At 33.4% G+C, this 288,358-nt stretch overlaps 18 protein-coding genes, 2 long non-coding RNA genes and 1 other non-coding gene across 28 annotated transcripts; 10 read left to right on the top strand and 11 right to left on the bottom strand.

The window, feature by feature from the left end:
* Positions 1-15,744: 15,744 nt before the first annotated feature.
* LOC149898970 (uncharacterized) lies at positions 15,745-16,946 on the bottom strand. Its single transcript, XM_090114590.1, has one exon. The coding sequence runs from the start codon at positions 16,911-16,913 to the stop codon at positions 15,855-15,857; it is 1,059 nt and encodes a 352-aa protein (XP_089970716.1). The 5' UTR covers positions 16,914-16,946; the 3' UTR covers positions 15,745-15,854.
* Positions 16,947-18,942: 1,996 nt separating this feature from the next.
* On the bottom strand, positions 18,943-19,975 carry LOC149898969 (uncharacterized). Its single transcript, XM_090114798.1, has 3 exons — positions 19,797-19,975; positions 19,592-19,693; positions 18,943-19,255 (listed from the first exon to the last, which is right to left on the bottom strand). Exons 1-3 carry the CDS (start codon positions 19,935-19,937, stop codon positions 18,962-18,964), a joined length of 537 nt encoding a protein of 178 aa, XP_089970924.1. The 5' UTR covers positions 19,938-19,975; the 3' UTR covers positions 18,943-18,961.
* Positions 19,976-20,648: 673 nt separating this feature from the next.
* Positions 20,649-31,425, top strand: LOC149898968 (bleomycin hydrolase). Of its 3 annotated transcripts, XM_090114520.1 has the most exons (13): positions 20,662-20,752; positions 20,845-20,882; positions 21,531-21,688; positions 22,590-22,720; positions 24,377-24,491; positions 25,537-25,674; positions 26,209-26,329; positions 26,850-26,977; positions 27,650-27,777; positions 28,127-28,225; positions 28,719-28,839; positions 29,527-29,637; positions 30,376-31,425. In XM_090114520.1, exons 2-13 carry the CDS (start codon positions 20,873-20,875, stop codon positions 30,496-30,498), a joined length of 1,383 nt encoding a protein of 460 aa, XP_089970646.1. In that variant the 5' UTR covers positions 20,662-20,752; positions 20,845-20,872; the 3' UTR covers positions 30,499-31,425. The 3 variants fall into 3 exon arrangements, with proteins under 3 accessions (XP_089970647.1, XP_089970646.1, XP_089970645.1); XM_090114521.1 differs by lacking the exon at positions 20,845-20,882 and having other exon boundaries at positions 20,649-20,752; XM_090114519.1 differs by having other exon boundaries at positions 20,671-20,882.
* A 3,577-nt stretch (positions 31,426-35,002) lies between these two features.
* On the bottom strand, positions 35,003-50,083 carry eIF3a (eukaryotic translation initiation factor 3 subunit a). Its single transcript, XM_090114518.1, has 23 exons — positions 49,901-50,083; positions 49,445-49,673; positions 49,033-49,207; positions 48,271-48,459; positions 47,560-47,664; positions 46,911-47,119; positions 45,561-45,727; positions 44,061-44,198; positions 43,560-43,764; positions 43,032-43,131; positions 42,425-42,654; positions 41,756-41,948; positions 41,020-41,124; positions 40,338-40,467; positions 39,844-40,046; positions 39,266-39,417; positions 38,745-38,899; positions 38,065-38,149; positions 37,517-37,741; positions 36,923-37,013; positions 36,095-36,294; positions 35,541-35,626; positions 35,003-35,188 (listed from the first exon to the last, which is right to left on the bottom strand). The coding sequence occupies exons 1-23, from the start codon at positions 49,947-49,949 to the stop codon at positions 35,145-35,147; spliced, it is 3,465 nt and encodes a 1,154-aa protein (XP_089970644.1). The 5' UTR covers positions 49,950-50,083; the 3' UTR covers positions 35,003-35,144.
* A 3,933-nt stretch (positions 50,084-54,016) lies between these two features.
* LOC149898966 (uncharacterized) lies at positions 54,017-56,281 on the top strand. Its single transcript, XM_090114488.1, has 3 exons — positions 54,017-54,473; positions 55,041-55,155; positions 55,946-56,281. The coding sequence occupies exons 1-3, from the start codon at positions 54,100-54,102 to the stop codon at positions 56,252-56,254; spliced, it is 798 nt and encodes a 265-aa protein (XP_089970614.1). The 5' UTR covers positions 54,017-54,099; the 3' UTR covers positions 56,255-56,281.
* A 3,503-nt stretch (positions 56,282-59,784) lies between these two features.
* LOC149898965 (uncharacterized) lies at positions 59,785-84,517 on the top strand. Its single transcript, XM_090114439.1, has 2 exons — positions 59,785-60,004; positions 83,213-84,517. The coding sequence occupies exons 1-2, from the start codon at positions 59,999-60,001 to the stop codon at positions 84,185-84,187; spliced, it is 981 nt and encodes a 326-aa protein (XP_089970565.1). The 5' UTR covers positions 59,785-59,998; the 3' UTR covers positions 84,188-84,517.
* A 2,557-nt stretch (positions 84,518-87,074) lies between these two features.
* On the top strand, positions 87,075-113,203 carry psidin (phagocyte signaling impaired). The gene is made up of 12 exons (XM_090114510.1): positions 87,075-87,244; positions 87,336-87,560; positions 88,082-88,275; positions 88,533-89,225; positions 89,524-89,734; positions 90,408-90,530; positions 90,812-90,981; positions 95,630-95,817; positions 104,816-104,946; positions 105,395-105,565; positions 106,349-106,563; positions 112,564-113,203. The coding sequence occupies exons 1-12, from the start codon at positions 87,178-87,180 to the stop codon at positions 112,918-112,920; spliced, it is 2,745 nt and encodes a 914-aa protein (XP_089970636.1). The 5' UTR covers positions 87,075-87,177; the 3' UTR covers positions 112,921-113,203.
* Positions 101,718-103,948, bottom strand: LOC149898964 (uncharacterized). Its single transcript, XR_016457972.1, has 3 exons — positions 103,438-103,948; positions 103,244-103,305; positions 101,718-103,169 (listed from the first exon to the last, which is right to left on the bottom strand). It is a non-coding gene; the product is annotated as an uncharacterized LOC149898964 (long non-coding RNA).
* LOC149898963 (uncharacterized) lies at positions 108,007-111,144 on the top strand. The gene is made up of 2 exons (XM_090114363.1): positions 108,007-108,563; positions 109,034-111,144. Exons 1-2 carry the CDS (start codon positions 108,435-108,437, stop codon positions 110,933-110,935), a joined length of 2,031 nt encoding a protein of 676 aa, XP_089970489.1. The 5' UTR covers positions 108,007-108,434; the 3' UTR covers positions 110,936-111,144.
* A 3,683-nt stretch (positions 113,204-116,886) lies between the features above and the next one.
* On the bottom strand, positions 116,887-117,662 carry LOC149898961 (uncharacterized). Its single transcript, XR_016457954.1, has 2 exons — positions 117,577-117,662; positions 116,887-117,442 (listed from the first exon to the last, which is right to left on the bottom strand). It is a non-coding gene; the product is annotated as an uncharacterized LOC149898961 (long non-coding RNA).
* A 15,474-nt stretch (positions 117,663-133,136) lies between these two features.
* Positions 133,137-152,544, bottom strand: wkd (TBC1 domain family member whacked). Its single transcript, XM_090114274.1, has 7 exons — positions 152,108-152,544; positions 139,862-139,983; positions 138,786-138,978; positions 136,659-136,842; positions 135,967-136,161; positions 133,963-134,195; positions 133,137-133,529 (listed from the first exon to the last, which is right to left on the bottom strand). The coding sequence occupies exons 1-7, from the start codon at positions 152,230-152,232 to the stop codon at positions 133,520-133,522; spliced, it is 1,062 nt and encodes a 353-aa protein (XP_089970400.1). The 5' UTR covers positions 152,233-152,544; the 3' UTR covers positions 133,137-133,519.
* A 195-nt stretch (positions 152,545-152,739) lies between these two features.
* mRpL18 (mitochondrial ribosomal protein L18) lies at positions 152,740-153,542 on the top strand. Its single transcript, XM_090114577.1, has 2 exons — positions 152,740-153,026; positions 153,118-153,542. Exons 1-2 carry the CDS (start codon positions 152,860-152,862, stop codon positions 153,467-153,469), a joined length of 519 nt encoding a protein of 172 aa, XP_089970703.1. The 5' UTR covers positions 152,740-152,859; the 3' UTR covers positions 153,470-153,542.
* Positions 153,543-154,896: 1,354 nt separating this feature from the next.
* Positions 154,897-161,328, top strand: Pp2C1 (protein phosphatase 2C). The gene is made up of 5 exons (XM_090114276.1): positions 154,897-155,325; positions 155,855-155,989; positions 156,412-156,721; positions 157,101-157,271; positions 157,863-161,328. The coding sequence occupies exons 1-5, from the start codon at positions 155,022-155,024 to the stop codon at positions 159,271-159,273; spliced, it is 2,331 nt and encodes a 776-aa protein (XP_089970402.1). The 5' UTR covers positions 154,897-155,021; the 3' UTR covers positions 159,274-161,328.
* Positions 161,329-161,550: 222 nt separating this feature from the next.
* On the top strand, positions 161,551-211,145 carry LOC149898955 (cytospin-A-like). 5 transcript variants are annotated; one of them, XM_090114763.1, is made up of 24 exons: positions 161,551-161,565; positions 163,718-163,804; positions 176,805-176,860; positions 177,227-177,399; positions 177,749-178,109; positions 194,508-194,889; positions 195,355-195,510; positions 195,956-196,138; positions 196,231-196,355; positions 197,014-197,173; positions 197,375-197,470; positions 197,628-197,752; positions 199,265-199,406; positions 199,801-199,977; positions 200,456-200,587; positions 200,910-201,047; positions 201,485-201,647; positions 205,323-205,427; positions 205,726-205,841; positions 206,486-206,618; positions 209,621-209,734; positions 210,115-210,238; positions 210,440-210,596; positions 210,924-211,145. In XM_090114763.1, exons 3-24 carry the CDS (start codon positions 176,817-176,819, stop codon positions 211,011-211,013), a joined length of 3,396 nt encoding a protein of 1,131 aa, XP_089970889.1. In that variant the 5' UTR covers positions 161,551-161,565; positions 163,718-163,804; positions 176,805-176,816; the 3' UTR covers positions 211,014-211,145. The 5 variants fall into 5 exon arrangements, with proteins under 5 accessions (XP_089970889.1, XP_089970888.1, XP_089970890.1 ...); XM_090114767.1 differs by lacking the exons at positions 161,551-161,565; positions 163,718-163,804 and adding exons at positions 168,417-168,437; positions 202,043-204,577; XM_090114762.1 differs by lacking the exon at positions 161,551-161,565 and having other exon boundaries at positions 163,662-163,804.
* Positions 177,105-177,176, top strand: TRNAC-GCA (transfer RNA cysteine (anticodon GCA)). Its single transcript has one exon. It is a non-coding gene; the product is annotated as a tRNA-Cys (tRNA).
* On the bottom strand, positions 180,376-182,240 carry LOC149898956 (uncharacterized). The gene is made up of 6 exons (XM_090114432.1): positions 181,613-182,240; positions 181,441-181,533; positions 181,110-181,350; positions 180,891-180,974; positions 180,679-180,753; positions 180,376-180,598 (listed from the first exon to the last, which is right to left on the bottom strand). Exons 1-6 carry the CDS (start codon positions 181,630-181,632, stop codon positions 180,440-180,442), a joined length of 672 nt encoding a protein of 223 aa, XP_089970558.1. The 5' UTR covers positions 181,633-182,240; the 3' UTR covers positions 180,376-180,439.
* A 3,657-nt stretch (positions 211,146-214,802) lies between the features above and the next one.
* Positions 214,803-218,483, bottom strand: LOC149898954 (inositol oxygenase-like). Of its 2 annotated transcripts, none has more exons than XM_090114744.1 (7): positions 218,403-218,483; positions 217,223-217,397; positions 216,616-216,824; positions 216,144-216,280; positions 215,724-215,858; positions 215,419-215,514; positions 214,803-215,125 (listed from the first exon to the last, which is right to left on the bottom strand). In XM_090114744.1, the coding sequence occupies exons 1-7, from the start codon at positions 218,418-218,420 to the stop codon at positions 215,017-215,019; spliced, it is 879 nt and encodes a 292-aa protein (XP_089970870.1). In that variant the 5' UTR covers positions 218,421-218,483; the 3' UTR covers positions 214,803-215,016. The 2 variants fall into 2 exon arrangements, with proteins under 2 accessions (XP_089970870.1, XP_089970869.1); XM_090114743.1 differs by lacking the exon at positions 218,403-218,483 and adding an exon at positions 218,247-218,349.
* A 1,081-nt stretch (positions 218,484-219,564) lies between these two features.
* On the bottom strand, positions 219,565-230,048 carry LOC149898953 (inositol oxygenase-like). The gene is made up of 7 exons (XM_090114742.1): positions 229,958-230,048; positions 229,300-229,477; positions 228,320-228,528; positions 227,108-227,244; positions 226,315-226,449; positions 221,110-221,205; positions 219,565-219,796 (listed from the first exon to the last, which is right to left on the bottom strand). Exons 1-7 carry the CDS (start codon positions 229,964-229,966, stop codon positions 219,688-219,690), a joined length of 873 nt encoding a protein of 290 aa, XP_089970868.1. The 5' UTR covers positions 229,967-230,048; the 3' UTR covers positions 219,565-219,687.
* Positions 230,049-239,270: 9,222 nt separating this feature from the next.
* On the bottom strand, positions 239,271-253,664 carry su(w[a]) (suppressor of white-apricot). The gene is made up of 14 exons (XM_090114740.1): positions 253,419-253,664; positions 252,634-252,803; positions 251,939-252,099; positions 250,627-250,843; positions 249,913-249,977; positions 248,564-248,777; positions 248,036-248,203; positions 247,458-247,721; positions 246,293-247,159; positions 245,360-245,490; positions 242,565-242,655; positions 241,529-241,577; positions 240,901-240,933; positions 239,271-240,574 (listed from the first exon to the last, which is right to left on the bottom strand). The coding sequence occupies exons 1-14, from the start codon at positions 253,604-253,606 to the stop codon at positions 240,286-240,288; spliced, it is 2,907 nt and encodes a 968-aa protein (XP_089970866.1). The 5' UTR covers positions 253,607-253,664; the 3' UTR covers positions 239,271-240,285.
* Positions 253,665-254,272: 608 nt separating this feature from the next.
* On the top strand, positions 254,273-287,982 carry LOC149898950 (eukaryotic translation initiation factor 4E transporter-like). The gene is made up of 24 exons (XM_090114758.1): positions 254,273-254,734; positions 259,418-259,589; positions 259,681-259,759; positions 264,161-264,383; positions 266,173-266,440; positions 266,764-266,856; positions 268,259-268,327; positions 268,734-268,836; positions 269,450-269,545; positions 271,076-271,189; positions 271,776-271,884; positions 274,700-274,870; positions 275,217-275,323; positions 275,582-275,746; positions 276,627-276,758; positions 278,792-278,888; positions 280,948-281,069; positions 281,670-281,757; positions 284,185-284,339; positions 285,627-285,728; positions 286,071-286,148; positions 286,641-286,700; positions 287,092-287,179; positions 287,472-287,982. Exons 1-24 carry the CDS (start codon positions 254,656-254,658, stop codon positions 287,636-287,638), a joined length of 2,937 nt encoding a protein of 978 aa, XP_089970884.1. The 5' UTR covers positions 254,273-254,655; the 3' UTR covers positions 287,639-287,982.
* LOC149898951 (uncharacterized) lies at positions 261,018-262,903 on the bottom strand. The gene is made up of 4 exons (XM_090114757.1): positions 262,622-262,903; positions 262,237-262,522; positions 261,561-261,876; positions 261,018-261,111 (listed from the first exon to the last, which is right to left on the bottom strand). The coding sequence occupies exons 1-4, from the start codon at positions 262,804-262,806 to the stop codon at positions 261,062-261,064; spliced, it is 837 nt and encodes a 278-aa protein (XP_089970883.1). The 5' UTR covers positions 262,807-262,903; the 3' UTR covers positions 261,018-261,061.
* Positions 287,983-288,358: the final 376 nt, after the last annotated feature.

Raw genomic sequence — 288,358 nt, 5'->3', positions numbered from 1 at the left:
AGATAATAGCAATGAGAGTAATACGGGAAGGAGAAAAAGTTGAGCAAATTAATAATTTCATTACGTACCTATTGAAATGGAAAATTTTGTATGAAATGTCAAAATATACGAAATTATGAAAAACCCTTTTGATATTTATAATGATTTATTTATTTACAACATGCGCCAAACCATACATACATAAAACTTATTTCTAAACTTATCACAATAATATACACTTTCATTGAAAATATAAATCTTCTAAGCCTGGAGTTGTATGTTTTGAGTACCAGTTATTTGGCAACTCTCTATCTCAAGGTGGGTTTATCTTCTGTTCTCCAGATATTGGATAGCGTTATCTATCATTTGCTTGCATATTTAATGATATATTTAAATTATTTGCAATAAATATTTAAAAAATAAATAAACAGAACATCGTATGATGAAACTTCACAACAAATTCGACGAAGTCAAACGAGCGTCAGCAAAATGACAGCACCAAGGCTTAACCGTAGACAATTTCAATGTTTTTCATAATTTTGTGAATGAATTGCGACGTTGCCGCTTTGCGCCTATTGCATAGCGTGAGCATAGTTATATCGACGTTATTCCAAATTTATTTGTAAGAAATTATGACATCCTTATTCTTTATTTATTCTTATCATATCTATGCATTGCATAAGGTTTGAATAAGCAAGTTTTTATTTGTACGGCTGTTAAACTATAAATTATATTATATATTGTAGGTACTTGAATTCAGCACAATGTTTCAGAAGCTTTAATTTCAAACGTACTACTTAAATATTTTACAGAATACCTATTATGTAATGGAAGTTATTTTATTAATTTGAGAATTTTTAAATACAATCGCAAATATAAAACCATAATTATTATTCAGGTACTTTCCTCGTAGTAAAGGAAAAATACATATATTTAAAACAAAACAAACGCAGATAATTTTCCCGCCACGAACTCAGAATACAGAGTACACAGACTACAGTTGTGAATGTCGAAATCGGGTCAGGAAGTGAGGAGCGCGCCAACTGCGTTCAAATTTACTGTGTTTATATGCTACGGTCACCTTTACGATTTGTATTACATTTCCACTTTGTTAAATCATTTCTGGATTATGTCTCCTTGGACACACGTAATAAAGGTTCAGTAGAATTTACCTGGATTCAGACACAGTGATTGTCTAAAGTTGAATATTTGTTGCACATTTTTAACTAGATTTGAAGTATGGTGTAATTCACATGTTTTACTGAAAGATTTTCTTTCCGAGTAAATCAATACGTAATGAATTAAAATAAGAAAAGAATTATTTTTTGATCCTAATTAAAATTTAATTAATTCTCTGTTTGATCGATAAATTTTCTAGGAAATTTGTTAAAGCTACAATAATATGTTAATAATACTGGTCAAATTTAAATGTATTCACCCTGAAAATTTACGTTTTTTTATATATATTCAATTAATTGTATTCAATTTCTATGAATCATTTTATATTACTTACAATGATAAATAAAATCCTCAAAAAGCATTAAATATTCTATCAGCCGTACAAATAAAAACTTGCTTATTCAAACCTTATGCAATGCATAGATATGATAAGAATAAATAAAGAATAAGGATGTCATAATTTCTTACAAATAAATTTGGAATAACGTCGATGTATCTATGCTCACGCTATGCAATAGGCGCGAAGCGGCAACGTCGCAATTCATTCACAAAATTATGAAAAACATTGAAATTGTCTACGGTTAAACCTTGGTGCTGTCATTTTGACGCTCGTTTGACTTCGTCGAATTTGTTGTGAAGTTTCATCATACGATGTTCTGTTTATTTATTTTTTAAATATTTATTTGAAATAATTTAAATATGTATATCATTAAATATGCAAGCAAATGAAAGAGAACCCTATCCAATATCCGGAGATCAGAAGATAAACCCACCTTGAGATAGAGAGTTGCCAAATAACTGGTACTCAAAACATACAACTCCAAGCTTAGAAGATTTATATTTTCAACGAAAGTTTATATTATTGTGATAAGTTTAGAAATAAGTGTTTTTAGATGTATGGTTTGGCGCATGTCGTAAATAAATAAATCATTATAAATATCAAAAGGGTTTTTCATAATTTCGTATATTTTGACATTTCATACTAAATTTTCCATTTCAATAGGTACGTAATGAAATTATTAATTTGCTCAACTTTTTCTACTTCTCGTATTACTCTCATTGCTATTATCTCAAATTTAGATTGAAAATAGGTTCTAAAACTTGTAAAACACAGCAAAATGTACTAAAAAATACGTTATAACACAGTTATGTCAGACTTATACTAGGGTGGTAGCCGGAATAAGGACGGAATAGCATTAGTATGAATATTTATTACGAAGTTATACTAGGTTACATTTATTTCGTGTTTATTTGTATGATTTTTCCTTATTCTTAGTTTATTCTTTGCATAAAATGTTATAACTCGTTTATTTGTACGGCTGTATGAAAACAATTAACTGAGATTATGATTAATATAACCTTGCCTGTAACAATGAGTTTCCTTAACCTTTTTTCATAAAACTCATTTATTCAAGACTAATATTCAACTTATAATATAATCATACAACAAAAAAAATATGTTTGTCCAATTTTCGTAGCAGTGGGGTGCTACGATGCTACAGACAAATAATAAACATACCAATACATATCTAATATTACTAGCTTACCGCCCGCGGCTTCGCCCGCTTTGTCTTAAACCTAATAAATTATATACTAAAACCTTCCTCTTGAATCACTCTATCTATTAAAAAAACCGCATCTAAATCCGTTGCGTAGTTTTAAAGATTTAAGCATACAAAGGGACATAGGGACAGAGAAAGCGACTTTGTTTTATACTATGTAGTGATAGTGATATTCCGTGAGTACTCATTAACTATAAATTTCATCAAAATCCAAATAATACTAATGCTAAGATACATTTTAATAAGTTTTTCAGAAAACCAGATGACGTAGAAAATTCAACACGCAAACAAGGTCCAAGATTTTTTTTTTCAAATTCAAATTGCCTTTATTTGCTGAATGTACTTACAAAGCTGAGATTACGATATATTTTATTCTAGAACTTTTGTTATTTTAACATGCCCAGTGTCACTCGTAATTAGGACATACTCGGCTAACTACATCTATTAGATCTAGCGAGCCGTACAGGCTAGATATTGTGCCAAATAAATATAATTAAATGCTTTTAATTACCATTATATTATACTAGCTTTCCACCCGCAGCATCGCCCGCACAGTCAAAGAAAAACCCGCATAGTTCCCGTTCCCGTGGGATTTCCGGGATAAAACCTATCCTATTTCCCGGGGTAAAAAGTAGCCTATGTCCTTTCTCGGGTATCAAAATATCTCTATACCAAATTTCATGCAAATTGGTTCAGTAGTTAAGGCGTGATTGAGTAACAGACAGACAGACAGAGTTACTTTCGCATTTATAATATTAGTATGGATTATACTAGCTTCGCCGTGTTTACCCGCATTGCTTTGCTCCTTTGAAGCTTTGAGTAATGATAATATTATAGCTTTCCTGCCCATAAATGGCCTCAGAGATTATTGAGAGAATTTTTCAAATCGAACCCCTTAGTTCCTGAATCAAACAAATTCTTCAGATTTGTAATATTAGTATCCATACAATATTACATGCATTCTCATAAAAACATAATTCTTCTGATGCAGTCGAATAAAAACAGTAAATAAACAGAACAGTTATAGTCTGTCCACTATAAGAATTGCTTTTTGACAGCTCGACGGGTGATACCAGAACTCAGAAGTGATGTTCAAAAGATTATCGATTGTGATACCATTTCAATTATAAATTCAAAATATTATCATAAATCGAATCAGGTACGTAAATAATAATTACAACGTAAACGTACTAATAAGATATGTTACATATCTATGCATTGTATGTTAAAACTAAACTAAACTAATATTTTATTATTTATTGGTTTCTATCTTACAATTTGGTTACATTTTATAACATAATAGAAGAGTTTTTCTGTATCGGATATATTTTACAGAGTATTTCTATCGATTATTATAATCTATCGACCCATCATTGAAAACTTAATTCTGTGTAGACATCACTAAGTGGGCGGGACCTGTCCATGAAGTACGATAATTATTTGTATGACATTTTAACATAGACAATACAATCCTACATAGGCGTGAAGCTGTCAAAAAGCAAATAATATAATGGACAGAGTATAACAACACTTCCTATCGTGATATCTTTCTAGGTTTGTGAGCACCCTAGAACAATCAACAACAGAGAACATTTTGTTTGTATACAAACACTACAAAAACTCAAGGCAGTTTCGGTTCAGTAATTTGATTAACAGATGATCAAGGAAGAATGAAAAAAAAACAATTTGTCAACCAATTTTTTTGTCTTTAGGTTCCATCGATGAAAAAATAGGACAAAAACAACGGTTGCGTAATAAAACAAGGAAACTGTAAAAATACGACGTTTACAAACAATATCCAGATCGGGTCAATATTATTGAATATATGTCAGTATAATTTAATTTTTTCCTAACTTATATTTGTCAGACCCATACATTGTAACGGAGTTATTGACACACTTCTTACAGCAAATAGACATGATTCGGTTAAACTTTGTACAATGTACATACCGATTGAAGTTTATTCTGAAAATAATGTTCACACATATCATATTTCATATGTAAATATCTTGATTGAATTATAAGATAAAAGTATTATTTATACACTCAGTAAACGATTGCAATCGATTTTGAACGAATTCCCTATTTTATTGTGGCACAAACTTTTACCATACTATGGAGGAATTTAATATACAATACAAAATTGGAATAGACACTATAATTCAAACGACACTGGAGTCTGGACACATGCGGGTATAAGCGGGTATTAGTTCATATAATTTACATCAAACCAACATTAACGTTGCTACAACTATTACAGTTTCTGAAATTGAAAGTAATAAATCTTCAAATGTTCTCCAGTCTGCAATATCACGGACACTTATCCCACACCTGCAATAGATAATATAAAATAACAATAGATTCTAAACTACGCACATTTTACCGCCATAAACATAACCTTATTTACGTCACAACCTGTCTGCTTCAGATTTTATTGCAAGAATCCTCTTCAAATAACTATCCCGTATATTATCGGAATTATTTAATGACGAATTGCTACGTTTTATTTCCAGTTTACCTTGACTGTATTAAATTTTAGGTATTTAGTATGTGAAGTCCCATGTCCCCAAGTTAGGTATTTAGTATACTTATCATTAATCGTTAGAAATGGGACTCGAAAGCACTCACATTTTGTTTTTTTTCTCCATCAACTTCATCATAATGAAAAATGCATATAACTTCAAAACTCTTTAATCAAGAAAAGTGATAACATTAATGCCATTACATTTTTTTCTTTTCAGAATAAATAAGAGAATAATATAAAAAAAATCATTTTCTCATTTTCCAATCGCTCCCGATAAAAAGGTATATTTTTGCAGGTAACCCTTTATTTACGTCATAGCTCTGTACGTGGCATTGATGGGAAATAATTCAATGTTATATTCTTACAGTCTACTCTCATTACTATTTGCGAATAGGAGCTTATTCTCAAGTGTATAAACTATATACATACACTTGCGTACTAGTCCATAATTGCGGTAATACTTTGAAAGGTAACATTGTGTTTTTCACACAATTATAAATCCAGTTTATGATTGTCTTTGCGTCAGTTGTCATTGATGTAACTCCTAGGTTAGGTCATTAATAAGACGTCATAACACGAAGTGACGACTTGAGCAGTTTTCTATATGAAGGTGTCGAGTTAAAAGGATATACTATATAAAAGATATTCATAGAAAAAATCTAGAGTTCTCCACTCTGCTTCTAATAAAATACTTATACTATTTTATGTTCTTATATTTTGATGTGAAACATCTATAGGCTCACTTGTAAACCGAATTGTTGACGTGGCGACGCTTGCCATGGCGACGGGTCGCCACGCTATACACATCTATAGGCTTACTTGTAAACCGAACGATGTTTCACATCTGCCAGGCGTCCCATGACGGCTCACATTTTTTTTTCCTACGCAACATTTAGTCGAATGAAAACTTAACTAGCTTTTGCAAAACTCATATTTTCAATCCCCATTTCAATAATAATCAGAGCCTTCGAGATTCCAAAACGGTCACGTATCATTTGTCACCGACGAAAAGATAACAATTTAGTATGACGAATTTTGCACGTTTGACCTCTCGCTCCTCAGATAAGCGGTACTACACCACAAATTTTCCAATGGAACAATCGATTATTTAAAAAGTTAACGAATAGATTGTTCCGTTGTTTAAGTAACCATGTTCATGTACATAAAGTAACTCCAACAATGGGGACTTATACGTTGACGTATATCTCTTTTTTAATTTAATATATTTAGTATATACTTAGATCATTACTTAATGATCTAAGAGTATATTATTATATCTTACTAATATTATAATTTTATAAATGCGATATTTAAAAAAATGAATTGTAGTTGGCTACTCGTTAAAGTTAAAAAAGCCCATCGGCTCTGTATGAAAGTTGGTAAGAATTTATGGTGTTTGTTATTTTTTGTTATTACTTTTACGCAAAAAAATCAGAACAGTGAAGTTTGGTACAGATTAATCTGTACTGGATAGCACATAGGCTATTTTTTATCCGGGTACCTACCAGTTACCACGATAATTAAGCCGCGGTATCGAGCTAGTTATACATAAATGTTTTTTGCGTATTGTTTGTCATATGATGCAAGCTATAATAATATCACGTCTATCTTGTTCTAGATAAGCCTGTAATTCCATGACAGAACCTTGGCCCCACGTGCACTTACGTGGATTTTCCATAACCATCTGGATCTTTTCAAGACCAATGTTTGTTTGCTGTTTAAAGGTTAAATTGTGATGTTTTATTGACTGATGACTAATGTTAGTAATTTCAACACGCAATATAAATTAGTGAAGATGTCTATATAATTACATCACATGAACTGCTATTACACATATCTCGTGGAAATGTACTAAGTCGTAATGTACGACTTAGTACATTCAACCACCATTGACAAATTTTTGGGTAAAATAGGTGAATAGAATTTGATTTCTAAAACATTCGTGTATATGTTATAAACATTTAACAAATTAAAAAAAATATACAAATTTTAAAGCTAATGAGCTTATTAATGATCTTAGAAATACATTATTCGTTATATTTGAAAATAAAAAGCTATTGTTCAACAAGCGACAAAGGGCAGTTTCAGACAGGGTAATTTTTTAAATGCCCAGATAAAACAATGAGGCATCTCGCGGAAGTGTTTTAATTGTTATGGCATGTTTGTGCGTTCTTGAACTGGTGTTTAATTGCCTGTTGTTTGATGACTACTCACCTCGACACTGACCAGTGGACAGGGGTCGACGTACTGTATTCTGTTTCGTTTTGGCAAATTTATTTTATGCAAATCTGTAACAGTTGTACTAGATAGCTATAAGGAATTTTTCCCCTGGAACTTATCGTTCACTATAGACATTTTGAAAGAATAATTGCTTACTTATCTCGCAAAGTCGGTTTCTGAATTGAAAATATATTGATTAAGGTTTGATAAAGCTTACTCACATATGATTAAAAATTATGCAGCATTTAAGCATGATTTGAGATGTACTTAACGTCAAAGACTCGATTTAGAAACAGGCTGCAAAATCTTATTCTAAACTAAATTTCGACAAGTATCATTCAAAATATTTTATTTAAGGCAGTTATTAGTTTAAATAAGTATAACGGATATCTTTAAATATGTATTGCTAATCGGTCGATCAAATTTTTAAAATCAAATCGATCGAATTTTAGATCAAATTTTGAACGTCCCGATCGGTCCACGACACAATAGATTTTCTATTGTGTCTGTGATTCCGTGGCCTGAGTTATTAAATAATAAAGAACACGTCTGTAACAATTATAACTATGTATATCCAAATTAGTGTACATAAATTCATTCTGACGGACAATCACACATATGTGGACAACACTTTCTTACTATGCGGAACTCTGAAAACAACAAACAAAAAATTCGTGGATTTATGAAACATAACTAAATTCTCATTTTTAAATTCATAATCACAATAATTAATGAGGCCAGATCGTTGCACTTTCGAATTTTGAGAACAAAAAATAAATTTTCAATGCAAAATATACATTTTGTTCCGTCATCGGCTCTTTAGAAAAATAAACTCAAGATTGCATCCATCATACTTACGGGACTTCCTCAAACTGCTGTTTATTTTTGTAAGTAATTTATAAATCAAATGCTGTTATTATTATAAAATAATTTCTCCATCAAAAATAACGGCACCTTGACAATATTTGTATGCATTTAATTAATTATTTCATACTTTGTTTTGATTGTCAGTTGTAATAATGTGTTATTTTTGTGAATAAATGTTTGTCTATTGTCTACTTTGACGCCGATGATTATTAATTATTGTATTTCTCATTGCTGTGTTAGGATTTAACTTAAATTACTAATCCATGCTTTGTCCATACTATATTCTTTACTAATATGTATTATAAATTCGATAGTAACTCTATCTGTCTGATAAGCTTTTAGCTTTTACTCTAAAACCTCTGAACTGATTTTGTTGAAATTTGGAACAGAGGTTCCCAAGGTCTACAACAAACGAACATAGATATTTTCTCAAGGAAGACAAACACGGTGCGAGTAAAATAGGGGATGTATATGTACGTAGAGTTGTCACGCAATAACGTAAAATGCACTCAAGCGAAGCTGCGGGCAGAAAGCTTGTGTTCTATAAAGGTTAACCAAATCCTGTATCCTTTAAATACAAACATGTTGTGCAAATTGCTGACACCTCCAGGCCATAAAACCACGCAACGGATTAAATATTTTATTTTGATTTCGACTGTCATATTATTATTTCATATAAGTTCCTATTACAGACAAAAGCTTTGGTCTTGAGATAACAAAAACAAAACACTTCACTTGACTAGTTCCACTTATTATTATTTTACTTCATTTCCGTCAATTATCGTCATTACTTAACCTCCTTATAAATAAGACATGATGAATACCTATCTAGGTATGTACTTTTATAACAAACAAAATTGAGGTCTTCGGATAATCGAATACTTACCTTCATCGATAATTTTATATGGATAAGCAAATTGTGTGATTTTTTTTATTTTATTTTATTAATACGTAATTGATAATTTTTAAACTTATAAATTGTTTCGCTGAGGTTAAGCGAAAAATGAAAGTCAACATTTTAAAGTCACGTTTTGAGCGAATCCTTATACAAAAGCGATACGATACCTTGCATGTCATCATAGTAAACCGCTTAATTAAATTTCACGTTGTACACAAAACAATAGTTTTTCAATAATGAACACCAGAATCCGTCCTCACTGGGATCGGGAGTTGCCATTTGAAAAAAAGAAGAATAATGAACACAAAACATCCTACAACAAGAGACATACATTACAAATTTACCCATTGCCCTTTTCCTTTACACTTTCTTAACATGTATGTATATTAAAAAAAACTAAACAAATACCAGCTCTACTTACCCAGGGAACATAGTTTGCGTGTTTGTATCGCGTGGTATGCCGTCATTACATTCATACTTTTAAAATGTGTAATGGAGGTGCCATTCTACCCTGAGCAATTTGAAACTTAAGTTTAATCATTTAAAATCAGTAAAGTTGGGTTTTTCTCATGTAATTATTAGGTAACGATTTGAACTTAAAACAACAGATAGATATTACGAAACTAACATTCCAAATATTTTAACTTGGAGTAGTATGGAATCAAATGTAAATAATAGTACTCACTAAAACTCATGCTTTCAGCTCAAAAACTATTTCTAAAAGCCTAAAGCATTATTACGATATGATAAAAATAATTTATACCCATTGGACTATACTACAGTAAACATTTATCAACATTACAGGTCACTGAAGCCAATATATTCCGTGATCTGGTACAAATATTGCACAACATAATACCAAAAACTGAACCTGTTAGCTGATACGGACATCTCCATAAACCAATAAACGGACGCAGCTGCATTTTTCAGCATAATTCCAGCAGTTACACAAATAGCAAGTGACTCAGACGAGCGGCTCGTGAATCTCTGTTATTGGAATATTCAGTTTAATTTATTTATCGCTGGCAACATTGTCCGCGATTGCGTTCAAAGAGCTAATTTTTAGATGGCAATGTACTAACAACTATCATCTACTATGCAGAGGCTGGGGCATTTTCAGTTAGCCTTTTCGAATATTTGCAACGATTACCACGGTTATCATTGAGTATTCATGGCATAATTTTTTGTTTACAATTTTTATAACGATACACGCAAAAGTGTGTAAACATCCAAATCAACCAGTTGAAAAACGACGAAGGTTTTCAATTCTTAGCATAGAATATAGATTGTTTTAAATGTTTTGATAGATTATCTTCATCTAGGTCTAGCCAAGTCTAGCATATCAGCAAAAATATCGCATTTTGTAGATATTCATATATGTTTTTTCATATCAAAATTATATACTGACATATTTAGTTACAGATTCAAAATATGTTACTGGGGTTTTCCTGTCAATAAATTTCAATTACAGTGTTGGCGCACGCGCTTGTGCATGGCAATATTTTCTGCTTTACAACATAATGCGGATACTGTTAAAAGATTTGCTTGTAATTTTTCTTCCAGTCAGACAATCATACTATATTGTTACTAGCGGTCCGCCCCGGCTTCGCCCGTGGTACATATGAAAAATAGATGTTGGCCGATTCTCAGACTTACCCGATATGCACAGAAAATTTCATGAGAATCGGTCCACCCGTTTCGGAGGAGTATGCAGACTAACATTGTGACACGAGAATTTTATATATAAGATATTGTTATGTTATATAGTGTGCTAATGCTATCGTAGTTTAAAATTTTATTTATCATTAAACTTCTTCATGACAATAAAAAACCAAAAAACTGTTTTCACACAGTACCTTGTCGTATATAATTTATTTCTAAATGTAATCTGTTCATTTATACTCCAAAATTCCTACTATGTTGGAACCATTGATCTGAAACACGAGGCAAGTCGATACATCTTTGTTGTATCATGTATAAGTACATTTATCTTGATGAATTTGATTGCTCTCAAATACGTTTAAAAGCTCTATTGATGCCATATTCATGATAGCAATCCCATATTAAAGTTTACACGTGTACAACATTGTTAGTGCTCGATGAAATTGAATTACATTGACACTATAAAAGCCAATAAAACATTTTACATGGATAGGTCCTAAAATAATAGTTTATGGAAATATTTGAGAAGAAGAAACAGAATCTACAAAAGCACATTTATTATGGCTAGATGTAATATCTACTATTTACAATTAATCTGAACAGCCCCCCTAGTCAAGTGGCTTTCTGTTAGCGTAGCGTTCAATAGAATAGACTACTAATAATCTCATACATTCGTAGTCTATTCTATTGAACGCTACGCTAACAGAAAGCCACTTGCATAGGGGGGCAGGTAATATTTAAATTGCAGATACTGAATGTAAAGTATTAGCTCTACTATAATATATCTAACAAAATTTAATTATCTATATCTTTATAGTGTCTGAATGAATCAATTTCGTATAACTATGGTATATGGTATTACGTTATAATTATATCCCTAAGGATATATTATGTATATTGCGGCTTCATCTATCTTACTGCGACATAGACACAAATGGATCGCACTGAAACTGCTACGTACAATTTTCGGGATATATGTAATTCAAAATATTCCTTTTATAACGAATAAAAACCCAGTTACACAGTACTATCAGTGACGCTATTATATTACAATAAAAGAGGCACACCCGGACATAATCAAGCTAGAAAAGAAAATCATCTATTGACATAATCTGTATAATCCCATTTCCCAGTAGCGTTTAATTCATTGATTGGTTTCGACCGTGACCAAGGTTAAAGCTATATTATCTGTTGTTAAAGTAATTGGTTAAAATTGTCATTGTTTAACGATTCCGCCTGTAAATCTTGAAAAAAATATATTGTAATTACTTGTTATGGACTATTTCGGGAATGGACTTTGGATAATGGACAATATAGGATAGTTGCTAGGATATTTCGTTACATCTTAATCTAGGTATTTCACAATTAAACTATTTTCTACTAGGTAGTTAGCTACACATCGATTTTAGATGAAGAACAACGATTTGATGGTATTAATAAAATATGTAAGTTTAATAGAATCCAAGAGGAAAAATTATTTTTAAATGTTTATTGTCAGCTGCACTTATTCCAGCATTTTTAATTTTCTAGATATTCAATCATACTTACTCTAAATATTCAGATAAGATCTTAATAGCGGAACTAAATCGGAAAATATCCGAATATTATTGAGCGTCTGATTTATATAAAGTATAAAGTACATAAACTACTTCCTATACCTACCTCGTTTTTCATAATATTACTCCACACAGTAGGTTGCCTGGAAGAGATCACTCTTAAGTGATAAGGCCGCCTTCTGTGCTGGACTAGTTTTAAGTTTTAATTTTAGGAATAATTTATTTGTATGCCAGCACAATAAAGTGTTAATAAATAAATAAATAAACGTACTTCTTGAGTCATAATAATATCAGGTTAATTACAGTCTGTTTGTTTGTAAACTGTTAGATTGTTCATTCAATATGCCCACTTCGCTGCAGCGTTGAACTTCAAAATAAATTCAGTTTAAATTTCAAGGATGCAATAAAATAAGTGCATTTAATAAAAGCACTCGTATGGAGGTACCGAAATAAAATGTTTCAAGATTTATTGCCTTGATCTGGTTACTGAGCAAATAATTTAATACAAAAATCTTTATTTAGGTTGCAAATGACACTGTTTAGTATTTAATAAGATTTTTAGACTCAGTTGTGAAAGTTGACCTCATTCAACAAACAGTATCAATCAGGGTAATAGATGCAACATTCATACAACTACGACATTAAATATTGTTCCAGGGTAGATAACTATTTTTATTTTAATCAAATTGATTATCTGTGAATCAAAATATAAAAGTGTTTACTAAAGTATGTACCTATGTGTAAAAATGTTGTGAGATTTCCATAAACATGGATAAGCTTAATGTATACGATTTGAATAAAGCTTTGCATTTTTTATCCAAAACACAAAGCTGGTATTGTAAATTTTAAATACCCACAGCGCACAGACAAACAATAGCCACAGACTAACAAAACACAGATAACTCAATCAACAAGATGCAGCCACAGAGTATGTATGTATTTAATTTAAAACGTCATGTGTTGAAAACGTTATATAGCGGTGCCAGGCGACACCGACGACGGAGAAGACCTATTTCGTCTGCAATCTGAATTTCCAATTTCGCTCGAAAACCGTTTTTGTGCTAAATATGCAATGCCCAGAATCCATTTGGATTTTGTTTTATGCAAAAGATGCTAAACGGTCCTGTTGTTTTTTAATATGAGTTACATAAATGGTGATAGTGAGCTGCATTGATGTGTACCTACATGAAAACTAAATGGTTTATTTATTAAAATTGTTACTTTGGGCTGGGCTGTTATTGTTTCCATAATGTAATCATTGAATTAGTTATTATGTTACTGTTTATTATAATAATCCTTAACTAATCGTCCGCTGTATTGCTATGATAGAAATTAAGTCATGCTTCGATGCATTTATTGTAAAGCTCAGTTTTAACTCCAAGATAATCGGGAAGCACAGACATGTAATATACATGTCTGTGTCGGGAAGGTAGTGGAAAATTCACAGACATGTAGTGGGAAAATTAAAACGAAAATCTTAAACGGTTAGGTACAAACATTTTTATTAAGTATGCAGGTAATTGAAAAATGCTTCAATCGATTTATATTATTTGAAACAATATTTGCTTTCATAACGGCTTTCTGTTGGTTGCGGGGTTTTTTTAAGTTTCTCTACACATATCTCGCTGCTGAAAATTTACCATAATATTGTAATATTTTGATCACATTGATTTAGTTACAAAAAAATAATTAGCAACTGACCTATCGTCAGTGAGGATCAGGATTGAGTATCAAATATTAGCAATTTCAGTAGCCGTTAAGCACACTTCTTTGCCTATTTCGTTGGTGGATAATGAATGAAAAGGCAATTTGAAGAATATATATATTTTTATATATAAATGATATTACATTATTAATTTATTGACGTGCGTACAGAGCTTGGTTGGATAGTGACTGCCTGCTGTATACCATATTAAGATTCGCAGATCGGTTTCGCATCCTAATATGGTTACACAAATATTGCTGACATATCTAAACATTATATTGGTAGGCACAACACTTCCCTTCCTTTAAAAAAAATTATTGGTAGGCACACTTCTTTGTATTTGGCAGTATAGAAATGCCTCTATTAAAAAATAGGTCCATCAATCATGTATTCACCAATTCAATGTTCACAGTGTGTCCCAAGTCTAATATTAGAATAATGGAACGTTGACATGTTTGCCTGAAAAAGTCAAATTTGAAATTCTATGGACCGTTATCCAAGTGGAAAATATGCCGGTTTAAATGTAACCAGCAGCAGCTTACATAATTGCAACGTTTCGAGTAATTTCTTTTCTTAGAAGGCTATCTTCCATTACTGCCCCATTATTGTTTTTATTTGACGTTGCTATCTCTATATCAATAAAGTAAATACAATATATGTACATAGTAAATACGAGATGTTTTTTGTCCAAATAGGTAATTTCTCAACATTCAGTGGGATTGTATTTTTTTATTTAGTTATCAATTTAATAAAGGCTTAAATAATTACTTGTTCGTTTGAAAATGGAATGGTCCTAATTAAAAATCATTGTGATCATGACGTCATCAAACGATTATAAAAGTTTAAAATTTCCCTTCCCATCCATATGAAAATTCTAGGTAATCTCTTTGTTTATTATACATCCTGTTATATATTTCAATACACAGCCGATCAATTAAATATTCTACGAATGGGATAACCTACATTCGCACAAAGGATTAAACTATTCCACTATCCGAAAATAAGCCTCGTGTCGCAAATATAATTTCAATTGCTATAGAAATTGTGTTCCACGTGGATTGGAAAATAATCATTTAAAATGTGGTAATAGGACAGATCTCCATTCAATCTTAAAGGTTATACCCACAGGTTAAATTGGTTTAAGTGGACTGCCTCCTGCGATAATGTGTCAGACGGATAATTCTTGAACCACGTGTATACTTTGTGGATATTTCTAACATTTCAACTTATCGATGTTTTGTCGGTTTACGCGTGTATACGCCTCCGCATTATATGCAATTATGGTATTTTCATTAGCTTTTTATTGAACTTGATATCTCACCGTGTAATAATTCTTTAACTTTATTTGATAGACAATTATCAAACAAAGTTAACGATGAATAATATTACTCATTATCGTAATATACTAATTGTTATTTTGTTTTATTGTTTGGTTGGAGTGTGAAGCATTAACATACAAAAAATCATACTTGATAGATTTATGTATTGTTTCTATAACATGGAATATAATTATTAATTTAGATACGATGAGACATTCAAGGATTTAATCATAATTTATTTCCACTTATTTATAACATAACTTAAAACACAAATTTAAAATTAATTATGTACAATCTAAATAACAATAACATAAAATATTTGTATACAGTTTGCCTTACAATTACTATCACATTAAATATTATGTATGTATATAGAACATCACTTAATACTCTACAGACGAAACGTAATCATTAACATTATTATTAGAGTCCTTAGACTGTTCCTCATTCTGACTATCATCATTTTCAGAATGGTCTATAAAGACCCTGTCTTGTGGCAGTGCGACCTGTGGATACAGCATCACATCACCATAGTATGGTGGCTTAAATGCATCGAATTTGCTATAACCACTAACCAATTTAATGGGAATCACTGAGTAACCTCTCTCTGAATTTGCGTCATCGTTTTGCAAATTATATACTTTTTCTTTTACAACATCTCTATCACCGTCATCGTCATCATCTTCATCGTCACCTTCTTCTTGGTTATTAACTTCAGCACTATCTTTTTGTTCATAACTGCTTACAGAATCATCAGAATCATCGATCCCTTCAGAATTTGAGAGAGAATTACTAATTTGTTCATGAATATCATCGCTCATATTATTATTTTCCTCATTGTCATCGTCTTCTTCGTCTGCAGTATTATCTTGTTCATCCACCTCAACATTTTCATTTTTCACGATCCTGTAGGTATTGGAACTTGACTGCATTAATTCGGCATTCATTCTCTCACTATAAACCAATTTTTGTTCAGGCTCATCATCAGTTTCTTCTGCACTGTTGTTAAGATCATCTTCTTGTTCCTTCACTTCATAGCTGCCAGACTCAACACTCATGCTTTGATTTTCTTCTTCTTTTGTATCAAATTTATCATCACTGAGGGTCTGTATAGTTACAACAGTATCATATTGTACTCCTGAATTACCCGTGAAAACTAGAACGACATATCTATATCCAGGTCCACCCTCGACAATATTAGCTTTAAGGTCCGTCCCGTAGTCTATCCCTGTGACTCTTACGTGACCAATGATATCACCTTCACCCGTAGCTGGATATTTTATAGCCATCGAGCCTCCTGGCACGGAGACCTTGATTTGTTCAGCGTTATCCGTACCGAGTTCTTCATTTCCGACGTCCAGTAGAAAAACGAATGGATACTTATGAAAGGGACTGGCTGTACAGGTAAGAGTAAATGCAGTTATTAGAAATACTAGTAACATTGCGTCGGTTCGCGTTAACGGTAATAGGTCATGATACAATAATCAGATCTTATATAAGCGATTGCTTCATGGTTGAAGCACTCCAGTTTTTGTTTGCCCTTGATAGATCAATGTCGGTTATCTTTGATGTAAGACAGATCGAGAATCGATGAGTTCCTTGTTTTAGGGAATGAGTGAAATGAAATGGAAAGAGGCTTTGTTTATTGATCTTTATTCAATGTTACAATCTGTCCTTATACATCATATCAACACTCCGAGCTAATATCACAATTCCCTTCAATCTAGCGAATATTCCATACTATAGTAGGTATGGGTAGAGAATATAATTGATAACATTCAAAATGTCCAATCAAAGCGATATTTAACTATAAATAGGTACACAAAGGAAGCTCTGTTTTTATTGCCATAAATGATTCTGTTTAATATTTTTTGCCTTTATAATTTAGAAAAAGATTTTTTTTATAGTTTAATCAATAATTAATAATTATCGAAAAACACAACATTTTAGATTTCACTTACTCATAAATACCTAATTTATAAATCAATTAATGAAAAAACTTCATAGTTAGTTAGTTGTTCTATAAATAAATGGAATAGAGATTTAAGCAATACATATATGTACAAAGCTATATTCAATTACGGCAATAATATTCAATGAAGTATCATATTTTAAATTTAATAAAAATAAAATATGATTTCTTCAAATTCAGGTGGGATAAAAATGTGCCTAATGGAGTATTGAGAGAATTTACAAAAAAGAGAGTTGCTTCCATTTCTTCTGGTACTGAATAAAAGCAATGAATTATATTCATAATAATAAGAAGAAATTATGCAGTTTTACTGCCACTTAACCACTTAATACATGAAAATATTACAAATTATAATTCACTATGTTAACATTGTTTCATAAACCTAAAATATTACAAGCTAATCAATAAAAAATATAATAAATTGCTAAGCAATCGTTTCATAATAATATAACTACACAATATAATGGGTATGACGTACAGCATTAATTTAATTATTTTATCACTATCAGAGGTAGCTACTCGAAGTTTGGATCCCGCCTCGTGATCGAATTTTTTCTATTCTATATTGAACCAAAAATATCAAATACAGCCATTGAGATAATATTACTACGTATGGAGGAGACACCACGAACAAAATCTGTGCGCCATTTTTTTGCTCTAACTAAGTTTTAAAAATTATTATTTAGTTAGGTACTTAACGATGAAAGTTATTCCTTTGCACTTTTCCGTATTATTTGTGCAATATCGTAACACACACGAAGGCATGTTTGATGCGTTTCACTTTAAAACCATTAAAAAATACCGCTCAACATACGTCACATGACGTATGTTGAGTGGAACATAAGTGATGTAGGCGGTGTCGTCTCCTATTAATATTATCTCAATGAATTCAGCATTAGCTACGTGGTAACTATGAGCAAAAAATAAAAATATCATTCATGCTTTGATAAGTAGGTACTTACAATTCAGCCCACACTTTTCAATAATTTATCATTATATAATCTTATTTAAATTTCACTTATAATAACTATTGGAGAAGCAATTAGCTCGCTAGGTAATATTGGGCAGGAAATGACTGAATATCGTTTACATAATAATATCATAAGTAAATATTATATGTATTTTATCTAAAAAATTGCAAAGTTGTAATCGCTTAAAGCTATTATGATTACAGCTATCGAAAAAATAATGATATAATATTAATATAATTAAATTTTTCTGACACTAAGGGATCACAGCTTTCATTGTACAAACATGTACAAACTATAATATTTTACGCCTCTAATAAAAATTTGAATTGGGTACTTCTCATTGTGAAATGATGATAATAATATACCCATTTATATTAAAATTCAAATAAAAATTACAATCCAATTTTATAAAGCTCGGATTGATACATAATACAATTATAATTTCGTAATTTAATTTTTACTGTAATACTTATATTGAAACTGTTACCCATATTTTAAAACCTCAAAAGCTCGCAAAGCTTCCAACAATTTCAAGCTACGAAATGAACTATTGTAGTAATCCTCCAAAAGAAAAACTATTTTCAGCTTTCTGCATAGTTTTTAAATCTTCTATTGCGCTATTTATGTCGCCGCCATGTTGCCTTTTTCCCGCGCTTGGAGTCATTAATTCATTGTCTCTGGGCCCAAGGCCAGTGTTAACAGATGAAAATTCTGAATTACCCGGTGGTACGTAATCTTTGTCGTAATTAGTTTGTCCAATGTAGCTCGGTTCACTTGAATAAGATAAATCTTTAGATGCTAATTTAACACGAAAGAAATTCGTGACAGTTCCACACACGCCCTGGAATTAAAGTATAAACTTTGTTTTACATAGAGTCAATTTTTGATTGAGAAATTAAATTAAATATCTATTCTAACCACAATTCCAACTATAAGGTTATTCGTAGGTACATAATAATATATTCATGCAAAAGAGTATGAAAATTACTAGCCAAGACAAACACTATATTAATTATACCTATATTTTGTAATTTAGTTTATGTAACAAAGAGGTATTGTTTTCACTATTTTTATTACATTGAGTATCGAGCACAATTGGTTACAACACAAGCAATTAGACTAATAAAATATATTTATAATTTTAAACACTATTTCGGGGAGTTTATGACTTACATACCTTCAGACGATTTATCTTGCTATGCGTAGACGTAAGGATGTTATTTAATTCTCCTAGGCCACTGGGTGTATCTCTATTTTCATCATTTAACATAGCTGTGTCCTAGAAGTGAATTTTTTATCATATCATAAATTAATTAAATTTATAGAGGTAATATAAACTATTGTATTAAATTAAAATTCATACTTAATTTTCAGCAACATACCTCAAAAGTTTTGATATCGACGTCTTCAAATTCATTTACATCTAAATATTTATGTTTTTCTATAAAATCTTCCTTATCAGGCTTAGGCTGACCAAATAATTCCGCACGCATACATGCGTCTTCATAAGCTTTTTGTGACATATTTAAATCTACGCACAGTAGGCACTGTTTACTTTCTAGATCACTAAGTAAATTGAATTCCTTTCATAGCGTAACTTTTAACACGATGAAAATAGTGTTACCTACTTCATGCTATGTGATATTGATTTTTCGTTTTGAAACACATTCATAAGATTATTACATTTCCAGAGTAAGTACTTGTCTGTTAAAGTTTATAAGATAAAAATATATAATTTATTGAAGAAATTAATTAGTGTATAAATATTCGATACGCTACATTAATTACTTAATTTAACTCTGCATTATTATTGTACTACGACGTCCTTCAGCATTGCCTCAGTTCAAAAATGCCGCTCAAATCATGTGTCTTGCCACTTTTAAAAAAATGAATTTAAAGTGTTAAAATTCGAACAGCAAACATTAAAAATAATTCATATTGAAATATGCTATTTAGTTAGGGGAATTGGAATTTTACTTAATTTAATTAATTACTGTCTAATGTGTATTAATTGCTATTATTATTAAACAGCTGTTTGCCAGCTGTGCGCACTTGCAAAGTTCAACAACCGACCTCTTGTTCTATAGTCTATAGAAGTATGGAACTGAGTAAGTGAAAAGGATATAATAATAAGATTATAAAACAAAGAAAAATAATCTTTATATTTATTGAAATAAAGATTACAATTGTTGGTACTTTTAATACTGCAGCTGTTATTTTTTGCCTATTCGTTGTATATCTGTCTCATAATTCGTAGTAGTAATTTTTGTAGCAGTAAGCAGATAAAACAATTGGAATTTGGATTGCATTGTTGGCATTGGTTTAAGTATATTTGCCGGTGAGTATTTGTTTAACCGGTGAATACACTACAACTTAAATGATAATTAAGTCTATTGTTTCATTCAAGACAAGTGCATTTCAACTTTACAGAGGTTGTACAAGAAAAGTGTATCGAACAATGTCATCACGTAAGGGTTTTATTAAATTTTAACTAATATTTACGATAACATACTTCAGCTATTTCCATTTACTTTGCCCGCTTTTCATGAATATAAATACTTATGCGTATTCGTAACATAATGTCAAAAAAATTCGCAGTAGAATCTCTTTTTTTTACCTTTTTAGAGAAACAATACTTGAAAACTGAAGGTCCCATTAAATGAATTTTACGAAATTATTTCATTACAAAGATTGTTTCGCACATTTTAAACGACTGAAACAAACTTTAAATAAAAGTGAGTTTATTTGTAAAAAAGATTAAGTATTAATATTTAAGTTATTTAATATTTGTTTGAAATAAATATTCAAGCTGGATCGTTTTAATAATGGAGATATTTCAAAAAATAAGATGCATGGTTTGTATTATTGTGAATTTATCTACCAATTAATCTATATTTATATTTTATACCAATTTATTTATAATTAATATTTTAACATGACATAAAACAAAAAGATTTCAGCAAAGCATAGTATAGTTTAGTCAAGACATATCATATTTTAGTATGTATATCAATTTTAGTTTGTATTGAACTCACAAAAACATTAAAACTACTAATTCTTCTACTATTGAGTGTATATAGCAATAAAAATGTAATTTATATTTGTTTTTGTTTCAGAACCCCTAACTTTGGATACATTGAACAAACTGCGAGATGATTTCTACAAATGTCCAAAGAATGAGCTCGCTCAGAATGTGTGCACTCGCTTTGATCCCTTCGAGGTTGCCATCAGCAAACGGAAGACTGATGCTGCCTTACATGTCTATAACATCAAGGTAAAGCTCATTGAGAATCAGAATATGTCTAAGTTTTTATTGTTAATTAGTTAATTATAATTTCTATTGTTAATTAGTAAATCCCCAATGCTTTTTACATAAATTAAATGGAAAACCCTTACAAAAGAATGGATATTAATCCGTCAGTCCTCGGATCACAGACACAATAGAAAATCTATTGTGTCTCGGCCCGATCGGGCCGCTTGGTGGTCAATGGGTTAAAGTATTAGTTACATTTTCCTCCCTGATAATTTAGCTTCATTATCAGGGAGGAAAATGTAATCATACTGAATGATTCATAAAACAGAATAGTTCTATCTAACTTTTATTATCAGCTTGCTAGTTCTCAATTACAATGTATAATATAAATATAATGTACTAGCGGTCCGCCCCGGCTTCGCCCGTGGTACATATTTACGTTTTCTCTACATAAAAACCATCCTCGTACTTTAAGGAATATAATAAAAAAAGAATTATCGAAATCGGTTCAGCCGTTCTCGAGTTATGCGCTTACCAACACATTTTGCGATTCATTTTTATACATAAGAAGATTTAGTGGTTGTCTAAAAATCAGGTGCCATATTATGACTTCTTATTTCCAGACAGTTTACACCGTGAATTGAACTGACGGGCAAATTCATGTTGAATGGTCATCAATCATGGCTGATTACTGTGGTCATAATATTAATTTGTCAGTCAGTTCAATTTACGTTGTAAACTGTCTGGAAATAAGATGTTATAATACGGCACCTGATCATATTTTTTGTTATTAATCGTAGTTTTTTCTTGTATTTGACTAACATATTTTTAATGTGATGATTTATTCATTCAATGAACGTCAATACAGGACATCTTAGTCTCCCCACAACCAAACTTTAATCAGTTATTTTCATTATTTCAGGTTGAAAGTGAAGGCAAGCCGGTGACAAATCAAGAGAACTCTGGCCGTTGTTGGTTATTTGCCGCACTCAATGTTATGCGCTTGCCATTCATGAAGAAATATGGCATTGAAGAGTTTGAGTTCTCACAGACGTAAGTAATTCATAAATTATATTCAAAAAGCATTAGATATAAATGATTTTAAATCATAGATGTAGAATCTAAATCTTAATATATATAAATCTCGTGTCACAATGTATGTCCTCAATGGACTCCTAAGCCACTTAACCGATTATAATAAAATTCGCACACCATGTGCAGTTCGATCCAACTTGAGAGATAGGATAGGTCCCGGAAATCCCACGGGAAAGGGAACTATGCGGGGTTTTCTCTGAAAACGCGGGCGAAGCCGCGGGCGGAAAGCTAGTATATATATATGACTAAAAGACGACTGACTGACATAGTGATAGTGATCTATCAATGCACAGCCCAAACCACTGGATGGATCAGACTGAAATTTGGCATGCAGGTAGATGTTAGGACGTAGGCATCCGCTAAGAAAGGATTTTGTTCAATCCTACCCCCAAGGGGATAAAAATAGGGGTAGAAACTTTGCAAATTTATCTTTTCCAAGCAGGAATAGCTGTAGGCAACAACTAGTAATTAATATAAGGTTACAGTGTTGGCCAGGATGAAATAGATAAACTATTTATTATTATTCATTTATGTTATCTCTAATGTGTTTCAAATTCCCTTTACAAATTGACCTCTTTTCATCAGTTAAAATGGAACTTATGTAGATAAAAATAGTTAGTGAGTTATGAATAATATAAAGTTGTGTTATATTCTCAGCAAATGTATCTTATGATTTATCTCTTATACATATACACATATTTTTTCACCTCTGCCTCCTTGTAGTAGGGGAGCCCAGGATGCTAAATGTGGATTTACTCGAGCGTCACGGGAACCTATTAGAATTGGTAGATTAGACCATAGCGAGAAAAAAAGGTCCTATAATGTTTTCACTTTTAGCGGTGGGGAAGGGTTTTTTGATTTTTTTTAATTTAAAAAAGAAAAAAATTGGCTTGGAAATACTCAAGCGCGTTAGATATTGATATTTTGCATGCTCCAGGACGTCACTGAAAAAAAGTTTACGTTAATCTGACGATTTAAGTGGCGGTTTCATCGCTATGAAGAAAGGGTAAAAAATTAAAGTAATATTATTCGAGCGCGTCAGATTAATATATGGGGGGGTTAATTAAAATATAAGAAGTCCCCATTTCGCTAATCTGACGATTCGAGCTCAACCTTAGGGAATTATGGATTATTCAAATTTTCCAGCGGGGCCCCTGAGCCCACCCACCAACCATAACTGCTCATATTGACTAGAGGTACTAATGAATAGCTAAGGTAACGTCCCTTATAGTAATCTGACGCGCTCGAGTAAATCCCAAAATCCCCTCTTGGGCTCCCCTACTATTGGTACAGTGGTTGACGCGTGAGCGTAGAACCGAGGGGTCCTGGGTTCGATTCCTGGTGGAGAAAAAAAAATTCTCGGTCTGGCTCTGGCATGACACAGAAGGCTGATCACCTACTTGTCCCTAAAGAAAATCGATTAGTGAAACAGATGTATGCATAATGCATCTGCCCCTTACCCTACTTGGGGACATGGGACTTCACCTTATGTATTTTTTATTTCACGGATATTCATGCTAAACCTTCAAATTTAATGTTTTTATGCAAAATTGGTAGTCAATATTAACTATAAATTGTCCATTAATTTAAATGACCCTTTTTCCATTATTTTAGTTATCTCTTCTTCTGGGATAAAATAGAGCGGTCACACTACTGGTTGAACAACATCGTTAATACGGCGAAGCAGGGTGAGAAACTAGAGGGGAGACTGGTTAACTTCTTGTTGAAGGTAAATATTATTTTTTTTATTACCTGACTTATTAAATAGTGTTTCTTGACAACCAAATGAAAATAGTTTCATTCACCCTTAAGTTGATTTTACCGCACTTAGGAATATACTAACTAGTTTAATATGAGAAGAAATGTTTATAGTATAGGAAATATATTATGTACAAGGCTGAAAAACTTACGATGATTCGAAAATACATTAGCAACTAATCCATATACTCGAACAAGAAAATTACAGTTAAATAGCTCCATATTTTGGATTCATCTTAGTCAGACAAAAATATGATATCAAGAAATTTTATCAACTTATAGTAAAAAAAAGACGTGTGGCACTCGGGGACTGCCGCGGTAAAGCTATTGCATGCTATGCCTTCAAGCCACACCACCGCGCCCGTCGGAGTGGGGAGCGTGAAGTTTTTTCGTTACGAAATTTCTCGATTCGGTCCCCGCGCTCAAGGCCCGCGATAGAAGCAATGCAATAGCTTAAAAATGTATAATTATTATTATTTTTATAGTTGAGCCAATTTAATAGGCAACATTTGACGTCTATCAATTTTATCTTCATAGGGTGGTAACCTGCTTAAAAACATCGATTAAAGCGAATTAATCGATACGGACTTGAAACAATTGTCAATCGAACTTGAAACACATGTCAATAATTTATGATGATTTTTATTCTAAGTAACCAATGCATTCGATTCTAGATGTCAGATTTCGATTTTTAGAGTAACGTCTCTGGTATTTATAAAGAAAAAAGGTTTATTGACACAAAATTGTAGCGACGTCAGTTCTTTAAATAAGAAAATGTTTATTATGTTTAGAATGGTTTATCAGTAAAATCAAATCTTAAAATTAGTTGCATCGGTCATGATTATTATAAATATGTAATCGTAATTGAAAAAAGTTAAGCAAATGTGCAGTTCTAACAAAACGAAATATCATGTTATTCTATGTCGTCGTTACTAGGTTACGTTTTTGAATTTTGTTGAACTGTCAAATGTTGCCTATTAAAATGGCTCTACTTTAATAAGTGCGTTATTCACTAGGATCCAATAAACGACGGTGGTCAATGGGACATGATAGTGAACCTCGTTAACAAGTATGGTGTGATGCCCAAAAAGTGCTTCCCGGAGTCCTTCAGCTCTAGACGGAGCTTGCACATGAACGCTATTATTAAAACTAAGGTCTGTATATATTCTACCTACATAAATTATAATTTATGACTATTATATTATGTACTAGCTTACCGCCCGCGGCTTCGCCCGCTTTGTCTAAAACCTAATAAATTATATACTAAAACCTTCCTCTTGAATCACTCGTTCTATTAAAAAAAACCGCATCAAAATCTGTTGCGTAATTTTAAAGATTTAAGCATACATAGGGACAGAGAAAGCGACTTTGTTTTATACTATGTAGTGATGACGATATGTAAGCTACATTGTTTGGAGTATTTTAGTGAAAATAATGCAAATAAACATAAAAATTATGTATGTTTTAATTAAGATATATATGTATTAAGTGTGATGTTGCATATTACATATAATGCAGATACATTAAATCATTTTGTAAATTAAATTTTTCATTCTACTGCATAATTAATTAGTTTTAGGTATGAGATAGACTTTATCACCATCATTTGTAGAAGATATAATTTGAACCAAGAAAAAAAGCAATATTATTTAGTATTATCTAAAATATCAATTTTAAAATAATTTCAGCTGCGGGAATTCGCGAAAGAGCTACGTGAACTAGTTGCCAACAAAGCTAGTGATGATGAAATACAAGCCACCATTAACAAGCAGATTGGAGTCATCTACCATATTGTAGCTACTTGCTTGGGTAACACTATTTTGTATTATCTACTTAATTATATGACTTACTAGCTTTCCGCCCGCGGCTTCGCCCGCGTTTTGAAAGAAAAACCCGCATAGTTCCCGTTCCCGTGGGATTTCCGGGATAAAACCTATCCTATGTGTTAATCCAAGTTACCCTCTATATGTGTGCTAAATTTCATTGTAATCGGTTCAGTAGTTTTTACGTGAAAGAGTAACAAACATCCATACATCCATACTTACAAACTTTCGCCTTTATAATAGTAAGTATATATATTAAGATTCAGAGAAAAACAAAGAATATTTGAAAAATATAAAATTGTGAATCATGATGTGTGTATGTTATAGCAATATGAGTCAACAGGGCGATGTTATCGCAAAGCGATAAAGCCCTTTAAATAAAAAAAAAATAAAATAAAAGAATAATTAACTTATACAAATGCGGGTTTTCCTTTGAAAACGTGGGCGAAGCCGCGGGCGGAAATCTAGTTTTATATAATTCCTTATTTATTTTATTGTGACAACAGGAACACCACCAGAACAATTCACATTCGAGTACTATAACAAGGAGAAGGCCTACAACAAGATTGGACCGATTTCTCCGCTGCAGTTTTACAATGAACATGTTCGCCCGTTGTTCAATGTTGATGATAAGGTAATTTTATTTTATTTTTATTTATTTTATTTATTTATTTATCTATTTATACCATACCACATTATTACCATATATTTAAATACCATACCACATATTTAAAACATACCGAAACGCACAAAGATAACAATTATTACAAATTTTTGTATTACTTTTTTGTATCTGTCTTGACAATTTTTTTGCTTCGCTTAAAATAGTATAAAAGTAACGAGAAAAAATCACTTTGATTTTGATGTATTTTGTAAATGAGAGTGATATTAGTTTTACATTTTTACTTTGAAATTTGGGAGAATTTTGTATCGATTGATAAGGTAAAATCCTTTTTGAATGTTTTTTTTTTTTAATTTCATGCGCGATTCATGGAAGCGCCTTAGCCCAGTGTTGGGACACGATAGGCTAATACAATACAATACAACAATTTTCATTTTAAATAGTTCTTTCATCCCAGGGTTATATTCCAATTGTAGTTATTTCCCAAAAATATTTTTGAAGAGAAAACTTCTTTAGCGGCGTTGAGCACTTTTTCTGTAATGGGTATAAAATCTTAAACTCGCGTTACACGTGACCTGAACGAAAAAGCGTAAGACGGATGGATATCAAACATGCTCAACGTTAATAATCAAGTTTTCACTTCTGCCGGCACTCCCGGAGTGCAACCAGTCTTTTTTTTCCCAGGTGTGTCTAGTAAGCGACCCCCGGGAATCGAACCCGTTCGGCGCGTTATACACGCTGCAGTGTCTCGGCAACGTGGTGGGGGGGAGACAAACAGCGTATAATAACCAACCTATTGAGACGCTTATCAAGTGAGTTAAACTAAATTACTACTTATAAAATATTTAATTTTTTGTAATAGGTTCTATGAGATTTTAAAGCTTTTTTTGGGTTAATTTTGAACACCCTGCTTTTTGGTTAACCTTAATCCTTTTAAATGTGTGTATTAATGAAGACATGAAGCTGCTGCTAATGCAAAAAAAAATAATTTTACCGCGTGGCTTGTAATTTTTTGTTTTGATCAATCTGGACGAAAATGGGGACTGGGGTGAAGAGAAATTAAATTTATAATAATGATCTCTACGTTATCAATAATAAAATTTTTCAATAAAGTAATTACTACTTTTATTAAAAAAGTCAAAAAACTCATTTCACTTGCAGAGTGGTGAAGGACAGTATATCGGGCGGGGAAGCTGTGTGGTTCGGCTGCGAAGTATCCAAACGTTTTGAGAGGAAAAATGGATTAGAAGACTTGGATGCGTAAGTTTTATTCCAAAAACATTAAATTTCTCATTCAACACTTGCATTCTTTTGATTTTCAAGCCTATTTAATATGTATCTACTTGATAGTTGAATACGATTTCGACACAGTAAACAAATACGAACAGTAGCGAAACTCCCTACAACAAATTCGAACTGCATCGACGATACTCTTAAGCCTTTGTCTACTAAGGACTCGTTGATGCGTATCTTTGTGTGAGTGAGCCGTTTCGAGCATTTTGTAGAGAGTTTAGCTACTGTTTGAATCTGTTTATAGCTTGACTGCAGTAGCTGTAGGGCTATGACGGTATGTGCGCGGCGAGGCGCAGGAGTGTACCGACCGTTCCGTTTCTTTCTAACTTCTAGCTCGTGCTCTTTCTTACCCGGTCCCCCCCCCACCCTCACCGCACATACCTACACCGCCCTACAGCCACTGCACACAAGCTTTAATTCAATTTTAACGTGTTATAATAATAATATACTTTATCACCAGGCAAGACTACAAGCTGGTATTCAACACGGAGGTCCAAGTGGGCCTGTGCAAGGCGGAGCGGCTGCTGTACGGCGACTCGTGCATGACGCACGCCATGGTGTTCACCGCGGTCGGCACTGACGTGAGACACTAGCACTTACACTAGTATATGTGACACTTACACTAGTATATGGGGCACTTACACTAGTATATGTGACACTTACACTAGTATATGGGACACTTACACTAGTAAATTATGTGGCACTTGACTCAGCTGACACTAAGATTACATTAAAATAAACGCCATAAAAAGTATTCACGCGAGCAAACGGTTCCAGAACGAGCAGATTTTGCTGCGCGCGGCAACCCCTTGCCAATTGTTCGTTCTTTTAGTTGAAACGTGTGCATTCACAGTGCGCGGCGTATGACGATACCGCCTTTGAGCATAACAATAAACCCGTCCGACACTCGATGGTTGGCTCGTTCTATGGACCTGGCTAGTGACGATAAAAAAGTCAATTTTCTATTCTCAAGCAGGTTTATCTATTCTATCTATAATGCGTGAATAATTCCAATAGTTCAGGATCCATCGCCCATTTTTGCATTTGATTACTATTAAGCTAATTTTCCGTGAGTAGCTTTATTTTGATGAGACGCCCAATAATTTCCTGTACGAAACTCTCGATTGTTACCACAATCGAGAGTTTCGTACAGGAAATTACTTACAGAGGTAACAAGGATAAAATGTTTTGATTGGATGGTTCTCAACATTATTATTAATATGTCATATAATAAAATATATTTAAAAATGAAATAATTATCATCTCAGGACGAAGGTAACGTGCGCAAGTTCCGCGTGGAGAACTCGTACAGCGACAAGGAGTTCGACAAGGGATACTTGCTGCTCACAGAGCCCTGGTTCCGAGAGTTTGTGTTTGAGGTAGGATTTTTTTAACGTTATAACGTTTTTAAAATCGTTTTAGTCGGGTGACATGTTCAGAAACTTGTGTCACACCAAAACCTCACGAGCGCGATCGCAGGTATAACGAGAGAGAGACGGACCGATCTCCCGTCTCATCTCGAGCGCTGCCACTGCATTATGTTATCACGTAAACATCTCGATCGTAAACCTACTTTACAAACAACCAATTTTGTGAGAAATTAATATGTTTTTTGTATTTTTAATTATGTGGAAAACTGATATTACACTGTCTGCACTCAAAAAAAATAACTCTAACGTCTACTAAATAAAATTATTCAAATATGTGTGAAATCCATCTTTCATGTTATGCAGTTAGTGCTTTTATGTTATCAATTTCAAATTTGATTATTGTATTTTTTATAACCACTATACTATTGAAACGATAAGATACGACATAATCAAGCAATTTAAATGGATTACTTGAATAAATCTAAAACATAAAAAATTGCTTGTCTGTAAAGTCGGTTTACTGACGATAGTTGAACGTGACAACGTCCGATTGTGCTTCTTTGTCGCTCGTTCCGCGCTCTCGCTTGCACTTCAAGCCTTACATGGAACGCCTCAGAGCGAGGTAACGCCGCATGATGTTTTTTTCGTTCGTGCAGCCGGCGCTATCGAATTATAAGACGTTGTCACGTCAAAAATACTTTTGAAAATGCTGAAATACTTTTTTTCTAAAATCCCGTTTTATTACAGGTGGTAGTAGATAAGAAGTACGTTCCCAGCGAAGTATTAGATGTATTCAAGCAAGAAGCGGTGGTGTTGCCAGCCTGGGACCCGATGGGCACACTCGCATGTCCCGTGTGTAACAAGGAGTAGTGTTGCCAGTGTGCCTTAGATTTGTAGGGAAAGTGCAGTTTATTGTCTATTATGGTCACTTGTTTTTCTGCAAAATTTAGAGGATATGTCATGTGTTTTAGAAACGGCTTTTTTAATGATTTGTATTTGTGAATTTGTGAAATAGCATTTTATTTGTTTACTGATATCTGTGTAATTTTATCTTAAGTTTAAGTTTTCATTTAAAAAATTCAAATATATTCAGTCACAATTTTGTATTTTTTTTGTTTGAATTTTTTGGTGCTGTATTCAATTTACCAGATTAGAATAATAATCTTACCTGTCTTATATGAAATCAATAGTGTACAATTTTACCAGATAATGCACTTTACCAATGATTATGGCCATTTTACTTATTCATTTAATTCATAAAAAAATGTTTGTTACAATGTGTTCATACATAGTTACCCTTTACTAACAAATGTCACTTAGATGAGCGTAATACATATTAGTTATCTGATTAATATTACTGGTTCTTATGTTTAAAGGCATTTAACAGAAGACATAGATTTAATGAAGCTATCATAGCTTTCTATTATATCCTAGATTCCATATTGACAATAAAACAAGTAGGAAAACCAATAAATTCGATTTGTACACCATCGAAGTACATATAATATTTTTACTTCACATTGACACAGACCCGCGTTACATCGGCCCCTGGCTATCCGTCGCCCCCTGTAATCCGACATGTCCAAAATTGCTGACTCCCAATAATTTTGGACAAAATCCACCTACTATTGTGCTCTACTCGAAAATATTGTTTTAATTCCAAAATACATAATGAAGCATGTTTTATACCTATACTTCTGAAACAGAACTATGTGTCATCTTATCTTTTCTTTTTATTAGGTCCGTTATTTGTCAAATTACAAGGTACTATTGCGTGAAAACATTCGGACTATAGGGGGATCTCTGACTAGGCAGCACCCTATAATCCGACAAATTCGCCAAGGCTCTGCAAAACGATTGTCGGAATACCGTGGGTCTACTGTAGAGGGTTCCAGGAATGTGCCTTTAAGATAATGGGTGCTTAAGAGTAATATACCATCTTAGGCTACAATGGTGCCTTTTAAAATATGTCGTCAAAATAACACCTGTATACAAATTTTTAGATATATAAATGCGATTATATACGATACGCCATTTTCTTCTAAAATACGTAAAAACTTGTCTGTTAAAGAATGTGTGGTTCTATTTACTTCCGTTTGCAATAATGTTCGTAGATTTATATTATAACTTGCAATAAAATATTTTTTTATATTTGTGTTTTATTTGTTTACCTGGTTTGAAAATAAAACAACATTTTAAATGAAACGTGTTTATTTAATATAAATGATACATGAAGAATGATTTCAATAAACGCAAATAAGCGATACTGTGAATAATCAACATAAATGAACACAACCCAAAACCTTGTTAGTGAAGCGTCGAAAAGAAACAACTAATAACTACTTATTATTATTGAATATTAAGATACAAAAGTTATACAAAGTACATAATCGTGTTTTACTAATGATTAACAATGTTGGTCGAACTTGAATTATCAATATTCAATATACAAACAACTAAGTGACATATCACACTAGCGGATTGCGAGCGGTTTCAAAGCGGAGCGGGTGCGCAACGAATACGTTGCGGTTGCGCAGCGAATTCGTTGCGGACGCGTGGCAGATGCGCAACGTTTACGTCGCAGTCATGTACACTCATTAACAAAATGGAATCCGTGCTGTTGTTACTTATAACTTGTGATAGTATAATAATTATGAGATCATTATTTTTTACGAGTTTCATAACATGTTAATGTTTAGGGTATTGTTTTATCTATTAAATCTTGGTCGAAATGCAATCAGATAACTTAATTGCTCATTAAGAAAGTTCATTAGTGAAATAAATGTTAAAGCTCCTTAACTAAAACAGGGCTATCTTATTATTAGATAAATAGCAGTGAATAGAAAATTTTATCAAGCAACCAGCAACTCACTATCACTTTGCTCATAATTAGGTTCACAAAATCTCTTTATAACATACGTTGCTATGGGAGAGATTATACTGGTCAGTCGTTACATACTTTTGGAATGTATGGTACATTCTAAAAGTCCTAGTAATTCAATTTTATAGCACCTTTTTTTAACAACTCCAGTTGTTATTACATCTTTAGTTAACTGTTAAGTAAGTGCATTTCCACAGTACGGTTAAAAAATTGAGTGCTACAGAAACGATGGAAATATTGAATGGAAGTTAGGCAAGGCGGAAGGGCTGGCTTTTGTGCGAGAGTATACAAAATGACGCGTCCGCAACGAATTCGCTGCGCAACCGCGGCGTGTTCGTTGCGCGCCCGCAACGTATTCGTTGCGCACCCGCTCCGCTTTGAAACCGCTCGCAATCCGCTAGTGTGATATGTCACTAAGCTTTAAAGTGCTTATAATATATGAACGATTATCGTAAGTCTGATTTCATAGTATAAACAGGAGATTATTATTATTTTGTAATCGTTAAACTTTTTTTACCAGAAACACATTAGGTGTACTATGGAGATAAGAATTTTTTTTTATATTGTCATTTTGTATTAAATTGAATAAAGCATGATATTGTCTATAGAGAAAGTTACTTCACAGTTCATATGGAACGATAACGTACATGCTACTCATTTAAATATGTAGTATCACGACCGGTTTCTGAATTGAGTAAATGACGTTTAGAGAGTCTCAAAATATGCTTATTTTCTGCTTAAATATATTTGAAGTGAAACTTCTTTAGGCGCGCTGAGAGTAAAATTTCAAGGTCGCATCATTGCAATACCGTCATGTCATGGAGTAACGAAATTATTTTGGAATCTTTGAATCTTGCCAAAAAAGTTTCACTTCTGACACGTGTGCCCGGCACACACGGTCTTTGTTTTTATGTGACAAGCTTTCTCAAACTTAAAATCAATAATTTTCAATACAGAAACCGGCCTATAGTGTATCTAGGTGCTTAAAATTTAATATAAAAAATTAAAAATGCCCTGTTATGAGTAGCCTGCCTTATTAATTAAAAAATTCTATTCTCTATGATCATTAACATTGCTTGTCCATTATATTTAGCCAATTTGCTAAACCTTCACTTGCTATTAAAATTACCTATTTCTATGAAATGTGTTAAAAAGTAGTAAGTCACAATTGGTTAGTGTGTAAATGGGGTTGCTGTATAAAAGCATAATGTATAGAATTATTAATAATAATTGTTAATGCATGTAATAACTAATAATCCTTATTCTCCTCACTTTTCACATTTCGTGGTTTTTTAATAAAGGCTATTAAAGTTAAAAATGTATTTTAGTACTATAAATATTATGGTATTATTGGCTTTTGTAGTGTTTTATCAAGATATTAGGGTAAGATAGGTATAGGTAAAAACATGGTATGCCATGTTTTTATTTCGTGACAGAATAATAATTTATAATCATAGACAATTATGTAAATTGGATGTTATTCTTATAAATGCAATCGAATGTTTCGAATTTACCCCAATACAGCATATTTAGATTTCAATAGTGATTAGTAAGTATCGATAAATCATTTTTCAAGTGCTTATAGATGGATGAACTGATCTTTTATCGTATATGTTACCTATCTACAAATACAATTAATGTAATACATTTATAAAACACTAATTGTCACATGGAGAGTGTATGTCAAAGAATAAAAATCAGAAACATCAAAATGCTAATTCTAAACAGAAATAAAATAAAAAACAAAAGTAAAATAAGCATACATTTTAATCCCTTGAATGTATAATGAATACATTACAACATAATGATGGCTACAGGATGATGTCGTACAATACTTAAGTAGGTATGAAAAATAGTATTAGACTTAGACAGTAGCTCAAGACACAGTTTCAAAAATTGCGTAAAACATTTGAGAAAAATAGTGTCATAGATGTAAAAAGCATACTGTCACAGTCTTAACAAAATCAGTTTGATAAAATTATAAATGAATGAAAAATGGCATCACTTCAATGGTATAATAAACTCACTCGTCTCTTATAATAAAACTATAAATTTAACCTGATTTATAATGAGAATTTTCACAAAGAAACCATGGGGGTACCCATACCAATATACCATATTCCAGATATCATATTTAGTTGTAAACGAATTTGTAAGAGTACAACCACTGAAGTGAGTTCCATTGCTTTCAGATTATAATAACGCAAGTGGGATAGAGAAAGTCGAATTTAATTTCCAAAGATCTCCGTCTATTACATTATTAATTAAAGTGAAACTTTTATTACATCATCTCAAACTTTTTGGTCTGTGTAGCGCATGTCGCGTGACGGTCGAACCGTACGATAATTATCGTACAAATACAATAATTTTGTGCCTAAATTTCACTTTTACCGTGGTTTCATAAAACCACACAACATTTTTTTCTTTAAGTCAAGTTCAACTATGGACCAGCCCAATAAATTTTTTCCCGATTTATCTTTCTATAGTTTATCTTAAAAAGTATGATAAAAATGTTGTTATATCGACTTTCCCTACCCCAGAGCAAACGTTAGCATATGCACACTTATACTGTATAACTGTATAAAGTATAATATAAGATATAAACGGTAGTATGTTGCGCTCGGATCCGTCCACTTTAGCGCTTTGTGACGTGTTGCCATTTGTCGTCGTCGCCGCGTGCTGGGTACAGAAAAAAAAATGTTTTAATATGTAACAATTGCATTTTATTTAGAATTTATATGAATAAAATTCTTTTAGAGTAATAAAACTACATAGATGTAAAAATAATATTAATTTACTTCAATTTATCGCTGCAACATTATGTGATGAATATATCCATATTCGAAACTATAAATCCAAGCTGGTTTTACATTTAGTAAGAAATTAACCCATGACAGACAGATGTGCATGATTCCCAAATTTCCAATATTCCTATTATAACAAAATCCATAAGAAGAATACTTGAGAAAAACTGATTCAAAAAATCTATATCCTTTCTATTAGTATACTAGCAGTTAATAGTTATACTCACGTTTGTCATCCCTACGGGGCGGTGCCGGACGACGGTCGCGGTCGTCACGCCGCGGACCGTCACGGTCGTCGCGCCGAGGACCATCGCTGTCATTACATATTTATTTATTTACATAACATTATATCACATTTATAAAGGGAATTGATCAGTGAAACAGATGTATGCATAATGCATCCTGCCCCTTACCCCACTAGGGGACACGGGACTTCACTTTATATCGCATTTAGAGGTTCAGTATTCATTTCAAAAGTTAAGAGTCATGTGATTTGTTTTTGGTTACTCGTTTGCTCAAACTGAAACACTTATTTATTCAATTGGACTTCCTATAAAAGCATTTTTGAATCGTCAAAACATTTTTAACATTTACCACCGATTCGGAAAGCAGATGGAGAAGAACCGGCAAGAAACTACATAGTGCTACAAGAATAAAACAAAAAAATATCTCAAATACAAAGTATTAGTATTTAAGAATCCATATACCATCGGCAATATAAATGAAATAATAATTGTTGAATACTATTATCATTCGTCAATACAGTATCAAGTCAACTCACCGATCATCCCGCCTGGGCCCGTCACGGTCATCCCTGCGCGGCGGGAAGCGGTCACGGGCGCCGCCGTCACGGTCGCGGAATCCGTCACGGTCACGGGCGCCGTCACGGTCACGGCCGCCGTCACGCGGCGCGTCACGGTAGCGGTCGTCGCGGCCCGAGTCACGCGCAGAGTCCTTCGAGCGCCACATCGCTGTACGCTCCTGTGTATCACAATAATTTAACACTATTAATTGAAAAACTACTATTATTTCTAGCCAAGGAAGTTTTTTAGCTAGAGGTCATACAAATTAGTTAGATTGTAAGCCAAATATAGCTTCAAACTTTCAACCACAATAATTTACAAAAACCTACATAAAAGAGCAATTCAATGATTTCATATGTAGCTTTGCTTCAAGAACTCTAAGGACAAATAATTTGAAATTAAAAATAAGGTATCCCATACCAACATAACTGATTTGTTCAGACATAGACAATGTTATTGTAATCGCATGCAACTCTACAAAAATACATACTACATTATTGATTGTTGTTTTGCACTATCAACACTTTCATTCTTATAAAAATAACCCTTTCTTACATTAAAATTAATCTATACTAATATTATAAAGAGGAAAGGTTTGTAATTATGTAATTATGTATGTATGTATGGTTTTCGCATAAACCACTGGACCGATTTTGATGAAATTTGATACAGACAATCTTTAGACCCTGAGAAAGAACATAGGCTACCTTTTATTACGAAATATGTACCACGGGCGAAGTCGGGGCGGACCACTAGTCCTTTATATAATTATCTATACAAGTATTACAATTAAATAAATAACTCACAGCAGAAGACGGCGGCGGTTCGGCGGGTCCCCTCCGCCAGCTGCTGCCGTCACCCGCGGGCGGCCCGCTCGACCGACCCGTGTAACGGGGCCTGCATTGATAAATTAAATTAATCGGATTATTAAGAGAAAATTAATTTTAGGGCCGATTTTTCAATCCATGGTTAAAACTTATCCGCCCAATAAAGTATTACATGATAATATTAAAATGTCACCCGTAAACTGTCAAATACGGCCAAAGAATACATTTTTGAAATGGTAGCTTAATACGTTATTCGACGAATAAGTATTAACCAAGGATTAAAAAATCGGCCCTAAGTCAAATAACACCGAATCATCACATACCAGATTCTAGTATATTGTATTACACAAGAACAAATAAATACTACTAAGTTTATGTTTCCTATATCTGTTTATAAGTTCTGGTTTGGAATAATTTAACTGATAAATAATTCTGACAAAAAATGTTATTCTTTTATTGGTTTAACTATGCATTAAATAGAAAACGATGACAAAAAGATCATGTGTCATTTGGTTGCCTATTGCAAAATAAATAAAAATTCTACAAATCAAACTAGTTTAAAAACCAACATACCTTTCAGGCTCAGAAAGCGGAGCCTTGTTAGCGGACCTCCAGCCGCCTTCATCCTTGGGCCTATCGTCCCTGGGTCTTTCGTCCCTTGGCCTATCCTCTCGTGGTCTTTCGTCCCTTGGTCTTTCATCGCGTGGCCTTTCCTCCCGTGGTCTTTCATCTCTTGGTCTGTCTTCTCTGGGTCTTTCTGCTGGAGGACGAGCTTCGCGGGCTCTGTCATCGCGTCGGCTAGAAAACAAATATTATAAATCTGATGTGTTCAATTGTATTTTCAATATTGATGTGTTCTTGGAATTAACACGGTATGTTATTTTGATCAATAAAAATAACATAGACTTAAAAAATTGAACTACATAAACACAACTTGAAACAATATTTTCTATAAGGTAATATGCGTATGTTTGTTTATAATATTACCATAAAGTAACTTTATAACTCAGCCCCCGGAACCACAGACACAATAGAAAATCTATTGTGTCGTGGATCGATCGGGCCACTTGGGGCTCAATGGGTTAAAAGTAAATTATTTAAAATCGTTTATAAACGCATACCTATCATCTCTCGGTGGACGGTCATCACCAGGCTGTCTCTCGGCGGGTCGCTCAGCCCTTTCGCCTGGAGCTCCGGCCGCACGAGCTGAAATAAAATATTTATTAGTTTATCTTTTTTTATCCTTTTCAATCCTTGGTTAAAACTTATTCATCGAATAACGTATTAAACTACCATTTCAAAAATATATTTTTAATGTCCGTATTTGACACTTTACAGGTGACATTTTAAAACGTTAGTGTAATACTTTATTGGAAGGATAAATTTTATCCAAGGATTGAAAAATCGGCCCTTAATGTTCTACTAGTCATTATATTGATTTCAGTTTTCCACTATCTGCACTATGAATATATTGATATTCATGTCAAAGTTTTCCTGTGCTACATTTTACCTAGGTTTTCTGAAACACTTCACAACTATAATGTTCTTCGCATGTTTTACGTCGTCAACCAACGTCAACGCCAACGTCTTATAATTCGATAGCCGGCTGCACGCACGAAAAAACATGACTCATGCGGCGTTACCTCGCTCTGAGGCGTTCCATGTAAGGCTTGAAGTGCAAGCGAGAGCGCGGAACGAACGACAAAGAAGCACAATTGGCCGTTGTCACGTTCAACTATCGTCAGTAAACCTACTTTACAAACAACCAATTTTTTATAAGAGTCACGTGTGGTGTACTCACACGGGCGCCAGGGCTCCTTCTTCTCCTCCACCTTGCCGGCCGGGCGCCGCCACAGCGACTGCGCGGCCGCCTTCTGCTCCTCCAGCTTGCGTGTGATCTCCTCCTCCTTGGCGCGGGCCTTGGCTTGAACACGCGCCAACATCTCCGCGTGCTCCCTGTGACATAATATAATTTTTTCTTTGTAATGGTTGGTACATCAAGTGTTTCGAACAGACATATTACTATCGATTTTTATAAACCTGTCATAAATATAATGTATAACAAAAGTTAAGTAATTTATTTAACACAGTACACATAACATAAAATGAAATAAATAATGTTCCTCAAGAAAAACAATACACATATCGTTTTTATCCACTATTATGATGGCCTGGATGGTCACCTTTTGACGCGTTCGTTCGGCGCAGCTTGGGTTGTGGATAAAAGGAAAGATTAGCAGTGAGGAATCTGTATGGCACAGCTCTAGAATAATGAACGTGAAAGGAGGCTTATAGTCTTAGTTGATAGAAGGAGGTGAGTACCTCTCCTCCTTCTCCTTCTTCTCGCGCAGCGCGGCGAGCTCCTCCTGGCGGCGCCGCTCGCGCTCCTCCCGCTCGCGCCGCTCCTCCTCCTCCTTCAGACGACGCGCCTCCTCTAGGGCGGCTTCCTCCAAACGCTTTTTCTCTGCTAGCCACTGTGGAAACGTGAAATCATTTAGAATACGATTGAAATAGTTTGTTTATTAAATATAGGAAGTAAAAGGGCCAATAATCGTGAGAGTGCTATAATAACATTTCTGCATACCAATTTTTTAGGAAGTGTACAGTTCAATTCTCAAGAGTCACTGGGTGCGTGCGTATGCAATCAATATACAAACTAGTATTTTAAAATACACTAGCCGCTCATCCCGGCTTCGCCAGGACTGACATAGGATAAAAACGAAACAAATATTAAAACCATACAGGTTTTCTACTTCCAAATAATGTAGCTTTCTATTAGTGAATATCTTACAACAGTTTATCGCTAGTTCGAAGGGTCTGAACATAATGCTGTACCTGTTTCTTGTAAAATAAATGTTTATTATTGTATTAACAATAAATATTAATATTAATGTACACACCTCTTGTCGGCGTGCCTCCACCCTAGCCTTACGCCGCTTCTCAAGTCGCACCTCACGCTGAGCAGCCAACTGCGCCTGAAAGTCAGCCAGGCGGCTTGTATACGCAGCTCCACGTTCAGAACGCAAGCGCGCCATAAACTCGTCGCGGTGTGAATGCATGCGTACGAGGCGCGCTTGGGTCGCCACGTCGCGGGTGCGCGCCTCTGTGGAATAAAAAAAGTTACATTTGAAATTGGAACATAAATTTGATTGGAACATAAGTTGTAGAGGATGATGAAAGGATGCATGTGGGCGGGAAAGAAAATTGAAATTGGAATCAATTTTGCAATATCTATAGGTGATTAAGCGCGCGACTCGGATTTTTTTTTTATGTATAGAGAACGCAGTGTGCATGTGCGTGGATGAATATAAAACTTTTTGAAATGTGGTAATATTTCATACAAAATTTAATGGATTCTATATATTTTATAAGCATTTTCTCAACCATATCTTACCAATAAGTTGTTGTATGCGTTCCTTCTCCTGTTGCTCCCAGAATGCCTTGTCCTGGACTTGTTTCTCTTCCAGGCTCTTCTGCAGCAGAGGGATTTCTTCCAGACGTTTGGCGCGCTCAAAGTAATCCACCTAAACACAAAAATAATAATTGTAATAAGAAAAATAATAATCAACATTTTTTCAACGAACCAGTAATAATAATGCTTATTTAGCATATTTAAATAGTTTTTGCTATGCAAAATACGAACTGCAAGTTTAAAGAGTCAATAATCGAGAATGTACGTAATAATATACAATACTAGCTTACCACCCGCGGCTTCACCCGCATTGTCTAAAACCTAATAAATTCTATACTAAAACCTTCCTCTTGAATCACTCTCTATTAAAAAAAACCGCTCCAAAATTCGTTACATAGTTTTTAAGATTTAAGCATAGGGACATAGGTCCCTAAACTGTCCAGTTTGCTTTATAATATGTAGTGATAATACATACATTATTACATATATTTACATGAATACTGTAAATCTGATTATTGATATTTATGGAAAAAGCTCAGCTACATTCTCTTTGACCTTTTTTTTCTCAACTTAATGGTTATTTTACACCCATTTTCACTAATAGTGATTATTTCCGAAAATAGACATTTTTAGTGCCTTTTTATTAGTTTTTCATGTAACATACCTTCTTCTCCTGCGACTTGAGTCTTGCCTGCAGTTCGCGGCGCTCCTTCATCAATTCCTCAGCCTCGCGCTGAGCGATCGCTTCAGCGTCCATCTTCTTTAGATCCTGTTAAATTGGACATAATTTTGGCGTTAAAAAATGTTCTATACAGGATGATTATAATGATTGATGTTGCTTTTTCTTAAAATGCAATAGTTAAAATGTAAAATTATTAATATAATTATGTTACTTTGTTTTGTTTTGTTTTTTGTTTGGTAGCAGTACAACCAATATTGTAACCAATACCTATTTCACAAGTAGGAAATTATATAGTATTCCTGAACAATAATATGAGCTTTGGTATTCATTACACGCTTTATATTAGCTTTACCTGTATGTTTGTATGTTTGTAACCGACTTCTTTGGGCGCGATTTTGACCCACTTTAAACGGCCAGATTTCGTTCAAACTTTGTAGATTTATTGAGGACCGATGACAATACACTAATTTGATAAAAATTTTCTATTTTTTAGTTCGGTTTTCTATAAAAAGCGTGTTTTTTAGTTTTTTTAAACTATTAATTATTTTTATCGGTTATTTTAGGCTCATTGTAGTCACTTTTCAACAATAACATAAAAAAACAACTAAAATCAAGATTCTAAGATATCGAAATCGTCGCCTTACTCCATGATGCGACCTGGAAATTTTACGCTCAATGCGCCTAAAGAAGATTCACTTCAAAAATATCTACAACGCACCTCTTCGTCCAACTTCTGCAGCACTTTCTTGCCGTGCATGGTCTGCGAGATGTGCGCAATACGTTCCCGCAGGTGCCTCTCACGCATCGCAGCGAGTTCGGACGCGTGACGTTTCCGTTCGCGCTCTTCACGCTCTTGTTCTTGACGCTTCGCTTCGGCCGCTGCGGCAGCGCGGAGCTGTTCTTCTTGACGACTGTGCGAATAGTTAAGATAAATTAATATATTCATAAAAGTAGAAGTATTTAACATGAGTTTATGTACTTAGCTATGAACATACACACGAGGTTGTATTTTGCACGAGTTTATACAGCTTACATTTATAATTTTTGTTTGATACAGTGCTGTTATGCTTACAAAAAACTCTTTCTATTTTATCATAGTTTAGTCAAACAATTCAAATTTATGAATTAAAACATGTCTGTGATGTTTTATGTCTTTATGTCTTTTAAGTCTTTTTTTTAGTTATAACATGAATAAAGTATGTTATAAACACTATAGCACACAGTACACCAGTTAAAGTGGCTAGACTGTTTCAGTCTAGCCACTTTAAGTCTGTTGAGCGTCGCCTAAAATTACGTGCCGTAAAAGCGTGTATATAGGCGTAGAGCATTCTTTCGTTGTTCTTAGTGCGTTCGAATGCACGGTAGCTGTCAAACTGCTGTTACATACCGCAGCTCCTCCTCCTCGCGCACGGTGTTGAGCCGCTCGATGTACTCCTTGCGCTCCTCGATGATCTTGTGGCGCTGCAGCACGCGGTGGTGCTCCGCGTGCTTGTTCTCGTGGTAGTGCTGCACCAGCGCCGCGCGGGCCCGCTCGCGCTCGGCGCGGCGCCGCGCGGGGAACAGCGCCGCCACCGCGCGCGACAGCACCTCCGCCGCGCGCACCAGCTGCTCGCGGACCTGTGACCAATTGCAATGTAACATATTAATAACGGACCTGTTAATTACAATGTGGTACATGAGCGCGAGTTGTCAGCGTGTCCGTGAAGACGTTATCTATATGTCGTGGCCAGATATGGCCGGATATGAGCAAATGTACGATAGTACATTTGCTCATTTCATGAAAGGGCCAATTTAGTTTGGCCAGATCGTTAAATCGTCAATGTTTCACGATTTGGTCATCCACATTTGGCCAGATCGTCGATCTGGCCAAACGTGGATGGCCATTTCACGAAATGCGACCATGTTTGTTTCTTTTTTAAAAAGCGATTCGCTTCTGGCGTTCTAAATTATTTTAACTTTAACATTTTATAACTTAAACTAAATAAATAACGCACTTGTTCAGCAGGAGTGGCCTGCAAGATGGCACCACCGCACGCCTCGTCAGCCGCAGAGCACCACTCGCCACCACCCGCTTCTACGCCGAAGTGCACGCATCTATACACATACAAACATACACTTACAACAGGTTATTCTAAAAAAATTGTTAATTGGTAAAGATAAGTAAGATTTATACAATTTCATAAAGATGCACTATTTGTGACTTCTATTAAAATATACATTTTCACAACTAAACATTTATTATTTTGCATTGATGCTCACAATACAGGCCACGAGTGTGGTCATCTTGGTTCAAATAATGTATGCTAAATTTACTGTGTTTACAGCCTTATTGCCGTGAGTATCAACGAGATTGTATGCTTGATTTTTCAATAAATATTATTTATTTACTACTTTAAACAAATATGGCTCCCAAAAATTTATAATACATTGTCATATTAATATATGCATTGATTAACCGCTCACAAGCATCAACAACCGGTTATTTATGTGTAAAAATAACTCTGTACTACTTATCGACTCACTTGTTAGCGTGGTCCACCCGTATCTGCATATCGTTGTGCCGCACACAGTCCACGAGCAGACGCTCCAGGTGGAACAGGTTGTCCGTGCCGGCCAGCTGCAGCAGGCGGGAGAACTCTATGCAGTCGTAGCACTGCGCTAGTTGGCGAATGAGTCGAACTAGAGCCACGTCCGTTAGCGCCGTGGTGTATTGGGCCAGCGGGGAGTCTGTGAATATATTGTGAGTTTTATTAAAGCTATCTGCGTGATAGTAGTGTGATTTGCGATTCTACAAGCTTCATGAATAAGTAGATGCTTTCCTACCTTAACCACTGAACATGACAAAAATGGCACAATAATAAAACTTAAAAAAGTGAAAGAGGTGAGGTGAAAGATACAATGCTAAAAAAATTCCCCAAAACTATTTCCAACATTAATTTTTACCAAACTTACAAAAAAGTTACTGATAAAGTCTATCATTTTACAATACATTATCAAGCAATATTTATGGAAAATAAACTCACTAGGGTCCTCCTGTAGCGACTTGATAACATTCTGCACATTGGCGCAAATGGTGAGTGGATCGAATTCGATCTCGAGCCAAGAGTAGAGTTGTTGTAGTTGCGGGGAAGCGAGAGCCACCACATTTAGGCGCACAACGTCTGTGGAACAAAATGCGTAGTTAAACATAATATTAAAAATCATTCTTTCCAATATTTACATCACTACATAGTATAAAACAAAATCACTATCGCCGTCCGTCCTTTTGTATCTTTAATACTACGCAAAAGATTTTAAAGCGGTTTTTTTTAAATAGATAGTGATTTTATTACGTTATGGAAAAAGCGGGCGAAGCCGCGGGTGGTAAGCTAGCCTATAATTTTCCTTCAACAACATTATACAAATAACTGTAAATACTTTATTATTCCAAGCTATATAAATAGCAACTTTTATAATATTTTACAGTTTTTATTGTGTTCCAATTTAATTAGATATTTTGTACAGGCATTAATTAACACAGACAAAGCAGTAAAACATTGTCTGTCGCGTCACACCTCCAATATGCTTTACCTCTGAGGCCTACCACTCCTTACTATTGATCAGTTAGAAATGGGATTTATTTCAGAGGTATAAAATGTTGAAAATTCAGAAAAAAAGAACGAATGAATTAATTAGAATTAGCAGAGTAAAAAACCTACTATTTCCATGTCTATTTTTGCTTATACATATACAAAAAAGTACACCAAATAAAAAAGTAGTGTGTGATTTTATAAAAACCGCGCTAAAAGTGAATCATTTTTTTTTCATCTACTATAGAGATTTAAGTAAAAAGTTTCAGAATTATATCAAATTAAGGGTATAAAAACTGCTATGACAAGCAGCTTTCACTTTATCCGCAGCCCACCGTCACGCGACATACAACACACAGACAAATAAATTACATATGATATAATCAAGAAGCTTATATCTATTACACTGGAGATTTCAGTATGAACATTAACTTGTAACAAGAAAATATGACCTTGAATGACGCCTGTATGTTTTTTTATCCCTTTCACACCCACTTGCCAAGTTAGGTGTGAAAGGGATAAAAAACATACAGACGTGCCTGCGTTTGCAATGTAAGCGGAAAAAATGTAATTTTTTACGACATCACATTAGAAACCTCAAAAATAACAGTACTTCTCTACTATTTAATGGATGTTATTATACATATAAACCTTCCTCTTGAATTCACTCTATCTATTAAAAAACACCGCATCCAAATCCGTTGCGTAGTTTCAAAGATTTAAGCGTACAAAGGGACATAGGGACAGAGAAAGCGACTTTGTTTTATACTATTTGTTTTATATTATAGTAGTGATAAGCTTCTTGGATATAATATTTCACTTTTTTTTTAATTATTGTCGATAGAGAAGCGCTTGAGCACAATCTCACCTTATGGAAAGCTAAGATGTGGCCTAAGATGGAACATGGTTCACTCTTTGCTTGAAACTTTAGTAATTAACCAAAGAAACACTAACCTTTCAACAAGCTAGCCCTTGTGGGTGGCTGCGCTAAACCGAGCAGCACGGCGAGCCTCTGGGCCTTCTCCACTGGGCTCTTGTCAGTTTCGACGAAACGGTCAAACTCGGGGTGTAGCGAGGGAAGCGGTACAGACAGCACTGCTACTAGCACTCGACAGGCCATCCTGTGAAGAGATATTATTTAGGGCCGATTTTTCAATCGTTGGTAAAAATGGTTGTTTGTAAAGTAGGTTTACGATCGAGATGTTTACGTGATAACATCTTATTGGTGGCAGCGCTCGAGATGAGACGGGAGATCGGTCCGTCTCTCTCTCTCGTTATACCTGCGATCGCGCTCGTGAGGTTTTGGTGTGACACAAGTTTCTGAACATGTCACCCGACTAAAACGATTTTAAAAACGTTATCACGTTAAAATTTATCCGTCCAATAAAGTATTACACAAACAATTCAAAATGTTACCTGTATACTATCATATTCGGACAAATATAATATATTTTTGAAATGGTAGTTTAATATGTTATTCAATGAATAAGTTTTAGCCAAGGATTGAAAAATCAGCCCTTAATGATATTGCCTGTTTGTAGGTCTGTGACAATAATGTACCTTTAATTGACTATGAATATGCTCTTGTATTAAAAAAAATCAACTTTACAAGTCCTTGTATTAAATGACACTTTGTGTAATGTAATACATTTCTCCTGACAATAATTTTAATGGTTTTCTTTATTATTCGACTTGGTAATTTATACACCACATAATTGTCTTTTTTGTTACATCATAACTTAAAACTCACTTAAAAATCCTACTAATATAACAATTCAATAGAGCATAGAACAATTTTTTTATTTTTAATTGTACAGGCATTAATTAACACAGACAAAGCAGTAGAACATTGTCTGTCGCGTCACACCTCCAATATGCTTTACCTCTGAGGCCTACCACTCCTTACTATTGATCAGTTAGAAATGGGATTTATTTCAGAGGTATGTATGATTTTTTTCGTAGACTTTTAATTTTTTACGTAGTATTATTTCACTTTAGTATACTTTTATTAAATAGAATTCACTAAGTGTCTAAGATAATATTTTGTGATTTCACATAGAGTACAAGTCATAATAGACTAGGTTATTATACTCATTTGTTTACATATCAAGAAAATAAGTAACAACTAATAGTTTAATTAAATTCAATCACTATATTTTCTTGTATGAAATCATTATAAAAGTGACTATTATCTTACATTTTCATTGCACCAATCTTGGTAGTATTTGGTATACGATTTAGACTCAAAATGACTTTACAGTTAAAACCCTTAACCAGGAATAAAACACATGACAAAAGCCTTACTTCTGCAATTCCTCTTGGGTGATATTCTTCTTCATCTCCCTTGACAGTTGGAACAGCTTCAAGAGAGCAGCGGCGTGGAACAGACAGTGGCCGGCCTTCCAGAAGACAAGAGCCAGCTTGCCGTAATAGTTGGCCATTGTTTTAGCCACTGGCGTCTTCTTCGACATGTTCATTAGATTGTGGATGTCCTCGATTGCTTTGTATGCTTCCTGTTATGAATTAATATGCTTTTATTATAAAAGAAACAACAGATATAATTCAAGATAATATGATAAAAATCTTTATAGCCATAATAACACAGTAATTTAAATACAAATCCATAGCTTCTTGAACTATGTATTAATAAACTTAACAATATATCACATTTCATATTTTAACAGTAGCGGTCCGCCCCGGCTTCGCCCGTGGTACCTACATGTTTAAACTATCCTATCTCTCAAGTTGGATCGAACTGTACATGGTGTGCGAATTTAATTATAATCAGTTAAGTGGTTTAGGAGTCCATTGAGGACAAACATTGTGACACGAGATTTATTATATATTAAGATTTTCAAATTAAACATAACACAAACATTTTAACAAAACAGGATAATTTAATAAGAAAACTAATTTTAGTAAATGTGGGTAGATGAAAATAAAATGTACAAACCTGCCACAACTCCATCTGAATAGCACTGTCCAGCTGGAAGAGACGAGTCTCCAGGTTGAGCTGCTGAGTTTCAGGCTTGGAAATGCTCACATTGCCTGTTTGTACCTGTGAATAATGTGTTTATGAACTTAATACTGATGTTCTATAAGAAATATCTAGTTGTTTTCATTTAAATGGTATAAAACAAAATAAATGTACACATCTCTAGATAATAAATTTAACATTTGTTTTATCAAGACCTCAAGTTTCAATTTTTTATACACAATATTAATTATTATTGCAGTTTTTGTTGTATTCTTATCCATGTTACTTAATACATCACAACTAAGAATACAATCTTGGAAATTCTACCCATAAAACAATCAAAAATTATAAATGTGTGTACAAACCAATTAATTTCAATTTTTTATTTTATTTATTACTTGTATTGTACAGGCATTAATTAACACAGACAAAGCAGTAGAACATTGTCTGTCGCGTCACACCTCCAATATGCTTTACCTCTGAGGCCTACCACTCCTTACTATTGATCAGTTAGAAATGGGATTTATTTCAGAGGTATGTATATTTAATGCTTTTTGTAAAAATTTCGTTTAGTAACATTATTAATTGATATGTTCATCACATTCTACTAAATAAAGTGTTTTAATTGATTATTTAGAAAGAACTTTCAATATAATTAAAAATAATTTAAACAGATATAACACTTACATTAGGCTTGCAAATATCTTCAAGATGTTTACGCAGCTTGTCGCAGAGCTTCCTGAACTCAGTTTTACGGGAGTACTTCAGGCAGAACTGGAACGCCATGCGAGCAATGTCATGGTACAGAGTCTCCACATGGGCATTGGTACGCAGCAGTTCTAAACATTGGCAATAGGACTCCCAGAGAAATTTCACCTGTTAAAATAAAGAAAGGTAATATCCATAAGCGTATTGAAAAAATAGTAACATATTGTATTATAATTTGTTTATAAACAAAATGCATTCGTAATTATACCGATGAGTCTGTATTGTTTTATTTCTGTTATCTATAATAATTTACGTCTTAGTTCATAACCTTTTCAGAAAACAAGTTTTGACTTGTGCAATTTCACAGTTTTTAAGGAAAAGTGTGAATGAATTTTTTTATTTTGTGCAGGCATTAATCAACACAAACAATGCATTTGAACAATATTTGTTGTGTCACACCTCCATTTTAATTTACCTCTGAGGCCTACCACTTCATAATTATTGAGAAATTAGAAATGGGATTTATTTCAGAGGTCATAAAAATTATTATTCTAAATAATAAATAAAATACTAAATTAGTTCACTTAATAAGAAATTAAAATTGCTATTTCATCAGTATGACTAAAAATTTAAGGAGAGAAAATATAATTGTATGCACAATAGCTCCATTATTCAGTATAAAAAAACAAACAGATTAAAAAATATTCCAAGTAATTATACAATAATAAATTGACAACTTACCCATGGAGTAAGAATAGTTCTGTCTGACCGATCCTGTGCATCTTCACCAGAAACGGCACTCAGCAGAATGCTCTCAGGTGTTGCCAAATTGTCCAGGTCATCAGTGTCGATGACAGCTTGCGTGGACTGCTGCCTGGCCGACTCCGTTCGCTCTTCGGCCATACGCAAGTACCCTCTGGTTATATACACCAATTATGAGTAAACATAAACAAGAAACTATGATATTATTATTTGAAATATTTTACATTATTAACCCATTGAGCCCCGAACGGCCAGATCGGCGACACAATAGATTTTCTATTGTGTCTGTGATTCCGGGGCCTGATGGATTAAAGACAAGATTATTTATAAACTAACTAATAATAACAAGTTTAAGTTTACAGTGTCTAAATTAAAATAGATAAGTACAAACCTTATGACCTGTTCCAATGACCCAACATTCACCGACTGAAACATATTCCTGTATTGGAATAGACCTTCCTTGGCTATATGTGACTTGCGAAGGTCTACGCACAGTTCCAAATACTTGAACATGATCGGCTCCAGGACCGATTCGGACCAGTTGTAGGCCCATTTTTTATTCCTGAACACCTCTTGCAAGGTGTCAAGTGCCCTAGCGGGCTTATCCAAGTCCATGAACTCTGAAATTTTTCATAATTATTTTGTTATCACAAGCCCGTAACTTGGTTATAAATTTCATTTCGATATCTTTTGGTAATTCGCTTCGTTTTATCTAAAAAAACATATGCCTAACGAATATACTTATAAGGTAGTCTGAAAAGATAGCATTCCTCAAGGAAGTTGTTACGAAAGAGAGGTCATTTAATATGCGTGCAACGTGGTATGATAAGATGGAATATGTACAAACCATTTGCCCGTTTGAGAGCATTCTCCGGTCTCTGACCGTATCTAGCCATGTTTAACAATGCACTGATTACTTCATTAACGCAATTTTAACACGGAATTTGGTCTCCAACGGGAATAATAAAAAATTATTCCTCCGACCACCGGCCTGTCAAGCGGTAGCAGACCAAAATGGCCGATGCTTATTTTTTTTAAGAAAACTTCAATGATTTTGGATACAAGGCTTTACATAAATCGTCTTTATCTGTGGTCCTTATAAATCAAAGCAATGACACCTTCGTTTCATTTATTATAGTTATTTTTTTCATTTATTTCGTTATATCACATCAAGGCTGTTTTCCAATTACAGAGCATAATGCGACTCAGTGCCGCACAATGCCGAATTATGCTGATGCTTAATTGGAACATGAAACGCACCAGCAGGTTGCGCTAAGTTCAGTGTTGAAAAAAAAATATTCATAGATCTAGGAATAACCTAAAATAAAATAATAAAATAATAAATAAAGTGGTATACATAATAATTGGTTGAAAAATATTTACGGTTATTTTAAGTAATTTGGATTTTGATTATATATTTCATTAACATTTTTTTCAATGTTTGTACCTTCATCCATATTTACATTTATTTTTTTAACACAATTTGAATTAACTTTGATTATTTCGAAAAAACTACAATGAAACGAAAGCTTTAAATTTTTTTCCAACAATTAATAATTACTAACGATAAATCGATTGCACGCATCAATTCACGCGCATTACTTTTTCTAGTGCTCGATTGTGCGAAGCGTTGCTGTAGTTGGAACATTCAACGTAAGCATTATGCCGCATAATGCGCTCTAGTGCTGTAATTGGAAAACGGGGCAAGATACTTAAAATTTTAACATTTAAAGCCGGGTATCCACTTAGGTTCGCCGTAGATTGCGAACAATGTGTGCTCCGCGAACGTGAACGTGTATAGTGTACACACTTACGTGCTGGCCACGGACAATTCGCTATAGCGAAAATTCGCGCGGCGCGACTGGCGGCGCGTCTTGCGAATGAATCAAATGTATGGAAATGTACTGGGCATGCCACGCACAGCGGCGACCAGCGAGACGACCGGCGAATTTCCCCGAGCGAATCGCGCGGCACGACTAGCGATCGAAACAAATGTATGAGTTATTACGGCGCACCGCGCAGGCCACGGAGTCGAGCGGCAGACGCGGCGACTACTCCCGGAGCGAACTTAATTTAAAATAGTTTGTTTTTTTTTCGCGAAAATGGAGACGGAAGCTTTTATTGCAGAAATTCTAGCTAGACCAGCTATTTGGAAGTCTAGCCACCCGCAACATAATTTTTCATCATGCCTATATTTTTCATATTTTTGGTGGAATTCTCCGTCTGTTGTTACAGACGGAGAATTCCATTTCTATTTAATTCGTGTACTCCACTATATCTTCCAAACATTAAATCTTGAGCAAAAAAGCTGCTACTCCAAACAACGTCGAGCTAACTTTGATAAAGCCATCTCGTCTCCTCGTCTACACTGGTCGCGGCGGCGAACGCAACTGCCCGTGGCATGCTTACCGCGCCGCGCGAATTGCCGCGCCGCCCGTCGCGCCGTCGGTCGCGCCGCCGGTGTCCGTGGCCAAGGTGTTAGAGCGTTTTCACATTATCCGATCCGATATCGGATATCGGACACCGATAGCCGATATCCGATATCGGATAAAATTTTCCCTTTCACATTGTCCGATAAAATCCTTCCGATATCATCATGAGTGTTGCCAGAAATTTTTAGAGAAAACTAAACTAAATTGCCAGTTGATAATAAAGGTATAATTAAAAAAAAATCAAATGATAGATCATAGTTGTACATACATTAAAAATAACTACGTAAAAAAAAAACAACTTCAAAAAAAGAAAAGTAAAATGTAAAAAGATTTGATATCATTAATTACTGCATATTATGTAGATGTGCTATTTACTAAATTGTTTTGATATCGGTCATTTGTATAGTATAGGTATGTTAACACATTATAAATTAAATAAATTTATATCAATACCTACTACAACCTAGTATTAGTTAATAATTTTAGTAATACATAATATTATGTATCAGTAAATACCTTTCAAAATCTATGAAATGTATTTTTAACAAGACGTACCTAGTCATTTAGTCATTTTTTCACTATATACATTTATAAAAGTTCATGTAGTACCTATGATAAATTTATTAAGTGATACAAATTTTTTTCACATTTTCTATTATTTTTCTTATTAAGTACACTGCAAATAATATTGTCACCCGTTCAAATATATATTTTATAATATGATTGTTGTCATTTCCTGTAAGTAAAGATACATAAATTATTTTATTGTCACAAGCAATTATTTTAGAATTAGGAGTTTTCAAATATTATTTGTTGTTAATTCAAAATAAAAATAAAATCGGTGTGAAATCTCCTCCTTTTTTTGAAGTCAGTTTAAAACAAAGCACTCAATGACAACAATACAATAAACAGCACAACCACAGAGCACAACCAACATCCGAGTAGGAGGAGGAGCGAGGCAGAATGAGTTAAAATAAAGATGATAGACACTAATATTTTCGAAGATAGATATTTGAATTTAAGAACGCAATATATTAATTTTGTTTACTTCAGTTCAGTTCAGTTCAGCCAATTGCCGTATATTTTAATATGGCAATTAAATTAGCTGCCGTATAAATCGTATTTTTACTTAATGCCTATAAATACTTAAATGTGTGTTTTCTTAATAAAAAAAGGTTTCTTTTAATAGAAAGGATTTTAGATTAAAGCAAAGAATTTTTTTAAAGATTTAGCGCCCTATAAGACTGAAAATACACAAACTAGTGCTTTTTTGCTGTTGGTATACTGCCTTTTCGAAAATTGTGTTGGCAACACTGAACATTATCGTCCGATAGCTCACGGGTATATCGGTGTCGGCTCCGATATCCGATATCGGATCGGACAATGTGAAAGACAGGTACATATTTCATACATTTTACTTCCCTCCGATATCGGATATCGGCTATCGGCTTCCGATATCCGATATCGGATCGGATAATGTGAAAACGCTCTTAGGCTGCAACATCAGTGCTCCTGTCGGAGCGCTAAATTCCGCGCTCCGGTCTCCAGTAGACACACGACAGACGGTCAGTGCAAACATGCCGCCTCCAGAATTAGTAGGAAGTGCAGCTTATATTTTGATACATTATATTGTGATGGAATACAAACAACCTCCTCAATTTTGGCAAGGTAATATTATGAATAAGGGAAGAAGAAATAATGAAATAATGCATATATTCATCATTTCATCGGACCACTCCATGTTCGCGAACTTAAAAAACACACGCTCGCGTCCACGAACAAACTGCGCTCCCCTTTGAGTTCGCGCAAAAAACCGCTTCCGGAGCGCTCCGCCGTGCTCCGATCGTGCTCCAGTCGCACTCCGCGATCACGACGTATCCATTAGGTTTGGTTTGCGGAGCGGGCGCGTTCGCAAACCACGGCGAACCTAAGTGGATACCCGGCTTGATACTGTATTAATTATAACTTTATGTTTCACTAGCGGTCCGCCCCGGCTTCGCCCGTGGTACATATGAAAAATAGATGTTGGCCGATTCTCAGACTTGCCCGATATGCACAGAAAATTTCATGAGAATCGGTCCACCCGTTTCGGAGGAGTATGCAGACTAACATTGTGACACGAGAATTTTATATATAAGATTTGCCTTCGAATAAATTGCCATATTTTTCTGAACCACTTCATTTAATATAATAAAATTACACACCTGTGATCACAGAACTTAATACATATTTTATATCTGTGTATTATATACTCAGGCAGGGGAGCCTGTGTTAGGCCGCCTTTCCATCTGCAAGAAAACATGCGGAAATGTCCGACAGTCTGTCTGACAGCAGCTTGCAAGTCTACTTGCAAGTGGAAACGCGGACATTTCTTGCGGAAGTTTTCTTGCAGATGATTCTTGCAATTCCGCGTTTCAGACAGACTGTCGGATATTTCTTGCGCAAGTTTTCTTGCTAAGTTCTTGCAGATGGACAGGCGGCCTTACGCACATTGTCATTGATATTTGACATTTGTTATTAATAATAAGACATTGACAGCAATGAAATATGACTTTTTTCAGTTTTTCAATTTAAAGTTTTCACCATACTGAATCTTGAAATTTTTCAAAATAAAATGCAACTTATTGTAAAAATCCATCTTTTTAGAAGTCCTTATACAATTTGCCATATAACTGAACACAACGTTGTGTTACCCGGTGAATATTCCAAATGTATTGGAATAAATTTTGCCTCTGGAGATCAAAATGATGAAGACTTAGATGAAGACAATAAAATTCCAATAGAAAATGAAAACAAATTAAACCGAAAAACCTTAGGATTCAAAACGACTGCTTTATTTTTACAACCTTTCATGAGAGAATGTATGAATTCTGAAGTGTTTAGAAGAAATGTAATAAGATATTTAAATGAAGTAAGCGGTAATAGTGGGACAGTCTTTTTAAAATTAATTCTTGAACCACCTGATAAGGAAGTAATTGATTATGTATGGTGAGTTTAAAACATTTATAGAACATTGATTCATATTAGGTACACTTAAGGTTAATTTTGGGTGAGTTATTGTAACACGCTGGTAATTTTTTTTTTTTTTTTTTGGCTCACAAATCGAAGTTGTCACTCAAATAGCCCTAAAAACTATTCACCAAAACAAAACATTTGCGGTGCAACTCCTAAAACCAGTGAGCACATCGTGCCCAGTAAAACTACATAAAATAACACTACTAGTTACTACTATTAAATTAATAGTAAATTAATCTTTTTATCTATTTTTATTAATTTATTAATTAATATGGCTAGGCTTTCTTGATAACTAGTCTTTAAAACCGTTAATTTCAGTATTTATGTTATAATTGGATGAGAAAAGGAGTTTCTTATTTTCAATCATGTATTCTTCTTATATCCCACAACTAACAAATTAAATCAAAATAGAATCATTATTACCTTGCATGTTTATATTTTTAGAAAATAATTAAATATAAACATATAAATTACATTTATATTCACACTTTACTCCAAACAGGTAAACGACTGTATAATTATAATTATCGTAATTTTTAGGAATGATCATTTACAACATTTGCTACGGACAAGGATAGAAATAGAAAATGCATTCGCCTGGCTGTCCACATTAGGTGGGGCATATTCAGCACTGGGTGATTATTTTGAACACTGTGTAAGTTTCAATCATTTTTCTATAAATGTATCGGGGGTTCAATTTTTTTGCTATAACTTGATATGACTCCACTTGTTTCATTCATTCAAAATTATATGGCTATTACATAGAAACTAGTACAGTTTAATTGGGTTCATTATCTAACATACAGTACATACTACCCGTTCGCTTCGAGTTGGCCACTCCCACCCTTCCCGCTTCACCGCACCGCACTCCTAGACAGACCCTGTTAGTACCGTCAGTAACGCAATCACGTGCGCTCGTTCGTCACTAATATCGCTCCCGTTGTTTTTGGTTATGTTATTTGATCGTTTTGTTAAGTTTATTATTGTTAAGTTTTATAGGTATATTTTTTTACTGCTATTAGCGAGGAAATCGCTGAAGTAAGTAATTATACAAACTGTTTTTGTTATTTTATTTTTCGGAGTGTTATTATTTTTTTTGTCAACGGTACCAGTCGATGAGCCTGTGACATCATTTTGTAACGGTCATCGACGGCCAACTCGAAGCGAACGGGTAGTAGGTAATTAAAATTTAAGAAAATTTTATTTCTATTCATCTAGATAGGATAGAGGAAAAGTTTTTATAAATTAATATAAAAACTTTTAAGCTGAAATAAAACAAAAATTGAATATAATATGATTATCCATGTAAATAAAAAATGTATACATATTAGATTCTTACTTCATACAGTATTTAATACGTATTTCAATGTCAGTATCAGTTTATAGTACAAAGTATTTTCTGCAATGTTTTCTAAATAATGTAAAGTATTAACTTTTATATACAGGCGGAAGAAGCAGGCAGAATATCAGTAAAACAGTACAGGCTGTCAAAAATGCTGGGCGATGAGAGTTTGTGTGCTCGAAGTAGGCTGTATACAGCCCTTGCTTACTCACAAAAAGGAGATCTCAAACTATCCAGACATATTGTTAGATCAGTCAATGATTTTGCTAAAACAACTAACGACAAACGTCTAAATAGAATGTGCCAAGGTGTGTGGGCCAAGTTGAAGTATCTGCGGCAATTGAAGAAGAATCCAGAAATGTATAAAATGAATGGGACTATGGAAAGTGTGAGGTGTGGAGGTAGTGTGTAAATAAATGTTTATTTATTGTTTTGTTAATTATGTGTTTTATTGTTATATTCATTGAACCTGTGACGGTAAATTTACATCAAATGAGCTTATTCTAACCGTTGTTCTAATTACTATGTCAAATTATTTTAGTGTAAACAGGCGTAGACTGTAGACTGTAGAGCATTCTTTCGATGTTCTTAGAGCGTTTGAAAAGATTCTATGCTATGTTCTAATACTGAACAACATTGAATACGAGTTTTCGTTTATACTAAAAGATCACAAGGAATGTTCTTGCTATAGCTCCAGCTCTATGTAAATGCACCATTAGATTATGATTTTAAATGGTTATGTAAGGAATTTTGTAAGTGATTATAAATTTATTTTGAAGTGAAACTTCTTTATCGGGGTTGGAAAAAAATTAAGTGTAACATTTTTTCGTTACGCGTGACATTTTTCCGTTACGCGCCATCTTTTTCTTATCCCTACCACGCGTGATTCGACGTATTTCTGTAAAGTTGCATATTATAGTAAATTATTTTTTTAAAAATAAGGTCATAAAGAAGTTTCACTTCTTACGTGTGTACACTAGTACACATTTTTTATAATAGGTACTCTGTTACCCGCGGCGACGCACGTGTGGGGTATATTAGCATAAAGCGCCATCTATTAGAATTTATCACGGGTAGTGGGTCGCCGCGTCGCGGTCGGCGCCCGTTCGAATTGTGGCAATACGAAATTGATTTTGTTGCGCATTACATATTTTGGTATATGTCTTCACCCAAGCCACCGAACGTATTTAAAATAATTAGGAAAAATAACAGAAAACCGACGCAGTAAGTAGTAGTCTTTGAGTTTCTCGCGAATCGATGGACGATTTATCAGAGCTGACGGTAGCTTAAGCTAATATTAATCACTTCGCATCAAGCTGCATCATTCCAGCTTCATTTATGTATGCTTCAAGACTGAAAATGGTCACAAGTCACAACACGTGAAATGTGGTCAAAGTAAAAGATACGCCAAAATAGTATCGTGGCTAACATACCATTCAACATGCATTCAACCTATTCGACCTCATCGGGTTGACCGTTCACCGTTGTGGCAATGAAGAAAAGCATGATGCGTTAACCATAATTGGTTAACTATAAAACGACCGACAGGCTTAAAAAATTTTTTTTAGTTTATGAAAATTCGTTGCCAGTAGTAAAGTCCCATGGGTTACGGGCAGAACTTTATTAGAATCATCCTTAGGTATTACATTACGATCTGATGCGCAGAAAACAATAGCGGGACGATAAAGGACCTTGCGCACCCGCACTCGCACTTGCACCTAATGGCTGGTTCACACTTTGATTAGTGCGAGTGCAGGTGATGAGTAGTACTACGTGTGGACAGCGACTGTTTAGTGCGAGTGTTTAGTAGGCTGTGTAGTAAAGTGAATAGAAGCGTATGCGTCGCGAATTTCACCATTGTCCTGCACTCGCACTAATCACCTGCACTCGCAGTTGAATTGGACACTACTCGCACTACACACCTGCACTCGCACTAATCACCTGCACTCGCACTAATCAAAGTGTGAACCAGCCATAACTTCCCAGCCGCCATTAAGTTTGAATCGAACTGTACCAGTTCCTGTCATTTTTATCAGATAAATGCAAAAAAAAATAACATAAAAATGTAGTTATGCAAATCAATAAATTTAAAGTTTATTTTAAACGAAGGAAGAGGTAGTTAAGTAGGAATTGAGTATCACGTTCACACGTTGATAGGTACGTGAACTACATAACAACTCGACAATAGGAGGAAGCATCAAGGAAAAGCGCAATAAAATAGCAAACTGATTGTATGTGTATTGGTGTTATCAGAAAATTATCTCCAAAGTCTTGCATTTCAAAATTAATTATTAACGGAATATAATAAGCAACTATAAGCTGTTATAGTGTATTTCCAGGTTAGTCTAGAAACTTATTTAACAAAGACGATTTAAACAAGCTGTGTAGATGTAAAATTAAATTTCCAAACGATAAGCAAAGTTGTACTTGTAAGTTGTTAATTATTCTAATATTGGACAATTTCTGTAAGATAAAAACATACCTATTCGTTCTCTTCGTACGCGAAACAGTACTCTACGTTTTCTAAAAAAAAGTCTACTTAAATTTTATTTATTTTAATTGCTTATAAGTTAGGTATAATCTAGGCATCCATGTGAACGTCTGCTAGAAGGCCACCTGTCGGTCGAAGGACATCTGGTTTCTGCCCCACATAAAATTGATACGTTTAACAATAATATGCTCTACCTAGGAACATAAACGATAAATAATAAAGGCATTACATTCGTTAATAGTACTAAAATGTAATCAGACCGAAATCTTAATAGGTGCTGTACTCTTAAAATGGACAATTATAGTGTTGACCCTTTGCTCCTTTTTGGAAAGTTAAGTGAAAGTCTCTATGATTTATAAGGTAAACAACACTCCAGTTTCCATATTACGCACCACCTTGAAAAATAAATCGTTGACGTGCCCTAGATTTGTAATTGTCATTTTATCACCTCGGATAGTTATGCATCGATAGACCTACAGAACGGCAAAAACATTTGTGACAGGACAGCCGACAGGGGAGCAGAATTCACTTAGCCCACAGTGCCCACGCAGCAGCGTCTTTCCAAACTATACAAGGCCAGTACGCAACGGTGTGAAACTAATCACGTATAAATTGGAAATAACTTTTTTACAAAGTTCTTCCAATCTATACAACAGCAGTACGCAAATACTCGCGTATACTTTGTAGTGAAGTAAGTAAGAATAGCGCTCCAAAATATACAGCGCCAGTACGCATGCGGACTAATCGTGTATGTTTCGAAGTAAGCGAGGCGTCTTTCCATTGCTCGCGTTTATATTATTGTATTGCTGTTTTGAAATCTATTATTAAAATGCATGTGTATTGTGTATAATATAATGTTGCGAACTGATCGTATATTTTTTGTATCGAGGATGTTTGTGTCTTCGTTCCCGACTATACTGCACGACTTACAATTGACAATAGTGCTAAAATGTAAGAATCTAATAAGTCCAGAAGAAGACGTTTGCGAGGCGACGGAGCCCCGCTTCGCGGGGCTCCTATTTTTGTGAAGTTAAAAAAAACACGAACCTAACCTAACCCATAGGTAACATCTGTTACCTATTTATTTTTCTAAGCTTACCTAATAATATTAATATTATTCCATATTTTACTGAATCAATCAAGAAGAATAAAAGTAGATAGATATAGCTGTACAAGTCTTTGATTGCCTATTTATTTATTATTTATTATTTCGCTCAAGCGGAAGTGGTGTAGTAGCTATATTTAGTTATACATATTTTGCGTACTGATCGTGTATAGTTTGGAACGTAGAAGTAAGCATCCGCGTTACAAAGTATACACGATCAGTACGCAAAATTCGTGTATATATTGTAATAACAAACTTAAAAACAGCATTACAAAGTATACACGAGCAGTTTCCTATGGTTGCGTTCTGGCTATGTATAGTTTGGAAATACGCCACGCAGCAGCGCGGTCAAAACGCGGCCGAGAGAAAGTATTTTGTTTATTTAGTTATTTACGTTTTTTCACCAGTTGAACGCTGGCTGTCGAGGTGGATCGACGTATTCGTGTTACAAAGACTAGCAAAACCAGTTCCGTGTTGTGATTAAGTTAAATTCTTAAAAAGAAAGTGATTTGTGGCCATTTTATAATAGTCGTGGATACGAAAGCGAAGAAAGCCTTAATATGAAAGTAAGTAACCCGTTTATTGTTTCTCAGTTTTTTTCAGCAGTTAAAAAGTGCATTGACGCTAAAAATAAATCATGTCGTGGCATTGAAATAAATTAGCTATTAGCAAAATAGCTTGTTTTGTAATCGTTTATTGGAGTTCAAACTAAAAACCAGAATTTCAGGTAAACTGAATAACTCAACTGAAAATAAGTAATAACTGTGGCAACATTTAAATTTACGTATTTTTTTATAATTTAACTATTGGTTATTCTAATAGCGGCAGTACACATGGGGCCAAGGCGTTGGGCCAACGTGTTGGGAAAAAATGAAGGATATCAAGATTCCTGTTCACACATTGGCGTACTGATCATTGTGCATTGGCGCTTCAAAGATGGACGTAGTCCGTGGAAGTTCTTGCAGCCGCGGCAATTTATTTATATACAGTGCGTTTAATTATTACGTACATGTGCATCAATAACAATGAGTGTACTCTGCCGTCTGCGATGATACCATTTTCCAATCTCTATTGTCCTTTTTTTATATCTGTATAAATAAAACATTATTATGTTTAGATTTTTTCAAATGTTTAAAATGTGTGCATTTTACATTTAATTTAATTTTAACTACCTATAAAACGAAACTTTAAAGATTAGATTTTAGATAAGTAATATTATTATATCAAATGATAATATTATTTATGTAATAAAGCACAATTTGATCAAAATCATGCTCATTGTATATTGTTATTTAATAATTTTTAAGAACAAGTAACTTTTTAATACTATTTTACTCATTTTATAAATATATTCATTTTTTTATCGCATTGTATGAAAGTGAGATAAGAAAAACATCTACAATAATATAATAAATAGAAAATAGAACATCTAATTTATTGAGTCATATAATGGTTTTATTTTTGTGTAGTTCATGCCGTGGATTCCAAATTATTCCTTCATGTCGATACAATTCTACGAATTGTAAAACCTCGGCGCCGCCATCGCTATCGGAACATGGTTAAACGTAAATTTCATTGACGCGCAACGATACTGTCTCCGCTGACGAGTAGCAACAAACTGAACAAGACACCAACGTGTGAACGCTGTTTGTGGAGCGCGCCAAGATCCTTTGATGTGTGCACAAAAAACCGACAACATTCGGTTGGCCTGCCAATATTGGCGCCAACTAGGCTAATGAAGCCAACATACCGCCAAGTAGCTCTCTACACGTTGGCCCAACCCGTTGGCCCAACACGTTGGGCCCATGTGTACTGCCACCATAATATTCTTATTAGCAGTTTTTAAACATTACTACATATAGATTTTCTAATGAGGCCATTATCTTTCTATTAAGCCTACTTATACTCTATAGTAAAAAGTAGAGAGAGAAATATTGATTTCAACCGTATTTTGATTAATAGTAAAATTATACATAAAAACTAAAAAGATGCCTTCATATCATAAAAAATGACTAAGGTCAGCCTAAACAATGCTCGAAATATATTCAACGATCAATAGAGAAAGTAGAAAAGCGACTGTGTCGTTTCACATTTGAATATTAAAGAAAAAACTATAAAGTGGCGATAAGTTCTCGTGCGAAACTTGTTACTCATTGTATGAAACAATGGTGAAGAAAGCGTTACTTGATCTTTAAGTGGTTTATCTAAAGCTATAGGTAACCTACCTAAAGGCTTATACGGCTTGCAACATTATCTCCGAGACCTGCATTCTCAGATTGTAAACTACATTTTAAGCAATCGCCTTCACTACTTGCAGATTTACAAGCTTTTGTTCGCTTTGGTCTCACAGTCACAGATAACTATTGTTCTTTTGGTAGATATTTCCATTTTCCTTACATAAGAATTAGAGGTTAGAGCAGAAAAGAAATACGAAAATTACCTGTAAAGGAATTTAATAAAACAATCATAAGTATTTATTTATAACATAATCTATGGACTTATAAAAACGTTTACATGAATTTCTTACACGAAACTGTCGCAAACACGAAAACTGCCTGGAGAGATCTTCATCACATTCTTGACGATCAAGATTAGCAATCCTTTGTACATGACTGCCCAAAAGCGTAAATGTTTTTAGATTTACCTATGTTATAGGTAGTTAATTGTTTTGCATCCTTGAAACGTTCACACGATCTTAGAATTTAGGCTATTTGTATCTTGGCAAAATATTAAAAAAAAAAACTAATCACTATGTAAAGCAAAATACACAAACATACCTACGTAGGTACCTAGTTTTTATACGTGTTAGGAAGTCAGGCACCTAAAGCTAATTTTTTCTTAATATGAATTAGGAAGGACAAAATAGAATAGGTATTAGAAATTATAATATATGTACCTATAATTTTAATTGTGATGACTGATGAGCATTGATATTTGATGCACCCATAAACTTAAATTTAAATTAAAAAAGAGATAGGTACTTACCTAGTTACCTAACTACATATTTAATGATTTTATTAAATAATCGATACGATTAGTTTGTAATTGCTCTATAGACATTAGAAGTTATGAATTAATAATCTACGATTTTTTATATTAATTTAATTATTTAATATTATATGTAAATTTAATATCCTATATCTAAATTTGCGGGGTTTTTAATGATTAAAAGCCTTATCATAAATGTGATACAAAAACGTATTTTGGAAATGAGAGTTTTGGTAGAGTTTTCTACTCTACCTACCTACGTATTTTTTCTCAATCTATAATAGGTAGGTACAAACTCTATGAAATTAAACTGACTATACCTGATACCAGCCAAATTTCAATCAACAAACTAGTAGTTAAGAATTTTCATTAAAAAAAAATTATGAAAGCATTTTGTAGAGAATTCCAAAAATTCGGAATTCCTAGTTCCTACACTTTATGCGTAGGTATAGAAACTTGTAAAAACAGAGACATCTATAATTTACTTACTACAAAAAAAAATACCCTAAAATTGTCTAATAGGTTAAATTTTACCCTAAAATTGTTAAATCAGCGAATCATGCGATTGGCATTCACAGTTTCACGGTAAATGATGCTTGATGACGAATCAATCTGCACTCCGGGCAAGTTTGATATAAAAAATATATAGTAATAATATCGATAAAGTAAACGGAGGTCAGTGTTCGCTTCAGTGTGATATGCCCTTATTCTATATATACACTGGGGTAGAAGCCTTTGAAAATAATGAAAAGATAAAAAAAATCGCAGTCGGATGAAACCCATTAGAAAAGGAGGGGAATATGATAAAAATGTAAGGAAAAATAAATTACGGTCAATCCGAGTTCGGGAAGCGGGAGGGGGGAGCTTTAAAGAGAAAAAAATGGTTTCTCTCGATTTCCGACAAAACTACAAGTCCTATAGAAAAAAGTTCAATGGCAAAGTTGTAGGTAATTAAAAGTTCTACAACTTTTGTATTCACAATTTTTTCACATAACCTAAAAATTTAGGTGAAAAATTCAAAAAACCAAGTTTTTGGTCTTTTATTTCTATCTACTTCAAAATTTATTTTTTTTCTACGAAATTTGGTGGAAACTTACTTTATTATGTCCCAAATACACTGTAATTTATTTGATTGAAAATATTTATTTTTTCGCCTTATTTTGAATTAATACCAAAAAAACAACCTAATTTTCAATCGAAAAGTCACCCGTCAAAATATCAGCTTTTTTCAAAAACTTGGGGTGCCTTTTATTCATTGAAATCTCTACTTTCATATGGTGTAAAAAAAATAAACACCACCATAGTAAATGTTCTCAGGAAATGCATACAAACAGTCTGAAAATTAGCTTTTACTAAATCAGGCACACTTCTTGAACTCTATAGCTTCTCTTGTATCGGCTTTTCGGTAATATTTCAAAAGAAAAATAATTATCTGTTCTAAGTTTAATATTTTACAGCATATTCAAAAGCAAAATGATGTCGATAAAAACATTTCAGGTAGTTCGAGAAGTGTGCCTGATTTAGTAAAAGCTAATTTTCAGACTGTTTGTATGCATTTCCTGAGAACATTTACTATGGTGGTGTTTATTTTTTTTACACCATATGAAAGTAGAGATTTCAATGAATAAAAGGCACCCCAAGTTTTTGAAAAAAGCTGATATTTTGACGGGTGACTTTTCGATTGAAAATTAGGTTGTTTTTTTGGTATTAATTCAAAATAAGGCGAAAAAATAAATATTTTCAATCAAATAAATTACAGTGTATTTGGGACATAATAAAGTAAGTTTCCACCAAATTTCGTAGAAAAAAAAAAAATTTTGAAGTAGATAGAAATAAAAGACCAAAAACTTGGTTTTTTGAATTTTTCACCTAAATTTTTAGGTTATGTGAAAAAATTGTGAATACAAAAGTTGTAGAACTTTTAATTACCTACAACTTTGCCATTGAACTTTTTTCTATAGGACTTATAGTTTTGTCGGAAATCGAGAGAAACCTTTTTTTTCTCTTAAAAGCTCCCCCCTCCCGCTTCCCGAACTCAGATTGACCGTAATTTATTTTTCCTTACATTTTTATCATATACCCCTCCTTTTCTAATGGGTTTCATCCGACTGCGATTTTTTTTTGTTTCAAAAATTATCTACTCTAGTCTAATAGTCGTACCGTATTTAGAAAATCTGATATCAATATTCAATATTAAATGAACATTCAGGGCAACAGCATTGATTATGTTTCGAGAAAGACAAGTAGGCAACTACAACTTTGTATAATATTGAAACGAACAAAATTTATACAAGAATTTGGTTTATTTCAATTTATATAAATACAAATTACACGAGTATTTTGTAAAAAAAACTTTTGGTGCCAGCCGAAATGTCGCATTGAGGGTAGAGCCGAAAGTAAACGCCCCTTAGAAAATGTACCATAATATATTTTAACCTCTATTCCTAGTATCTAGTACAAAAGCACGAATCTTTTGCTATTTACCAACAAGATAAACATCTGCGATCAAAATCTTGTTAATTCAAACGACTACTTAATAGGTATTATCTTGGTTATGCATTTTGGCGCCCGGGCGCGCCCCAGCGATCGCTCTAGATCTACAGCCACCGCTTTACTTACTATCCCAGATGAGATCTACCTGAAACAACATTTCATATTTTACATTTCGCTCTATTACTCTTCCTGAAAAAAATATAATTATAATAGATAGAGATCATTGCATAAAATATTGAATGGCAATATTTGCACTCGGCAATAATTCTTTGTGAATAAAAAATCTAACTTTTAAAATAATATTTAAATTTAAGATAAATATGATACATAGTACAAGGGTAATTGTGTTTTTGTAACTATGCACAGATGATGAGGTACATTTGCCTTCATATTATAATTTTAAATCTTTGATTTCGTGTAAGCAGTACAATATGCGTAGATGTCCCATGTCTTAATTTCCTTGATAATCATCTCTCAAAAAAATATTTATTAACGCTTCAACTTATTTCCTAAATAGGAATAATTGTATAATTAACAAAAACATGCAAGGTTGAATCTTAATAGCAAACGCTTATAGATAATTATTTGAGTACGTAAAATTTATGTAGAGACTATACAATGGTGATTTCTTAGGTTTTGAAATGAATTTGTTATCACTACTCAAAATTCTTTGACGTATATTATAAGGGTATATTTTGTATATAAAAAAACTAGTTTTCAGAAGAATTCTTCTAGACGTATCTATTAGCACATATTAGTCTTAAAATATGTTGTTATAGGGGAACACTTACGCACATATTAGTTTCTGTGATCGTGCTTACGCAGTATTATCATGTATTATTCAAGCTTAGAATTAATTAAAAATAATTTATTAGATTGAGAATCTGCGCTTCCAGAATCGACGTCAAATTTTATTCAAATAACTCGTTTTTAGAGCCAGCGCGCACGAGCAACTTTGTCTCCGCAACTATTTTGTCTCCGCAACTATTTTGTCTCTCCACCCATGGGCTAGTATGAAAGTGCGCGTACGTAGCGACGCAACTCTCCATACAAATTGATGGGAGAGACAAAATAGTTGCGGAGACAAAGTTGCTCGTGCGCGCTAGCTCACTATTTTAATGGTTGTCTTTGGCTTTATAGGACATTTTTTATCATTGCGATCCATCATTAGATTTTCGTAGAATAACTGCTTTTTGTCTCTGACGAATACCTATTTAGAAAAATATATACTTGGAATGTTTATTTTATACTAGCACTTTGTACCGGCTTCGTCCGGGTCACACACTTTTACACAGTGAAGATAAAATCGATACCTAAATACTGGCTTGTCCAAATAATTTTGTAAAAAAAAGAAGAGCCAAAGAGCGCTATTTTAAATAAAGTCAAATAACTTATTTATAAGCATATTGTATCAATAATATATATTTACATCTATGCGATATTATTTAACTGTATTACTTGAAAAGATTACGTGGGCTAGTTAATAAATAAATCAATTATAATTAACCGGAAACAGACAAGTATAACTGGGCCATGAAATTTACACAGTTACTGTAACATAATCAGTTCTTTCGTATTTTGCACGTCTCCATTTTAGATTGGTATTTATAAAAAAAAATATGTGGTACATTGAAATGTATTATTTTAAACGTGTTTGTGCACGTTTCTTGAAGGATGCAATTTTATTTGATGAGCGCGTAGAAGGGGTTAGGTGAAGCACTTCAAGCTGGTGTGGTTGCCGGCCTTGCCGCCCATGCTCTATGGCAGTCGCAATGAAAAAAGGGATTTAAACTTTTTTCAAACGTCATAGATATCTTATGTAATTTTAAAATTCACATTTTACCAGATGTTTTAAGGAAAAACCTTTTTTTATGTCCAATGGATCTATTTTTTTTCTCTAGAGGATTTTGAATTCATAATCGATAACGCATATATAAATAGGAGGTATGTTTTTTTCATAAAATGCTTATTTGAACTATTTCAATCATTAGTAATATACGAATACAAGTGACTCATAAAATGACTCAGTGTGGACTTCAATTGATATTTGGAAGTCATTCCTGTGGTTTTTGTCACCATTGTTATAACTTATTAACTTTCTGATTGTTTGAATTAACATTCACACGTAGTCTGTTACTTTCTGTATGTTCATTGAGTTAGTATTTAAGAATTAGGTTAATGAGTCAGATTATATAAGTAGGTAGCAATACAATATTGTATAACAGTAAATTTAAACAATTCATCCAAATTGAATAATGTGCAGGGTAAATGTTGTTAAATGCATTTTCTGATAAAATGGAAGTAAAATAAACTTTTGGTTCTTAGATAATATACAACGAATAAATATTTAAAGAAAGTAATTTATGTAATTTATATACATTTAACGTGTAACGCTTACATTACTCAACATAATGCGAAGTCAACAATACCCAACAAAACGAATAGTTTATTACATGTAAATTGTTTTTAAACTCCGATATGAATATAGATTACTTTTACGGTTATATAATATGTATAAAAACGTCTGAAAGAAAGCTGCAGAGCATTCGTGGAAGCGGATTGTTCACGCTCAATGGTTCGTGCGTTCGCTAACACGATCACACGCAATATCCTCGTCACTTATTTACGGGATGCGGTGTTATTGAAAATATAGATGTTAGCTAATAACACACTTTTAATAACGACAAGGAGTATTAATTGCCATGTAATAAAATAATATATAAACCAACTGGCAACTCCGCGGCCTACGCCCGCTACGCGTCCGCGTCGCGAGAGTGACTGCAAGTTGCAACGGTACTTCGTATGTTTACATTGAAGTTTAAACAGGGTTTGTATAAAATTAATTCCTTATTAGAAATTAAAGACTTTTTAAATAATTTTAAATACTATTTGTTCAGTATATTACGTTAGTACTAACCCGAAGCGGACGTCGTCGTTGATGACGTTAAATCAAGAACGAGCAAATACTATAATATTAATCTGATCAACGATGGGGTCTGAGATGTAATAAACAAACCTGTCCACCACTACTTATTCTGATTTTGGTAAATGAATCGTTTCTAAAGGCAAAAATATTAATTTGATACTGCGTAGAAGGCTAATCGTCAAATTAAACTAACGTAACAATCGATTAAAGCAATAAAGATATTATCTATGATACATAATTAGGTTCTCATAGCTTCGTTATAAAAGAAGGACGGCTTATTGAATGTAAAATGTTATTTAAACTTAATCTAGGTAATGGAAGTAAGCTATGTCCTAGGAGAGTTCAAAGTCTTTACTGGCATTTCTCATGCACTATACTGTTGTAGAATTTTAACTGTTACTATGTAGTTAGTAGTATGTACCTAATTCCTTTGCTTTTGTATGTTAGGGTCATACGAATTATAGGTATCTCTACCTACATTAAAAATATAAATAGGATGAATATAGAAAGTTGAAAATTTATATCCTCTTTGAATTTCATACCACAAAGTATAAGCTATGTAATAATTGTATTTATTATGTTTAATATATTTTATATTAGGTAAATATTTTATGTACCTACCGGCCTACCGTATGTATGTTTTATCTAAACTGACGATTAATCCTAGTAGTTCTAATCGTTATCACATAAGTTCTCTGAAAAGCATTTCCTTCTACCCCAATTATCAGTCAATCATAGTGTTATTTAAGTTGTCAGTTGTCTGTTAAATGTCGAAATTACATCGATACATGTACACTTGCGTGTGTATAAATATACACAGTAATATAGACAATACAGTCTACAAATTGTAACAAGTACTTTCCTTCTAGTGGATTATCTAACCACGTGGTACAATGTTAACATTGGCTATTATTTATACCAAGTTTAGGTACATTGTTTCAGCGTGACCACTTTTCTTGCGTATCAGTGGATGAAATATATTTACATTTTACTGGATACGTTGTCTTTGCATACAACACTTGTCCAAAATCGTTTGAAAAGCGTGGAAGATGTTTTTGAAATTTTCATATTGTTTGAGCTGATTTATTTTATGAGAATTTTTAGAAGAAGATAAACCGTGCCTTGTCCCCTTCCCTTATTTAGCAAGTAGAAGATATCATTTCATTCAATCCAAAATTATTTGAGTTTCGTAGCAAATAAATATGAACTCTACTTCTGTCTTCTTAACGTACCTAGATAAACTCTGTTTAGCGCCAGAGTTGGCAGAATTCAACCGTCTTTGTTACACCTAATGGTAAGCAATATATTATAACAATATACTTTGTTATAAATTACACATAAGTAGATATAGTCTAAAACGTATTACGTTATTAAGTTAATCACTTCGTTAAAAACCTTAACAGTTCCGATAAGTTGTGCAACTTAATTACATATTTAATCATTATATAATGTTTAAAGTTTAAACATTCGTTAGCTAAATATTTAACTGATTATGCTTAGGTTACCTAATTTAAATTTACTCATTTAATCATAGCAAGTTTAAGCCTTTTCAGTTGAAAACTTTACTCTAGAAGTCGTTAACCTGCTTAAATGATGTACCTCTACATGTATTTTTGTGACTCTTTCACGAAAAAGCTACAGGAAGGATTTGGATAAAACTACAAAAATATAAGTTACCTATACATTGGATGATATACATGAGCTCTAAAATTACATACTAACTGCTCTAAAATTCCGATCTTTCGTAGGGAAACCGCGCGATACCATACAATTTCTATATAGTTATACATATTATATTATGTATTGAAGAGTTTAAATATATGCATTAAAGAACATGACATTATTTGTAAAATATGTAACAATTGTTACCAATAGTAAATAACCAAGCAATATTACGATAACAAACAAGCATAACAACATAACAACTCCACCTCTGTTTCCTTTCATTGATTTATGGCACTGCGTTTCCCTCGAAGGTGTTCATTAGCAATTTCTACAGAACTGGATTGTCGTTTATTGAGATACTTGAGCGCTGTTTCTGAACATTCACTTAGCATTATGTTACCTTGCACGAAATGCAACGAAATCATTTGTTTTTGTGTTATTGGCTATTAGGAATTGAACTAAATATTGTATTTATGAAGTTTTGTAAGAGAAGGGCTTGGATGAAGGTAATAAACTAGTTCAGGAAACAGCAAGAATTTATATTATGTGCCTTGTTATTTAGTGTTCTATCATATGAACTATGAATATATTGATAACTTTGACTTCAATAAATGTGCCCACATCAGACATTGTGCAGTGTACTTCGTTAAGTTATTAAAAGTCAACATTTAGTATTATGTCGTCTGTGGTAATACTTCTAATAACAGGCAAAAAAATTTAAAGAGATTTAAAATAAACGTGTGAAATGTGACATAACCATCATCAAGCCTAATGTTTAAACCACGTTTAAACTTTCTTCTCAAACCTCCGTTGATTAACCATTGTTATCCAACATGATAATTTAAACAAACATTCACAGGAAGTAAGATTAGCAACTATTGCAGTAATTATTTTGTGCGTAGTAATGTTATTTTCTCACAATTAAAATTATTCAATACCAAATTTGAACTTAGCTTTCACTTTTCGGATGTCTATAATATGGTGCTTTATTTAGTCTTTGGGGTTACCATATAGAGTTAAGTGTCCTATTAAGTATAATATCCCTATTGGTACCTACTACCTATGCCTACTTGGTATCTTAATATCGTTTCACATGTCAATTAAATTTGAATTAAAACCATATTCGGATCAAATCATAGGGACTATCGATTTCTATTACTATTATTCAATCAATTAGCAAAAAATTTTCAATAGGTTATGGTCCTCATTCTCATCATGAGTCATTTTTACAATTTTATTTGTTTTGCTTGTTTATGGTTTCAAATTTAAGTTAAACAATCAATTGAACAATTGCCGGTTACACCTATTTCATAACGATATGTTCACGTTCGTTTTTATATAAATTTGCATACATTAGTGCTGCGATTTTATCATAATTTTACGCTACCGGCCACCTAGACATCTACTTAGCATCTATCTTTAAAAATGTGAGGTAGGTAAATAATTCATGCATAACTTTTTTCGAGTGTAGGATTAATAATCGCGTTCTACCTTATGATGACTTACAATATTACTCTCGGCTCTCCTAAATCCTTCCACTTCCACGAGAGTAAAGACATGGGTATTAATAAGAGGTCTTGCTAAATATTATTTTAATCCTACGATAGCTTGTTTCTTGTGACAATAATTAATTATTATATAAGATTTACTTACCGACGTTTATTACGTATACTATGTAGATCGCGCAACTTCCCACCTACCATATCATTACTTCACCCCATAACTTGCTGAAATAACTATCACTATCCCTTTCTAATGGTGGCAATTTGCGTGTAACCAAATTGCTGCCTTTCTTTAAGAGAAACTTTAAACGACATGTTTTCTAGTTTACATACCTATTATGGTTTTTTTAAGAAAAGAAGGTATTTATTATCCTTTTTATTTAATTTTTATTGTAGTTATAACTCTTTTAAAATTAACTAGTTACTTTTGAATAAGAATGAATCTTGAATTATTACAAAAAAATATCGTCGTTTTGATTTTATGTGAATTGCCGTCTATCAACTTTTTGTGCGTAGTATACATTGATATTATGTCCATATATTATGCCCATCCTGGTCACCGTATCAATTAACATTTTAAACTTTAAAGTAGATTGGAAAACCGGTCAAAATGGACGCAAATATAAGATAATGAGGTTAGAATTGTGAAAAATATGTGGGTTGATTGATACCATTTTGCGTGGTTCTTATATCATTAATAAAGTCATATGTCATGGTTAACATTAAAATGAGGAAGATGTGAATAAAACAAGTTATACATATTTCTTAATAATTAAGGAAACTAGAACAATTTAGTTAGGTATCTATATCATTTACGTACTTCCAATTTATTCCCAAATCCTGTTACATATATCAAAAATATCTGAAATATTTTAATTTCTAAATTTACTTTAGTGTTTTTATGTTTAAGAAATAGTTTCATTTTAAAACAGTATAATTTACACATGGCAAAGCCACATAAAAGCAGAGCAAAAAAACACGTACCTAGGTAACCCTCTATGTACTTACAATATACCTACATACGCATGAATTATTGTACATAATGTAGCATAATAAGAAGCAATCTGCATAAGAAAAAAAGTAATGAATAATAATGTCACATAACACATTCCTACATTGCACCCTTGAAATTATCGATAACCAATTACAATTTCCACAAAGATGCACAAACACCCGTATATAATTAGAATGAATGAAGAACATTGGCAAATACTTAGGGCAAATATCAACTTCTGTGAAATTTATAATTCTGCCGTCCTTTAACTAAAAAGCCGTTAACCAACAAATGGTCAATTTTCAGTTTTAAATGTAGGGTGACAGAGTTCAAAATTCTCTATCTTTCTGTCTAAGAATCATTTCTCTAGCATTAATAGTTATAGAGATATGAAAATATTGTAAGCCGTTAAATAACACAATTTTCAGCGATTCCATAACTTGAAAGCGTCTAACCAACACTACTTCGCTAAATTTCCTTTAAAGTATCTTAACCGCCAGATTTAATAATTATTTTTTAGCTTTTTACTTGACTAAAAGTACGTTATCAGATTATACTTGACTATAGAGACGCAAAAGGTCTATAACTGCTTTATGATAAGCTTTCATATAACTATTCCAATGGAAATCCTTACCTTATTTGCAGTTACTCGCCCTTAACGCTTTTTTAGTTAAGTAATTTTATTTAGGACAAATTCTAATAACACTTTTTTGCTTAGCTACAAAGCAGCTAACCCTCATTTTTTAGCTAAAAGGCAGTTATCCGATTCTGGTGATGCATCAGTTTTGGGGATGAGAGTGATGATGAAATAATGTCGCCCCCAAGCAGAGTACCGATTGCTTTTGATTTTCTTTTACAAGACGTATTATTTCTGATCAAGTTTACTAAGTTTTTAATAATCTAGCAGCTAAATTACGGAAAATATAACAAGTCAAAGTTACGAAAATTTGGTAGGTAATGGTCACGACAGTGCGAACTTTCAATCGTACTTCTCTGTTTAGACTCTGATTTGTCTCTGTAACCGAGAAAGAAGACATAGGCAGTCTATACTATGTATTTAATTTTTAAAACGATTTATTAATTATGTAATTTACCCCTTGGGTGGAATAAGTAATCGACTGTCAAGCAATGTACTAGAGATGGTAATACAAAAATTGTTATGAGTACACTACCTTTGACCCGCCCGCGGGAGACCATTTTGCCACTATTGCTATTTTTTCTTTTCTTTATATTAGATTATTAAGATTTGTATTTTTTTACATGGTAGCAAATAAAAAGTTTTCTACCTCCTGCTATTTTCCACATATTCTGGTATATTATATTTTCTAAATGTGGATGAAAGACAAAGAGTCTTCAATAATCATTTGATAAGCGGTTCTACCTTATTTATTAAGAGCATCCCACATGTAAGAGCTTGAAGCCCTATTGAAACCAGGGTGTTTTTTTTAAAAAACCTCTTGCACAAGTCTTAATTTTTTTTTCAGTTTATGTTTACATTGTTTGTGGTTCTATATTATGTACTCACATATCAGTGACTCGTATGATGGCTTCGCAGAAGAGTATTTATAAAATAACGTTATAATTGCAATTCTAAATGAAAATACGGTTCCAAAAAGAAAAGCGAGAAGATTTATCTATAATCTTAACCCCTTAATGAGCCTCTGTAATGAAATAAACGTGAACATGACGAGAAATAAAGGTTAATTTTATCAACAACTTAAAAGAGTCATTTAGTAAAAGAGTTACAATACTTGTTACTCACAAACAGACGCAAAAACCATTAATTTAGATAGTGTTTAAATCCTTAATACTTAAACCTAAAAGCTTTTGATCCTTTTCCTTTCCATTGGTTGACCTAGAGGATGTAATTCCCGAGAGCAAAGCCTCAGACAGCAGCAAATTTTTAACATTAGTAAGATTAAAATTTAGTACAACTATATAGAATCATAGTACAAAGGCATCTAAAAGCCCTTAACCGTTGATTATTAAGTTTTTGAAATTTAAATTAAAGCGAAAGTCATAGCTTAAAAGTAGTTATAGTAGCTTAACGACGTTTTAGGTAAGCATTTTATTACTAAATAAAAAAAAAATCACAAAATTAAAATAAAAATACTAAATTACTTAGCTAAAAAGTCGCTATGGTATGTTAACGGCCGTCTTGTCCAGTAAATAGTTAAAATTGTCAGATTATATGCTGAACTAAACGAGAAAAATTAAATTTAAAAATAAATTATAACAGTTTCTGGGTTAAAACTATTATTTATATAATATAATATAATTAAATTTCGATCGATGTATCTCACAATAATTATTCTAAGTGTCATAATTTTTAAGAAATAACGATTTCCGTGTTTTTTGCCATTTACTCGAAACTCACTTCGTGGGCTTAACGGCTTTCTAGTTAAAGGACGGCAGAATTATAAAACAATAGTTAAACCGTGGTCAAACCACAGTTGGTTAAACTCTATCTCCTTGAAAATGTTGAAAATATAGGTAGTCGATGTTTATACTAATTTATGGTCTACAAAAACGTAACTCCTCTGGATTCGATCATTGTAGGTACCTATGTCACTTGTTAGTGATATATAAACAAGATTATTTGTGTGACGATACGTAGTTAAAAACGTGAAGATGGTCGAATAGATACTAAATTCCAATGAGTTAATTAATATATCTTAAGGTAAAAACCATGAAATCGAACGAAACATTAAAAATATGAAATTGATAAATACCCATAAAACATTCGTATTCATTTTCACACAAATATTTTAATTTTAATCCGGCGAAAGTTGTGAAAGTTTAATTGATGAAATATTTCGATTGCAATATCAATGAAAGGAAATTAAAACGAGCAAAACTTTAGTTCGAAAGTTTTGTTCAATTGATCAATTAGTTTAATAAAATGGATTTTTCTTAAAATAAATAGGTATCTATTATCGAACCAGTGGAAAAAGAGAGTGGATTAAAGGGAGACACTCAATAGGTAATTAGCTTAGTAATTAGGTAGACTGTACCTAATGCATGATTGATCAGTGTTTGTTCTTATATGAAACAGCTCTTACTCTTCTGTCATTTCTAATACAACCTTCTTACAGTCTATAACTACTCTATAGTCTGTACTCTAAATCATAATTAAAGCTTATACAACCATTCTGAACTCATTTGTAACACACAAGGTTTAACAGCAATTTATATCATTATTTAATGTACAATTTGATCGATCAGATTAATACATATTTTCTACCTACAAATGACCATGTTATATCTAAACTCTTAAGTGTAAAATTACAAACATGATGCCAAGGCTCAGTTTCACTTTCCTTCACGATTCTCACCGCGAAAACGATATGATCGCACGCATACAAATCAATTCCTGTCATCCAATACGTGACAATATTTGTTACAGATCACCAAATACTTCCTTGTAACCTTAACTCAACTTAATGCTAATAATGCTAATAAAACTAGCCCACATTAAGTTGATGATGTGCCAACCGCACAAATAAATAAATGAATCGTTAATTTTAGATTTTTTTTGTTTCTAAGGAAGATTTATGAGAGATGTCTTGTAAAGTTGTTTAAAAGAATAATCATATAAAGTAGGTTCGTTTCTCAAAAATTACATAAACTTATATTATCTACTGAAAATAAACCCTATCCAGCTAAATTGATGGTCGAATATGATTATTCTTCTTTTTTGTTGGATTTAGTAGAAATTCTACTTTTGAAACTCAAAAGAAATCCATATTAGGCGATGGATGTTTCCCGATTTTCTGTGAAAATTCTGTGAAAATATAGCACAGCGAAATTGGTCTGATTGTATTCTAAGTTTAAATTCACGCAAACGAAGTCATTGGAGCTGCATCTAGTTTCTACTTGCCTAATAGAACAATGCAATGTCGAATTGAAATTAAAAAATAAAGTACACGTACTTTTAACCAATATTACATCACATGTAAAATAATTCGTTTTGCATTGCAGGTATTCCCTGTCAGACCTTACCCAACATATAGCACGAAGGCAATTTTATCGCAAAATCAAAGTACATAAATATACTTGCCATGTGCGTCACGTATTGACCGATTGCCACACAACACCAATTGTTTTGAAGTGTGGCAACACTGTCTGGCGGCAAATGACAACAATAACTTTTTAAATTTGAAACCAGTTGGAATCTGTTTCGGAATTTTTCTTCATTGTCACAATTTTTATGGAAGTAAAACAGTTAAGTACGTTTTTTCCGTTTCGCTTTTGTTTCTCAAGATAAAATATTCAGTTACCAAAATTTCATCTAACTTTATCTTGAATCTGAACAAAATGGCTTAAAATTAAAAGATATATATAGGGTCAACCGGGGCAAATGCAACTATGGGGCTATGGCAACTAGTTATCATAACTAATTTATTAGAGTTGTTGTAATAAATCGCCACCTATGATTCAATAGCTCAACGACTAATAAATCTTACAAGTTATAGATGGTGCCCCTACGATGAAAACTATTTGATTGATAGGCCATTGTGTCAAACCGCTATTTTGAAGTTGGTGTGCGTAAAAACAGGTGTCGAGTTTTGCAGACAAAAAAATTGTTTAGGAGTGATTTTTTGCAGGTGTTTTTGATTGGACACGATTATCACAAGCCGTTAAGCATATTTCATTTATATTTTTAGTGCGTTAGTTGACTCTATTTTGTGTTATTGATGCAGTTACAATTGCCTCATGAAAATTTCACTGTGGGGTTATTGCAACTGTGAGGTTAGTTACAATAGCCCCTTATATTTTTGTATGAAACTAAAAACACTAGTGATGTGACAGTGTCGATATTTTTATTATGTATCCTTCTTGGTAGTCAAAATATATTTTCTTTATGATTAATTAAAGAAGAACCATCGATTATTTCTTCGATATTATACCCAGAGACGGGTTCATAAGTAAAATTCAAATTAGATAAAGCGTGGTTAAAGAATATAAGTAACTAAAAACGATAGGTAGGATAGTTCTGTGATTGTTCAAGTAATTTTTAGTAAACGGTTGATTAACTAATAAACGTATTTTGTTTGGTTTACGTTTTTAACAATATTTAACACAAAGAATATTATTTGTTCTGACCAAAAACTAAAATTGACTTAGTAGGTAGTACACTGTTATTTTTTTTTGTTGCGATTTAAAGTGGTAAATCAAAGTAGGTACATGAGTTTTTCCTCTAAATAATGCGGCGCCATCTACGATCGCAACGTTATTGTATATATATATAGAATAATAAAAATATATCGATGAATAAGTTTTTTGCATTCCCCACACTAATTCTCTAACAAATAGTTGCATTTGCCCCACAATCAGAAAAATAAGATTTTTCCTGAAAACTCGTTCTTGCTACACGGTCATCCAGTTCAAAATCCTATGAATAACATGAAATCTCATAAATATATTCTATATTCGTTGTTTTATATGAAATAGAAGAAGAGCTATGGCAGTTAGTTGCATTTACCCCCGACTAGGGGTTAATGTAACTTTTTCTACCAATTTTAGGAAATATTCTCACTACCAGTTATTTATAAGACTACTGTATTGCTTGATTGGTTGAAAATAATCTTGAATAAATACAAAAATCACTAAATGGGTCAAATAAATGACCAAATATAAAAGGAGATAACTGCAACCGATCAAACTTGAAACTTGTTATTTTTTAGTTGCATTTGCCCCGGTTGATCCTATACCAACTATCAATACTAATATAATACCCAAAAGAATGCATTTCATTGAATAAACTATGGAAGCAATTGCATTGCAATGTGGCGAAACAATAACAGTTATCTGTTTGTGAAAGGATGTTGGTATTGTGGATGGTGATAGCAACAAATTCAGTGTTGCCGTTTTAGCGACTTTGTCGCTAGATCTAGCGGATTTTGGATGTGCTTAGCGACTTTTTTTTTCGATCTAGCGACTAAAATAAATTTAGCGACTTTTAGTGACTTTTTGTATGCAAAGCTGACTACTAGCCCCCAGTAGTGTAGTGAAATTAGAAGAAGCAATTTTTTCGATATTGAAAACACAGACATATTTTAGTTCAAATTTAAATGTAGTTACTAGTAACACTACGAATATTGCTATTGGTTTTTCGGGAAATCCCCTACCAGAATGACGTTCGATCTTGAAGTTCAATCGGTTTGGTGCCTCTCACTCTATCAAACGATGCTCCAGATATCACTGTTTCTTTCTTTTTCATTTCATTCATTCATCACCACCATTCAGAGAAAAGAAAAAATAACCAGTTTCTATGTTACGTTTTCGCAGAACAAACCTGTTTGTCAAAGTGTGAATAGTGTCTTTGTTCATTGTCGTAATTTTTAAACAAAATCTAATAATTGTAGAAATGGAAATTCCTTTAAAAAAGAAGTCTTATGCTCAAAGGTATAGACCAGAATGGGAACAACAAGACGAGTTTAAAATGTGGTTAAAACCTGTTATGACTGATGCCACTAAAGCCTTTTGCTCGTTTTGTCACAGTGAAATATTCGCAAAATTAAATGATTTAAAGAAACACGCCAATACAAAAAAACATAAACAAAAATGTGAAGCGATTTCAAAAAATCAGCAAATATGTTTTACTCCAGTTCCAAAAGTGACCAGGTGTACCCAAAAAGCCGAAGGTAAGCTTGCCTTATATATAACGGAACACAGTGCAATTTCTCAAATAGACCATCTGTCAGAATTGTGCAAAGATGTGTTCGCAGATTCAAAATGTGCTGACATAAAAATACATAGGACGAAGTGCACTCAGATTATCAACCAGGTTCTAGCACCACATTTCAGAGAAAACCTCGTCAAAGATATTGGCAGCCAAAAATATAGCCTTATTTTGGATGAATCTACAGACGTTAGTGTTACCAAATTCATGGGCGTAATTGTGAGATATTTCAGTGTGACACAAAATTCTGTTGTATCTGCTTTTCTGTCGCTGGAGCCTGTAGAGCGAGCTGATGCCAACGGCCTTGTCTCATCATTAGTAAATTGTGTACAAGCACACAATTTATCGCTCCAAAATTTGGTTGGGATTGGGACTGATAACGCTGCAGTAATGACAGGGTGTCACAATAGCGTATACGAAATACTCAAGAGGCAGCACAATCTACCCAATTTAATCCTAATAAGATGCATCTGTCATTCCCTACAATTGGCTGTCAGTCACGCGTCACAGCACTCTATTCCACAACATATTGAATTTATGATAAGAGAAACCTATAAGTGGTTTTCAATCTCATCAAAGCGCCAGCATGAGTACAAGGAGCTATACAGCCTCATTAACTGCGGCGACGAACCTCTTAAAATTCTTAAAGTTTGTGATACTCGCTGGCTGTCTATAGAGCCAACTGTTGCCAGAATTTTGACACAGTGGGAAGAGCTTAAGTTACATTTTTCACTTACTAAAGATAAATGCCACACTGCAGATTTATTGAGTGAAATGTACAAAGACGAAGCCAATCGTTTACATTTCATATACCTGAAAAGTGTTCTAAATGATGTGCAAATGGGAATCAAGATCTTCGAAGGAGAGAACACAGATCCTGTCAAATTATTATTCTCATTGATGAATTTATTGAGATCAGTCTGTAACAGAATATTGATACCGAACTTCGCAATAACTGAAAAAGATTATTTGACCATTCAAATTGATAACCACCTTAGCCCAGTACCTCATCTCGGATACATGTTTGAGTCCCACGTTGCTAAAGCCAATTTACCATCGCAAACAGTTGCAACAGTTAGAAAAAGTTGTATTGATTTTACCGTGCGCTTGGCAAAAGAAATTCAAAACCGCTTACCTAGCAATTACATGGCCTTACAAAAAATGACACAGTTATCTGTAGACAATACTTTAAAACAGTTAAAAGATAACTCAATCGCTGAACTCGCTGTGGAATTAGGGTTTGAGGAGGACAAAATTGAAAACATTTTAAAACAATGGCACAGTATTAACTTTGTGAAATGGGACATCATGACTACAGATACTGTACAATTTTGGGCTCATGTATTAAAATACAAGGACGCTGCAGGTTTTAATACGTACAAAGACATAGCAGACTTAGCCATCACAGTTCTGTCGTTGCCACATTCCAACGCAGAAGTGGAACGAATGTTCAGTCAAATGAATATTATAAAGAACAAACTGAGGAACAGGCTGGCTTCAACCACTTTAAACTCCATACTTCTTATAAGGAATCAGTTAAAGATTTTAAAACGAAATTGCCATAGCTATGTCTTGCCAGATGATGTCCTGACCAAAATCACTAAAACTATTAAAAAACCAAGTACTTCTACAGTGGAACCATCAACTTCTGCTGCTTCAGCAGTATTAGAAGTTGTCGAAGTCGAAAATGACGCAATAGATAACGAAATTTTTGCTTGTTTAAACCTATAGAGATTTGAATATTATGATTAAATACATGATTATAAAAATTTGCTTTTATTTACACCATATTTTGTTACCATGGAATATTTTGAAATATTTAGCTACTTCTAGCGGATTTTTTTATTCGTTATTTTTCAAAATCTAGGGACTATTGCATCGAGGTCTAGGGACTTTTTTTTTTCCTTAACGGCAACACTGGCAACAATGGCATTTCGGCCCTTTGATTGTGAAACAAAACAATACACAGTCGACCTCAGCTACGCGGTTTGATATTTTTAGTCACACGAAATAGTTTGCCACTTTTACGGAAATGGTAAATATATAATTATAATCTTACCAAAAATCTTTAACATCTAGGTAACTAAGTTCAACAACCTCTTGATCTACCCACTCAGATAAGAAATTGTGTAGACTGTGGTTGATTTAGGAAATACGATTTATGAGTTTGCCGATAAATAAAAGGAATCATGTCAAATAGATGAATCAACCTTTTTACGATAGCTCAATTAATTTACATTCTTATTTATTTTAACGTTTTTTTCTCAAATAAATTGAAAGAGAACACCGATTGATGTAATAAATGTTTGTTGAACATTAGTATATCCAAATAGGAAGTTATTAATTCCGTCTAGTATTATGAAAGAATGCGCAAAAAACGTATTCTCCAATTATATTTACAAAAATATGTAACATTTGAAATTAATTAATTCGTATTTAATTTGGTTCCACAAACATAGACACCAGTTAGGCAGTCAAGGAGAAGGTGTTTACCTTGAGAAACTGCAACCAGCCTGAACTCGCCTTTATAAATAATATACTTAAATATAAATAAAATAGAGTAGAGCCACGTTGCACAAAATACATCTTAAGTGTATATTCATAATATTCTTATAGTAATCGTGCCGTAGTAATTCTTTGTTTGATATCGAGTATTGTGACTTTGGTCACTGGGAAGTCGGAAGTCAGTTTCGATTTGAACCGACTGTATAGCTCAATCAAGGTTATATTATTTTTGCTGACTATCCGGACTTAGTAAGGGTTTAACAATTTTATTTATTTTAAAATAACTCGGAGACAACATGTTATCCATCAGTTACATACAAATTTTGTTTGCTTACCTATATCACCTCAAAACTCAAAAGTTTCAATACTCGATTCAATGCAAGTGTACTGCGATTTTCAAATGAACATTCACTTACCTATGTCGGCTATGTCATTGATATACATAAGTACTTATTTTATTTAACACATTACAAATCGTAGTTTATTTAATTTGATTGTGATGTATATATACATAGATCATGCCTTTAATAGTATTTAGGCTTTAGCCTTTGTAACAATAATGTATATTTAATTATTATTATTTAATGTATAATTATTTGTAATGTACTTAATTATATGTATAATTATTATAGCAGTGAATATATATTATGTAATAATTTATATCAAAGACAAGGCGATCCTTGTTCTATGTAGATTTAAGATTACACACAAAAACTAAAATTACGATGACTCATATGCTTAGCCAGTTAGCCACAGACGCAAAACGAGTGCTGAGAATCATGTTTTTTTTGAAATAGCTGTACTCAAAAATATTTGCATCGTCAAAACTATTAAATAATTGAAATGTATATCAGACGGACATATTTCTGATAGTGGATAAGTGCCGCCTGTCCTAATTTGTCCACACTAATCAAACTTGAATAAGTAATTAAAAGTAATTAACTAATAAGTCATGTTCAGCCAGCATCAATCACATGCACAGCATTGCATGTGCAATCGTCTGGACAATTGGAAAAAGAAATGTCATTGACATCGACTATACAAGCACGAGTAACTTATTCCACGATCTTTCGTTTCACCGTGTTCTCTACAAATTAGTATTCTCAGTTAAAACAATGATCTCTTGATAATCTTACTTACATCACGACTCGTTACTCGTAGTCACTGAGTACTGACCCCGGTTGTAATGATGATTAAATACTTAATCGCCAATATAGAAACTTCTAGCCTTGCCCTTTTTCAACTCACGAAGGTATATCGATAAGAGCGGGTGATTCGGATTGTTTTTCAGGAACCTTCCAGACATTTCTTTATTAAGGAACATTATTAGATATGATGATGCGGTTGTAGTCTCTTAACTGATTTCACTATCTTTAGTTTTCTGTAACTGTTACTAAACTGATTAAATAACGGGTTAAATCTACGTATGAACCATGTCGCGGTCCATAAAAGTTGGTACAAGAGTCTCCCATAATTCAACTAAGAATAACAATTAGTTTCACTCAGAGATTATGAAGCTTGAGAAAATGTATTTATTGTAACAGTGAAAGTTACCTAATAAAAACTATTACATCACAAATAAAAACCGTGATAACTGTGTCAAAATTTAAAACGCTTCATTTTCAGAGGTCTATTTAGCAATTTCGTCGGGGTTCATTTTTAAGTAGGCCATTTCTGTGAACTGTTGAATGCAAATCGCATTTAATAGTTCCTAGATCACTATACATTAACAAACGTAAGATGGATAATTTAAGAATATGACATACCTACGTATGTTACGTTTGGTGGCATAAATTTGTTTCAAATTGATCGTGCAACGTAGAGAAAAACGCTAATAAGTCGTGACTCGTGAGAAAACGTTGCAAAAACTCTAAAACGATATATAAATAAAACATGTACTTACTATTCTTATTCCATTAAGTTAAATCAGTTGTAATTGAAGCCAAGGCTGTTTAAATTCGCGCGTTTCAAAGTGCAAAATGTTATTTTATTAACATGTCATTTTTCTCGTTACAGATACTATGGACTGGACTGGCTCTAGTTTTCATCCTGACTATAATAGAAGTGGAAGGGCACGGCAGACTCATTGAACCACCCTCACGAGCGTCGGCGTGGCGGTACGGCTTCGACACCCCGCACAATTACAACGACCACGAACTTTATTGCGGAGGATTTTCCAGACAATGGAATAAGAATAATGGGAAATGCGGCGTCTGCGGTGACGCCTGGGACTCGCCACAGCCCCGAGCGCACGAGCTAGGCGGTCGCTTTGGCCAAGGAGTCATCGTCCGCAAATATGCTCCTAAAGATGTTATCGTCATTAAAGTCGAGTTAACGGCAAACCATAACGGCTTCTTCGAATTCCGTGTGTGCGAAGAGGCAAAAGGCACCACGCAGGAGTGTCTCGACAAACATCTATTACTGCTAGATGGTAAAGATACCTCTAAATTTTATCCTAATCAAGGAAATAGAGTGTATGAAATGAAATATCAGTTGCCCGAAGGTTTGGAATGTTCGCATTGCGTGCTGCAATGGAGGTATATTGCTGGGAATAACTGGGGCACTTGTGAAAACGGGACAGGGGCTGTCGGATGTGGTCCGCAAGAGGAATTCAGGGCATGCGCAGATATAGCTATTGGAGATCGCTTCACCACGACCACCAAGAGACCGAGACCAACGTACGTGCCACCGAGCAGACGGCCAACTGTGCCAACACCCGAGGAGACTTCGGGAAGTGCATGGTACGGTGTCGTGGTCGCCATCGTCACTCTCCTCGTTGCGCTTGCGCTGCTGGCGGGATTGTACCTGTACTACTACAGAGGTGGCATGAGGATAAAGAATCTATTGAAATCCAAGACGGCGCCTCCCGCGCCTGTTCCTCCGCCAAGGCACAAGAAGGTCTCCCTGTCTAGAGAAACACCGCCAGTCATATCGTCACCGAAAATAATATCCGACTCAGGATTTGAAACAGTAGATTTAAGATCTAATTAATTAAAGGCTGATTTGCAACCACCACTGCCGTTACTAGTGATATTGTGTTGTTATTGTGTGATTAATGTGATTGATCTCTGAAAATGTATATTTTTAAAACCTTTCCTTTAATAATAATAAATCCGTACCCATCTACTGTTAGAAAGCACAATAAATTATTGACCGAGGTTGCCATTTTACATAAAACTTGTTATTTATTACTTCTGTTGATTAAATTATTTGAAAGGATTTAAAAGTGTACAGCAGGGTTAAGCGTGAAAGGAACGTTTTAGAATTAAGTTGTGACTCGTTTGTAAAATATTTATGTAAATTAAATATTAAAAGTAATAATGAGTTTTTTCATTTATCATTTCCAAAACTTATAGGTATACAGGGTGTAATCGTTAAGTGTGCACAGGCGATTTTTCCGTAAGTATTACAGATAACAAAAAACTTTAAACTGATATCGAAAGTACTTAACCTAATGAGTAAAATGGCGGTAATAAATTTTTAAAAATAAATCGAGAAATATCAAAAAAAATATCTTTAAACCCTCCCATACATTAAGTATGAAATATGAATATCCCATATACATTTAATATGAAAGATTTTAGCTTTCTTTTTCTTTTTTTGGTTTTCCGCTTTAATTACTTCGCAAATTTGAAGTGACATTTTCCACGTTTTTCCTGTAAATGTCTGGAAAATGTCTGGAAAATATCCGGAAAATGCGTGGAAATTTCCGGAAAAACCGTGGAAATGCCTGGAAAATCCCTGGAAAATGCGTGAAAATGTCCGGAAAATATCCAGAAAATGTCCGGGAGAAGCGTGGAAAATGCTCGGAAAATCCCCGGAAAATGCCTGGGAAATTCCCGGAAAATAACCGGAATATAATAAAAAAAATTGATATTTCTCGATTTTTTTTTTAATTTATTGCGGCCATTTTACTCATTAGGTTAAGTTCTTTCGATATCAGTTTAAAGTTTTTTGTTATCTGTAATACTTACGGAAAAATCGCCTGTGCACACTTAACGATTACACCCTGTATACCTAAATAACTAGTAGGTATAGTTACAATAATAATTGTTTAATAAATTATACTTATTAGGGGGCGTCCATAAATTACGTGATGTGTTTTATTGGGGGAGGGGGTCGAATCAAATCTCATTAAACCTTATGTTGGGGACAGGGGGGGGGGTCTCAACAAATATAACGTATATGTATATTTTTCTGATTAAAACAAAGCAAATTATACTCTTTTGTTTCATTTAATCCAAATTTTACATGCTTAAAGATTTTAATCTTACGGTTACGATTTAAGTATTCTATTGTTAAATTTTTACACTTATAACTTTCAGCAATATTAATTACTAGTTTTAACTAGTGGTAAATAAAAGCACGAAGTAGTTTTTTCTTTTCTTTTTACAATGACAAATCAATGCTTTTATTGTTAACGTAAGAAACCCACATTAAGAAAAATCTCACGTAAGATTGGGGGATGGGGGAAGGGGTTCAATAAAATCTCACGACATCTCACCAGGTGCAGGGGGAGGAAGGGTCAAAAAATTGAATAAAACCACCTCACGTAATTTATGGACGGCCCCTTAATAATGTACCTTAATAATAAATTATACAATTTCTAATGTAATAAATTATTTTGATTATAATTTAGTGAAATTAATAATAATTTAATTTATCAAAGTATTAAATGATACCCAATGAAAAAGCGCTCGATGGCGCTCGAATTTTTGGAATTATATTCTAATCCGAACCGTCTCTTTGGGATACCCGACAGAAGAACTATAAAAATCGCAATGTATCTACTACACATCGATTTTTATGTCGGATCAAACAAAATTTATCATTTCCAAGTATAATAGATGATTTGAAAAAGAAAAAAGAATCCTTGATGAATTATTACAGAAACCATATTATATTTTTGCTGCGGTAAATGCCAATTATTACCGGCATATCTAGGTAAACTCTAGTGTAACCACACCAGTTCATGCAGTAATTTAGACGGTAATTTAATGCCATAATTATTGCGGTAACAGCCCGGTAGACGGTACGGTAGTGTGGCCGTAGCATAAGACGGATACCATTCCAAAATATCAAACATGCTGAACGATAATAATCAAGTTTTCACTTCTGCCTGCACTCCCGGAGTGCAACCCGTCTTTTTTTAAATACTAATTAATAGGCTCGAAAAGTATTAACGTTTTGGTATGTACAGTCGGAAAATATTTACTCAAATGTAGTATTTCGGGGTCTTGGTAAATAGGTACGAGTAGAACTTAATCAGCCCATTCACTGCTGGTTCAACACGCTGGTCTTGAACTAGAACTGAAAATATTATTAGAGATTATGTATTTAAAATTAATTAGTTGATAGGTACAATCTTAGAGGTACAATATTTAGAAACAAAACAATCTCGTGGAATCTGTGCCTGGAATAGATTCCCACTAGATTGCAATCCGTCTAAATATTATTATATCATAAATGGTAACTTAATGTTTGATTTTGAAGCATAATTTTAACGCATTATTTTAAAGATAAAAAGTGTATGTACCAATTTTAAACCGTTAAATGGTGGTTAAATTGTGAAATGGGGATTGGATATACTTAGGCTTACATTAGGTTCGGTTTATTTAAAATCTCAAAAATAAGATCTTTCTTCGATATTGTTCGACGGATTGCAATCTCGTGAGTCGCGAGTAATATTATAAATTATAATCTACCCTGTGGGCTGTGAAACTAGAATTTTACGTGAATTTTACAATCTCACGGAGACATCCTGAGAAATTTCGTCTTTTTTTATGTATCTATGAGTCATGAATATTGTCTGTCTAACTTTATATGGCAAGTTGGCAACCAGTCGGAATTTCGGAAAACGTCAATGTCATCAGTCATTTAGGTACCGTAGACAATCTCAAAACAAACGTGCCACAAAAAATTAAAGTATTCGACCTAGACTAGTATTTATTAATCAAAAAAAAGACTTTTATAAATGAAAAATGGCTGTACGGCCTCAGCGCATACATGACGGTGGAATTGTGGAACGTAGATTGCGGCCGATTTACGGTAATGAACAAAAATAACCTCCTATGCATTTGTATACTTCACCCGTAGGTACCCCGGCAACAATAATTCAGTTTGTGTTTTTCGATTTTAGATTGGTTGGACAATGGAAATAATAAAAAAGCATTGCAAGAAGCGGAAAAAGTGCTCAAGAAGAGCCCTACGCTGCAGGCGGCTAGAGCTTTGAAGGCACTTGCTCTATTAAGGTTAGGAAAGGCTTCCGAATGCCATGCAGTTCTTGACGCTCTAGTTGAAGAGAAACCTAGTGACGATACTACATTACAAGCGATGACTATATCTTATAGGGAGTCACACCAATGTAAGTTATATTCTTGATTTACCTGGAGTCTGATAATTCTGAAAATAAGCCATATTTACACACATTAACGTTGGTAGGTATTACATTTTTACATACATACTTTACTTTTATAATCTCAATTATCAAATAATATGTAATATTGATGTTATAAAGATAACTCACTTGTTATATCATTGTTATGATGTTTAAGAATAATATTAGATTTATGAAGAGAGTATGATTATGACCATTATTCTTTTCATTGGATGGTTCCGAAATATATTTATGTTTGTTTCTAAAATTTTAATTTACTTTTAAAGTCTTATATACAGCTACATAGAGCGTGTATACAGCTGCATACATAATACTATATACAGCTTAAAAAGGGAGCATAAAAAATGCTATAAGATACTTATAAATTCACTATTACATACAATCAAAAACAAAAATAAAAAATACAGTAATATTTATTTTTATATCTGGTTCTTTAATACAGTAATATATATTTATTTACTCCATTGACAATCTGGTTCTTCATATAGTACCCAAGGTATGTGAGATCTACGAAGCAGCAGTGAAGGTGGATCCAACGAATGAGGAGCTGTTCTCCCACCTGTTCATGTCTTATGTTCGAATCGGAGACCACAGGTCGCAGCAGAGGACTGCTATGGCTTTGTATAAGTTTGCTCCAAAGAACCCATACTATTTTTGGGCTGTTATGAGCATTGTTTTGCAGGTTTGTTTTATTAGTAACTTAACAAATTAAATAACATGTTTTGGTATAAAAGTTTCATCTGGCCATACAATAGGTAATTTTACATAAAGGCTTCATGATTGGTCCGTGAAGGTCAACATTTATTTTTTGCACATTTTCTTTATATTTAAATGAAAGTTATTATAAAAAAGTAAATAGAAAATATTTGCATAGTTGCAGTGGATTTTAATTTTTTTGCTTACTATTATTCTAATTTTAAAAAAATAAATCTTTTACAGGCAAAGACAGCTGATGATAGTACAAAAAGAAATATTCTTCTAGCCCTTGCTCAACGAATGATAGAAAACTTTATAACTGAGAACAAAATGGAGGCAGAACAGGAGGCCCGTTTGTATATTATGATTCTAGAACTGCAAGAGAAATGGGGAGATATTCTAAAGTTCATTGAGAGCCCTCTCTACTCTCAACTAGTGCCTGGTTCAACGTCTCAAGCTTGTATTCCTTACTTTAAGAAAATAGGAGAATGGAGAAGATTAAATTTACTCTGCAAAGACTTATTGTGGGATAACCAAGATCGGTGGGACTTTTATATGCCATATTTCGATTCCGTCTTCCAATTAATGAAAAAACAGAGTGCGGAGAGTGAAAACTCCGTCGACGACACTCCGGAGAAGTGTCACGAATTTATTTGTTCGATAGTAGAAAGTATGTCGTCTGGTCGAATGCTACGGGGGCCATATTTAGCTAGGTTAGAATTGTGGAAACGTTTGGCGCAAGGTGGTGACCCTACGTCGTTACTGGGCAGCGGGGTAGCGTTATGTCTTCAATATTTAAGAGTATTTGCTAATAAAACGTGTGCTGTGCCTGATCTAAAACCGTATCTGTCCATGTTACCCCAGAAAGAGAGAGAGGAACATAGCCGAGACTTTTTGACTTGTTTAGGATATGATGAGAATAGTGAACCTGATAATGTGAGTAAATTTTTATTTATACACACATCTTGTATAATCACTACCTGAGAATTAATGCACTTTCATTATCAAATTCAATTCAAAGCAATTTTAAATATGCATCGCAACAATGAGTGTTTTAACCCATTGAGCCCCGAACGGCCCGATCGGTCCATGACACAATAGATTTTCTATTGTGTCTGTGATTCCGGGGCCTGAGTTATTAAAATAAATTGTCATGCAACATATTTTTCAATTTCAATTCTGAGCTATTCTTAAAAGTGTACATTCAAATTTTTACTCCATCATATACTTTTAGATTAATGACATTCAACGCCACGTGTCCTGCCTCTCCGCATGGAGGCTGACAGCGGCAAGTGGTACACCAGAAGAAAATATAAATATAGCAAACCTTTTAAGACGTCATTATTTGCGGTGCTTAGAAAAGGGGCTAGTTACGGCCACTCTGACTGAATTCTGTGCTGCCGATACGTATGGGACGTTAGCTGCGCATCATTATTTCTATGCTGGTAAGAAAATTCAGCTACTGTAATATAATTCGTTATTTTAATCTCTCTCTTCTACTTTAGTATAATTTTTTTTTTTTTTATATTACTGCGACCAGGCAATCTGTTAGGTAACAATAATTGGCCTTTATATTGTTTGGAACTCCGTCCGGGAACATGATATTGTTTCAAGGGGCTCGTCCAACGACTCCACCCTTGTAGTCCAGTGTTATATTTGTTTAATTTTAGTATAATAATAAAATATTTCTAGAATCTCATTCAATAAAATATGTAGGATAATAAAAAACTCAAGGTTTATATACATTTTCGGTTGATACACCTCATTTGTAGAAGCTTTTCCTATTTCGAACTAGATGGCGTTGTGTGCAAATCCAGTAATTCTACTACACAGTATACAGAATGAAATTTATACTTATGAAAAGGATAAATAAAATCATTTTAACAATTTATATATTTTATTTGAATAAATTTATTGATGATGATGAATGATCTGATTTCAACTGTTATGTGCTATGAGTAAAAGTACACCATGTCAATTCTTGCTTACTTCTAATTTATTCTTTAGCCACTGTATCGTCACTATTAGACTATAGCAAAACATATATAAATCACAATATATGTTTTGCTATAGTCAGTATATATTTAACTGTGTTTACAGTTTGTTATTTTGTTTCAGCCGTTGAACAAGAGAATCCAGCTCCCATAATAGAAGCGTTAAATCTTTTGGAATTAGTGCTTCACCACTCTCCGGCCAACTTCCATGCTAAATTGTTGCTTATATCCTTATACCATATTTTAGGTTAGAGTTTAATTATATTTTTTTTTAATAGGATTATTTAGTAATATTTTGACCTATTATTTTAAAAGTATGTTACATCTAGATTTTCTAAAATTTTTTTTCTTAATGATGGGCGTATCGAGAGCCGCGTTATCTCTTTTCGTTTCAAATATAATTCAACAGCAACTCTGTATAAATAATATAAAGTTATTGCATAAAAACTATTATAACATTATAGATATTGATTCAAAATGCATAAACAACGGACCAAAATACTCAGGTCCACTTTTTGTTTGTACCAGGTAACGCGTTAGCAGCGGATACCATATACAACAAGCTAGAAGTGAAGCACATACAGCTGGTGTCGTTAGGCTGGTTACACGCGGCGCGGCTCGCCCCCGCGCTGGCGCCGGCGCGTGCGCTGCGGCTGCTCGCTGACACGTGCGCCTTCCACAAGCACCACGCTAAGGACGTGAGTACACACAGCTGGTGTCGTTAGGCTGGCTACACGCGGCGCGGCTCGCCCCCGCGCTGAGTACACACCACAGAACATATAAAAGAGGTTAGAATGGCAATAATTCGCCGTTCCTATAAGAACCGGTGTCGCCTGTGGGTGTGGCCAAGTCCGCGCAAGTCCGCTTACGCACATATTTGCAATTTCAAATCTAGCCAATCATAGCGCCGCGCGATCACGCGATTTAAAATGAAACGAATCATACGCATTATGATGATGTGAGCAGTGCTCATATCCTTGGCGCGTCTGCACCGCCTACAATGCCTTTCTAACCTCTTTTATATGTTCTGTGGTACACACACAGCTGGTGTCGTTAGGCTGGCTGCACGCGGCGCGGCTCGCCCGCGCAACTTCTTCCACGTGCGCCAATTCCAATAAGTGTAAAAACGGCTATGGAATGGAACTCTCTTCCTAGCTCCATATTCCGTGCACAATACAATCTGGACCTTTTCAAAGCGAAGGTGGACAGGCTTCTTCTAGGTAGACGTGCATCCAAGTAGACCACATCGCCGCATACCATCAGGTGGGATTGTGGTCAAACGTCTGCCTATTCATTATAAAAAAAAGTTCTTGTTCGTATGGATGTGTGCGTGAGTATACGCACATATACACACGCGTCTACGCACGCAAACACACGTACACATACACTACGTACGTGTGGTGTACCTAATAAATGATTTTCTTTCTTCTTTCTTTCTTTCTTACACACCTATACACCGACACATTTCTCTGAATCGCAAGTGCAACGTTTTGCTACACCCACTCCCGTACACAAACATACATAGTCGTAAACACACTCACACACGCAAAAATATTTGAATAAATTTTATTATGTCGTGACGAAAAAAAAGCGATGGAAATTTAAATAGAAAAACGACTCGTTCACAATCATTTAACTTGCATCAGCAAGTTCAATGATTGTGAACAAAGCTCTTGTTAGAAACATGAACAATGAACATACCTTATTTAACACCAATAATAAAGCTACAGTTACCCAGTCAACAAACAGTTAACAAAGTTTCTACGTCGCGTCGCTGATTTTCAGGGACGAACGACGACGACGACTTGAAGCAATTTTACTACATATTTAGCTAGTCGTTGAGATAACACATTTTAGTTCCATTTATAAGTCACCATATCGATGCAACTAACATAAGTTTGTCCAAAAGGTAAGAAAAACATCATAACATGTTATGACTTGTGTGAACCAACCAAAAGACACGTGAACCAACCAAAGAAAAATTAAAAACCGTATCCATCCTATTTCCCTTCGTAACAATTGTATTTTTTCAGTGCAAAATTATGTATATGATATCATGTGTCAAAGATGTGCCTAATTAATCTTACCTTTTCTACACACCTAGATGTTTGATAAATAAGGCATAATGAAATTGCGAACGTTTTTTTAATGAAATGATCATTTAATTTATCTTAAATCATCTTTGCCAACGAGCCTTTGTCTGTCTTGTCACTTGAATCCAGCTCGAAGGACCACTGAATATACAAATAACAAGCCTACTACTATACTAGTATATTACTAACTACGTACTTTTAAAATGTTGATGCTGAGCAGACGACCAGTGAAAATTTTTAGCTTTTAAACATTATAACAAGTCGAACAATAAGCTATTTAAAAAAAAGACGGGTTGCACTCCGGGAGTGCCGGCAGAAGTGAAAACTTGATTATTAACGTTCAGCATGTTTGATATTTTGGAATGGTATCCGTCTTACGCATGGAATATAAGGGCTAAAAAAAAAAACATCTGTCTTACGCTTTTTCGATCAGGCCACGACCCTGACGCGAGTTTAAGATTTTATACCCAACGCCGCTAAAGAAGTTTTCACTTCAATAACGTAAGCGTAATATATTAGACGCATCGTATATGTTACATTTACATCGAGTTATCCTTACTCAAATAAATGTCTTGGCCCTTGATAATAAACGTTTCAAATTTTAATTTCTATTTACTGCTAATAATTATGTTTTCTTATTCTTTCTTTTTGGTTAAGAGGAGTAACAAAAAAAATATATAAATTTGTGTAGGGGGTCTTACCAGAGGCTATTTTATTGATTAAACTGATCTATCTAAAAGCCCACCGCACCGCGCACTATTCAAATATATATCAACAGGTGTTTCGGCAACATATGATAGAAATATTCTTGATTATTTATTTTCAAAAATTTACGTTCCTGATTCCTTCCGTAAAACGGAAATCAGGTGGGTTGATATACTTATGTATGGTCAATTATTTTCATAACTGTATCGTATCAAAGGGCATACAAAAATTTAGTACCGATTCTGTCGACTGGTTGAGCAGTCGAGTCGCGCGGTTATTTATTATTTTTATTACATTATAATTAAACGCTATTAAAATATAAAAAAAATGTATTTATTTGAAAATGATATAAGATTGACAGTTAGTGTAATGAATAGAATCATTGGTGAGTATTTTAAAAACAAAATAAAACAACGATTACGGACCTTTAATTAGATTAAAATAATTAATTATCATAAAAAATCGGTAATAAGTGTAGTTTTGGTTTTCGGGACTTGTTATGGCTTAAGTATACGTAACCTTTTTTATGTACTATATTGGATATTCAAAATGCTTTTACTGCGATTAAAAAGGTTGAAAACAACTGAATAAAGTATTGATTTATTTGGCTTTGGCTATTTGAGGAAGACGCCTCCTTACGCCTCTCTACGACCTTATTTGGTTGCTACGCAGAAATAATTGCCTACGCGGTACGCCCTACGTCTTTGTGTTTAAAAATATTTGTTTAATTGAAATAATATTATATTGCATATTATTTTTTGGCAGTGCGATAATAGTCCACATAGGTTTACTTTCTTTCAATGATAATATAATTAAAGGTCACCGAAAATTAGTATTTTCAACGATAAGTTCAATTTATTTAATATTTTTTAATCGACTTCAAAAAAGGAGAAGGTTCTCGATTCGACTACCGATATTTTTTTGTAGGCTTGTTGGTTTGATTCTTTTTTATCGTTCCGAACCTCAAAAGGAAAAAAACGTTGTTGTCCGTCCGTTTGTCTGTCAACACCCTTTTCTCAGGAACACACGGATGTATGAAGCTGAACTGAAATTTATACTGTAAGCTCAAGTCTACGGTAAATTAAACTTAAAAGCCTACGCAATCTAAAAAAAATACAGCCGTTTATCACGGAATCAAAACCTACAGGGTACTTCCCGTGAGCACAGTCTTGAAATTTTGTAAAAAGTAACGTCTTATAGCACAGGTTAAGGAAAATTGCTAAAAGCATAAATTGAAAGTTACAAAATAATAAAGTGTGATTTGCCATGTGGCTCTCGACACCATAATGGAAAAATGACAACGAAGCACTTTCAATTATAAATGTAGATACTAGCTGTGCCCCGCGGTTTTACCCGCATTGCTCCGCTCCTGTAGGTCTTAGCGTGATGATATATTATAGGTAGCCTAGCCTTCCTCGATAAATGGGCTATCGAACACTATTGTAATTTTTCAAATCGGACCGGTAGTTCCTGAGATAAGCGCGTTCAAACAAACAAACTCTTCTTTATATAAAAATATATTATCTTAATATTATATAATATTAAGATAATATTTTTTTTTTCAATCAAATGACTATCTTTATAGTTATTTGACAGAGACTATACAATTTACGTTATCGTTTTCCATTCTCCCATCGCCCTTTTCATTTTTCCATAAAGGGATTCCAATATTAGGGAGTATCAATGAGTGTGTGCTATACCTATACATCGTCTACACATTTGTAGGTACTAATTGCATGTCCGCTGCAAGCAGCTAATAAATTAGGCACGATCAAATTGCGATTGAGGGGACGGGATTTATATAGCTATATAAGATGTTATGTCGTGTTGTTGCCCGGGGGATAGATATTGATTTCTTGTGTATTCTGTCTAGGCGTTTGATCTCTACGATACCTGTATACGATATAATATTTCTGTTATGATTCGAATTATTTTCGTTGATTTGAGTCGCATTTGCAATGTACTGAGTTTTTAATATTGATTTTAGAGACGGTGTTTACAGAAAGAGCCATCTTTTCAGATGTAAAATAAATTGATGTTGTTTCTCGTATTTAATTATTCCCATAGCCCCTTCCCTTCGCCCACGGTCATAAATGCTATCCCGTATTTCTACTCTTTAGATGTAAATTTTTTTTTAAGTAGCATATGTTTGATCCTGTTTCTTCAATTGTGCATGTTCATTTCATGATGATGGTGATGGGCTTAGCTGTGCAAGCGTGACAAACAGACTGAAAGATACTCGTTTTTATAAATCTGAATTTATAATATTGGGGGCGGTAAAGAATAGTAAAGTACAAGTAACGTACATCTATGCTTTAACACCTTTACTGAATTTATTTAATTATCTCTATACTAGACGGAACTAGACTGCTTATAAACAAACATATGATGTATCTCGGCGTAATAAACTATCTCTGCATTGCGAATATATGTAAGGAAGCGTTTTATTCACATATTTTGACCTGATACTCTCACTTATAAATAACAGCAAAGACCCAGCCATAAATTTTTGTTTGAATTTTTTTTAAAGACTGATCTCAACCCACAGAGCGTGGAGCAAGTGACATACGCGTACAAGTTTGGAACATTCGAGAAGGTGGCCGAAGTGTGGGAGTGGGGCGCGCGCATTGAGGCGTGCGCGTGGTGCGCGGCGTGCGGGCGGGACCGCGCGCTGCTCGCGCTGCTGGCGGGCCCGCAGCCGCTGCAGCCGCTGCACCGCTTGCCGCACGCACCGACGTGAGTATACTAGCTAGGGGAGAGGGCTGAAGCGCTTTTGATTGCAAATATATTCTTCACAGAGAATCGGAGGACAGGGTTAGCACTGTAGCGCTTCAAGTGGACATTTTACTATAATCTCTGTGTTTAGGGACAGCGCTGAAGTGCTTCAAATGTGCTTATAATAATAGTATTTCTGAGGTTTGAACATGATATAAGGGGCGCTTAAGCGCATAAAGAGGGTAGTTAATATATTCACTACATGGGTATATATTACATATATAGATAGCGATGAAGCACTTCATGTAGAGATATTTATATTTATAAATATTAATGTCATGTTCTACACCCCCAATCCATTTCTTTATTCCCCTCCCAATTCCTTTCTTTATCCTTAAAAGATGAGCAACGTCTTATGGGCGGCATCACGCGAACCATCAGCTCAGATACCCGCCATGATATAAAAACGAAGTAAAACATAAAGCTTATTCAAGTAAAAGTCAACAGAAAAACAGAAAATTACATTGATATTTGTTGGTCTAAAATTAGTAACACAAAATTTTATCTCGTGAAAATATGTATTCCAATAAGGAAAATTTCTTAGCCAGTACCATTTTGTCTCGACCTACGCCCATGTCCGATATGAATAGATGATCGATAAATATTTGGACGCAGGCGTAATATGCGATACAGGTACAATATTCTAGACTTTTCGAATTGGTCCTTCGAATCCCCGGGGCTCAGATATCAATCATTTGCGCATGTGCCATATTTCTTGTACTGTATTGCAACTGCACATGTGCAAAGTTTTCGATTGCCATCTCAATAATTAAATAGCGGACGTGATTTGTAGTCAGTTTCCGTCGGTACATTAACATTGATGGACATGTCATGTTGGTCGTCCGGTCTGGGCCAACAATGGCAGTGTCTTGCTTTTGTTACCGCGTTTTATTCGGTTTTCGTTTGTGTTTGTTAAATTCGTTTTAGGTTTTAGTGAAATATTGAGCTTCTCACGTTATATGGTGAGTAAATTTATAAAATTTAAGAAAAATAACTCAAGTTAATCGAGTTCTGGGGAGGTTTCGAATTTTTCATTGTTCTTTAAATAAAGATTTATTATTTTTCTTCTTTTCGTTGTTATTCGGTAAATCTTATTATCTCTCGAATCTTAAATTAAAACTATGCTTATGGATCTTTAAATTTATTCGATTTTTAATTTAAACTGACTTAAAACGAAATATGGTTGCGGAAGGCATTTCGTATTTTCAAAATCTACCCTCCTTTTCGTAGATAAGTTTAATTAAATTTATAAGTCATAGATTTTTTGCGAATTTATATAAGAATGTGTATACGCCTATATTTTTGCGCTGTAGCGACGTCCATTATTGCACCTGTACATAGTTTTTATGTCGATTATAATCTTTATAAATAAAACAAAGACATAGAGTCAAGTTCCGAAGTTTCATCGATCGTTCGGTTGATACCATCTGCATCCGTCGCATGATTATTAATAATCTGAGATTACATAGCAGTTACTAATTTAAAAGTAATGTCTTCTTGTTGTTCATAAAATGTTAAAGTGTAAAATGTTTAAGTTATTTTGAATAACTGTTCGTTCATATGCCGTGTACTAATCACAAAGGAAAAAGAACACAATGATATTTGATGCTCCTTATACCGTTACAAATAAAATATATTTATTCAACTTCAACTCGTTATACTTTATGTCCGCCATTTTGTGTGCGTTCCCTTTGTCGGCGGCCATTTTGTCAGAGGCTGAAGTGACAATTACGCAATACGCAGTTGTTGTTTATACAACAATTGAATAATGCCATATATCTATATCTTTTATCTTAGCAAAGTCTATAAATAGCAAACAATTATCTGTTCTTTTTTGCCTTAAGTATGAAATATAATTTTCATAAAATTCATGTCCTTTGCGTCTACTGCGCATGCACGTCCGCCATTTTAATTTCGTCCTTTGCAACTGCACATGTGCAAAGCTCGGCATCGATTGCAATGCTAGATAAGTACATGCAGACGTGATTTACAGCCAGTTTATCGCGACCCATGAATATTGATGGACATGTAATAGTGGTCACCCGGGTTGGACCATTTTGAACTTTAGTGGTGTGACTATAGTGACTATAGTTTGTGAATCTAGTGCGTTAGTGGTTTAAATTGGGACCAGTCTTAAGTTGAGTTGATATTTGATAAATGATTTTAATTTATTAAGCAACCATAGGTGATTTCAGTCCATTTATAACTAGTTTTTGATAGTTTCATTTCCATCAGTGAGTTTTGAAGCCCTTTATGATGATTCAAAAAAATTTAATATGTATATCTCCATCTAATTCGATAATTCTTTTGTTTCATTATATTAGTTTGAAATCTTTTATCCGGACGCAATAGTGATGCTTGCTAGTTGGATATGGGCTTGCTATCGTATTTTTTATCAAATTTAAAAATACAATGACGTTTCAAACGCTTTAAATGGAATATAATATAATACATCGTCTTGTTGTTGAACTACTACAGTTATGCAAAACTGCAATCGATCGCTATTTCCTAAATTTATAATCCTAAAGTGATGAAAAAAATCCATAAAAAATATCCGCCATTTCGAAAAATTTTCGATCGATAATAACCTGAGCGCAGGCGCAGAAGCCAACTGTCAGCTCCAAAAACATTTCCTTTGTCCTTTGTGGCTATTTTTATTATATGCTGTCAGCGATGACAATGGCGAACGAAGCATTGTTAATAATACGCAATATGTATTTATTTTTTTACACTTTCGACTTTCCCGCCCCTTTGTTTCCTTTGTCTTTAAACCAGTTCATCAAATTTCTCGGGTTTCTGAAATTTGTCTCCGCCCATATTGTAAAATTCGGAATTGAGACAGTTTCAATAAAGCATTTGTAAACGGATTTTCTTTTTTTCTTTTCTTTCTTTCAATATTGAATGTTAAATCATATTGAATTTTAAATAATTGGATTTCTCGGGCCTGTACCACTGCGCATGTCCGTCTGTTAGAACCACAATGCAACTGCACATGTGCAGAATTTGCGATCGATTACAGTCTCCATAAGATGTCGGCAGATATTGCGTGATAATCTTTTCAATTCGAAACGCATACAATGCAACGAATATTGTGAATTATCGCGTGTCCTTATTATTTTATTCAAGTTAGATTTACACGTTTTGATAATGAACACTTTGAATACATTAAAAATGATTATTCGTTTTTAATTTGCAATCTCTAAGCTAAACATGTTACACTTTGCGAGGTCACCACAAGACTGCCGTGACTGTCGCCATAATGCTGAATTTATACATGGCTAAGGAGACTCATGTTCATTTTCTCCAAGACGTTTTTTTTGGTGTAATATTTTGTATTGCAAATTGCAATATTGATTATCTATTTCTTTTCAAAAACGTAACGTTATAATTTTTTTATGATTACATATTAAGAATAACTTTTTCCTTTTAAATTTATTTTTAAAATTCGTTATTCTCTACTAGTAACTTTAGGTACGCAGAGAAAAATGCTAGTTTCGGGATAAAATATTCATTGACACGTAGTCTCGATCGTTTTCGATGTCAAAAACAATATACAAAAGATTCCAATTGGGCATTATTTTTTGTCCTAATACGCCCACGGTGCCCGCCATTTTGAATTTATGGATGCAACTGCACATGTGCAGGATTTCGAATCGATGGAAGAAAGCGCGCAAGCGTGTTGTAATATCTAGTGCATTCACCTGTTGAGCAGTCAGTCATTCAAACGTCATGGGCAGATGTCCTTTAAGCACTTAAATCTAAAATTTTGTTGAGCCTTTTCATTTTAATTCGGTTTTCGATAATTTGAAATGCGCAGGCCTGATTTAGTTTCAGATTTAGTCGTTTCGAATGAGTTTTAGGTAGAGTGCATTTTTTTACAATAAATAAATTTATAATGGCATTGTATTGCAATTGTGTATCTGCTAAGATCAGATATTCAGAATTAGTAGACATTACGTGATGATGTGAAGTGACAATAATGTGAAATCAGTGTCTCTTGGATATTTCCATGTAAGTGTTATTAAATATTTTCAAAATAGTCATTAAACTGTTAAATCTTTATTTTATGGAGTTGATAGATTCTTGAAATAATTATTTGAATATTGATTTTTTTTCTAGAAAATTTGCAATTTTGACTTCAGTTAATCCTTCCTTTGCAAATCCGATCCTTTTCAAATTTCATCGGTATAAAATTAGTTTTCGTTTCGGAGTAAACATGGCCACACCTGTATCCTGTCATATAGCAGGCTGCAAGCCAATGCAATCGATAAACAAGAACGCGCAGGCCCAGTAATATATGTCTCCATTGCAATATTGATAAATTAATAATATCTAGCGCACTTATTAGTTATTACTTCCACTGCGTAGGTATAGCCGCCATCTTGGCTTCACATGCGCAATATTATGCGCAAGTGTATCTAACGTACCGTACACGAATATATTCTAATACGCAACTTTACTGCGCAGCTTTGTCCGCCATATTGCATTTTGCAATAGATAATAACTTGTAACTCAAACGTTTTAGATGTTCATCAATTCCACTTCTGTAACGGAATACACTTTTATTGAAAACGTATATTCGTATGTACCTATAGTGCAACATTAACATTATGCCTCAAAAATAAATACATTTTTCGCTACAATACACAATTTATTTATAAATTAACTTGATTTGAAACACTTATACAACGAGCGTGGTCGCCCCTCGCGCGTACACTGGCGCGCAGTGGCTACAAAAATGTGTCAAGTGGTCTGAATAAACACGATCAGTCTGCGCAAATTCTTATTGGATAAAGGAATTAATGCTATGCCGCAGTTACACATTCGCGTGAATAGAGATGCGAATAACGAACACGATTGTGTAAACGCGGTAAATTGGGGCATTTTCGTTATAATTTGACTCACTATTTGCACGAATGTACACACACACGTATAATATAATCATTTTAAATGAATTTAAAGAATAAAATTAAACGCTAGAGGCGAAAAAAAAAAATACTTGCGTAATATGCGTGTTGTAAAATTCAAGCATATGTATTCTCTCATGAACAATTTATGAAAACACCGTTCATACATTTTTTAATGACGATGATGTGATGCCATGAGAAAAAATATCAAAATGTTAATGTTTTTTTCCCTGTTAAAATTTTACAGACTTTCTTTCTCTTTGTAAATGCATCCGCCATGTTGCATAGTGCAACTGCACATGTGCAAAGTCCGAATCGATAGTCACTATTGCGCAGGCGTAATAGAGATCCACCTAAATAATATGGACGGGTATTTTAAATTCGATTTTCAAATTTCGTTGAATTATAATTTATAACGTTTCTTTCTTGTATATCCGCCATATTGTATTTTGAAATTTTAAATTTACAAATAATACAGGTAATATGGATAGAGTAGTGGTACAAGGTGGCCGAGACAAATGGCAATACGCTTTTCATCTATTAAAAATGTTCATCTATTAAAAATGTACAAATTTCACATCTAGCTAAACATTGCTAAAATTGTTCAAAACTTTACTGAAAATAAAATTATTGGCAATACTTGAATAATGAAATACATATGATTATGTGGGTAATCATGAGTCAATGCTTTATCTAAAATAGATCGACTATTCTTCTGCCACTGATCTTTTCATCTCTCTACTTACGCATGCACAGTTAGCGCGAAAAATCTGAAATAAAATATAATGTCAAAGGTAGGAGGTATCAGGTAGTTAACCAAAGTTTTTTGTGGCCATATGCTTCTGCACTTCTAAAACATTTTTATGTCTTATTACTTATATGTCTAGGTGAAAATAAGGTATAAGGATCCCTATTTTTGAGACTTCGCTGTTTTTCTGTGCGTGTGTCTTAAGACGATACACAAAAAAAAATCCACTGCTTGGCGGGCGGAGTCTAATAGCTCGCTATCGCGAACGCCGGTGTGCGCGAAGTCATTCTTGCAAACTCGCCGCGCTGCCGCTGGCCGACTCGGGACAAACATGTATGGAGTCGTCATACAGTTATAATATTGTTATACATTTATTCAATTGTTGATTTATTGGTTTTATTTTCTTGCTTATAAACAAATAATCTTCTTTCCAACAACTACTTAGACATTATTAATAATTATTATTATTTCGTAATGTTTACTTTATTACAAAATAATACAGGTTATAAATAATCTTTAAAATAACAAAAAATATTGTTACTCTGAAAAAATGAAATGGTACTCAATAACGCGGACTACTGAATTGATTTAGATAGAATTTGATGCTGACGTAGATATTACATCATGCCCAGAAATGAAAGGTACTATTTCTGAAAGAAGTTATAAACCCTAATTCTTCTCAGTCAAAGTCAAGAGTGGAAGATATCACTAATACAGTAAAACTGATGTGAAACTTTGGATGTTAATTTGTATATTTTTTTGTTAGTTGTTACTTAATCACGTCAAGACTACATTACCAATTTTGATAAAATATAGCTAATTGCCTGGATTTACACATAGGATACTTTTTATCCGAACTGAACACTTCTGTGGGATAAAACAGGATTCACGATATAACCTAATTCCACGCGGGCAAAGCCGCGGTCGGAATGATATTTTTTTAAATAAAAAAATTGTTTAAAAAAAAACACAAAATATATTGACGCATGTATTTATTTTTTGCACTCTATTATAATTGTAATTATTCATTACAAATAATCAAAATAAAATAGCCAGAACAAAGTTAGGCCCTGGTAGGGTAGGTAGGCAGGTACAGCAATGTGAGACGAACACTGGCTTATTTATACCTACCAATAATAATGTATTATAAACATTAATTAAATTAAGTTTACTTTCTAACAACAAAAATACATAATATTAGCTAATGTGAAAGCGAATCAACCAATCATCCCACAAAAATGAAATGTGCACACAAATATTCATCCAAATCGGTTCATGTCATTAGGAGGAGTGACTGCAGCGCCATCTTCCGGGCCCAATTGTGTTTCCAGATCACCCAGGAACTCAATTTAATATACTTACACAAAATTTTTCGAAATGAAAACTCACATTACTATGTAAATATGAATATAAACCTGTTTTATTACTAAGCAATTTCCCGCACAGGTGTAGTAAGTATAAATGAAATAAATATCAACATCAAATTCTTTATATAACATACTTATCTACCACCTTCTAAGAAATGTAATTCTTGAAATTATTTCGTATTTTTTTTAAATATAATACTACTCCAATGAGCTCCTGTTCCATATTATGTCCGCCATACTTCCACTAAGTTCACCATGATTATTTATTTCTTTGCACTTTGTTGCTTTTTGCTAAAAATGGAATCATGCGATAAAACCAGTAGAACGTTGATAACATACATTTTTGACTGAATAAAGGTACTTACGAAGGAGTGGGTTCACATTGTGAACAATCAGTGGGTTTATTTTCCTTCTGGATTCCGGATTTCTGAAAAGATTATCTATGCTATAAATGAAAATATCTTACACATTCGTTATGTACTTAAAACAGGGGTACATATCAAACATCGTCTATAAGTATAATACAATTATCATCAAATTTAAAATAAAACCAACTTACTTCATTAATTTGTTCCAATTGTAAGCATTCTTTTTCCTCCAACCTTTATGTTTCTTCTTCTTATTTTCTTTATTGTCCCCATTTGTCTCATTTTGTCTTATCGTGTTGTCACCCTTTTTTACGATTGCGCGAGCGACACAAGTTCCCCGTGTGACGGCCGTAGCGGGAATGACTCGTGCAGCGATCGGGGTAGGAAGGTACAGGGCGGCTCTCGCTATATTGGCTGGTCGCGCGCTAATTTCAAGTATTTCTTGTTTATTTCAAAACCATCGCATATTTCAAAATTCTAAATCGGTAGACGTATAGGTTGTATATTTTATAGTTAATATCCAAAAAGTCGTAACTTTACGTTTGTTATTTTGAAGATGCCAGAGATTATAAAAAAATAACAATGAGAACTTTGTATTTTTTTTCTATCGAGAAAATATCATGGAATCATGTTTCTAAAACGGTAGACGTATTGTGTTACTATTGAAATTTCTTGTCAAGAATTTTCATCTCGACAACTTTAATAATATAAAAATTACGAAGGTTTAAAAAGGGCCGTAAATGTTAGAAAAATTAATTCATCACCTTAACTTATAGCCAATTCAATAAAAATATTTGGCCGTTTATGCTGCAAATTCTCGCAAAATTCGACATTATAAAAAAAATGCGGTCTGATTCATCAGTTTTTTATTTTGGATTGATATTGATATCGACAACACATACACGCTTTAAATATTCACCGAATCATTAGAATTTTGAAAAAAAGATATTAAAACGTTACTTTATTGAAGTTTTTGCACGTTATTGAAAATAAACGACGGACATTTTTTTTGTTAATACATATAAGAAAAGAAAACGAAAGCTATGTATAAAGGACAGCTTTTTCGAGTATAAAAGATGTATTTTAAAATATTTATAAGTACCTTAATATTGCGATTACAAGGGGCAAATTTATAGGGGCGATTACATTCAAAGAAAAAAAACTTGAAAGGTGTCAAGGGACACCCGGATAGAACGAAGTTACTAAAATAACTGCCTTGCTTTCTATGTGAGAGACCGACACGCGCAAGCCGCACAGCTTACAACTGCATATAGCAAAAACTAGCCCCCTTTCGATAAGGAACTTTGTTCTTGTTTTATCCAACAAATAGTTCCAGATTTGTAAATAGTTCTATACATCTTAATACAAAACTGGCACTCGGGGACTGCCGCGGTAAAGCTATTGCATAGCATGCCTTCAAGCCACACCTCCGAGCCCGTCGGAGTGGGGAGCGTGAGGTTTTTTCGTTACGGAGTTTCTGGATTCGGTCCCCGCGCTCAAGGCCCGCGATAGAAGCTATGCAATATCTTAAAAAAAATAGAATATTCTAGAAGAATTATCTTTGCGCAGTGACAACCGCGACCTGAACGCGATAGTGAGCTGGTGCGGCGAGGAAGCGGAGCGGGAGCAGAGGAAGGCGCGCTCGTTCGAAAGGGACGTCGCGTATCTGAGGCTCAAGGATGGGCTGCTGTCTGCTATAGGTGGGTTTATATTAACTTATTTATTTGGAGAATACACATTGCATAGGTACACTTACAAAGCTGACTTACTTATGGAATAGATCGGTAATATTGTTTATAATATAGTCCTTTTCAAATTTTCAATTCTGTCTGCAATAGGTGAGCTTTTTTATATGGAAAGGATTATTCATAGAGTCCTTTTCAACATTTCAACTTATTACATCGATCGAGTTACTCTAATTTGAAACAAATTTAATTTTCTTTCCCTCTTTATTATTTTACGCATAATGATCTTTTTTTATTAGAATGCGCGCTTTAAAGCACTTCTAATCCTCGTCTCTAATAATTAAAGAATATGCAAATTGTCCTACAACTATAATGATCGCAAAATAAACAAACGTTATATTCAGGATTATATTAATTATTCTTATTCACAAATATCAAAGTATAACCATCTCCATTGTTACAGCACTATGCATAGAGTGCGCGGACAACCGCAGCATGGAAGAAAAGAGCGCTCAGTTTGAAGAACTGCGCGTTTGTATCGCGGCGTTCGGCGAAGCGCTCGACACGTGCCGCGGCGTGTACGGCGCGTGTGACCCGCTCAGTGTGTGCGCGCCCTTACCCTCGAGGATTATAGGTGGGTTCCATTTGGTATAGTTCTACATTGGTGCTATCGCAAATATGGTTGATGGAATGTTGCTCAATGAAATTTAAAGATACATTTTTAGCGTGAATTTTTTGAAGTGAAAACTTCTTTAGCGGCGTTGAGCACTTTTTCTGTAATGGGTATAAAATCTTAAACTCGCGTCAGGACACGTGACCTGATCGGAAAAGCGTAAGACGGATGGATATCAAACATGCTCAACGTTAATAATCAAGTTTTCACTTCTGCCGGTACTCAAGGAGTGCAACCTGTCTTTTTTTTAACAGCAATAATCAAAATGTAGTTGATAGTATTAATTTCTCATGTGATTGATAACTTAACAGATTAAATTATTGTTAATAAGTACTGACTACTTTATATTACACATATATTTCACTCATGTTTATGAGCGTAATTATTTATTTGAATTATTTTTTATTTGAAATTTCACTGTCCTGTTTTTTTACAGCGACAGGATTAATCGGACATTAAAATTTAAAGTCCTTGACGGTGTTATGTGAATTTATTACAATGAGCCAACATATTGCTTGTTCAATTTCAGCATTATGAATCATAATGAAACCACAAGACATTACTCTGTATCATAAATTACAGTTAATTTATTAAGCTCATTATCAGCTGTACATCGATGAATTAGCATAAAAAATACACAAACATTATATGTAGTACATGTTGGACAATCAATAAAAAATGAGCACTACACTACACTATAAAAATTCATAACAACACAGAGTTATAACTATATCGTCCACACAGCGTTCGTGACGTCGCCGGTTCTATACCGGGAGTTGTACACGAGCACACTGTGCGTGGTGTGTGAAGTGTGCGCCGGGTCACACTCACGCGCACACACCGCGGCAGAACGCGCGGGCCGAGCGCTGGCCGCCTCGCGGGAACACCTCGCGGTGTACGCGCGCCCTAACCTCTGGCGGAACAGAGACGCGCTCGAGTTCTACTCCAATTATCTAGAAGTAAGACATATACATATACGTAGCTCAGATGCTCCAACCACAAAGGTCTAACAATATCTACAGCATGACTATTGCGCCAGCGAATTTTTAACTAATAAAATTTTGTATGTGTAAATGTTTGTATGTATCTTAACTATAAATTACGCAATTTATAGTTAAGATTTTATTGTGTGTTTTCACGACACTTACACGGACATGCATTCACACCACATTATTTTTTGTTCCACATTGCAACCGATACGCTATACACATGATTATGTTTGGGAGGCCGTCGTGCGCCCACATTTTCGGTCCATCATCTCTTTTATATATGTTCGAACGCTATCTGGAAGAGATGATCGATTGGATGTTTGTGCGCCATCTCGACGTGGAGGAGAAAGAAGAGACGCCATTTTGACTGTCCACATGTGCAAGACATGTAAGACAGTGCAAGCAAGTTCCAATTCACATTTTCACTTATGTGTACCCCTGAACCCTGTTGAGAGTTATTTTTTGTTTTTTGTATGTTTTTTTTTTTGTATCACCCTCTGGATGTCGTGTTGTCGTTTATGTTAGATATAAGTGCGCTGATTTGTTGCGAATTATCTGTCCTTTCTCCTTGAATGATGAAAACTTTCCAACAAGCAATAACCAATAGAGAGAAATAATGGTCACTTGTCAACACACATTTTTTCACTAATTATAATTATTGACATTTGTCCATTGCAACGTAACAGTATAGAACCATCAATATATCCGTTTGGTGTCTTAGATTATTCCCAAAATAAAAACCGGCCAAGTGCGAGTCGTACTCACGCACTAAGGGCTCTGAACAAACCTATTTTTTATTATGTTTTTAGCAATTTTTCCTTTATCTGTGCCATAAGACCTTGCTTTTAACCATATTCCAAGACTTCGTTTTCACGGGAAGTAGGTTTTGAATTTTTGAATCCCTTGCGAATGTCGAAATTTGCGAAAACTTGCAGCATAAACAGCTGTATCTTTTGATTGTGTTGGCCTATAAATTTTATTGTTATACAGCTTCAAGAGACCGTAGACTTGAGTATTCAATATAAATTTCAGCTTGATATCTCCACGCGCTCCTTAGAAAAATTGCCTGTTTTAACAGACCAATATTCAGACAGACAGACGGACAAAAAAGTGATTTTTTTTTTCCTTTTGAGGTTCGGAATCCTAAAACATATGTCTAACATTTCCTCTGTATTGGTTATATGCTTGATGCAAATTTATGATGCTTCTTGATGTTGTTTATAAAAAGGAATTTGTATACAATTTATTTATTTATTTTTAATTACTCATACATCGATATATGCATGGACAAGTTTCAATATAAGTTGTATGATTTTTAATTATGTTGTCTAGTATTGAACAGTTTCTTTTTTATTTTTTATATTCGATTTATCTATGAAATTAACTGTTACTCTCTAATTTATACAATGAATACAAATAAAGAGTCACGGTCAAAATGGGCGTAAAACCAACAGCTTTAAAATATATTTTATGTGAAAGCTAATGACCATTACTTAAATTTATACTATGACGGCAATCACCCAAACAATCGGTGAGCAGAGATATTCAGTGATGTTCAAACGTATTTGTTATAGAATCCAAAAAAAAACCGGAGATAACACGACACGATGTTGTGCAAAGCTAGGCCAAAGAAACCAATCTATTGGTTGGTAACCTAACGGAATTACTACATTCCATCCCTTTCTAACTTCTCTCTTAATCAGGCGCCGACCAAAAAACAAGGGTGCGAGCAGGCCGGGCAATGCGCGTCAGTCGTTATTCATATTTTTCATTACTCATGCTCGGAAAGAACTCGGAGTGAACTTTTCGCAACTTGTGTTCTGCTGTTTTTGTTAAGTACAATGGAAGAAAGACAGTGTGTTATGTGTCGACGCTCTGTTTATCGACAAAGACGTCATGTTTTGCATGAAGATATTCCTCAGCGCGATCCACAAATGGCAGCATATATACGAGAACATGCCGTGATACATGTAAGTATTACGCATTACCTATGATATAATCATATTTACATACACCGCAGTGCACAATTCGAACTCTTTACCTATCTGCTACCTGTCCCGATGACGAATCCAGTGCTAAGATGACCCATAAACAAAATGTACAAAATGTTTACTAATGCCATTCAAGTGTATAAGGTTTTAGCAATAAGCAGCATAATTGCGTGTAAAACGTAAAGATCTTTAGTTACTTTTGTTCTGTGAAAAGTATTGTTATGGCTCACTCAACAAAATATCGCAAAAGACAAAGCAAGCGACTAATTATATTTTGTTTATTCATTTTTTTAACTTATAGTTACATTTTTAAATATTTCTTATATAAAAATAATTATATTTATTATTATAAGTACTATACCGACATATGTCGTTTTATCTCCGTTGCATTTGTGATTTTACCTTGAAGTACCTACATCACGATAGTTATTTGTGTTTTTATTTTTCAGGTTGAATTCAATAACGTCTATTCAACGTGTCATAGATGCTGGCAACGATTAACTAATGATGTTCCAAGGATTGAAGAAGTACATCCCAATGAAGCAGTGCAGCCTAATGCAGCTATACAACCTCAGGAACGAACTTTAGAAGTAGATGATTTTATGAGAGCTCCAAACAGAGCAGATCGTTGTATTTTTAATAACTGTCATAACGAAACACGGTTACGAATTCCTATGTCTATAAAAATACACATGTTATGTGAACATAATTTGTATATACCTGGAGAAGCTAGAGCGTGTCGACAGCACCTTGAAAGCAATAACTGGAATGATTTAATTAACAACTGTCGCACATATCACGATTTTAATGCTGCTCAGTTTACAGATATTTGTAATATTTTTAAAAACGCTGCTTCGCGTGGTACAAGATTCGATTTTGATTCAATGACTGAATTAGACAACGAAGACTTGTTTTTTTGGGTAGGATTTAATTACGAACAATTTAACATTATTTTAAATCAAACACCCTCACTCGCAAATCAAAGTCGTCCCCGGACAGTACTTGGAGTATATTTAACAAAACTTCGCACAGGTGAAAGTAATGAACGATTGGCATCATTGTTTGGTATGTCTCGTCGAACTCTAGAAAGAAAATTGAAAATCGCTAGAGAATGTATAGAGGCAGAATTTACCCCTTTACATCTAGGGTTTGACCATATCACAAGGAATAATATCTTAGAGAGGAATTTGTTGATACCAAAACACATATTCGGTAACAGTGAAAACAGCAAAGCAATAGTTATTTGCGATGGTACTTATATTTATATAGAAAAAAGTTCTAATTTTTTGTTTCAAAGATTGTCTTACAGCTTGCATAAGTATGAGAATTTACTAAAACCCTTTATGATTGTCAGCACTGATGGCTACATTTTGGATGTCCTAGGTCCGTATGCCGCCACTACATCTGATGCAACAATCATGCAAGACATTATGCGTGATGAAAATAGTGCTTGGCATTGGATTTTTCAACAAAACGACGTTATTTTGGTTGATCGGGGTTTTAGGGATAGCTTAGCTAGTATTGAAGAGTGGGGTTATGAGGTACACATACCACCCACAAAAGACAGAAACGAAACCCAATTAACAACGGACCAAGCCAATAAATCGCGAACGATTACCATTAGCCGCTGGGTAGTGGAAGCCATGAATGGCAAAATAAAACAGTGTTTTAGACTGCTGCGACAAACATATATTAATAGAGCTCTTCCCCACATGTTTGTAGATTTCAAAATTGGTGCTAGCCTTTTAAATGCTTTTCGCCCAGTTTTTGAAAACCATCGACTAGCTTCAGATATAATAAACATTATTGATGAAAAAATAAACAACCCGAATCGTTTATTCGATTACGTCGAACTTAAAAATCTGAATCGACAACGTCGAGACTTTGTAAGAATGGAAGCAAATCTACCATTCCTAAATGATTTTCCACGTTTAACAGAGGAATGTATAGTGCTTCACGCTTTGGGAACTTATCATATAAAACTGGCAAAATCGTATGTCGCAGAACATTTCCGCGATGGTGTTTATTTAATTGAATTATATAGAGAGGAGTCATTAGATGATTTAAACAGATGTAATATTCTGCAAACTAATGTGTGGTTGCTTCGAATTAAAATACAGTCGCGGCATGTCAGATCGCGCACATATAACACTTACATTTTGATCGATAGAGACCAAATCGGTAGAAATGCGATAGTTGAGCATTACTGTACTTGCTTAACAGGCAGAAGAACAGTAGGAAGTTGTGCCCACATAGTTTCAGTTTTGTGGTTTTTGGGGTTAGGACGGCACGAGCCTTTCATTGCACCCGCAGAACATTTATTAGATGTTATAGTTGATGATAACCATTGATATTTAAATAAAAGGTATCAATATTTATTATTTTATTACAAATATGTGTGTTTTATTTAACCAATCTTTGGGACTTTTTTGCAGTGATACCCGGTCGATATTGGGGTTAACAAGTATTTAGGGGGTATTTAGAAGTACAATAAAGTAAATTACAACACATTTTATTTCTGTTGGTTTTACGCCCAGCTCTCATACAAAAATGCCCATGATCTTTTGTTCTAGAATATATAATGTTATTGTAAAAGTCCGTTCATTGATAAGGATTTACAGTATTTCGGGTTTTTACAGTAACAAATACATTCGTAGACATCTATAAGTACTGTAATAATATATTCTGTTGTATATTCATAAATATATTATGTAACGTATATAATAAAACTAGCGGCCCGCCCCGGCTTCGCCCGTGGTACATATGAAAAATAGATGTTGGCCGATTCTCAGACTTACCCGATATGCACAGAAAATTTCATGAGAATCGGTCCACCCGTTTCGGAGGAGTATGCAGACTAACATTGTGACACGAGAATTTTATATACAGGGTGTCCCACTGTTGGTATACTAAGCTCAAAGGAGGTTATAGTTTTGCATACGCTGAGTACGTAAAAAATAATTAAAAAATTCCAGATTCATTTTTTTTTCAAATAGATGAATTCTTAAAACTCTATGTGTACACCCATAACAAGCGAGCCGCCCAACTTTGCCACCAGCACGTGAGCTATCGTTTAAGATTATGTTTTCATAGAGAAAATGCTCATATAAGAGAAGCGGTATATGCCGGCTGCGCGAAGCTAGAGAAGAAAACATAGATTTTCAGGAAAAATTTAGCAAAAAATTTTGGACGTAATTTTTTTTTTTGAGTATTTTTTACGTGATCAGTGTATGCAAAACTACAAGTTCCTTCGCGCTTAGTATACCAATAGTGGGACACCCTGTATAAGATATACAAAATTAAAGTCTACATATGTACCTGCTATGCTACGATCACTAATTATTACTACTACTACTTTTAATACACTAAATAAACATAATTAGAATTGTTATTATTTTAACTCTGTAAACTAACTATGGTTTTTGTTGGAACTAAACATACATACTCTTATAGCGTAATTATTAGCGTATTTACACACTATCTATTTATAACATATAGAGCGAAATATTACCAATACACGCATATCAAAATATTACCATAATTATTATTAATATAATATATAGGGTATGTTTCATCGAATAGTACATAGAATGGCGTCTTATTGGCATCAATACATTATAAAAAAAACACCTAATATACCCTTACTTTGTGGTAGTTTAAAATAAGAAATGTGGCAACACTGAAAATCATTGCTGCCAACATAACGCTATTTAATAGTATTTATTAGATGAAATTTACTTATCTGCCATGCTAATTACAACTGATATCATCCATTATTTTTTATAATGAATTTACTTTTTAAACCATAATTATATTTAATTATTATTCGCGAATTTCTCATTATCACATTTGTATTTGCATCTTATTTTTGCATGTTTGTTTTTACACATCAATGTATTATGAACGTGCAAGTTACCAGCTTATAAATTAAATATGTGAACTTAATATATCTGTTTACTCAAATCTGCTATCGTTACAGTTCATAGGCGTCATCACGTTTCTATTGGGAGTATGCAACGAGTTCATTGCGCCCGCCAACGCGAAGAAAAGTAAGAAGAAAACTAGTCAGTCGCCGGAACAAATTAAAACTATCGAAGTACTGAACCAGCTCAACGATCAAGTCCAGCAAACGATCGCCCAACTTGAAGACATCTTCGAGAATTGGCCCAAATTCAACTACGACACATCGCTAGAAGACGAATTTGCCAAACTAAACATAACCAACAAATACCAGAGCCCCGTCGAACAAAAATTAAACACTGGCATGGATGACGTTCTCACGGACGTGAAAAATATTTTAAAGAAAAAATCGAAATACCTAAAGAGTTTGCAATAGTGGCCTTACATGTTGTGCATAATGTTATTTTCATAATACATATCTCGTCAATACTCCGTTTGGGCTAGTGTCATAAAGGTTATTTTGCATCTCGCTCAGTTCCTACCCGTGGTAGCGTGTGCGAGCGAGACGACTACATACGCTTTAACAATATGTTATCAACGAGTCATTAATATTGATGTTTGCATTTCGTTTTAATGGAAACTTATTTATGTAAATTTATAAATAGAGTATGATATTCATAGGTGTACTTATACAATTTAATAAAACTGGAACCTCAAAATGCATTTTTATTCCCTAACCAACCACTAAACATTCATATAATCTAAAATATATTATTTCATGTGTAATACAGATGTTAATTTGATATTTTTAGGTATAGACACAGACTAATAATAATATACTACGTATACAAGTATAGAGGAACATCTGCTAAATTTGTGAAACACTGTGTAAAAAATAGGTATTTGGAGAACTAACCAAGTTACAAATTAATACTGTCTTTTATGATAAGATAAAAATCAGTATAGCAGAGTATAAAAATCGGATCGATGCTTTTGAACTCAAAGAATAAGAAAAAGAAGAATATGATTAAATACCATTTTAGTAATGGACTAGGGAAAACGTTTGAGAATTAACTTTTGTTTAATGATACTCTGCCAAATCGGATTCTACAAAAATATGTGTACATATTCGTTAAAATCGGTCGAAATCACTTAATTAACGTTCAATTTTCAATTAAAAAAAAATGATTGGCAATTAGGACCCAATTCGAGGTTTAAGTTGACTAAACAAAAAAAAATCTTCAGCTTTATAATATTAGTAAGTATAGCTGATGGATTCCTACACGTTCCATAATTTAATCCGAGACATTAATATTAGTATAGTATTTCGTATATAAAAAAATTTGGTGAGCAGCCAAATCGATGAAAAAAACTATAATTTTTATCATGCTTTGAATTCGTTCTTAGTAAAATCGCCCCGAAAGAAGTCCCACTATGAAGGTAGGAACTAAACTTGTCAGATATTGAATATAGGCACAGAATATAGGCCACCAAGTTCCCCCCTATCCTTTACTTAATGATCTAAGCCCCTATCAATGTAACTTGATACCTATAGAAAAAAATGTTGTGTGGTTTTATGAAACCACGGTAAAAGTGAAACTGTTCGAACGGTTCCGAACACTGCTTTGTGTAGCGCATGTCGCGTGACGGTCGGCTGCCGAGTAGGTATACCTACTCGGCAGCCGCGATACACGCGACATGCGCTACACAGACCAAAAAGTTTGAGACGATGTAATAAAAGTTTCACTTTAAAAGAAATGTAGGATTGCATTGCAATAGTTAAATAAATGTGTGTTCAATTCACACTTGAACTGATAGATGATTTGTTCTCTGTCTTTTCGATACATTAATTGTATTAAATAAATATTCATGCTCAACATAACAATGAAGCTGCATTTTTTAACCCTTTTCACTTCTATTTTTCCCAACTCTAGGGGCGTTTAAATTAAATAATACTGGCAACAACGTTCTAGGCGCCGACAGCATCTACGGGAGATCTACGGGACTTGTTTCGTGGCATGTATTCCATGATGATAAAATCACAGATTAGTTAGTTACAACCATAGATTACACACAATAGGTACCTACTACTTTTATACTATACTTTTTTATTTTAGCGCCATCTGTCATTATCAAGCAGTATTTTTGTATTCTTATCTCAAAATGAATTTGTGCGACAGAAGCGTTAATCAATGTAGATGGAGATACCGTCGCACGAGATCAAAATAAGATGTATGGTCACAGAATAATAACTAGTAGCTAGCTGGTAAGGTATCGAAAATTTTCTGCACGGAATTTGATCCTATAGGTATAGGCTATAAGTACAGACTTTATAGTGTAGATTCCATACATGTGCCAAAAACAGACTTCAATGAAAGTTGGTAGGTAGCTGAAGACCCAAAATAAGACATAGGCTACTTTTCATCCCGAAAATCCCACAGGAACGGGAACTGTGGGTTTTTCTTTGAAAACGCGGGAGAAAACCGCGGTCGGAAACCTGCCCCCCTATGCAAGTGGCTTTCTGTTAGCGTAGCGTTCAATAGAATAGTATACGAATGTATGAGATTGACGTAAGCTGTAGATAAACGGGGGGCTGTTGTAGTCTATAAGCTTTCCGCCCACGGCTTTACCTGCGTAATCAGAGGAAACTCCCATGGGAATGATAGCCCATCCTCAGTTCCCATCTCTTCCTTTCTCCACAAAAATCGCTCCATTGCCACATAAAGGTAAGCTAAACCTTTGTATTTATTATATACTTATCTATTAGTATTTAGTAAGGATATTACCTAAAAAACAAAAATATCTACACAATTTAAAAAAGTCGAAACGCTTACGCTAGAGTCTAGAGTCTAGACGATATAAGAAGGCATATATTATATTACGTTTGGGTTTACTTGCTGAACTAATCAATAATCATTTGACAGGAAATTATAAATTTATTTAATCGAAAATGGTATAAATTTTCATATTCACTTTATAGGAAGTAAAAACAATCATTAAATTATAGATACGGATTTAAAGATACATAACAAAACTTATAGATAAGGTTACTACTGTTACTACTGTTACTACTGTTCCTACCTAGTACCTAGTTACTTACTACTGTTTAAATTATTAATGTAATAAATCAATGTATATTTTGTTATAGTGTAGTATTTTTTGTTTTTGGTAAAAAAATATATTTTGTCTATCAATTATAATATTTTTACAGCTCTATTTACATACAACAAATAGATGGCTGCTAGGCACTCGCATATTACGTCGCTCAGCTCTTTCACATATTGATTCATATTATTATCTGGAAGGGATGATCGATTGGATATTCTTGTTTCCATTACAACGAGGACTACAATAGAAAATTTTGAAGAAGTCATTATTACAATATAATATATTCAAAGAATAATATTGTAATTATATTATATGGGGACAGTTTAAATATAAATAATAAGGATATTGATGTAGGATTAAAAAAAATGTTAGATATTAGTAGTAAGACTAAATGTAAATTTATGTTGTGTACCTTGCCATACCTACCTGGTTTAACACAAGAACAAAATAGATTAATTCATTATATGAATTTAAAATTGTATAACCTAACAAATCATCATCGTGATGCATTTATTTACTTTGACATTAACTCATGTATTAAATCTTTTACTTTGACAAAGAATACAGTGTATCTGCCATATAGATATAAGCGTGAACTTGCTATGTTAATAGCATATAATATTAACCAGTCTGGTACATGTTCGGTATCAGACCATCAATCTACTATAATTTTATGTAGTAGTAATTTTATACATCAACCTAGATTAAGTGTAGACAGACAATCTAGCCCTAAGCTAGATTTAAACTAGTATATAAGACAACAGCTAAGCAGTCTTTTTCCATTGTGCATCAAAATATTCAAGGCTTGGCTAGCAAATTGTTAGAAATAGAATTGTTTCTGAATGATAACAATATTAAAATATTTTGTGTAACAGAACATTGGCTTAAACAATGTCAGTCGTTAGTAAATATTGAAAATTACAAATTAAAAAGTATATACTTTAGGACACAGGCTATTCACGGAGGTTCTGTTATTTTTGTACATGATAGTGTAAAATGTAAAGAACGAACTGACATTGTTAGTCTTTCTGTAGAACGGACCATTGAACTGTCCTGTGTGGAGCTGGAGCGTTATATTATTGTTTGCGTTTATAGACCCCCTTCCAGTGACTATAATATGTTTGAGACAGTCATGGAAGAAATATTAAAGCGTCTAGGCAGGAGTAAAAAAAAAGTTATAGTATGTGGTGATTTTAACCCTCAATTCACTACGTGAAATTTGCTAACATAAACAACTTCCATGAGTCCACTGGACTCATATATTTTCTTAGCGTGGTTTTTTCAAATAAAACTCTTTTTTTTATTAATTTTCTTTATTATTATTTTTAAATGTTTAATAAGGCACTACAAAAAAATAACAAAACTGGATAAACTTCTGAAATACTCTTAAAAATAAAAAAAACTTATTCTAACAGTCTTAAAAAACAGAGTTATTTTCAAAGCTCTACAATAATAGCAAATATTTTTAACTAATAACTCTTTTTAATTTTATAAGACTTCTAAAGGAATACAAAACCGAAAATAAACAACAAAAATGTACGCTTCTATACAAAGAAAAAAAACGTGCATGGGGTATTACCACCGATTACAGGCAACGACGGCATACCTTTTTTGAGCAACTCAAACATACAGGCTTCAGACATCTAGTGCATAAATATGCAGTCTTTGTTCTCTTTTTGTAATTACATAGATAACAATACTTTTTTTCTGTCCTAGGTAACTTGTCTTCGGTTTCAGAGTGGCTCGCATCTTCAGGAATGTCTCTTTTCATGATATATGAAATCGAGCAGCGAAGTTGTCGTGGCAAACGTGTACTGTGCAGACGTGTCATCAAATTACATTTTACAAACCTACAAAAACAATAAAAATTAAAATACATATTTTTATATCAAATAAGCAACATTTAAGAATCGTAACAAATAAATAAAATATTACTTAATTCACTAGTATGAGTCCATGGGACTCACTCGACGTAATAACTTACCAATTACGCAGCGCAGGCGCACGTCCTCTCGCTACCTCGGGGCCCGTGTCACTGCAGGAAGGTACTGAGACGGTGGAGGAAATAAGTCACTAGGGGAAAAAATTATAATAGTTTGAAAGTTAAGGGTTAATATTGATTTACTCTTACAAACACAAACGGCTACACGAATTGTTAATTTATTTCAGTCATTTAATCTATATAAACTTTTTAACGAACCCACACGAATAACAACTACTTCTGCAACCTGTATTGATAATATATACTGTGACTGCATCTGTTTAGAGAAAAATATTCTCAATACATTGACTTCGGATCACTGTGGCCAGAAAGTAGTTTTTGAATGGGATTGCATACCTACATTTAAAAGGATTAATGTTAGGCCTATAACTAAAAAAGGCATTAATAAGTTTAGGAATAATATTAATAAAAACCTGCCCGTACTAAATGATCAATCCTATCCTAACAGTCCTTGTGAAATGTTTAAAAATCTTTTTAATTTAGTACATAATGAATTTGAAAAAATATTTAAAGTTAAATCTTTAAATATTACCAAGGATTTACCATTTAGTAAATGGGCGACAGCTAGTATACATAGGTGCAGGAACATTCTTTATGAATTATATGGTATGAAGCAATATAATAAAGACCCATCTTTTCTTAGTTATGTTAGAAATTACTCAAAAATTTTTAAAAAAGTTTGTTTTACTGCAAAGCGATTATATATCAAAGAAAAAATACGCGACTCTGATAATAAAGTTAAAACAGTTTGGTCAATTATTAATGGTGAAATGGGTAAAAGCAAATCAAGTAATACCATAAAACTTGTAAATAATGACAGGGTTATTGACAAAAGTGCTGATGTTGCTCTTGCTTTTGAAGAATTCTTCAGTAGTGTCCCTGCTACTATTACTAATAGTTTAAATTCGTCTTCAGCACTTGCAGAAACCTTTTTGAGGGACCATGTTGCGGGGTGTAGTACATTATTTGAATTACGACACGTAACTGCTAGTGATATTGTTACTGCCTTTAAGACGCTTAATCTAAAAAATACTTGTGATCTTTGGGGAATGTCCGTAAATCTAGTTAATAATATAATAGAAAATATTGCGAAAAATTTAGCTTTCATATTTAATAAGTGTTGTGACTATGGTACATTTCCTAATTTACTAAAGCTTAGTAAAGTTATACCTCTATTTAAGAAGGGCGATCAAGAAGACTGTAACAATTATAGACCTATCTCTATTTTACCAACATTAAGTAAGGTATTCGAGAAGTTAATTTTAAACCAATTGAGTAGTCATTTTGCATCTAATAATTTACTGCACACCAAACAGTTTGGTTTCACAAAGGGGCGCTCAACCACAGATGCTGGAGTTGCACTTCTAACACATATATATAAAGCATGGGAAAACTCAAAAAATGCTCTGGGGATTTTTTGTGACCTCTCCAAGGCATTTGACTGCGTTGAACATTGTACTTTGTTACGTAAACTTAATCACTATGGAATTAAAGGAAAAGCCCAGAACCTCATAGCGTCATACCTGCATGATAGGATACAGACTGTAGTTGTTAATGGAGAACGTTCTAGCGGTGCGTCAATTAACATTGGTGTTCCACAGGGGTCAATTTTAGGTCCCTTCTTGTTCTTGGTATATATCAATGATCTTCCCTTTTATTTGCAGGATAGGTGTGAAATAGTTCTGTTTGCAGATGATACCTCATTAATTTTTAATGTGGATAGGCATAACCCAAATGTTGACGAAGTAAACAGTGCTCTTTTACACATATCTAAATGGTTTACTGCCAATAATTTATTATTAAATGCCAAAAAAACCACTTGTGTTGAATTTTTACTTCCTAATGTAAAAAAGTTAAACAGAGATATTACCTTGAACGGGGAGGTATTGCATCCTACTGAGTCTACTGTATTTCTAGGGTTAACATTGGACGAGAAACTACAGTGGGGAGCCCATGTCAACACCGCTGCAGGTAAGCTCAGTTCAGCTGCATATGCAGTCCGAAAAATAAGGCATCTCACCGATGAAGATACAGCTAGATTGGTTTATTTCAGCTACTTTCATAGCATTATGTCCTATGGAATTCTACTGTGGGGCAAGGCTGCAGATATAGAATCTATATTTATATTACAGAAAAGAGCCATTCGCTCTATATATAATTTACGTGCTCGGGACTCACTAAGAGATCATTTTAAGAATACTGGTATCCTTACTGTACCATCACAGTATATATTTAATAATATTTTGCATGTACACAAAAGCTCCGACATACACACAAGAGTAGGAGATAGACACGACTATGGCACAAGGAACAGGAATAGAATTGAAATGCCATTTTTCCGATTAGCTAAAGTTAAAAATTCATTTATGGGTCAAGGTATACGCTTATATAATAAAATTCCTCACAATATTAAAGAGTTTAGTAGTTCTAAATTTAAAACTTATATAAAAAATGTACTAGTTCAGAGAGCGTACTACAGTATTCAGGAATATATGGACGATAAAGACCCATGGAGGGTTGTCGCGTAAAAACCACAGGACAGTTCTTTGGCATATTATGATATATTATTATGTAGTTAGATATAAGTTACATATTATGTAATATTGACATGATTTAAAAGAGCAACTATGGAGTTTCTTGCCGATTCTTCTCCATAGATACTGCTTTCCGAATCGGTGGTAAATGTTAAAAATACTTATGTAATGACGATTCGAAAGTGCTACTAAATAGTAGTCTAATTGAATAAATGAATGTTTGAGTTTGAGTTTGAGTTTGAAAGAATTGCTTTCCATACAATAATTTCAGGATAACTCAATTAACTATTGAGTATAGAGATATCTGTTTAAATTTTAATGATCTTCGAAATTGCCACAGATTTTGGCAAAGGAAGTTATTACATTGAAAGTTCTTCTAGGTATATTGTATTTTTTCTTGGAATTATTTATGTAGGTAAATGGTTTTTATGCTCTTATTTATTCAGGCGTTTGTCTCCATTGGATAGCAATTACTAGATGAGGCGATCGGTTGGCTTTTTAAGCAGCAAATTACGACGGTTGAAGAATAAATGATTAAATACTATAAAAAAATTAACTTGTTATTTATTGATAGAAGTAAAATACCTAATGATCATTTTTTGCAAACAGTTTTGCCCGATTTTGTTTGCTTGCGATCTACATTTTAATTTTTTTACTCCAAAATGTATATACTTAAGTAAATATTGTTATGTCCAAATGACAGTAAGAAACACTTGTTAAGTATATGGTATTAAGTTATTTGGAAGTATTTATAAGAGGTCGATGTCTGTTATTAATACCTACAAACACTTGTTTATACGATTTTTTTTGGCGGATTTAAGTTAAATATTTTGTTTTAAAACATAGGAACATAAGTTACCGTAGCTTCTTTCATCTCTTCTAAATGATAGTACCTAGTATCTAGAAACCTACATTTGTAGATATTGATTATTGGGTTGATTTCTTAAATGTCGGTTAAAGATTATTTTATCCGTCCAATAAAGCTTTATACAACAACTAGCTGCGCTCCGCGGTTTCACCCCCGTGGCTCCGCTTCTGTTGGTCTTAGCGTGATGATAATATATGGGCTATCCAACACCGAAAGAATTTTTCAAATCGGACTAGTAGTTCTTGAGATTAGCGCGTTCAAACAAACTAACAAACAAACTCTACAGCTTTATATTTGATTAACACATTTTCGAAATTGTTGTTTATATAGTTACGATATTCGAAGAATAAGTTTTAACCACAGAACATTTTTTTATTGTACTGAAAAATTGGCCCTTCGGTTGATCAATTCGTCTACATAATATGGCCCAATCAATCTGCAGGAATATTTGCCTGAAGTCGAGATCGAAAGGAAAAAGAAAAAAATAACACGATTTTATTACGTTTCGTCTTAAATAAAATAGAGGATATTGAAGAAGATACTTATATAAAAGTTTGCATTAACTGCGAGAAGAAGAATAGCGTTATATTTTTCCGATTTTAAAGGCATAGTTATTCAGATTAAATCTGTAACACTGTGCCTTCAGATTGGTTAGATTTATTACGTTTTAGAACACGAGAAAATGTAAAACGATCAAGGCGGAAAAATAAATGATCTTTATATAATATATGTACTTACCTACTCTTGAAGAATAAGAAAATAATGAAAATTGGCTTGTGCGCTTAAATTTTCATTCGATCTTCTCTTCTAAATATTTATCTACTTATCTGGAAGAGAACGATCGATAAAATATTTGAGCAGCACTATCAAAATATTATAATAAGATTTGTTATGTTAATTGAATTCACATAGAGAATTGTGTAAGATTTACTCGTTAAATAATTCTTTTTAATTCATAATCAACTCATTTCAATTTCCAATATATGGACAGAGCCCCAAAAAGGGTTAAAACATTTATTGTTATGATTAAATATAAAGCTATGTTATGAAGGAAGCCACAGGTTCCCGATACACGTGTACTAAGTTCCGAAGTCGATGAAATATTTCTTTATTATAAAAATATAATAAAACTAGCTTTCCGCCTACGGCTTCGCCCGCGTTTTGAAAGAAAAACCTGCGTATCTCCCGCTCCCGTGGGATTTCCGGGATAAAACCTAGCCTACGTGTTAATTCAAGTTACCCTCTATATGTGTGCTAAATTTCATTGAAATCGGTCCAGTAGTTTATGCGTGAAAACCATACATACATACATAATTACAAACCTTTCCTCTTTATAATATTAGTACCTATAGATAAAGACTATTACAGATAAATAAAACTCTTTTAGTCTAATGTAACTTTTAATTGTTTCACTTTGTATCCATGTAATTATATGTACTAAGGTCTTATGTTTTAGATGCGCTTGCATGTTCAGTCGCTCATCTCTTCATTATGTGGTTCAGTATTATGAGGAAGAGATGATCGATTGGATATTTGAGTGCAATAACGACGATTTCAAGAACAAGAAGATTTGAAGAGAAATTTATCGAAAATATTACGTTTTTTTTACATAAAGAAGAAAAAGAAGAATAGGAGAAGAGTAGGAGTAGCATCTATTCTTCTATTTAAATTCATTATTGCAAGAAATATCCGACAGGCTGTCCGACAGCAGCTTGCAAGTTTAAACCAGCACTTGCTACATGTTTTCGACTTGCAAGCTGCAGCTGTCGGACAGACTGTCAGATATTTCTTGCGGAAGTTTTCTTGCAGATGGAATCGCGGCCTTCGACCTACTATGATATGATGTAATTTTTAATTGTATCTATGATATTATGATGTAATTTTTAATTTTTAATTTCTTTTTTGGGTGCATTGTATAGTATAGTCTGTTTAGTATCGTCTACTACTGCTGCTGCTGCTATATGAGACACTCAAATTTTCAGTCGCTCATCTCTTCTTCATATGGATAACACTATCAGGAAGAGATGATCGGTTGGAAATCTGAGGGAATTACTACGCTTAGAGTTCGAAGAGGTTAATCGAAGAAAGTTGGTAAGAATTTTTCACTCTTTTAAAAATTATGGAGCGCGCATCCCTAGAAGGTACTTCACTTTTTTCTTGAAGATACTTGTCGGGGAACACAGACGGAGCATGTTCCCATGTCCAGTCCCTTGCGTTTCGAATGAAAAATGTCAATCCGAACCGCTTTGTCCTGGTACAAGGAACGTCCACCATATGGCGATGCCTAGAATCTGTGCGTCTCGACGATCGGTGTACCTACTTACTGTTTAATTACAGGGATTTGAAGTTTTCCTAGAAGATCTCCTATGTAAGCTCTGTATATGTTTATAAGCTTATGTTTTCAGTGGCTCATCTCTTTTGTTATATATAACAGTATCATGAAGAGGTGATCTATTGAGAATGTAAGCATAATCACATGAAAACGTCGAATGCAACTGAATAGTGAAGACTCAAGCCAAGATAAGTGACATAAAGAAGAATGAAGTTTTATTACTTCTTCAAAACTTTTTTTAACTAAATCAATTCCTTACAAAGGACTACTTGACGATGATAGTGGTACTTATAAAGAATTGCTTTTGTTAAAACAGCAATTGCATCAGTTACCTAATACATACATATTTGACTTTAAATTAAGTTTTGTGTTCTATATTTTCTGTGTCTTTTATATGTATATATAACTTGTTGAGATATAAGTCGTAGATAGATACTACATCCAATATAATATATTAAAAAAAATATGAATGTTTAATTTAGTCTAAGATAAAATAGTAATAATATTAAAATGCTTTGATTTTTTTTTTCAGTTCATAAATTTTCGCAAGTAATGAAGTTATGAGCAAGAGTTAGAGAGATAGAGATAGTAAAAGATAAAGAGCGACAAGAAGCAAGAAGCTAAGAAATGATGTTTAGAAGACCAATAAATGAAAATACTTATAAATGAAAAAACTCGGAAAAGGAATTAATAATTGCAAATAAATGTGGGAGTGTTAAAATTTCAACTAAATTTAATTCATTCAACTCTCTCAGGCGTTCACGATTTCGTTCTATTAGAGATCAGAATTAAAATAAAACAGAAAATACCTATTTAAATTGTATCACAAGAAGAAGGTTCAAATTCGAAATACCGAAATTAAAAAGTCCAAGGTGTGATGTGCAGTGGAGTGGTAAATAATGTGAAAATGAATTTATTACAATTTAATGATGTAGCAATTAAAACTGTAATAAGAAAGTGTATTTTATTGTTTGCCTTAAAGTAACCCAAGTGCAAACGTTTCAATTATTCACAGAAATTGGCGCGAATCAACGAAGAAGTGCCAAAAACAACAGAGTTCCTATCGTTCCTATTGATCCAACCTTCCTCCATGAGATATTCGCACTCGTGTCTAGTTTTCTCGTTTTCGAAGCCCGGAATAAAATTTTAAATCTTGATCAACATTGAGCTGAGCGATTGAGTCGATTGAGTTATGATATTACGTGCAATAGAAAGAAAATATTGTTAAGTTTTGTTTTTGAAGTGAAACTTCTTTGGGCGCGTTGAGAGTAAAATTTCAAGGTCACGTCCTGACAATTTCGTCACAAGATCGTCACGTCATGGAGTAAGGCGAGAATTTTGGTATCTTTGAATCTTGCCAAAGAAGTTTCACTTCGCACACATGTGCTCGGTACACACGCTGATTTTGTTGGATTTTTTTTACCTTCATCTTCCATATACAACTACCTATATATATTATATACATATATATTACATAATATATACATATATATTATATACATATATATTATATATACGTTTCATACAGGTGCATGCAGGCAGAATGAAGAAACCAGCAGAGCTGAGATATCTGATGCGGTCGGGTCAAGATTTTCCAGTATTGTTTTTATTCATGTTTTTGAAGTGAAACTTCTTTAAGCGCGTTGAGAGTATGATTTCAAGGTCACGTCATGGAGTAAGGTGACAATTTTGGTATCTTTGAATGTTGTCAAAGAAGTTTCACTTCTGATACGTGTGCTCGGCACCAATGATTTTTTATTTAAAATCCATCATATATGTACACATTATGTAGGTATGTACATATATATACTTACTATATCTATAAGTATATTATATAAATCATCCATCACCATATATACATATAATATCATCATCCATCAATTTCTCATTGTTGTTCTGTTTAGTTTAATAAATATGTATATCTAATATGTATTTTAATTTGCATTTCAGAACAAAAGACACGTAATACTTTTCTGATATAAGAGACGAATGGTAATTGGTAAATAACATTTTTTGTTCCGTGGTGTAACTACGTTTTATTTAAAATTTTGTACGTTGAAGATTGTCGCAATATACTTAACTACCTACGCGCATTATTGAAACTTGCAGTAGTTTATGTTTCCGAACGTGGTTTTTACCGGCTACCGATTTTATCGAGTTCAAACTCTATAAAATATACAAAATTCTTTTTTTTTAAACGTGAACGTCGTGCAACTCGAATAATTATTATTAACTATTAAAATAAAGTTTCCGATAAGCTCTACACGTTTTCCTGCGATGTTTTTTATGGGGTGGTGTTCAATTCAATATTTAAATTCAATGCAATATATGGGGAGGTTTCTGGGATTGTTTATCGTACAATATTATGTTAGGCCCAAAGACCAAAATCGCTTATGGAGTGAGGAAAAGTACCGTTTTGCCTGAAAAAAGTATTTTAAAACTTTGGGGTGGATGGGGTTTTCGGATTAAGCGCACCTACTCCGATCTATGAATTCATTAAATTACACTGTGAATATGAAATAAAGAATTTTACATAGGAATTAACGGTTTTCATAGAAATAGCAAGCTTTCTCGGTTTGAATGACGAAGTTGTTGTGATCACATAGCGATCCCCCTATTTACTTAAATGAGCCAACTTTGTTACAGCCTACAATTTTCTGCATCGACTGATTTTAAACTAACTTGATTTTTTTCTGGTTCGATTCCAGAGTAGGATTATATGACGTTCTTGTTCGTTTTTTTCTCCGGTAAAAAGTAGACTACCTACATGACTACCTATATTTTATTCACTCGTATTTCCTCGTAATTTTAGTCCCTGTGTAGTGTAAAGATAGACGCATGTCGCACATAACGCAACGTATATCTTCTTCTTATATATAAAAATGAATCGCAAAATGTGTTGGTAAGCGCATAACTCGAGAACGGCTGAACCGATTTCGATAATTCTTTTTTTATAATATTCCTTGAAGTACGAGGATGGTTTTTACGTAGAGAAAACGTAAATATGTACCACGGGCGAAGCCGGGGCGGACCGCTAGTTTATAATAAAATTAGTAAGTACTATTTGGGAACTAATAGTAAGGACTAGTAAGAATTATTCTACAGATATTACAAAAATACTACACTGACTATTTTCTGTTGTTTGGGATTCCGAACCTCAAAAGGAAAAATCGGAACCCTTATAGGATCACTTTGTTGTCTGTCTGTCAAGTTGTAAACACTCTTTTTCTCAGGAACGTGGTGAATTCGGTCCCTTGAAGCTGAACAAAATCAAAAGATACAGCCGTTTATGCTGCAAATTTACGCGAATTTCGACATTCGCAAGGTAGAATTACAAAATTCTTATTTCTTCTACAATTCGCAAAATCTACGGGGTACTTCCCGTGAACACAGCCCGTCTTAAATTTTGGTTAAAAGCTAGGTATATTACAGATAAAGGAAAAAGTCCCAACATAATTATAAATAGGTTTTCTCGGAGCCCTAATAGGTTAATGATAAAATAATAATAATAATAATATTAATGAGCGAATTTGGTCTTAGCCTAACATTTTTAACAATAAGTACTATCACAGACTAATGATAAGGGTATACATATTCTATGGTAGTATCAAGCGCAGTACGCAGTACCTAGTAAATATTCCTATCGTAAAAAGAGCTGCAGTAGACTTTGTAACTGAATTTTTCTTGGTTCGAATCCAGAGAGTAATTATTGTGTTCATTCTATAATAGGTTGTCAGCATTAATTTGAAAACATTTACGATTAATAATATGATTAGGTAACATTTAGGAAGAGCAAATTCGTGACTTCATGTTTTAAATGGGAACGCAATAAGCTGGTTTTAAAATTCAAAATTTCAAGTGCATAGGTCTATAGATAGGAAAACAAGAAGAAGAAGATTCATTCGGATGGTAAGTATCCTTCTCAAGGTAAGTCCAATGAAATACTTTTCACTCGAATAATTGTTTTCACTTAGAAACTATTTGTTTTTAGATCCGATGAAGAGATCCGTCGGTAGAGGAGTAACCATAATTGCACAAATGGCTAGACAATTTGAAGAATTGCCTTAGGTGCTAAGTCATAAAAGCAGGCAAACTGAAAATTAAGAAATATTTTAGAGGTTTGTAACATAGTACACTCAATAAATCTTAATTTGGATGTAGTATCTAAAACTTATAAGTACCTGTCTCATTTCTTCTGTGAATATTTACAAGATATTTTTTTATTCAAAGAAACAACACGCTCGAAAGCCGTGGTTACCTTACTTATAGTTGTATACGTAGTATATTATTATTAGTCTGTGCTTATAGTATTTACTATTTAACATAAAACATTACAACACTTAAGTATGTTCTCAAATATTAAGTCATTTCTCTCTAAACATGTAAAATTATTAATGTTTCCAGGAGATAATGATTTTGGTATTTGTGCAAAAATAATAGCACTTCTGAAGATGTGTCCCTATTGTATAAAAATGGTACGTGAATAGTAAATGGTTATTATTAACATGGACCAAAAAACTATTTTGGTCCATGTTAATGTTTATATGACAGGTGTAACTTTGTTTGACTAAAATGTTTTGATTATATTGTTATTATTTTATTTTCCGTTAATCTAGGTAGTTCCTGTGCACTTAGATGTTCAGTCGATCCTCTCTTCTATATAATGATGCATTTTATTTATAAGAGATGATCGGTTGTAGGTATATTTGAGCAGCAATATCTGCACTTCGAAGAAGAATCATTTGTAAGTATTTCATCGTTTCATTTTACTGTCAGATTTTACAGGAACATACACTACTGTCTTAAAGTGTTTTATGGACCCTCCACACAATGGGCAGCGTTGGGCGAGTAGAGGCAATCATAATAGAGTCGTCACATCAACGATCATATTTTGCTGGGCCAACGTCGCCTATTGTTTGGAGAGCCCATTATTGGTAAGTATTGAACATGAACTTTTCGCTGTTGATTTGCTAGTATCCACTTAAATATTCAGTCGAATATTCTTCTAAATATTGCTTACTGGTGTTCAGAAGATTTATTGAAAATTTTAGTAGTGATCTTAAAATTTCAAGGTGCTAATGGAAGGAAGACTGAAAAGAAGGGTTGGTATCGTATCTCTCGCTCCTTTGATCAGAATTTGTATTGTTTTAGAATGCCTTCATAATTAAAAAAAAATCTTTTTAAAGTCACCTATCTAAGTACGATGGTGGATACCTTTACGTTCTCATAACATTTCTTTATAAATATAATATTATAAAAAAAAATGTTGTTTTATTGTGCATCGTGATCTGATGATGTGATGTGGGTGGATGTGGGGTAATTTCGGAAGGGTTTTTTCTTTGTAGATATCGTATAAACATTGTGTGAAATGTTATGAATATAAAATCAGTTGCGTTCTTTAACCAATCACTAAAGCTAAGCGTTTTCATACATTACTAGCGGTCCGCCCCGGCTTCGCCCGTGGTACATAATATTTACGTTTTATCTACATAAGAACCATCCTCGTACTTCAAGGAATATAATAAAAAAAGAATTATCGAAATCGGTTCAGCCGTTCTCGAGTTATGCGCTTACCAACACATTTTGCGATTCATTTTTATATATAAGATTAGATATACCTACCCAGTGGTTCGTAATTACCTAAGTAGTATTTACTATTTAGTATATTATTGTTTATTATATTACATGTGGTAGGTATTAACTACTATCCGTGTTATCTATGTATTTTTTTTTGTGTTTTGTTTATCAGGATTTTGTAGCATGTAAAAAATAGACCTAGGTATAGCAAAATAACATCTTCAGTGTCTACGAAACATAGCTATTGTCAATATCAGCATTAGCATTAATAAGGGAAGATAGTTTCTAGTATTTTATATATTTACCCTTATTAATTCTGAATCGTGATGTTGACGCTATTCTCCAGAAGCATGTGGAATATTGCTGTATTTGTTAGAAATGTTAAACCTACCCGTGTAATATTATTATAAGGCGAATTACCTATCCATTGACCATAAATAAAGCTATTTGTACCATAAAAATGCATTTTACTTACCTACCTATTCTACTATTTCCTCTACATTCACGAACTATTATAGTTTATCAAACATAGTAAACAATTTTTCTGAATTAGATTCCAACAAAAAAATATATTTAGGTATATTGACACCTAATTCAGAAAAATTAGCGACACTTACTAAGTCTAATATCTAGAAGATTACAAAAGGAAAATAAATAAAAAACCAACTTTTCTGACAATATTTATTTACAACACTTGCAAACATGGAGTTTCAGTCACAGTACAAAAATACTCAATGATCAGTCGTCGTAACTTAGCGTAAACCAGTCTGAAACGCGGAATGCCTTTGATTATGGAATAGGGCTGGAAAATAACTTGTTTGGTTAAAACATACTCATCAAAATATGATCGATTTTTTTCTATAGTACGATTCAAACTTAATGGCGTCTCGGAACATCGTACGATCCGATGCGCAGAAAACAATTTTAGATATTAGCGGGACGATACCGGACCTGTGCGCACCCGCACCTGCACCTAACTTCCGAGCCGCCATTAAGTTTGAATCGAACTGTACATATGAATATTATTCACTTAAAACGATAGATAATTTTTGTTGAAAATACGTCAAGATACATGTAATAAATAAAAACAATGAGACGCCATTGACAACTATCACACGTTATTTAACAGTAAATAAAAATTCATTTCTACAAAAAAACAAACGCACAACACTCAAAACAATAAAATATCTATGATAATATTGTGTGGAACTTTGTTTTCTTCATTATTATAAAAATGTATTTTTTATAGGTACTATAATATTATGCTGACTGTCCAATTAAATTATTCGAGATATATTTGAATACCGTAAAAATACCAGTCAAAAAAAGGTTAAGCAACCTTAGCTACGGTCAATCAACTGATGGGTGACCGCTCTTATAAGCATAACCTCTCGACTAATATTTAATCTTTAAGCGAAATTTTGTCGCCAAAAACTCTGTCAATAAAATTAAATAGTTTGGAAAATCCAAAAGTGCACGCCTCATAATTTTTTTTAATAATTATCTATTAATTATTATTTTTGTTTATTTAATAACAATTAAACCACATCGAATCAGACCCTGAAAAATGAAAGGGTTCTATTCCTGAGCATACTCAAGCGTAAGAGAAAAAAAAAGACTCGATTAGTAAAGTATTTCGGTCGCTATCGTGTTAACAAGAAAAAGGATCCGCACATACAGACACACGGACGTCCAAGACAGAACTTTTTTAAACTGTTTTTTAACTAGTTTAAATAACAAAAATGACATCAAAAATATCATGAACGTTAAAAACAGTGTTTTTTCTTAATATGTGTGTGTATGTATTATCTTACAAGTGCAATGTATGATACATAAAGACATTTTAAGTTTGAAAAATCAGATGTTTTGCGCGAAGTGACAGTAGTACCCACCTCAACGCTTCGCTTATGAGGCGTGCAATAAATACGCATAAAAAGAAATATACACATATCAAATAAATACACTATAAATTAAGTAGCAACTAAACAAATTGCAAAAAGAAAACAGCAGTTCCAAACGCTAGCGAATAAAATATAAAGGAAAAATAATAAAAAACATTATGCACCAAGAAGGACTTAACTAAATCATAGCCTAAATTCGATAACTGTGCAGACACTAAATAAAATAATTTGACCAGTTATTAATTAATACTTATTATGAAAACGCGTATTTTAACGGAAATTATATTTTGTAGAATACTCCGAATACAATAACTAAACTAGTTCTGCTCCCTAACTTTACTCGCATTGTAAAAAACTTAAGTATAAAGATACTCTCATGAGAGGCATATAATAATTCCCTTCTTCGTCAAATACAGAGCAAAGTTAGCTAATAAAAATAAATTCCGCCAATTTTCCAAACAAATCAATCACTCAAAATACTTTTTCAGACAAAAAGTTTCCATGTGCGTTGCGTTCTTCATCATATCTTAAATAATATAACTAGAAATACTTCATATAAGCATAAAGTATGAAAAAAGGCAATAATTTGTGCCAATAACCATTTTTTATTCAATTTACTCAAACTATACAACATATACCCGCTAAGTAATATTATAATTATTGCGTTATTTCTCCCTAAAATATACAAATAGCTATATTTTAATCATTATAATAATAAACTTTTATAAAGAACAAAAAAAAAAACGACAGTGCGCCAAGAGTAATGTTGTGGTTATAAGGAATAAATAAAAATATTTAAATTATTTTTATGAATACGTGAGGGTGATATGTGAAATTACAAATTGAAATTCTTCTTACGTACGTACAGACATACACAAAAATTAACCCCTTATAAACCCAAAAAGTCAATTTAAACAATTTTTTTGAAGAAATAAAGAGCGTGTTTACCTAGCACACGTGTCAGAAGTGAAACTTCCCCAGCACACGGGTCAGAAGTGAAACTTCTTCAAAGATACCAAAATCGTCGCCTTACTCCATGACGTGACGGTATTGCCATGACACGACTTTTAAATTTTACTCTCAACACGCCTAAAGAACTTTCAAAAAACGGCAAATCTAAAATAGCCCTTGTTATTTTGACATATCAACTTCACAAATTAACATAAAAGTTAAACCTACTTGTACTCTCGTATCTATATATTTTTTTTTACTTTTTATTGATACCAACACTTAATATTAGTTGACAAAATAATATTATTTACATGAGATATGCAATCAAATAACATCTTATCACATTGTATTAAAAATATTTTACATTTTTACATATCTATGTAATTTTACAAATCTCTAAGGGCCGATTTATCAATCCTTGATTAAAACTTATTCATCGAATAACGTATTAAACTACCATTTCAAAAATGCATTGTAATTGTCCGTATTTGACAGTTTACAGGTGACATTTTAATATGTTCGTGTAATACTTTAATGGAGGGATAATTTTTACCAAGGATTGAAAGATCAGCCCTTAGTATACAGTCTAAACTGAATCAGTAATTATTATTTTATATTAGACTAAAAATAATAGCACATTCAAAATTATAATTACAAAAACGTGATAAAAAAGCGGTTGAAAATAGGAATGTATTTAAATAAGGCAGTGTATAAGCAAATTGAATGTGCCATATATTTTAGTGTTGTGCCTCTAATTTACCAAAGTTCTTCATAAAAAACCGATATTTTTACAATGCAATCATTAAAAAAAAAAGAGGTGTCAACTATCCAGCTACTTACCAACATGAGTCGTATCAAAATTATTGTTCTATTTTTTTGTGTGCGAGTGGAATTTATTCGCTTTCATTTTAATTTCCTTAAAAAATAGTTTAAATATTCGCAAACATCGGTATTTAAGAAGAAATTTGTCAACTAGAGGCATATTTAAAATTAACAATAATACTTTTGCATGAGGCATACCGTGCTTAATAATACAAAACTTCGACTATTTAATAAAAATAATCCACTGTCTATATAAAAAATGTTTATTTGTAACAAAGGAAGTTTCTAGAATAGAATAATAAAGAAATATAAAGTTTTGGGTAAATAACGAAATGACTCGATTCTAATCCCATATTTATAAAATGGAAATGGAATTTTACAATGATTACTGATTAATTAAATTTGTACACTTATTGGTTTGAAAATTAATAATAATAATTGATATTACCACTTTATTATTATTAAAACCACCAATATGATCTGCAGTTTTCGAATAAATTCCGATTTCTAATTAAACATTGCAATTTAATACAATAGAAATTATACTATGTATTTCAACCTGGTTACATATCTTGATATTTATACACGTTGTTTTCTCTTTCCTTCTTATGATCCATAACTTGAGAGTGAAAGAAACAAAACACTGATTGAACCTTCAAAATGTTTTGTCTCTTTCCACACACCACACGACTCGAGAGCAAAAGAGACAAAACACATTCAATTACCATAAAAAGACATGTTTATTAATATGTTTCTTATACTGAAGAAAGTGACGCACATACACTAGTATATACACATTTCAAGTCAATTCGTTTGGTCAGCAGGCTATAACCGCACTTAATACACAGTAAATAAGGTCCATTGTGGCGTTCGCTCACAGAGTGTGGAATATGTCCCTAGCGTTATTCTTGGAATAACGCTTGTAGGAACACTCGCTGAATCAGCTGCCGCTGTAAAGTCAGTAAAAAGATCAATAAATGCTATAATGAAACTTTAATCTAAGTTTGAATCATATGTAAATATTAATTTCTTGGTTAGGATTTAATAATGATTTAAGGTTGATATATTATACATCCCGAGATATTTATGGTTATATGATCAATTTGATACAATTCTTAAAACAGAGCATAATTTTATTTGTAGAGGGTAGTTTCATACAAATTTAATGATGGTCATAAATTCGACAATTTTTTTTCTAATGTTTCGCAATTACAATTTCTCTCAAGGCATATTATATTATTAATTCATTTTTTATTATACAATTTTGGAATATAATTAGTCCGGAACATAATATTAGATGCTACAATCGCACCAACCATGCTATTTATTGGCAACCCAGTAAAAACTGGTTACTCAGGGCATATTCCCTATAAATCCACCTACCTTCTATTAGCCAAGGCCCTCCTCCTGGCGGTCTGCCGCTGGTGTTCAAACTCGAAGTCCTCCTCAGTGAGGTTGAGCCTCTGCATGTGATACATCAGATATTCCTCTCCAAGGACACTCTCTGGAGGGTGTCGGAGTACTTCTAGCGTTTCGCAGAGACCGTTCGCTCGTTTGCGGACTTTCGCAGGCCCTAGGGCTCCCGCTAGAATCACTAGCGCCGCTTTGAATAGCACCTGTGGAATTGTATTGATAAGTAAAAATATGTTGCGACAGTAATGAAACGTAATGGTGTTAAAGCTATGAGAAATGGATATTAAATTAAAGGTTATAGTCCACAGTATTACAATATTATTTCCTACAGTAAGGAATCGCCTTTGATGTCGCGCGATGCCGCCGCCAGCGTAGGTAATTACGCTGCCACACGAAAATACGCTAGGGTTGCAACAAATGGGAAATAAAACAATTGTGATTATTAATATTATGATGAAATCTTTATTCATATGTACATTCAAAATAATTGCGATTATTAAATCTGATGTAATTATTTGTTCATAAATATATAATTACAGATAATTTGGAAAATCCAAAAGTGCACGCCTCATAATTTTTTTTTAATAATTATTTATTAATTATTATTTTTATTTATTTAATAACAATTAAACCACATCGAATCAGACCCTGAAAAATGAAAGGGTTCTATTCCTGAGCATACTCAAGCGTAAGAGAAAAAAAAAGACTCGATTAGTAAAGTATTTCGGTCGCTATCGTGTTAACAAGAAAATCCTCCGCACATACAGACACACGGACGTCCAAGACAGAACTTTTCTAAACTGTTTTTTAACTAGTTTAAATAACAAAAATGACATCAAAAATATCATGAATGTTAAAAATAGTGTTTTTTCTTAATATGTGTGTGTATGTATTATCTTACAAGTGCAATGTATGATACATAAAGACATTTTAAGTTTGAAAAATCAGATGTTTTGCGCGAAGTGACAGTAGTACCCACCTCAACGCTTCGCTTATGAGGCGTGCAATATTGCACTGCTAAATATTATTTACGTGGACACTTTATTTTTGGATGTTCTTAATTGTATATTATAACATTTAACTAAGTAATGCATTCGCATTGGGATGTACAATCTGATTAGAAAATAATGAGGACAACATATACATAGCTTTGATTTTAATTCAACAGATACAATTAATACAATCTTTCTGAAATAGTTTCCTTCTGGGATTTCAATGTAGATTTACATTCGTAAACCGAACAGTTTGTGCGCGCCATAATAGAATATGTAAGTACCTATGTGTAATAAAATTATTACACAAAAAATACGACTGCGTCATCCTTTCGCGCTAGGTAAAGCAAACTAAGCGTGTTCGCTTTACGCGGCCCGCGTCGCCCGACCCCCGCCAGTTCCCCTCCGTTTCTCTGCACAAGTACATTCGTCGCACTACTGTAGGAAATAATGGTAATACTGTGTTATAGTCCAACCCAAAAAGTCATAGTAACGAACTTGACTGAATTCCTTAGTATCCAGCTCACCTTGAACCCTCGTACAAAATAGACCCAGATAAAAATTATTAAATACTAGGGATAGCAAATTTTTCTGAAAGGAAACATTCCTTTTTCAAATTTTATTTTATTATTCAAATCGATAGAAACAATATAAAAGATAATTTATTGTTAATTTCTCGTAAAAATTTTTTGGTCTATTTTATACATACACTAGCTTTCCGCCCGCGGCTTCGCCCGCGTTTTCAGAGAAAAACCCGTTCCCGTAGGATTTCCGGGATAAAACCTATCCTATGTCCTTTCTCGAGTATCAAAATATATATATACCAAATTTCATGCAAATTGGTCCAGTAGTTCAGGCGTGATTGAGTAACAGACAGACAGACAGACAGAGTTACTTTCGCATTTATAATATTAGTATGGATTGATAATGTATCCTCTTGGACTTTGCGTAGTCAGTTTTTCTGTTGATTCTTTGTACTAACCTTGACCCCCTCACACAGGAAGCAGTCCCACACTCGCAACAAGCTGTCCCACGGCAGCGTGCGTGTGAGTGCACACAGGAACCACTCGGTCGCGTACAGCACCGGCTCCACGCGGTGCTTCGCGAGGTGCCGGTGCACTGCTGGTGCCGTGCGACGTAATAACGCGTGTAGGATGTCGCCGTCGCGTTGGAGCACCTGATGCACCAATTAAACTCAACTCAACTTATTTATTTAACAAGACTTTGTTTAAAAGCGCTTTTGAGTCGTCAGAATACAGAAAAAATAGTTCGGAAAGCAGAGATGGGATGAGAGAACAAGAACCTCCATAATTGCTCTTTTAAAATCATAACATATTTAAAATAATAATCATGCCAGAGAACTGTTTGGTGTTTGGAATGTAAGGGGGAACACTTATGTGTATAAAAAAGTGATCTAGCAAATAGACAAGTAACAAATCGACCAGATATAGGAACTATACTTCGAAAATCATCATGAAAAGTGGATAGTGTTCAGAATATTATTACAAAAAACATAAATATGACAATATTTGATAGAAATTTTCAATGTTAACCTTTTTTTAATAAAATCAATATGTTTATAAAATGTGTCTTGATCCATTCTAACTATAAAATCAAATTTCAAACCCAAAGTACACATTACACAACAAATCATTACTTATAAAAATCTCTTACCTCTAAGCCAGGATTGTAGTACCCGCTAAGGTACTTATCGCTGATGCTGACCAGACACCAGAAAGCCTGCACGGACGGCATGTGCATCAGCAGGAACGCGGCCACCGGCGCCTGCGCTTGGAAGTAGCCCACCTTCGGATTCAGCACTGAATACGCTTTCAGCACTGAGAACAGCTCTTGTTGCCTAAAAGGGGGAAATTCATATATTGGTGACTAGTTTTCCGCCCGCGACTTCGCCCACATTTTCAAAGAAAAACCCGCATAGTTCCCGTTCCCTGCGATTTTCAGGATAAAAACTATCCTATGTGTTAATCCAAGTTACCCTCTATATGTGTGCTTAATTTAATTGTAATCGGTTAAGTAGTATTTGCGTGAAAGAGTTACAAACACACACATACACGTCCATCCTCACAAACTTTCCCATTTATAATATTCGTAGGAAGTAGGATAGGATATTAGGATAGTAGGATACAGTACAGAAACGTGTAAGCTCCAAAAATAGTGCATCTATTTCGATCTAGTAGCTTAACCGAACTATTTCTAGATCGTAACTTGGAGTCTGGACACTATGCCTTAATTGTTCATCTGGCTAGCATTGGATAATGACACATTACGAATTATGTTATTTCCTATAATATTCTATTGATTCATTATTTACAATTGTTATCACAAGTATTCATTAGTCATCAAATAATCCCTATCAGCAAAGCTAACCAATATAATAAATCCCTCATACATTACGAAACTCAAGTACGCAATCATCAATGTATGAAATATAACTAGCACCGACGTCATTAAACAGTTGGTCGAATGGGTGACATCACCTGAGGTAATCCCCTATATCCTGTCCCCTTGCGATAAACGAAACCCCCCGTGCCTATATTTGGCGCAGACTACTGTGAACGCACCTTCCTTTGGCGCACCATATTTATAGATGAGAGCGTGATTTGTTTATAGCCATCATGTTTGTTTAACATTTGCATGTGCAGGTTCAATTAACCAAGTATTGTTTAATGTGTCATTGTTTTTGTCGATTATTTGTTCACCAACATTATTATGATGAAACTTGTAAGTTCGGAAAAGGTAATATGTGGAAAAACTGCTGTAATTAAATGTTTTTTGGAACCTGTTATTTGTGTAATGTTTGTAGCTATAAGCAGGGAATAGATTTTTAGGTCAATAATTAATAATAATTTAGATCAATGATCAATAATTTAAATCATCTAGCAAGGCAACGTTCCACTACAGTGTATTTATTAGCTATAATGATTTCTATTTACAGAGCACTATTTAAAACATTTTCCCCTTTAATTTAATGATCGCATCTTAAATCCATTAAGCATATTACAAAACAGTCATCATACTTAACGACTACTGCTGTGACTATTCCAAAACATTTCTCATTTGCGGAATTCCGGAAACTAACGCAAAGTGAGTCAGTAAGAATTTTATTTATTGAATAAGTAAGCATTAAAATTGATATCCAATAGTCGAATAAACAAGTCGCCAATCGCGTGCTACAATATAGTAAAGAAATAAAGAAATATTGGCAGCGTCCTATTTCAAGGAAATGTCTTAAACATAGACAGCATACCTAGTTTGCATGCAATGTGTAGCCATGAAAATATTCGATCTATTACACGCAAGAATTCGTTTCGATTACTTGATTATAGGAATAATATAATTAGCTTTAATCCGCAATTTTGTCTCTATGTCTCTCACTACGTTTATGTATGTTTGTCTGTGTATGTTTAATAATGGGATTACACTGGTAATCCACAAAGAAATTTCTGGTTGTTTGACATAAACTCTATTGACCTAAAAATCTAGAAACCATTGGTATATTAGGCATTATATGGCATATTGGCAATAATAATTCAATTAAATAAATATCTAGATCATTCGTGTCCCTTGTGATACACACCCACACACCCAACACCACAAGAAATACTTGACCAAAACAATATACTATTTCATAAATCATTAGGTTATCGTTTTAGTTACCCTGCTGACCCTACTATTCACGTGTAGGTAAAAAAAAAACAATATAAATCTACTATTTCAGGAATCATAAGATTATCATATTCATTACTCCTGATCCTTCATTTAAATCTAACAACCACTCACCCGAGTCCCTCCTCCCGTATGAACATCTCGTGGTATGGGAACTGCCTGTGCAGGTCCTTCCTGATGTCCTCCATGCACTTCGGGTCGCCGGGCGCTTGCAGCAGCTCCTCGTACTCGTTCGGATGTTTCTCCAACAGCAATTGGCCACCGCATAGGTACAGCCATGCTTTTGGTCGCACTGACGCTGGTATACCTGCAATTGTTTGAGTTTTAATAGCAACTTGGACTAAGAATTAGTATTTTCTGGTCTGTTATTTATTTGTATCTGGATTATAATTTGCTATGTACCGATTATACATTCGATATTAGTCTAGTTATCCAAAACTTAAAATGATTGAATGTATACGGTGACACGGTTGTTCCTCTATTTACAAAATCATTATGCCACCATACCCATCACTTAATTAATGGCAACGAAATTAAATGAAACAGCTGCTACCCAATAAGTACATATTTTCACAAAAAATTGGAGATATTAAACTTCCAGGTTTCTAGAAGTTCTTCTCAGCCTAAATTCAAGAACAAACTCAATATTGCTTACGTTTGTGTCGACAAAATAGCAACAATTAGCATTTACACTTGATTCCGCAGTCGTCTGACTAAACAATCATTAGTTTCATTAACCAGAGCGTGATAATTAGCCGAAAATTTCAACTTCATACGCTTAGTACAGACTCTGCGTACAAATTCAATTTTACATTTTGCTTAAAATATGCAGATTACGAATTCATAAACTCTCTCTACTTTCAAGTAAAAGTGTTTGATATTTTTATAATGTATTATAGTGTCGTGATTATATATGTATTATAATATTTCATAAATAGTTATGTATTAAGTACATAACATAAACATTAAAAAATCTTCCAGAAACTGCAGAAATACTAAAGGTATATCTATATTCTTTGCCTCTGATGAAATAGGCAATAAATGGGCAAGATTAATATTTAAGACTATCTGGTATCCTTCGAACCATCGCAATTCACAGACTTCCTGATCAACACTTGTATCAACAACACAATAACTTTTAACAATGACTAACAACATAATACAAAATATAACCATCACCATCTGCTCACCTTTCCGACACCTCTCTCGAACCTTCTTATAATTCCTGCTCATGAACGCCTCCCAGTTGTTCAGCATTCGGAGCCACTTCTGTTCCCGCTTCAGTATTGTACTTGGCGATACAGTCCTTTTTCTGTAACAATAATGAATTAAATACTTAATTAAAACCATCATTAAAGGTAATCAGGTCATCTAGATGTGTATGAAATTGATACATATTTAATTGAAGATCTCCTAATGGTGTGTTTTTAAACATATTTTTATCGTAGAATATTCAATTACATAAAAAGGCATATCGATCACGGATTCTAATCTAGATTCGAGCCTGAGGGAAATAGTACATTTGTGTTTACAAAAGAAAATGAGCAAATATATTGCCTGCCGCATTTCCCAAGGGTACAGAGTCAGGTCAAAACTCAACATATTATAATAATATAGGTCATGTTTACTGAAATATATTCTTGTTTTATGCCATATACATTTTCGATGATCTGGGCCGTATAAGGACCTCTTATTTCCTTTTACGCCGTAAAATGAACTGACTGGCAAATTCATATTTTTATGATCGTAATAACCAGCCGTGGTTAATTATGGTGTAACTATTATGGTATTATATGAATTTATATACTATAAACTATAAACTGACTAGGAATCAGAGATTAATACGGCCCCTAATTATGTACAAACTTATTATGTTAAAGCTTGTTGGAAAAGAAAATGATAGCTCTCAATACATGATTGTAAAAGTACCACAGACACTTAATTCACATTAATAATGGTAAACAATGAAACTGCTTCAACAACCTCAGAGAAATGAAGAGCTAATTTGTACGCGGAACCGCGTTGATGGTTCCCTTAATTCATTCGATTTCAAGTCGATACCTCTTGAAGTATATTTGCGAATAAGTGGGTATTCTATGGTTGAATATAGGTGAAGATGATAAATCTTGAGGCACGAACACTATGTTTTGATTTGATGTCATAAAATGTATACTTGTGTTCTTAATAATCTACCAAATTCTAAACATAAACAAAACTATGATGAGTGGCGTTTAGAATGCGTAAAATTCAAGAAATTGTTGAAAAAAAGTATTTCAGATATAAAGCTGCTTTAACTATATTTTGCTTTACTATTGGTTCTTTGTATCGAATCACAAAAAATGACTAGTTCATCGAACTTTTGTGCACTAATTCATTTAACTTTTTTTATAATAATTAAAGCAAAGCAAGAGCGTATGACTACTGTACAATTATTTTATCAGTGTCTTGTTTACAAGTGTTACAATGTGTATTGTGTATGTAACACGCCACTTATTCCAGTCAGTCAGTTATGAAGTCGTCATGTAAATCATATTGCAATAAACAAGTTAATTTGAATAAAAAACCTCTTGCAGCTAGTGTGAAAAATGTTCGGTAAATTTTCGATCGTAGGTATAATTCATATAGCAATAATGAATTTACTACCTCATCGTTTATGTGAGAACAAAAACTTCTTTTGAGAAAAACTCCATCAAGATTTAAGTTTCACCACGCAAAATAAAATACGAAATACATAGTTACCTGCAATTCCTATATCTGAGGTCTCAAAAACTTCTTGAAGTTGGTTTTAACAAATAAATGGAATGACAGGACAGATAAAAACATTATTGATTATTGTGCAAGTAGACCGCACTTGTGACCATGCAAGAGCATCGACAGATTATCACACGCAGGCACGCATCATTAACGGCTTAGGTATATTATTCAATTCCACTCAAATATTATTCAAAATCAAATCTGGTATTTGTCAAAATATTCTTCCAATGAAATGATTAACATAAATTAGCATAATTACTTAAAAAACTAGTATTAGTTCATTATAAATTCGTCAATACCTATAATTAAATGAGGACCTATTTATTGTCACCAACATAAAATTATATCTGACGTCACTGTATGTTTGCCAAACAATCTCAGACGAGGTGTAAACACGTTGAAATCAACAAACTATTATCGTCATAGTGACTTATCAATGGGTCGATAGATATCGGAGTGGGAAGATAATTATATAGGTCATTCATACTTCCAGTGAATATACGATACCTAATGCGATTTCAATTACACACATTTTCAGTGATTATTATGGTAGTAAAATGTTTTACACATACTAATTTTCCAGCATAAATACCTACAGTACATATATTGTAAGGTTAAGACGAATACGCTTATCAATTTTATCAATGGAACTATAAAATGAAACTGTTTAAATTACAAATGAAAACTACACTTACAAGCTGATAAGGTAACCAATGCATACGCTTTACTTTCTATTTGTTAGCAAAATTCGAGAAATCAAAAATAAGAAATTTTCTTTTTTGTACGATTTCTTAATTTCTCGTGTATCAAGGTACAGATTTCTTTGAGTTATTAACTAATCCTGTCATGATTCATTCATTAAATTCCACCGTGATTCATTCTAATAGACAGTCCAACTCTTGCAAGCACCACCCCTTGATCACTTAATCTAATGGAAACCTTCGATCGAGATTCTACGATCTAACTTCACCTACAATTTATTTATACACCCATAACGGTGGAGAAGACAAGAGTCATATTTACAGTGACTGATATACCTACCTTTATCTTAACGAAATGACGCATTCACCTTCACGCGTTCAACACAACAAACAGCTGAACAAACTTCGTATTAAGGTCTGTCTTATCAATTTATGGAGAAATTGCAACTCTTCATATGTACATTCTCTTATATTTTGTGAACCATTAGGTCGTGTTCTATGCCATTAGTATACCATAGGAAATGTACACATTTATGATAAGGGACACACCCCGTACCTCGGCATAAATAATTTGTTGCAAAAGATTTGTAACGTTTACATTGAAATTTAGCCCTTAGGGTTTGTCTATAAAAGCTTCTAGTAAAGCACAAACGAATAACCTTGAGATAGTAGCCAATTCAAGTACAAGGTCGAAGGTGAACATTGAAGACCCCTTCACGGTCAGGTAATTCATCCTGAGACGTAATACACATAAACAAAATATACCAATAACGTACTCATGAGGGGAATGATCATCTATGTAATTTGAGAGTTCCTTTCCTAACAAAAAAGGACCACTTTCAAAATATACATTCCAATCTATTCCAATTTTGCAATACGTTTATTATCAACAAGTTTACCAAACAAGCATCATAAAACCTGCACGATTGGCGATTATACACCTACGCCTACGTACGTACGCGTTTGAAAATGATTTATGAAAAAATTCCTTTCATGCATATGGATTTTTCGAGCACGAAAGCAATAAAAGTTCTAATTGCCGTCGGCGCCAGAGCGGCTGCATTCGTTGCTTTAATTACTTTTATGAGAAATTCCTCATTCGCCAGTTACGGCACGACGTTATTATGGGCCATTGAATCATATGGGAAAACCTTTTTATACGGCACTAGAAAGTGTACAACGCATTCAGACTAGTTAGTATTTAATGGGTTGGTTCTTGTTACTGTAGAATCTTTGTTTTACTTATTCATGGTACATGGTTCACGTTTTACAGGGGGGAAATAGAAAGTGGCATGATAAGCGACACGCCAGCCATAAACCTCCATAACAATTAACATTAACAACAACAATTATTTGACACATTATTTTTAATGACCGGCGCCTTTTAAAGCCCTCCTATTTCCGCACATATTTGTACTAACATATTATATTATGTAGAATGTAGGTAACTAACAAGGAAACAATAACTAAAATAGGGAACATGCTAAAAGTATAGATTTATCTTCATTTCAATGTCCTCTGTATTTTCATGTCTATTGCAGATTCCTCTCTACTACCAAAAGTCGCCAATCCATTTTACATCAAGAACATTCATATAAATGTATAGTAAATTTATCTAGATTACAAGATTGTCTTATTTAATAATTTGTCAGTTAAAACGGATTAAATGGCATTGCAGCGCCTAAACAAGGCCTAAACATCAAACATGAAGGCCGACTGTGCAATTTAAAAATTAATGTGTGCACTTATTTCAACATTCTCAGCAAACGTAATAAAAATGAGTTAGTATATGCTATTGGTGCAACCAACTTTCTAACAAATAAGTTTCTTCTTCGGCAAATATTCAGACGTTCAATTTCCAGGTTTCGTTATCACATAAAAACTCACACGTCGAGTGTACGTGGGTAAAATAATTTCCCTACGGACTGAATCTTATTGCGAGGCAATAAGGGCTATTCAATTTACATATGAGAGTTTAATTATCACAATCGAATGCAATGCTTTGTTGCAAGCATAAATTTGGGAAGTTTTTCAGTAATATTTTCATACCTAACTCCGAGCTGTCTAATTAATATTTTCAAAGTAGACTCTAGTCAATTACAAATTGTTTATTGTTATAGAATATATTTGGGATTGTTTTTGATTTCATTTGGCTTATGATAAGATTATATTCGCCAACAACTATAGAACTGCGAAGTTGGCCATACAGCCCAGAAAAAGTAGACTTCTTGCTTATTCGTGATAATAAATTTATTCGATACTTGGCAACAGTGACCTAGTTTTGAAAATTAATATAAGTAAATTAAAAATTAAAGTACATAGTTACAGGAGTGCTATTAATTTACTGTAAGCCTGCAACAGCCCGAGATTGCGTTCAGAAATTAAAGTGTCCTTGTAAATTGTGCCAGATATTTTTAATGAAGAGCGCTGGCAACTCGAAGTGGTAAAAAAATCCTTTACATTTTTAAACCTTCGTTGTTTTTTTTTGGGTCAAATTTGTTTTTGCCTACTCCTAACAGCCTGTAGCAATTATTTAAAAAATATTTTCAAATTTAAAAAGGATTTTTTAAGACTAACTTCAAAAAATCTGTACGTATAATTAATAATATTATTGTAATAAAAATTTTTATCTTCGATAAAAATTCTATTTTTTTATAGGTACATCCTAGAAAAACTTAAAAAAAAAAATCTCCATTGTACGCCTCATTATCGCTAACAAGCAAATTTCCACTTTCTTTACATCTACAGTTTTAAAGGAATAAAAGATAAGGGTGACACAAGTCCTATTGGGCGTTCAACAACGACGTGCTCAAGTTGTAACGCAAGGCTTTGTTTCAGGCCAATCTTTAGTACCTATAGTCTAGAGTCTACATCCTAGACAGTCTGTGTATGAGAACTATTGTATATTGCTATGTAGCTCGCATACGACCCTTGTTTGTTTCGAGAATTTGAGCAACGATTCTATCGTATTTTTTCATTTTTATACAAAATAGACCGGGAGATACTGACACAAAATTTCGAGTCATTTGTAACAGGATGGCGGTTCTACAGGGGTCTTATTACGCAATGACAAAAAGAAAAACGATGGTGTGAACGCTGGTACCGGTGGCTTAGTCGCGTGGGCGTTAGTCGAACTCGTTGGAAAAATAGCGAAGTCAAACGATTTGTAACACAAACATTTTAGAATTTACCGATAGCCCATAAAAAAGAAGTAGGCGGTAGTGTCATGCCATACTTTTCCAGTGTGACTTACAGCCCGCCATACCGACGCGAATGTGTTGATTTAAAAAAAACAATTCAACCATTTGTACCAGGCTAACTTTTGCACAGCTAACCATCGTCGTGCAGCCATTTACGAAAATCGCCATGCCATACTTTTCGGACGATTCCAAATGGTCGCCATACCGCCGAAAATCTGCAAATTTTTTTTTTCGCCGAACCATTTGTAACACCCTAATTTTTTTTTTCAACAACTCCTAAATGATTATAAATAGAAGTGTGATAATGCCATACCTGTGGGAGGTGGTGAATGTGTATAAGATTTTTTTTTATTGTATGATTTTATTCGTATTTTGAACGATTTGTAACAGTATGGCATTAATCTTTCCTATAAGTTTGAGGTTCAACAAATATAAATACAAAATTTCAAAGATCTAGGTGGTAGAAATCATCACTTCTATAAATTAATAATAAATTTATTTATGAAGTATGGCAGCACTTTTTCCCCCTACTAGAAGTATGGCAAATATAATAATGGTCACATTTTATCAAATACTCTCCAAAAATCCAAATGCAATACTGGTACAAAAAGTTTGGCAAAAAAAAAAATTTTTGCAGATTTTCGGCGGTATGGCGACCATTTGGAATCGTCCGAAAAGTATGGTATGGTGAGTTTCGTAAATGGCTACACGACGATGGTTACCTGTGCAAAAGTTAGCCTGGTACAAATGGTTGAATTGTTTTTTTTTTAATCAACACATTTGCGTCGGTATGTCGGGCTGTAAGTCACACCGGAAAAGTATGGCATGACACTACCGCCTACTTCTTTTTTATGGGCTATCGGTAAATTCTAAAATTTTTGTGTTACAAATCGTTTGTCTTTCGCTATTTTTACGACGAGTTCGACTAACGCCCACGCGACTAAGACGCCGGTACCAGTGTTCACACCATCGTTTTTCTTTTTGTCATTGCGTACTAAAACCCCTGTAGAACCGCCATCCTGTTACAAATGACTCGAAATTTTATGTCAGTATCTCCCGGTCTAAAACTACCAGTGCTTATTACTCGTAGTACGATTAATCAAACGTGACGTTAACAAATTGTAAAATATAATCGCTCATAAAAAGCCGCTTCTTCACAAGTAAGGCAAATGCGACAACAATAATTATTAGAATTTAATCCTAAGCGAATGTAAGATCAATCTGGTTGACTATCCTAGAGTTGTTAAAACTCCTCTAACTTTGCTACTACCTGCATTCCCACAGAATACAGATCTTTCTAATCAATATCACATTGATTAGATAACTACAACGGAATCTAATCATACATACACGAGACAAAAGAAAAATCGAAAACTAGTCTAAATGACTATTGTAACACAATAACTCACAATAAATTACAAGGTGCCTCCTGCTATGGACGTAAATGAAAATTGCGGCGCCTTTTATTGGTCAGGTCACCTGATGAACGTTGATTTGCTTTATCCGTACCCCCCAGTACATCTAGTTATGATTACTCATCATATTATTTATTGCCTAAGCCATATGTTTGGATAATTTTACATCTAGGTAAGAAGAAGAAAAACTGGGTATATACTCCATTACAATGAAGGATGTTCCTTTGCGAGTAACGGCGCTTTTTTTGTCGAGACTGCGGAGTGTAGTTGTAATATCCTTCCGAAGATATAAACGTATAAAACTGTAAGGATGTGTGTTTGTAATAGCTATTTGTTATTCAATGCCGCAAAAACCTTGCAACCGACTTTGAAAGCCGGGTGATAATTGAAAAGCTACAGCAAGTAGTCTAAAAGGAAGTAGCAGTCGATTTTCTACCATTTTGATGTAAAGAAATTTGAAGGGTGTTTAAAGTCAATTTCAGACAAGGGCTCTATGATATTTAAATTCGATTTTACTTAGCAAATATATTAACTACATCTGGAATTTCGGGACATAGATTATTACCTCGCGACTGAAATAAACTCATGCATTTACTCAATCTCTTCAATCACACGAAAAAAATGGAGTAAAAGTTGACACGTCCTCAATACAGTTACTAACCGTCGACTTAAGGGATTATCCTCTCAACAGTTCATTGTACCTGTCTACCGTGATGTTCTCTAAGCCACGATTACATTTCGCAAGTAATTACCGGATTGTAAGTGCGAAATTCGGTGCGCAACGGACGTAGTTTAGTGTACTTTGAAACTTGAATTTGGTTCGTAAGTCGTAACCTTGGTTTGTATTGTCAACATATTAGCGCCAACATCTCGTATTTATATAGGCGTGTCAAATTTCGTCTATTATAACAAAAGATTAGTTACTACTTTATTGAAAACATTAGAAATATGTCCTTATTACCATTTATAACTGTAAACATGAAAATGGCGAGAAACACTTGGTGTTACTGTTTTTTGTGTAGTTTCCTTTTGCCATTTACAAATTAACATACTACTTATTACTTTTTCTTTGGTTTTATCCTACGTTTATCACAATATTGCCATCAAAAATAGTAATTAAGCATTATAACAAGGGTTTGATTACACTGACATAAAAAAATATGTATTTAACAGAGCGAGGCTGACCTACAATGAACATTAAATGTATTCATTTCAGATTGTAAGATGTGTACATTGATGTTGACATGATATCATAAATGATAACGCTACATGTACAAGAAAACAAATACTAGATTTCTTATTTAAAATTAAATTTCCCACAGCCACTTATAAGTTTAGAATTTTTAACTCACAACTCTCTTATTTTTATGATGTATCAAAGCTACAACCCATGGGACAAAAATGCAGAAATAACATGGGATAACAAGTAAAAACTATTTTAAAGAATAAATGTTGAATTAAGCAGAATAAATATGGAGGATTTTATAATAAAATAGAAAATTATATAATGCAGCTTTAATATTAGTCCATTGAATAAAAAGTTCTAGAGTGCGTGAGTTAGTAACGTAAGATGTTTCTTCGGAAACATGTCAAGAGTCCCTAGGTAATAAACATACTAAAACCCCGGGACACTAGGAGGAGCCCCGGAGTGGGAGGAGGCGGGGAATGGGTCCATTTTTTCATTTTTCGCTTAAATCTCAAAAACGGTACATGTTAGAGAAAAACATTCAAGGAAAAGTTGAAAGGCCATAAACTTATCTACAAGTTGTACCTAAATCATTTTTTCCTATATCCTACCGTTTCTGAGTTATACGCAGTAATAAATGATTTTGGCTCAAACAATTTCCCCATACTACACATCAATCGATCAAAAAATATTTCTTTCTTCCAAAAAACTCGAATGTGCAACTTGTGACCGGTACTGATAGATTGCTCTTAATTAGGTCTATAGTTGGTAAAATAAACACATTCCTCCATGGAAGCCTTTAGGAGGAATGGATTGTCAAAATATTATATTAGGGCAGTTTGAGTTACTGAACTTGATCTTTTTATTTTTTTCTTCCAAAAAACTCAAAAGTGCAACTTGTGACCAGTACATATAGATTGCTCATAATGAGGTCTATCATTGATAAAAATACCAGATCCCACCACGGAGGCGTTTACGGGAAATTGAATTTTATTGGGGTAGTTACGATACTTGAACTTTTTATTTTTTTTCTTCCAAAAAACTCAAAAGTGCAACTTGTGACCGGTACAGATAGATTGCTCTTAATTAGGTCTATAATTGGTAAAATAAACACATTCCTCTATGGAAGCCTTTAGGAGGAATCCATTGTCAAAATATTATATCAGGGTAGTTTGAGTTACTGAACTTGATCTTTTTATTTTTTTCTTCCAAAAAACTCAAAAGTGCAACTTGTGACCAGTACTGATAGATTGCTCTTAATTAGGTCTATAATAGATAAAATAAACACATTCCTCCATGGAAGCCTTTAGGAGGAATCAATGGTAAAAATATTATATTAGGGTAGCTTGAGTTACTGAACTTGATCTTTTTATTTTTTTCTTCCAAAAAACTCAAAAGTGCAACTTGTGACCAGTACAAATAGATTGCTCATAATTAGGTCTATCATTGATAAAAATACCAGATCCCACCACGGAGGCGTTTACGGGGAATTGAATTTTATTAGGGTAGTTACGATACTTGAACTTTTTTATTTTTTTTCTTCCAAAAAACTCAAAAGTGCAACTTGTGAGCGATACCGATAGATTGCTCATAATTAGGTCTATCATTGATAAAAAAACCAGATTCCACCATGGAGGCGTTTAGGAGGTATTGAATTTTATTAGGGTAGTTACGATACTTGAACTTTTTAACTAACTACCCTAATAAAATTCAATTCCCCGTAAACGCCTCCATGGTGGAATCTGGTATTTTTATCAATCATAGACCTAATTATGAGCAATCTATCTGTACCGGTCACAAGTTGCACTTTTGAGTTTTTTGGAAGAAAAAAAATAAAAAGTTCAAGTATCGTAACTACCCTGATAAAATTCAATTCCCCGTAAACGCCTCCGTGGTGGGATCTGGTATTTTTTATCAATGATAGACCTAATTATGAGCAATCTATATGTACCGGTCACAAGTTGCACTTTTGAGTTTTTTGGAAGAAAATAATAAAAAGATCAAGTTCAGTAACTCAAACTGCCCTAATATAATATTTTGACAATCGATTCCTACTAAAGGCTTCCATGGAGGAATGTGTTTATTTTACCAATTATAGACCTAATTAAGAGCAATCTATCAGTACCGGTCACAAGTTGCACATTCGAGTTTTTTGGAAGAAAGAAATAGTTTTTGATCGATTGATGTGTAGTATGGGGAAATTGTTTGAGCCAAAATCATTTATTACTGCGTATAACTCAGAAACGGTAGGATATAGGAAAAAATGATTTAGGTACAACTTGTAGATAAGTTTATGGCCTTTCAACTTTTCCTTGAATGTTTTTCTCTAACATGTACCGTTTTTGAGATTTAAGCGAAAAATGAAAAAAATGGACCCATTCCCCCCTCCCCCCACTCCGGGGCTCCTCCTAGTGTCCCGGGGTTTTAGTATGTTTATTACCTAGGGACTCTTGACATGTTTCCGAAGAAACATCTTACGTTACTAACTCACGCACTCTAGACCCCCCTTGGAGGGACTCATTCAAAGGACTATATGTGAAAGAGTGAAATTGAGTGTAATTTCATGTGTGAATTACACACATGAAATTAACAATACTTACATAACATTTCTCTCAATCCAATTTAATGTGTAAGTTAATATTTATTTTACATATAATTTCAAAATATTATTATTATTTTTTTTTTATGTGAAGAGCAGGCAAACAAGCAGACGAGTCATCTGATGGTAAATGATAATCGTCGCCCACTTGCACCCACAATATATACCAAGGGGTATGGCGAGTGTGTTGCCGGCCTTTAAGGTAGAATAACCTCCACCTATTTTTTTTAAAATAAAAATTAAATACATAAAGTGCCACACAGTCATAAAATGACTCATAATATGTGTAATTGTAAATGGAAGACACGGACTTATGAAAATTTTTTTTACTATCTTAGGAGCCTGGTTTCACTTTAATTTGTAAAATTATTTGTAAAAGTAAATGATTTATTTAATCTATCATTGAAACACTGAAATTTGTACTAATAGGATTTTAATATAACTCTAGGAAATTTTTGCAATCAACTGTAATTTGTAAATTTCAATTAGTTAATAACTTTCATTTAAAAAATCGAAATATTGACTTCATTAGAATAAATTTATTAATTATTTAACAACATAGCATTGATGCAATTAGATTGATAATGAGTAAAATGTGTTTTGCAATAAAAACTTTGCTATAAAAAATTGAAATATTTTGATTTTCGAGAATCTTCGAGTTTATAGATTCTATATCCAAAGAAAATTAAACCTATTGAAAATGATTTAAGATTCAAAATGCTATTATCAGGTAAACTTGCTTAGAACATTGGAGAATATGTTAATTACTCAAAGTATGCATTCTAATTGTGTGAGACCATGTCTTCTCACTATTGTTATATAAAAATGAAGATTTTACACACACTACCTAATCATTGATGGTAAAATTCTTAATTACGGCTGTAATTAAGTTAGCTGCAATTATTTATACTGTTATTCATTTTATCTGATCTATATTATTATTAATACACTGCTACATTCAATAAAACTTAAATTTGTTTGTTGCAAAGCAATAATATCTGAGACAAATTTTGTGATTTAAAAAATAATTTTTGTATTCTTTAGTTTTTACAAAACTTTTAAGGTTTCCAGTAACACAAACTAGTTTTTTTTTTGACGTAGAACACACAATAACAATACCATTGGTTGAATGCAATATATTCATTTTGATATGTAATCATCACTTCTGTTTTATCAAAGTAAATGATATGAACATCACGCAATCAATATTAATGTTATTGTGATAATGAATTCAAATTAAATTTTGCAATATTGGTTATTGCCAAAATCATTAATTGAGGTTTAAGTGTAAAAGAGTATTGTAAATGGAAGGCTTCATACTAAATCATTATTCTTAAGTCAGCATAATGTTGCCTCTAAAATTACCTCATTTACTATGTTTTTAGTTATACAGATATATGTGTTACATTGTTTAATATGAAAACATGTATATGAACAATATAATACTAAGTTTATACATTTTCACCTCATTCCACTGAACTCAAAGGAAATACACTTGTTCATATTTCTAGTTGTACTGTACAAATACAAATCGTACACTGAAATGATAATATATATGTGGCTAAACGCAAAGAGACTTACGGTTCTGGACTATATTGAGCTCCTCCAAAGAAACCGTGTCTGTCTGGCTGCGTAGTGACGGAAGAACATATTGATGTAGTGTCCTGATCTCCACCAACACTCTTTACACTTTTTTGAAGAGACATTTTACTGCACTAATCTAGCAATCAAGAACTTAGTAACTCTATCATCACTACAGCACCACCCAAAACTTAAGATGTGGGCGTGCAATTAAATTACAAAACATATGTACAAGTGTTCCAATTGTATTTGCACTATAGATATTCACATAAATTCGGGCAGTCCACGGTATGCACTCAACATTCAATATCGCGGAAACACTTCATTTCGCAGATGGAGGTGACAAATATGGTAACAGAACGTGCTCAAAATAAAAACATTTCATAACTTTCATAGCAAATTTTTTAACAATTCGTAGGTGACGGCACCAGCCACAGATAATACAAAAATGTAAATTGCCATTTGACAAAACTAAGATTCCATTCCATTATACGTACGTCGTACAAGTTGTGTGTAGGTATCGAAAGTAACTGATTCGTATAATCTATATTTTGGCTTTCTACGTTTTGATAATCTGTCCTTAATGTTATCTGACAAATGACATTTATTTTGATCTAGGGTTGACAGTTGACACTTTAAATTTGAGGTTAAATGGATCTAAAATTATAGAAAAAATACCGAAATATTTTAATTTGTCTATGTGAGTTACATGCAGCAATAAGGAGATAACATTTGCAAATTTGTATATCAAAATGTTTACAATCAAAGATGTTCGAGTGGCTAAACAATTAGTAAGACTTAACTCAACCGCACCAACAGAGTTTGTTAATAGAAACCCTAGAAACTTAGAGCGAATGCGCATTGGAAGAAAACCTGATGGCTATCACTTAGATAAACCTGGACGAAAATTTTGGCATAAGTCTGTATTTAACCTATACATTAAATAAATGCAATATTTAGTTATCATATCCATGCAACCTAATCACTCAACTAAAACAACTATTTTTCAGACTTGTTATTACTCCAAGCACTAGAACAATTACTGCGCAAGTAGTACATTATATGAATGGACCTGTGGTTGAAGCTAAAACATCGGAATGGGCTTTAAAAAAACAACTGTATAGTGTTGTTGATACCTGTGCTTACATTAATTTAGGTAGAGTTCTGGCCCAAAGATGCCTAGAATTTGGAATATCTGAAGTGTATTGTGATTTGAAACCCTTAGAAGGAAGTAAAATCGAGAAATTTCTCAAAGAAGTAGAAAACGGAGGTATTAAATTGCAAGAGTTGGATGTCTATAAAAAACCAAATCCATGGGATCAGTTTAGACCAGAAAAGCCATGGGAAGTTACAGAAGAATAATTTTAACTAATATTTATTAAGAATGATTAGTGTTATTGTAGATATTAAAATAAATATGTAATAGAAGAAATAATATTTATTTACCTAGTTACTTCACTTTACAATATAATATTATTGTAAGTGCTCATTAATATGTGGGTTAAGTACCCACATACAATAATTTTCTCTACCATTTCTTTATCACAACAAGATAATATTATGTAATATTGCACGCCTCATAAGCGAAGCGTTGAGGTGGGTACTACTGTCACTTCGCGCAAAACATCTGATTTTTCAAACTTAAAATGTATTTATGTATCATACATTGCACTTGTAAGATAATACATACACACACATATTAAGAAAAAACACTATTTTTAACGTTCATGATATTTTTGATGTCATTTTTGTTATTTAAACTAGTTAAAAAACAGTTTAAAAAAGTTCTGTCTTGGACGTCCGTGTGTCTGTATGTGCGGATCCTTTTTCTTGTTAACACGATAGCGACCGAAATACTTTACTAATCGAGTGTTTTTTTTTCTCTTACGCTTGAGTATGCTCAGGAATAGAACCCTTTCATTTTTCAGGGTCTGATTCGATGTGGTTTAATTGTTATTAAATAAACAAAAATAATAATTAATAAATATTTATTAAAAAAAATTATGAGGCGTGCACTTTTGGATTTTCCAAATTATTTATGTATATTTTATCTTTTATTATTAAAGAAACACTACTTATTTCATAAATTGATAAAAAGAGAACATTAGAAAAATAGAATATTTTGTGGATCTTGTGGATAGTTTCCTAGATCATTTTATTATTGTATCCAGGAATAAACAGCTCATCTATTAATATTTTAATATGCATTAGCTGTGGCTAGCCCATTTGTTGAGGATAGGATAGGATATATAATATCATCAGGCTAAGACCAACAGGAGCGGAGCAATGCGGGTAAAATCGCGGGGCACAGCTAGTCTTTAATAAGTCCATAACACATGATTTATGATAAAGTTTAAATAATGCATTGAAACCACATGAAACATACATCATTTAGATTTTAGGTAAAGAAAATAAAATTGTATTTTATTGTGCACTTACATATTTTAATTAATAGTAATAATAAACTGGCAACTTTAAATTTCGAAAGTTTTATTTAGACCATATTTGAGTAGTATCAATTTATGCTTAATAAGCTTCTATATGAAATATAACACATAATTTTAAATTGAATTTATAACAGTTATTTAAAAAATTTCTAAGAAAAACTTAGTAACCATAAAATAATTTATAAATCATTTTGTTGAGCGACATTAAAAATGGCGGAAAACATGATGGCGTCTGTTTTTTTTTTTCAATTGAAGACAGACTTTTAATAATATAGCTGTCTCTTTTTATCACATACAAAACTACATTTAGGCGGCAGGCACGCGGAGTAATCAATATGTCCACGTGACCTATCGTCAGTCTCGCTTCATTCGCAGCTCGCGTAATTGCAAATGCAAAATGTGGAAACGTTTAAATTTCTATAAAATATTATCATATTGTGGTTGAGTTTTTGTGTTATGTTATCAAAATGCCTGCATCAATTGGTGTTAATTTACGTGTAACTGGCCATTGTAGCCAAGGCGGGAGAAAGTATATGGAAGATTTGTTTTCTGTTGCGTATCAACAAACTGAGGATGAGAGAGATTTAGAATACGCTTTTTTCGGAATATACGATGGTCATGGTGGAGGTGAAGCTGCCGCCTTTGCTAAGGAACATTTAATGGACTCTATAGTAAAGCAGCGACAGTTTTGGTCCGATAATGACGAGGACGTTCTGAAAGCTATTCGCAATGGTTACATGTTGACCCACTTGAATATGTGGAAAGAAGTAGGTAAATGTCGAATCCAGATTGTCACAACAATATGAGATATCCATCATTGTATTAGGACGATGCCTCGAGCCATTTCAAGGAGAGACTAATGTACCTACGAATCGTTTTGCTTGACCTTGTTGTATCTACTCATTATTTTTTTAGAGTACTTTGACATTGAGTCAACAAAAGAATTTCAAATGTCTCATGAAGTTTGTTTTTTATTAGATAGGTTAGATAATATCATATTCTGTCGAATAGTTTCTACAATGTGATGTTGCAAAGTTTCGGAAATCCCACACATTTGGCCAAAGTGAAAGCTGTATTACCAGTTTCGGTTTTTATGTTCTTTCAAGTTCCCTTTTACCCAAATCTATGTAATAACAAGAGGTCAAGCATTGCCAAATTTTTGTTTTCAGATGAGGTGAAGAAAAAATCAGTTTTCTGAAATTGTATAAAAATCATTTTTGGCTCTCATGTGTAATGTTTATATTTTATGTTTTCAGCTAGTTGTGGTCGTTTTTCTCACACAAGTGTATTTGTCTTTCAGAAAAATGGCCAAAAACAGTAACAGGGTTGCCAAGCACTGCTGGTACTACAGCAAGTATAGCGTTCATAAGACGTGGCAAAATTTATATTGGCCATGTTGGTGATTCTGCTATTGTACTCGGTTACCAAAAAGATGGTTTGTATATAATAATAAACTTAACAATACCACTAGAATATTGATATTAAAAGATTCGGAAAGATATAAAGACAGAGTACATGCCAGAATATTTTATAAATATGTAAATGATGGTAGTGAATAGATAAGTCAAATCAACAATTAACCATAATCCATATAAATATGTTGTTCTTTTACATATTGTGTTTGTATTTTCTGAAATGCTTAATTTTATTTTCGATAACAATATTTGTTCTTTCATATGGACATAGTCATAATTCTATCTGATTCTATTTGATTAGAAACTTGTGCATTAGTTATTATTACTTCTATAGAAGTTTTAATATTTTAAGAAAATGATAACCATTGCCCACTGCCCCAGGTCATATTTTTGTGTGTGTATCTGAACAAAGTCACAGAATATGTTATGTTGACATAAACAGGTTGTGAAGAATGGGCAGCCAAACCTCTAACATTAGATCACAAGCCAGAATGCAGTACAGAAATAGAGAGAATACAGCGTTGTGGAGGCAAAGTTGTCTCAAAAGCAGGTGTACCTAGAGTGGTATGGAACAGACCTCGTCCAGGGCACAAGGGGCCCATTAAGAAAAACACACCTATGGATGAAATACCGTTTCTGGCTGTTGCACGATCTTTGGGAGATCTATGGAGTTACAATCCTCAAAATGACGAATTTATTGTCAGCCCCGATCCTGATGTTGGCGTGTTGACCATTGACCCCTCTAAGTTCCGGTAAATAATTTGTATTACATATTTCTTAGAAATGTTGTAAAATTTTATTTTGAACAAAAATAATGTATGAATAGCAACAATGTTATTAACAAAAAAAGTTAGAGTATATCTTTATACAGGCTATAATTTATCCACTTATAATATAGTAACTGATTACAGATGAAAAAAATCATAGAATGAATTTATTGTTTAGAAATAAAAGATACAATAGGAATTTGAGGTAGTCTCATCTAGAATGAGGTTCTGATGAGGTTTACTTATTATCTTGAAAATTAATACCTTTAATGAGAAGTTATTGTTGCAATTTTATCAATCGAAATTAATTACACTATCAATAAACATACTATATATGTAAATAATATATTTAAATTTATTTCAGTTGTCTAATCTTTGGTACCGATGGTTTATGGAACATGATATCACCGGAAGGAGCAGTGAGCTTAGTGCAAGCTACAGAGAAACACAACGAGGCAGCGTTAGTTGGTGGAGGGAATCAACCAAGGGATTGGTTAAACCCCTCGAAGAGTCTCGTTGATCATGCTCTTGAGAGGTAAATTATAATAATACTTTAATATTTAATGCTCCAATCGCTTCAGAGAGGGGCCACTGAAAATCAGCGTTGCAACTATATTGCAACTTATGCTGAGTGGCTACCTGACTTGGCTCCACTTTTCGGCTTCATTTTATTTTATTTTACTCTTTCATTTATTATACTTGTATTGTTTTGTTTCATGTTGTGTTGTTTTAATTTGAATTAAGTATTGTATTCTGTGTCAATTGTGTTTGTTATTAATTATTATTGTGGAGTCAAATAAATGATCTTTCTTTCTTTCTTTCTTTCTAATGTAATAATAGCACAGTATGGTTGGGATGATAATTTTCATATTATAATTTGCCATGATGACTAATCTTTTACTTTCTTATTGCGCAATGAATGTTACATTATGTTTTTGAAGTGCTTACTGATCAAGTTTTGTAATAAATATTGATGAAATAATGTATCAACATTTTACATGTACAAAGAAAAATTATTACAAAATATACTTATTTATCTTATCTTAATAAAAACATTGGTTAACTTATTTGTATTAGTAAATAATATTTTTTATAACTTTGGTTAACCATTTTCTATGTTTTTCAGATGGTCCAACACTAGAATGAGAGCAGATAACACATCAGTAGTTACCTTAATGTTAGACCCACCGGGGCCGCCTAGAGCCACCGTCCTTCGATCCAGAACGCCACAAAAACCTCAGACCTTAGTGTCACCCGCGGCACCTTCACAACCCGTAGGAACCGCATCAAAAGTGGATGAGGCTAAACCCGATCCCAGCACGGAAGGCGAAAACCGGCAGGTCCCACAGAACGGCCTCACTATCATGACGCGGTACTCCGACGTCGATAAGCCTGCACCCGCCGCCGATGAATCCGAGCGAACCCCTCTCCCTCCCTGCGCCTCAATAGACGGACGTTTCTCGGTCGGAGCTCGAGAGGAATCCAGCAACGATAGTAAAGAAGACAGCGACGCCATTTTAAACTACGGCAACCCCGCCGAGTCCTACTTTATGGCGCGTTTACTGAACAGAAGTCGCGTCGTGAATACGCTATCCGAAGTCTACGACGAAATAGTCACTGGCCGTCCAAAAGATTCCGCTGAGCCTCGCGAGCCGTCCCCCGCACCTACGACCGCTCTGCCTGAAGAGAAGACCGAGGAGAGCCGGCCACCCGCCGGACCTCGACAGTCTCTACCGCCGGAGGAAACAACCAACGCCGAAGTTCCCGCATCGGAGTCGGACGACATCAGCATACAGATAAACGAGGTGTCGTCGAGCTCGCCCACAGAGGCGCCCGCACGACCCCGTGGCCGGCGCTTCCGGGAGCCGCGCCGCGAGCCCGCCGCGCCCAACGACCGCGTGCTGCGCTCGCACCACGAGCCCGAGCCGCAGCGCCCGCAGACGCGCCAGGCCGCCACGCGCCTGCGCGAGCCCGCCGCCCCCGCGCCCGCCCCGGCCGCGCCCGCTCCCCCCGCGCCCGCGCCCGCGCCCGCCGCCGAGCGCGTGGTGATCCTCACGCGGCGCGAGCTGCGGCCGCCGCCGCGCCGCGCGGCCGCGCCCGACCCCGACGAGGCGGCGCGGCGCACGCGCTCGCAGCTGGCGGCGCGCAGCGGCGGCGGGCCGGCGGGAAACTCGCCGCGCGCCCCGGGGCCGGCGCGGCGGGCCCCGGCGGCGCCCGCCCGCTCGAAGGAGAACCGCGGCGCCGCGAGCCGCCGCGCCCGCGCCCGCGCCGCGCGCGCCTCGCCCTCGCCGCCCTCGCGCCCGCCGCGCACGCGCCGCGCGGATGACGAGGCGGAGGTGCACTCGACGACGGCGGACCGCGAGGCGCGCGCGCTGCGCTCGCGCAACGACGCGGCGGGCGAGGCGGGCGGCGCCAAGCGGCCGCGGCTGGACGACGGCAAGGCCAAGTGCGCGCGCGCGCTGGGCAAGCGCGCGTCGGGCCCGTGGGCGCCCGCGCTGGCGCTGCGCAACCGCCTGCGCCGGCGACTCGTCAAGTAGCGCTAGGGCGCGTCCCCGAGTGTGGTGTTGCAACGGTGCCTTCGAAGTACTGCCGATGTACTCTATTGACTGTTATGTCGCGCGTGGCTCGCGAGAGATCCAAAGATGACTGCGTCGTATACGGTTAGATTTCTGTTGTTTTTTTTTTATTTTATTTTATGGCTAGTTCGAGCTCGAATCGTAGTCAGTGCTGCGATCGAATCCTTAGTTGTTTAGCGCCCGCCGCCCGCGGCACCCTATTTTAGTTCTCGACTGTTAGTTTTCCGTTCGCTTCGTTCCTGATTATGAATTATACCCACGGTCACGGTCGACGTGAACAATAGTACAAAAGCGTATTGCATAGTTAACTCGTAAGACGAAAGCGTGGACCAGGCGGATAATGTTAGCCCAAATGAATACATATTTATTTATCTATATTTATAGCACCTATCGTGTTGCATTTAACTTTAGGCGAAATGTGAAAATTTGATTTTCATAGGGATCATGTGAAGTCAGAGGCTACATGTGACTGACATTGAACGGTTTGCGATTTTTCACAACCTTATGTACTTTTACAGGAGTTTTCGTTTTGTAGCTAGAGAATGCGATGTGAATTAGATATTGTACCAAGAGTGCTTTTTCAATAGATTAAATATATACAAGTATTTTGTATTACGGATGATAATATTTTTATACAAATCGCTGGTAAATTTATATAGTGTACGAAAACGTTTTTCTTTGCAAAGTGTGACTAATTAATGTCAGAGTTATTCTTTTGGAAAAAGAAATATATTTTGTGTACTCAGTTATTCAAACTTGATTTATATAAATAATATGATAAAAAATCTTTAATTAATGACGTGTCTATAAATTACTTTTTTTCACATGCATGTTTTGTAAATAATTTTTGTCTTGAACGATTTAAGAATACCATTCTTATATATTCTGTTTACCATTAACATTATTTTTACATAATTAACATTATTGTTACATAAGTAACCGCATTGTATATTTACATTTTCTCATATAATGTATTGTTATGCCTACATATAAAAATATACAAAGATTTACCATAAAACTCTTGGTGCTTGAATATTACTTCTAAATTCCTTTATTAAATCTCGATTTCTACTATATTTTAGTCTCCACGTTAATAATAATGCATTGTGATTATAAACCATTGATTTATATTTAAAGACCAAAAACCATTTGTGTTTACGATTTTGTTGACTCTGTAAATTACATTTTAATAAATAAAAATAATTATATAAAGAAATGAGGAACTGTTCCAATGAATTGACTATGTACGTTGGTTTTTTAATGTTTAAAGTCAGTGTACAATAATTGTACATAATTGCATCGTATGTTGTCGTCATATTATAGACATAAAATAAATATTGTGCCTCATTTGTTACCGACTTAATGAAAAACATAGGTAAAAGTGTTCTTTGATAAAATGAGATATTATGTATTTTTTATTAAAAAATAAAATTTTATGCAGTGTAATTAGCTGTAAAAGAGAATATAATATAATTTGTTAAGATAATTGTGTAAAGGTCTTAGTGAATTTACAAAGCACTGAAGTGCAATTTGATTTGTAAAGTGTGGAAATCCCATTGTTTACAAATATATTTATTAGTAATAATCTAAATTTTATAAATTATTATTAGGATACTAATTGAATTAACTTTTTGAACGATGTTTAGTGTTAAAAACTAAAAGCTTTTTATTTGTTAAGAATGGCAGGTGCAAATGTTAACATATCGACTGTACTGTGCTTTTCGTTGTTTATAATAAATGGGATTTGCATACTAAGCTCGAAAGACGCAGTTTTTTCAGCATAACATGTGCAAGGATATAGAATGTTAAGTTTCAGAGTATTTGACTACATTGTTTGAGGGTGAGTTGTATATGGCCTTGATCGTAATACATTTGGTGGATATAGCGTGTACCGCTAACGTTAGTGGGTGAAGCTGAAACAAATTTATAACTATACATAATATTAATACCTATTAAAGTAAAGGATTATTGTAGACTTTATTTTTTGATTTAAATAAAGTTTGTATGAAAGACGAACTCTGTTTTATTTACGCTCGGCCACGGCAGTTGAATGCGGAAGCTGTTACGGTGCGATCCCTTGCACTAGGCATGAATGGGCGCCAACCCGTCCCTATTTCACTCGCATCTGTCTCGAACAATTGCCACCCGGCCACCCTCCTATACCAACTCGCTAGGTTATACGTTGGACGCACGCTCGTCGCTCTGTGTCCTGTCGTTTCTACCCGGCCGGTCGTCAGTTACGCCACGATCGTAGTATGTGCCGCGTCTAGTTTACATTATTTAGTGTATTTCAATATGTATTTATGCAAAAAAGTGAACAAAATATATTTTTAGAACGAGGTGGTTTCGGTGGTTCATCTAGATCCGTTTATTTGAATTGAGTATAGAGCCGCTTTTGACGTGAAAAAACGCGGGAAACAGGATTTTTTTAGTGCGTGCGTTTAGTTATCGATCGGGACTGCTCTACTGCATTGCAACGGTGCAGGACGATAAAAGATTGTACGGTTTTGTTTACATCGTGATGTTCCATATTCTAAAAATAAACGAATATGTTCATACAATAAGTATCTAAACTCGTATCGCTTTTTATTTGATAGTAAAAATATAGCTCCATAATACTAAAGTATTACTTACTACAATTGCGTAGCATTTTGTTTCGTATATTTTTATCATATCATCTAGCAAACGGACACAGCCTATTTTATTATTAAACATGATGACGATAATACATTCCCCATATTATCGAACTGGCTCTACCAGTTTTTTATTTACCATTGTAACGTATATCCAACAATTTGTTGATCATCTACATTCTACCGTTTTGAGCACATAATAGTAGCTTTAAAGTTTTCGCGATGTATTTTGATAAATTATTATGGATTAAAGGTTGTCGTTTAGCAATTTAGTTATAATTTTGACTTTATATCGTTTAATTAAAAATTAAATATTAAAATATTCCTTAAATTTACATATTCAATCAATACATGGTAAAAAACTCGATAACTTATTGCCGCAGCTTCAAATGGTTAACTTAATTGAAAATGTAGGTTGATATACAAATATTCAGGTTTCCAAGGAAGTCTAGAATCTTAACAGATTTCATGAGCGTGACGTAAAGAAACCCTATACAAGGCTAGACAAAGATAAATATAAATCGCCTAACAAAAGGACGAGTTACATTTTTTGTCCATTGTGTTACATAAAGTGCGTAAGGATTAGCGTACAATGCTTATTTTTTATGAATTAGTTATAAATATTTCTAATACTGTATCTAAAACACATAGTTACATGTGTACAATTTCGTAAAATAACACATCTTCGCTTCACAGCATGAAAATTGATATAGATAAAACAATAGATTAGAAATTCATAGATAACATTTAACACAAAATACATGGTTACTATTTTTGTTAAAAATTATAATAAAAACAAGTGATTTGGGCTTGCAACGGTAATTTATTTTGCGCCACGGTAAGCGATCTCGTGAAAGTTTCGCGATGTTGTTGTTTTTCGCCCAAGCGCTCGATTTCCATTGTTGACGCTTATTACTGGGGACAGTGGACATGATTTATGATTATTATGGATAGCGTCAACTACCTGAAATTTTGGACAAAACAAAAAAAAGGTATTTCGCTATGATCCCGTTAGGACGTAAATAAGTGGGATTGTGTGTTTATGGTTAAATATTTTTGCACTGTAGCTGGTTTATTATTTAGTTATCCATATATTTCAGTATATAGTAGGCATATATTTAAATAACTTCAATAGTAGTTACTTTCACACAAGTCAGAAGTCACAACACAATCGAATGATATCGTGATAACTCATCACTTCATCATTGTCACTCGTACATAATCCATGATACAAAATTATTAACAATTCTATAGACTGTTAACTATGCATGTCAAGCACTTTAAACATAGACGCAGCTAAATTTATTCATAATCAAGAAAGCGTGTATAATAAGACGTCTTATAATCTAATTAAATAAAAACATGCGTTTATAATGAGATTTATTGTAAATTAAGACTTCTTGAAGATGTGGTCGCCCTATACATAGAAAACTTAGTAGTGCGGCTGGTTTCATTGGCCTTTAGTTAAGTAACTGCGATTTTACGATACACAGCAGTGTGTTGCACTATTTCCTATTTTATACCCGGGTCATTAGGCATACCTTAGATACCTAGTTCTCATCACGTAATAAACAATAGATCGATTTGATGAGCCCATAAAAATTTAAATTTCGAATTTCAATTCAAAATTTCAAAATTAGAAGGTGTCTGGAAATATCATTTTAATTTTTAAACAATTCGTCATGTATTTTTAATGTTTGCAGAATGAACCATTCGAACCACTTCTAAATTAGTAAAATAAGAAACTTAATATTTATGTGATTTTTCCAAAGAATTGAACTGAAGCTGTGATATATTTGTGTGTAGTGTCGTGGTATTGATTATTAATTATTGGATGTCGATTTGGATATAAAAAATGGGTAAGTTTTTAAATTTTATTTATTTATAATTATGTAATTATAACTGCAAGCATGATAGAATAACTATGACATCAATTGAAATGTTTGTGCATGACGTGTAAGTTCCTGGATCGATATAATAATGTTTTAATTTATTAACGAATATCCAGGGTATAGGTTTTAGCTGCCCGTCGTATTGCTTTTAGGTATAGAGTAACTATAGACTATAGGACTAAATAATAGATATATCACCTATCCAAATAGGTAGGTACCTACCTCATAATAATTTTACGCCGACAATATTTCGGCCAGTTTTTGTTTTTACTTTTTGCATGATAAGAAAAGTCAAATAGGTAAGTATTTCCACTGTGACTTTCGGATTCTTTCTAATGTAATTTTTTTCGATGTTTTTTTCATATCTACGAGGCAAAAAATGACTAAAAATGTGTGTTACGTTACAGTAATTGTACTTTCACTTAATCAAACCTTCCATTGTTTTTATTGAAAAGTACATCACGTATCTACAATTATTATACATAATTAGGTACATTAAACGCTAATGCATGTAACTGAAAGTCAAGTAGGTAGTTATCTGAAATTTAAGTTAAAAGTCAAATATTAACTCAACCCTAAACCTGACAAAAAAACCACCCACCACCGCTTTGGGAACGTCATTTCAAAATTATTTCATAAAAAATTGAACCAATTCATTTTGTAAACTTGTTTATTACTAGCATTACGTAGCATTTAGCAAATATTCACTTTGGTCTGACGTAGTTTATATGTAGGTAGTGCAGCGAATATTGAATTAATCTAAGCAGGATCGCTATAGACTTGTGAGTTGTGACCCTAAATTATACCAGTACGCCGACGCGTAGCCTTTCCATACATTTGTATTAATTGCAAAGCTTTCTGTTTGTTATTAACCTTAATACCGGGACTTACCGACTTAGGTATTGATGCATGAACAGGGGATGTATGCAAACTGCAAAGAGAAACCCCACATTGCAATTCTTTGCATTTTGCGTAAATCTAGAATTAATTTATTAGAACAGATTGCTTAATAATTTAATTCTATATGAAATATTAAAAATGTTCTTTTGATAGATACATAAAAATACCAAAAACTTGTTTTGTGTATAAATAAATAAAATAATAAAAACACGTTACCAATCGAGATTTCAGAGCGTTTATTAGAAACATCAGTTTAAAGACAAGAATATTGTTTGATAATAATGTGTAATTACTAATTACTAATTTACAATCTGCGCCCGGCGGTTTCAACCGCATTGCTCCGCTCCTGTTGATCTTAGCGTGATGATATTATAATTCTGCCTTTCTCGATAAATGGGCTATCTAACACCGTAAGAATTTTTAAAATCGGATCAGCAGTTCCTGAAATTAGGGCGTTCAAACAAACAGACAAACATTAATATAGACATTAGTATAGATCTGTACACAGAATAATCATAAAACAGTACCTATAGCAAATATTCGCAACAGTGCACACAAGAGGTCCTCCTTGAGTCTATTTCTAAATCGAACCTGTCTCCACCATTTGATATCTTCCCACGTACTGTATATCATTAGTTTGATTGACTTTTATACTGTATTAATTATAGTTACGTGGTTCACATGTAATTTGAGCTTTTACTTTTCTCTGATTAACTATTAACTATCTACACATATACATTATACATATATTTAACGTAGGAAGGTTGATTCGTATGGGTGTAAATATGATATTCAGAATGAATCTAGCGGTCCCGCGCAAACTTTGCTCGCAAAAAATATTTTTTTTACGATTTTTGCAAAATTTTTCAATATATAAATTAAACATTTCCAAATGATGTAGGAAATGCTTAAAACATAATATGTATGTATACATATATGCTATGTAGTAGTATGATAAATATGCTATGCAAATATTTATACTGCTTTTCTTTAGCATTTTGCCCACAACTTAGTTATTCTATAGTCGCCCTCACAAAGGACATAGGTATTATTAATTTGTCTAAGATCAACCTACTGAGCTATGATATTTACATTTAATTTTTATACCTACTGCACATTGTACACCATATGATGAAGTAATTCATTTGTTTTTCAAATACTGTATTTTATTACAATGCGAGCTGCTTTATATCGCTCTAATACATCAATAGATAATACCCTCCTACGCGGGATATTGGTACAATAAATTATCATACATTAGTCGTCATTGATGGATTACATTATTTAAACAAAATAGGTCACAAAAAACAATGTGACTGTGACACAAAATGAAGTTGTAAACAAACAAACAATACACCATTGTACATACACCTCGAAAGAAAAAATCAAATTGAATCATATCCAGAAATTAAAGATTTAAACGGATTAAAACACGATTATATTATTATCCTTATGTTTCGTCGTTTGTTGGTCCTTCAAAAATTGCATTTATGATTTTTTGTGATTACCTATGCTCTTTTTTTTTTCTAGAAAGAAATATCTCTTAGGTAATAACTTCAATAATCTTACTATCCCCTTTAATGCAATGCAATAATGAATGGATGATCCGCTATTATTATTATTTATTATTTATTGGAATTATTCTTACAAATTATTACAATAACTTAAGTCTAAGTCCCACAAAACTGCACATGCAGTTTGACTGTGGGCTAGTTAGCCTCCGTAAAAAGAAATAATTAGACGAGCCCTACTAGTATCCAAGAATACATAAATAATAGACTTCTTGCATCGTAATAAAATTAAAACAAAGCTAGCTTATAAATACCGTAATGTAAGGTTTCGTATCTATAAATATACTACTCCAAAGCAGTTGTACAATCTAGTAAATTGCATAAAACAAGACAGACATAATAACAGTTTGTGCAATATTCATATCCGCTCGCCTCACCGTCTCGTATATTTAGAGTTGCCAAAAGCATTTATTAGCCAATTCATATAATATAGCTTTGCGTATAAATTAGCTGGTAATATCTATACAGACTACAGTATTGGTAGACTTGTAGTTAGTAGTTAACTACTGGTTACTACTTACTATTTCTTTCATAAATTATTGCACATTAGAGAAAATAGAGACTAACAAAACATCAATTTTATTAAAATACGTATTATTTACATGTAGAGAATATAAGAAAGAAATAGGTACCTATCAGGTTTTTTCTCCTGTAACAGTAGGAGGAACAGTCATACATAAACACATTCTTCAAGATGATGGTAAATTTACAAAAAACATACCTACATTAAAACATATTAAGTACATTTTTTCATTTTATATAACTGGTCTTTAAATTCTACTGCCTAACTCAATGTTAAAACTGATGAAATGGCACATAACACATTTGTCCAAGGTTTGAGTCGAACTGTCGCAAACTAAATATTAATCATCGCCTTCGGTGTCACTTATAAAACGGAAAACATGGCATTTCATAAATAGCAGGCAAATATCACAGGATGTATCGAAGTATCGGAATACCTACAAGGCCACTGCAAGTTACAGTTGGCTCGTTATGAATGGATCTGAGGTGCCAAGGCGTCTGTAGGCGGTGGGTGTTTACGAAAACGCATTGTTATCCCGACGTTTTCGGCTTTGTTGCATAATACCAGCTTTGCTCTGTGCCCTGTCAATTTAACTGAGCGGTTTAAATGCTGCAGTTCTGCAATATGACAATCTCTTTTTGATTCTGGCTTTGATAGCTTTGCATGAAGGCACATATTATTATCAGTATCATCTCAGACACGATACGGCTCAATAGATATTAAATTATAGTTGTACTAATTACTCGGAACACAGTGGGGTTTTAGTCGGTAAGAATCCGACATAACCCACGGCTCCTTCCCCGGGGGCTGTGGGTATCTTTCATCTTTGGAAGATTTCCCCACTATAAAAAAAAAAAGGTATACAGAGATAGATTTTGTGAGACTTGTGTTAATAGCCATCATATCATTATTGATACTGACATTCGACAATGAAATTGATCATAGGTAGTTCTAAGATCTAATTTTGATCTGGACACAACCTCAATACGGGAACAGAAATGACGACAGATTTATTCATCATAATTCATAAGTACAAGCCCTTAAAACCTCTCGACTCTAAATCTCAAAATTTAATGTAGAGTGTAGACGAAACTATAATAGTACCTATTGATTGCACAGTACAATAAAAAAAATAAAACAGCGATAGAAAATATTTTTCAAGGTTCACAATTTCGAATGAATAGTTTACAGATAACGAATTTCATTACTATTTAACACATATTTATCCAATGAATTTTATTTGCGAATTTAAAACCTTATCACACCCACTTTGTGAATGTTGATGTGTTGACGCAACGTCTCGATTCCCGCGCAAAAGTGTACAGTGACAGGAGAAGCGCGCGAAAAGCAACACGACAGATTAAAAATTTCACGTGATAAAAAAGTGTAGTGCGATTAAAGGAACCATAGTTTTTTGTAAAACTTATCTTTATCAAATCTTGTGTTGATAAGAGAGGCGTGTGTAGAATTTAGTTTGCACTTCGTTTTGTGATAGTAGCTAAGTGTCTCTGAAGTATATTGTGTGTTTTATGTGAATTGTTAATCAAAGAAGTGTTTTAAGAATATTTCCTTACAGAAAATTTGTTTTTGGCGTCGTAATAAGTTGGTAAATACTATTTATTTTACAGATATTAAATTTTTTGATGCTATGATGAGGTCAATGAAGGTAATGCGATACGTACCTACTTGATAAAATTATGATATAACAATTACTAAGATAACTAATGTCTTCAAGATTCTGTTTGGGTTATAAACATTTGAGGAATTTAAGACGTTGAATTTAAACAGGATTTATTAAGATTGAGGCTTTGCCCCTTGTACCTACACAATATTCCCTAGTACATATAAGTAGCTAGCTACTAGTTATTATTCTGTGGTATAAGAAAATAAATACTTTAATATTAAACCTCATACTATAATTTTCTTCGAAAAAAGGGCTATTAACTTTTGATGGTAGCCCATTGAGTTAAAATTTTCCCATAGAGATAATATAAAAGTGTAAATATTTAGTTTTAATACATACTAAAACAACAATACAATACAATACAAAATTCTTTATTTAACACACACATACAGAAGAAAAGAAAAGAAAAGAAAAAAAAAACATATAAGACAGATACAACATGTTAAATAGGCGGCCTTATCGCTTTCAAGCGATCTCTGCCAGGCAACCTTTGGATAGGATTAGTTTTAAGAAATCGAATGAGAACAATGTGTTTCTTAGAACCGGAATTACATATGATATTGTGTGATCAAATTGTATCTAGATGTAATACAACACCTGTGTACAAACGGGTTTATACCTAACGCTAAGGTTGTCAAGTTGACAGTTTTTTCTGCGGTTTTAAAAGATTTTTTTAAGTTTAAATATATGTACTAGAAATATTTAGTCATTTTAAATCATTTTATTGCTTGCTAATTTGATCACCCTATTTCACTAGGCAGATGTTTAAATCATTCGAAAGTCCATAAACTCAGACGCGCTAGAACAGATGAAGAGATATCGATGAAATTTTGCGCTGAAAATCTGAAATACATTACCACCGAGAAAAGTATATTTATTATCGGGGTCAAATCATGGTCAAATACTAATGCACGATACGATGCACCCGCGATCGCTTTTTACGACGCGAAAATAATCATTATTTTGGACATATTTTTTAGAATTGGATATTTTCTCAATTATTGTAAAATTTTACTTAAATCGGTTCGATTGTTCATTGTGAAATCAAAATAAACAAAGGGTCATTTGCTTGCGTATTTTTATTTTTTATTACCATGTTTTGCTGACGTAGATGTCATTAAAAAGTAACTTAGTAAAGTTAATTTTGTACCTATTTATTATTATACTCAGTTAGTTATTGTAAAATCTTTCTTTCATTTTTGGTGAATCGTCATTAAAATAAAGTTTAGCATCATGATCATAATTTTTGTAAACGATGTTATATGTGACTAGCTGTTCCGCGCGGTTTCACCCCCGTGGCTCCACCCCTGTTGGACGTAGCGTGATGATATATAGCCTATAACCTTCCTCGATAAATGGGCTATCTAACACCGAAATAATTTTTCAAATCGGACCAGTAGTTCCCGAGATTAGCGCGTTCAAACAAACAAACAAACAAACTCTTCAGCTTTATAATGTTATATGTGATTTACAAACATGCACACATAACTACTTTCAAATTTATAAAATTCGTGGATTAGATTTTTAGCATTTCATCAATAAGACAAAAATTAACATAAATATATTATTTTATTACCGACATTTTTAAAAATACATTAGCTTGCTAAAACATTTAATAATTTTACGCTTTTCATCACATAACTACAATGCTGAAAATATGTTATTTATTGAACATAATAAACAACATAAACATCCATAAAATAAAATTTAACCATAAAATATAATAACAATCACCTTATCATTATAACCAAACTTATTACACTATACAATAAATAATAATATTAAAAACAATATGTCGGAAATAAATCGATAACTCCAAGACAGGATATCCGAAATTGAACACTTTAAAATATAACAGGAAAGCGACAGAGTTATAAATTTAATTTATTTATATTGTGCATTCGTGTGAAGTTAAAACGCATTATTTTTGAAGACTAGCTGCACACGCGGTTTCTCTTGCCGGTTTATTTTTTATCCGTGCTCATCACTAGTAACTACCTTTAGTATTCGCCGCATTTCTATCATCAAAACAAATAATCATATTAACAATCAAGGAACAGCGGAAATTATTCTGAACGTGTTTTTTTTTTTTGTTAAGCGTCGTCTTTTATTAGTAATGCTGTTTTGCAAATTTATTTTAATCAATTATGAACAAATATAGATTTTACTTTAAAACATACAATGGTATTAATAATTACCATATAAACTTACTATTAAAATAAACACTCATACAACATCAACACATACACACACACATATACACGCACGCATACACACACGCATATATACACACACTTAATACTTAAAATGGCAAGTAAAGTTTGAAATATTTTTTATGTAATACCTACGATGAAAGAGATTGAGCCTCACAACACAGGGGATCCTAGTGTGGGGTTCAATGCAGCATATGTAACTATATTATGTAACATTTTTTGAAACTAATAAAGAAATTTTTCATTTTTTTTCAATTATTTAAAGTAAGAATGCCATAACATCAAGGAAAACCAGTAAAATTTATATTTCCTGCTATTGCATTATTAGCAGTACTGTCGGTTATATTTGAATTTAGGGAAAATTAATTCTAAAAATAATAGTGTAACGATAATATGTGTGATATAAGAATATTTATACGCTTTATGGTATTTTTATTATTATAATTATAACGATTACAACTTGTTTTGCCTCCTATTTCTACAATTAGTAGCTTTTTCTATTCCTCTTCACGAAAGTTATTATAGCTCAGTAGAAATTAGTCAGTCGTTTATAATCTCATGTCTTTCATAAATTCATAAATAAAAATTAGTAAACAGGTCGTAAACAAGTTTGCGTAGGCTGTAAGATTGCAGTCGATACCCTTGTCATACACAAATATATTTATGATCTAACTAATATCACACTAATATTATGCATTGCGTACCTGGGCTGTATGTTAATGTCCTTCCTATATCAAACATGTTAAATAAATCTAGTCTTAAATCTAGGTTATTCATGTGGAAAATACGTTTTTAGAGAATTGAGATAGAATACAGTAACAGAGATCTTAGTTTAGGAGGACAAGTCATTAATAGGAATATTAAAGGTTAGAATGCCGTATCCCCCCATTATCCCCCTTATTATTTACTTATATTTCAAAGTGGCAACATAAAGTCTAATGGTCAACAAATTTTACAAAAAATGAAACTAGGCGATTGCTGGTGAGTGGTAACTATCTAAATATGAGGCGGGTAGTATTCAAATATATTTTTTCTACTTACTCCTAATAGGTACGCGTCAAATCATTAAAAAATTATCCAACATCGGAAGAATATCGAGTATTAAATATAATTGCGGTGGTATTCTATGTTTTGCTTCCTGACTAATTAAAAACTTTCGTAATCTACTTACTATATAAAAATAAGTCGGGTTTTCCTTCCTGACGCTGTAACTCCAGAACGCACGAACCGATTTCCACGGTTTTGCATTCGTTGGAATTTGGAAAGGTCTCGGGCTCCGTGAGGTTTATAGCAAAGAAAAGGTGTCTCTGGTGGCGAAACGGAGTTCGCCGGGTTTGCTAGTAATTTATAATAACGATAGCGATAAACCACTTCTATCGTGACAAAACCAAACGTTTATCTCGAGAAAAAAAGAGCGCCAAAAGTGGTTTATCGCAGATAAAACCAAAACTAAAAGTAATTACACAAAATGCTCTGACAAATATCTTGCAAATGTTTTAATATAATTGTTTATGAAAAAAAAAATCATAATAAGTATTACCATGTCAAGTAGAAAACGTAAAAGTGTGAAAATTAGAGCTAACTTGGTGATTTTTTTTTATCGAGTCAATTTTAATATTTTATGTTTTTGATTGAACAGAATCGTTGAACATATCATCTAGTTTGATATATATTTTATTTTTTAGATTTGGTCTTGAATATTACACGTATCATCTAATAGAAGATTGGTAATTTTGCTTTATACGCACCCTTAAACTCAATCCCATAGAGCTTACTCAGTACTCTATAAGTACTACATATTATAAATTGTACTGTAAATTGGAATGTTAGCCGTAATTAATGACACAATTAAAACATTCTATGTGATACAGCATTGAGTATGACGCATTGCGTAATTGAGGTAGCAAAAGTGACCTTGAACTATTTTATCTTATCTATAGAGATTAGAGGTACTTACGCATAATCATACGAAATTAGCGTTTATGTAGCTAAAAGTTGATATTAAAAAAATAAGATCGGCTAGAAAAGAACATGCATTTTAGTAGTTTACTGAAGACAAAATAAAAGCATACAAATAGTATTAGTTACCTAACTATAAATATTTAGCTTATAAACGTACGTAGTACATATATCTCGATGTTATAAACTAAACGAATGGATTAGTTGATATACAATGAATGAATGAATGGAAAAACGTAATAAATATAAACGAAAGGAAATGTCTTGTTTATGAATGAAGTCGGTATCTAAACTGCTTTCGCCATCCGCTGTTGATAGTACGCTATGTATAATTGAATTATACTGGCCCTGTTTTAACATATACATATGGATAAGAGCTAGATCCTTGTGTAGGTAATTAATTATCTTCTACTCACGCAAAAAATAGGTTTAAGAGCAGAGGAAGTTCCTCTGCTCTTAAACCTATTTTTTTAAGCAAGCTTTTCCAAGATGTTTCAATTCTTCTCAGCTTTAAGGGTGCGTATATAAAGCAAAATTACCAATCTTCTATTAGATACCACTTTTATCGTGACAAAACCAAACGTTTATCTCGAGAAAAAAAGAGCGCCAAAAGTGGTTTATCGCAGATAAAACCAAAACTAAAAGTAATTACACAAAATGCTCTGACAAATATCTTGCAAATGTTTTAATATAATTGTTTATGAAAAAAAAATCATAATAAGTATTACCATGTCAAGTAGAAAACGTAAAAGTGTGAAAATTAGAGCTAACTTGGTGATTTTTTTTATCGAGTCAATTTTAATATTTTATGTTTTTGATTGAACAGAATCGTTGAACATATCATCTAGTTTGATATATATTTTATTTTTTAGATTTGGTCTTGAATATTACACGTATCATCTAATAGAAGATTGGTAATTTTGCTTTATACGCACCCTTAACTGCGAAAAGTTTTTGCTATGTAGCTTATTAGTCATTATAAACCTATATTTATATTTTAACCCATATATACCTCTACTTCTGCAGTCAGACTCCGTGCGGCTTTTTGGGTATTTGGATAAAAGTTCGTCAATATACAAAACCATAGACTACCACTCTAGACCACTCTAGAAGTCCATGTCCTCTAGATTGTTTATGTGTATCACTGATCGATTTTCTTGGTTGTTCTTGTACAGGCAACTTTAGATCGAAATAACATTTTCAATAACCTCCTCTTTCTTGAAGTCATTCAAAAAGGTCCTATAAATATTGTGCCTTAAGCCTTGTGAAAAGGATGCCTATAATCGCAAGGGTGCATAATATGAAGAAAGAACTATGGTTAGTGGTTACAGTATTCTAACAGAATAACTTTGGACCTTAGCCAACATATAAGTTGTAAAACTGTACCCTACGAATAAGGCTCAGACACCCAGTACATGAAATATGGAAATAGTATGATGTCATGAGGGTTCCATAGTAAGAGCCATATCAGACTAGCGTATTTTTCTGCGCGTATACGGTCGTTTTAAAAAAGCGGACTCACGTAAACGGGTAAATATATCGGCGTGTTCACTCGAACCGATGGTGCCGATATGTATTCGATACGTTGTATCTAGTATAGTATTATATTATCAGTGATTGTATACGAACTTAGAAGCGCATCAACGCTCGTACGAGTTGAATGTGTTACAGAAGGTGCTATATATGTATTATATGCGTCTATACGTGCCAAGATTCGCTTCCAAAAACGAGCTCATACGCGCGTATAAAACGCTAGCACAGAAAGACGCCAGTCTGAAACCGCTCTAACGAAGGGGGCGAGTGGGTGGCTCTGGCGAGTAACGTAGCGATTTCTTGTGTTTTAATATTTTATTAGCCATAAAACATTTATTGCGTTTGTCCATTTGAATCGTTGTAGCTCTAAAATGATGAATCGCATGAGAACTGTGTCTATGAGTATGGAGGTTATTGAACTTTTGCTATTTCTATCATGGACATGGATGCAGGATGACGAAGATAGGGAAGCTGTTCACTTGGTACTTTAAAAATACTATAATATATTAATACCTACTACATTAAATATTCTCTAATCTTAATTATTTTTCAATAAAAATAAATGCAGTCTGACGAAATTATGTTTCTTCAAGATCGGTCAGAATTAATTAGGAAGCGTCTACTGTCTAGAAAGGGTGCGCAAAGTTAATGAACTACCTATAGATAATTATTATTTATTATGCAAAGACCTATCAACAAAATGCGAAATGAATATTATCGATCTTATCCATTTATGGTTAACATAAATAGTTGATAAACTTGTAAGTTGGTGAAAGGATAGATTATAAAAAGTGAATTTCACGGCTTTCCTCATTTCTTATCACCTTGTGAGGGACGTTATATTTCCGTTGATATGGTCTAAAGATGTTTTAGTTTATATTTGGCCTTAGAGCATTGGTTTAATGTTCTAAGCTGTGGCTCTAAGTATTTGGCTAATAAAATGCATTTTGTATATTATTGTTGGAATATTTTACCCATTACTTAAGTAGATAGGTACGGTATGGTATGTTGGGACTTGGGAATAAAGCAAGCAGTATTTTACATATAATTTACTAATTTTATAAAACGCAAGTATTTTTCATTGTTATAAAAATAATGTATATGAAAAGATAATCAGCATCTGTAATAAAACTACCTACGAGAGTTGTTTGCCTGTGTTTTCCAATTATACCTATATCGAAACGGCTGTTCCAAAAGCGATACTTTTACAAGCTGAGAGAAAACGATTTAAAAGCGCCATATGCTTCTTTTTAATAAGAACTGAATATTTAAGTACTTATAATAAAACGAATGTTGCAAATCGATCGAATAGTTTTTGAATTATATCAAACAATCAAAATTCAAAGGCGTAGGCGTTTATATCTCTACTGAGATACCAAAAACATCTTTGAACTAATGCAGTAATAACTTAATGAATCAATTAATTGTTCTCCAAATTAAGACTATTGTGTTGTATATTTCTATTACATAACCGAATAATATTGTCTTGTTATTAATTATTATTCAATCGATTCTATGATACCTTCCTAACTACTATGGAATTCAGCCGTCGTAAAAAGCAATATTACCTACTAATAAAATTCCCTTATTGGTTGTCACAACTTTGGCGCGTTAAAATTATAGATAAAACAATTTAGATAAAAATATTAAATTATTAAAAAAAATTAGCTGATATTGAAATTTTTATATCCGCCTAGTCCAGCATAAATCTTAGATTATGCTATAGGTACCTACCTATTTCGATCGGTCTTTCTTGTTTTTGTTTTATATTCGTTATCCGCACCTTAATAATATTTTATAGCTTACTAGCTTTCCGCCCACGGCTTCGCCCGCGTTTTCAAAGAAAAACCCGTTCCCGTAGGATTTCCGGGATAAAACCTATCCTATGTCCTTTCTCGGGTATCAAAATATCTCTATACCAAATTTCATGCAAATTGGCTCAGTAGTTAAGGCGTGATTGAGTAACAGACAGACAGACAGAGTTACTTTCGCATTTTTAATATTAGTATGGATTAGTTATTAAATATGTAAATAGACACAAGAAGATGTACCTATATAAAATTTTTTGTAGGGACAATGTACTTAACTGAATGCAATTATGTTAGGCTTTTTTTTTAAATTATGTTCATTAATTTTATAGTTAGGTAACTTTATTTGAATAAACTTTTTGACCTTTACATTCCGGATAACTGTAAAAAATTGGTAAAAAAAGCTACGATTAACAGATTAAATGACATGACGCAAAACCTCATGTGACATAAGAAAATAATATCTTGCTAAATATTTCAGGAGTTTGTTAATAGGTAAAAATCTTAGGTAAAAATGTGGTCAGGCGTGAGACGAACCCGGGAGTACAAGTTTGTCGTGGTAATTATAGACGATCAATATTATAAGATAAGATAACAAAAATCGCGGGGATTGCAATTTTAGACAGTGCAGTGTTAAATTGGCTTTAGATAAGCGTATTTTGTTATGAACAAAATCGTGCGTATTCAATTTAATTGGAATAAAAAATATATTACTTAGTTACTGAGCATTTTGGTAATTGAAGACAATTTAAGTAATGTGTTTTTCTTAATTCCAGATAGAAGAGGTTATGCAGCAGAAGGCGCCACTGGTGCCTAATAATATCAAGTTTCAGTAAGTATTTATTTTATGATAATAATTGTAGAAATCACATACAAATAAGCAAATTTAAAATTACAAACAGTGCATAGTGCACTGTGCAACTGTCATTGCACAATGGTCAATGACACAAAATTTTGTAAACAAGATTAGTAACGCCATCTATTACATTGAGCTCGAACTAGTATAGCTTTGTATAAAACATTATAGAGGGCACTGTACGCAGAAACTAAACGGATATTTCACATTGCTTCTCAGCGGGGATATAGCTCAGTGGTAGAGCATTCGACTGCAGATCGAGAGGTCCCCGGTTCAAACCCGGGTGTCCCCTGATAAAAACCTTTTTTTATTTTTACTTTTTAATTGAATATTTTTTTCTAGGCAACCGTACATTCCGCAAGCGACCCGCAGGGGTTTGGCTGCGAATTTCTTCAAAGCAACATTTAGTTCACGCAGCAAGGCAGTGCCTGCTGCGTCTTCCTATTCGGTTGAAGAAACTAGCAAAATAGGCAGCGCGGAGACAAAACCTGTTACTCGAAATCGACCTAGGACAGGTGAATATATTGTTTATTTCTAGTGTAATTAATTCTTATTGCTATGGAAATATAAATCTTCATGTATGTTTTATTTATTAGGTCTGACCAATGCTATAGGAATTTAAAAGGTACTTTTAATTTAGAAATAATAATGGATCAAGTTTTATTTTTTCTGAAAATTTTTGTTTTATTAAGTCTTGATTGTTAAGTTTCCTTGAATGTTTGGGATCACCTCTGATCACCTTAATCAGTTCGGTTTATTTTTTTTATCAATCACATTAAACCTTTGAACTGGACTTTTAAATTTTAATGTTATAATATGCATATTTCTAATACGGTTATATATATTTTGTCAATAAAATTTTAGCGCCAGCAGATTCACAAGTCAAGAGAAGAAGTGTCGAGCGGCCAAAGCTTGTACTAAATCGTGAAACCTCCTTAGAGCCAGCTAGACCGCTACGGAGCAAGCCAAACACCCCGGACCCCGGGCCCAAAACACCAGACAAAAATGACCTGAAAACTAAGAACGTCGTTTTAAAAATTATCAAAAAAACACCGGCGCCGTCCAAACCGGCGGAATCCAAAACTGACAGTCTCCTCCCGCCATCTTTGAAACCGGCGGTTGCTGAAAAAAACAAATTGACGCGTTCGAAATACGTAAACAATAACACCGTTTGGACGAATGCTAATGTAACAAAGGTGAAGAGAGGACCGCTTTTATCCCTCAGGTATGTGCCTAAAATATTTGATAATAGTAGAATTATTGTTGTATTGTACATCAATCAAACCTTTCTTTTGTTGCTGTTTTAAATGTTATAGATGTGGTTATAGTGTCTAGTGAATTTTTAAAATTTCATCGCGTCGCCACGTATTACTGTTCGATTTTATTTAACATTATTTATATTGTATTCGTACCTTGATCTTGATTTTCAGTGCACGATAATGATAAGGTGTAAAAAATAAAAATTAAAAATACGCGCCTGTTATCATGTTTTTGTATTTCCCGCGCCAATCATCATTATATTGTAGATGATTTACTAATTTCAACGATACTAGCTTGTTATAGAGTTCAATTTTGTTTAGCAAGAATGGATTAATATCACTTAACACTAACTTGATTCACACACGTGACGGAGTGTTTTTTACAAATCCCTACCACTGTTCTTACATCTCTTTTACGCATAGCATTGCAGGACAAACATCAATATTGTTATCTCTTTCCCGTACACGGCATGTGTCCGTAATAGATTTAAAACAGTTACGATGAATCGGTACGCTGTTGTGCGAACTATCAAACCTATCTGAGGATTTTAAAATCGGTTGGATTATAAAGAAATGCAACCGAAGACGAGAATCAAGCGAGCAACTATCAAGTTTGTTCACTTCGGTAGGCCGCGGACGTGTCCGGTCGGCCCGGTGTTATTATAATTCGAACTTTATAGTTTTTAAAAACGAAACGAACTTTTTTTGAAATAATATGGTGCGTGTTTTGCTTGTGATTGTGTAAATTGTGATCGGAATTGTTAGAAATGTTTTCTACATGTCGGATTGCTAATGTTATTCGTTCTCCAGATGTGTAGTGTAACAAAAATTAAACTTAGTTTCTTGTTACTCGCTTTCTCGAGTAAGCGTTTTATTTCGAAGTAGATGTGTTGACGTGAAAGTGATTCTAAATCGTTACTTATTCATTTGGGAGATTAGGGATAATGATCGTTAAATATTTATGAAAAATTGTTTTGAACTTCTTAGGTATATTTAGTAAAATCTGTTTTATCAAATCAAAATTCATATATATACGCTACATAAAAGGGATATCTTAAGATAACGTTTCTTGCTGATATCTATCAGTTGTAAGATAAACTCCAGTTGATTTATTGTGGCTTTTCAAGGTCATATAGCTGACATCCTAGGTCTAACATTACCTACTGTAAAAATCTAATTCATTGCAAATTGCATTATCTGTACTTACTAGAATCTTTATGTGTTGTATTGGTTGTAGAAGTAACGATTTCTTTAGGTTCATTGCACTATTATTGTCGATAGGGCTGTGCAATTACATGTTTTCATTTTAAATGCATGTAGGGGTGGGCAAGATTATATCAATTCGATATTAATCCATCAGTTCTCTGAATATCAACCTATCAATGAAACGCATGGAATATTTATTTGATCCCTACATCCGTCTTTGTGGCTTTGGCTATTTTAAAATGAAGCTTCAACTTTCAAGAGCCCTTTTTAAAAAATAATAAGAATGTATAAGTATACTAGTTAGGTAGGTATATTCAATAAGAATGTAAATAATGTTTCCTCTCATTAGGATTAAATACGACAAACGAATCCTCTGTAAAACCTGACTTATCTATGCAGATCAGCACATTATTCCAGAACACGATCTTCCGATAATTTTTATTTAAAATCTAAAGTTTTAAAACGTGTCTAATCTCGTAAACTCCTTTGTTATCGTCCCCTCGTAACCTTTCTTTGCCCTTTATCCTACTTAAGTTCGTATTAGTAAGCTAAAAAATACACGTTACAAAAAACTAAATAGCGCTTCTATAGCCATTCCTAACACGACAAAGAATACTTATACTCTAAAAAAGAGAAGAAGCGCCACTGCGAACAAAAAAATGTACCCCTACGTTATCTGTCAATTTTAGTTCCTGCGAAGTAGGGACAGACTGCGCTACTGTCGCAATGTAAATTTTTGGCGGGAATTTAGAAATTCTACCATTCGGCGGGAAATTTAAAAATCTGCTATACGGGCCATAGGGTTCCAATATTTTCAAGTTTTATTCATTCATTCATTTTATTTCGAGCAACATCAAGTGCATTAAATTACGAAGTTTTGAAGAATAAAATGTTATTAATTAGGCCAAACTGCACCATCTTGCTCGAAACAAAATGAATGAACCTTTGCCAGACTGCTTCAATAAAATAAAACAATGATTAAGAATTTTTCAATATTTTTATTTTTTTTGCCAGCTTTTTCTCTAATAAACAAAATCGTCGAATTAATATTATAGCCACTGATTGCTCGATCATATTTTTATTGGCTAACTTATGTTAACTTATGCAGAACTTGCAGAACATCACTCCCTTTCTTCTGTTTTAAAGCAGTTTTGAGTTTGTTAACTTGCTTCAACAAGTATTTACATTTGTTGTAAACTTTATTCTCAGAAGCTGACAGCTTCTCTTTGTTCTGCGAAGATTCTTTTTTCTGAAACATTCAATATGGTTATTTATTTATTTATAATTATTAGGCAAGGTAGGTTACTCAGTAATGGTTATTTTACTTACCAAAAATGATACTGAGGGTACTGATTCAGTTTTTGTATCCGCACTTAATTCCTCTGTAACTGTTTGGGATCGGGCCTGCAGAAGCAAAAAAACAATATTTTTGGTTAAGAATTTAACTTTTAAGTCGCAAAAATTTTATTCATAATGATAAAAAAAAATGTTTGTATAATGTTTGAACTTATATTATGTTTATTCCATATTATACCACTTACCGCAAAAGACCCTGAAGTTACTGACTCAGTTTTAATCTCAGCAGTTGGTTCCTCAGTGACTGACATAACCGTATGGGACTGGGTCTGCGGAAGCAAAATGCAAATATTTTAGTTACCACTTTAATTGTTCTGCTCTCTGTAATCATTTATTAGTAATGAGTCAGAGTAATCATTTATATCAAACATGGTAAACAAAGTTTTCAAATAAGGAATTCTTACCCTTAGAACATTACAGATATTACTATGAGACGGTCCAGCTCTTGGTGAATGAAGATTTTCTTCATTTTCATCTATGGATGGAGTGGCAGATTTATGAAGACGTATTTTTGCTGGTGTTGTGTAAGCAGAATCTGCAAAATGCTTACTGCAAATAACCTTACATGATTTTTGCAAATCGGCTAGAGCTTGAAAGTCAAACCAGTCTTTGTCTGGGTAACAAAACATTGCCCATGACATCAATCTGAAAAAAAATTGCTAATGTCAATTAATAAAGCATTATTTTAAATAATCTTTATCCAAATTAAAACATTATGTAGTTTTATGAACTTACTGGTAAACATTTTCTTTATTTTTTCCAAGAGTCGGGAACCTGTGCATCCTCAACTCAGGGTTTGATACCTGATTAGCACCACACTTGGAGCATCTGAAAAATTACATCGCATGAGCCTTCATTGACAGACCTAATGATATTTACTCACAAAATAATAAGAACTTTTACTAACCTCCGGTACACATGAGACATGGTGAACGAAGTAAATAACACACAGATTAGGTACTTAAAAACTATAGGAGTCTATTTCTCACTAAGTGTCTCAGTAAAACTGGCACAAAACTAGTCACTCACAAATTCACAACACAATACCGTATGGTGGTACATGAGCCTTGAATCACCCAAAGAACAAATACGGAGGAGACGCAGATGGTCGACTCGACGTATTGCTGCTGCTTGAGGATTGCAAGATGAAGAAATTGAGAGAAACCGAGCAAAACTTAAAAGTTATAAACCCGATAAAACTTTCTCACAACTGTTTTTATTCAAAACAAATGTCACATCGGATAAAATAACGATGTTGCCAGTAAGAACTAGGAAATTCTACTTATAATCTTAAATTTCTACTAAATATTTTATTGTACAAAAGGAAAAACGTAACTTATTGTTTTTATACAAATAAATGTGTGTGTGTGTTTTTATTATTGTAAATTTGAGTCATAGTAGTGAAAATTTTAACAGTCACAATATTTTTTGTGATTTTTTAAATCTACCATGCACTCAATTTTACAAATAGCGGCCACACTTAAACTAGATCAACTATCATAAATTGTCTCTGTGTGCGTGAGTTCTCACCTACAGGGAAGTGATCACCCCCTGTAACACGACATGTAAAATTATGAATTACCTACCTCTAGTAAAAAGTTGACATCAGAATGGATTTTATTTTTAAAAGCACCGCCAAAAAAAGAAGACGCTCCATTTATTCTGACCATTCAACAATTTTAGGTTACCTAGATAGTATAGGTTCAAATTGAGTTCAATAAACAATATCCTAATTCAATGTTGGCACTGGGAACTACACACGATTGGTATCTTCTATTGTCTGATGTGGACTTTTTGGCACAATTTCTTATATTTCTATAGGAACTTGTAACATGCCTAAATCAAGATTTTCTTCAACACAGATCAAATCAATGAATAATGCTAGTAATTCAGAAGATATTTTTTATTGAATAAATAACATCTAGTACACGACACAATCAACGGAGTTGTTCCTGCCTGGATTTCAAAAGTGCCCAGATAATTTTAATTGAAAAAATAGGTATACCCAAGTTTTCGAGGAGATGTCTTCAGGAAAATTAAAAGTAATGGTCAAGATTAATTGATATTACATTCAATACAAACAGTATTAATGATAGAGATTAAACAAAAAGCTAAAATATGGCGACCCATCCTTGTGTCTTGACATAGATTAATGGACGCTGGTCGACTATTACGAGAGCTTAAATTACCACAGATAATTTAATATGGCGCTATTCATATTCGCAGTATAATTCTAGCATTATGTGGATTTCTGTACAATTGTCAATTTGCTATTATAATGCGTTTGCACAATTCTCTATCTATATTTACATTATGGTTAAATGAACGTCCCAAATTGGGACTCCCAATGTTGTACTTACAGTCTTAAATTTCCTATACCTAGTAAATACGATTAATTCCTCCGATAAAAATCCCATACATTTTCCTTATAACTTACAATACCTACAAACAATGATATTATATATAGAAACAAGAGGTAGATACGTCATCAACGCACCAAAACTGATTCCGTGAATTGGTCCTATTTGGGACCAATGCAATCAGTCAGATTGTCACCGGTCCCAGTGAGCGCATGTGCCTATAGGTACATTAAAGTTGTCGAAAATGCCTTCCTGTGTGTTCAGAAAGTACACGTATTCGTGCAAAAAAATAAAGAAAGATAAAGGAATATCATATCACAGCAAAATATATTAAATTATTACAGTTTAAGAGTAAAAATAACAATTTACAATTCTTTATTAATGACACTTGCTTGACACGTGTATTGAAATAATGAAAGGGATAAAACATTGCTTCAATCACTAGTGTGACAAAGCTAGCGTACACTGTGTTCAAAGATTATCATGTAGATACGATTATTGAAAATAGAACGGTTAGTTTATTAATTTCGATTTGGGTAAATACTTGATTAATTTTATATTTAAATCCACACAGTGCATATAATTAACAAATATATCTATTTATTATATACAATGAAATCGTGATGGCAAAAATGTTTGTTTGCAAAAATGATGTTGAATATACGTATACATTGAAGAAAAGATTATCGCTACTGACGAAAAAGGCTATTTGCTTTTCTGTAAATAGCTATTGAACATAAATTTTATTTGTGTTTTAGATAAAAAAGGCTTATACTAATTCCTTTCTTTTATTTCATCCTTTTTTTTCATCTAGGCACCACTATTATTATAATTATCTTACAAGTTGGAGTGATGACCTACGGGTATCGGGACGGTACGGGTTTCGGGAACTGCCTTGAAACGAATAGCGTAAGATCGGTCCTTATGGAGTTCTTTAAGGAGGACTATATGCAGTATGCTCAGCAGTGGGTGATTATCGGGTGAAATGATGATGACTGAAACGAACACCACAGCTAGTAATAAATACTTAATACAGTTATATCTCCAAAAAAGTTTTTTATTTTTTTTTTCATTTTAATACGACAACATAATAATCATAAAATAGTAAATGAAATTGTCACATTTATTTACTTGTGCAGGAAACCTAACATCTATAACATTGAACCTTCTGTGTCGTTTATCTATGCCAATTACCATGGCAACTATTTGTTTATTTATATTTAATTGGTGAATTCTTATGACTTTTGCTTACACCTGCGCGGAAGTGACAAACTATCTTTGTCCTTTTTATTTATATCATTTTATTAGAGCCATCTCTCTTATACAGTCTGTCAATGTAATAAATTAAGTAAATTGAAAATTGTATTTGTGTGTGCCTGACACTGCATAATATGAAGCATTTTTTTTGATATATTGTGAGTATATAACGTATCTATACATAAAATATCATTGCCTACAAATTATACAACTTCGGTCGTTAAAATTCCCAGTAAGCAATGTTTTCTATGCATGGTTTACGTGGGGGATATTATCAGATGTGTTTTTCTGACACATTCGTATCATAATGAAATCATCTGTGAGCTCAAAAGAGGTCATCACAAAAAACGCTCCCCAGTGTGTTCGAAGCGACCGTAACCAACAATTTAGAATTGTCGTTTTGCTTCAGTCTGTTTTGAATATACATATATTTGTACAAGCAAAGCTTGTATAAACTGTAAAACACTAGGAACTGACGGTAATAGTAGACGTAGAGTATTTAGGGTTGCATAGTAATTTAAGGCATTTTTTAAAGGTTGAACATCATCTCTTTTAAAAAATTCTATTTAATTTATCAGTTTCGATGTTGAAACGAATGCTGGCTGATGAATAAATTATCCTGAATATGCGGTTGTGGTAATTCCTTCAAGCGTATTGTGGCAAATGTCTCAAAATATATTTTGTGGTAACTCATTCCTTGGTAGTTGTGAAATCGACAAGTTCTACTGATTTATTCGAAGTTGATATGTTGTGTTGTAAATCGAATAGAGCTATAAACAGACTACAGACTGATAACTTGATTGGTTTTAATTATTTATAACAATCGAAACCAATCCATGAAGAATTTCGTCTCTAAAAAGATATCGAATGAGACTTAACTATTAGTTAATCTCTTGGAAGTTGGATATCATGAGTTAGTTTAATATTTATAAATTTCCATTTAACATTCCTCTTACACATTTTCGTGCGCTTTGTATTAGTTACTACTCCTATCCTACGTTTCTATTAAGTGTTTAGTTTCAGCCGTTCCCTCGACAATTTAAATTGTCTCTCATGACACCAATCATTTATAATCACATTCATGTTTTGAAATAACACTCGTTATCAAATTGGTCCTTTCGGTCTGGCAATCAACGGTGATGTAGAAACAATTGAAAATCTACGTAGGCAGGAGTTTTAATTGGATTAAGCTGGATTATGAAGCAATACCGCGTTGGGAACTAGTTAAAAGTCCAGACAGTATTGTGAAACAGGTCTCTAACAAGAACGATTATAGTTTTAAGCTCTTCGAGTTATTCACGATAGAAATCTCGATCAAATGCAATTTGATTCGCGAAGTTTAAAGTTTTCTTATTCTATGACTGTTTTTATATCCAGTTACTCTTCTAGCTTCGCCTGAGTTTAAAATATCTATGGGCCATTTAAATAATGACTTGAGTCTACTCAGACGCAGTTGGATAAATATTTAAATACGCCATGCATCCTGTGTATTTTCCACGCACAAGTGTCCCTAAACAAGGAGAACTCAGATGCACATTACTTGATGAGTAATTTGTAACTTAAACAGTTATCTTGTTAAATGACTCAAATGTATTCCTAAACGGTTCCAATATATAAACAAATATTCTTGTAAATATGTACTAAATGTAAATTGAATGGAAAACATCGCTGAATCAACAAGTATTTTAGACATTGCGGATCGTGAAGGCAAACTTTAAACATTTAACGTTATTTTAGCAGAAAAAGTATCAGCTAGTATTGGTAGACTTTTTTCGTTATCAAAAGTTGTACAGTTTGTACATGTTCCCTTTCTGGTTAAGAAATATGTTTTGGAAAAACGACACTTATCAATATTACTGTAATTTATCTATGAGCTATCGTTTATATCTCAAACGTTAGGTACATTCTTTGATTTTTATACCGGAAAGAACGTGATAATTAGCTATCTTGACAGCGGACTGTGAATATAAAGTTTTTTACATCTTCATTTGTATGCTTGGAGCTTCAAATGCCTTTCCGTGCTAGTTTTCCAAGTATTGGATTCTCTCACGCATTCAGGAAAAAATCTATAGGTAAATTAATTTGATCAAAGATAAAACTTATGGTGGCTTAGACGTTGATTAAAATTTTAAGTTAGAAGATTTAAAGCTGTGAGCTTGATGCATACTGGTTCGGTTTACTGCGTACACGGACGGAAGTCCATGGAACTGTATGCTTGTGCAAAAAATTAGGTCGATTCGTTTCTCAGATTTCGCTTAAAAGAAGGACAGTCCAATGTTACAGTTGTCTGAGTCCTGAGATATAGTTAAGCATTTTATTAAGGTTTCTTACATTATAAAATAAATAGAAGTTCCTTAGAATTATCATATTAGACTGTATAACAGTATTTACCAAACATATCTTCCTCGATGTACATAAACCTAAATAATACTATAAATAAATATTGCTCTCTGATAAAACTTGAACTCGTTTTCATTACTCAATAAATAAAGTGTCATACATTCAACATTAACTACAGACAGTGACTAAGACGCACTACGCTGTCCTTTCAAATCATATCATCGCTCAACAACTTATTATAATAACTAATGACTTTTACACATGGTCGCATAACCTTCTATTGACAATACGACTGATCCTTGGCTCACATTTGTGCAAATACAATGTGTTATCGATACACCCTATTTGTGACGCACGTATTGATAATAGTTACATACTTACAATTCGGCGCAACCTTAATGTACTTTTAATTTTTATTTAATAGCTAATTGGGAATGGAAATTTGAAAATAGTTTAGTTTTTCTTTTCTATGAGGATACTATAATCCTGAGTCATTAGTTGATTGATTGATTTCCTCCAATGGCATCAATAGTTTAAGTATAGGTATGTGTAGTCATAACTTAGAAAATTTATGTTAAACTAACTACATCACTAACTTAAATCATCTGAAACAGATGTAATAGTATTATTTACTTACAAAATGGAAGCTGCAAAAAATATGAATCCATCTGAAATCCAAATGAAATGAAAAGATTGCAATTGTTCCAAAAACACCTCAAATGATAGTCTTTGCTCAGCATAGAAATTGTGAACATAAAAGCAAAATTATCAATAAGTTAAAAAGAGATCATCAAAAGGATTGCAAGGCGACCTTGACGATCAATTGAATAATGTTAATTTGCGTCTTGAAATGCGCCAGTTTTAACATCACATGGATATTGAAATATGGGTAATTGAATTCCCTCTGCATACAATGTCTTTTGGAAATCTAAAGAAAACATTTGTTGTTTGCATTAATTATCAAGTAGTTTGTATTCTGCATAAAATATCGGTTGGTCTCATCTTCTGAGATACAGTTTACATTAGTTCAAGAGATGGACGTCCTAATTTCCTATGCCCTCAAAAATTGTATAATGTATTAATGAAATGATATACAGCACTACATAAACATATAGTTAGAATGTAGCATTATTATTACCCCTTCATGTTGCAAAATAATCAATTTTAACACAACTCTTTCAGTGATAATAACATCGAGTGGAATGCTTCAGATAATCCGTTACTGATCCGAAGATGATCCCTCGTTAATCGGCTTTATATCACGTATGGATATTTATTACAATGTATTTTTACAGAGATTCCTAAATTGGATAAAACTATTTTGTTGCGGAATATGATTAGTATGATTACAAAGTAAAATACGGGTATTCGCTTAATAATGAGTTTTTAAGCAACGCTTTGATCATCTTTTGGTATCTGATGGAGTAATTTAGGTTTCGGTAACTATAGAAATCTGATTTGGAATTTTGTATTATTTCTTAAAAGTGATGTATTCTGCTACCTCTACCTTTTTATATTATGTAGTTCTTGATAGAACTGATAAAAATTTCCAAACGTAGTCGCATTCAATTTACGTATTTGTTAAACTTTTTGCTCGTGACCAAAATCTCGTATTCCTTATTAAATTAAAGTCGAACATACAAATAAATCAACCACATTGAATGTTCACCAGTAACACTTCCAAATAAATGATGGCAAAATTTCCACGAATACAACTGTCCCAGGAGTACAACGTCTCCACTTTTTATGAAAAATGTGATTCTTTATACATAATTGTTATTAATAAATTTTAAAAATTTCGCAGAACATTACAACAATAACATATTCTTGCGTCACTGTGAAAACAAGTTGCAGTTTCCTTCCATTGTTTGCGATGATTGTCGTGCGAAAATACGTGATATTAAGTTAAATATAATTTTGTGTAATATTTTGCCATTTTTTACAACGTTTCGCTTGACTTTCTTCAAGATGGCATTCTTTATGAGCCTTTTTATTCAACTTAGATATTCCTATTGTTTTTCCTTGCTGTTACATAAAATTATATTGGGCGGACGTATAATTCGTATCTTAAATGCCATAACCTGATAGTTATAAATACATTTTCTTTATGATAATTACGCTATGAGGCAGAGGTAATTTCATTCAGATTCAGTAAAGAGATAAAAATCCTAAACATTTATATTGTTTACTTATCTCACTTTCCTAGATAAACGTGTAAGCTTGTTTAGGTACTGCTAGGAAAGAAAGTTGAACGTTCATGCAAAGATTTTTCAAATCACCGTATGAAGGTTAAAAGCCAACGAACAGGTATTTATCGGTGTCAAAATCAATATCGCGTGTTATGTGTTATAGACCCGCTTACCGCAGGAATGTTGCTTCAATCAAACGCTTTTAACATTACATTAATTATTTTGATTAAGGCTCTTAATTGGTTGGGTGTCACTACAAAGAGGGCGCCCAGTGTTTTGGTAAAATTACTTAGACATTTGAACGCCATTACATACCTGCTATATCTAATATACGTTTATAATTTAATATAGCTACGTTTAAATCATTGGGGACTCTCTGATCTTTATCTTTATGAGCTGTGAAATATCGTTGATATTTTCTGGAATTCTTCCAATGTATGAAAAAGTCACGTAGTAGTAGAAGTCGATTTTATTGATTGGATCCTGTGCTAATTTAATATTATGCAGATATGTAGATAGGTTGGCATGAGTATTGCTTAACTTCACTTGAAATTCAACATGTTTCAAATGTTTATTATGGTTTAAATACCTAGACATAAACAGTTCATGTGTTTATTTCAGATACATTAGGTTAATTGCGGAATGCGTGGAAATACCAAAAATCTGGTTTGCATGTAGGTTGGGAATTCTGTGTAACTGCAAGCAATCCAATACCTAACATTTTAGATTCTACCCGCATTCTTCACCGGGGAAACACGATAAAAAAGAAGTTTTATTTAGATCCGATCTACGATCATCTAATCTCAGAAACTTTTGCGTTTAGCAAATAGGTACCTACTTTAGGAAATGTACTTTCTTCTAATCAAATGGTAATATAACTAGTTAAATATTTAAAATATCCTAGCTGGTTTTCATCATTATTGATGACTTTAGTACTTACATACTTTTTTTCGCACCCAAATCTGCCAATTTTATAAACATTGTTATGCTCGATTGCAGCCATCTTTTATAAAGTTCGCCGATAAATCATAACGGAATTATAATCCGCATGACACAAAAGTAACTGGCCTACTGAACTAAAGATTCGAATGTACTAAAAATGTAATGTAAGCCACATAGGACTGTAGCTAGCTCACCGCGGCCATGACTGGTCATTCACCCATGCAATCCTAGGGTTACCATCGTTCAATGGCGATTGATTTATTCGTTTGGGAAATGCCTTTTATTGGATTAAAATTGTGTATTTCCAATGGATGTTTTAGTACATTGTAAATGGTTACAGGTTGTAGATTAGCCATGTATATCATTATGTAGATTACTATTTCAAGGATTGCTATGTTAATAAGGGTATCTAATTTCCATTTTTATTCTTAGACAATATAATATGATATTCGTATTTTTTGGCTATCATTAAGGTTAGCTGTCAATCCATACAATTATGGATATAAAAACTGAATAGTACTATAAAAATTTATATCGTAGGTAGATCTAAAGACCCAATCAATGTCAATATAAGTTCTTGAGAACACTTGTTCTGACCTTTTGTACTTATTTGTTTGTCGTCTAAGTGTAATTAGATTGATTGAAATTAATCTATATTTAACTGAGCTAAAATTAGATTATAGATTGAGGGTCATATTCTATTCATTTGTTTTATAAGATTAGCCTTGCATAATTACTCATTAAGTACTTAGGCGTCGGTATTTATTCAAGTCTATAAAGGCGTATAATTAAAATCTGATTAGTCTGTGTGTATGTCAAGAAAAGTAATGTGAGCAACGGTTAAAAAAAGTATGGTAATTGTTGTCTGGCATATTAAGTTGTTCTCAAGCATATTCAACGTATATCATGCAAAAAATAATTGCAATAGGAGGTTTGAGTTAATCTTGCAGACATGTTCTTCAATATCAATAGCATAGCCTAATAACGGTATAAATGGTATTATTGATGACCTGTGCTAAACTACTTTAAATTTTAATATACCGCAATCACGATTATAACAAATCGCTACGAAAAGTATCAGCTATCGTTGAACGTTGAACGACTCACGATTCTCGACTTTCCGAGAAATCTTACCAACTTTTTTTGCAACAAAAAATCTATAGTAATATAGATACTTACCTACTTGCTATGCTTGCCAATCGAATTGAAGAAAAGTACATTACGAGCGTAATTGATGTGATGATTTTATCCGATGTAGCTATGTGTCTTTATTTGGGAACCTATTCAAAAAGTGTAAAGATATAAAGGCGGATGTAAATCCCAGTTAAGTTATATGTCTAAAATGTCTTAATATGTACATCATCTTATTTGGTTCGATGGTTCTATCTATCTTGAGACATGAGGTCACAACAAGTACTTATAGCATCACAACAAGTAAAGCTCCGTTTATAAATTACAATTGAAATGAATGAATGAATACGACAGAATATCCTAATGACTTTATAAAAACGATCGACCGATAAGAGCATTGTGAATTATTGTCGTTCAAAGAGATGAAATAGATCAACGCAATATTGTATAATTATGATAACTCATTGTACACGATTTGTGTTCGTATTATAATTGTAGAGACATATTAGCATGGCATTTAATTAATAAATACCAACCCATTTATTTTCTCGTAAACATTGAATAAATGGAATGTGCAAACATTAACGTTGTTAATTCATTTGAGCAAAATAAGATGTTTATTAATGACACATGTAACGTTAAAAGGAAGATGATTTCGTTTATGCGAATTGTTATTATCTCGATCGAAGTTAATCCAATATAAATTGTACTAAATAATTAATATACCACGAAGCTTGAAAGATTTGAAAATTAATATCCACCTTGATAGCAAGTACACATTTTTATTTATTGCATAGTTTGTAATACATATGTATTTAAATTCAGAGATATTCCAATGTAATAAGATTGGCCATAGGATTGTAAACATCTCTCTCAGATGGATTGCCAGTAAAAACAAACCACAAGAAAATAAGTCTCAATATACAAGTGTGTTTATAATTTGCAATGCGACGCAAGTGAGCCCAAAAATAAACACATAGACAGACGGTTAACTGTTGTTTCATTGTTTTTTTACCAGACGGGTTTAATTTCAACTTGGACTGAATAACCTTGATACGTCTATAGACGTCGAAATGTTTGTACCATAAAAAGAAACATGCCATAAAATTATGTCCGCGATATGCATGTATTTATGGCGACCCTTACCTACAGCTCATAGAACCTCAAATCTTGGTTTCCCCTTGGTGGTAATTTGTTTGTAATATTTTTATTACGTATATCAGACATCAAAGTTTAAGTACATCCTTTTAATTACTTTTGATTGTCGGTATAGAAACGTGTTCACAGAATTTACTGACAGATATAATACCTATGTACATGTACATATTATTGAACACTATCTTATATGGTGCCCAAATACAAATTCCAACTGCGATATTCTCAAAATATTAAATCAATCTCTTATAATTGCATTCAGTTCAGAATTTCAGATATATATATATCTTTTATTTTTTGCAAAAAATTCCAATGGCTCAGAGTAAATATTCTCCTCTATTCCGATGCTAATGGTAGCATGCAGATAAATAACAATAATGGGATTCACCGTGCAAGGGGAATTTATTCTCAGAATCGGATGCATGGCAATCTATCGCTTAAATACACCGGGGTGCGGTAATAGGCGCCGTTATTTGCGTGCGGGGGAGGGGACTATGTTACTGTGTGAGCAATTGAATAGGGGATTGTGGCTAAAGTGACGTCCGTTGTCTCGTTTAAATTTGGAATTTTGATTGGCGGGTTTCGTTTTTTTTAGCTGTCAAACAGCTAGGGCAAAGGAAATTAAACTGCGATTGCATTTTGATATTATGCAAACGAGGGTTCAATAAATGTGAAATGGTTGTTGTGAGATGTTTTTTTTTGCTAAAAAATAATGATGAAGCTTCTATTTCCTTTTGTTTGAAATATGTTTCCAAAATTTCAAAATCAATAAATTAACCAACAAAAAAAATTTAATACTTTAAGTAAATATTTTTTTTCTATCGCGTCGCTAAGAATAGTGTTTACGTTGCTGTTACTTATCAATAATTCCTACATAATAACACATACAATTAAATCCTCATTACATGCGAACATAAAGTACATATAGATTTACAACAGTTCGTCTGTTTATTGCACTACAATTACTTGACTAAGCGGTAGGTATAAATTATGACAAGAGTACCACGTGTCTCAAACATATGTAGTTATGTGATATTACATTTATCTGATAATTGAGATTGCACTCGTGTGTTCTGCTTCTATGTACTAACACATTATACATTGCTGATTGTTATATTTTCAGTAATACATTTTAAATTAAATTTTTAATCCATTTTAGCAAAGGTTTAAGCAAATTTTTACTCGTCATAAATTGAGGTGCTTTCTTTGATCTCCCATGAAGAAAATAATCTATTGCACGCCTCATAAGCGAAGCGTTGAGGTGGGTACTACTGTCACTTCGCGCAAAACATCTGATTTTTCAAACTTAAAATGTCTTTATGTATCATACATTGCATTTGTAAGATAATACATACACACACATATTAAGAAAAAACACTATTTTTAGCGTTCATGATATTTTTGATGTCATTTTTGTTATTTAAACTAGTTAAAAAACAGTTTAAAAAAGTTCTGTCTTGGACGTCCGTGTGTCTGTATGTGCGGATCCTTTTTCTTGTTAACACGATAGCGACCGAAATACTTTACTAATCGAGTCTTTTTTTTTTCTCTTACGCTTGAGTATGCTCAGGAATAGAACCCTTTCATTTTTCAGGGTCTGATTCGATGTGGTTTAATTGTTATTAAATAAACAAAAATAATAATTAATAAATATTTATTAAAAAAAAATTATGAGGCGTGCACTTTTGGATTTTCCAAATTATTCTATACCCTACGTTGCCCAGAAAGATTTCGCTATAAATTGAAGAATTAATTTATACAATTTGTCCAGTAGTGTCTCCAATCTCCATACCGAATTAGTTTTGAACATGACTAAATAGGTGTCATTACAAGGAAAACAACAATCAATCAAATGATGTACAACAAATAGGAACGTATGTATTAACTATTAATGACGCAAATGTATTATTAACAAGTATCAACTAAACCTTTGCATTGAACGTAATGTACGTCTTTTCACTATCTATAAATGCATATTTTCCATTTTGCAGCGACATTGCATGATGTTTGATTGATTACTTCCTTGTAGAAAATATTAAGCAACTATCGCTACATAATCGCGTATATAAGTTTTGCTACGTTCCTTTGCTTTTTTATAATTAATTAGGAAAATTTTCAACGTTGTTAATTGCGAATATAAGTAAAAAATATTTAAGAAAATGTAGGTTAGATTCTTCTATATTTATAAGTCCTAAATGTAACCAAACTATTGTTATTTCGAACGTCATTGGCCCAAATGACTAAGTCGATCGCGACATAAATCATTTCAATTCTATAAACAGTGAACATCAAACAATACAAACACCTAACAATTCCGATCACGCATCGAACACAGTGACCGTTACGATATGCAAATACAATCGAACAGTAATACGAAAACGATGAACTAGACGTCCAAGATGATGAAGTTCAAATCATTGTTCCGTAGAGGACCCAGCCAGGGGAAACAGGAGTCGACCCTCAAGGGCGCTCCTTCCGTGTCCAGTCTCGACTCGAAGCACCACAAAGTCGCGCCAGCGAGAGACAAGGCGCTTAAAATATTCGGCTCCAAGGAGAAGTTGAATAAAGCGCACAAGAAGAAAGATTTGGGCAACAATAATGCCGTGCTCGAAGACCCGGAATTGAGAGAGGGTTTCGAATATGATGATGCGCAGGTCCGGCCCCATGACTATGGGAGCGCGGAAGACCTGGGCACTGGGTCGGTAGACGAGAGGGGATCGCAGGAGTGCATCAGTTTGCCGGTCAACTTGAATGCAGAACACATGCCTGGGTTTCAGGAAGTAGAGCTGAGGCCTAGAGTTGCTTCGGAGGTAAGAGTGCACTTATTTCCTTCCCTGACAATAAAATGTATTAAGACATTATAGTACTTTTACCTTAGCAATAAAAGAGAAATAAAATTTTATTGCCCCTCCGAGATCAACTAATGTAGACGTTGTCTCAACTGATAAAATAATATCACTGTTTCAAACTATTATCTTAATGGGAGTTTTGTTTGTTTTATCAATGTTGGTAGTGTCTGGATAATAAACAAATTTAAGTCGACGAAAATACAGCCCATTTGTGTGAAATCTTTAGATAATTAGCAAATAACAATAAACTTATAATGGATTGCTTATGGGTAGCTTTAATTTCATTGATTCTATTCAAAATTTAATAATCCTATTACATTTATTCATATTGTTTTCTTGGTCGTTAACTGGGACATTTCTTTTTAACCTTTTAAAGAAATCGTATCTACTGCAAAATGTTTTATTTAATCTGTCTCCAATATCCAGGCCTCTCTCACATCCGGGGTGCGTGAGATCGAATCCCTGCGGCGGGAACTGGAAGAGAGCACGATGGAGCGAGCTGCACTACAGTCGCGCGTCGACGAGCTGCTGGAGAAAGCGAGCGAAGCGGACCGGCTCAGGGCGGAACTCGACAGACTGAAGGTAATGAGCAATGAGCTATGGATACGTGACGAATCCGATAACTGATTGGTTAGGTAATTGTGATTTGTAACGAGGTTGGATGAGATGGTAGCGTTTCCGTTTAATTGATTAATTGGTTGGTTAAATTTATTTCGCGTTGTTTTAGTTACGTCATTATCACATAAAAACATGATTTATTTTTATCAGCTACAAAATTAGGTTATATTCAGTGATGTAAATACCTACTTTGACTACTCCAAATGTTAATAGTGTGGATTGTTAATTGTTATACAGGCATATTCTTTTATCCTACTTCTACGCAGATATTGTAGAAATTAGATTTGCATCAAATATTGCAGATTCTTCCCCTACTATAACGAAAGATGAAAACATTGAGATAATAATATGTACTACGTAGTACATATTATCTCAATGGATGAAAAGCCAATTTTAATATACATTCCAGAGCCACGAAGCAGATCGTGAAGCAGCACTAGAACGGCTAGCAGATGAGAACGGAGCGCTACGAGCAAGGTTGCGGGGGGTCGCGCACTCTCCACTATCGGATAGTGAAAAGCGCCAGCTGCTGCTCGCGCCAGCGCCGAGGAGGATGCACTCGTCTGCGCCAGCGTCGATTGCTTTGGCTAATGTGAGTATTTTGGGATGGTGGGTGATGAAATGGATGATTGTTGTTCAAATTATTGAATATTTTCTATTAATATTTTACTTTTCTTTTTCCAGGGAGAAGGAGAGAACGGAGAAGCCAGCACACCAGAATGGGACAAGCATTCGTCTTCTTCTTTAAGTGAAGTGTCTGTCGCCTGCCTTCAGGATAGGATCTTGCAGATGGAGGAACATCATTATAGGTATGTTTTAGAATATTGGTCAATTTTGTTAGCTTTTTTTTACGTTACAGCCTTTTTGCAGTATGATTTTGATGAAAATCTGATTAAATACTCTATGTTTTAGGAAAATTTTGTAACTTCATATTTATTACGATTGCATCTTTATTTACAATGGCGCTATCTAGGAATCAACATGAAATGTTCTGGATTTTATGATTTCTAGTCAGTGTACGAATTTTAAAACTTGTTTTATTGTTTTTAGTCTTTTGGACAATATTGAATTGTGGTGAGTCGTATAACGTTCCCTATATAGTATATACAGGGTGTGTTGTGATGTCGGAACCTTTCACATCATAGTAGCAACGCCAAAATCCTATTGTTCACATATAATTTTCTAGTAGTCAGAAAAACATAAATCAGAAAGTTCATTTTTTTCATATTATAAACATAGTAGAGTAGTACAAAAAATCGAATCATTATATTTTGTCAATATACCATATTTTTTACATATTTAACATAATTTACACAGAAAACAGCAATAATCTATTTACGCAAAATATAATATTGTTAAAATACTATGAGTATTTTTTTCTATTGAGAAGGTCATCCATCAAACCACCACAGTTACCTCAATTTTTTACTAAAATATAACATTAATAATTATAAATTTAATCCACAGCACAAGCGAAGAACTGCAAGCTACACTGGCCGAATTGGCCGACCTCCAATCTCAACTGGCCGACGCGCACGCCGACAACGAGCGGTTGGCCGACGAGAAACAAGTGCTCTTGGAATCGCTTTGCCGACAAACCGAGAAATTGGAGGATAGTCGGACCAAGGTTAATATGGGTTTTTTATTGAGCAAGGTTGTAAAAATATACAAAAAAAGTATAAAAAATACAAAAAAAAATTAGAAACAATAATTAATTATTTTGAAAAGATTTTTTATAGGTGGTTGAAAAGATTTTTTGTAGGTGTTTATTTTTGTATATAATAGCTTGTATTAGTTATTTTTGTGTTCATTCATATTTTTTTTTCAGGTCGATACACTCCAAGAACTGTTACTTAGAGAAGGCATCGAACCCGAAACTCTAGGCCCCATCGACACCGATCAACAGTTGTTCGCTGTCCTTAAGGTATACAATTTTTATAAAAGTAGGTCTATATTTTTTCAACATGGAAAATTAAGCAAACATTGAAATAGCTTTGCAAAGATAAAATAATGTATTTAATCTATTTTTTTTATTTCAAAAAAAAATCACAAAAAACATTTTTTTTTATTCCAATCATCAGGTATCACAAGAAGAACGGCGGCTTCTATTAAGCAAGCAAGAGCAATTGGAAGCAGAACTTGGTGAAGCAAGCACAGCGCTAAAAGAGAAGACCAAAGAAATAGAAACACTCAATGAGAGGATACGGTGAGTAAAATTTTTCACTTGATTGTAGAAAAAGTCATTTTAAATAAATAAATAAATAAATAAATATTTCAGGACAATTTTCACACACGGCATGATCAGATCCCATACTAAGCTTTCGCTTTTGTTATGGAAACCAGATGACTAGTAAACATACATATATATAAATTTAAATAAATACTTATATTATAGGTAATTAACACCCAGACACAGAGCAAACATCTATGTCCATCGCTCAAATATTTGCCCCGGGTGGGAATCTAATCCACAACCACTGGCTTGGTAGGCAGGGTCACTACCAACTAACCGGTCAATCCGGTTCCAAATGCTTGAAATATTGATAGTTTGAATGTATGTCGCCTTTTTCTTGACTGTTCAAGTGTGAATCCTAAAATTAAGATGTATGATGTACCTTTAAGTATCATTAGGGTTTGTTTATGGGCGCATAAACTTTTTTTCTCGTTAAAAGGTAACTTTAACGCTTGTTAAAAGGTGAATTTTAAATAGTTGCAAATTTGGAAATGTCGTTAACTGTTACAATTTTACAGAAATATGTAAAACCGTAGTTTTAGGATTATTAGAAGGGTTTGGTTTGGATTATTTATTATTTTTTTTAGTTATTAGTAGAAGGGTACAATACTACTGGAGTTTACTAGAGCACATAAATAGAGAATTACAAACTAAACAGCGCATTGAAAGGCATGATTGCACATTGTATACTACATACCTCCTAACTTATAGTAGTAGGGTACAATATTACTACAGGAGTTTACTAGAGCACATAAATAGAATACCATACACTAAACAGCGCATTGAAAGGCATGATGGCACATTGTATACTAAGTACATACCTCCATCTGTCAAATTTCAGCCCGATATGTCCAGTAGTTTGGACGGTCCGTTGATAGATCAATCAGTCAGTGTCGTCAGTATCCACACTAAACCCCCCCGCCCGTATTGAATCGCGATATTTCTATTGCCCGTGCGGCCTATACGTGGTAGCTGGTTGCTTGTTGCGTGCATTTGCGTATCTCGTGAAGGAAATAGCTGAAGGCCGCTTAACGCGGGGGCATTCAGTCAGTTCGTCGATCGGTCTGTCGGTCAGTCATCTTTGCGTTCAACTACACCCCGGACACTCCATACAAAATTATCGTTTTGACAGTCACACTGTAGAGACTGCAAATGTGTGTGTTAACGCTTTATGGTTGGCACATTTGTGACTAGCGTAAAAAAAATCGCGTTTTTCTGATGAAATACATCCGTAAACAGCACAATACCTAACCATTTTCTACGAAAAACGATAATCACAAATCCAAAATATTAAAATTACTTTAAGTCAATTTGATTAATGTTGTCAATCTTCGTTGCGTATCGTCCTAAATGTGGACCATTTAGTCTGATCGTGCGGGGTGAGGTAAGTGTTTAATTTTGGCGGGAGGCGGAGAGTGTCTGTTCTGTAGCGTTTAGCTATTATGTATTCTGTGGTTGAACTAACATTTGGGTCACATGTCGTAGGGCGCTGGAGGGCACGCTGGAGCGCGCGGAGGCGGAGCGCGCGCAGTGGGAGCACGAGGCGGGCGCCGCGCGGGAGGTGGCCGCCGCGCGACAGCACCAGGTCGCCACGCTCTCCGACCTGCTGGACGCCGCCAAGGCCAAGGTGCGCGGATAAACAAAAAAAAGACGGGTTGCACTCCGGGAGTGCCAGCAGAAGTGAAAACTTGATTATTAACGTTGAGCATGTTTCAAATTTTGGAATGGTATCCGTCTTACGCTTTTTCGATCAGGTCACGTGTCCTGACGCGAGTTTAAGATTTTATACCCATTACAGAAAAAGTGCTCAACGCCGCTAAAGAAGTTTTCACTCCAAAAATAAAACTCCAAGACACTTTTTCTATATTTACTCTTATGACATAACTTAAAATGAGAAAAAAGCTTCTTATACTTCAAAAAAATCTACACCACACATTCTTCTCACCATAACAAAACATACTTCTTCATTCCATCCATTACAACGCATCCTTCCTTACACTCAACCACTACTAATCTCCCAGTTGGCGGGAGCAGCGGAAGGCGCAGCAGCAGCCGAAGCAGCGGCCACAGCAGCAGCGCGGCGCGAAGCAGAGGCCGCGTCGGCGCGCGCGCACGCGCTGGCCGAGCGCCTCGCGCACGCGCAGCGCCAGCTCGATAGAGCGCACTCGGACGCGAGGAAGCTGCATGATGATGCGCTGGTCAGTGGTAGTACTGCTTATTTAAATGCGAAAGTGTGTTTGTTTGTTTTTCTATCACGTCGCAACAATTTTATGTTATATTCGACTCTGGAGATGGTTAGGAAGCTGGAGATTGACATAGGCTATTTTTTACCGCCTTAAAAGTTAAAACACTTTTATTATAAACTGAATTTTCTTTAACAATTCAGTTTAAGACCGTGGACGAAAAGCTAGTTCAACATAAGTTTTACTGATAATTATTTTTAATTAAAATAATTGGTTGGTGTGATAATTTTAGACATTATTGTGTATGTGTCTTCTCTGTATGCCCTAGGTGATTGTAAATTAATAATTTATTCACAAAAGAAGTTAAAAATAAAAATAACTTTGCCATCACTGGTGTCACTGGTGTATGAATATGAAAATGAAAAGAAGAATATGTACTTACATGAAATAAAAAAAATTCACACCATCAATTATATTTTTTTTATATCTACAGGTGTCACGTAACAACGCAAAATCAACAATATCCGAACTGGAGTTCCAGTTGGAACAACTTCGGCAAGAGAAGGCCGCTTTACAGGGAGAACTGCAAACTTTGCAGGACAGCACTGCTGAGCTGCAAATACAGGTAACTGACTGTAGAAACTGTATTCAAACTCAAACTCAAACATTTATTTATTCAATTAGACTTCTTATTTAGACATCTTATTAAGGCACTTTTGAAAAACAACAAGTAACATGTAACGAACAAAAACATACAATGAAAATTACAATTTTAAAAAGAAGTATGTAAGGTCGCGTTTGTACAAGTATAAACATAAGTATTATGTGTGGTTAACTATAATATTAATTGTATAATATGTTTTTCACCATTTTAGTTTTAAGTTCTCTCTTTCGAAAATTATAACTGATTTAATCGATCAACGAATAACTAAAAATGTAACATTTAGGTGCAAGTAGCAACCGACGAGAAGCTAGCGCTGATGAGCCGAGCGGGCGAAGCCCTAGCGCGCGCTGCGGACCTCGAGCGGCAGCTGCAGGATGCGAGGGCGAAGTACGCGCAGTTAGCGAGGGACCGGGAGAGAGATGTGCGTATGGGGCCGTCCATTGATCACGTGATGTTGTTTTGGCATTTTTTCACTACCCCTAGATGATATATGGAGATATTTAAAGTATATCACGTGTATTTTTTCGTACCTGTAACCTCACACTCCCCACTCCGACGGGTGGAGGTGTGGCTTGAAGGCATAGCATGCAATAGCTTTACCGCGGCAGTCCCCGAGTGACACACGTCTTTTTTTTTAGATTTGTAAACTATCGAGCGAAAACGGGCGAAGTATAACTTTAGATACGTAACGTACGTAAATTAAATTATGTATACGTTATACTTCTACGTACGAACGCTCTTCAAAATTATACCTGTAACGTGACGACTGGGAATAATGTCCTCGAATTTGATAATACCCTAAAAAATCTGTATAGCAAAAATACATATAACATCATTAATTTATTTAAAATTAACCAGGAAGCGGAATGGAAACAATTCCAAAGTGACCTCCTCATGACGGTCCGTGTGGCGAACGACTTCAAAACGGAAGCCCAAAGAGAATTGGAAAGACTCGTCTCTGAAAACAAGATGGCGAGAGACCGTATACGACTCTTGGAGGATCAGATGCATTCGCTTAAAGGTAAGTTTTGTATGGAATGGGGCATGTGTAAATATAGTTTAGATTTGAAATATATAGTAGAAATAAAGTATTGTTAAGTTGATGAGCTCTTTGGCACGTAGTGTGTGATTTTTCTTATAGTTTGACAGTTTTAGTTTATTCTGATTATACCAGTAGTAAGTAGATAAGAAGGTGCTTGAAATATTTGGATTGAAATGTTGAGATTGCATGTTTAGTAGTAAATAGTATACAGTCATAGATAAATTTAACTGGCATAGTCATGCACTAATTATTTATGTAAGGCTTTCGAGTAGTCGCAATCATAGAACTAACAGTGAATATATCATCTCCCAATAATGTACTGTGTATATATGTTAATACAATTTGTCTAATTCAACTTTCATGTACCGAAACAGGTTTAAACAGGTCAGGGAATGAAGAAAACGTAAGGAATTCGGACGATGAAGTGTATTATAGTGATTCTGATGGCGTAGATACTCCAACCAATTCACCGAAAGATATTTTTCAGAATATAAGAACTCGGTATTTATCGCGTGTGCACAGTGTGACCGATGTTTCCAAAGATAGTATCGTAGACCAAGCGTTCTTCAAACATAATGCACCAAGTAATAGAAAAGAAGATGATAAATCAACGATTGAAAATTACAAACTATCGATAGAAAATGTAACATTAGATGAAACTAATGATGATGAAATAGACAGTGCAATTACAAGTATTTCTTTTGATAAGATCGGTTCTTCTTTAGTTAATAAAGATATTAAACGACAAAATGCTGTTGATTTACCACCCAGTGCAAAACTTATGAGGCAAGGAGCTATTGACAATAGCGGCGTACTAGATAGAGAATTTGTAAAGAATAAAACAGGTTACAATAAAAAACAGCTTTCGAATTTATTTAATGGTAAACCAAAATCGTTCAGTCTTGACAATCTCAGTTCAAGTGAGGAATACAAAAATGCTCTAAATGAATCAACTAGTATTGATTTATTCAGTCAACATACAAATTCCAGTGAAATTTCTTTATATTCAGAAGGCTCTGATAGCATATTTTTATTCCCAATTGTAAGAAACAACGATGATCACGAAGTACAGAAAATCGAAAGTCCACCGCTTACCTTGGAAACCTTTAAACCAAATGAAAAGATAAAGGTACCGGTTATAAATATTGACAAAGAAGAAGAAAGAGAGGAAGTTCCGGTAATAAAAGCAGAATCTATTTTACCATCTCCATACCCAAATGATTCGCAAAAGGATGATCTTCCGATTCAACCTTTGAACTTGAAACCCGTCATTGTAAGTGATAAGAAGGCTGCGAGTGATATAAAAAACGTTAATAGGCAACTGGAAGTTACTTTTAAAGCAGCTCTTGATAGAATGAGTACTGTTAATGATGAAAATGATAGAAATAATAATGTATTTACTAGTTCTGATCCACCAAAGATGGAAGAAAAAAAGGAAATTATAGTAGACCCAAGTGACGTTGGTCCTCTTAAACCAGAGCGACGTAAATATATAGCTAAAAAGTTAAACGATAACATCTCTAATTCAAATTCAGAAAAATTAAATAACGATACATTATTATCTCAATCAAAAGAATTAAATAATGCAGATAAGCAAAGTAATCCCTTTAAAGAACCTATTATCGAACAGAGCGTATCAAAAGATATGAATTCATTACCTGAACCGCATATCGACGATAACGTGAGTTATCACTTGAAAATAAATACTATCAGTGATTTTACAGCGCCGGATATATCTGATACACCTACTTCACAGGTAAGTAGGATAAATACAGAAAACAAAAGTGCAACCAGATTTAACACGTATTTAGCGCCATTGAATATAGTTAACACTAATATTGGCCAAACGTCTCCTATAATATTGAGTCCTGTTTTATTACAACCGGTATTTTTCAAGACAAATACAACAACGAATGGAACTGAACAAAAACAAGAAAACATAAAGACTACAATATATTATGACGATACCGATAAAGTGATTAGTAAAGATAATAAAAACAAACCATCAGTTGAAGAGATTAAAACGAATATCGAAAACATTAAAAGTAATTTCGAGATCTCAAAATCGGATGTAGAAAATAAGAAGACTGGATTATATCACAAGAATACGAAACCTAAACTGCTTCCTTTTCTGTCCAAAAAGACAACATCGAATGAAAACTTAGACAGATCTGTGAAGGAAGAGTCCAGTAGTTCAGTAGCTAAATTGTCGAGGTCGCCTCAATGGCTTATCGACAATCAATACTATCAACCGATGGACAATGTGCCCTTTGTAATTAATACAGTACAGACGTTCGTAAAACCTAGCTCACCAATGAATCTTCCTAAGACAAATCAGATTCGGTTTAATGGAAAGCCCCCACCGCAGGTTCAAAAGAAAGAAGAATCAGAAAATTATTACGAAGAAATCGGGGAACCAATACCTTTACCTGTTAGCAAAAACGTAGCCGACGATGACAAAGTAACAAATAAAAATTCTAATAATGATTTTGGGGATGTCAAGCGAGAAGCCATATTGAAAGTGCCACGCAAACCTAAAAAACCTAAAACACATCCAACAAGGCCGCTTAGCCAAGCTCAAGATGCACCTGAAATAGTAAAAGAAATGTCTAAAGTGACAAAATCAGTGATATCACTATCTCGATCACCCAGTGCCAGCAGTTTGACAAAACGACCAGAATTCGGGAGCGTCAATAAAAATTTGGATAAGAAACCACCTCAACCGGAGCTTCGAAAACCTATTGAAGTACCCTTAAGGAAGTTCTCGCTGCAAGGACAGAAAGCGCCTAGTGTGGATACTAATACAGGATCACTACCTCGCGACAGAAAGACTTATCATTGGACGACTTTGGAACACAAAAGACTATCGCATCCCATACGCTCACTAAATGACACATCGATACCCCTACGTAAGTTAGGCTTATGTGCGCTGGAACGTCCCGTGTGATATCTGTCGACGTGAATAACTAAATGACCGAGAATTCTGCAATTTTGACGCCAAAAAATAACAATCCATTAAAATATACGTTTAAAGGACCTTTAAACTGAAGATTAAAATATCTTGGTTATATTTTGTGGTCAATTTTGCAGCCCATTCAGCAGGTCTAAAATGTTTTATGTGATTTTGTTTTGGTGGTGGAAATATTGGTGATGGTTCGGTGGAGTTTGTGTAGTTGTGAAACGCCCTCATTTGTTTGACGTGTTGTTTTTTTGTGTTAAAACTGAATACCAGAGCTTTCTGTCTCATAGGCTTTGAGACACACACCACAATGTAACAGCGCACTGCTTCTGCTGTTTGAAATGATATAGGAAGAAGGTTAATATTTTGTAATTTAAGGACTATTTGATTAGTTATTTACGTTAAAAATGTTTGTTGATAAGAGGCTTAAATAATAAATATATCTAAAAAATTTAAAGATCAAGTCGAACTACTCTTTGAAAAAATAAATTACATTTATAATACATACTTATATTTTATCCATTTGTTACCTAATTCAAATACTCATTAGTCGAAGTTTTGATAGTACCTTCCAATAGACACATAATTCTTCAGACAATCTTGACAAAAAAGCAAATAAAATGGTATATTACCTTTTATACCATTATATAGGTTGATGGTTGAGGTATGATATAGGTTATATTTAATACTTCCAGCTTTACCTCCTCGTGCGGAAGAAACGCCAACACCCCCACCGTTGTTATCTAGCGCGTCTTTACAAGACATTATGGCGACTGCGGCGTCGCATCGTCGAACTAAAGGTTAGCTGATGATCTCCAAATGTATTTTTTACGATAATTTGGTGACGGAAATCAAAACAGTATATTACTTGCTTACTTATGATTCTTACGTCGTTGGAATTCTATTAATTATAGGCGTCAATTGTCTATGCCCTTTTTAATATCTTACCATACATACATTCCTCAATTTATTTCTACCATTTCATACCATTTCCTTACCTTCAGTGCCATTTGTCACAAGATGCATTTTTTTCCGTGTTAAACAGTAATAACATAACGGTTTTAGTAAGATTTTCATACAAATATAATCATTTTCCAGGCGTAAGTCGGCAAGACTCCCGTCTGTCCGTCAAATCTCTCATAGAGAGTATAGAGAACGCGGCGAAGGCGGCCAAGCAGTCGCCCGCTACCACGCCTGTCACTGAGTGGCCGCAGGTAACGTGTTTTTAAAATGTATTTATTGTCATTAATGATGATTTTGTGAATATATTTTTTTAAAAGATAGAGGAAAGTACAAAGTTTGCGTTTAATGCACAAATTACAAAATAGATGGATTGTGTGGTTCAATCCGTCGTATGAGTTGTGATGCGACAGTCGCGGTATAGTATAATTATTAAAGAAAAAAAAAAATGTTTTTTTTTTTTTTCTTTTTGAATTCAAATTATATTCTCGATGGATGGATGGTATTTAAAAACACTGCTATAACAATTTTTCTGAATTATTTCACATATTTCTGAAAAAAAAATACAATAATTTTAAGCTATTGCATAGCTTCTATCGCGGGCCTTGAGCGCGGGGACCGAATCCAGAAATTCCGTAACGAAAAAACCTCACGCTCCCCACTCCGACGGACACGGAGGTGTGGCTTGAAGGCATAGCATACAATAAATAGCTTTACCGCGGCAGTCCCCGAGTGCCACACGTCTTTTTTTTTTTGAAGTGATCCTTTTTGCGCTGTAGGAGCGTTGAGAGTAAAATATCAAGGCGACGATTTTCGTATCTTGCCAAAGAAGTTTCACTTTTGGCACGTGCGCTCAGCACACACGCTCTTTTTTTAATAATTTGATCAATAATTCCAGGTACAAAACCAAACAACAACCACCGCTACAATGAAGAACGGTACAACCGAAACAAATACGGGTAACGGTCTCACAGCGCCCGCGTTCAACAAGCCGCCCGCCGCCAGAGCACGCACATCGCCTAGTAGTGCGGGTGAGTTTGAGTTTGAGTTAGACACCAGGCACAAACAACAACCGCTAAAATGAAGAACGCTATAACCGAGCCAAGTAAGCAAGGTAGCAATGCGGGTGAGTTTGAGTTGGGGCTTGAGTTTGAGTTAGAAGACCAGGTACAAACAACAACCACAATGAAGAATGGTACAACCGAGCCAAGTGCGGGTAGTGGTCTCTACACTTAAGTTTAATATGGGGTTGAGTGAGCAAATATCAATGTTTTTTCAAATTGAATGATGAAAAAAAAACAATTTATTAACAAGAATTTAAAAGCACCTTCCTAATCAGGTCGCAATTCTTTAAATATGTGTGTCAAAAGTCGGTGTGAGATACTTTTAATATTAGTACTTTTATATACTTTTTTGTGTCTTGTAATAAAAGCATTCGGTCTATCCTCTATTGTCTATGGGGGCATTTCACGCGAAGCGGACACAGATTTCAGGGTCAGGTTTCAGATTTCGGTTATATTTTAGTATGTTACACCTGTATATATCCTCGGTATTTATACAAAATGTTTTTGCGTTTAGAAGCTTAGTTTTCAAAATACAGGTCTTTGAAGATGTCAGTAAGCGCGAGGTATGGGGGACTTTGAATTTAATTATCAGTTCAAGAAAAGTAATTTTTAAATAAATTGATGAGTGAATAATATACCCCATTAAATAAACTTTTTATCCTCATATTTCGAATTTCGAATTTATATTTAAATTCCTTAGAAAAATAAAAAAATATTTTTCTTTGTTATTTTTTACAAACTTTGCGTATTTCTAAATTTTTTAAAGATCATTAAATAAATGGCTTATATTATGCTTAAACTTCATGCAAAGTTCTAGAGTGGTCATCGCAGAAGTTTAGAAGCTACATGTATTGTAATGGCGAAGCGCGTCAATATCCCCATACTAGCGCCTAGTTGGTTAGCGCACCGTACTGCAGTATTTATTTCATTATAGTTAGTTAATAACACCGTTTCAGGTTTTAATAAGGTTTTATAGTGGTAAATAACAAGCAGGAAAATATTACTTTTGTTTTCTTAAAAAAAAATTATTCAGTAAAGTAATATGACATTTTTACGACTTTGAATACGTATATCTCGTCAATTATTTATTTTAGCATAAAACGTATTTATAAACCTGCAATCAATTTTTAAAGACCTATCGGTTGACACCTTATTTAATTCAAATTTCTCGAATTTATTTTTTGTCCCCGTTTGTATGAATATTGAAGTGCGTTGCGCTAGGCGCTAGTATGGGGATATTGCCGCGCTTCGCCATTATAATACATGTAGATTCTAAAGTACTGCGATGACCACTCTAGAACTTTGCATGAACTTTAAGCATAATATAAGCCATTTATTTAATGATCTTAAAAAAATTTAAAAATACGCAAAGTTTGTAAAAAATTACAAAGAAAAATATTTTGTTATTTTTCTAAGGAATTTAAATATAAATTCGAAATTCGAAATATGAGAATAAAAAGTTTATTTAATGGGGTATACTATTCAGTCATCAATTTATTTAAAAATTACTTTTCTTGAACTAATAATTACATTCAAAGTCCCCCATACCTCGCGCTTACTGACATTTTCAAAGACCTGTATTTTGAAAACTAAGCTTCTAAATGCAAAAATATTTCGTATAAATACCGAGGATATATACAGGTGTAACATACTAAAATATAACCGAAATCTGAAACCTGACCCTGAAATCTGTGTCCGCTTCGCGTGAAATGCCCCTATGTCAAAAAAAGTTATATATATCCGCAATAAAAAAAAATAATAAAAAAACACTCAAAAGGCCAGTACTATAATTTATAGTGTTTATAGTCTATAAACAATGTCAATAAAATTAAAAATACTATTCTGGCACTTGTATAGAGCTGTGATATTAAAAGCTAATACTATTCATTATCTTGACGATACTAACAAAACTACTAACACTACCAATAAGGATATTGTAAACTAATTTTCAATACAAATTGACCGCATGAAAGTATTTGCTTTATATTTTCTTTTACAGCATGCCGGCATGACCACGGCTCTTAGACTGCGTCTTAACTATTAACTATCCTAACTTTTGTATTGTCTGTGCCTATATATACTTGCATTTTATATTTATAACGTATATATTTTTCATAACAAAGGCCATATACTATCTAAATACTATACTTTTGGTTTGGCTCTGTTTGAATTTTTGTTAATAATACACGAAATGCAGTTTTAGGTCGCGATAATATTGATATTTAAAATCGTTACAATACAAGATTCCAGAAATAAAAATAAATTAATTAATTTGAGTTTTTATTTAATCATATATCTTTGTTGTTGTGTATTTGGTTCATTTTTAGTTGATTAGAAAATAATTAATTTAAAATTGGTTTGTAAGTACATTAAAAATATCTTCGCTAACATTGCCTATAAATATATTTTCACCTCTTCTCTCATTGTATCTAACTATCCCCTGTCAGCTTTTCACTATGTGCATGATTTTCAAAATATATAATGTTAATAAATTGGTGTTGGAATAAAAATAATCACAGTCTTCATTTTAACTAGTTCAATTCATTCTTGTATTTCCGTAACCGAAATGTGACAGTTTTTTTTCAAATTTCTATTATTTTCTTAAATAATATCTTGTCCATGGATAAAGCTGCAGCCATACGATCGTGTTGGTTATTAAAAAAAAAACTCACAATCCATTCTTATTTCAAACTCATTAACAAAACAAAAATAAAATTCTGTCTCTGGATAAAACTGCATCCACATCTCGCTATTCAGAACAAAAACTCACATTCCATTCTTATTACAAACTCATTGACACTTCACAAAAAAAAACTTCACTGTCTCTGTCAACCGTATAAAGCGGCACCCGCACGATCGTGTCGCTGTCAAATCCACACAAAGCTGCGTCCACACGTTCTTGTGGTCTAATTAAAAAAAAAGAACTGTCACACGCTCGGTTCGCTTGCTGACGTGTCTAACGGGGGCAGAGTCGGGCGGCGGGATGAGCATCGCGAACATGCCGGACGAGCAGCGCGCGCTCGCGTCGCTGCAGCAGAAGGCGATCGAGTCGTTTGTGAGGCGGAACAGCTATGGGGATATTTGTGAGTATTTTTTTAATAGAGGGTTTAAAATTTAAATAGGTATCGATATGGTAGATTGAACTAATGTCCTTTTTTGTCGTGTCCTTGGTACATGGGTACATATGCTTGTAATTTAGATGTAGTACACACAAATTTTCTCTTACGTATTTAGCAAATATGATGCCACTACTCGTAAAAGTGAAGTTTATTAAAAAAGCAAAAAAAATGTATACCCATCATAATATATTTTTCTGCTTTTCCTTTTTAATGTTTTCAAATATTATCGGCATTCAGAGCTTACGTAGTTTTTTTTAATTCAATAAAATTTAGGAAACCGTCTACGGAGATAAAAAAATATCAGTCAATAATAAATATTTAAATTTGAGCAAATAATCTGTCAGGTGAAAGGAAAGATCCTCTCAACGCGCTACAAATCAAAAACGGTGGATCGAAACGCAACGCGCTGCTCAAATGGTGTCAACAGAAAACGATGGGCTATAACAACATTGATATCACCAACTTCAGGTAAAAACTCCGTGTAATTACTGAGGAAAATTCTGGTTAAGTTGAATAAAGAATCCCCTGAAAATTATAGAAATATTTCAAATAATTACATTTTTTGTATCATTATTTTATCATTAGTTGGTGGACGTTTATTTTATGCTCTTGTTAAAATATAAGTCATATTATTTTGTTTATTGCAACATATCAACCATTTTTCTCCAGTTCGTCCTGGAACGACGGTCTAGCACTATGCGCATTACTACACTCGTACCTCGGCGAGACTCGAATCCCGTACCCATCACTAACTCCAAACGATAAGCGGACAAACTTCTCAGTGGCTTTCGCAGCCGCTGAGTCAGTGGGGATACCCACTACGTTGGTAAGCCTTTTGATTGTTTATGGTAGCCTGGTACTTTTGACCATAATTTTATAGTTTTTTGAGTTTAGAGAATTTCTTTACCTTTTAAAAAGTAATTAGAATTAAATAGATTATTTTCCTAAGTTGTACGAAAGGTTGTACGAAATATTGTTCATGTAATGTTTATTTCATAATCTACGATAATCAGTTTGAAACAAATTTACTGCGTTGATAATGTTCACAGTATTTTTTCAATTACTAAAATGGCATAGATAATTCACGCAAAAAATATAATTTACTTTGATCCGTAACTAGATGGCGTTGTAAAAAATTTTTATTTTGTTCCAGAACATTCAAGACATGATACAACAAGAGCGCCCAGACTGGCAGCAAGTGATGGCCTACGTCACCAGCATATACAAGCACTTCGAGACTTAACAGTCTTAATTAAACCAGTAATAAGTAAAAAGGTGTAGACAGTTGAAATGTGACTAATTAGCCAGATTGACAGTTGTCTCTTTTACGCCCACGATAGTTGAATCATGTCATCTCTTTTTGACGTCTAATCGTGTGTGCTGTTTTAAAAGATCGAATGTTTTGTTGGTAACCTATCTACGCGTTTTTACTCATCAAGCTAATTTGGTTGTTATTTATTAGCTTCTTTATGCATTTCCAAGGTCCAAAATATGTTTAAGCGGACCAGATTTGTAGTTTATGTTAAAATACGTGTGTTTTTGTGTTTGTACGTCTCGAAATGTATGTATGTGCTTGTATGGTAGATGATGCTAGTTTTCTTCCAGAATATTGAAGTACTGTTTTAATATCGCTAATGGCTTTACTGCCGTCAATTATTATTTAGGTTGTTCTTAATTTGTCTGTGAAAAGGAATTGTGAAATGGCTGACAGTGATATTCTGATAGAAATAATTCCATTTATTGTATTGTAGAACGATTAACTAACGCTTTAATGTTGATATTAAACGCCACAATATGAAGTGTATATTGTGTAAACGAAGCTAAGTATTGCTATCTCGCTTCAACACGAATATGTTTATGGGCGTGACAGAGATAGAGAAAATGTAACTGTTATTATAAAAAATAGAGTTAAAGATTTGTGGTTTAACATTCCATTTAATGCATTTATCAAGTTTGAAGAAATATATCGCTTTAGTTAATCGATCTATAGATTTTTTTCTGAAGATATTCGGTGCTACAATATTTAAGCCGTTTAAATTTTAAAATAGGCTTTTTTCGCCAATGAAAATATGCATTGAGGCAGATTATATAAAATTGATTTCTAATCTGTGAAAAAAATATGTTAATCCCTAAATGAGGGTAGTTTGAATAAATATTCAATAGGGTTAAAAAGTAAAATTGTATGCCTTTGACTGGCCTTTTGGTGTTGTGTACGTGTTAAGGAATTGAATCCCGTCTTTCCATGATAAAGACTGATTGATAGGTTTACTAACATCGTAATTCGTAGGGTTGAGAGATTCTGGGGTTGTCAACCTTTTTGACATTTTTTGAAATATTTTGTAATGGTAAGCAAGCATTAAAAATATTATTTTGAGTTCACTTTTAAACAGAATTCTTTAAATGTATTTAATTAAATAAGTATTAAATATTAATGTTTTGTCTACATCACCCATTTTCTTTAAATAGGTTTTTGAAGAATAAAAAATTAATTCAATATTTAAAATGAATTTTCAATATATAATTTGAATAACTTTACTAGTTTTATATTTGATCAAAAATGTTGACAACCCCAGATATCATTGTGATGTCAATATAGACTAAATATGTTTATGGTCTAATGCTTTTTGCATTTAGTGCTTCTAGATGATGTTATTCCAAAATGGCGGGTGTGATGGATAATCCTTATTCAGAGAATCGCAAGTAAAAATGTTTTTTTTTTATTGTACAAAAAAGGTTATAACTTTATTGATAAAAATAAAGTGATAGGTATCTTTTTCTTTTCAAACAATTGTATTTAAAATATAACTGATCGTCCGCCATTTTGATGACGTCATAAGTGAGACGTGTAACGTATACAAATATATTCTTGAATGATGTACATCGGTGTCTATTTATGTGAGGGTATTGGTAATTCGTATGTATACTAATTTATATATTAAATAAATATTCACGTACCAAGGCTTTTGATGTAAAATGAACCTTAGCTTAATGTAATATGGTTCAAATTCCACAACTTCGTAGTGGCATGAATCTCACATTGTTAATTCTATTTAAAGTCGTTATAATTAATGGCACTAACAGTTTATATTCAATGATTAACAATCTTATTCTAAAACATAATTCAAATATCTTATGATATTTCATAAATATGAGGGTAGAACAAAAAAAGTTAAACAGTTGTTTTTCGATACTCCCTATTTTCATGTCAACGATAAATATCGTCACTGTAAATTACCTTACAGCACACATAATATGAATTATCACCTCAAATCATGTAGGCGTTTGTCTTCCTTCTATATTATGTCAGAACTATGATACAAACCAATGATTTAAAATAGAAAAAAAATGTTGTGTGGTTTTATGAAACCACGGTAAAAGTGAAACTGTTCGAACGGTTCCGAACACTGCTTTGTGTAGCGCATGTCGCGTGACGGTCGGCTGCCGAGTAGGTATACCTACTCGGCAGCCGCGATACACGCGACATGCGCTACACAGACCAAAAAGTTTGAGACGGTGTAATAAAAGTTTCACTTTAAAAATAACATCAAATACCCCTATTAAACTGATATACTCCAAGAACCAGTCAGTTTTTTATAGTTATATCTAAATAAATTCTGGACTTCGCGAGTGTTAGAGCGAGACGCATAGTTGCAGCTGTACGCGTTTTGAAATAGAGAATAAAAAAAGTTGCCTTCGTATGGAATTAGTGATTTGCGAATTTTATGTACTGTGGTAGACAATTTTGTGACCATAGATAAAAAGGAATTTAAAATTTGAATTTGGAATGTCAAATGTATCTAGAACATTCTAGTTTCTTTTTCGTGTATACTATGGACACAATTGCGACACCATTGTTATGAAAACGATTATAATTATTTTGCATTGTATCTGGTTGTTGAAGCTATAGAGTATATATTTTCTGATAATTATATTTCTGTAAATATAGCTTAAATAAAGTTCCTGATTTATCGAATTTGGTTGTTTTATTGATATGCCATTCCTCAAAAGATCAAATCTGAGTTTAAGAGTCGGCGCAAACGAGCCACCGACCTAAGCCACTTTTTATTTAATGTGTTACATTAAGTTGCTGTCGCTGGCCACCAGTGGCTGTGACCGGTGGCCCGTTTGCGTCGACCACTATAGTAATGTTGAACTTCAATCAATATATTAAGTGCCTTTCTCAATGCTCTACTGATTACACTTACACACTATACTTACCTACTTCTATTCATTAAAGATTTTTATTTATTTATTTATTTATCATTAGATAATTACATTGTGTATGTAGTCAGCAACAAATAACATCCTAGAGTGACGTTTTAAAGTCCGGACGATATTATTGACAAAATTTGCGCCGGGTTTAATCCAAATGTAATTTTAGAGAAAAAATGACTTTTAGTGTCTATTGTGTTAGGTATTCAAAAATTTTTTATGAAAAGTCATATAATTTTTTTATTTTCCTAAACTATTATGGCATTGACCGCAGACCTCTGCAATCTACAAGTTAATGACGTGAGTATTGAGGGTTAGAATGGTTAGAATCAGCAAATCATTTTGTGATAAAATAATTATACCAATTATGTCAGAACATGATAAGGCTGGAGGTTATCATCACTATACTCAATTTTATTTGGTGTTACATAAATATTGAATACTAGCTGCTCGATCCGGTTTTACTCGAGTTGACCCAGGATAGCAAAAATATTGTTTATGTCTATATATTGCTAAAATATAGCCTGTATGTATATAATTTGTACAAATTAAAATTTCTTCAATTAGTTAATATGAAATAAGTTGTAAAAACAAACCTGGACAATAAAAAAAAACAATCATTTCCTGTTTATATTATTTTTTTAGGTATTTCATTCTGGTCACAATCATAGATGTTATTAATTGTTTGAAATAATGAGTTGTTTATTATTATATGTATTTATATGGTATCATATCGTATATTATGTATTTGAAGCAAAAGTTCAATCCAATTATCGATAGTGTAGGTCACAAAGGTGCTCCTCAGAAAAAAAATACAATATGAAAAAATATAAACATTTATTTGCCTAAATTAATATTTACAAAGTCACATCCAAGTATTCTTATAAATTAACGAATTATATACAAATTACATGTTACCTAATTAATTGCCATAATAAGATCAACTTAAGAGGCGGCTACACGATCATAGAGCTTGATCAAAAAATGTACAAATTACATTTTACACACTAGATCTTTTTCTCTCTTTAGTTTATTCACCATTCGAGCACACCGGGGATGTATTTTTCAATAAGACCTTCATAGTAGGGCCACAGGGCTTCGATGTCGGGAACCACAGTGCACTTTGTGTATAAGTCGTATTGACTGAAAAAGAGAGACTTTTTTAGACATTATCAATTAGCAGCAAATAGCTGACTTTAAAGGTTATTGTTAATCAAGCAAATACTTGAACAAAACTTGTTCAATTTCACATTTTTTATGGATTTGGTCATTTAGAGAGATCAGTCACTCGTATCTCAAAATTTAGCTAAGTTATGAGTTAATTCTTAGAACTTTCTTACGAAAATTAAGTATGATTAGTGGCATTGTAAAAATGGTACAAACACAGTAACGCTGAATTGAACGTATTGTCTATAGAATAGTGGTATAAAACTCACTTGAACAATGTCACAGCCTTCTTGATTTTTTCGTCGTCTTCTTTAGCGAGGTGTTGGTAGTCACCACCAGCGTGCCAAGGATAGAATGAGTGATACCTGTAATTATTCAATAAATATATTTTTCAATGGTTTCTGAGTTTTTCTTTTTATATTAAAAATCGGACCGATCGTTCATCGTTGCTCTTCTAAAGATGATGGTTAAAATAATGAATAATGTAACTAAACGAGAGGGATGTCCAGACAAATATTTTTGATAAATATCGTCCATGTACCTTTAAATTAAATACAGAATTATATTCATATACCTGATCATCCATAGACCTTCTTTGGGGAACTTTGATTTATTGTGAACCAGTACCCTGTAGAGGTACTCATCGTGACCCCAAGACATTGTGAGGTTCTCGATACCGCATTTTGGCTGGTAGATCCCGTTTTCCGTACTGAAAGGGGAATATTATTTGTTAATGTTTTTATATAATAAGTAAGTATAAGTTTTATTAGAACGCGAATTTTGTTGACCTTTGTGACAAATGTTATTTTAAATATTTACGACATTAAAATGTACAATTAGGTATTGGTCAAGAAGTAAACAGAATAAATTACCAGAAAAAATTACCAATGACAATTTTTTACTAGGTAGGTTCCTAGTTTATAATAAGAAAAGTTTTCAGAACTTTCTAACATAGACTTGTTGTCTCGATGTTTGTATTTCAAGTCCTACTTACTTATATTTAGGATTGTAAGTATCAGGGTTGCCCTTAAAGCTGTCATCTCCATACACGATGTGCTTGCCCCACTTGCAACCAACAGGGAACGTGTCTCCCACTACGCACCATTGAGGCTCATCATAGAACGCCATTACCTAAACAATTAAGCATGTTATATAATTATTTCGCTCATTATTTCGGAATTTTTCTCTTTATAATGATAAACGATATTCAGCCTTCCTGAATTAAAAAAAGCTCGTAAAGTATTCGTTTGGGTATAAAGTATAGGGATGTAAAAGTATGTGTTATATGTACCTATTATACTACTATGTTTTAAGTTCTAATAGTTAATACTATAAGCTCTCTAAATTAACAAAATGAGGAAAATGCCATTTTTACTAATGACAATCAAAGTTAACTCCAAGATCTTCAAGTCTACAGACTACAACAAAATAAAATCTACACGAACGGCGCCAAAAAAGCAACATACCTTTCCAACATCATGTATAAGTCCAATTAGATGGAACCAGTCCTCATCAGGATGGTCCTGCCGGATCCTCTCCGCGGTCTGGAACGCGTGCACGATGTTGGGCAGGTCCAGGTCCGGGTCCGACTCGTCGACCAGCTCGTTCATCTTGTATAGCGCCTCTTTCATGGTGGCTTTGAAGTGGTTGAAGTTCAGCCATTTGGCCATTTTAGCTGGTGGACAATTCGATTTGATATTTTATTTTGATTTTTTTTCATAAGTATTTAGATGAACTGTCTCTCATTCTGATCATGAATCTGATCATTTTGCGGGTTAACGGATTGCCTTTTGGTCGGATTTTAGTTACAATTTAAATAGCAATGACATTATCCTATATTTTCTGTAAATGTAACGTGACTTCGAAAACTTTGCGTTGAATGTGTGAGAACTTCCCTGCCTTATATAAAATATTATATCTATAGATTTGAGGTCATAATTATTGGAAAACGTCTTAAAATAAAGGCCTATCACTTGTAAGAGTGATTACATAACTTGAAAAGCAACATTTTCCCAACTTAACGGACATTTTTTGCCTTTTCTGAAACTACAAAATATGCTCAGGTAAACTTACATTGAACAAAATCATACGTCATATTAGTGTGCATGGTATAATACGTCCTGCGCACACGCTCCCTGATGGGATCATTGTCATCTATGGTATAGTCGCGGAAGGCAGCCACCGGCTTGTCGTCGTACACTGCCTCCGGGCGGAGGAGGAGCGACGGGTCCACCATGCTGACGGGTTCCTGTGGAGTTTGAGCTGTGTTTTAAGTGTGTGGAAATAAACTGTTGTATTATAATATGCGTTTTATTAGAAACTAGCTGTACCCCGCGGTTTCACCCGAGAGCAAAAGAAACTGTTTTCTTAGATTATTTGCTAAAATGTTCTTCAGATTAAAAGCGCGCGAAAGCACAGAATACATAATAGTAGCTAAACGCTGAAGGCGAAAGGGTGACTGAATAATATTATATTCTTATAAATTTCTGTGTAATGCAAGTCTGTATGTGTGTGCTTTCACGGTTAAAACGGACCATTGATTTGGATTTAATTTTGACTTAACGTGGTTGAAGAACCAGGGCCAAAATTTTTTGCAAAAAAATAATCCTTAGAGTTGAAAGTTTCTGTAGGTGAATCCGTGGGGCTAGTAATAAATATACTTATTATCACTAAAGTATATTCTATTTCATAACGTAGACTACACTTTTATATATAACAGTCGCCTATCGTTAGTTTTATTAGATCTTGTAACAATCTGAACCCTTCTACAAGTCAGTTATTACAAGTTTTCTAGAAAATAATTTATATTTCGAACTAAGTCAATAATCTTAAAGTTATTCGTAATTTAATGAGAGTCGACTCTAAATTAGTTATTATAATTGAAGCAAATATTTTTAATGAAGAGTTTTTTAAACAACTACTTACCTACATTTTTATTCTAGATATATAAGTAGACACTGAATAACAATAAACTTTCATGAAAACAAGAAAAAAAAATAATTTAATACAAATTGATGCAAAACAATACACAAAAAAGATAAATTGTCACTGTTATATTATAAAAATTAAAAATACAAAAAACACCATTTTTACATACGTAATACGGCAATTTGACGACTTCTAAATCCATAAAAAAATCAGACGCTGGATGATCCATTTTGGCACTCACAATTATTATCAAGTCATTAAAATATTCACTTTTGCACAATTGTTTTCAAAAATAAACCAATATTATAAAATTAAGTTTACTCACTTTGGTTCTATCCCTCATTATCGATAATTTTATCCCTTGGAGAGAAAAGTTAGACTGGAGCCTTTCCGCAGAGCATCTTGTTTTATAAGCCGTTAAAATTATTATCAAAAGGGGTCAGGCTCTAATGTTATCATTCTCCGAGAAGAGGAGTTATGGCAAATTTTTCAAAGTCAGCCTTATCGATGGCTTATCTACTATAGATAACATTAGGGGTACCTATGTATTGTTTTTTTACTCACGTATTGTTTTAAGTTGAGCATTGATCTATGCACTTACCTACACATTTACATATTTATATCATACCTGGAACGAACATTGAAAAGGCTTATCTCATTAGCAATTATTACCTGTTTTTTTTTTCAAGAATAGTTCTCTTAATCTGCTCATAAGTACTTCTTACAAGTTGTCCCTGTTTATACATTGTACATCGTTTGAGTATAAAATGTTTAAACACTTGGGGACTACTATTAAATACGATTATTGTTTATTCTACTATACCTATTTCAACGATCTAAGTTATTCGTGTAAGTTTGTTACCATTTCGTGCATCTATACTTTTACTCTCCAATTCTATAAACATATTAAATAGAGTCCAAGGTCTTTGCCAATATTTAGATAAACTATACAGACGCAAAACCTTTCGATACAGTTTTGTTTATGTTCATTTTATTATTATAGATAACAGATTACAGCAATAACATAATATTATTTAATAATAAAATGAGTATGTGTGCTGACATTACTACTAAGTCTTTATTCCACGGTACCTAAACTAAAATTAGACTACAAATCGTTTTTTCGTCAATTAATATAAAACTTATGTTAAATGATAATTGTTACTTTAACATCAAACTGAAAAAGATTGGGAATCTCTGAATTAGGTCAATTGACATCTTATTAATAAAGTATGAAATGAAACAAAATATTGTGCATATAATTTTATTAAATCTACAAATCCGTGATCTACATAAAATATCAGTCTAGTCTATATGTGTCAAACACTTTTATATTGTGTTAAAAGTATAGGCACTTTTTAAGGTAGGCTTTCTCCATATAACATGTGGACAGAGAAGTCGAGCAATCAAAAAACAGTTTATAATTGCGAATTGTAATTTCATTATTTATTTACAAATCACCATAGAATTAATTCTATATATAATAAACAAATTATTAAATACACATACGTTTTATTATATAAAAATAAATAGAGGATATTTCTATATTCGATATTTATACATTTTTTTTTATTCTCTAATTGTGCGTTAACGTTTATAAGGTCAAGTTTTCACCATTCGCATACTCCGGGAATGTATTTGTCGATTAGCTTCTCATAGTAGGGCCAGAGAGCTTCGATGTCGGGAATCGTCTCGCACTTGGTGTACAGATCGTATTTGCTGAAATAAAAGGATTAAATAAGAAAAGGAATCCAAAAAGCAGTCTGAATGAGGAGAGTTATGTTTTCAGGGTTCTTCCATTAATTGGTAGATACCTATTAATCATAAGCGTATGGACAGATTTGCATCAGGGTTTAAAGAAATCGTTATGATATAATTCAAACTCAAACATTTATTTATTCAATTAGACTTCTTTGAGAAGCACTTTTGAAACGTCAATACATATTTTTTACATTTACCACCAATTCGGAAAGCAGTAAGTATCTATGGAGAAGAACCGGCAAGAAACTCCATAGTTGCTCTTTTAAATCATTTCAGTATTAAGTACAATTTAATTTTACAAAATATGTAACTGTATATTAAAATAATTCTATTAATTCTATAAATGTACTTGTTAAAGAGAAGAAAAAGAAGAATTTCAAGTGATATTCGTTCTTGACGCTTATTTTCAAAGTAACTTTATTCTGGAGAATTTCTATCAAAACCTTTAGCTACAATTGTAGCTAAAGCTCTCTCAGATTAAATCTATGATGATAAGGTCTCCTCCAATAATTGGCGACATCACGTGATGTAGTCTCGCGATATAAAAAGGTGACATACATTAGAGTTAAATGTTGATTGACTTCAGGGCCACACGTGTTCCTCTCAATTGGTACTAGGGCTACAAACATTCATTTTTGTTTCCCCTAATTTGTAGATTCGCAATTTAGCAGTTTTAATGTAAGGAGCTTATTATAATATAAGTATTGATTGTGAAATATGTTTGAAAATAAACCCATAATAATCTCGAATGAAGACGATGAAGATCGAGCTTTTGAGCTTTTAGATACTAAATGAGCTTTTAGTGAAATTGTCCCATTGTTTTAAACTTGAACCGTTGAACGCGACACTATCAAATAAATGTATATCAATTTACTGTATAAATCTATCAATTCACGAAAAACAGAATGTTACAATGTTCAATGTTTACAACAAAATATGTAGTAAGTATGTTTAGCGGAATATATTGGTTCGCCAACCTTACGCATCAATTACTTGGGTTATAAATAGACAGACGACTGGATGGTATCATTGGAACTGATTTATGAGAATTTAAATAGGAAGCAAATTTGTATCTCGTGTTTGTTGCTCATTTAAAACAAGTATACGCATCTGACAAAATATAAAGACAATTAAAAAAGAATTAGTAAATTGATTTGAAACATTATTAAATTTCCCCAGAAATAATAACTTATCCAAATCGAAAGATGGTAACTACTAAAGATTACTACATACTGCATTTTTAGTTATTTTAATTAGGGACAGAAACTTACTTAAACTCCTTGCACCACTTCATGGTTTCCTTGTCCTTTTCGCTGTTGAGATGCTGGTACTCACCACCACTGTGCCACGGGTAGAAGGAATGGTACCTGTAAAATACATAATGTAAAAACAATTAAAAGGGATCTTAAAACTTGAACCTTTCAGTAGGTAGGGGAGACCGAGGGGTTTTGAAACAAAGGTGAGTTGAAACAGTCCCGATTTCTCGGAACCTAAAACCGTTAGCGATCTGGAAAAATAGTTTTTAACCACCTCCCACAACCCGCTATCGCGTCAGTTTACGCCGATGACGTCAGTTGTGCAGTTGTGTAGTTCTGAATGACATGTGCCGAAAATCGCTAAAAGTAATAGACCGGGATCCCTCGCCCTTTTTCGTAAGTGATTACTAACAAGCTAAATTTTCGTCAGTAGCTTCATTTTGACGAGACGCCCAACATTAGCTAGTACAAAAATTTCGTAAGTGGTAGCTAACAGGGGTAATGAGAACATAATTTGTTGATTTAGTGGTTATCAAAAATTCATTACTAACTGGTTTTTTTATTTATAATTCTTATAATAATAATCTAAATTAGCCGAAAAAATATTTGTCCTACAAAATGCTAGGTTTGATCAACGAGGTCCCATTTTTGCAACATGTACTATTTACGAGGTCATGAAAAATTATTACTAACCAGCTGATTTTTTTTTGTTGGTTAGTTAATAATTATATAATTTAACGCCCACATTGTCCTACACATTACGTGGAACGTTTTTCTAGTCCGACACTCTTAGGTTGTAGTACAAATACTAGATGTAAAAATAATTAGTATCAAGTTGAAACTTCGTGAGTAGCTTCGTTTCAATGAGACGCCCAAGAATTTCCTTTACGAAAATGCTCGATTGTGGTAGCTAACAGGGGTAATGAGGACATAATTTGTTGATTTAGTGGTTATCAAAAATTTATTACTAACTGGTTTTTTAATTTATAATTCTTATAATAATAATCTAAAGTAGCCGAAAAAATATTTGTCCTACAAAATGCTAGGTTTGATCAACGAGGTCCCATTTTTGCAACATGTACTATTTACGAGGTCATGAAAAATTATTACTAACCAGCTGATTTTTTTTTTTGTTGGTTAGTTAATAATTATATAATTTAACGCCCACATTGTCCTACAAATTGCATGGTATATTTTGCTGATCCTCCAATGGAATTTGAAATTCATAACAATAAAAATCTATTCATTCTGTACATTTTTCTATTGGAGTTTAGTTATATTAGTACGCATGCGCGCGATGCTGCGTACTGTGTTTAGTTACTCCATGCTGAAGCCGACTATAACCGTGCTGTTTTTTTCTGTTGACCACGTGTTGGACGCTCTGAAACATCTCTGAAATAACTTACATTTTTTTTTAATTGCTCAGCAAAAATGGAGTGTTTTTTATGCAGTGTATTGTGTGATAACCCTCGCTTTAGAGAGAAACGCGAAGAGATCAAGAAATTTTCTCAAGAAATTTTGCTTTCTTGTCGAACTTTTTTGTCTGCTCGAAAGCATCATAAACATAAATATAGTAATGTCGTATTACCGGAAAATTGGAATGACGACATAATCGGGTATCATTCCTCTTGTTATAAGGAATTCAGAGTGAAATCTCAATATTTGTGTTATCAACGGTAAGTCGATTGAATATTTTTTAATTTTATTTTCAAAATAAGGTAAAGCACGCAGCCGTTGCTCAGGAATTTGTATATCTATACTAATATTATAAAGAGGAAAAGTTTGTAAGTATGTATGTATGTATGTATGTATGTATGTATGGTTTTCACGCAAAAACTACTGGACCGATTTCAAAAATTCTTTCACCATTAGAAAGCTGCATCTTTACTGAGCAACATAGGCTATATTGCATTTTCAAAAAAATTAGAGATCCTTACCAAAAATGCAATAATGTAACCCAAGGTGTAAAAAAATCCTCAATAAAACTTCTGTCATCGCGTGCGCTGCGGAATCTATTGAAGATAGAACAAAAAAATGTTCTACGGTATTATAGAATGGATCAATCCAACAACAAAGAAGAAAGTCCAAGTCTTTCTACAAGAAAGTCCGCGATACCATATGTCCATCTTCAGTAATTATGTTACTACAACAACTTTTTTACGTTTTCAAAGTAAATAGAAGTGCCGACAGTAATCAAACCATGTTATCCATACACATATATTAATCCTTATTCCATTAAATGATGTTTTATTATAGACTGTTTCAATACCAGCAAAATACTTTTTAAATGAAAAGAATTGGATATCCCATTCAAATGATATAACGAATTTTTAAAAGTGTCAATCTACAGAAAATAGTAGGTATACTGTTCCAGCAGGCCGTAGTGCGGGGGTCACGGAGGAATTCTACCAATATGCGTCTTGACGGAACACAGTGGGGTTTTGGTCGGTAGGAATCCGACATAACCCACGGCCCCTCCCCGGAGGCCTATATGATAAATAATTTATTAAGTAGAAGTTTTCACATAATTATATAAAAAGCATGATAAAATTATAGCTATTTTTTTTTTGTAAACAATAATTTTACAAAGTACATTGTGCTTTACATATTTTACTAAAAATTTTGAAGTATAATATATAAATATATATATATATACATTTAAGAAGGGTTTATCGTTCAGTTTGTCCATAAAATGCTCTTAAACAAATAAAAATGTTTAAGAGTATTTTATAGACAAAATTTGCATTTATCGTTCAAGTGCAACAAGGACCTTACTATTTATCTCAACGGATGCAATAAAGAAATAATTAATATACATATATACATATATACCCTATTAATATTATTGAAATTTGGTTTTTAATTTTTCGGCGACATTAATTAATTTTTTCATATTATTACAGATTTAGATACCACGGAAGATCAGAATGAAGAAGATACTGATGAAGATGAGGAGAGTGATGCCAGTAGTGAGGATGAATGTTTTTCTGATGAGTCAGATGAAAATTAATTACTTTTTTATATAAAAATATCTACTTTTTCATGTATGTTACATAATAAAGTTGATTTATTTCAATAAATATATTTTCACTTTACCTCATGTTGCACATAGGAAAAAGGAAAATTACGATTATTGTAGGACTACGGATGCATACCAGTTTTTTTGTAGGACATTGTTTTATTCGGATAAAAAACACACTAATGTATCACGTGATACTTTTGTCCTACAGTTACTAATAAAAAAAATGGTCCTGTGGTATGGACAACTTAGGAGTCTAGGACTAGAAAAACGTTCCACGTAATGTGTAGGACAATGTGGGCGTTAAATTATATAATTATTAACTAACCAACAAAAAAAAATCAGCTGGTTAGTAATAATTTTTCATGACCTCGTAAATAGTACATGTTGCAAAAATGGGACCTCGTTGATCAAACCTAGCATTTTGTAGGACAAATATTTTTTCGGCTAATTTAGATTATTATTATAAGAATTATAAATAAAAAAACCAGTTAGTAATGAATTTTTGATAACCACTAAATCAACAAATTATGTTCTCATTACCCCTGTTAGCTACCACTTACGAAATTTTTGTACTAGCTAATGTTGGGCGTCTCGTCAAAATGAAGCTACTGACGAAAATTTAGCTTGTTAGTAATCACTTACGAAAAAGGGCGAGGGATCCCGGTCTATAAGTATTTCACGAATTTTTACGATGCTCGTACTTTATTAGTGGTTTTGTATTTTGGGTTGAGTTATATACGTTTTGAAATCTCAATATCTATAGATTCATGAAATATACTTGGTAAATTTGATTTCTGTGTATTTACTGCTTGATCGTGATTTGAATAAAAATTGGGAGGTTTTTTCTCACTGAGGTGTTTTGAAACAGACTGTTTCAACTCTCCTCGGTTTAAATTTAACATCTGATTATAGCTAAGAAATAAAAAGTACAAGGATTAATGCATTTTATTGTTGATTTAATGTGTTTATTTGTTTCAACATCCCTACTGAAGAAACTAAAGCAAGAAAAAGATCAAAACCAGGCAGTAAAACTAAAAAGGTTAAGGTTCTCAAAAAAAGAGAGGAAACGAAGAAGTTGATGAAGGAGAAGAGGATTAATCCTGCTGCATTTGCTGTATGGAGCCATATTCAAACTACTTGTCAGATTAATGTGTTTCCAATTGATCTTTGACATTTTTTTCGTATTTTTACTTAAATAATTTATAGCACTGATTGTAATACTTAAAAAAATTACTGATAGTTAATAACTATTTTATGTCAAAGATGTTATATATAAGAATGCAATAAAACATTTTGTTGATTCGACTGATTATCCCATTGACCACCGAGCGGCCCGATCGGGCCGCGACACAATAGATTTTCTATTATGTCTGTGATTCCGGGACTGAGGGATTAAAATTGATGTTACGCATAAGGTGTCATGTTAATTTTTAGTAATTAACGAGTTTATTATTTGTATTAGACCTACTTGACTGATATGTCATTAAAATATTACTAAAAAGGTTGTTGATTACTTGAAAAGATTGATTTTAATTAAAATCTTTAAATCAAATCATCATTTTTATTTTGCAGCTCCCATTACTGCCTAAAATCGTAATGTTTCAACTCTCCTCGACCTCTGTTTCATCTTACCTCGGTATGAGGAGAGTTGAAACAAGTTGACTTCTTACGGTTAAATCGATTTTTAACCACATTTTTTAAGGCTTACAGTTTCTTTTTGCTAACCATTCGCAAGTGTATAGAATAACCTATCGATTGGTACTAGTACCTCAAAATTTCTGATTATAGTTTGAGTTATATTAAACAAAACGTGAAAATTGTTTCAACTCCCCTCGGTCTCCCCTACTGCAAAAATACACGTAATGGTTGTACGTTAACAAAGCTTTGGATTTAATTTAACAATGTACAAATTTTATTATATTGTTTATATTACTATATACCTTACTAGCTTACCGCCCGCGGCTTCGCCCGCTTTGTCTAAAACCTAATAAATTATATACCCTTCCTCTTGAATCACCCTATCCATTAAAAAAAACGCATGAAAATCCGTTGCAAAAGATTTAAGCATACAAAGGGACAGGGATATAGGGACAGAGAAAGCGACTTTGTTTTATATTATGTAGTGATTAATGTCTTCGTTTTAGCTTTTCCCTAAAAATATATTAACGAAGATTCCAAAGAGTATCACATGACAATACCTGATCATAAGCAGACCCTTTTCAGGCAGAGTCGATTTGTTATGCTTCAGGAACTGGTAGAGGTATTCGTCGTGGCTCCAAGAGATCAACACGTTGTCGATACCGCAGTTCGGCTTGTACATGCCGTAAAGGGTGCTGTAGGTATAGCATTAAATTAAAGTAAATAGAGCTTTTTGAAGTGAAACTTCTTTATCGGGGTTGGAAAAAAATTTTGTGTAACATTTTTTCGTTACGCATGACATTTTTCCGTTACGCGCAATCTTGTTTTTATCCCTACCACGCGTGATTGACGTATTTCTGTAAAGTTGCATATACTTAATAGGTAAATTATTTTTTGAAAAATAAGGTCATAAAGAAGTTTCACTTCTTACGTGTGTAGTACACGAACACATTTTTTAAGCTTGGAATAAGGTTAGTCGAAATTAATGTAAATAATGTATAATTATCTGCATAAGTATAAATGGATAATAATGTTGAAAATCAAGTAATGAATTACAATTGCAATTACAATTCTTGTGAACATCGCATTGGAGCGGAGCGGTAGCTCAAAAACGAAATACATAAAATAAAACTCAGTAAAATTAGTTTTTGTGTCAAAACATTATAAACACACACGCAAAGGCACATAATATGGTTCCCCTTAATTATATAAGTTTGATTATTGTTAATGGTGGGTCAAACAAAAAACTATAGGTTGTGTTAAATCTGCGTTGAGTCAGAACTGATCCAATTTTCATAAGGTTTATATTATGCATGTTGAATTATCGTATCACCATTGAATTCTTGTACATACTTGTACTTAGGGTTGTAAGTATCAGGGTTGTCTTTGAAGCTGTCCAAGCCATACACAATGGACTCAGCCCATTTGCAGCCGACAGCGAAGGTGTCTCCCACCACGCACCATTGGGGCTCGCCGTACAATGCCATGATCTATGTGCAAAATTACATACGTAGGTTTACATGTGATTTGTGAAGTAGAGTAGAATCTATAAAGATTTCTACTGAAAAATCTATAGGATGTTTGAGTTTACTTTGAGATTATCCTACTCAAATTATAAATGCGAAAGTTTGTGAGTATCGATGTATGAATGTATTTTTGTTACTATTTCACACGAAAACGACTAAACTGATTTTGATGAAACTGAGAGACGTAGCTTATGTATATATAACGCGGGTTCATCCGTGGGTGAAACTACGCGACACAGCTAGTAGGGTGTATTTAGGCACCCTGGTGCTACTACTAAATTGCATTGCATGCTGCGTTCGGTACATTATAATGCATCCTTTAAAAATTATGAATAATTAATCAATTAAATAGAGTAATTTATTCCAACGAATATAACAATAACATACACAATACACTGTTATAGATTGATATAGATAATAATTAATAAGGGTACTAAAAACGACATAAAATCAACAAAAGCCATGCAAAAACAAGTGTAAAACTTGACCCCTTGGCCACGTGATAAATTTTATTATAAACATGGCAATTTCATAAGGCCTTATCGTGGTCCATCCCACTACGCCATAATTACATGGAATATTTCGCGCTTTGCGCAATTAAATTAAATTTCATTTTAATTAGGTAATTTGGTTGGCCGCGATTGTTTCGTTTAGTATAACAATATAAAAAGTGTTATTTGTTTCAAATTGTTTTTATTTATTGGGTGAGGTATGAGGAAACACTAACGATCAAGTCTCTTTTACTTCGCTAAGATTGTTCAGATCAATTTCAATTCAATTCTATTGAAAAGCCATCGTATATTTACTTTTAAGTTTCTTCAAAATATTTCGGTAATTGCAAAAGTATTTTCACCGTCTCTATATAACTACTTTCTACCTACGCAAAGTATTTTTAGCAACTTTTAATTGATAGAGTTTCAAAAAGGAAGGTTGTAGTACCTAAATACATTTTTAGTAGGTAATCGGAAAAGTGCATCTACTTCTAAAAATTTAATAAGGAAGTTCTAGTCTTTTAATTTTAGTTTACGGTTGAATGTACCTTGCCCAAGTCATGAATAAGGCCAGTGAGCTGGAACCAGTCCTCCTCCGGATGGTCCTCACGGATCCTCTCCGCGGTCTGGAACGCGTGCACGATGTTGGGCAGGTCCAGGTCCGGGTCCGACTCGTCGACCAGCTCGTTCAGTCTGATGAGAGCCTCCTTCACTGTCGCCTTGAAGTGGTTGAACTTCATCCACTTTTCGCGTTTCTCTGTAATAGTTGGAAGAGTTATCATCTTGTGGGTTCGTTCAGCGGATTGAAAATGGTTGCGAATTTTATAGAGCACAAAATTCGATACAGATGCAAATTTAGGTTTTCCAATTTATGTACGTATACTGTGCTTGTACCTATTATCAATTGATTTATTTATACCTTTCAAACGAAACTATGAACAAACATGCGGATACGTTTTTGTTGGAATCTTTATTAAAAAAGCACTAATGTTTTATTAATTGGCATCCGATTTTGAATGGTTCTCGGATCGCATAATACCATTTTAACCTTGTATATTTCAATGATAAGTCTATTATATGTACCTATTTTTTACCATAAAATAAAAGGAAATAAACTTCTTTAGGTACGGTCTATGTCTTTTGTCTAATTAATTCTTTATGAATTAGTTCGCGACCTTCGTATTATTAGAATTCGATTATTGCAGTAAATTACTTTCATATCGTCATTTGGCAATACATTTTTTAATTACAAAGTATACATTTTTGGTATATAGTACCTACTATATGATGGTTATATTACAGTGCAGTAATATAGACATAAGAAAAAAATCTATTTATTCTTTATAATGTGGTCAAAAAATCCGTACTAGGGTTAAATTAAAACACCCCTTTACGTCTAGCGTTCATCACCACTCCTCTCGATTTAACTAAAACGTTAAATAATGTCAATCAGCATAACTGAAGAATTGCGGTACTATTATCCCAGTATGATCCCAGTAATAGAGTTATAGGCAGCAAAATCACTCACCTTTCACCAAATCCACAGTCATCTTAGTGTGCATTTCATAGTACGTCCTGCGTACACGTTCCTTGATCGGATCGGACTCATCGATGGAGTAGTCCCGGTAAGCATTGATCGGCTTGTCCGTGAACACCGGCTCCGGACGGAGCAGCTGGGAGGGGTCTATCATGGCTACTGGCCCTTTCTGTAGGTGTAAGGGATGGTTGGTTTAGTTAGTGATGCTCATGGAAATAAAAATGAGATTAGATCCTGTTAGTATGTGTTGTGCATGTGGCAAATGAAAATAAGAAAATATGTCCAACAAGTGAAGTAGGTAAAACTACAATTAAGCATAAGTTTTTAAGCTCTAAATAATATAAAAATTCAATTGTGAATTGAATAAAAAAAAATACTTTTTAAATATTTCTTTTAGTTGTTTATTTTTAAGACTTATGGATGAAGAGCTATAAAGCTATAAAAAATATATTTTTTACTTTGAAAAAGAAATGGCAGAGCGAAGGACGCGGGGTCGAATCCCGCCTCGTGATCGGCTATTCTTTAAAATAATTAATATTTATATAGCATTTGAATGATATAAACCTAAATAAAAAAAAATATATATAACTACAGGATACTAAAACAAAATCCACTAGACAATCGCAAAACAGCAAACAAATGGACTCACATCGGTCATTCTCAACAGTTGATTATTCCCGACGGATCTCAGTGAACTTAGCGGCCACAATAAATGAAAGGTGACATCCCATTACATTTATATAGACGTGCAGAACAATTTCAAGTGGCTATATCTATAGATAAACATTAATTTACTTGTTAGATTATCTTAATACCGCTTTGTGTGGCTTTGTTGTGATACCCCGTGTAAGCCGCCACCCGTCAAACTATAATCTGGTAAGATGGTAAACAAAACAAGTCACTTTCCGAAAGAACACATGTACTTAACCGTATTTGTTTTCAAGGGGAAATGCTGCTAAATTAAAATTTGTGTAAAAAATGCTAAATGAACATACATTTTTACACATGGTACTACTACTTTAGTTTATTTGCATTGCAACCGTAGGTCCTTTTTTGAGCTTTCGAGATGGGTAGTTAAGAATTAATTTGTATAGGTCCCTAATAGGTACAGCTATTTCGCACTAGCATCAAATCAATAAAAAAATCGAAGCTCTACATTATGAGCTCTACAGTTGAACTGGAACAAAACTAATTTTATTTAATTTTTCAACCTTGTCAATATACTTATGCTTTAAGGGCTTGGTCTAGTAGTGCAAACAAATGCATCCTGTCATCCTATATGTAAATAATACAAATGTACTAAGGGAAAGTTGCTCCACTTAATTTTTAAAAATTAAATCATTCGTATAATTTAATATTCGTAATAAGTACCAAAAATGACAATTTGAAACAATTTTCGTGAAAATTACACCTGGTGATTTTTTTTATCAGTACACAAAATTTGCGAATACTTTCTATTGATATCTTCAACTTCATGTTTATATAACTGATCAACTTTTACAAAGAAATTTGGACGAAATATAAAAAAAATAAGCTTTCCATACAAAATGCATAACTCTATACATTTTTTTCGACCTAAGTTTCTTAGTGAAAGTTGTTCAGTTTAACTAATAAAGCGGATAAACAAATTTTGTATATAATAAAAAAAATGTAATGTTTGTGTTAAAAAATTATAAAATAGAAAAATACGCAAATGAAAACAAAAGATATTTATTTCTGACTAGCTTCCGCCCGCGACTCCGTCCGCGCGGATGTCAGTCTTCGCGTCTTCTACAGATTTATTATATTATGTATAATATATATATAGATTTATATTGATAAACCTAATAAATCTTTTGCTAGTATTCTGATGCTTTATCGGTTGCACTGGATTTATCTCTTTTTTTTCAATCGCTTGAATGATATAGGATGGGTCCTTGATGGGCATCGAATGCTGAAGTCTCGAATCAATCAATTCTGACAGTAGGCAATTTATGTAAAATCTTGATAATGGTCCATCATTTTATTTTGCCTAAACGTTACATACTTTTTTATATATTCTATTTTTAACGAATGATTCACTCCAGTCCAAACAGCAGTTTAGTTGTCCCTGAATTTGGAAAAAATAGTCATGATTCTTATCTATGACAAAAGTGTTATTTTTTGCATTGTATTTCAAATATTAATTTTTTTTAACCGCATCTTCCGCATTCATGTCTTTTGCCGGAATTAGACATTTAACTTCTACTAGTCCCATTTTCCCTTTTTGATATGGGAGTGTATAAAGTAAATTTTTTAGATATTTATCGTTATACTTTTAAAAAGTTATTATTGTCATTTTGCTCATTAGGTAAAGTAATTTCGATATCAGTTTTAAGTTTTTTGATACCTACAATAAAAACGTCATAATCGCCTGCACATACCTATCGATTACACCCTGTATACAATCCACCATCCACATTCATAATGTTTTCCTGTCCTCCTCTCCTTTACGCTGTTCACCGATACATTTTAAATGAGTAAATCTGCTACCACTGAAGGATGTTTCATTGTGATCAGCAAATTTTCACCACTGTTGTCGATTATTTGTTTTTCATTTTTAATCAGCAATTGGGAATCATCAATTTTGTTTTTTGCAGATTGGTGATGTACCCTAACAATACGTCGAAAAGGGAAAGCATCAACGAATTATCGTTTTCGTCCTCTTTTTTTATTCTTCGCGTCTCTGTTACTTTTGTTTGTTTAGTTCTCAACACCCACTGAATTTTCTATGTTATTGTGATCTTCCATTACATCTGAGTTTTGATGATGTGATGATAATCCATTCGTTTTAATATTGGTACTTAGAGTTGGTCGACTAAACTAGAAATGGCGGACTAAATTTGTCAGCGCGTCTGTAAGATCAGAATATAAAACCAACATCCTGTATTTAAGTTACAAAATTAATAATCAAACAACATGCCGCTACGTTGAAAATGACTAGAAGAAAAAATTAAAACACCTCGGATCAATTTTGGAGTAAACAAATCATTTTCCCCGTATGGGGATTTCCCCGCATGAACTTGGGAAGTTCAAGTTCTCAATACAAGTTTATATTATATTTCGTATTTCTCAAACGAAAAATAAACATTTTTGGAACTTCAAAAAAATTATATTATAAGAAAATTTATGAGCTTACTTTAGTTTTAAAGAAATATACATCCCTTTACTGACACCCCGTAAAATAAAGAAATTGTTGCCAATCACCTTTGCAATCTATTTGGTTTCATTAAGTTTATGTTCGAAGATAATTTTTTTTCTAGTAGTTACAGGCGTATTTTTTTCGTTTATTTTCCATATCGAAATCAAATGTTTAAAAATACGAATATTTGCACAAAACTAAGATAAAAATAATCAATTAACAAAAATATTAAATTTAATGAAGTAGAGCAACTTTCACTTCGGTATGAAGGAAAATCGAGCGTAGAGCACACGTCAGAACGCTCCGGCCCAAGGAGCGCGACTAAAGAAATTCGCTAGGATTTTTCCTAATTATTTTAAATATTTTTTAATATTTAAAGAATTATCAAAATTCAAAAAAAATTTTTTTTAAAGGATTAATACTCATTGGTCTTCAACCAACTCGAATAAATTAATGGAAAAAATAACTTTTAGCAGTATTTATCAATAGATTTTGTAAGGCAAAAAATGGGAAATTTAATGAATTTATAACGTTCTAATTAAGAAAATCATAAGTTTTTCGGCAATTGTATTCAGCAGTTTTTAATAACGACTATATAAGGATAATAATGCGCTGATCAGATTGTGTAAATTGTAATCGGTTGCAACGTAGTGAGTGCACAAACTTAGCTCGAAATGTCTTTGGGGGAAAGAGACTTATCTTGAAGGCCTGATTAAGGTAACATAAAGTAACTTTACAAATGTGAAAAAATTCACGCGCATTGCGTATATAACACTAATTGATAAACAAGAAAAAAAAATTCAGTTTATCATTTCATTAGCCGGGAAAAAATTGTCAAATAACTTGTTGAAAACGCAATTTTGCTAGACTGCAGCCTTAACTTAGAATCCACAATTAATTTCAATGATATCTTTTGTAATGTGTTTAATTTTGAATAGTCTTATTGAATTAGATACTTCTTCTCTATCTTCCGGCTTCCCCGGCCTCGCTGTAGGTAGAATCACAGACTAATAATAATATACTACGTATACAAGTAGAATCATCATATTGTATTTGGATCATCAAACTCATATCCCAAATGCAATTTTTCTCAACTAACCACTGCGCCGAATGACTCATATACTATATTAAAAGCTCGCCTCTTTAAACTTCTGTCAAAAATGTTTTAAATCCATTCGAGACGACTTATTTTAGATGATCGATCGCTATATCCTAAAACCTTAGCTATTTACTTAATGAAAAAATGTTGTAAATAAAAGTTGTTCTACGAAAAACAATCTACAAAAATGGTCTGATATAATTTCTTCGTAAACTTATAAAAAAAAAGTTTTATTGAAAAATATAAACATCTCTAATTTCTGAACATTTTCGCTTATAACTTTTTTGTTTATAGTTCTACGACAAAAAGTTACTGAACCTAAGTTGTAGAGAATTTAATTTGCAACGAATAATGTTAACATTGTTTTAGTATCAGATAAATAGTTTAAGAGATATATCGTAAAAACCATTTCAACCGCTATTTTCAAGATGGCGGCCGTGGGACAAGGGTGGCGACCCCACAAACTTGGTGATAGCTTCACACTGACCCCCCCTACACATCAAAAAAATAAAATTGCGTCCTCTAAAAAATGCGACCCCAAATGTAACTTTTCAATGGACCATAAAGAAGTGTTTATGTTAAGTGTCATTATGATAACGGTGTCGTGGAATTAGGAATATTTAAAAATAGGAAGGTAAATCCATAATATTCCATACTAATATTATAAATGCGAAAGTAACTCTGTCTGTCTGTCTGTCTGTTACTCAATCACGCCTAAACTACTGAACCAATTTGCATGAAATTTGGTATGGAGATATTTTGATACCCGAGAAAGGACATAGGCTACCTACCTTTTATTGCGAAATATGTACCACGGGCGAAGCCGGGGCGGACCTCTAGTATGTTAATAAACTACACAAATTATAGATACTTTTAATACCTTTCAGGAAAGTCACACAATCCTAGAAACTCGTGAAAGATAAGAGAAATTTCATTCTGACGCATTTAGTTTTATGGCAAAATAAAGATAGTAAGTAATAGGTACTTGGTTTATCATTTCTTTTTTATAGTTTATATTCTTTAAATACTAATCCCTTGCAATCTAATGTTTCTAGAATTCTTCTTATATCGTTTGAAAAGATATAACTAAGTAGATAAATGAGTACCTTTCTCGCGTTGTATGTTCATAATTTTATATATAAAATAGATTTGAAAATATCAGAAATTAATTATTCATCATATTCTTATCATATTAACTATACATTAATAAAAATAAACCAACATTATAATTATTTATCTAACTGCACTGGTAGGTATGAACCTAAGTAGGTACTATTTCTAATTTATGAGGTTAGTTATAGCTATTGAACATTCAATCTATTTAGAAATATTCATATTTTAAATAAGTTCTAATATGAAGTATACCGAATAACTATGTTCTAGTAAATCGAAATCGAAGAAGGGACAAAGTCGTATCCCATCGCTAGTTAGTAGGTACCTATATCATTTAAACGTGTGTCAAGATAATTTCTTTGCCAGTTATCTAAGTTAAAGGTTGGATAAATTGCAACAAACAACGCAACAGATAAATGAATATTAGAGGATAAAGTATAAAGACACCGCAAATATTTGCGGATTATTGGATTTACGTATCGGATCATTCTAACGTCTGATATATTGTATCAAGATTACCCGTTACGAAATAATAAGTTCTATAGATGGAAAGTCATGCGGTTGACACCACCCATGAGCGATAATTTGATAATCTGTAGTTGGAATTTTTTATCTGAGCCTAAACAGAGCATTCGTGTTTCAAAAGTGGGCGTGTCTATATTGAGTACTTCCTAGAAATTTAAATTCATGTAATATTTTAGGACACATGTACCTTACTAATAGTATATGTATATGTACCTACTATAGTTACCGGTACATATTTGGTAGGTAACCACCACAGACTAATAATAATATTATACTACGTGTAACCACTTATTTCAATGAAAATCCGTTACTTTCGAAAACTTTTAACATTGCCATTTGCTTTATTTAACGCGGATTGATAGAAAATATAAAAGGATACGTTGAAAATATAATAATTATAAATTATAGCCTTTAACTGAGTGTGGACGTCTTAAAAGTTAAGGAGCAGAATCAAAAGACGATTTATGTAATGCAAATACAATTTTGGCGGTTTGTGTGCAAAAATTATCAAACATTTGGTAGTTATTTAAGGCAATTACACGGTTCAACGACCTTAATGATTCTGTCACTACATTTGAATTTGTTTTTTTAACCGCCCTCTATAAATATACATCGTTGTTGAAGTAAAAGTGACCAAAGATTATGGAATTGTATACTGTATCGTATTGTATCGTAATGTGTTAGTGGTTTCTACCTAATTTATGTTTTCTCTGAGAGGCAGTAACATATTACATTTATGAATAGTAAATATTGTGTACTATGTATGTTGTAAATGTAATGTAGGAAGACTCATCTTTCAACATTAACCGTTATAAGCAAAGTCTCTACTACATGACCCATTCTGGAGACCTTAAAATGACTAAGCAAGTAATTATAAGTTCTAGAGTGGGGAACAGTTAAGAAAACACCGATTTAGAAATTAATTTTATTCAACACGGACTCTACTATATTCTGGAGACCTGATGATGGCTAGGGTGGAGAACATCTCACCTATAGAGATATAAAAGATGGAGTACATTATTTGACGTAATTCTATAGAACGGCCTCTACCATGTCATGGTGTATCGAATGGTAATGGTGACCAGGCAAATGTATTTAGCGTTCTCTGTATATCTCTTCATACCTAGTAGGAATATATGCATGCAACCTACACACACCGAAAAAAATAGGGGAACGGACAAGAAATCACGTTTTTTTCGACTTGTTATGTATTTTGTAGTTAGTTCGGGGTTAATTTTTTAAATCCCTTACGTCTTTGAAATGATGACGAGAAATAAATTAATGTGTTTCGATTTTTAAACATTAAAATATTATACCCCTTTAAGAGTTTGGTGCCTATTTATCGACTATATAGCAGCTTCAAATCAAAAATATTATAACGTGTTTTAAACTGAGTTTTTTTTCTACTGTTTATCTTTGAACACATTACAAAATGAGTGATTTTCCTGCGACTGAAGTTACCAGAGCCTATGACTATGACTGATATGGGTCATACCTTCCGTACAAAGAATACAGTGTTAGTTGTGTCGGTATCTATAAAAACTCGCATAGTTCCCGTTCCCGTGGAATTTCCGGGATAAAACCTATCCTATATTACTCGTGGATAATGTAGCTTTTGAATGGTGAACGGAATTTTTAAAATCGGTCCAGTAGTTTATGAGCCTATTCATTACAATCAAACAAACAAACAAACAAAGTTTTCCTCTTTATAATATTAGTGTAGAAGAAATCATCGGTTCACCCAGTTAAAAGTGCGGAGGTAACGGAACCAACAAAAAATTCAGTTGAATTGAGAATTTCGTCCTATAATGGCGTCGGCTAAAAATGTTGCTATACGTTTATGTCAGTTTTGACTTTCCTACGATTTTATACAATAATATAAAATTAAATGATTTTATACAATATAAAAAAAATTGCTGATTTTCGGCGGTATGGCGACCATTTGGAACTGTCTGAAAAGTATGGCATGGCGATTTTCGTACATGGCTACTGGACGATGATTACCTGTGCAAAAATTAGCCTGGTACAAATGGTTGAATTTTTTTTTTAATCAACGCATTCACGTCGGTATTGTGGGCTGTAAATTACACCGGAAAAGTATGGCATGACACTACCGCCTACTTCTTTTTTATGGGCTATCGGTAAATCCTAAAATTTTTGTGTTACAAATCGTTTGCCTTCCGTAATTTATCCGACGAGTTCGACTAACGCCCACGCGACTAGTCTGCCGGTACCACTGTTCTGACCATGATTTTTCTTTTTGTCATTGCGTACTAAGACCACTGTAGAACCACCATCCGGTTAGAAATGACCCAAAATTTTGTGTCAGTATCTCCCGGCTTTGGATTGTTTTGGACCCTTAAAATATACGATAGAACAGCAATAAATCTTTTTTAAAAAATATTCAAGGCACAGGGAAAGTCTGGTTACTGTTTTATAGGTATGTGTTTTCTGATAATATTTTACTGTCAAAAATTATCAACACTGGATATTATTCAATGACGCCTTTCAAAAACAAAACTAATTTACAAACAGATTTTTATATCTTTACATACCTATTTTTAACTTTCATTTCATGAACTGCTCATGTAAATACCTATTACAATCTGGTTTAATTTAACAAAACATTCAATTCGGTGAATTTTAGCGTTATTTTGCAAAAAAAACCGCACGTACAGTCTCCCGTCCGAGTCGAACTGACACCGTCAAATTTCGTCGAAAATATGCAATAGAGGTGAGGTTTTATGTGGGTTTTATTATAAATTCGAGTTTTTCTTGATAATTTAACGATAATAATGAAAATTGAAAAAACAATCAATACAAATTGTTACAAATATCATAACATATTTTTTGGTATAAATTTCATGTATAAATATGTAGCCGTTTTCCTAACAAAATGCGTTTTATGTTCAAAAAGGGGTTGATTTGTATGTCTTTTTTTTTATGTTTAGGCCGTTCTAAACTGAAAAGTAAACAATACACTTTGTTAATTATATCCTTGAGTATCACATATATTTTTTTTAAGACAATCGTACCAACAGTTTCCTCAACAAAATTCAATATGTGGTGTTTTCCGGTTTTGACCATAGTAATCCCCTTAATTTAAAAGAAATAGGAATAATGCCAATATTGACGCAATTCAGTTGTAAATGTATTGTGAAATATCGTATCTACAAATCTCACAAACTTGAGCTTTATCGATAGTATCTAGAAAGATCGAAGTTAAAAACTTTGTAACCGTTCGCTGATATTCGTAAGCATTTTATGTGTCATTTTATCTTACGACAGGTGAAAAAATCCCAATCCTCAAGATTATTCGACAGGAAAATTTTAGATTCTATATTTTCCCGAGTGATGTTGAAAATTATTGTTTTCTTATGTAATGTAATCCTAAATTAAATTTTTCAAATACTTATATTGAATGCTTCAAAAATTGTTACTTTCTAAATTTCAAAAAGAAAAAAAAAACTTGATAATGACTGCATTTTCGCCTTATAGAATATCATACTTAGATTTTTCTTTTCATATTCAAAACTCTCATCCAGTGCGGCAACTTGATGGAAGAAGTAACTATTTACTATTTGGCAATCTGTGGAATAAAAAATACAAACAGAAATGTATATTTATTGATCTGTGTATTTTATCATGGATCATATATTGGTCCATGATTTTATATACATACATATTGTGTAGATTGTATTTAAGTTACAAGTTTTTTATTTCGAATGGTTCAAAATTTGCATTTCAACTCATGTATGTAATTAAAATACACTTTCAATAATTAAATTTAACCTTTTCGACATTTTAACATGTTTAAATAAAACAACAAACAATAAATTAAAATAATCTTTATTACTATCTACATTACGAAACATGATTAAGGCGCTTCATATAATCTACTCTACTAATACATACATACATATTTCTTGGTCGTAAGTAATATAACATTTGTTACCTATCTGAAATTCTTAATTTCAATTTTTTGTGTTTATTCTTAATCTTTCCATAGTTCATTATTAACTTAGTAGTGAAAGTTTCTGTAAAATACAATCGCCAATTAAAACTTTTAAATCTTATAAATTTATAACAAAATTTATAGTATTTAATTACTTTACACATAATTTGAGATATTTTTTTTCTATTATTATGAATCTTAGAGCATTTTATGAATAATAGAAATAAAGCACTTATTTATGCTGTTACAGATAAGAAACATACACTATTTAACGTTTTAAAAATAACAGTCATGACTTTGTTATCAAAAATATTAAACATTGGAGCAAATATGTGTTTTATTGATGCAATATAGAATGGTGTTTTACCAATTAATCGTAACAAAATTATTGTAAAATCCATTCAGGTACCTACTAAATATTACTTTTAAACGTTGTCATGTACGTATGTTAATTTTATTATTATAAATGTATATTGGAACAAGGAACAACTAAAAATTGCATATCGAAAGTCCCCTTTCTGCTAATATGTTGTTAGTGCCGAATAACACGTTATACGACACTAAACTAGCTATCTAGTTTTTAATTATGTATTTCGTTGTTCTGTAATATTTTTTACTTGAAAAAAGATAAAATTCGAATACAATAAAAAGTGTTTATATCCAAGAAGTTCAATTATTATTGTCCATAACATTTTTTTTTGGAACACAAACAGAATGTTCAAAATTTATATTCACAGACTATACAATGGAACAAATTATATAGTCTGTGAATAAACCAAACAGTTTATGGTTATTATTTGTAAGTAGCCTAGGCACTATGGTCTATATTATATCGATTTCTATTATTTTTGTTATACTTCCTTAGCTGACCGGCATGTTAACAATCAAGTTGCGCTATAGTGTTCTTAACAATGTGAATAAGTAATCTTAATCAGTCCAAATATTTTGACATTGTAATCCTGCTTTTCTTTACCAAAAACCCTTACAGATCATAAAACTATGATTTTGCATATAAAATATAACCAAAAAGTTTGTTAAAATCATTTATGAAAGTAAAAAACAACCAAAAACCAAGTTTATACACAAATAAAACATTAAAATTATACAAAAGCGCCATATATACAATTATTGACTAAGTGACGTCACGGAATCCTCCTCACTGTCGCTAGACCACTCCCCCTCACTGTACTCTCTCTTCTCTTTTCTCCCATCTCTTTCTTCTTCTTTAACTTCTCTTATTGGACTCACTTTCTCTATGAGCAATTCCTTTGTGGGTGATGCGTTTCTTAACTCTTTTAATGTGTTTGTGAGATCAATATTAATCGGATGATCTTCCTCCGACTCTGTTTCGTGCTTTCGCTTTTTCTTGCTCTTTGAGTGTTTCTTTTCTTTCTTGCGACGTCTTTTCTTTGTTCTGGAAGTTAAATTGGTTATTTTATGGCAACGTAATTTCTGTTTGGTTTATAAGTAAATTTATTGCTATACAAAAAATTATAAGATTTTAAAGAAATGAACGCGATATACTTTGTAAATGTAGTAACTACATATTTTGGTATACAACTATGAAGTTGTATACCAAAATATGCAAACTTTTAATAATAAAAAAACAAGCTTATAATATCTCCATACATAAACAGACTGTGTAGAATTTTAAAATATGTATTTCAATATATTTTGAATTATATACAATGATAAGCAATAGTAAGATAAGCTTCAATATAAATATTTATATACACATACCCGTCATAATCCGATTCTTCGTCATCTGATGATCTGCAAAAAAGTTTGTTAAAAAAATATTATACCTATATCTGTACAAAACATATAAAATATATAAGTGTCCGTCTGTTATGACTTGTTGTTTGTGAAATCAACACACGTTACTGAAACACAATTTTATTTACCTTGATTAATCTCTAGATAGGATAAACTGATTTTAATTACTCTGACTGAATTATTAACGCATTTATTGGGCGATATTTTCAGCTAGTTTTTTTTTGCCAAATTTCTCAAGGAATTGTGATAATACATGATGAATATGTAAAGGGCAGTGTCATTTAGTAATTACTAATTATTTTTAATAAAACTGACGGTAAACGTTATTGACTTAGTAATAAATAATATTATATTATAAACAAATAAAAACATAAAACATAAACTTGGACTAAAGCTTATCCCGATAAATTGTATATTTTATTAACTTTTTTTAATATTTGTTATTATCTAATCACAAACAGGGTAAGGCAGTAAAAATAAAATCTATAAAATCACTTCCTACTATACTCTATGTGTATGTATAATATACCTACATACATACAGGTTTATATTTTCATAATGTATAGAACATAATACACATCAAGTTACTCACTTGTTCCTTTTCCTTCGCCTCCTATGTCGGTCCGTATCATCGTCGTAATCTGCGAGATAATACAATCTTTATTGAAGCTATATAGCTATAAAAATATAATGTAAATCTACAGAATAAACAAAACAAAAATATTATGAGTAATAATAAATGTAATGTGTTAAATAAAAGAAAAGCAAATAAATAAGGTTTGATAACTTAATAGGTAATTTTTAAGTATGTAATACTATCTTTCCGCCCGCGGCTTCGCCCGCATTTTCAAAGAAAAACCCGCATAGTTCCCGTTCCCGTGGGATTTCCGGGATAAAACCTATCCTATGTGTTAATCCAAGGTACCCTCTATATGTGTGCTAAATTTCATTGTAATCGGTTCAGTATTATTTGCGTGAAAGAGTAACAAACACATACACACACATCCTGACAAACTTTCACATTATAATATTAGTAAAGAAAAGAAAGAAAGAAAAGAAAGAAAATACATTTATTTGTACCGATGCACATTAATACATAAAAAAGAAATAAAATAAAATTAACTTATAACTAGTTATAATATTATTAGTAGGATGTATAATATTAGTAGGATGTACTTTAACCATAACTATGTATTGTTACTACATATATCAGCTATTCCTCACATGTATGATCCATAGTTTATGTTACTTGTTAATTTTAAAAAATAATTTAAGTTTATTACAGCTGATCGTAATTATGTGGATGAAATTTGACACAGGAATCTCCTATGATTTTTCACTTCATATAGGAATACTAGCGGTCCGCCCCGGCTTCGCCCGTGGTACCTACATGTTTTAACTATCCTATCTCTCAAGTTGGATCGAACTACACATGGTGTGCGAATTTTATTATAATCGGTTAAGTGGTTTAGGAGTCCATTGAGGACAAACATTGTGACACGAGATTTATATGTATATATGTATATTAAGATTATGCATGTGAAATTGCGGGCTTAAGCTAGGAGTTAATTTAGTAACGGGCGCAAATATATAAATTATATAAATAAGTTAGTATTGACAATTCTCACCATATCTGTCCCGTCTCCTTCGCTTTTCTCGTCTGCGTCTTTTCTCTTCTTCATCTGCTTTTTTCTTTCTAAGTGACTCTAACGTATCAACCTAAAACCAAAAGATTACATACTATTGATAAATTTAGAGACTGAATGGCGCAAGCGAATTATTTTCGCTGTAGAGCATATATACAAGTTTCCGACATCATTCATAGACCCTGATGAACGGCCGGACAGTCGAGTAGACTGGTCGAGAATCCCCCCTATTTTCGATGCAGGAATTCCACTTTCCTTCCTCCACAATACACAATATTTATTTTTAAAAATATGTATTACTAGCGGTCCGCCCCGGCTTCGTCCGTGGTACATATTTCGCAATAAAAGGTAGCATATGTTCTTTCTTAGGGTCTAAAGATTGTCAAATTGTCAAATGTGCCAAATTTCATCAAAATCGGTCCAGTAGTTTATGCGTGAAAACATACATGCATACATACATAATTACAAACCTTTCCTCTTTATAATATTAAGTGTATTATATTTATAGTACCATGAATTAAATCACAATACTGTATAAGCTACTAGACTATAATGCATAATTTTTAATACCATAAAGAGAATAATCAACTTAATTTTATAATGTTGGTAAGCTAGAAATTCACTTCAAATAATATCAGGGCCCACCTTAACTTTAATACAATAATTTTGGCCATCTTTTAATGATACACTAGCTCTTAGAGCTAGCGCGCACCACGACTTTATGCAGTGTGATTATTTTATCGCAGAAATACAACGTATGAGTAAGGCCAAGCGCGCACCACGATTTTAATTTTTGCGACACGATTTCAAAATCGCGCTGTAGAAAATAGCAGAGAGTACGGTGCGCGCACAGCGATAATTTAATAGTGATCATTACTCACTTTCATCATGGATTTCGTACAAGTTGATTGTCTTTAGTTACTAACTACTTAGGAGGATAAGAAGAAGAAAAAAAAGAAAATTCGTCAATATTGGACTCATCCTTTTACAGCAGATATAAATGTCAAAGATTTCTTTTATCAGAAATACAATGAACTTGTGTATGGATATCCAGACATGGAAGTTCATTGTATTTCTGATATGGATGTATCCCAAAAAATTCTTTGGCTACTATAGAATGAAAATTCCACCAAAAGGCCGCCCTTTGTGCTTTTTTTTATTATTGTAACCTTTATGTATATTTTGCAAAATAAAGTGTTAAATAAATCTTTATATATAAAAATGAATCGCAAAATGTGTTGGTAAGCGCATAACTCGAGAGCGGCTGAACCGATTTCGATAATTCTTTTTTTATTATATTCCTTGAAGTACGAGGATGGTTTTTATGTAGAGAGAAAACGTAAATATGTACCACGGGCGAAGCCGGGGCGGACCGCTAGTAAATTATAAATTCAAACTTTTGACAGATTACTGAGTTTATGTTTACCAAAAAGTACCTATACCACTACGATGTTTACTGTTGGACAGACGAAACACAAGTGAAGTGCCGGCCGGGCCCGAGTGTGCGATTTTATTATCGCAGTGCGCGCGGTACCATACAATTTCATATTCTGCATTTTATTTTCGCGACAATCGCGTCGCGAGCAGTCGCAGCAAAATGTGACAAATCACAATTTTAAAATCGCTGCGATTACTTAATCGCATGTGCGCGCATTGTCATAGTAACTCATACGTTGTATTTCTGCGATAAAATAATCACGCTGCATAAAGTCGTGGTGCGCGCTAGCTCTTACTATGACAATGCGCGCACATGCGATTAAATAATCGCAGCGATTTTAAAATTGTGATTTGTCACATTTTGCTGCGACTGCTCGCGACGCGATTGTCGCGAAAATGAAATGCAGAATATGAAATTGTATGGTACCGCGCGCACTGCAATAATAAAATCGCACACTTTGGCCCGGCCGGCACTTCACTTGTGTTTTGTCTGTCCAACAGTAAACATCGTAGTGGTCACAGGTAGTGGTATAGGTACTGTTTGGTAAACATAAACTCAGTAATCTGTCAAAAGTTTGAATTTATTTATTTAACACTTTATTGTGCAAGAAACAAAATATACATAAAAGTTACAATAATAAAAAAAAGCACAAAGTGCGGCTTTTTGGCGGAATTTTCATTCCATAATAGCCAAAGATTTTTTTGGGATACATCCGAAGTTCATTGTATTTCTGATAAAAGAAACCTTTGACAATTCTATCTGCTGTAAAAGGATGCGTCCAATATTGACGAATTTCTTTTTTTTTTTCTTCTTATCCTCCGAAGTAGTAAATAAAGACAAACAACTTGTACGAAATCCATGATGAAAGTGAGTAATGATCACTATTAAATTATCGCTGTGCGCGCACCGTACTCTCTGCGATTTTCTACAGCGCGATTTTGAAATCGTGTCGCAAAAATTAAAATTGTGGTGCGCGCTTGGCCTTAATCGCAGATGTACAATAGACACTTAGGCCATTCTCCCATTACGATACGCACAGGCGATTCAAGTATCCTGCAAGTCTCGGAGACTAGTCGCCGCGGAGTATCTCATATACATTTGTATGTAGGCTCGCACACTACGCTACCGGTACAATGTAATGTGAGATATTCCGCGGCGACTAGTCTCCGAGACTTGCAGGATACTTGAATCGCCTGTGCGTATCGCAATGGGAGAATGGCCAGAAGAATTTCCGAAATCGGGCCAGCTCCTGTTCACCTGATGCCGGTCACCAAGGAAAAAAGAATTAATTTTTACATGTAGAGATATTATATAAATAAATAAAAATAAAACGGCATACCATAGCACTAGCCAGCGAAGTGTGCGGCAGTGCTGCAGCGGCGGGATCAACGCCAACCTTCTTGAGGAACTCGGCCGCTCGTCTGCGTCTCTCTTGTTGCTTGCTACGATCCGTCTCTGAGTCCGCGTCTCCTGGGAAACATTGTTTATTTATTTATTGAGATATGAAAGATAGTTGAATTTGTAGACTTTTTAATAAGTTTCAATAAAAGAGCATTTTACGACAAATAATTTTCAATATCAGTACATAGGAAACAAAGTCGTGGCTGTCTGCTTAAATTTTAAAACCAACGCAACAGATTTTGATGCGGTTTTTCTAATAGATAAAGTGATTCTTTGAGAAGGTTTTTACTATAATACGATTTACAAGGTTTTTGGGAAGCGGGTGAAGCCGCAGGCGGAAAGCCTATATTAATTAAATGTCACTACCACATAATTATAATTACGTAACGACAACAATTTTAAATTTAAATTTACTTTAATTTAGGATTATATTCACTCCTTGAAAACACTTGCATCTTGCAAAATATTACTTGTACAGTGTACTTATAAAGATGTTTGAAAGTATATCAAAGTAATATTATAGCTTCTTTTGGGCCTTCAGCAACATAATTTACATCTTACGTCTAATGAAAATATTAAGGAAGATAGAAACCCATGGAGGGTTGTTATGTAAAAACCACAGGACAGTTCTTTGGCTTATTATTATAATATATGATGTTACATATGTATTTTGTATAATTAAATTGTATTGTAACTGACATGATATAAAAGAGCAACTATGGAGTTTCTTGCCGGTTCTTCTCCATAGATACTGCTTTCTGAATCAGTGGTAAATGTTAACAATATGTAATGACTAATGACGTTTCAAGGTGCTTCTAGAAGAAGTCTAATTGAATAAATAAATGTTGGAGTTTGAGTTTAAGAGACTCACCTTTACTATCAGATTGATCTCCCGTCAAATCGATCATTTCATCTGAGTTATCTTCTAAATTAATAATTTCATCTTCAATCTTCTCTTTACTCATTTTCCTTCTCTTCCTATGTCTTTCACTATCCTTTTTACACTCCTTTTCACCATCCCTGTCTCTCTTGTGCTTTTCGCTATCTTTGTCTCTCATTTGCCAATCTCTGTCACCATCTCTTTCCCTCTTAGCATCTACATCTATATCTCTATCCCTTTCTCTCTTCGACTCATATTTCTCCCGACGCTCCCTTTCATAATCACGTCTTGCTTCTCTTTCCAAATTTCTATCTCTATCTTTTTTCTTTATCCGTTCTTCTGTTTTCCTAGACTCTCTGCTTTCCGATTTCGACCTGTGCTTTTTCTTTTCCCGCCTTTTCTCTCGATATTCTTCATCTAGTTTTATTTCTTTTTGGTTCACTTCCGGTTCTGGGGTTTTCTCTTTGGTTTCTTGCTGTTCTTTTGGTGTTATTATAGGTGGTGGTGGAACTTCTGGTATAACATCAATTTTGGGGACTTCTTTCACTGGCAGTGGTAAAGGTTGAGGCTTGTATATTATAGGTTCCGCTACTTTTACAACATTTGGCTCAATTACTTTAACTTGTGGCAAGTTATTTTGAGAACTCTCTATTTTGTATATAACCGGTGCAATATTATTCATTAGAGTAACTGGGGGTATATTTGTAGTTGGTGTATTGGATTCTTTTGTTTCTGTATCGTTTTGGTTTTGAGCGTCTTTTTTGTCATCATCTTCGGAACTCGATTCGTAAGGAAGAGCCGGTTTGGGAAGAATGGGATCTGGTTCTTTATGTTTCTTTATTGAAAATGATACTGGCGCTGATGAAGAAATAATTATTTGTTAATATTACATCAAATAGTGATAAAGTTGTTCAAAATCGGTTTAAAGTTGTGGAAAGTAAAATACAATTTCTTCTCTTCATCTTCTATCGAACTAATTAAATAATACGTTTTGTATCAGTTGAGAATTAATAAATATAACACTATTGTTCACAAGTTTTTTTTTAATTGAACCCTATAAAAATATAAGCATCTCATCTAAGAATTATGTAAAGTACTTTACATATTCTTTGGTGATAAAATATTTACTAAAAAAATTAATAAACGAATTACCAACCTTTTTTCTTCTTCACTTTCTCCTTCCCATTAACATTTATACCCCTCTTTTCTTGCATTAGCTTCTTATAAAATGGATGGTATATATTATCTGGATCCAGGAAAGTGAATCGCGGATCATTTTTGGCGCGCACAATTTCAGCGAACTCGTCGCCATTTCGTGCCACGTATGCCGCCATCTTGTCGATCACGACTTTGACGTCTTCCGGCGGAGTTATTATGATTGGCTTGTCTTTGCCATCTGATGATGAGCTGTCTTCATAATCTGGGAATAAAATTAATTTCGGATTCAGAAACTATTTTAGATGCAATAACAGTCAATATAAATAATTAACAATCCACAAACAGTCGAATTGTAGAAATTGGCGTAATTATCACATAGAAGCGATTTTTAAAGACAACATTATGCTACATGAATGAATGAATTAAGATGTACATTCTTTCGAATGTTATCAACTAATAAGGTATGAAAATTATCGTCAAAAAGTGTTAAAAAATTATCGTTAACATTATGATTCAACTCAAAAACTTTGCTCAAACCCTATTTGCACATAACAATAAAAAATACCACATAAGTACCTGATTCTTCACTATCACTATCCGAATTATAGTTTTTCATCAGACTGAGGCCTGTGGATTTGGTCGGAGGTATTGTTGGCTGTACAGGAACTACTGGTGTTTGCACCTGTGTTTGTGCCAAGTACTGTTGGTAGTATGCTGCATATTGCTGGTACGCTTGTGCCACCGCTGGAATTTTGTATGGGATATTAGTTTTTATGTATTGCGCTTTATGGTTGGTTTTGGTGTGCAAAGATAGAAAAATAATAAATGTATTTACAAGATTAATGGTTTTAATGATGAAACATTTAGAAAAAAAAACCTTCATTTGTAATGTCTCAAATATTTTAAACAAATAGTTGAAAGTTGTATTGTACAATTATTTTGAAAAATCAATTTATTTATATGTAAATCTTATATATAAAAATGAATCGCAAAATGTTTTGGTAAGCGCATAACTCGAGAAATCAAATTTTAAATTTCAAGATAATTAAAAGCTTTAAGTTTTTATACCAATCAGCTTTTAGCAAATAAAATAATCAAATCTACCTTTATCCGTCTGATTGTACATAACCGGAGCCCTACTGATCTCCGCATTGCTCCGTGGGGGCAAAGGCTCCGTGCCCGGCGGGGCCACCTCCCCGGGCGCTAGTTCGGGCGCGTAGCTCTCGTCTATTGTCGCTTCGCCCCGCATCTTCGATATTAGCATTGTGTAATCGCAGTCAGCGGAGGGCTTGTAGTGTATACTGGGTATGGAGGGTGCCTGTAATCATTTTTAATTAGTAATGTAATAATTACGAGATCTTAACTTTTTTTATCTTGCATTCACTTAATAATTTGTATTTATCATGATATAAACTTCTGAATACTTATATTTTATATTTAGTTAAGATTTAAAAATGAAGCACATAATACAATTAAATACTTCCACTTTTATTTACTTGTAAAATAATTTTACATGACACATATTACTAAACTATTCAAGTTTTTTATAACAAAAATAATAATTTAAAAGTAAATAAAAGCTTATGAATTGAATTATTTGTTCCGAAATTAAAACTATGAAATACAGTTCAATCAAGAGGTAATAATACTAATATGTATAAATTATATTGCATGTCCTACATATTTTTGCATATTATTATCATATGTGAAAAGTTGATATTTAAGTCCACATTCATAAATTTTGTATGGGCTGCAAATGAAAATAAATAATCTATATATATAAAAGAAAGTCGTGTTAGTTACTCCACTTATAACTCAAGAACGGCTGAACTGATTTAGCTGAAAATTGGCAGGGAGGTAGTTTAGAGCCAGGAGAAGGACATAGCGGACCACTAGTAATAAATAAATAACATAATTTGGAAAATCCAAAAGTGCACGCCTCATAATTTTTTTTTAATAAATATTTATTAATTATTATTTTTGTTTATTTAATAACAATTAAACCACATTGAATCAGACCCTGAAAAATGAAAGGGTTCTATTCCTGAGCATACTCAAGCGTAAGAGAAAAAAAAAGACTCGATTAGTAAAGTATTTCGGTCGCTATCGTGTTAACAAGAAAAAGGATCCGCACATACAGACACACGGACGTCCAAGACAGAACTTTTTTAAACTGTTTTTTAACTAGTTTAAATAACAAAAATGACATCAAAAATATCATGAACGTTAAAAATAGTGTTTTTTCTTAATATGTGTGTGTATGTATTATCTTACAAGTGCAATGTATGATACATAAAGACATTTTAAGTTTGAAAAATCAGATGTTTTGCGCGAAGTGACAGTAGTACCCACCTCAACGCTTCGCTTATGAGGCGTGCAATAGTAAAATCTTATTCCAGTGTTAGTACTACAATAAAAGCCATGTCAACTGAATAAATATACTTATTACTTACAGATTCAATAATAGTTGCTGCTAGACTTGGATGTAGGTATTCATCAGTATTTTCCGCAGGTTTCTCTGTAAAAGAAAACAATTATTCATTATAAGTATGCAAATTAAATAAAATTATGATGAAAGATGAAAATGATGGATAATATTGTATAACATTAGTTTTTACCTAAATGTCAATGTAAATTATAGTTAGAAGAACATGCATTATGGATGTTTTTTAAAAATTGAAATATTAATTTTCAATCCTTGTCTTCTCAATTATATTATATAGGTATATTATACACTATAGGGCAGTTCGGCCCAGCTTCGCCCTTGGTACATATTTACGTTTTCCCTCCATAAGAACCATCCTCATACTTCAAGGATAATATTATAAAAAAAAAATAATAAAAAAAAAAATTGACGAAATTGGTTCAGCTATTCACGAGTTTTGCACTTAGCAACACATTTGGTGATCCACTTTTATTATTATACTAGTGGTCCGCCCCGGCTTCGCCCGTGGTACATATTTCGCAATAAAAGGTAGCCTATGTCCTTTCTCGGGTATCAAAATATCTCTATACCAAATTTCATGCAAATTGGTTTAGTAGTTTAGGCGTGATTGAGTAACAGACAGACAGACAGAGTTACTTTCACATTTATAATATTATTATGGATAATATATAAACAGCATTGAACATAATAAAGGAAAGTACTAAAAATCATATTTTTTTACCTTCTACAATTTCCTGTTTTTTCTCTGGCCATTTTCCTGCCTTAACAAGACCAATCAAAGCTGTATAGTATGTATTTAAAGTGGAATCTTTATTAAGAAACTTGAACTGTGGGTTGTCACCCTGCTTTGCTTTGATTAGAATCTCCATTTGCACTCCTTGAGATGCTATAAAGTTTGCCGTTTTCTCAATTATGGCATTTTGCTTTTCTGTTTCAGGCTAGAAATAAAACAAGAGCACAATGAGCATTAATCTAATAACAGTAATGTTTGAATGGTTAATATTTTGATGCATTTAATAATATGACAAACATTTTTCTCAATCTTCCAATCACATAAAAAAATTGTTATACAGATAGATTACAGTTTATAAGGGTTTGATGCATTTGGTGCTCTTCTCAACTCGTACACCATGCTCAAATGGTGAACTTAGCAACTGGTGCACTTCTCAAATGGTACACTTCGCAACTGGTGCACTTCTCAATTGGTGCACTTCGCAAAATGTGCACTTTTTATGATGAGTGGAGATTTGGAATTATTTTTTAAATATGAAAGAATCTTTTGTTTTGCGTAGGTTATTTTCTTAAAAAAATACAATTAACCTTTTAAGTAGGTACACTCTTACTTAAACAATTTTCGATGATCATATAAAAATTCACACGAAAGTTTTAAAAAAAATTGTAAGAAAAATTACAATATATCATATCTTTATTATGAACTTTTTGCTAAAAATATTATTATTTTTTTCTTATTTAATGATAATGAATATGATTTCGAGGGACTTTTTTATATTTGTAAAAAATAAAAATGTTGTAGTGTTTATGCAGAGTTTAATTAAAATTATTTATATTTTATTATAATGATTTTGTAGTAGGTAAATCTTTCTCACAATTTTTTTTATTACTTTCGGGTGACTTTTTATCATCATTGAAAATTATTTGAGTAAGAGTGTACCTACTTAAAAGGTTGATAATATTTTATAAGAAAATAACCTACGCAAAACAAAAGATTCTTTCATTTTTAAACAATTTTTCCAAATCTCCACTCATCATAAAAAGTGCACATTTTGCGAAGTGCACCAATTGAGAAGTGCACCAGTTGCGAAGTGTACCATTTGAGAAGTGCACCAGTTGCTAAGTTCACCATTTGAGTATGGTGTACAAGTTGAGAAGTGCACCAAATGCGTCAAACCCGTTTATACTAATCTAGAGTAACTTATAGCTCATTTACCTTGTAAAAAATCTTGCAAAGCAGAGGACTTATTATACTAAAATTATATGAATTAAATATTGAAAGTTAACACTTATTTACTCACAAAAACTATATCAACAGGCAACAGAGCTTTCAATCCTTCTGATGGTACAAAAGGCTCCTCAACTTCAACGACAAGCGTCTCTTTGGGTGTTTCTTGCTGTGTGTCGTAGTTGAAACCAACTTGACCATAGCCAGCTGCGTGGAGACGTTTCAACTCTTCCTCTGAAAAAAAAATTATTAACATTCAATATAAGGTTCTAAGTTTTGCTTTGGTGGCAGAAGTTTGGTTCTTTACTTTAATAAATAATATGAAGCATTACTTTACTTTAAAATATATGCTGAAAATATCTAAAGCAAGTTTTATTAGAGAAAAATTATGAATAGTTTACACGATAAAATGACATGAAATATTGATGAGTATAATTTTAAACATTATATATTGAATCACGTATTAAAATGTATTAAAATTGTATAATTGATGTTTTGTCCTCTACAGTCAGTGTTATTTCACCTGAACCTCTAGCTTGGAAACTATTTCTCGTAATTTACAGTTGAAAGCATTTTCACTATATATGCTCCTGTGGGTCTTAGCGTGATTATATATACCCTTTAGCCTTCCTTGATAAATGGACTATCTAACACCGAAAGAATTTTTCAAATCGGACCAGTAGTTCCTGCGATTAGCGTGTTCAAACAAACAAACAAACTCTTCAGCTTTATAATATTAGTATAGATAATAAAGATTTAAAATATTACCCTTGTACATCTCCTCTTCATCTTCATTAGTATGCAGCGCTCGGTATCGCTCATTGTCACACAGCTGTTCCACATCCCTTTCTGCCTTGGTGAGTTCCACACGCCAGTCAAAGCCCCCCGGAGGGGCCTCCAGGGGCGTAAGGTCATGTAGGGCTCCTCTTGCGTCATACCTGTTAATATAACATGTTTTAATACCATGGATATCTATTTGTTGCCGAACACACCTTTATCAAAAGTTATTTATACCCGGGACTGGTTTTATAACTTTTAAGCATAAGCGTTGTGTATGAGAAATACAATTGATATTTCAACATCAACATACAGTATTGGAGGTCTTATAGATTCATTTCAAGTTTTTATACACATATCAAGGACATATTTTGTTCAATATTTCTTTTATAGCACATGGTATTCAGTATAAATTTCATAAATCAACTGGATACTTGAGTAATCAAGAAACCACAAATTTTAAATGTCTTAAATCCATTAAAAACTAATTTATAATTCTCACATGGTTTATTACACACCACTTATTTGTAACTTTGTGTAGAATACATACGCAATCAACCCTCGCAGGTTATACATACCACCAAGGGATGTCACCATAACTAATGCGATGCCAGCTACGAAGACAGCTACCCTCATCTTCAAGACGCTGCCACTTTTAATCTTTTCTGCGAAATAGGGCTTAGGGCCTTCCAAAAATTTAATTTTCTGATAAGTAATAACAGTTTATAACTTTTTAGCGCACAATTAGCAGTCTTATAGAAAAAAACGTATCGAACCTGTCGATTTTCAAAGTTTCATCCCCCATCCATGGTATGAGGTGTTTTCCTTGATCAATGTGCAGGGCTTTCTCATCGTCCCTGAACAATTTGCACGAGTAGCCAAACACGAATAATTCTTCTTTCTTCTCTTTGAATTCACTTTTCCGAAGAATACCAGTTTCACTTCCAGTCCATTTTAAAGACATTTTACAAAACTTTTCTATAAACACATTTCACAAACAAAATGACACTTCACAATTCACATTCACGTTCACGATTCGCCTGCCTGTTTGGCGTTTAGACCACAGAGCAAGTAATATAGTAGTTTAGACTTTAGATAATTTGACAGAAATTAGAAATGCTGAAATGGCTGCTGTCATGGCTGATAACCACCACAGAGCAAGTAATATAGTATGTGATAACCACAGAGTAAGTAGTAGACTACGTAAATATGATATTTTAAATTAATTGCATACTAATATGTCCACTGCAATGATTATATTTCATCGAAATATAATAATAGATGGTTAAGTGGTAAAAGTAATATTTTTTTCTTGCAATTGCAATTTTCTTTTCATCTTGTGTAAATAAATTTCAAAGTGGTAGATTTATAAATTGTGATAAAATACATATTATAGCCTGCTGATTATAAAATTGACCAGCATTTTATTTAGGAGCATTAATAAAAATTAAAACTATTTTAATAATTTATACCAATAATAAAAATAATAAATTTAACTGTGCACAAAAATAGCAAACATGCCACAAAGAACACCGTTATTGTGTACAAAAAAATAAACAGTGGCAACTGGATATAATGCAAACAAATTAAGGTGGTGGTTTAATTCGACCGAAATATTTACATTCAATATTTATATGATTTGGTCAGGTAATACAGGTCTCAAAAGGCATATGGCGGACGTTTTATATATTTTTGCATTGAAAACTGATAAATTCTTTTAGTTATGAATATCTTGTGACCGCTAGAGCGTATTTGTTATATTTAGATGATAATCGTTAGTTTTTAATGTGTAAATAAGTTTATTATACTTAAAGTTGTGTACATAGTATTTTCGTTCGTGGACGTTTTATCCGTATTGTATAGTGAAAAACGAAAAGTCTGTGATATAAACAATACATAGGTGATAGAATAATTTGCTGTACACTTTTGTAAATATTGTATAAATATTTTAGAATTTTAGTAGAGTTAATATATTGAGCGAAGACTGAGGTATTTAGTGCGAGTTTGCAAGCTATGTCAGCTGTGAGTCTATTGTCTACATTGAAGGAGAAACCAACGGACGAAAGCCAAATAGATGAAGTTAACCAATCAGGTAAATTCATCACTATTTCATATTCCTTGCAGTTTTATCACCTACCTTCATATTATGGTTAGAAATATTAAATGACCTACTAATGATGCTAACCAACTTTCAAATTTAGATGCCCTAGAAGATTCCTATAGATTCCAATAAGTTTCTAACAACTGCATAAGTTACCTTTTGCTGATATCCAGGTCACATAACTTAACTAATTTATTTTTTCAATGACAGTTTGGATTTTTCCAGATTTAATCAATCATAATATTGTCTTAGCAGAAACAATATAAGATGTCTGGCTCCAATGAGTACCTTGGTATTATTTTTTTAAAAAAGCACATCATAGTCATTCTTACACTATTACCAAACTTTTGGTAAATGTTTACAAGCTTGATATCTGCATACTGCAGCATTTTTAAAATGTAAATGTAATGTGTCTTTATAGGATTTTCTATTATACTGAGTTGAGGAATTCTAAATGTTTTGTTTCGTTATGTAAGCGATGAGGAGAAACTTTTATGAATATAACACATCAATTAATCATACTTTAGATCATCAATATCAACAATGTTTCAATAGAATTGTATCATAGGCAAGATAAGATGAAGGTACAATCAAAGAGACATGAAGTATGCAGTTCACTGTCCATATTAAAAGTATGGAGTATTTACTATGTATTTGTTTTGTTCTTTATTGTTTACTAGCAGTCCGCCCCGGCTTCGCCCGTGGTACATATTTACGTTTTCTCTACATAAAAACCATCCTCGTACTTCAAGGAATATAATAAAAAAAGAAGCCGTTCAGCCGTTCTCGAGTTATGCGCTTACCAACACATTTTGCGATTCATTTTTATATATAAGAAAGAAGATAAACATAAATGTGTTTTGGGAATGGGAATTATAAATTAAATTTAAATACATTTGTTGTTCTATTACAATTGATCGATAAGTTGATAGAAAGTGTAGGATATTTTTTATACATGAGCTGTGCAAGATGGTTTCATCCACAGACAAACTTACTGGAAAAATCAAGCATTGCTTTAATAAATTATATATAAGTGATACTGTTATAAATTATAAAAAAAGTTATGTCCACTTTTAACTGCTGAATAGATTTAAATGTTTTATAGTTTATACTTTGTTAGTTTTCGCTGATCATTATTGCGGAGCGCGCAAGTAGTATGTAAAATTTGGTGGAAAACATTTGAAAACTATGGTCAGTATTTTGGGTGATGTGTTGATTTCAATAATTTAGGTGTATAAAATACTTAAATAGAAGGCAAAATAGTGTTAATATAAATAATAAAAGGCTTCTCATAACATATTTTGTCAAATATTTGTTGGCATTTTTAAAATATACAACAAATTGAAGAAAAAATATAAATATCAAATTTTTTAATTTGCATATATTGTTACAGCATAAAGAAAATAATAGAAAAGTATAGTATCACATTTAACCTTTTTATTAATATGGTTTTCTGAGTTACTTTCACAGGATCAAAATCAATTGAATCAATATTTTCAAGAAGGTGAACTGAATTCCTATATTAATTAGGTAAATTAATGAAATGAAAAGCAGAATCGGGATATAAAGATAATTCTCATAGTAAACAGCTGTATATGCAGGTAACGCAATGAAGCACAGCTTGTATTTCTATTCTAAATTTTATATTTTTACATGCAATTTTATCTTGATAACATAATTTTATCAGGAACTGAGATATTTAATTAAAAAATTGATCTGTCATAAATATGTAAGTAAATAATTAATTAACTTTGTGTTATTGTATCTTTAATAAACAATTGTTATTTTAAATAATAGTTATTCATATTGTATTTTTTGCATGTTCATAAAATTTTATAGTGTTTTTCATAAAAACATTTTTACTTATAAACGGAATGCAAGGTGAAAAAGCATTTGAATAATACCTAGAATAAAATATAGGCACTAGTTCAAAGGAAGATACATAATGCATACACCTAGATCCATACATACAAGTTCTATACAATAGAATCAAAAGTAAAGGTGAGGGTTTTATCCCCTCGCTATGATTGAAGGGTGCAGTAGGGCTCTGAAGGTCAAGGGTAATCTCCCCTTGTGAAATATGTCACAATTGTGCATGATAAATACTTGCACAGTGGTCTAGATTTGTATTTTTTTATTGATAACAGATTTGTAATTGTGAATTGCTTATTATTTAACCTGAATTGTATTTGTGTGTCATCACAATATATTATAATGTGGTTGAAAATGCTTAGCTCTGCTTGATGATTCAAGCAAATTGCTTTGTAATTTTTAACTTTTTAATTTATTGAAAGGGATTTCAATTATTATGGATTACAATAATTATTGTTCTATCAGCAAGGGCTGAATACTATTAAGAGGTAAAGAAAAGGGCAAATAATTTATTTATGCTGATGTCTAGAAAATCTGAAGGTACACACATAACATACCTAATATTATGATGGACTAATAAGATAAATGAATGTTAATTGTTTTAAAACCATATGTTTACTAGGCAATATTTAAAAAAGTCTTATGAACTTGAATATTCAGTCTATAGAATTATGCAAACTTTATTAAACGAAATTTTGTGTTTATTGTCCAAAATAATATAAAATTTATGAATTTATTTCAACCATTATTACTATCGTATTTCTATCATAATTACAGTTGTCATTTCAAAGTAGCTATAAACGTATTTTAATAAAATTTAATCAGGTAGTTTATAAATTAACTGCTACAGATGCGAGAAAAATTATTAAAAATCGCGAGGGTAGGTCTAAAACTTCGAACTGGTAGCCATGATCAGAATTCATGAACAGTCTTTGAGACATATTCGTTGGCAGCGCGTGTTCGCGATTATCCTGGCGGGATACCCTAGTTTTCCTCCGTGCTTCTCTTAAATCTTTTAACATCTTATCGTGATTTTTACGACAATACGTAGCTTAGGAATCTTTAAGCCTCTCGTAGAAAAACGCGCGTCGCTGTGTCTCTAAGACTTTTTAGTTTAGTCCTAGATTTAATTTTTTTATATTATTTATTATTATATTTTATTGTTTTAATTTAAATTGTATTTATATCGGTTTTTAATTTTATTAAGATTAGGTTAGTGTTAGTTTTAAGTTACATCGAGTCGCCATTTTGTTAGGCCGCGTCACCGTTTTTGCTGCGTTTTCGTAATGGTTAGCAAGGAAGTGGTAGGCGATGTGGTGAAAACGGGAAGGAGGAGACGCCGTAGGGCCGGTAGGTCTGCTCGACGACGGGCAAAAAAAATGGCGAATATGTCCGGTACGATTAGGATCGATGACGATATGCCGCCCATGAAATGCGCCGTGCATTCGTTTCTCCTTCGTTACCAAAGCGCGCTGAGAAAAGTCCCTACGCAACTGCCTCCGAGGATCCACGCCGGGCCGCCCACCAAGAGGGTTAAACGTGTGTCGTGGAGTAAGTTAACAGTTTCCTAACGGTTTTTCGAGATTTAACGGTTGACCTTGAAATTAGAAAGCTAAATTCTTGAATCTTACAATGTTTTGGATCTGAAATAATTGGCACGGTATCTTGTGTACATTTTTCAGTGATATACTGTTTAAATTAGCATACTTTCGCCAATGATTGCGCATAAATTTGCAATGGATGACTTACAAATTCGATGTTGTAAAGAATTCAAAATAACATATTTATTGTTTAGTCTGTGATTTATTTATTGGTATTGCCAAATGGCATCAGCAATATCTTGTAAACGAGGTTTATTTTACTGCATTTCATGATTTAAAATGTTGAACAAAAGTTTCTACTTAGCGTTTATAGTAACTATTAAAAGTCTATTAATAGCTACCGTCGTGTATGTACTTAACGTAATAAGTTTAAATTAAGTTATAAGAATCTATCGGACTTATATGCCGACCTCCACGAAGCTTGAATTTGAATAGATTTTAATATTTTTTAACAACAATAAGGTACTTTTTAAACAGAGTAATTTTAATACGTTGATTGATTATTGATTATACTTTATAATTACATATTCACTAATTAATAATGAATTAACTACTTTCCCCTTATATGGGAAGCCATATTTTGTCCTTTTTGGCACAGTTGGTTAGCACATTAGCTTTGAAACCTAAGTAAAATAATTACATACTAACTTTGGGTATGGCACTGAAAATTATACTGTTAAGTGTATAATTTTAGGGTGACGTATAAAAGTACTATACACAATACATGTGTGTACGTATGTACGTAGCCCCAAAATTATAAATACCGTTGGATAATCATATTTCCTGTGTGATTACAATAGTTATCATTCTTTATGTAATTTACTAATGTTCAATTTTTCGAAGGAATTGCAAATTATAATTTAACTGTACAATATTAAATGCTAAAATATTATCCAGCCTTCTTTCTTCTGAAACACGACAATAAACATCCATCCATCTAACAATACCGTATACATTACGCTGTTATGTCCACAACATAATATGAATATCCCAGTATCGTGTATAATGTCGTGTATGTTACCCTGGAACGTCCACCATATCTATCTATCTAACGTGCATCACGTAACGTCTGCCACATCTTTATATCAGTATTCAGTACCGTGTACTATATCCACATACCAGTATCGTGTACGTTACCCTGTAATGTCCACCACAAATGAATGTCTCTGTACCGTGTACGTTATACCAGCGTGTCTTGCAGATCACGACGAGAGCGGTACGTCGGGCGGCGGCGGCGACCCGGCCGTGCTGGCGGTGGGCCCGGCGCGCCGCCCGCTGACGTACACGCGCGATGAGCTGATGCGCCTGCGCAACTCGCCGCTCGTCAAGCAGGGGCTCGAGAACGCGTTCGCCGGCAACGATGTTATCGCGCTGTAAGCTATATTTTATGTGTTAACTTCTCTAGATATATGTATTGTGTTTCTTTATTCGGCAATTTTTGAAATATGTCTCTTTTGTTTACAGAGTACTGAAAAAACGATCTGATTCGCCGCATGAAGAAGACAAGGGGGCAAAGGGCGATGCTCCCAATGAGAATCATAAGGTATTGTGTGACTAATGCCCGTTTTCACCAACATCCCCTAAGTTTATGGGATCCCCTAAACATGCTTAGGGGACCGTTAAAAGATGGTTTCTGTTTCACCAGCCATTAGGGGTCAACTAAACGTTAAAAAGTCCCCTAACTTTAGGAGGCCGACATTTTGGCCCATAAACCGGCACATAAGTAAGTGATCCTTTAAGAAACAAAGATGGATAGTGATTTATATGAGTTTTTAGAAAATTTAGACACGGTTTCGACTATATTCGACGTAAATAACCATCGTAGACCAAAAATATACCGAAAACGACCAAATTACTTCGAAAGTTTTGATGAAACTGATTTTTTTCGGAGATATAGGTTAAGTAAATCATCAGTGTTGTATTTATTGGAAAAGATTGAACACGCCTTAGAATTTCCTGATAATAGGTGAGTACAATCTACTAATTACAAGCTTTTATAAATAGGTTTGTATTTATGCACATGCTATAATAGTGCGCGTGGTATTTTTTTTTTTGTTTCTAGTTACGCTACGATTATATTTTCTTTTAAAATTGTGTAGTTACAAATGCTGTCCTTAACTATTTCATTTGCTTTTATTTCAGAAATAATTCTATATCTCCAATAAATCAATTATTAATGACATTGAGGTTTTATGCTACGGGGAGTCACTTGTTAGCTGTGGCAGACATGGGTGGTATCAGTGTGGCTACTTGCAGTCGGATAATAAAGCGAGTATCTGCAGCGATTGTAACTCTACGACCAGAGTTTGTCAACTTCCCTAATACAAGTGAGGAGCAAGAAAACGTTAAGATGGAATTTTATAATATTTCAAGATTCCCTAATGTTCTTGGCTGCATCGATTGTACACATGTGAAAATTCAATCACCAGGTGAAACTTCAAGACTAAACTTTATTACGTTAACAAGTCAGTATTTTACACAAAATAATGTCGTTTTGTATTTTTTTTTTAAGGTGGCGATGATGCAGAGTTATTCAGGAACAGGAAGGGATACATGTCCATAAATGTTCAGACAATAGCATCAGCTAATTTATTAATAAGGGATGTTGTGGCACGTTGGCCAGGTTCAACACATGACTCGGCTATTTATCAAAATAGTCATACATATAGAAAATTTGAAAGAGGAGACTTTACTGACAGCTATTTACTGGGTGACAGTGGATACCCGTTGAAGGTAAAATAGTTAAGCAAGTACAAGTATTTATAAAAGGAAAATATATATAGAAATAAATACAATCCATGTGTCATAGATAATCAATTTATTTAAAAAAATACAATTTCTCTATTTAGTCATTCTTTGGCACACCAAATAAATTCTTCAGATTGAAGTTTCCACCTGTAAAGTAAATTATAATATTATGAACTTATAAAACAGCAGATATTTTTTTCTTTTCAGAACCATTTGTTGACTCCTTATTTAAATCCTACGACAAGAGGTCAGCAGAAATACAACGAGGCTCACATAAAAACCAGGAATGTGGTAGAAAGACAATATGGAGTCTTAAAACGACGTTTTCCTGTGTTAGCTGTTGGTATAAGACTGGAATTAAAAAATGCAATAAATGTTATTATTGCGTGTTGTGTTTTACACAATATATGTATTTTAAGAAAAGAACGTGAGCCGGTGAATGAAAATAATGTTCCTAATATAGAGGAACTCATTACAAATGGGCAAATAGGAAACATTACCAACATCACATCTCAGAACACATATGGATACAGAAGACTACAAATTACAAATTATTTTGAAAACCTGTTACGTGAAATAAATTAATAATAGCATACCCTTTATTTGGTTAAGAACTTCTATTTTTATTTCTAAATCTTTTCTTGCTGACTCTATTTGTAAACTGTGTAAGGTTCTTTTAAATTCTATTTCTTCTTCCAGCAATTTCTTTTTTAAATCTTCAATTTCAATTTTTTTTTCATTTATCCCCCTGAATCCTGTACACAGGGTAGACACAACTTCCGTCTGGGGATGGTGATTTTCTTTGAGAATTGGTCTACGCCTTTTCCAAAGAGGAGTTCCTAATATATTAGAACATGATGGTGTGTTCACTACATTGTGTTCGTCTCCCTTAACTTCATTTATACCCATGTTCTGGAAACAAATTAATGTACTTTAAAAATTGTTTAGTTTTAAATTTTATACTTTTCTTTTATACTATTTATTTTCTGTATTACTGTGTGCACTTTGGTGTGTACCAATAAACGTTTTTTCTTTTACTCACATGTAGCTTTTTTATATAATTAACATAAGTAGCCCGTCCTCTTTCTATATACAAAAGAGTCATCTTGTTTGTCAAGATCTGATCGGCTTGAGTATTAAGTGAAAAAGTAATTTAAGAAGAAAAGAAAAGATAGAAAAATCCTTTTACACTTTATTAACTTAATACAGTATTAATATTGCCTATAATTAAATTGTTGATTGAATAAAAATTATATATCTGGCAGTACTTACCGTAACCAGTTCAGCGTCTAAAATTATACCCTGCGATTCTTCACTGGTCATTTCTGGATCAATAACATTGATGGATGAAATTGGGATAACTGAATCTGAGTCTAGAACATCAGCAATACCACTGCAACCTCGACCCATTAATTCGCAGACTTGTTCTAATATTGGGTCTGTTTTTATAGTTGAGGGTCCTCCACCGGTTCCAGTTGCACAACTCCTGTTTCTCGAGTTGTACGTTTTTGCTTCGCTTTTCATTTTCTCCCAGACTCTCATGAGAGCATCTTTACTCCTACGATAAAATGTAGATATATAACATGTATAGCTGTTGACCATGTGGTAGTTATCATTAAATGATAAAATATGGCATGTTTGTGTTTATTTAACTAACCTGTACATATTTCCCGTTGCATTATATTGAGAACAGAGGTTTATCCAAGCCTCGTTCTTAGCTTGGTTGGTTGTACCATCTGTTCTTTTATTTAAAATGATGTTTTTAAAAATACACACCAATTTCACCAACTTATCTTTTTCGTCCACTGTAAAATTTTGACTACGCTTCCTTTTTTCAGCCATTTTATTATGATAATCGATTGTCGAACGCAACTAAATTATTTGTGAAATTTAAAAATAACACGGAAGCTAAGAGGCGATTAAAATGAGATTAAAACAAACATAAATGTCAACCAACTGTCAAATACAAGTTACCACAGATTAAATGCATGTTTCGTTATGCATATACAGAGTAAAAATGCTAGAAAATATTAAATTAATTAAAAAAATGAATGAAATTATATTTATTATTGCTATGAAAACATTATTTATCATAAACTACATCTATTTGTGTAAAAACTTCAGAGAATTTTATGAAAAACGATATTATTTAAAAGTATCGATAAGTCTACAAGTGAAACAATCACTAACATCGAAAAAAAAACGTCACATAGTTATGTAACCCCTAGTTAGGGGATAGAAATGATGGTGAAACGCAATTTTATATAGGGGCTAGTTTAGGGGACCTTTTAAGTAAAGGGTCCCATACTTATGTGGTAGTATAGGGGATGTTGGTGAAAACGGGCATAAGTCTTTCAATACGATTAGCGCTAGGCAATTTAAAGTTTATTATTTTTGATTTCGAGCAGAATCCTTATGAATTATTTTTATATTATCTTTGTATCTATTATTTAAATATTTTGATGATGATGATGATAATATTACAATATTATAGCACTAATACATTCTACCCGCTATCTGGGTGTGCAAAAATTGAAATAGAAATAAATAATTTATTTATTTACTAAAAGTAAAGTTTTTTAATTTTGTTATAGTACAAAATCCTTACGAATCATTCTTGTATTTTAGTGTCTATAATTATTGCACACCTCAGAGAGGTAGTGTTCTATTTAAATATTTTATATTAAGGATGTTATACTATATATAATTATTTTTATTGTAATTTGTTTCATACAAATGTAAATGCGTAAATTTACAGCATTTCACCCAATTTTATGGATAAGTAGGTTTTCGATAAGACCGTTTTCTAATATTATTTAATTTGCAACACAAACACATATAACAATAATATGGGTACCATGCTTATTTAACTTAAGACCTTAAAGACTAATTGTTGAAGTGAAACTTCTTTATCGGGGTTGGAAAAAAATTTAGTGTAACATTTTTTCGTTACGCGTGACATTTTTCCGTTACGCGCTATCTTTTTCTTATCCCTACCACGCGTGATTCGACGTATTTCTGTAAAGTTGCATATAGTAAATTATTTTTTGAAAAATAATGTCATAAAAAAAGTTTCACTTATTACGTGTGTACACTAGTACACGCACACATTTTTATCTATTTATTATTGCAATAACATGTGTCGACTATTAGACAACAAATTACAAATCGCTTAATGTTTGTCTTTGTTCGTTAGGGCGTATACGGGCGCGAGCGGCGCTCGGCGGACCCGCGCGAGCGCGTGCGCAAGGAGAGCGAGACGAGCGGCGGCATCGTGCTGTCCCCGCAGCGCCGCTCGTTCGTCAGCGGCTGCGGCGCGCCGGCCGCAACGCTCGCGCAGCCGCCGCAGCTCGCGCGGACCCGGCCCGAGTCGCCGCTGTCTGGTGCCGCCGCGCAGCCCGTGCAGAAGACTGAGCAGGGTGAGTGTGCGGAGTGTTTTTTTTTTTTTTTTTTTTGAAGTGAAAACTTCTTTAGCGGCGTTGAGCACTTTTTCTGTAATAAGTATAAAATCTTAAACTCGCGTCAGGACACGTGACCTGATCGAAAAAGCGTAAGACGGATGGATATCAAACATGCTCAACGTTAATAATCAAGTTTTCACTTCTGCCGGCACTCCCGGAGTGCAACCTGTCTTTTTTTTTTACATTAGGATAGGTAGACATTTGACCACAGTCCCACCTGATGGAAAGCGGTGACGCGGTGTATGGTGGTTAAATCATGTCTACCTAGAAAATGCCTATTTATTCGCCTCTTGAAGGAACCCATATTGTAGTTCTCTGGAAAGACAGATGCTGCAGCTGGCAGGGAGTTCCACTCCTTGGCGGTTCGCACTAAGAATGACGACGCAAAGCGAGAAGTGCGAGCAGTCGGCATTTCCACCAAGTAAGGATGGTAGCCTGCAGTGCGCCTGGATGTCCGTTGAAAAAAAGGGGAAGCAGGGATGATGCTTTCTTTTCTTTCTAAAGTCGGTTTACCGACGATAGTTGAACGTAACAACGTCCGATTGTGCTTCTTTGTCGCTCGTTCCGCGCTCTCGCTTGCACTTCAAGCCTTACATGGAACGCCTCAGAGCGAGGTAACGCCGCATGAGTCATGTTTTTTCGTGCGTGCAGCCAGCTCTATCGAATTATAAGACGTTGTCACGTCAAAAGTTAGTTGCGTCAGCGAAAACCAGCTCTCTCGTCAGCTCCGTGTCCGCGCTGCGGGGTAAGTGTAAATGCCGTAGAGCGCTCTATTGATGTTATAGAGAAACTCTAGAACCGGCCAAACGACCAGCAACAAATTTGACATAGAGATAACAGGGTGAATGTATTGTTTGACCGGAGAGAGAATGGAGAAAAATGTAAGTGAACAGAGAAAATGTAAGCAGTCTAAAGCCAGCCATTCTCCTAAACGGCAGGTGAACGAAACACTTGCCAGTCAGTATTATAACCATGAGTAATATTATTAAACAGCCCAAACGCTTACCACTAGGCGTGATCCGCAGTTGATCTGTTTAAAAAATAACTTTTTTCGCTTACTCAATATACTTTTTTATGGCCTTTGAAATATGGTTTTTCTTTCAATAAAAACCATTGTTTGTCTGTAAATATAATTATAAAGGCCTATAATAACGGCAGTAATAGGTGACGCGTATCTCAAGACATTGATACGACGTTGTATGCTATTGCCTACATTTTACTAAAAAGTCATAATATTACATTGTTATTATTTATTAATTTAATCGAAATTTTAATCAATACCAAAATTCAGGGTTGCGTTGTAATTTAAATACATTTAATTTTTTTTTACAATTATATAACTTTTTAAAAAAATAAGACCATAACTTGCTTGCTTTTCAAGCTTGCTACGAATTTTTATGACTTTACATAGTACCATAAGTCATAAGTCATAACACAATGCACACATCTCTGAAGGTTTTTGTCTATGTTTGAATTTGGTTTCAAAAGTTGTGAATTGTGAAATATTAATTATAATAATGTGAATTAATAACAAATGAATTGATTTTAATAAAATAAAATTAAGAAAAATGTGACATATAAAATGTATAATGTATTTTAGTAATTTGCATGCCGTTGAATGACGGCTAAACATGCTGTAATAATGTATCTTAACACCTATGTATACCATGTTTACTTGCAAATATACGATTTATTTATTTAAGTTTCATATAATTGACACATTAATTAATTTATTAATTAATTCTAGCCGGCCGCCGAATCGGCTCCGGCCGGATCATGGTCCGTGACGTTCCAACCGCCGGGTGGGAGGAGCCTGAATACCGTCCGACGGAGATCTACCGACCCCCGGGTGCTCTACGTGACCGCGAACGTGACCGTGACCGCGACCGTGACCGCGAGCGTGACCGTGACCGCGAGCGGGAGAGAGAGAGGGAACGGGAGAGGGAGAGAGAGCGGGAGCGGGAGAGGGAGAGAGAGCGGGAGCGGGATGAGCGGCGGTCTAACGGGGATAATAGGTGGGTGGTGTATTTATTGCAATAACATAAGTCATGTAAATATAGAATAGTAATATGCACAAAGACCGCAAAATATGTTTTGTTTATGAATATAGAAGAATATAATATAGAAAGACTACAAAGTATGTTCTATTCATGAAAAGACTACTTATATAAAAAAACGAGCTTTATGTAAACAGATTAAATTACAAAAGACAAATTGTCAAAGAAGTGTCAATGCATATTTAACACTAGACATTACTACAGAATGTTTTTTTTTTCTATGTAAAAAAGATCAACTGGATTTTTTACGCTTATATTGAATTGAATTATTTATTCGTCAGGTTCGAGCGACGTTCGTTTACCAGAGACTCCTACACCTCTGACATCAAGAGGGAGAGGGACGATCGATTCAACAACGAGAAACATAGGGACCGGTAAGTTGGCATATTTAATTATTTACTGCGTAAAAAAGTATTTATTTAGGGTGCTTTTCCACGAATAATGTCCGAGGATGTGTAGCGAGGAATATAATTGTAAATAACCAATCATATCGCTTCATTTAGTTTGAAGTTATAAGCGTTTAGCGTTTGCAGGGATACTATTGGTTATTTATAAAGACATTCCTTGCTACACATCGGATCGAACATTATTTGTGGAAAAGCACCCTTAAACGGCAATTTTGTTGTCTTATGTATCGAAAAGAGGAAATAAATAAAAATTTTATATATCATTGAATTAAGGAAATATTAAAACTGTGTATGAGCTTAAATTTTTAATCTAACTTTAATAGTTTCAAGAGAACCTTCATACAGCTAAATAATTGTAAAGGAAAACTATCTCTGACAATATTAACCAATTTGGATGAAATTCTATACAAAGACTAAACTAATAACTTAAAATTCTTAAAATAACTTTTAAATATTATAAATAGAAGCCAGAAATAGATATCTTTTGATACAATGCTGTATTAGCTAGTTCAATAAAGAAACGAATCTTCAATGGCGGCCAAAGCTGACTTTGACAGATGGTAGGATCAGCAAAAAAGAAAATAAAAATAACGTAAATTGATAATTATTTAATTTATTATTTTGTTAATTATTTTAATTTGTTTGTTGACAAACTGTTTTGTTATGATATTTGTGTATTTATATGAACTATCAAATGACATATACAGAACGCAACAAAATCCCCATTAATACTCGTAGTCTCGTAATTAGCCCATAAACTGAACAACTTTCCCCAAAGAATATATTATTAAAGAAAATATTATTTACTATAGCAAATACATAATTGTCATTCTAAATTTATGATCGGGTTTCGCATAGGGGTCGACAGGTAGTCAAATTCAGGTAGTCAAATTTGAAAATTATAATTTTGAGCAATACATTTCTTTAAATATTTCTTTATTTCTTTGTTTGAGATTCATCATCATCATCAGCCCATAAGTACCCACTGCTGGGACTATACAAGTGGGAATGGAAGGAAGAAAAGTTCATATTATTTCTTGTCCATATTTTTTTTTTGCAATTTCAAGGCAATTCTCAAAACTTTAAACTCCAATATCTCAGAAACTAAGTGACTCCTCACCCCCCCCTTTGGAGGAGGGATTCCCACCACCCCCCCTCCCCCCCACAAAAACCTTAAATTCGAGGGTTGTATTTGTACACTTCTTCCAAAAATTATAACAGGGAAAAGTAAATACATTTTACTTTACCCTATTTTTTTTTGCATACCGTACGGCCGTGTGTGAGCGAGAGGGAATGATAAGCGCCGCCATTGAAGATTCGTTTCTTTAAAGAACTGACTAATAATAATTTATGAAATGTTGTGTTACAGACAGGACAACCGCAGGTCAGGTGGTCGCTATTCTCAACGACGCTTTGAGAAGGAAGATGAACCAGAATGGTGAGATTTTATTATTTTGATAGATTAAAGTGTCTCATTTTTTTTAATTATTATTTGTAGCTAAATTTTCATAGAATATAATTTTTAATCCATTCTCACTAATTATTCGACTATTATTCTAAGTTTTACTCACTTTAAAAAAAATAGATTAAATTTTTATGGACCTAATTCAAGATGAGTAGATTCATTCAAAAGAACTATTGAAGTGAAACTTCTTTATCGGGGTTGGAAAAAAATTTAGTGTAACATTTTTCCGTTACGCGCCATCTTGTTCTTATCCCTACCACGACGTATTTCTGTCAAGTTGCATATAGTAAATTATTTTTAAAAAAATAAAGTTATAAAGAAGTTTATCATACATAAAATAATTTATAATATTATAATTATGCTTATTGAAAATGTACAGGTTTAGCGGAGGGCCGACATCTCAATTGGAGACGATAGAGTTGCGCGGATTCGACGAACCCATCAAGAGCAAGAGCAGCAGTGGTAGTAATAAGGATAGCGAGGTGATTGAGATGATATTTTTAAATTATTTACAGTTTTGTTTGTTTGTTTGATTTTTTTTTTAACTTTATTTTATTAACGAGGGTTTGATCAGACATGATCATGCCACCCTCATTGGCATTGCAAAAAAACAACTATCTACGCTTAATATCTAAATTAACAATTTTATAAATAAATCTAGCTTCCTTAGAAGAAGGAAGAGCCAAAATATTAAATATTAACGCCCTAACAACCTAAGGTTGAACTCGGCAGATCTCTCAGCCTCGTACCGGTTTCTGTGATAAATTTAATCATTTGGTAACCGATTTTGAGAATTATTACTGTTTTTGCTTCCAGTATTCTTTATTTTTCTGCGAATTAATTATCAGTTTAGTCCGTAAAATTTAAATGCATATTCTGAATCATTTTTTATATTCATAGAAATGTAACAAATGCGAAAGCGTGCTTGTTTGTATTTCTTTCGCGTCGCAATATATTCATTTTATAAATGTCTGAATTCTGGACTTATTTCCCTTTTTTACACATTATATCTTCTAAATAATTAAGTATTTATGTCTATACACATAGAATATCTTAACCAAATAATAATTTATATATTGTTTTACATACGTATAGAAATGGAACAACAACAACGGCTCTCACTCGCCCGTGGACAAGTGGCGCAAGGATTCGTCGTCGCCGATACAAAACGACACCGCAAACACTACCAGTGTTAGTATACGTGTTCATCTTAATCTTATATATAAAATTCTCGTGTCACAATGTTAGTCTGCATACTCCTCCGAAACGGGTGGACCGATTCTCATGAAATTTTCTGTGCATATCGGGTAAGGCTGAGAATCGGCCAACATCTATTTTTCATATGTACCACGGGCGAAGCCGGGGCGGACCGCTAGTAATATATATAAATCTCGTGTCACAATGTTTGTCCTCAATGGACTCCTAAACCACTTAACCGATTATAATAAAATTCGCACACCATGTGTAGTTCGATCCAACTTGAGAGATAGGATAGTTTAAACATGTAGGTACCACGGGCGAAGCCGGGGTGGACCGCTAGTTTACTATAGTAGAGCCATTTTAATGTTGCCTACATTTGACAGTTCAACAAAATTCAACAACGTAACCTAGTAACGACGACATAGAATAATATATTATTTCGTTTTGTTAGAACTGCACATTTGCTTAACTTTTTTCAATTACGATTACATATTTATAATAATAATGACCGATACAAGTAATTTTAAGATTTGATTTTACTGATTCATCAGACCATTCTAAACGTAATAAACAATTTCTGATTTAAAGAACTGACGTCGCTACAATTTTGTGTCAATAAACCTTTTTAAATTTTTTCTTTTTAAATACCAGAGACGTTACTCGAAAAATTGAAATCTGACATCTAGAATGAAATGCATTGATTACTTGTGAATAAAAATCATCATTAATTAATAAATGCGTTGTGTTTTTCAATTATGAAGATACTTGTCTTATTTTGCTTCTTAAATTTACGAAAGAAAATATATTACTGGGACAGGGATTCGCCTGAAGAATTTTAAAATTGACTCGTGTTTCAAGTTCGATTGACAAATGTTTCAAGTCCGTATCGTTTAATCGATGTTTTTAAGCAGGTTACCTCTCTTCGAAGATAAAATTGATAGACGTCAAATGTTGCCTATTAAATTGGTTCGACTATAGATTTATTTATTTACACCAAAAATTTAGGTTCAAATTCGTATGTCAAATTTACAATGGAAAAATACAAATAACAACAAGCTACGTAAATGTTCTTTGATAAGCTTGTTATGAGGTACAAAAACATGTTTGCTGTCAGTCACAATGATATAATACTATGATTAAAATGTTATTAAAATACATTACTTACAAAATGATCTATTTGAAACCACGAACAAAATCTGTGCGCCATTTTTTGCTCTAACTAAGTTTTAAAAATTATTATCTAGTTAGGTACATACCGATGAAAAGTTATGTTAGTCACTTTTCCGTATTATTTGTATTATTTGTGCAATATCGTAACACACACGAAGGCATATTTGATGCGTTTCACTTTAAAACGAATAAAAAATGAGCGTGCAGATAAGCCTATGGCTTATGGCTATGCTATATGGCTTATGTTGAGCGGAACATAAGTGATGTAGGCGGTGTCGTCTCCATATGTATATCTCAATGATTTGAAGTGATCATAATAATTAGTGCAATTATTATTAACGTTTGTAACAGGACAAGGACTCCGGCGTGGAGTCGAAGCCGGAGGAGCCGGTGTCCAACAACGAGCAGCCGGAGTTCAACCTCGATGAGTTTCTCAAGTTTGACTCCATACCTGACGTGCTTACTGTGAGTTATCTGCATGTACACTAATATTATAAAGAGAAAGAAAATTCGTTATCGATTTTAAAAATTATTTACTGTTACAAAGCTTGAAATCTTTACCTAGTAATATAGGAATTTATTTTTATCATTTATTTATTTATTTAAAATTAAATACACATAACAGGTCACGATCTTGCCGGGCCCATAGGCGACATATCAATTTCGGGAGCAGATCGCAACCCAACAAAATGTGTACAATTACTACTACAATGAAATACAGCTTACAGTTATTTAAAGCGTGTTACAATAAATTCATAATTAAAAATTCATTATTAAATAATATAATAATAAATATCATGGGTAAACTTGTGTGAAATCGGGGCAAACAGCTAATTTTGTAACTTTTGATAATGTTAAAAAGCAAATTTACATACATCAAAGCCCGTAGGAAAGTCCATTTCTATTGTTCCCTTTCAAATGAATTTTCTATGAAATGTTCTACAATAAAAATAAAATAAATCTTTATTTGACGTTTTGTTGTACAATTTTAGATATGAGGCTCTGGCACAATGTAATAATCCTGTAATAATAATTAATTTTTTATCAATAGAACGGTAGTAGTGAGACGGAGGAGAGTCGCTTCAGCCGCTGGTTCCGCAGAGACAGCCCCACCGGTGATGCCAAGCATTATGAGCGGCTCATGCACAATATGGTTGATGGTATGTGCTTTATTATTATTTTGATTTAATTTTTATACAAATGACTGGCGGTCCGCCCCGGCTTCACCCGTGGTACCTACATGTTTAAACTATCCTATCTCTCAAGTTGGATCAAACTGCACATGGTGTGCGAATTTTATTATAATCGGTTAAGTGGTTTAGGAGTCCATTGAGGACAAACATTGTGACACGAGATTTATATACATTAAGATATAATGATTGGATAAAGGGCTGTGGAATTGTGGAATTTGTCTGATTATTTTTTTGAATATGATTAATTTTAATAAAGTTTAATTTGGTGCATACAGCAACAAATAATAAAGATCAAAATGGCTAGGAGGTATTAAAAATATCGTTGGCTTTAAGCAATGCATATGATACTTATGCAATCTATTGTCAATTTTTATACATCTAAGGGCTGATTTTTCAATCCTTGGTTAAAACTTATTCATCGAATAACGTATTAACCTACCATTTCAAAAATATATTATATTTGTCCGTATTTGACAGTATGCAGGTGACATTTTAAAATGTTCGTGTAATACTTTATTGGACGGATAAATTTTAACCAACGATTGAAAAATCGGCCCTAAATTGAATTTATCCAACATAACTTAGTACTTACCTCTTATAGTCCTTTCCACCTAAGATGATTTCTGTGACACATCGATTTTTGACACGTGTAGAGATGTCGGTTACTGAAATCGTATCAATTGTTTCCGATAATCGATAATATTCTATATGGAAATTAAATCGATTTGAATAAAGTACCAAAATTATTAAGGAAACCCAATTAACTAAGGAAACTTAGCAAACAACAGCAACAAAAAGTCAACAATAAAAATTAGTAACAATAACAGAATACCACGTAATTAGTATCAATATAAAAATGCAACTTGTATACAAGGCTGACGCACTCGTACAGACGATTGACTCGATTGACAAACGATCACAAGATGGGCGCCGATTACATATAGTCCATTGAATAAAAAGTTCTAGAGTGCGTGAGTTAGTAACGTAAGATGTTTCTTCGGAAACATGTCAAGAGTCCCTAGGTAATAAACATACTAAAACCCCGGGCCACTAGGAGGAGCCCCGGAGTGGGGGGAGGGGGAAAATGGGTCCATTTTTTCATTTTTCGCCCAAATCTCAAAAACGGTACATGTTAGAGAAAAACTTTCAAGGAAAAGTTGAAAGGCCATAAAATTATCTACAAGTTGTACCTGAATCATTTTTTCGTATATCCTACCGTTTCTGAGTTATACGCAGTAAAACATGATTTTGGCTCAAACAATTTCAACATCAATCGATCAAAAAATATTTCTTTCTTCCAAAAAACTCAAAAGTGCAACTTGTGACCGGTACTGATAGATTGCTCTTAATTAGGTCTATAATTGGTAAAATAAACACATTCCTCCATGGAAGCCTTTAGGAGGAATCGATTGTCAAAATATTATATTATGGTAGTTTGAGTTACTGAACTTGATCTTTTTATTTTTTTCTTCCAAAAAACTCAAAAGTGCAACTTGTGACCGGTACAGATAGATTGCTCATAATTAGGTCTATCATTGATAAAAATACTAGATTCCACCATGGAGGCGTTTACGGGGAATTGAATTTTATTAGGGTAGATACAATACTTGAACTTTTTATTTTTTTTCTTCCAAAAAAACTCAAAAGTGCAACTTGTGACCGGTACCGATAGATTGCTCATAATTAGGTTTATCATTGATAAAAAAAACCAGATTCCACCATGGAGGCCTTTAGGAGGTATTGAATTTTATTAGGGTAGTTACGATACATGAACTTTTTAACTAACTACACTAATAAAATTCAATTCCCCGTAAACGCCTCCATGGTGGAATCTGGTATTTTTATCAATGATAGACCTAATTATGAGCAATCTATCTGTACCGGTCACAAGTTGCACTTTTGAGTTTTTTGGAAGAAAAAAATAAAAAGATCAAGTTCAGTAACTCAAACTGCCCTAATATAATATTTTGACAATCGATTCCTCCTAAAAGCTTCCATGGAGGAATGTGTTTATTTTACCAATTATAGAACTAATTAAGAGCAATCTATCAGTACTGGTCACAAGTTGCACATTTGAGTTTTTTGGAAGAAAGAAATATTTTTTGATCGATTGATGTTGAAATTGTTTGAGCCAAAATCATGTTTTACTGCGTATAACTCAGAAACGGTAGGATATAGGAAAAAATGGTTCAGGTACAACTTGTAGATAATTTTATGGCCTTTCAATTTTTCCTTGAAAGTTTTTCTCTAACATGTACCGTTTTTGAGATTTAAGCGAAAAATGAAAAAATGGACCCATTTCCCCCCTCTCCCCACTCCGGGGCTCCTCCTAGTGGCCCGGGGTTTTAGTATGTTTATTACCTAGGGACTCTTGACATGTTTCCGAAGAAACATCTTACGTTACTAACTCACGCACTCTAGACCCCCCTTGGAGGGACTCATTCAATGGACTAATATATGATTTTTCAACGATCCATTTCATGTACACGAATTGCGTAGGTATTATATTTTTGTGTTATTTTATTTTATTTTTCATTATATTAAACTAAACAATACTGTTTTTGATTTATAAGCTTAAGATGTTTCATTTTTATATTTTTGGTAATAATGCCGCCATAAAATAAAAATATTATGCACTAAAATTATTTTGACTTTTTAAACATAAAATTCGTAATTCGGAACACGATGAAGTGTCACAGGAATCATCATAGGTGAAAAGGACTATAGTTCCTACAAGATATCATAAAATACATTCTCAATAGTTTTAAAAATCTGCCCACAGACTTAGACAACTCCACGCAGCTAGAGCCCCCACCAAGTATGGGCATGGGCATGGGCCTGGGGGGCAACGGGCTCAGTGCACCCTTGGGCTTCGGGGAGCAGTTCCAGCAGGCCCCACCCTCCCTGCTGGACCTGCTGCGGAGGGCCAACGCGCACCCGGACAATAGACCTGGTTAGTTACTGTACTACATAGTTACATATTTATATATTACGGTTATAATATAAGCAGGTAGTGTATCATATCAAAAATTTAGCAAAATCGATGCAGAACCTTCAAGTCATATGTTTGACTAGCTGTGCACCATGATTATACCCGCATTGCTCCTCTCCTGTTGGTCTTACCATGATGATTCAAATTCAAATTCATTTATACAAACTCTTCTGCTTTATAATATTATTCATATTCATACACATTTAATTTCCATGATGATATATCGAGTACAAGAAAATCAGATCCTATATCACTTACAACTAAATCTTTAAACTATTTTAATATATATATTTAATTGTGGTTTCAGAGGTGAATCCTAGCGTGGGTAAGATCCACAGCCTGGAGGAGCTTGAGGCGAGACTTCGACCGCCGCCCGCAGCGGACAGATCCGATTTGTCGGCGTTTAAACGACTCGTGAGTATATATTTAGCAAAAAATATTTTATATTAGAACAAGATTTAGAATATTTTTATACGTCTTTGCAAAGTCCCAAATTTTTTTAAGAGACTGTAGGAATCTTGTTTAAATAAAGTAAAGATAGAGACAGCGGGAGAAGCATTATTCTATGGGTCTGTACAGTTTGTCTGTCACCTGAATTAAATGTAATCTAATAAGTTTTTCTCCGAAAATTTACCATTTTCCATTCCTCAATTTACAAAATGTCCCTTACAGCTTGCTCAAGTGTCAGGAGGGCATGCAGTACCGGCGGAGAACGCCCGCCAGCACCATCAGCAACACCATCAGCAGCAGCAACACCAGCAGCACCAGCAGCAGGCGCCGCACCCGCAGCACAACCCGCTGCCGCAGCCCGCGCAGCCGCCGATGAGCTTGCTGCAGGTACAGCACCACCAACACCAGCAACATCAGCAACAACAATACCAACAACGTAACCAATAACATCGACGCAAACAAAACTGTCTCCAACAACCAACATGAGCAGCAGGCGCCGCAACAGCAGCATACCAACACATAACAAAAACAACGCCGTCACTAACAACACTTACTATCACTCCTGTAAGCATTTTATTTGCTTATTAGGAGTATTCCAATCACAAATTAGTTTAAGACCTGTAAATGAAAGTATTAAATAAATAACATATACATAGATAACAGGTATTAATGTAAATAAGTAGATATAAGCTGAATTGAAATGAAAATAAAAACATCACCAACAACACTTTCTCCAACAAACAACATCAGCAGCAGGCGCCGCAACAGCAGCATACCAACACCAACAAAAACAACACCGTCACTAACAACACCGACATATAAATGTCGATGACGGCAACAACACTGTCACCAACATAAACGTCAACGACAGCAACAAGACTGTAAACAACACTTCCATCAACATCACTCACACTAACAGCATCAACATGAAAAGCACCACCACAAGAAGCAACTAGCAGCAATTTAGAAAAGTCTAACTAAATATTAAAACATAATTAGAAATATTTAATCAACAAAAATTGTACTATAATGCAAGTATAATAAACTAAGCCAGTAACAAATAAATTGTACTTTTATCCCTGTATATAATCGCCGGGATTACCATACCATTGATTTATGAAATACATACCTACTTTATTTTATTTCAAAAAAAAAAAAATCAAATTGCATTTATTTGCTTTTTTTCTGCCGTTATTTCCTATAAAATTACAGATTGTTACGAATTGCACATAAAAAAACGTTACTTTATTACATTAACATTTCACAGATGTTGAACAAGAGCATGGAACAGCAGCAGCAGCAGAAGGTGCAGCAACAACAGCAGCAGCAACAGCAGCAACACCAGCAACAGCCGCACATCCCACAGGAGCTCCTATACAAGCTCCTACAGGTTCAACAGGTATAACTTTTGTTTTATTGTTATAAAAAATTGGTTGTTTGTAAAGTAGGTTTACGATCGAGATGTTAACGTGATAACGTCTTATTGGTGGCAGCGCTCGAGATGAGACGGGAGATCGGTCCGTCTCTCTCTCGTTATACCTGCGATCGCGCTCGTGAGGTTTTGGTGTGACACAAGTTTCAGAACATGTCACCCGACTAAGGCCAAGCGCGCACCACGATTTTAATTTTTGCGACACGATTTCAAAATCGCGCTGTAGAAAATCGCAGAGAGTACGGTGCGCGCACAGCGATAATTTAATAGTGATCATTACTCACTTTCATCATGGATTTCATACAAGTTGCTTGTCTTTATTTACTACTTCGGAGGATAAGAAGAAAAAAAAGAAAATTCGTCAATATTAGACTCATCCTTTTACAGCAGATAAAATTGTCAAAGGTTTCTTTTATCAGAAATACAATGAACTTCCATGTATGGTATATATTTCTGATATCATGTATCCCAAAAAATTCTTTGGCTATTATAGAATGAAAATTCCGCCAAAAGGTCATCCTTTGTGCTTTTTTATTATTTTTTTATTATTGTAACCTTTATGTATATTTTGTTTCTTGCACAATAAAGTGTTAAATAAATAAATAAATTCAAACTTTTGACAGATTACTGAGTTTATGTTTACCAAACAATACCTATAACACTATGATGTTTACTGTTGGACAGACGAAACACAAGTGAAGTGCCGGCCGGGCCAGAGTGTGCGATTTTATGATCGCAGTGCGCGCGGTACCATACAATTTCATATTATGCATTTCATTTTCGCGACAATCGCGTCGCGAGCAGTCGCAGCAAAATGTGACAAATCACAATTTTAAAATCGCTGCGATTATTTATTCGCATGTGCGCGCATTGTCATAGTAACTCATACGTTGTATTTCTGCGATAAAATAATCACGCTGCATAAAGTCGTGGTGCGCGCTAGCTCTAAAACGATTTTAAAAACGTTATCACGTTAAAAATATCGAACTTATTTAACTTGAAATATGAGCATTTGATAATGGTCGATAGGTCAACCGTAAATACGAATCTAATGATGATTTATTTGGAATAATAAGCGAAATTTTAAAAACGAAAAAATTAAAAACAGGTAACTTAATATTTCTATTAATTAGAACGACAATTTATTCATGGTTGGGTTGATAAGTTGGTTTTTGGGCCAATTTGTATAGCCATTTAATATGTCTATGAGCGGTTTTCACATATTCGTTATCTAATTTTTCTTAAAAACATTCGAAATATGACTAATTGATCGGAAGTGAGATAAGGAATTATTTTACTTCCGATCTATTTATATTATGTTTTCACGGTCCTGAATTTCATTATCATTTATTCATCAGAAAAAAACAATAACAAAATTGAGTGCACAGTACCATTATCTTAATTAATTAAACATTCAGAATACAAGGACATTATAAATACATACATTGAATTGATTAAAGAAGATAACATTAGCTGCATTTACTGGACGCACTTGATGACTTGAATAATTTTAGCAGCACTGGGAAAAAATATTGAAAATAACTTCACCTGGTACGGGAGCTATTAACGCTTTAAAAAAGTCATTTTAGTATATTTTGTGTTTTGATATACTGTTTCTCTTGATATTTCGGTTAGAGTCCGGGCTGTCTGGCTGATTTTGAAATAAACAATTGCGTTTGGCACCTATTTAACAACGAAAAAAACGTCTTGCAATAAAAAATTTATGTCTCATGGATCTATCTAAATGCAAAAGATTAAAAATTACGCGTTAATAAATGACTTTAAATTACGGATATTTTCCTGTGCAGATAAGATGCGCACTAATAAACGCAACCACTGCGACCAGCCAGACAGCCCGGACTCTAACCGAAATAGGAAGAGAAACAGTATATCAAAGAACCAACTATACTAAAATTCTCTCTTGTCAACGTTGGTAGCTCCTATACGAACCGTAAAAAACATGTAAAAGCTTATATTTCTAAAATAGTGTAAATTTGCAGCGGCAGCAACAACCGCCAGCGCATTCGGAAGGCGGCGCTTTATCGGCAGCTGATCGCGATCTGTTGCAGCGGCCTGAAGCGCAGGCCATTATACACGGTATGTGTTTGTTTTATGTTTATGTATTGCCTGAAATTTAACTTATTGAAGTGAAAACTTCTTTAGCAGCGTTGAGTACTTTTTCTGTAATGGGTATAAAATCTTAAACTCGCGTCAGGACACGTAACCTGATCGAAAAAGCGTAAGACGGATACCATTCCAAAATATCAAACATGCTCAACGTTAATAATCAAGTTTTCACTTCTGCCGGCACTCCCGGAGTGCAACCCGTCTTTTTTTATATGCTCACACTTTCCCCGAGACTAATGTGATTATTGAAGAAACTGCAACAAATTCCGTTGCGTAGTTTTTAAATTCTAAGCATAAGGAGACTGCGGGAGCCAACGTTGTTTTATGAATACAATGTAGTGATTTGGGAAAAAAATTGCTCATCGCTACAATTATTTTTAGGTTATTTAAATGATATCATGTTACAGAGTACAGTGTATTATTATTATATTAGAATTACAATTGAGTATTTGAATTAATTTTTTTTTTGTGATAAATGGAAAGATTATATATTAGTTTTATAACAAAACTGTTTTTATTTTTATTTTTTTTGCAATAATTTAAAAGTTATTTCAAAATAAAAATTAGTCTTTGAATCCAGTACCGAAGACACGCCGACAACTCCCGAAGCGTCACCCGAGCGCGTGTGACGTCATAATGTTAGTTTTCACTCATTACAGTTGATAGAAAAATAAATATAGTTTGAAAAACTAAACAGGATAATAAGATAAATTCATGAAATTATTGTATTGTTACCGGGTTTTTATAAGTATACAAAATTTAAACTAAATCCGTCGGTTTATAGTGGGTCTAAATAGAATCGAAAGGAGAATTGGTTACATACAAACATATGTTTTAAGCTGATCCTGGCGATCCTTATCAGGATAAATTTATGATATTATTGTATTGTCATCGGACCTTGATAAGTGTTGTAAATTTGAACAAAATCCGTCGGTTTTAAGTGGGTCAAAATCGAGTCGAAACTTCGAAAGGAGTCGGTTGCATACAAACATACAGGTGAAGCTAATAAAAGCGTGTGAATAATAAATACAGTGTTTTGATCTATAAATAATTTTGTTGTCATTATTAAATTACATATTAATTATATTAATTGTTAATTATATTACTTAAATTTATATTTAAAATGGCGAACCTCAAAAGTTATCGTTTTGTACCATTGTGTACGAATACTACAAAGGCAACTCCTGACAAAAATCGGTGATCATAAATATATCAACATCAAGAATATTATTTCGTAACTAACTAACTAATTCGGAACCAACTAACAAATCGTATTTTAATTTTTAGCAATAAACTTTCAATATTATTGTCTAGTCACGTGTAATAGCCGTAAACCCTATGTCCTACTGCAGTTAATAGCTATAACAATATGACGTCACAACTGTGGTGACCAGTCATGGCGCGTTTGTAGTCACGTGATTCTAATTTAAATTTCATCAATTTTTAATTGCTTATAATTAACGGAAAAAAAAATTTTTTGAAGTTATTTGTATTAAATATCAATATTATTAATAATAAAGTTTCAGAATACATAAAAAAAATCAATATTTTTTTTTATTCAAATACTCAATTACGCTTCAAAATTTTTTGTTTTCACCCCTATCGACACACTGCTAACTATATTAACTATTCAATATTTTTTGATTTATTAACATTCTTAACCTATCAAACGTCCTACGCACAGCTGTTGTGTGTTTCAAGAGTGTCGAGGTAGTTCACGAAATCTAGCTTTATTGACTACCGAGTTTGAAAATTTTATTTACCCTATTGTTCTATAATTATATGCCATGTATGATATATTTTTGGAAAGAAGAAGAAACTAGTTATAGCATAAAAATGTAATCATGACGATATATTTTTTCTATAAATTGAAAAAAAAATTGATTTTATTTTGTTTTAATTTTAATTGCTTACATACTAACACTTACATGATAATGCTGAGTCATCAAATGATCATATTCACGTTTTCATATCACTACACGATTGCAATAGGTAATTATGTCATTCTAATTCACCAATAATTACTCAGGTCTGAAAGCGGGCGAGATAACGGTGCAGCACCTGATGCAGCAGCTCGGCAACCCGGGGCTGCAGAGCAGACACCGGGAGGTGCTGCTCACCATACTGCGGCTGCATCATCAGCAGAGACAGGTGCACTCAAACTTTAAGTCTAACTTAAGTTACACTCTAACTTAAACATTTAATAACTATTTCCTCCTGCACAGCAGTAGCAAATAGGACTCCCCCTGTAACATTTATGTAATTATTACTACCTGTGCCAACGCTACAAGCAGAGACAGGTGATGCGCTCAAACTGTAGTTCGAAGTCAGAATCAAGTTCAAACTTAAGAACCAACATTTATTTAATTACTTCCTGCGCTTTTGCCATTAACAGAGATTGATGCTAGTTAAGCTCTAACTGAAACATTTATTTAATTAATTCGTGCGCCTACACCACTAGCAGTAGTGATAAATGCTGGTGTTCAACTGAAACTTAAATATCTTCAACTCATTTACTTATTTGCTAGCTAACCCAACAGACGCACGATTTGTCAAACGCATGAAGTTTAAATGGCCGTTCAATTTTCTCAATTGTATCATATTTTTTCGTAAATTTCTTAAGATTACCTTTCATAAGATCCTCCTGCCAATATAGCACAACAAAAAATAATGAACAAAAGCAAAGAAAAATTAAACTACCCATTTCACATAATTTAAACACAAATAAATTAACTTTATGTATTATTACAGCAAATGGTCGGTTCGCCGCTGCCCGTCAACCCGCACTTGGGAGTACCACATCACCAGCAGCTCAGGCTATCACCAATACCACAGCCACGTGAGTTAAAAACAAATATCTTATAATATTCAGAAAATTTTGATTAAGGGCCGATTTTTCAATGCTTGGATAAAACTTATTCGTCGAATAATGTATAAAACTACCATTTTAAAAACGTATTTTAATTGCCCGTATTTGACAGTTTACGTGACATTTTAATATTATCGTGTAATACTTTATTGGACGGATAAGTTTTATCCAAGCATTGAAAAATCGGCCCTAAGTAAAATAGTAATAAAGTAAAGAAACTATACATATTATGTCCAATAATAAGATGGATGTGTAATGAGTATACAGTAAAAATGAACATTTTGTACTGTAGGGAAACTTCCAAAAAGTGTTATTTTTAGTTTTGTAAATCGTCCGAACGAGTTTGAACAGTATGCGAGATTAATATGACTCACATAGTGTCTGTTAAATAATAATAATTGCGTATGTTTCCGCAAATCGACAACAAGTGCCTATTTTGCGTGAAAAAGAAGAGTGTCTGTTATTCGTGGATATGAATCTATATCAGCAATACGACAGCAAGTGGTTATATCGCTGAATTTACTGTAAGAGCGTATACGCACTATGCGGGTAGCCGCATTGCGGTCAGCCGGACGGCTACCCGCATAGTGCGTATACGCTCTAAGACGCACTAACAGCAAATTAAAATTAAAACAAAATTATAAAAATCTGTCTTATATGAATCAAACAAATGAAGCTATTTTAGAAAATTTTCATAGTAGAAAATATACAAAACTGTACACAAAATAATGTAAATATATATAAACAAGTAATGCTAAGTAAAGCTAGTGGCTAGTAATAAGCTATTTGTCTCCACGGACGCAGCGTTCTGTATGTCCCCGATGATGGGCAGCCCCAACTCGCTAGGAATGCACCAGCAAGGTAGTGTTATAAGATAGAATTACTAGATAATTATAGTCATTATTATATGCTTAATTATATATTATAATGTAGTATTTATTTGTAGAAGCTTGGTCGTGTTTTGTTTGCAATTTTAATTTTAAAGGAGAACATCTATAAATTTTTAATTATTCTCCTCCTGTCCTTTTTGCGTAAGAAATTACCGAAAGAAGTGTCACAAATCAATCAAAAATGTGTTTAGTACATTTTATGTTATAAAAATAATAAACGGAATATGGAGTTTCTTGCCGGTTCTTCTCCGTATAAATTGACAACATTTCAAAATTTTAAGCTACTTATTTTTTTATTTTAATGAAAACTAGACACGTATTTTTTGATTTTTCTAAATATCGAAGTTTTCATTCATATTTTTGAGTTTTAAAATCATCTCATTCTAAAATGTCGTAAGCGCCAAATGACGTCATACATACGGAGGAATACATTTTTTCCTTTGCCACATACCTAGTTTAAATGAAAAAAAAAAACTTGACAGTTGATATTTTGGCACATTTGTCACTTTGATTCGTCAAGCTTTGTAAATATTGTAATTTGTTATTTGCTGATCCAAATTTTAAACAAAAGAAACTTATTCACAAGTGCTGATGATGATGACTTTATGCAGGATTTGTTAAGGGGTGCTGAAAATTTCTGGGAAACAAATATACTATCCCAAAAACGTTGGAAAGTGTTAAATAAATACAACTTTTAGTAAGTAAACAAAGTTTTTTATTTCAAGAAAATTATGAACACTATAGGCACTATTTGTATAATATAAATGAATTGGTCCAACTCCAATCAAACAAACATCGCGCTAATGAGATTAAATTAGAAAACCAAAACACAATAACACGATTTAAAAGTTTGTTGACATGAATAATTCACAAAAATGACATTAATATGAAATTTGACACATGCCATACCCTGTAAACGTCAGTGATAGTTTTTTTTTTAACTTTTTTTAAATTAGGCTAAGGCTCATTTTTATTCCTCCGTATGTATGACGTCATCGTCACATTTATCGTTTTTATTTAATTTCTCTTAAAATATGCGATAAAAAAATGAAATAATTTTTTTTCTGTAATCGCAAGAGCAAAATAAAGAAACGGTTTTTTTCTTTCATGGCCTTATAAAAAATGAAATGTTGTCAATTGCTATCCGAATGGTAAAACTATATAACGACGATTCAAAAGTACTTATAGAAGAAGTCTAATTGATTAATGTTTGAATTATTGAAATAAAATGAAATAAATTTATTTGTCCATTTATGTTTTACAATTAATCCATCAGGCCCCGGAATCACAGACACAATAGAAAATCTATTGTGTCGCGGCCGGATCTGGCCGTTCGGGGCTCAATGGGTTAATGTACGACAGTGGGTCCCAAACTAAGTGAAATACTTGTCTTGGGAATCTGAGTTGCACTTCTTGGTTATATACATATGTTATGGACAGTAGGAAGTTAACTAGTAGGTACTTATGTATTAAAAAATATATATATAATATCTTTTATAATATCCAGCATCCGGCCGCATCCCGTCGCCCCGCGAGCTCAGCCATCCCCAAGCGCTGATGCAGGGCGCGTTGCTCAAGAAGAAGATGGAGGAGCGCCGCAGACAGGAGATGCAGCATCAGCAGATCAAACACCCCACGCCTATCTCGTTTACACCCACCTCGGTAAGTCGTAATTAATACATTAAACTAAGTACGTACAACTTATATAATATTATAAGAAATTACACGGGAAGCCGGGTTAAATATTAGTTTGAATGTAATAAGAATGTACTGCGATTCTACACAGCTACCTAATTGATGTAGGTAGTTGATAACAAATCGCAGCAAGTCAACGACTATTAGCAAAGTGAAGGTCGAACGTCGTATAGACAACGTCCGAGCCCCTAGTCACGATTCGTACGAATGCGCCACGAGTCTTAGGAAAGCGGCAATTCATAGTATTCGACAGCTAAACATGTTTTGACAGGCAATAGTGACAAGTATTCATTCATAAATTATTAAATTTGATTTAAATACGTTAGTTCTATAGTAGAGCCATTTTAATAGGCAACATTTGACAGTTCAACAAAATTCAACAACGTAACCTAGTAACGACGACATAGAATAACATGATATTTCGTTTTGTTAGAACTGCACATTTGCTTAACTTTTTTCAATAACGATTACATATTTATAATAATAATGACCGATACAACTAATTTTAGGATTTGATTTTACTGATAAACCATTCTAAACATAATAAACAATTTCTGATTTAAAGAACTGACGTCGCTACAATTTTGTGTCATAAACCTTTTTTCTTTTTAAATACCAGAGACGTTACTCTAAAAATCGAAATCTGACATCTAGAATCGAATGCATTGATTACTTGGGAATAAAAATAAAAAAAATGATCATTAATTATTGACATGTGTTTCAAGCTCGATTGACAAATGTTTCAAGTCCGTATCGATTAATTCACTTTAATCGATGTTTTTAAGCAGGTTACCACCCTATGAAGATAAAATTGATAGACGTCAAATGTTGCCTATTAAATTGGCTCGACAATAACAATATGATAACTAACTTTAGTGTTCTAAATGATTAATATAGTTAAAAACAAAATTAAAGACTAAGAACACGCTTACACATGAAATCATTGTATTGTCACCGATCCTTAATAAGTGTACAAACTTTGAATTTAATCTGTCCGTTTAAAGTGGTCCAAAATTGAGTCTTTAGAATTCAGATGAAAAAAAGCGTACGTAAAGTACTATGAAAATCTACATCAAAATTTTGCACGTGAACTTCGGAATCAGCTGAATATATTCACTAATTAAAAATGTCACAAAAAATTAAAAAAAACATATTTTTTTATAATAATAAAACGGTTACCTTACCCATAGGAGTTATAAAAATAATACAAATTATTATTGTAGCTTGTTATTAACGCAAACTTATATTTTGCAGGTGTTACGCAAAATGACCGCGGAGAAGGAATCAGACGCGCCGAGCCCGAAGCAGCAGTGGACGCAACCGCACAAGCTGCCGCAGGGACGGCCCATTGTCAAGGTATATTGATATATATGCATTTAAATATAATAATTATGTGTTAGGATCTGTGTAAAGTCAAGTTTTCGTCGTCCAGTAGTTTTTACGCGAAAGAGTAACAAAAATCCTTCCAACTTTCAACTTACGGAGACAAAAATCGGACGATAAAATCACTTCGAAAATTGCAAATGACAAAAAAAAAAAACAATTTCGTATTTATAAGGTTATTGATAAGGTTATGGATATTATTAAAGATTCGTAGGTTAAATATTATTCTCTTTCAAAATAATTATATCTGTTTGTATTCGTTATCACGATACTCGTACTATTTAATATAAATTATAATAATTCTGTTATTTACAGGGAAATCAAAGTGGGAGTGCGCCCATGGGATATGCACCATCGCCCACTGAATACCAACAGCATTATATGAATCAACAGGTGAATGTATACTTTAATTCATAACATAACATTTTGTTAATCGAAATAGTAGTTTTATGTAATAAAACGTCTATTTCTATTGTCCGTTTACAAGCCGTGGCAACTTGTAATTAAAACAACACGGCTATTTTGTATCTTTTATATACAGGGTGTAATCGTTAAGTGTGGCACAGGCGATTATTCCGTAACTATTGCAGATATCAAAAATCTTTAAACTGATGTAGAAAGTATTTAAACTAATGAGTAAAATGGCAATAATAAGTTTTTAAAAATAGAACGAGAAATATACATTACACCCTGTATATCATCATGTAATGGTGTCTGTTTTGTTAGTTGTCCTAAATAAATAAATAAATACGAAATGGAACTCGTATTTTCATGATAGTGTGTTTAATTGGTAGTTTGGGACTAAAGTTTGTTTTGGTACAAATTTGTATCCGTAGATTAACTCTTTAAATTATAAAATATGATGACATTATTCATATTTTGCAGCCAATGCCGGGTGGCCGTCCATTCCCCCACCAGCAAACTAGACAACCTGTTAATAACTCAGTAAGTTTCATTGTATATGTTAAATGGATATACAGTAATAGATAATGTTTCCATTTCTAGATAGCTAGCGGAAATTGTCAAATTTATTATACTTTGTTTGTTTGTAAAATAAGTGTCATTCTCTAGTAAAGTTAATATATTTATATGATCACAAGCTGTCCCGGAAAACGTTGTTCTGCCTTACTCTTATCACTTTGGGGTATGAAAATAAATGTTGGCCGATTCTCAGACCTACCATGCACAGAAAATTTCATGAGAATCGGTCTAGCCGTTTTGGAGGAGTATGCTAACTAACATTGTGACATGGAAATTTTATATATTAGATAACATTATCAACTCAATCAACTATTCTATATGTGTGTATAAAATGAAAATGTTTTGTTTATTACAGTTCAACATGAACAACCTGAGCCGAGGCCTGTCCGGTGGCACCACGTTGCACCAGTTGCTCGTGCAGTCCCACCAGAGGTCACTTAATGGTGAGTTCTTGTATGCTTTATAATTATTTATTTATTCATTTATTTAAAACATTCATTGTACTTAGAGTTAAAATACCAAAGCATACATTGACTGATTATGAGGTCCTATTTGTTTGAAGGTAGTTTAATAGAGAAGTTGTTAACGAATTTTGAGCGTTTTTCATTCCAAAGCGGATGGTAACACTTATAAATGTATCTTGTGGTATAAATGTGAAATGAGTAATTTTGTTGATGAAGTGTTATGATTTAGTTTATTATTATCTATATTCTATGTTATAAAATATCATTGCAGATGTAAACAGCGGCGGCGGCGACAACCAACTAGCGAAATGGTTTTCGCCAGAACTGCTGGCTCGTGCGTCCGAGGGCAAGTTACCTTCAGTGCATGTTCCGAACGCGCTCTCTCTAGAGGACCTCGAGCGGCATCACCACTCACCGGCACCGCCTGTGCGCAACTGAGCCGCGCTCACCTGGATCGACGTTTATATACCCATCGCCAGTGACATTTCAAAGTTCCACGTTCTAATTTCAAAATTTGCTCGCCCCCTCAAAGCTTCGTTTGGACTATGACACGTTTGCGTTTTCATGTTCCAATTTCAAATACGCCAATAAATTGGCGGGATGTCTATAGTCCAAACGAACCTCGCGATTGGGCCCTATTTGAATTTGGAATTGTTATTAAGACTCCTTCGGCAATGAACTGTTAATAGTTGCCAGTTTTATGTCAAAAAATACTTTCGATTTCTTTGAGACATTTAGGCATTTATGGTAAAGAAAAGTTTGAAGTACCCATGGACCTTAGATATTACAGACTGGAAGTTGTTTATTTATTATATTGAAGGTAAATTCGAAGCATTTGCAAGGGATGAAATTAACGGCATAATATGACGTCATAATTATTAACGTCCTCGGATTGAATATTGATTGCAAAATTTTTGAAAATTACAAAGTTTTAACTTGTTGTATCGTTGAAGTGAAAATTTATGAAACATTAGCGAAGCAGTAATAAAGAAAATAAAATATTTCGTAGATGACTGTGAAGGTCAGAAGCGATATTTTCAAGTAGTATTGTTTTCTTCAATTTCCCAATAGCCTAGATTGAAAATTCATGGAAAATGTGTTTTATTTTTCAATTATATTAAATCTTCATATTCGTTAAAAGGATTTGACTCCCACAAC

This window comes from Colias eurytheme, chromosome 21 (genome assembly GCF_061535395.1).
Source record: "Colias eurytheme isolate Ceu_HAF_F1 chromosome 21, ilColEury1 Martin Lab GWU primary, whole genome shotgun sequence".
NCBI classification, from domain to species: domain Eukaryota; kingdom Metazoa; phylum Arthropoda; class Insecta; order Lepidoptera; family Pieridae; genus Colias; species Colias eurytheme.
The sequence above is the reverse complement of the archived record's forward strand: the minus strand, read 5'-3'. Positions and strand labels throughout refer to the sequence as shown.

Bases quoted from the DNA above. Each gene is read 5' to 3' on its own strand.
- LOC149898970 (XM_090114590.1), bottom strand. From the start codon at position 16,913: ATGTTACTAGTATTTCTAATAACTGCATTTACTCTTACCTGTACAGCC.
- LOC149898969 (XM_090114798.1), bottom strand. From the start codon at position 19,937: ATGTCACAAAAAGCTTATGAAGACGCATGTATGCGTGCGGAATTATTT. The intron at 19,694-19,796 runs GTATGTTGCTGA...ATTCACTTCTAG, and splicing joins TCGATATCAAAACTTTTGAG to GACACAGCTATGTTAAATGA. The intron at 19,256-19,591 runs GTATGTAAGTCA...CTTTAATTCCAG, and splicing joins GCAAGATAAATCGTCTGAAG to GGCGTGTGTGGAACTGTCAC.
- LOC149898968 (XM_090114519.1), top strand. From the start codon at position 20,792: ATGATAATTAAGTCTATTGTTTCATTCAAGACAAGTGCATTTCAACTT. The intron at 20,883-21,530 runs GTAAGGGTTTTA...TTTTTGTTTCAG, and splicing joins GTATCGAACAATGTCATCAC to AACCCCTAACTTTGGATACA. The intron at 22,721-24,376 runs GTAAGTAATTCA...CCATTATTTTAG, and splicing joins GAGTTTGAGTTCTCACAGAC to TTATCTCTTCTTCTGGGATA.
- eIF3a (XM_090114518.1), bottom strand. From the start codon at position 49,949: ATGGCTAGATACGGTCAGAGACCGGAGAATGCTCTCAAACGGGCAAAT. The intron at 42,655-43,031 runs GTGCGTTATTTA...AATTGGTCACAG, and splicing joins AGGCCACTCCTGCTGAACAA to GTCCGCGAGCAGCTGGTGCG. The intron at 41,949-42,424 runs GTATGTAACAGC...CTATTCGCACAG, and splicing joins CGCGAGGAGGAGGAGCTGCG to TCGTCAAGAAGAACAGCTCC.
- LOC149898966 (XM_090114488.1), top strand. From the start codon at position 54,100: ATGCAACTTATTGTAAAAATCCATCTTTTTAGAAGTCCTTATACAATT. The intron at 54,474-55,040 runs GTGAGTTTAAAA...CGTAATTTTTAG, and splicing joins GAAGTAATTGATTATGTATG to GAATGATCATTTACAACATT. The intron at 55,156-55,945 runs GTAAGTTTCAAT...TTTTATATACAG, and splicing joins GTGATTATTTTGAACACTGT to GCGGAAGAAGCAGGCAGAAT.
- psidin (XM_090114510.1), top strand. From the start codon at position 87,178: ATGGCTGTACGGCCTCAGCGCATACATGACGGTGGAATTGTGGAACGT. The intron at 87,561-88,081 runs GTAAGTTATATT...TTCTTCATATAG, and splicing joins TTATAGGGAGTCACACCAAT to TACCCAAGGTATGTGAGATC. The intron at 104,947-105,394 runs GTGGGTTTATAT...CCATTGTTACAG, and splicing joins TGGGCTGCTGTCTGCTATAG to CACTATGCATAGAGTGCGCG.
- LOC149898963 (XM_090114363.1), top strand. From the start codon at position 108,435: ATGGAAGAAAGACAGTGTGTTATGTGTCGACGCTCTGTTTATCGACAA. The intron at 108,564-109,033 runs GTAAGTATTACG...TTTATTTTTCAG, and splicing joins GAGAACATGCCGTGATACAT to GTTGAATTCAATAACGTCTA.
- wkd (XM_090114274.1), bottom strand. From the start codon at position 152,232: ATGTCTCTTCAAAAAAGTGTAAAGAGTGTTGGTGGAGATCAGGACACT. The intron at 138,979-139,861 runs GTGAGCAGATGG...AAACAATTGCAG, and splicing joins TCGAGAGAGGTGTCGGAAAG to GTATACCAGCGTCAGTGCGA. The intron at 136,162-136,658 runs GTAAGAGATTTT...TTGGTGCATCAG, and splicing joins ACTACAATCCTGGCTTAGAG to GTGCTCCAACGCGACGGCGA.
- mRpL18 (XM_090114577.1), top strand. From the start codon at position 152,860: ATGTTTACAATCAAAGATGTTCGAGTGGCTAAACAATTAGTAAGACTT. The intron at 153,027-153,117 runs GTCTGTATTTAA...ACTATTTTTCAG, and splicing joins GGACGAAAATTTTGGCATAA to ACTTGTTATTACTCCAAGCA.
- Pp2C1 (XM_090114276.1), top strand. From the start codon at position 155,022: ATGCCTGCATCAATTGGTGTTAATTTACGTGTAACTGGCCATTGTAGC. The intron at 155,990-156,411 runs GTTTGTATATAA...TGACATAAACAG, and splicing joins ACTCGGTTACCAAAAAGATG to GTTGTGAAGAATGGGCAGCC. The intron at 156,722-157,100 runs GTAAATAATTTG...AATTTATTTCAG, and splicing joins ATTGACCCCTCTAAGTTCCG to TTGTCTAATCTTTGGTACCG.
- LOC149898955 (XM_090114767.1), top strand. From the start codon at position 176,817: ATGCAGCAGAAGGCGCCACTGGTGCCTAATAATATCAAGTTTCA. The intron at 201,648-202,042 runs GTAAGTTTTGTA...GTACCGAAACAG, and splicing joins TCAGATGCATTCGCTTAAAG to GTTTAAACAGGTCAGGGAAT. The intron at 204,578-205,322 runs GTAAGTTAGGCT...TAATACTTCCAG, and splicing joins TGACACATCGATACCCCTAC to CTTTACCTCCTCGTGCGGAA.
- LOC149898956 (XM_090114432.1), bottom strand. From the start codon at position 181,632: ATGTCTCATGTGTACCGGAG. The intron at 181,351-181,440 runs GTAAGTTCATAA...ATTTTTTTTCAG, and splicing joins AATAAAGAAAATGTTTACCA to ATTGATGTCATGGGCAATGT. The intron at 180,975-181,109 runs GTAAGAATTCCT...TTGCTTCCGCAG, and splicing joins ATATCTGTAATGTTCTAAGG to ACCCAGTCCCATACGGTTAT.
- LOC149898954 (XM_090114743.1), bottom strand. From the start codon at position 218,306: ATGGATCATCCAGCGTCTGATTTTTTTATGGATTTAGAAGTCGTCAAA. The intron at 217,398-218,246 runs GTATGTAAAAAT...CAAACTCCACAG, and splicing joins TCGTCAAATTGCCGTATTAC to GAACCCGTCAGCATGGTGGA. The intron at 216,825-217,222 runs GTAAGTTTACCT...ATTGTCCACCAG, and splicing joins GACGTATGATTTTGTTCAAT to CTAAAATGGCCAAATGGCTG.
- LOC149898953 (XM_090114742.1), bottom strand. The intron at 228,529-229,299 runs GTGAGTGATTTT...CAACTATTACAG, and splicing joins GACTGTGGATTTGGTGAAAG to AGAAACGCGAAAAGTGGATG. The intron at 226,450-227,107 runs GTATGTACAAGA...CTATACCTACAG, and splicing joins ACTTACAACCCTAAGTACAA to CACCCTTTACGGCATGTACA.
- LOC149898950 (XM_090114758.1), top strand. From the start codon at position 254,656: ATGTCAGCTGTGAGTCTATTGTCTACATTGAAGGAGAAACCAACGGAC. The intron at 271,190-271,775 runs GTGAGTTATCTG...TTTTATCAATAG, and splicing joins CCATACCTGACGTGCTTACT to AACGGTAGTAGTGAGACGGA. The intron at 281,758-284,184 runs GTGAGTTAAAAA...TATAATATCCAG, and splicing joins ATCACCAATACCACAGCCAC to CATCCGGCCGCATCCCGTCG.
- LOC149898951 (XM_090114757.1), bottom strand. From the start codon at position 262,806: ATGGCTGAAAAAAGGAAGCGTAGTCAAAATTTTACAGTGGACGAAAAA. The intron at 262,523-262,621 runs GTTAGTTAAATA...ATTTTATCGTAG, and splicing joins GCAACGGGAAATATGTACAG to GAGTAAAGATGCTCTCATGA. The intron at 261,112-261,560 runs GTATGCTATTAT...TTTACTTTACAG, and splicing joins AGTTCTTAACCAAATAAAGG to GTGGAAACTTCAATCTGAAG.